The sequence below is a fragment of the Balearica regulorum genome, chromosome Z (genome assembly GCF_011004875.1).
Source record: "Balearica regulorum gibbericeps isolate bBalReg1 chromosome Z, bBalReg1.pri, whole genome shotgun sequence".
In the NCBI taxonomy this organism is placed as follows: domain Eukaryota; kingdom Metazoa; phylum Chordata; class Aves; order Gruiformes; family Gruidae; genus Balearica; species Balearica regulorum.
In genome coordinates this window covers 50,376,516-50,659,015 of record NC_046220.1, presented here as the reverse complement: position 1 = coordinate 50,659,015, position 282,500 = coordinate 50,376,516, and the positions used below count along the sequence as shown (strand labels likewise).

Below are 282,500 nucleotides of genomic sequence, written 5' to 3'. Positions count from 1 at the left end.
ATGTTGGAACTCCAGGTTGTTCATAGAATCCTGTTTTATACAGAAGGAATTGAGGTTCTCATAATAAAGTCTTCTAACCTAGGAAATGTAGAAGAGTATTTCTCGTATAGTGAAAGATATGTTGAATTTAGCAGACAATGATACCCAGCTCTTCTTAAACTGGAGTCCGTTAGTAAGCAAAACCTCAGTTGTTAAATGGATCTCTTCAAGTTACATCTGGGTTCTTAAAATTCCTGAAACTGATGAAATTTCACGTGCATACATTAAAAAATTGAGAGGTTTTGAGGATATCATAGACACAAATTATATAGCAAGGTCTGTATTAGTAACAGTGATCTGCTGAATATTTTGAGAGTAAAAACATAGGCATTTTTGAAGTATAAGTTAAGATCTAAGACTGGTTTTGTTCTGTTTAGTTTTCCAAGAAATATAGGTGTGTATGCATGTGCACAAAGACTGTTGTAAGAGTTTTATTAGAAACTGTGTCTTTACAGTGTTTTAAGTTGAAATAAGTATCATTGCATGGTAATTGCTGGAGATCTGTTTTTGAAGAAGGAAAAAGTAGGGAAAAAAACCCCAAACCAAATGAAGAACACTGTTCACATATTGGTCCTATTAAAGTCAGTAGCAGAACTTCACTGACATAGAGGAGCAAGGATTTACTATATTCTGTAACTCTTCAATGCATTTACATTTCAAAACACTTTGCATTTCATATTTGAAAGAAGAAATTAAAAGGTAGTGATACAGTAAGAAGTTGTTAGCTAAATTTGTGTAATTCTCATGGTCTACAAAGTCAGCAATATTTAACAGTTGTAGACTGTTTAAAGTAACTAGTAAGAATTAAATTATTATAATAACGCTGTTGATTCTTTTTTATTTACTAATATAATTGTACAACTTCTGTTACACATAGAAGTCTTTTTACATACAGTTGAGAAATCAATAAAATGGGACAAGTTGGTAGGTGTATTTCTCTTAATAAGAAAGAGTACAGTTGAAGTAAAAAAAAAATTTATGTAACTTAAATATAACTACATTCTCCTTATCTACTAGTACTATTTCTATCTTCTAGGTTTTGTTGAAATTTTTTTTTCTTTTTATATGCTCGGGATTTGGTTAAATGAAGAAAAAGCCCAGTTTTCTTTTAAATGTTCTTTTCAATGCATGGCTTGTCTACTAATTTTTCTATTTATTTTTTTTCCCTCTGTGTAGGGTTTTCTTTTAGTTATAAACTGGCCCTTTGCTGTTCATAGGTGGAAATGACATCTGTTTGCAACTACATATGGCCTAAATTATGCAAAATGAGCAACAGGAATTATTTAAGGAACAGTCAGCAAAAGCAAGGGCAACTTTTACTCTCTGACAACTTTCCTGTGCTTGTTTGCTGTACGAGGAGTTGCACTTTTTGTGATATAAATGCTTGATATTTCTAATTTGGGATTTATTTGTAGAAAGTGTGAGTTTATAGTACGCTTTATGAAAAGTTTCATATTCTGCATAGAAAGAAATAAAATGGCCATGCTCATTAATCTGTTTCTGTTAAATACTAAGCTTACTAGGATGTTTGCTTGATTTTAATCAACTTTGGACCATCTAATTTCTTGATTGGCATGAATTTGGAGATTTTTTTTGTTTGCTTAACCTTCTTTACACTGCCTTTTATGATTTTTGTCAATATAACTGATTTGTTTTACTTGGGGCATACCAGTAATTAAGGTAGTAGGAACAAGTGAATTGTACCAAATTCTTTCTTCTCTATTGAAATCAGTATTTGTCTTAAGAATGTGCCCAGCTGCAAGCAAGTCAGGTTGTCAGAACTTTGCTAATTAGGGAAAGTATGTGTAAAATAAAACTTTTAGTCGGTATTGAGAAAGTTGTCTTCTGGATCAAGCTTTGTTGATTGAAGACTTCACAGTTTCCTAGCTGCTTGTCATTGCTGTCAGAGCACTGCTGGCAATAGGGGTTTCATGAGTTTGCCCTAATCAGTGCAATACAAGGTCAGCTGGGTCAGCTCAAGCCACTTGCATTGACGTATATAAACTAACCTGCCCTTTTATTTATGTAATCAATTAAGGAGGGGGTTCGCACCATCCCTTCTTTCAGCAACAGTGTTGGAGTGCTAACCTCCAGCTGCCTGGATGTGTTGACCATCTGGGAATTATATTATCTTTGTCTGGCACAGCTGTTGCAAGGTGACTGTCTGTCCCCAGCCTTAAAGCACTGTGGAGGAGGTTTCAGCTAAAGCATTTCACTTTGTGATTGCCATGGACTGCCACAACAGACATACTGCTTTTGCTTATGCAAGCAAAAGCCCCACTGCTTATTTTGCTAAACTAACAATGTTTTGCCTTGTGGTTGTAACGCAGTGGGGTGTGATCACAGGCAGTTAATGAAAACTCAGCTGACAAGGAGTAATTTATCAAGCCATGGTAACTTGACCAGTCTTGGTCATGTGTACACCCATGAGTCTGCTATTGGACATTGGGGATATGACTTAAAGGTAGCTGGCACCAATGAAAATGTGTTTTGGTCTGAACAGGTTTTGTATCAGAGCCAACCCAGGTGAGAGATGTGTGGCAGTGTTGTGCTGTGCCAAGGAATTCCTGTGAACAGATTGATATCTGGGAAGGGTCTTGGAATTTAATGGCTTCATAAAATGACATATCTGTCTCGAGTAACACTGTGATCTTGAATTATTTTTTCTGTAAGTCTTCAGTTTGACCGCAATATTTGTGCTGAGTTTACGGACATAGTGGATACATGCTGTAGATTTGCATTAAAGAAGTACTTATCTGAGGCAGTTTTTAATTAAGAATATCACTATTGTCAGAATATGCAGTTAAATTTGTTTTTTTTCCCCATGTTTGATAGGACAGGGATACTTCCCAACTTGAAATTTCACCAGAAACAGGTCTAGGAGGTAGAATATTTTGTCAAGAAATTTTGACAGCGTGTGAGATACAAAATACGCTAGTAGAATAAATTACTGCAGAAGAAAACTCTGTATAAAACCACCATTGTTAAGATTGTAAATTTAGATTTGGAAAATATGGTAATAGTGGTATGAAAATGTTTAGTTAACACTTTGGGGTCTGGTTTTGATTATGGATTCATGAGTCATTTACAAAACCAGAATTATTTACAGGTCTCACACGTTCCTGTAATATCAGTAATACTGTGTTTCTCTAGGCAGTTTTATCTAAATGGTTAGTTATGCTTCTTAATTTTTGTTACTAATGTAATATACCTGGACTATCATTTTCTAGGTAATTCAACAGCCTTCTTTAAGTGAGCTAGATTGTCTTATTACAATGCAAAAGTCTGAAATTGTACTTTTACAGGAAAAATTGAAAAAAGCAAGTCTTAATGTAGCAGAACATAATTTGTACACTACAGATACTCTGGAAAGCAACAATATAAGGACTGGAAGAAAGCATGAGGTAGGATAATTTTATTGTCTTGTGTATTTGTGTCTAAGTCAGGCTGGTAAAGCCAAACATTTTTGCTCAAGGGTCCAGATAATAATTTTAATATCTGTTGATGCTGCTTATAATTCTGGAAGCTTGTTTGAATGGTTCTTGCATTATCTGCCAAAGACTTGTTAAAATAGCTGTTGGGAGTAGAAGATTTTACCTTATTAAATACTGAATAAGGGATTCTTAATTAAATGAAATATTTGAAGGATAAATTCTTTGTAGGTTTGTTAAAATGAATATTTATCAGGTATTTTGTGATGTTTATCAGAACAACCATCTTTATGAGAGCAATATAAATGGTTATTATTATTATTTTATAAACGAAAAATATTTTCTTAAATTCTTGATTTTCAAAGTATGATATAGTATTTTTTATGTGAAGAATGACAATAATGTTCTTTTGAAGTTTATACTTCCAACTTTTTATTACTCTGTGTAGTGCTGGACTGCATCATTCATGATGACTTGCTGTTAAGTTTAGGCATCAGCTAACAATAAGAGCGATAAACTATAGCAATTGAAATAGATCCATAAATAATTCTGTAGTTTAAATTGATTTATTAAATTAGCTGAAGTCATTATGTTTTTCAGTGTGTTCAGCCTCTTCTTCATGTAATTTTTTTATTTATTTTTATTGTGATTGTATAGAATATGGGAAACTTGGAAGAGATTTCTGTAGCAAGGAAGCAAATTGGAACGTGCTTCTCCGTCTTGTAAATAGTTTACAGGCATAGACCATCATGTTCTCCTTCCTTAGAAATCTGGTTTTCCCACATTTGGTATCTCATAACATTTCCTTTGAAAACAGTATTGGCTTGTTCTTTCTCAATATCCTGCACTGCACACTATTTTTGGGAAAAGACATATTTTAGAACATTTGTTTAGGAGTATGTGGTGGCACCTCTGTGAAAACGTGTTAAAGAAAGGACAAAGAGCTGCAAAGGCAGTGTAGAGTGAAGAATAGAAGGTGAGGAACAGCCCTGCAAACATCAAGGTCAGAGAAGGAGGAGAGGGAGAAGGTGCTGCAAGTGCCAGAGCAGGTATTTCCCTGCAGCCCATGAAGAGGACCACCGTGGAGCAGATGTCCATGTACAGCTTGTGTAGGAGCCCACACCAGAGCAGGTGGAAATGGAAACCACAGTGTGTGGAGAGGACTCCAGGCTGGAACAGGTTCTTCTGACAGGAGCTGTGGCCCACTGAGGACCCACTGTGGAGCAGGTTTATCCTGAAGGACTCCAGCCTGGGGAGGGCCCCCATGCTGGAGCAGGGGAAAAGTGTGAGGAGGAAAGAGTGGCAGAGACGAGCTGTTGTGGATGACTGTAATTCCCCATTCCTCTGCGCTGCTCAGCAGGAGGTAGCAGAGTCAGGAGTGAAGGAGTGAAATTGAGCCTGGGAAGCCAGGTGTGGGAAAGGTGGTGCTTTTATATTTTCTTTATTTCTTACCACCCAAATCTATTTTAAGTGGCAATAACTTAAATTAATTTTCCTCAAGTCGAGTGCCCATAATGATGAATGGTAAGCAATCTCTATTGTTTGTCTCATCCCATGAGCTTTTTCAGCCTACTCTCTCCCCCTGTCCTGGTGAGGAAGGAGAGTGGGCAAGCAGTTGGGTCAGTGTTCAACCCTTTGCAAGGTTAACCCACCACAATGTCATTTCTTGTTTCCTCAGAGTAATGTAAATGAGAGTACACTGTTTGAACTGATCACTGTGTCAGGAATAAAGCAATTACACTCCCTTGAGTAAAACTAAATACAAACTTTTAAATCCTATTGTAGAAAATCTTTTCCTGTTTTGATATGTAGATCCTAGTCATGCTCTTTCAATGCTCAGGCTTGTTTGATATGTGCACTTTTTCATGTGTGCATGCAGTCTTTATTAAAACTTTTGGGAACAAAATTGACAGGCTACAAATCCTTTGTATTTAGGCAAGGCAGTACGGAAAATTGTAGAAACATGCTGGCTTTAGGATCACACAATATACATATAAAATAGAAAAGGTAGTACTGCTGTCTTTACTGATTTTCCCTTGCAGTGAAATATCTTCCCACTACCTTGTTTTTCAGTCTTTTATGGCAAAAGTGTTCATGACAGAATTTATTAGCACATGATTTGATAGGAAGAATATGTTGGATGTGCAGTTCTTGTTTTACAGTGGTGATCCTTTTGGGTTCACAAAGACTGCCGCGTTAACCCTTCATCCCTCCCTTATGTGCATTCCTGGGATACAAGGAACAAACAAGCATGGAATCACTTCTGATTAGAATGACACTACTATGATTACTTTACACTCTAAAAAGCCAAAGATTTTGAAAGGATAAATAATTGGAAAGATGTTAAAAAGAAAGGCCTGGGACAAAACAGAAACTTGCCACTAGCGTGATAGAGGCATGCGTAACCACGTGACTGTATGCTTCCACCTATGTTTGGTTCTGCAGAATGCAATGATATGTATATCTGTAGGCTAGTGTTGGTTTTTGTGAATTGCAGAAATTCAAATCCCTTCCCTACAGTCATACAGAGTAATAGAAACAACTTATTCTGTGAGACAGGTGATGCAGTGGTTAAATCCTTTGTTAAATGTGCATGTGCAGTGTCATTTTTCTTGCTACCGTTAAGTGGGTACTTAGAGGCAACTAATTCTCATAGTCCAGTCTCTGAGGAAAGTGGTACAGCTGAGTGCCGATTTGTATGATAACTTAAGAGTCAGTTGCTTGATCTTCCTAGATCAGTTTTTGGAGCTTAAACTTTCTAACTTTGTGAGCTGTGTGTGATTTCTGTTACCTAATTAAACTGCCATCCGTATGTCTGCTGGCTGATTCAGTAGCATAGCCCTTGATTTTTTGTAGCTAAGCTTTCCCATTGTATGATGCATAGAGTTATAATTGTCTTTTACTGATATACATTCTATAGCATTCTAAGTCTATAATGCTAAGATTTTTAAAAGGCATGAGTTAACTTGCAGTACTGATGAAATTCCTGTTGAAACATTAGTGAATCAAGAATTTGCCAATTTTTGTCTCCAGAAAAACCCCACCTGTATCTTGTCAGCCTCTGGTTCAGCTTCAGCAATGTTTCTGTTTCTTCAACTGATAAAACACATTGAGTTTTCTGCCCACTGTCTTCAGTGCTATATCCTGGCAGACATTGATGTGATCTGTGCATGCAGAAAAGTTCTCCAAGAAATTTCAGTAAGAGTTCTTGCTTTTTTTTTTTTTTGGACTTGTTTTGGGACTCCATCCAACGCAAAACCTGTTGAATTCAAGAACGTGACTATTTCCAGAACGTGACTGTTTCCAGCTTCATCCCATAGTGTCTTTCATGGTGCAAATGGGTAACAGAAGGTTGTTTAGAAAGAGACATCTTTTCTTCTTCTGCTTCTTGTACCTCCACTAACAGCTAATGTGTGTCAGATCCGCTCACCACCTATTTCTTTACATTAAATCTTCTGTCACAAAGTTTCCTATCAATATTAGAAAGCCTGTTTATTTCCAGTATTCTGCTATTTGGCTTAGTCTTTTGTAAACATGTTTGAGGATCATTTGATGAAAAATCTGTTGTTACCCTTTACGGACTTGAATTAACATTATTTTCACATAAAACTGGACTTTTTCTTACTCCTAAACATTTAGGAAATGTTTAAAATGTTACAATTTGTGTATATATTTAATACAGGTATGTCTAAATCTACTGTAGAACTTGAGGACTAAATTACAAATTAAATGCTTAAACCTGGCAGAAGCAGCAGCAAAGTTTGCGGTTGTGTGAAGGGTTTTACAGATGCCATCTTCCAAACTGAGTGTTGGAGCAGCCCCAGGCAATCAAATTACAGTGTATTTTACTACACAGCTTCTTCTGTCTTGGTAGGAAAATTAAACTGTTTGCCTTCTTAGCAAAGATTGCCTTCAAACTACCTGTGTGCAGCTGTAAAGCCCAGACCCAACTCCTCCTCTCCACAGACCTCTAGTCTCATCACTAAACAGGTAAAAACATATTAAAACAACAGAATCTTTCTTAATGCACATCACCAATCGCACTTGTTCTCAGAGGGAATTATTTCCATTTCCATGAATAGTTAGAATTTTTCTCTTATTTTTTTCCATACTTTGTGTCCTGGTTTCAGCTGAGAGGATTGATTTTTCTTCATAGTAGCTAGTGTGGGGATACGTTTTGGATTTGTGCTGGAGACAGCATTGATAATATAGAGATGTTTTTGTTCTATGGACTTATTGTTGAGCAGTGTTTACACAGGGCCAAGGCCTTTTCTGCTTCTTGCACCGCCCTGCCAGCGGGATGGCTGAGGGTGGACAAGGAGTTGGGAGGAGACACAGACAGGACAGGTGACCCCAACTGACCAAAGGGGTATTCCATACTATATGATGTCATGCTCAGTTTATAAGGAGCTTGGGGGAAGAGAGGGAGGGGGCGGCGGCATTCGGAGCAATGGCGTTTGTCTTCCCAAGTAACCGTTACGCGTGACGGAGCCCCGCTTTCCTGGAGATGGCTGAACACCTGCCTGCCCATGGGAAGTGGTGAATGAATTCCTTGCTTTGCTTTTTGTGCGCGCGGCTTTTGCTTTACCTGTTCAACTGTCTTTATCTCAACCCACGAGTTTTCTCACTTTAACTCTTCCAATTCTCTCCCCCATCCCGATGGGGGGGGAGTGAACGAGCGGCTGCGTGGTACTCAGCTGCCGGCTGGGGTAAAACCACGACACTTTGGCACAGTGAAAAAGATTCCCAACACAATCCCAGGTAGTTATATATAAATTCTGTGTATATACATATTTAAAGAAAAGTTGTTGTGTACTCATTGTATCTGATGACCTTTAATTAAAACAGCAAGACTATGAATTTTTTATTTTTCTGTATTTTTTTTCTCTTTTGTCCATTCCTTCATAGAGTCTCTCTACCTAGTTATTCTTAGCAGTCTGGTGCTGGTTGGTCCTCTAATTTTCTTTTGTTGTCCTTCTCTCTGGCAACAAATGCAGTGCTTTGACCTTTTATTCCTGATTTCAGAGAACTCATGTATTTTCCTAGTCTTCTGTTTACAAACATAAAGTTTAAGTAGGAAACATTTCTTGAAACATAATGCATTATGGATTTTTAGGGAAAATTACTATGGGTATGAAATAATTAGGAAATGTCAAAGATAGGATTTTTATTTAAGATTTTGTTTTTATTCAAGAAATTTGAGACTTTAAAGATGAGTAGATTTTTTGATATGTTGGCCTTGGGATGTTCTGCTTCAGACACCTGAAATGGATCAATTTGTTTTTGTGCAATGTTAAAATCTTTACTTATTAATATCAGCATCTATTAACTGAAGTAAACTTTTGGATATCTCTACCAGAATCATTAGAAAAAAAATCTAAATTGGTAATCTTACTATTTCAAAGAGATTTGCTCTTAGCCAGTACAATGTTATACTGACAATAAAATAATAAATTTGGAAATATTGTTTTAAATTTCATTAAACCTTTCTTCTAGTTTATTCTGTTCTATAAAGGAACTGAGAGGAATATAAAAAAATATGCCGATTTGACATTCAGATTTTAAATGTACTAAAAGTCTTTCCAGACGCTAGTTTTGGTTTGTGGGGTTTGGGGGCTTTTTCATCTCATTCAGGCACATTTCAGAAGCAAAAGAAATCTAACACCAAATGACAAAAACATCTTGGCAATATTCAAATTCTTAAATATATGACATTATTATTTTCTGATATTTCATGAGGTTTTTTTCCTCCTTTTTGAAACCCATGCAATTTAAAGTGGAAGTGTGGTATGCAGTCTTGTAAACATTTAATACTGGAAGGTAATGATCTAAGAAAAAAAATGCCAATTGCTATTTAAGGTTCTCTTTAAGATTTAATTAATTTAATGGAATAGTAAAAGTGTTGAAATACATAGTATTAAAGAAGACTTTATTCTGAATTCCTTTGTTGTAAATCAGTTATTTTACGATGAAAATGGCAGCATGCAACAACAATAATCACAATTAATCTTGAGTTTTTGTTTGACTTTATGTATTTACATAATAGCATTTTACCTTGTCAGTATTAAGTGTGTATTAGTACTTCTCTGTCCTCAACCAAAGTTATTCAGAAAATCAGAAAGTCTAATTTGATGAGGTCTTTCTTTCTTTGCCATAAGGACATATGACATAGAATGAAGAAGAAAGCTGCCCAGTTTAAGTGTTACTTTTGCATATTCTTTCTCCAGATTGCTATATGAAGCTGTACATAATATAAACACATATTCTTGTCTCTAGTTAGTCACATTATAGTTAATGACCATATGGTCATTATGGTATAAGATCTACTGTCTGTTGTATTTATATTCCTCAAGCATATTGTTCCTTCAACTTCACAGTGTGTTAAACTATTTCAAAGGGAAAAAAATCCTTTCCCTCTTGTTTCTGGTTGTCCTATCAAGTGTAACCTTGGACCCTTATAGAGCAATTAGACCAGCCTCTATCCCCTCCTTTGTAATGAGGTTTCTTGCATTTCTGAGTCTATAACCCTTTAGTCTTCCCTAATGGGACATCATTATTCTGAAAGAAACAATGTAAATGTAAATGAATATTCTCATTAACGAGTCACAGAGAAACCTTTAGTGGTAGCGCTGTGGTAATTCTGCTTGTTATTTCTCTGGTATTCCATGCAGATTTTTTTTTTTTTTATAATTCATTATTAGTATTCAAAATTACTTCTTCTTTAATTCTGCATGTCTTTCATAATCCGGTGTTCCAACTAGTTCAACCATGTCCTTGTTTTATTCTCCAGGAACCACCTGTGAAACGTTCAAGGTCTCTGTCCCCAAAGAGCTCTTTTAGAGAGTCAGAGGAGCTAAGGAATCTTAAAATAGCTGAAAGGAAGATTGAAAACTTGGAGAAGACACTACAGCGAAAGGTGAACATTAAAAAAGTAAAAATAAAAACCCCTCTAGCTGTAAGCTTGCATAGATAAAGATATACCAAAATAAACAGACATTTTAAAAACGCAAAATGCACACATCGTTACGGACTGTAAGTGTGTTAGCATAAGAGAGCGCTCTCCATTAGTTTGCCTTTTTCCTTTGCTGCTAGGAATCTTGTGTGGGTACTCCTGCAGTTCTGTGGAAGCCTAATTCAAGCTGTCATCAATAATATGTGCTTGTTAAATACATTTTCAAAATTTGTGTCTGAGAATATATATTCCGAGAAATTCGTGTATTCATATTGAAATAAAGTGAATAAGAAAATGCAAAGATTTTTTTTTTTTTTTTTGGGTACAGTGAAGCCAGTATTTTAAAATGCTGTAGTCAATTACTTGGAACAGGTTTACCCCTTGTAGAAAGGGTACCTCTTAGAAGTTATGGCTCAGAAGTTGTTGTTTTAACAAACACTGTAAAAAACAGCAATGAACAGCCCCACCCCTCTCCTCAACCCCTCATAGAAAAGTTTGAGCATGTGTTACAATTTTCCATTTTGTGCTTGTTTTATAGATGTTTGTTGGTTTACTTTAAAAATTTTGAATGACCTGTTGGTTTCAAATTGCACCTCAGAATGCAAACCCCAAACCCTGAGTCATATTTTCTTAAATATTTACAGTTTTCCCTCCCCTCCTCTCCCTCCCACTTTCCCCTTCCCCTTTCCCACTATGTGTAGCCTACAGCAGAACTGGTCATATTGAACATACTGTGGTAAATGTCAGGTAAGTGAAAAAATTTGGGGAGCCCTACAAACCATAGTCCTGAGCTCCTGCCTCATGCAAAATGACACTCATATGTGATATGTCAGTTTTAGAAAAAAATATGAGTGGGAATTATATTTTAGCATAAATGCAAAAGTTCATCACCCTGTTACCTGAGAGAGTTTAATGTAGTGTCTTAACACGCATAGAACATATGAACGGGAAAGATGATTTAGACTTCAAAAATCAGTCTTACATGCCATCTTTCTCCTTGTTCCTGGGAGTCAGAAGATTAATTTCATTTCGTTTTTTCTCTCTGTTGAGAAATCTAAGGCATGTCCTACCTGAGGACTGGCCTTAGGCAAGCCTCCTGTTTGTTACTCTTAGTTGGCCTGCCAGACACTGATGCTACAGATTATTCTGGCACTGTGTACTACAGCTGCTCTGCCCTTGACAGCAAAGCTCACGCATCAGTTGTATGATTGTTGTCTTAAATGATAGAGTTTTCCATGTTTCTTTGTGTTTTCTTCTGGAAAAAGGAGTGAAAAGAAGCACTCTGATTTTGTAGGCAGATATAGAAGAGAAAGGATTGCTATTCTCTCTGCATGACCTCACAACATAATTTTTACTGTTCTCCATACTGCCTTTGTAATTTCTTCCGTTTCATCTTAAAGTATAGTTTAGGAATCTTTGCAGCTTTATTATGTTGCAAGTGTGGGATCTCTATTTATCACAGCTGTTAATGCATGAGGTCTGTAAGGGCTAAGTCTTATATCTCCCCTTGAAACTGAATATATGAACTCCTTGCATTTTCTCTAGGAAATCTACTTGGCTTCTTTTGCAGAATGCTTTAATTGATTGAAAAGAAGCTGTAGAGGCTGAGGTCAATGTATTAAACACTGTTGTGGCACTACATTCAGAATACAATGAGCCTATTGCCAGCATGACAGTGAACTCAGCTGTCATAACATTAACATCAGATTAATTCCATTGGTATTGTATGATTTCTTGATATTAACCTCCTCTCAGGCATTGCTTCCAACAAAGAATAATGCGTGTAATCAACATTTTCAAAACTCGCACTAGCATTATTGCCTCCTTAAGCAACGTGTTGTCTATATGATTACTTGCTCGATCAGTGAACATACTGATGATGTATATCCTGAAGATGAAATTGTCATTTTATCCATCCATCCTTCTGAACAATTGGTAACCACTTAAAAAAAAAAAAAAAAAAAGCTTTATTTATGGGTTTTTCTGGAACGGGAATATTTGATGCCCCAGTCACTATTAGAAAGGAACACAAAAGGGCAAGGTCTCATTCGTAGGATTTTCCAGTTCTCCTCAGCTGACTCTTTTCTGGCCAAGGAAAGTTGTCTCTTACTGTCTTTATGGCTAATATAAATAGGATAATTGTGTAAATTCAGAGCATCCATAGTTTTGGTGTAGAATCAGCTTCATTTCTGCACTCCGGTATGTACTAAAATGTAACAGAGTGCCTGATTGCACCCTTGTTTAGGAAAGAGGATGTCAAGGTAAATAAGAATATTTCATAGATTTTGAATAACAAATTATCAAGCTGGTACTTAGAGTGGTCTAAAGCATAAGCACATCAATCTGCTGGTGGTCTGTAAGAAGTGGGTAGGAGTTTGGTTGCCAAGATTTAGATATTTGTTATGAACTAAGGATATGTTCTCTTCTCCTGTATTATGTTTCTAGAACTGTGATCCTCTGTAGCCTAGAAGAGATATTCCTGGCTTTAACTGGAAAGTTTTCAAAAGCAATAGGAGATCTTCTCTTTGAGATTTCTCATCCTTTTTGGTTAAAGTTCTAAAATTTTGGAGAGAATTAAACAAGAATATGTAGATCAGTCTTGATACTTGTTTATATGAGTGAAGGTTATTTTTAGTTTAGATTTCATATATAGTCCTGTTCCATGTATGGCATTCAGATGCCAAAAATGTATCAATATTGTGGCTTTTCCACATAACTACTTGTGGAAAAAAACTATTTTTGTAATGGTCAACTTCCTCGCTTCTTGTCAGCCTAAGAGGAGTGGTCAAACAATTGAATCAGTATTTTTTTTTAATTCCATTTTAGTTCAGTTTTTACTGTAACAGAGGTTGTTACAAGTCAATTTCACAAAATTTTGAAGTAATGATTAGAATCTTTTGGCTTGTCTGAGCTGCCTCCAAGTAACAAAATGACTTTTTTTCACAGGCAGTTGAGTTCTTCCTCCTGCAGATTGGACTTTGTCTTTTTGTCTTTCCTTATTGCATGGGAAGTACTATAAAATGACACTGGAGACCTGGAAAATAAACTGGAGATCCAACACTGCTAACGATGGTTGTCCTGTCCCATTTCTGTCAGTACACAGAAAACTGTATACAAGACAGTTTTAATTATTACAAAATATAATGTAATTCAATCAGAGAGAGATGGAACTAATTGGAGATTGTGGAAATTACAGTGTAAATTTAAAGTTCTGAAGTCCTTAGTAATTCCATACAAGAGAAGGATTAGGACAGTTAATTGCCTAATTTCTATTTCTGTGAGAGTAGAGCAACTGATAAGGGAAGGGAATAACTGTAATGGAATGGATAATGGAACAGGTAAGCAACAATAAAAAATGTAGATTCATAAATAGGAAAGCCAAATTCCACACTTGTTTGCATCTCTGAAAGGGTGTTGACACTAATAAACTTTTGAGGATTTATACCAAAGGCATTATTTTCCAGTACCTTGCCAGACTTGATCAGTTTTCACTCGCAATATCAAACAATCTCAGAACAATGATTTCATAAACTTCTCTTGAAAACACAGCAGCTACAATAGGATTCTTATAAAAATTGTTGTAGTGTCGTGCAAAGCTTGGTAATAGTCTCTATGTCCTTTGTCATAATTTATCTTGCTATTTGTGTGATTGTTTTTAATGTCATTGTGTTTATATGAACCACTTAAACACAGGCAAAAGTACTTTTTAGAGCCATTGTAAATTTAGAAATGTGTCTGGTTTAGAGGTTGTTTCAGAACAAAAACTAACACCATTTTAGGAAAGTACTCAACAGTAAGGTCACTTTGGTACCTGCTTCTGTTCCTAAATCTGCTTTTTGTACGGCCTGAGTCACTTCCAGAAAACTTCTGGAATTTTACATATAGTAGCATCTGAAATTTTAGCTGGTATCTTTCAGCTTTGTTTATGCATCATGAAAACTGGGCTACATTTTAGAAGCCAAACTTAGTATTATAGGTACTTTGTAGTTAGCACTACAGTAGAAACCCTTGCCATGTTTTTACAGTGGGATTTAATTTTTATTGCTTGCAGCTCTGCCTATTAGTGTATCTTATTTATTGACTAATGCTGAAAAGCCCTCCTTGTATATAAGCAGTAAATGCATGCAAATAAAGTATTATGATTTACTTAAAGATTAAGGAACATGTTCTGTAGTTGCTCTAAAAGCAGAGCTTCCATTGAACCGGAAATTAAGCACTGGGGGCAAATTCTACAACAAGATAATGTCTGGTGAATTCTTTACTGCTGCATGCCAGAATTTGACTTGCTTTATACTTCAGAATGTCCTCTTCTTAATGTTAATTTTTTTCAGAGCACAGTATTGTCACTTAGGAAAATCTTTCTTAAACTTGCATGACATTCTACTGTAATATAAATCAAGGTATATCTTACTTTTTAATCTTTAAAAAGAGAATACATTTTTTTATATGGTTTTGATTATATAAAACCTATTGCAAAATTTGTTTATATTTCTTGTTTGTTACATAACTAGAGGACAAAGTCTGGGTGTTGTAGGTTTAAATATATATTTACAGAAATAAGTTAATATATGAGGAAATCCTAAAGCCATTTAAATTTAGGTTTTTTGATGTGGACTTCAATGTGGCCAGTTTTTCCTTTGAAAATACGTAGATTAGTTTTCCATGGAAAATAAAAATAGTTCAGAGGAAAAGACAGTGCCAATAATCCTTTTCAGTCTATGTATTTTTAGGTATATTAGGCCAATGCACTCACAAGATGAAACCTGACATTTTGGTAGTAAATTTTTTAAAACTTCTCAGCAGCATGAAAAAAATATTTAAGTAAATTTTGCCAAATTAGCTAAATTTGCCAAAGTAGCAATAAGGAAAATTTGACCTCAGGGATTGTGATTCCTGATCTTTCTATTTAGATTTCTGAGGCTCTTAATAGTTAATTAAACAGAACTTTTGTTTCATGTGTTCTGTGTAAAAGTCTCTTACCTTTTGCCCAACTCTAATTTTGTTTTTCTGGTGCTATACAGACTCTAGAAACTGATGAGCTAAGAGCAGCCCATGAAAAACGCAAAGAGAGGCTGCAGATGTTACAGACCAACTACAGAGCACTAAAAGAGCAATTAAAGCAGTGGGAAGAGGGCGATAGCAGGTAAGTTACATAGCTCATTAAAAACATTTCCCTTACACAAGAAATCTGAACAGAAGTATTATATAGGTATTCAAAAGAGAATTTGATTTGAAAGAAGCTACTACATGGTAATCAAGACTTTATCCTTTGTTAAAGCAGAGTGCATGGCATACCCCTGTATGAGAAAAATTACAATTGAAACAAAGAGTAAAATGTATCGAGCTGACACTTTGACTTATTTTATTTAGGATCTCATTGTGAGCCTGAGTACTGGATGAAGGTCTGCTAGGGCTGCTTATTTATGCTTGTCTAATTCCCCAGTTGATTAATTTGTTGACACTGTATCTTTTTAATTTTCTGTAATAGAACAATTGCTCTTTATGTTTCAAGTAGTTTTTAAAAATAATTTTATTCATTAAACAATATAGAAAAAACAGCCTCTCTAACATGTAGTGCTTCAAACATTAACTGAAGCTAATCCTAAAATCCCCATCTTAATAGGAAAACGAAGTATGTGCATAAAAATCGGAGTGTTTTCATCTGTTAAATGATTATATAATCAATTAGTTCTGATAATTTCAGAAAAATATTGCAGTAATATATCTTTATTAATAGAAAGAATAAAGACTCTGCCACATCAAAATTTAAATAGTGAATATTTTAAATATAATTCTCCCTGTTCTATACAGAACAGTGAAAATTTTATGCAGAAATTCCTTTGGTTTTTTAAAGTCCTTAGTAGAGAGTTAGAATTTTTGGTAAACACACACATTTGGAGGTATGAAGACATTTCTTATCACTGCAGTTATCAGCCACTGCTGAGGTACAGTTTTTCATGCCCTGTTTCAAGAAAGTAATTTAAGCAGGTTCTTACATCCTGGTGTCTTTAGTAGGACTTCAGCATGCACCTGCAGTATAGTAAACATGTATATGTTTTACTAAAAAGAATTATTTTTGTAATTAAAGCAATACTGACTAATCTTGACACAAACTTTGTAACTCTAATTGAAAAGAGAGTCTCAGAAATTGCTACAAAACTGGTAGCTGTTCAGAGAGTCCAGAGTGACATAAACAGTCCTACTGTGAATGATAGACTGTCCGTCATAAGCATAAGTAATGCTTTGGCCCATCGGAGTAGGTTTGCATTGCTTTGTATTACTATGGTAATTCCTTAGGAATGGTTTGTCTTTTAAAAAGAAAAAAAAAAAGTGGATTAAATAATGCTAAGGTACAAATCTGCTACAGGCATTGATAGCACAGGAAGGTTTTTTGAAATAACAAAACATAAATAATGAATAGATTTGTTTAAATTAGAATTAAAAGGTTTTGTTTATTTAGGAAAAACAGGGATGATTTTATCTTCTAGCTCACTGTTTAAAATTCAGTGCAAGCTGGAAATGACTGAACCCTACTGGATGGTAGTTACTTCATGCAATGAAGTGATTTAATTCTGTATCTAAAGCTAAGTAGGCATTCATGGTCCACTGAGAGGCCAAGGCTGAAAAGATACAAAAATTCAACCTAGATAAAGACAGTAAAATCAAACTTGATATACAGTGAAGCACTGAATGTTCTGGTTCTGATAGTTAAAAAAAAAAAGGAGGGGGGAAGAAAAGAAAAAGGAAAGAGAGACAAAAGCAACTTCTATTTAAAATAAATGAGACCAGCTTGTGTTCTGACAAGAATGTATTTGGGAGAAATAGATATTGGGGAAAATGTAATACTAAATCTTTATTCTTTCATCTGATTTTTTCATCTGCAATTATGATAAGCTGAAAATTACAGGGGTTTGATAGTTTTTTTCAACAAAATACAATTGTATGAAGCCATCATAATAAAAGGGGGTTGCTTTTCCTGTTAAATATGCTTATACAAAGGAAAGTAGCCAAGACACAAAGAAAATCAGTCTATGAATGGTTATACCTTACACTGTTATTTTGGTATCTCAAGAAGCTTTATATCGCTGCTGTAATGTAAATTGTGCATTAGGAACTCAGTATCAAGTACTTCTGATCCTCTGTAAGAGATGGAGGACACCATTCTTTCTGATTCTTCATAGATTAGAATCTGTTATCGAGATGGCACCTGATGGGACCTAATCCACCTGTCAGTGTACATACAACTTCCACTGACATACGTGACTGCAAAGATGATGGGGGCCTTGTGAGATTACCACATTCCCTGAGAGTTTATTTCTATGCCCAGTAGGAATTTAAATTGCAGAGAGTTTAAATTCATTTTATAAAGGATTTTCTAAATACAATTTTTATCTTTTGCATTATTAAAATGCATAAAAATATTTTTTATGACAGAAAAACTGTGAAATATTTTCATTTTCTTTTTCTGTGCTTCTAAATCAGTATGCTTTTTCCTCATGCATCATCTTTTCCATAGATAGATTATTCTTTCACTACAAAGTAGATCAACAGTTTGATTTAGAGTGAGCGTTAGTGCAACTTCCAGAATGGTTTGCAGGAGCATTAGGGGAGCTGGTGGCGCTCCCATTTTTTATGCAAGAGGTTTTGCCGCCTTCTTTCTCATACCAGTATTGTAAGGAGCGTTGACAGAATGAATGCGGGTGACAGTGCTCTGCCACATGTCATTTAAGAGCCATAGTGCTGCAGTTTAAAATTTGTATTTTCCGAAAGCAAGGATGCTTTTATGCCTGTGGTCCTAAAACATGTAGATATTTGAAAACAAACCACCTCTTTTTACTCATAAACAGGATTGAAAGTAGTAAAAGCAGCTACCAGCACGCAGAACCCTGTCAGCTTTGTCAAGAGGATTCTGACGCTGTGTGGAATGAACTGGCCTTTTTCAAAAGGGAACACAAAAAGCTGTTGATTGAGAAGTGAGTTTGTTTCTTAAATGACGTTTACACAAAGACATAAAAACATTGTTCTGCTGTTTTTTCTGAAGGTTGTGCTTTGCAGGCCACATAAGAGGATTTCCTTGCAAAATTCCAAAATAAAACCATCTTCTACCAAAAGCAGAAAAGGAAAACATCAGCTCTTTTTTTTTTTCTTCCTTTTTTTTTCTCCCCTCTTAAATCAGTGACAACTTACAAGTTTGCTAGCACTAACAGAAACTGTATTCCATGATCTAGGGATTGTGTTAATTAATGTGGCTCTCATCTGTTGGAGGTGTCGCTCTTCATTAGCCTGTATTTTACACACTGCCGTGCTTCATTTTTGGAATGAGGTGGTGAGGGGATAACCTAGCCAGCCATCCTTGTTTGATCTCTGTGTTACATACGCAATGCAGAATGCCTCAGCTCTCTTGGTTCCCTGCCCTGTCCTGCTAATCCCAGCTGAGCTCATTATGGTGTAGCCTTGCTGCTACTCCTGGAGCCAGAGCTGTCCAAGCTAATTACTGGTAGCAGCAGAGCTGCCTGTTAAGGGTCTGGTGTGGATCTGCTAACATGGTCCTTGGTAGTGACCTGCAAACAGCACGAGGGAGTTGCTCTCTTTCTTGCTGTGCACAGCCTGTCCTTTGGGTTTAGTGCTGATCCCTTCACACAGCTCTTTTAGCTGTAGTAAGTGTAAAACTTGGTGAAGGAAACTCTTGCTTTAGAAAACATACAGTTTGCTGCTTTGATCTCATAATTCATAGGCTATTATACTCAGCCAAGCAAAGTAAGAAAATGTCCTTTTATACTAGACAAAAGGAAGTTAGTATGGTATAATTAGCCCTTTGCTGCTATTTAACACTTCCTGTAAGTCAAGTTGATTTTTTTTTTTTAATTTAAGAATCAAGACATCATAGAAACTTTTATTCAGACTTTTGTCAGCATTAAAGAAAATGTGTTTTCCCAATGGGTCACAATGTAAACTGATTTTGTGGAGATACCATGAAGGCTGCTATCACAGATTTTCAACAACAGCAAATTGTTTTGTAGTATGTAAGTCCTTGTGTTGCCCATAAGCTGCTTTACCGTATTACGTATATTATTGCCAATAGCTGTGTTGCATGGGGTATTCGTCTATCTGCCAGTTACAATTGTGTGCCTGTTCTTGTCACTTCATTGTCACATCTTTGTTTGCTGTTTTGAACCTCTCACAACAATTATCACATGTGCTACTTTTGTTTATTTTGGTTTTTATGTAGGAAAGAGCACTTTCTTGCCATAGATGTAATTGCAGTTGTAATTCTCCTTCCATCACTACTCAACGCATGCACCATAGACAATAGTAACTCAGGAGCAGTAACATAAGCCTCTCCTTTTCACACAAAGTCATGAAAGAGAGATTGCTTAGGTATTGTGCACACCCTGAAGGTTGGTACAGTTGGACTGTTTTTCTAGAACTCCTGTGCAGTCACATTTATAGGGAAAGCTCTTGTTCTTGGTACATTGCAGATCGGTGGCCTTGACTTGATGGTGTTGAAATGGCAGGAGCAAAGAGTTGAGGTCTTTGAAATATAGAATTTTTAAGTCAAAATGAGTTCTTAAAATTCTGCATTCAAAATCTGAGCCCATTTTCTTAAGAAATTTGGTGTACTTTTTAGATCTGTGGATGGGGCTTCTTTATCTTGTATGTATTCTTTCTTAAGCTCTGTGGATAAAGGACATGATCTACAGAGTTGTACCAATTACTTATATGTGTGATTTTACAAGCAGTGTAAGTAAATCTGGTTAGCCCATAGTTTTTGTGGATGCACATAATTTGATAGACCCTACTAACTGTTGGCTTAAGTTGATTTAGAACATGTATAAGCCAAATCCAGTGCAGCATTGCTTAAATAAGAGTGTCTTTGTAGGGATTTTATTTTGGTTTAAGTCTGGTTTAACTTTAAATATGTGTAATTTCTGTCTGTGACTGGGCCAGAGAGTGGCCAGTGAATGTTAGGAAAACAGGATTACTTCTTGTTGTTGATTTGTTTTACCTGTATGGAAGATTTTCCTTCCCTCCCTCTCTCCTTTTTTCCACGGGTAGAACAATGATGTAAAATGTCTTTAACTTGCAAGTACATTGCTCTGAAAATAGATGGATAATAAATAGAGTAAAACCAAGGAAAGCCCATTGATGCATGTCCCAAAGTGCAGTTATTACCAGTATTAGCACATGATAAACAATCAGTTTGTAAGTTATGAAATCTGTTTTTAGGTCAGGAAAAACTGAAGTTGCTTGGGAAGTCACTTGTTCTGGTGGTGCCTAATTCCAAATTGCATTGAAGTTTATGGAAAGACTTTGTGACAGCCACTGCTTTCTGTCAGGTCCTTTCTTTTATAAAGTTTTCTTCTCATCAAAGGCAGGAATTGTTTCACTTTCATTTAAGCTATTAAACACTATGCACCTTTCAAGCTGGACACTAGCACACAAACAAACATAGGGTTTAGGACTTAAATTTAAGCACCTCTTTTAAAATATATGAAGTTTTCTATTTTCATGAAGTTCAGAATTCCTAATGTCAGAGTTATTTTTTTGGAGAATGTTGATGCACAATACATGGTATTGTTACTACCATTTTTTACTTTTTGATTAGTAAAGAATAGTATGTGTATGTTGTACTACTTTGCAATTAATAATTAAATATTTTTCAGAGCCATGTGCTGCATCCTTTCCATGATTAATGACATATAAATTTGAACCATTTGTGCATATAAAAGAACGTATCTCTATATTGTTACAATCCCATACTAGATTGGTAAAATATAATCAATAAACTGATTATTCAGTGTGTGCTCAGTGCTTTATGCATATATTCCTCTTGAATTTCCCAACATTCCCCTGGAAGGAAGAGGATTTTTTTGCTATTAACATGGTTTATCTTTATACTAAGCGCATCACAGAATAATTATTCTCTGATTTTATAGAAACTGTTTTTAGTAATAGTTTTACCTGACTTCTTTATTAAGCCTCCTCCTCCACTATTTACTGTTTGACAAAGAGTATCAGATTATGTTCCACCATGTATATGATGTAGATTGAAAGATGCATATTTAATTTTATGAGTTATAAAATCTCATGGTTTTAATTCTTTTTTATGAAAACAAAACAAAACAAACCCAAAAAAGGTCCAAAATTTAAGTTCACTTTGACATCTGAAACAGTAGCTAAGAAAATAGTCTAACTTTTAAGGTCTCACAACCCATTGTCTTAAGAAATCCTATAGCACCTAACCAGCTAAACTCCTGCCAAGACTGAAGAGTTACATCAGAAGGAAAAAGAGGTAGTTGAAAAAAATTCCCTAAGTATTCTCTGAAGTGTTTATTAATGCTAATGGCCAAGTGAAAGCAATTCCACAGGAATATGGGTGTCCCATTTTAGTCTTCATTTTCCCTATGAATTATGTGATACCTGTATTATGCTGCAGTGTCATTTCCTGTTAAGTACCATGTTATTGCAGGCTACAAAAGCAGGTATTGTATTGATGCTCATGTTCTGTGTTAAGAAAAACATGGGATTTGATCACTTTTTTTCTCTCTTAAGCAAGCAGAAAAACATAGTAGTATTCAAACAGTAGTTAACACTTAGCTGAGGAGGAGAGTGGCCCATGCTTGTATAAATATAATATTTTTATTTAAGCTACATGAAACTGCTGAAAACTTGCACGAGAAAGATCTAGTGTGGTGGGTTGACCCTGGATGAGGGCCGGGTGCTCACCAGAGCTGCTCTATCACTCCCCTCCTTCTCTAGTCAGGGGAGAAAAGGTATAACAAAAAGCTTGTGGATCGAGATAAAGACAGGGAGAGATCACTCACTAATTATCGTCACGAGCAAAACAGACTGAACTTAGAGAGGGAATTCATCTTATTTATTACTAAGCAAAACAGAGTAGAGGAATGAGAAATAAAACCAAATCTTAAAAACACCTCCCCCCACCCCTCCCATCTTCCCAGGCTCAACTTCACTCCCGGCTTCAACCTCACCCCCCCCCAGCGGCACAGGGGGACGGGGAGTGGGGGTTACGGTCAGTTCATCACACGGTGTTTCTGCCGCTTCTTCATCCTCAGGGGGAGGACTCATCGTTCCCCCGCTCCAGCGTGGGGTCCCTCTCACGGGAGACAGTCCTTCACGGCCTTCTCCAACGTGAGTCTCCTCCATGGGGTGCAGACCTTCAGGAGCAAACTGCTCCAGCATGGGTCCCCCAGGGGGTCACAAGTCCTGTCAGCAAACCTGCTCTGGCGTGGGCTCCTCTCTCCACGGATCCACAGGTCCTGCCAGGAGCTTGCTTCAGCGCGGGCTTCCCACGGGGCCACAGCCTCCTTCAGGTGTCTCCACCTGCTCTGGCGTGGGGTCCTCCACGGGCTGCAGGTGGAATCTCTACACCCCCTCATCCTCCCTCCATGGGCTGCAGGGGGACAGCCTGCTTCACCATGGTCTTCACCACGGGCTGCAGGGGGATCTTGCTCCGGTGCCTGGAGCACCTCCTGCCCCTCCTTCTGCACTGACCTTGGTGTCTGCAGATGTTCTTACATCTTCTCACTCCTCTCTCTGGCTGCAAAAAGCACTCTCTAACTGTTTTTCTCTTTCTTAAATATGTTATCACAGAGGCGCTGATTGGCTTGGCCTTGGCCAGCGCTGGGTCCGTCTTGGAGCCGTCTGGCATTGGCTCTATCAGACACAGGGGAAGCTTCTAGCAGCTTCTCACAGAAGCCACCCCGGTAGCCCCCCCACTACCAAAACCTTGCCATGCAAAACCAACACATCTAGTAACATAAAGAATTTGAAATTTCTTTTATTTAGCTGTGCAACACCAGTGCTTTCAGATTCAGCATCTTGCAGCTACATAGAACTAGAATATCTTCAATGAAAATAGGCATATCATTTTACAGATAGATAGATATATTTTTATAGCTATGTGTATAAATGTACACACATATATATATATAAATCTAGAATAGTTCTCAGGTTTTTAGATAGGTTATTTTTAGTCTTGGCGAATAAGTGCTAAATGTTGTCCTACTTTCTGTAGAATTGTATTGATAGATATGTCCTTCAGCATGTTCTTTTCACATTAGTTAGTTTCATTTTTGTATCTACAGTATTTGGATTTTACTGAAATTCAGGGTGAATTAGTATGGAGAACTGCTGCTTGGTTAGAAACTAGCTAATTCAAACTACTTTGGCGTTTCCATGTTAAATTCTTGTTTGCTGTAGTATAGAATTACCCCATCCCTTTGGCTTTTATGTACAGACTTTGGAAAGGTATAGTTGACTGTATATAAGCTATTGTGGAAGCTTTATGATTTTATATCTTTTGTTATAGATTACTTTGTAGGTGATCTTATAATTGATACCAGCAACACTGAATTATTTGACATAGTACATTCTTTGATGTAAGACATTATTATTATTCCTTTGAGTGCATGAGTAGCTGTGCATGTCCTCCATGTAGGAAACGTGTTCTGGATCTTTGAAGCATGTGAAATCACTGCAAGCTTGGTAGCATCCTTACTTTGCTATAGCAGCTATTTAATAGAGGTTTCTTATTAGCTTTGTTTTTTTTAGGAAAATAAGACCTTGTGATTTCTGCTTTCCTTATTCTCTGTAGAGTCAAAGCAATTGTTCTATAGCCTGTGTAGTATCTCACCAGCCAGCTGGTCAGAGCCTGACTTGGGACCAGCAACAGGATGTGATGCCTCTTGCCTTTTCTAGCTATCAGAATGGGCATGGTGGAGGAAAGCTAAATTTAGTGTTTTGGAATGGTGGCAGTAAGAAACACAAACCTAGACTTTATTAGTTCCTCTGCTTCTTGAAACTGTTTTTTTTTTTTTTCTTCTTCTTTTTTTCTAGAGAACCTGATGAAAAAATGCAGTTTTGATCACCTTGACAGTCTCTTTGCCTAAACAGGAAATATCTGGTCATCAGAGACTTTTAGTTTTTAAACCTCCGTTGTGTGCAATGTCCAAATAACACAGTATTTTTTTGCTTTGTTCCACTAAATAGCTATGACGTGAACCTAATTAATTTGGAACAAAGTGCATTCATGCTACAACAGTGTTAAACAGTGTCACCTACAGAGTATATCCCTTCTGACATATGTACTATCTCTTTCTGTTCTTCAGTTTTAGGAGTGCTGGGACATAGCAGGCTTCTTACTGCAAAGTACTTAAATTCCAGGTCTCTTGTTTACTTTTTACTGTAATTAGTAATTCTATACTGCAAAGCCAAATAAAATAATGATGTGTATGTATTTCTTTAGGTTTTGGATGGATAAGAAAATTGATAAATCTAAAATATCACCTTTTGTTCTACTGAAAAGAATTAGAGTCTAGATTCTGCAGCTGGTGTTAGTGTGTTCTTGACAAAGGTGCTTGCTCACTGACTGCAATGAATGTTGCTCAGTGGAAATGACAGTCAGGCTCAAGTGTGAGAACTTGAAACAGTGCAGTTGCTGGCGAAAACCACTACAAAGTATTTAAAATGTAAGAAAACAGCAGCATTAATTGTACTACAGGGTGCTGTTTGTAAAAGAGATTTTTAAAGGATCAAAGTCAGGACTGTAAATGCCACATGAAGTAATTTAGGGGCTTTTGCAGAATTAACTTACGTGGCCCCTTTTGTGAAGAGAATTATTTTCTCTTTTCTAGCAAGCTTCCAGTTACATTTTCACAAGGCACTGTGTCAGCTAACTGAAACAAATATATTATTGTTTTCCAGTGAGAGCGATCTGTCAGGGATGATGAGATAAATGTTCTTTAATTGTTAGGCTTGTCTGTAGAACTTTTCTCACCTGTGTCCACCAAATCCTGTAATTTCCAGCATCCTAGCTAACAGGCATATTTGGGGGCTTGCTGTGTTTTTGGAAATCAGATGTGTTGATGTTTTTCCTTTGTTTTTCCATATTTCATCAGACTTTTCTTGTCTGCAGGTATTTGTTCAAAATCCAAGTAGTAGTACCAAATCTCCATAAGTGGCCTGTAGTACTTCAGTGCCTTCTCATACATGATGAGACTGTGACATACTGAAAACATGCAATTGTGCCATTAAATGTTCTTCCATAATACATAAGGTGGGAAAGGCAGAATTAAAGTTGCATTAATGATAAAATTTGGGCATTGTCAAGGACAAGAGTAGCAGAGATATGTTGAGGAAAAGTAGGGACTCTTAGTTAGCTTCCCTTTATGTTGCCTGCCTTGCTGTTGAATCACAGTGATTTCTGTAGATTGTCTTAGTGTTACAGAAATGAAATATTGCACTGTTGGTAAGCACACTGCCTGTGAGAGTGCTGTCTTTTTCTTATCTCTATTGCCTAGATAAAAGTTCTTCAGCATTTATATGGAAATGTCTGATTTATCAGCCTACAGAGATATATTTATATATAAAAATAAAGAAATACTAAGTGTGTCTTATTAAACTGTACTGTTTGTTCATAGTAAGAAGCCTATGAACTTACAATCTATAACACCAAAGCACACCAAAGCTAGTAACATAAGCTGTCAGGCTGCTATATTAAGAGAGTAATGAAGGAGTAATGGTTATTGGTTTCTCTCCAACACTTTCTATGGAGTTCCTGGTAATTTTGGTAAGGTCAGCACTGCTTGGTACTTTCTAGCAATTCAAAACAATGCTAGTTTTCCATTTTCCTTGCACAGTACTGATTTTGGAAGGGAAATAGCAAATTTTCAAGTTTATGTATATCTCAGCTTTGCTAACAACATATGGAACTTCAGGAACTGAATTTTGCAAACAAGTAAAGACATTAAGTGTCTACAAAGGGTGCAAATAATATTTTACAATGAAAATTATTAAGCAGTATTTATGTATTCATGCCCCATCTCTTGTAGAATCATAGAATCATTTAGGTTGGAAAAGACTCTTGAACTCTTTACTAAAGTGTACAGTTCTGGAATTCCAGAAGCTCAGATGTGGAGCGAAATGGACCTTTATTGTGGCCCAGCATGATCTTTGTGACTACCTACTTGGCTTTCTTGCTGCATGAGACAGAATATGCACATATATACAAAAGTCTAGCCTGTCTTAATGTTTTTGGATCTTTTGTAATGTGTAAAGAATTCAAAATGCGTGTTCTAAGAAGTATTGTTGTATTTGCTTTTTTTCAAACACAATCACATGAGAATAAACATGGAATCTTCCAAATTTTCTTCAAACTCAAATATTTCAGTGTAAGAATTTAAGAAATTGATTTGCATCCTTACTTGGCACTATTTGAAGCCAGCTCCATACTGAAAACAGTCTGTAGGTAATAGAGACTTTGGTGTGTTGGTCATCAACAACAAGATTAAAAGCACTGATGAAATAAAACTCTTGCAATAAAATTCATGCAAAGGAGTCCTCACCCTATGTGCTTCTCTGAGTTATGTTGATTACACTGGTATCCCAGGCCTTCAGGTTGAATCTTTTCTGAACTAACTACAGGTAAACACTATTTATGAGGCTGTTCTGGTGGTCTTGTTATAAAGGACTGAAAAAATTCAAGTTAAGATAATGAACATAATTCACACAGTATAACATTTTCTTTTTGTTTTTTTAAACACCTTTTGGTCAATCAGCTGGGTTTTGTACTACAGTAAACAAATAAAAGATTACTAAGTGGTAGATAAAATTTTAGGCATGGGTTTCTACCATCCTTTTGCAAGCTAAAGTTTATGCTGCACGTTAAAACTAGTGCATCTTTGTTTTTTGAGTGACTATTAATTTGAAATATATCTTAAAACTCATTCCTGACAACTACGACAGTATTCACTTTTTTGTTAGGTGAACAGACATTGGATTGGTGGGGGGGAGTTGCTTTTATCCTTTTTCTGTCCAGAATGTGGGTTGTAAATCAGAGAGGCTTTACTTAGCACCAAGAGATACTGCTTCCTGCAATTTTCATCCATCCTGTAAGTAACTGAATTGGGGAAACAAGAATGATAAAGACATATTTCTGGGAAGTGAATGGACAAAGTAAGATAGATAGCTCTGTGTAGTCAAATATTCCATTTCCTTGGTTAATTAGGACTACAAGTTTCTTTGTGTAAACTGTAAGTTTACAATTTTATTCTTGTAAAGGAATTCCAGTAAATCATTCTGAATAGTTTGAATGTTCACAAAATGTAAGTAATGCTAGTACTTTTTGCTTTGCTCTTCTTTTGGCAGCATTATCCCCAGACATATGTAATGGTTTTTGCTCTCTCACACAGTCTAGATCAAACACCTGCTCCCAGGTTTACTCTCACCTCCCAAGGCTGTCAGTTGACACATAAATATACAGACCCCTGAAAAGAGCATATTTTGCCCTTACTGCAGGCAAATGTTCTTGAATCATAATGCTGTAGGAACAAAGTGAAGAATTTCTGTCAGAGTAGTATTTCACATGTAGAAGTTGGATAAAGTTTCTGCCTAGCTTCGTTCTCAAGACTCTAAACAATTTTTGAGTAGTCGAAAATTAAAATCAGTGTTTACATTATGACATAGCAGACTCCCCATCCTAGTTTATGAGAGCCTCTTCCTATATTTTTTGTATGGGCTTTTTACAAAAGTATGCAAAATGTGCATGTGCATTCTACTCTGATTTTACAAAGTAGAATTTTTACCCTTTTGAAAACTCATGAACAGAAAGTACAATTCAGTTTTGCTTACCTAGAAGACCTTTCTATGTTGATCTGCTGTCTTTCTTCTCAAGCTCCTTTCTTTTCTGAGGGGAAGTAAACAGAGCTGCTTCTGCTGTCCCGTTTTTCTTGCAAAGATTGTTAGGCTATTTGGCTTAAGCTCTGGATAAGAAAAAATTCCCTGGCCCTACTTTGACCCGGTGTCTTTAAAACTTACTTATTTTGGTTATTGTAATAAGCAACACTACTGTCCTGTTTTAATGACCCTGATAAAGAGCATGCAAACCTTGCTTAGCAGTCTTTCTGTCTGATTTCCTTCTTAATTTGATTTTCCAGTCTTTTACAATCTTCCATGACTCTGGAGGAAAACATCTGAAAAGGCAATAGTTAACCTCTTGGACTCAGAGGAAGGTTTCCCTGACTGCAGCAGCTCCTGGTCTAGCCCCCTGATATCTGTCCGCACCAGCAACAGTATGCATTAGGAGATTGTGGTTGGTTCTGCTTATTTCTCCAAAGAGTCATCCTGCTGCAGTCTTACAACATGTAATCCTTGGGAAGGAGTCGATTTCCTCAGTGGGTTATTCCTTCTTATGTATTCAGTGCTATTAGAAATGAGATTCTCTGCTTGGTTTTATTTTCCAGATAAAATTCCCTGGGACAAATGGAAAAAAAAGTCTTATTGTTTGTTTGGATGTTTATTTTAGACTGCCATGAGCTTGCTCTCTTAATTCCTTTTATCTGTATGCAGAGGAGTGTAGGAGTCTCATGCTGGCCCTAGCTGTGAATGCTGAAAGCTGCTGATGAGCAATGGCTGACTTACGGGGTGCGCTTTACTCAGGAGGTAGTGGTTTGCTAGAGGACTAACTGGAGTCCTCTGACAATGGGTTAACCTAGGGTCGGCAGCTCTTGAGGGAAGGAGCCCTTTAAACTGATAAGTGCAGAGAGAAAGTTTATGCTGTAGTTCAGGCTATCTTTCTAAACTACCTTTTCTTTAATGCATTGAGACCCAAGTGCGCATGTGTGTATGTACTTTAGATTTGGAGCTGTGTGAGGGCTCCTGGTGGTATCTTTAGAACTGCTGACAATTAAAAATGATGAGTACTAGGAAATTTTGTTCTAGCAAGAAGGTATATTTTGCAGAAGCCCTGCTTATATGCAGATGGTACTAACATTTCGCCTATTCTAGTAACTTGATAAGTAAGCAACTGTTACAGAGAATTTCTTGCTGATGCCTAGCTATAATCTAAAAGAAATCAGAAGTAATTCCTTTGGCAAAACTGATACTATAGCACAGTTTTTATTAAGCTACCTCTTCCTATATTCCAAATGGGTGAGTATTAAAAAAATAACTGAATAATGGAGGAGTAATCAAAAGTATTATATTGCCATAAAATAGAATTCAGAGTATGAGTCTGATACTGGAAAGAGCAGATACTATAATTGTGGGTCAAGGTCAGTACATTTAAAAATGTATGCGATACCAGCATAAACTATTAGCTGGATAGATTTGATCTCTCTTGATTTCTTACCATCCTTGTTTTAATATTGCCAAGTGAGATTGTGGCAATCATAGTTGGAGGATAGAAATGAAGCATTGGTACCTAAAACAGTATGCTGTGTGCTTTACTGCTTGTCTTAGTGCCTTTTGCATATATGTGTTACAAGTGAGAAGAATTGACTTTCATGAAGTTATTGATAGTAAACAAAATGCTTTGAGATTGTTCTTGGGATATGAAAAAAAAGACATGATTCTACTTCTGTCCTGCTGCGTTAGAAGATACTGACAGTCTTCTTGGAAGTGCCTGTAGGTTCCTGCTAATTTAGAGTGCTGATTCCTATTAATTCAAGGACTCAGTGGCTTCTCCTTGACTAGGAAGGAGTTGGAATGGGCAATGGGCACAAACTGGAAAAGAAGTTCCATCTCAACATGAAGAAAAACCTCTTCACTTTGAGGGTGACCGAGCACTGGAACAGGCTGCTCAGAGAGCTTGGGGAGTCTCCTTCTCTGGAGATATTCAAAACCTACCTGGACACAATCCTGTGCAATTTGCTCTAGGTGATCCTGCTCTAGTGGGGGGTTGGACTCGATGATCTCCAGAGGTCCCTTCCAACCCCTAAAGCTCTGTGAATCTGTGGAAGTTGTTCTCTGACCATGTAATCTAGAGCATCTAAGACTGCTGCTGTCCTGGACTGTTTCTTGTCAACAGAGTAAGCTTTAGAAGTATTTTGGAGTAGGTTATATTGTCAGAAGGTCTCTGGGTTTTTGACTTATTTTGGAAACAGATAAGAAAATACTTATTGTTGAGAAAGATTTACTGAAGAAATAGAGTCAAATTCTACCAGATATACTTGCAAGCAACATAACCTCCCTATGCAGAAGGCTCAAGGCCATGAACCAATTTCAGGTCTGCATAAAGGTGAAAATCAGTATACCAATTTCTAGGCTTTGTATGGCTTTAAGTTGCTTTTCTCCCATCTGATGGGCTATCACTTGAGCTTAGCAAAGCTGCAAGAAAATACAACATTTGAGTATAAATAACAGCAAAGCATTTTTTTTCTGGAAGGAGTCATAAATTCTGGATTTTTTTTCAGTCCACTAGTTTTATTACTCTTTCAAGCACATTGCAAAATGAGTTTTTTCCCCCTTCTTTAAGAAACAGTCCTGAGCAGAAAAGTGTGTGTGTGTGAGCTGAATATACATTTTAAATAAGATTTTCAGTTCATCTAATAGATATAGAATTACTGTATTTGTTCTTTAAATTAGAAATAGCAGTCATGTAAAGTCACTCATAGTTATGAAACCTTCATTATCGGCAAATTTGGTAGAGTATTACTGTAAATTTTCAGGGTACATTTTTCAGTTATGCAGTCTTGTTTATGACTCTAGAAACCTTGACTATAAACTAACCAGGACTGAAAAGACTTTCCCAGTGCCATCAGAAAAGACTTGTTTGCCATGTTTTGAAAATGTTTTACACCTTTTAAGCTTAAAAAACCCAAACCAAACTGATTGAAAAGAACCTGTGTAAAGAATGCATCTTGATACAGGCCAAATGATAATTGCAATTTCAACATTGCAAGCTTTTAGAAGTGGCTCACTATATTAGCATTACCATTGCAGATATGAGTTTAGACTTTGAGCTTAATGAAACTTAATAACATTTAACTGAGTGGTTACTTATTTTCATCTGGATTGCTTATAGGTATTCCTAGTAATGAATCTCCTTTGCCTAAGGTTATTCGTGTACACAAGATGTTTTGTGCATTTTTTCAGAGATAATTCTAAGCAGCTTTTTGATTGCTTTTAAAACACATTGAAATTTAGTTAGGTGTTATTTCTATTTTTTTTTCCATCAATTTATTAATAGTGAAGAGCTTATTTACAGAATTCTCGCGTTTCAACACCCTGCAAGGTTTTACCTACTCCACATATCAATATAAAAGATTGTGTAAGTTGTCAGAATACTTGACAGTATTTGATAAACATTTGCACAAAGGTCATGTCTGGTATGTCTCTATCATTTTAAATTATATCCTAGGAACTTCTCTTTTTTAAAAGTTGAATTAAATAGTACAATGAATACAAGCATGAATGTGACAGAGACTGTAAAATGCAGTAGTAGCCTTTGACTTTAGAGAAAAGGTGCAAAGATGTGAATTTATCATGAGCTGGAAGTGATCAGTTTATACTTATACTCAGGCTGGTTTGTCTTCCCTCTTGACCTGCATATTTCCACTGTATTCAAATCCCATTGTTCGTTCTTGAATTGTGGTTCAAAGGTCTCTCTTCTCTGAGTCTACAGAGCAAACCCTTTTTTCGAAAGAAAAGTTTTTTGTTTTCTTATTATGGTTACCATAGACTTTCTTTCAAGTTCTATATTGCTGTATGTATTCAATTTAGAACCGTCATCAATTCTGTTGGCTAAGTTAGGTTTTTCCATGGGCCTCTTTTTTCTTTTTTTTTTTCCCCCTCCTGCTTTAGCAACCTTAAATGCAGGATTGCATAGTTTCTCCTTGTTCATTCCTTACTTTTTTTTTTTTTTTTTCCTTTGTTGATGTTGTGTATGGTTTTCTTGGCAGCACTTTGGTACCTACATACACCATATTTCTCCTTTTGTACAGGGGTATCATCTCCAAATGAACTTCGGTTTCTAGCTCTTCCCTGTACAAATGGAACTTAAAATTTGTTTCTTGTAAAATGCTTAGAATTTTGAAGTTTTTTAATTTTGTAAGAGGCATAATAGTGAGATTATGTTTATGAGATGCTGACTGAAATAACACACAAACTTAAATACAATCATAGAATTCAAAAATTTCAATTTAAAAAGGCAGAAAATCAGTTTTCCTTGAAAATTGCTGATTTATAAATTTCATATGCTATATATTTGCTGGCTCAATCAAAAACATGCATAGTATGAAAAAGAACCAGAAAGCACAGTGCTTGTCAATTGATATATTGTCATTAGGAGATTTGTGAAAGGGTAAACTGAAAGCATCCTCCATGTTTTATGTTACTGCTTTACAAAGCAGACAGTTGACTGTTTCTAAAGTTTTCTAGATTTGTTCTTCTCCTGCAGTTCCTAAATACACTCACTTATGAATTTTCCTACTGGGAAAAGAGTGCCACTCAGTGTTATAATCTGAAACAGAAAGATAATTAACCTAATCTGCAATGTAAACTTGTAATTTCTTTCACTTTATTTAGTAACTACTGGATATATCAGGAGAAAAAATATTTGATATCAGATACAAAAAGTTTTAAATATGCTGTTATTTGTTCTTTTCTTTTTAAGTCAAGCTTGTAGTTGTACATAATTGTAAAATGTGAAATTTGTGGTGCAAACCTAAAAAAATTGCTAGAAACACAGTTAAATGGAGATTAACATAAGGTCATCTAAAATATACATCATCCTCAAAATTGCCTACTCTTGAAACATCTTCAACTCCTGGCATTTCTACCATCAAAAGATTGAGGAGGCATGTACTAATGTTCAAAGATTTCTTTTCAATATCAGTGCCTCAAGACTACAATAGCTAGAAACACTTTACACAGAAACTACTTTTCCACTGTTGAAATATCTTCAAAGATTCCATCTCTCAGCTTCAGTCTGTGTCTCAGATCTTTTCAGATGACATAAACATGATGCCCTTTGCTCAGCACTTGCTAAATCAAACACAAGTTTTTTCAATACACAGAGAAATCCCCTTTCAGTTAGGATCAAAACCTGGCGCATTTCTTCTTTCCATTGTTTGATGTGTTAATTGAAACTGAATGATGCAAAAACTGATGCTGTAAATCCAGTGAGTATATGCTTAAGATAATTACAGCAAATATTAGCTTCATCTGCTAAAATAATGTTGGAAGCTCTTATTCACAGTATCTGAACTTTGACACGGCTGTTCTGACTCTCTAGTTCCAGTAAGTTAGTATTCTGCATTACCACACACAGAGCTTATTTTTGATCCTTTGAGCTGCAGGATTGCAGAGGCAATCCTTCTTTCACCCTTAGTAAGTGAGGGAAGCATCTCATGTCACTAGAATCTGTGCAACTGGATCACAGGTCTCTTCAGGTACCTAATCTGCTTTGTAAAAGAGTTGAACATGGATCATTTAAAAGACTGGTGGTGCGGATGTAGTCTGTTAAAGGCAATCCCACGTTTGGGGAAATAACACACGCAGATGTTTATCTTCAGATCTACTTGACATATTTTTTGGAGAGGGAGGGAGAATTTCATAAAGACAAATAAGTTCTTACCTATTAGGTTGGCACATCTGTGTGATGGGACACGGAGGGACATAATGGAAAGCTGGAAAGCAAATATCTCCACCACTCCTGCTTTTTACCACCATGTTCTTTCAGGCTGAGTAATTTCTTTTAGTGTTGCATTATACTTCAGCAGTTTTCTGTGACTTCTTCAGTTACCTTGAATTCCTTGGAGTCCCTTCTTGCTCCTTAGAAAGTTCTTAGTTGACCCTTCTTTGATGCTTCTCCCAACTGATCATGTTCACTTGTTCCTGGGGAAAGTAGCGATCATACAGTCTCTGCAAATAATTGTACTCTTTAAGAAGACCCTTTCCTCCTTTTTGTTGAGCTGCGCTTTTGTAACAAAATATGCAGGCTACAGTACTTTTGTGGTGAATTTTAGAGCACTGAGCTAGAAGTGTATTTTTTGTTGAAATGCATATACACATGCTTTTTTTTTTTTTACAAGTTCAAGCTAGAGTAGCATGTCAAAAATATTCATATGTGTCGGAGCACATTGTACTGCTGAGGAAGTACAACATCAAAAGTACAGTACAAAAGGAAGTACAACTGTTGCAGTACACCTGCAAACAAACAGGAAGAGCTCCTTGCTCCTGTATGTGGTTCTTCGCATTGCAATTTTTGCTCTCTTTTTTGCCCTGAATGTAATAATACTTCTGAGTGATAGTAAAAAAAACATTTGACTGCACACAGTCATGATACAGTTGTCGGGGGAGGAGAACCTGAATCCATCCCACTCCTACCAGTTTGACGCCAGTGCCAGCAACAGATGCCCAGAGCCAGGAGAAGGATCACAGGTCAGCAGGAGAGCACCTGAGGTGCAGCACAAAGGAATTCCAGCCACTCCAGCCAGTCAGTCAGCTTCATCGGGGGCCCAGCTTAAATGCCTCTATGCAAATGCACATAGCATGGGAATGAACAAGAGGAGTTAGAGATGTGCGCGTGCTTGAAGGGCTATGATCTTATTGGCATCACGAAGGTGTGGTGGGATGGCTCCTATGACTGGAGTGTTGGGATGGAAGGATACAGGCTGTTTAAGAAGGACAGGCAGGGGAGACCAGGAGGGGGTGTCGCCCTCTGTGTCAATGACCAGCTGGAGTGCATGGAGCTCTGCCTGGGGATGGATGAGCAGCAGCTGACCAAGAGCTTATGGGTTAGGATTAAAGGGAGCACAGGGACAGGTGATGTTATAGTGGGGGTCTGCTACAGGCCACCTGACCAGGGAGACTGAGTGGATGGGGCCCCCTATAGACAGATAGGAGCAGCCTCACATTCACAAGCCCCAGTCCTCATGGGGGAGCCCAACCACCTCCATATCTGTGGGAGGGACAACACAGCAGGGCATAAGCAATCCAGAAAGTTCCTGGAATGCATTGATGATAACTTCCTTCTTCAAGTGATAGAGGATCCAACAAGGAGAGGTGCAGTGCTGGACCTTGTTCTCACCAAGAAGGAGGGGCTGGTGGGGAATGTGAAGCTCAAGGGCAGCCTTGGCTGCAGTGACCACAAAATGATGGAGTTCAAGATCCTCAGGGCAGTCAGGAGGGCACACAGCAAGCTCACTGCCCAGGGCTCCAGGAGAGCAGACTTTGGCTTCTTCAGGGACCTGCTTAGTGGAGTACCATGGGACAAAGCCCTGGAGGGAAGAGGGGCCCAAGGAAGCTGGTTAGTAGTCAAGGATCACCTCCCCCAAGTTCAGGAGCAATGCATCCCATCAAAGAGGGAGTCAGGCAAAAACACCAAGAGGCCCCCATGGATGAACAGGGAGCTCCTGGGCAAAGTCAAACACAAGAAGGAAGCCTACAGAGGGTGGAAGCAAGGGCAGGTAGCCTGGGAGGAATACAGAGAAATTGTCGAAGCAGCCAGAGATCAGGTTAGGAACGCTAAAGCCCTGATAGAGTTAAATCTGGCTGGGGATGTCAAGGGCAACAAGAAAAGCTTCTATAAGTACATCAGTGATAAAAGGAAGACTAGGGAAAATGTGAGCCCTCTCCAGAAGGAAATGGGAGACCTGATTACCCAGGATATGGAGAAGGCTGAGGTAATCAATGAATTTTTTGTCTCCATCTTCACTTGCAAGTGCTTGAGCCACGTCGCCCAAGATGCAGAAGGCAAAGGCAGGGACTGGGAGAATGAAGAACCACCCACTGTAGGAGAAGTTTGAGACCATCTGAGGGACCTGAAGGTGCACAAGTGCATGGGACCTGATGAGATGCATCCACGGGTCCTGAGGCAACTGGGGGATGAAGTGGCTAAGCCACTATCCATCATATTGGAGAAGTCCTGGCAGTCCGGTGAAGTTCCCACTGACTGGAAAAGGGGAAACAGAACCCCCATTTTTTAAAAAGGAGAAAAGGAAGACCCAGGGAACTACAGCTGGTCAGTCTCACCTCTGTGCCTGGCCAGATCATGGAGCAGATATGTGCTAAAGCACACAAAAAATAAGGCAGTGACTGGTGACAGCCAACATGCGTTCACTATGGGCAAATCATACCTGACAAATTAGGTGGCCTTCTATGATGGGGTTACAGCATTGGTGGGTAAGGGAAGTGCAACTGACATCATCTACTTGGACTTGTGCAAAGCATTTGACACTGTCCCGCTTGATATCCTTGTCCCTAAGCTGGAGAGACATGGATTTGATGGATGGACCACTTGATGGATATGGAATTGGCTGGATGGTCATACTCAAAAAATTGTTGTCAACAGCTCGATGTCCAAGTGGAGATCAGTGACGAGTGGCGCTGCTCAGGGGTCAGTACTGGGATTGGTGCTCTTTAACATCTTTGTCAGCGACATGGACAGTGGAATGGAGTGCACCCTCAGCAAGTTTGCCAGTGACACCAAGCTGTGTGGTGTGGTCAACACGCTGGAGGGAAGGGATGCCATCCAGAGGGACCTTGACAGGCTGGAGAGGTGGGCCCGTGTGAACCGCATGAAGTTCACCTGGGCAATGAATGGATTGAAAGCAGCCCTGAGGAGAAGGAATTGGTGTTGATTGATGAAAAGCCCAATGTGAGCCAGTAATGTGTGCTTGGAGCCCAGAAAGCCAACCGTGCCCTGGGCCGCAACAAAAGAAACGTGACCAGCAGGTCGAGGGAGGTGATTGGTTCTCCCCCTCTACTCTACTCTCGTGAGACCCTATCTGGAGTACTGCATTCATTTAGCTCTGGGGCCCCCAGCATAAGAAGGACATGGAGCTGCTGGAGCGAGACCACAGGAGGGCCACAAAGATGGTCAGAGGGCTGGAGCACATCTCTTGTGAGGACAGGCTGAAAGAGTTGAGGTTGTTCAGCCTGGAGAAGAGAAGGTTCTGGGGAGAAATTATTGCAGCTTTGAATACCTGAAAGGGGCCTAAAAGAAAGCTGGAGAGGGACTGTTCATAAGGGCAAGTAGTGATAGGACAAAGGGCAATGTCTTTAAGAAAGAAGGTAGATTTAGATTAGCTATTAGGAAGAAATTCTTTACTGTGAGGGTGGTGAGGCACTGGCACAGGTTGCCCAGAGAAGCTGTGGCTGCCCCCTCCCTGGAAGTGTTCAAGGCCAGGTTGGATGGGGCTTTGGGCAACCTGGTCTAGTGGAGGGTGTCCCTGCCCATGGCAGGGGGTTTGGAACTAGATGGTCTTTGAGGTCCCTTCCAACCCATTCTATGATTCTATGAAAAATTCACAATTACTTGAACATTTATTTTTCGTCTTCTGATTTTGTATAATGAACGTATGTATCAAGACCATACAGATATATTTTTAGTTTTCTCTGTTAGCACTATATTTGCCATAGAGATACTGTAGAAAATAAAGTTTGAAGATTTTGTATTAAATTTTTTTAAGAAAGAAAAGTTCAAATAATAGAAACTAGTATAGAATGTGCTCCCAAATGAGTCACATACTTAAATTTGCTCAATGCTAAACATGTTGGCTGTGAGTGGCCCAATCGGTGCATTCAAAACTTAGTAAGTTTGTGAACTGAAGATTGTCAGGCTTCTGAGATTATAAAAAAATGAAAGAAACTAAGAAACCAACTAAATAACGGATAGGATAGGATAAGACAAGACAAGATAAGATGAGAGTAATTGGTTCAAAAAGGGAGGCAATATCTGTGTAAGCTTCCCCAGATCGAAAAAAAATTAAGCTTCAAAATGCAGGTAGCAGTCTTCCTAGTGGAATGCAATTTGTTCGGTGTGGTTTAGTGTGACATGTGTGAGTATCTACATGTAAGACATGTTTTGTATGTGCTGCTGCAAACAACATAAATCTTGGGAAAGGAGAACATCCTGATTGCTAGGAGGAATCTAGTCTCTTAGATCACCCTTTGAGCCTAACAGTCCAGCCAATTTCCTAGCCACTTTGTCTACTTTTCAATTCAGATCTCAACTATTTGGCATTAAGGAGGTAGGAGACCATCTCAAATACCCTGCAAAATTCAAGGTATAGTTTACTGTTTGCTCTCCCTTTGTTTTTACAGTCAATCATCTCCTTACAGAGGTGGTCAGGTTGGTAAAGCAAGACTTTTCCTTGGTAAATCCACGCTAGCATTTTCTAATCACCTTCTTGTCCATTAGGTGGCTGGACATGATTTCCGGGATGATTTGTTCTGTAACTTTTCTAAGAGATGAGGCCTCTATTTCCCCACATCTCATCCTCTATAAAGATGGGTTCATGTGATGTTTGTGCTTTTTTCTTTTTTTAAATTAGTTTTAAATGGTAGCAGAAGACAGTGGACCAAATGAATTGGCCTGGGGATATTCACTTTCCAGAAATGGAACCACATAAAAATGAAGCAACTAGTCAAAAACCGTCCAACTCCCCAAACCCTAGAACAAACTGTACAGAAAGCCTACAAACAGTTGGAGACTGTTGAGAAAGGTATTGTAGCTGAAACCCAGCTGAAATATGTGCTACAATTTAAAAAATGAAATTTAAAAAAAACCCTAAACCAACCTCCACTCCAAAGTAGTCTTTAAAAGCTCCCTATAAAGACTCAGTGGGGAAGCGTTTGTGGCCCTCTCACAGAAAAGGTCAGCATTTAAAACTTAAGCTTGCGTTGATGAGGCCAATAAATAATGGTGGGACAAATGGAAGTGGAAAGTTGAGAAGGCTAAAAAGGCTCTTGAAGAGTGGTTTTTAAAGATGCTTAAGCTTTGATAGTAAAGTTTTGCTTAAATAAAGTGAAAAAGAAGCCAGTTAGGCAATTTGTAGGTTTGCTTAGTGATAACAGCATAAAACGATACACTGGGTTTACAAGACCATAAAAGAACAGCTCAGTGAATCTTTGCATCAACCTTCCCTGCTGAAGATGCTAAGAAGATGCCAACAACTCACGTTCTTTGTAGCAGATAGATCAAAGGTGTTAGATCTGTTTGAATTAACTGTACAGCAGTCATGAGGTCAAAGAGATAAGTTATTTGTTAATACCTTGATGTTAATATTTTCACACCCCAAGGGCTGTGAAGAAACTGAAATATGAAATTGCTGAACTGTAACGTCATTGTAAACAGCCACCATGCCAGTGGACTGGCAGGTTGCCACTGTAACTCCCATCTAGAAAATGGGCTCCAGAGGGAGTTGCAGACCAGTGAGCCTGACGGCTTCCATACTTGGGAAGATGGCAGTCAGTCTTTAGGAAAAAGGCGGCGGAGGGGGGGGAACCCCAAAAACACCAACAAAAAATTGAGAGGGAAAGAGATCACTGAGCACAGATGAACACAGTTTTGTTGGGGAAGTGTCAGTGTGTCTTCTGCTTCATTAACCTGCTGGAATTGCAGAAGGGTGACAGTAACTGTGTGGATAAAATCTGATCTGTATTTTCCAATTGCCTTTGACAAGGCTCCACATGAAAGGTTATAAAGAAATTCCATTCCTGCGGGATTGGAGGAAAGGTCCTTTTAGCAACACAGAACCAGTTAAAACAGAGGAAACAGAGGGTAGTGCTTACATGCCACTTTCAGGATGGAAAATTGGAATCAGACTGCAGAAACTGTTAGGCTTGTGCTCTCTCCTGAGTAGCATCTGCTTTTGCCTCAGCTGGAGGCTGAGCACTGGTGATGGATGGACATAGCACTGGTCTAACCCAGTTGGGCATTTCTAGCATTTATACAAGCCAGTCATTGACTTGTATGGGTTCAGTCTTGTATTACACATTGTAATTTCTTGTCTAGGCTTGCCTGAAATATTTCCAGCTTAGATTTATCATAACTTGAGTTTGAGACTATTTCACAGACAAATGAGTTTATTTAGAAGCGCTTCAAATATTCAGACTATAAAGCTACCCCTTATTGCATGTCATTTATTTACTTCTGTATGTCTTTCATCACTCCAAAAAAATCTTTATGTAAAAGTTAACTCTTTTTAAAAATCTTGTACAATTATCATTGTATGCTAGTCACATAGTGTGTAGGGAGGCAGTATGTATGTACATACATGTGTAAACATGTTCATTCAAATAATGTTTTTAAAGTTTAAAAATAACATGTTCAGAAGATAGAGATTCAGGCGAGAAGGATTCTAAAATATCCTTAATTCACTCCCTTTTATTCATGTAATGTTGAATACAGTCTTTAATTACGTAAACAGAGAATGTTTTTTTTAAAGAAGCATTTTGTCATTCAGTGCAGAAAGTGAATGTGCTGTGAGGAGTTAGGACAACGTGGAGGTAAAGGCCACTGTAGTCTGTGTTATAGAAATTGATGATGACTGAGGCATGGAGAATGAAAGAAAAGCAAAGAAAGTCAACCTGCAGAGGAAGCTGAGTCATCCTCAAAATAGCTGGAGACTTATGTGTCATGCAAAGCAAGTTACTTTGACTTTTCTCAGTTCTCTCTTTCTCTGTACTTCATGTGAGACTGTGGGATATGAATTGCAATGTTTAGAGTTACAGATGAGTCAGAGATGCATGAAACATATAATGTGCTTTAAAATACTGTGTATACTGAAAGACCCTTTTTTTAAAAACCCTTTCCTTAAGTTAGCAGGTATTTTGGCCCAATTTTCTTTGTGCCTTATCTCAGAGGGATTTTGTAAAGTGTAAATTTCCTGTGAAGCAGTTAGGTGCTGCTGTTCAGAGTACAGCAGAAAAGACTGGGAGGAAATTAGCAACCTAACTTTAGAACAGAGCTAGAATAATGTGTATTTGTATAGGATATGAGGTTATATTTTAAGCAAAATCTGCATATTAAGTGACTGCCCTCTGTTCTGTGTGCTGTAGGATCCTAGGCTAAAATAGGTGGGGATCTTATTGCTAAAACAGTACACAACTATATAATTAAAGATTGTGTGGAAAACACAAGTGAAAATGAACTGTTGAAATTAATGTCTTTCATTCTAGGATTTCTCAATTTTACTTTGAAACTTTAGCATTGGTATCCTGGCAACTTTATTTGTATGCAGTTTTAATAAAATGACAAACAGCAATTCTGGTGTTTTGTTGTAAAGACCTTAGCTAGTTGATATTACAGAATAAACTATAGTAGTAATACAGTAGTAGATCAGGGCTGGAAAAGGGGAGGAGAGATTTTGTTAATAAGTTTCTCAAATAGTTGCTGGAAAAAGAGAAATGATAAGATATATCTACACAAGGTTAGCTGGTGGTTTCCCCTGAGACCAAATACTTACTTGCCCTCTTAACAGGATTCCACCTTCTACAAGTCTCCTTTTCACCTCAGGCATTCCTTACCTAAAAAGGACCATCTAAATTTTCTTAGTGTATGTTACAACCAACATTATATGTGAATTGTTGTAGATACAGATTTATAAATTTTAATCAGCTGTTGTACAAATTACTCTTACGTTTGAAGTATTCTAACTGTTGTCAAGTTAGAACTAATTCCTGGGTGTTTACAACACTTTCCCTAATATATTGCTATGGTTTTGGTTTAATTTTTTAATGGTTTTAGTGGTGTCTATGTGATTGTTCTGTAGTTCTTACTTTTTTATTTCCTTTTTTGTAGACTGAATCTTGAGGAAGAATTGGATCAGATGAAAGTACTCCAGTCTGTGGGTAAGTTCACAATACAGAAGTTTAACTATGTTTACAATAAATAAGGGAAGGTATAGTATTTTATATGTGCATATGTAGTCTATTGGAAATATTAATTTTAAGGTTATTTTCTCTCCATTTCTTAATTTCTTTTTTGAATATGTATTTTGTAAGCATAAGGCCATAAATATTTTTATTTCAAAGTACGTTTACCCTTAAGATCTCCACATACCTATTAAATCAATGGCAATTTTAGTGTATAGATATACACTAATATATGTTTGCAACTTATGTGTATATACTACATATAAAATTGTTTTATGTCTAAAATATCTATCTGTATGTATATAAATATATATGTGTAAAATCTAAAACATATTTATATGGTTATGAAGCTTTGTCCAGGATCTGAAATGGTTTTTGCAGTATTGACATACAATGATACAGAAATTTCATGCTCATTGAGATTTCTTTTTTAATACTAGTCTCGCAGAGTATGTGAATTTGAAAGTAAATAAAAATGGAGGAACTCTTATAAGAAATGATCATGAATATCTTCTTTTATATCTTTACAATCTTTACAATAGTTGATGGTTCTGTGAAGATGGGTCTTTGTCAGTCAGACATTTCCTCTCCATCACTTCTCTGACTCTTTATATTACTAGCTGTTCCTGAATGGTCTTGGAGAAGAGTTCAAAAGTGCATAGTTATAGTCCAGCTGAGTGTCACATCTGTGGTGAATTCTTTATGCACAGTATTGTGCAAAGGAAGGGAGTAGAAGACTTGGAGAAGTATTTTACATGTTCTTAGCAATAAAGCCTGACCATTCTTTATCCCAGTTTTCTGCTGGTCGCTGTTTTCCTAGAATCATAGAATACTAGGTTGGAAGGGACATCAAGGATCATCTGGTCCAACCTTTCTTGGACCAGATTTCTTTTTTTGCTATTATGTTGGCCACTTGAATGTAAAAATAAAGTGTTTTTTTTCCCCCTTTTTCAAAATTTTTTTTATAGTACCTATAAAACTAAGTGGAAATACTCAGCTGCTGAAGACTGAAAGTTTCGGTTTTCTTTCATGCTACTTCTTATGTGTTATTTTCATAGCCCCAGATAGTGCTGAAAGGAACTAGTGAAGGTTTCAGATACTGACTTTAAAAATCACTTCTTTGTTTTTGCCAATTTAGTCAGTCTTTGCACAGAGAGAAGTGGAAAGGCAACCAGCAGTGAGAAGGAGTTGAGGGCCTGCTGAGCAATAACCATGTGTTTCCAAAAAACAGTCAGATCCCTGAAACTGCCAGTTCTTGACATGTTTAGTGCTTTAACAATTAGTCTATTATTCCTTCTTTTTTCATTGTCTTTTCAGATTAAAACATACCCTCTTTTGAAAGTGTGTGTGTGGTTACATACTTCTAGTTTGGTTATTGGTATGATGATTAATTGTTATATTGGGACTGAGAAAAAGGGTTAAACTACTAGTGAAGTGTGTTAGGCAAATTTTATTTACCTTTTCCAGCATTGTTGTTATAGGTATCATTTAGATGGACAGGAATTTTTTTATAAGATTCAAAATGAAGTCCAAAGATAGGTATTAAGCAGCACTTTTTGTTAGCACATAAGACTGAGCTGATTCCAGCCATTTCCTAACTTTTACCAATTGAAGTACAAAAAAATAGTTGCTCACCCAGCCTATAAAAAGTAACTCCCTTGTTGTTCCCCTTGCAAGTCCTACGATACTGCAGTGTGGTGGACACTTTTATCAATTGGTTGACATTTTCTACAAGACTACACCATAGCTACTGAAGCTGGATATCCATCTCTGAGCATAAATGAGTGTATGCGAGCAATCCTTGCTCATGAGCTAAGAAAGTGTGTACACCCTCTGCCCTAAAATGGGTGTTAAATGCCTTCCTCTTCCCAAGCAAAAGTACAACCTCAGGTCTGTTATCTGCAATTTGCTGAGAGTCCAAACTTGAAATGACCTAAATACACTTTGTTCACAGTCTTAATAAGTATGTTTTCTTTTCTAAAAGGAAACCTGACATAAATTTACTCAGCTTATCAATGATTTTGGAATTCACTTTCATTAGCATGTTTCACCTGTTTCCATCAGGCATTCTAACAGCAAGGGATAAATTCTGAAAAAAGTGCCTGAGCTTCACTGTATTAAAGAAGATATGTTCTATCCTCTTGCTTGATTAGATAGCAGTTGTGTTTGTCAGGAGGAAGTACTGGATAGTTTTGTTGCTCTTCTGTATGATTTTTCAAACCCTGCTGGTAAAAGATGAAAGAGGTCAGGGGAAAAGGAAACTCTGCTCTCACCATTCCCAATTTCTTTCCATTCCAATTCAGTTGTCCAAGGTGTCTCTTCTGTCATTGACAATGATTTTCCAATAGTCATCAATTCCAAATTCACTGTTCATGCTATTTATGTCATTATTTGTGAATGAATGTAAAGAATGTGTTGGCAGGTACTCATGCCATTTCCTCCAAAAGCAGGAAAGTGGGTCCATTTAATCTAATTCAGAAAATTAGCAAGTGCCTTATTAAAAGAAGATAAACTATTGGCCTCCTATTTCTTCAGGGAGGCAGTTTGAAGGCTTTTTTTGTTACGATATTTGTTCTGAATCTACCATGTCCCGCCCAGCTCATGTGTGAAATGGAATTCCCGTCTTCTGGTCTTCACAGTGGTTTTTCCCACCGACTGTTTCAGACTTAGCACATCTTTGGGAGCCTGGGTGGCCACCACTGGAGTCAGTGACACAGTGGCTTTCTGCACCACAGCACCTTCTGCCTATCAGGGGAATTCTTCACCTGGTGCATACCGGAGGCAAAACGTCATTCTTTTGATGGTTCGTGTAAATACTCTATGAGTGACTAATACACAGCTCTATTTTTTTTTTTAACTGATAGTTTTTTCTCTGTATAAGAAGGCTTTCTACACATACTAATAATGAACGCTAGTATCATAGTTCAAGTACCATTTTGGCAGCTATGTTGAACTCACTCATCATCAGATTTGGTGTCTATTAATTAGGACTTAAATGTTATGTTCTAAAGCGGGCAATTAACCGTGTTTTCTGGGAGATAAGTATACTTCTGTAAGACCATGGTAATTTGATGACTGAGGATAGTGGGGTTTATCACTTGTGGGTCTATTCCTTGAGGGAGAACTTGGTATTTTTTTTATGTTAGGAGTATGATGGGTAGAGTGTATGTCTTGCTGAGTAGACTGATATGATGAATCTTTCTGCTATCACAGACAGACAGACAGTTACAGACAATGCTTTTTCATTGCCTCTCTAACCGATTCCTGTGAACAATTACATAACAATTAGAACAGAGGAGGAGAGAAGGGGGCTGAACAGGCCATTTATCTTCTGCGCAATAGAAAGGGTTATGCATCAGTGACCTTGGCTTTTCTTTAATTTATGTTGCTTGTGACTTCTGTGATAATACTGAATATATACAGTCTTTTCTATTTTGCAATAGTATTCTTTATTTGCACATATCATATGCTTATTTATAGATAGTGTTTTAAATTGTATTTTAATACATCCACATAATAAATATAACACCTTGTGTGCTTTGATCCATTGCTTTGACTATGGGAAATAATTTTTCAGTGGAGTGCTTTTCAGTGGAGTACAGTAAATGCTGATATAAAAGCTACAGCAGACATTCAAATGAGTGAATATTTAGAAAAAGATGAAAAGCATGTTCATATTATCTTTGTGTGTTACTTAAAGAAACTTGTAAATGTATGCAGTACCACTGTGCTGGGGGACTGTAGTCTGAAATAACATGGGAACTAACATATTAATATCAAGGTAAAGGTACATATTCCCCAGATGCATAGTTTTACCTTTTTCAGCTTTTATTATCTTTAGAATAGTGTTCCATTTATTTCATGAATACAGAAGTATTAATTGGCCATGACATGTTCCAAAGACAAAAGAAAGGTCTAATTCACTCTAACAAACTTGTTAGTCACTGTTTATATCAAGAGGATTGTGAATCTACAGAGAGTAACACTGTTTTCTTCTACACTTGCTTTGTTTATAAATCAAAAGTTTTTAAGTGACCTGCAGTGTCTGCTTGTAGTTTGAAATGATACTTCTAAAGGAGACCTCCACCATGTAGCACAGATATTTATCCCTTAAGATTAATTCTTTAAGTTAATTTGTGGGGAAGAAGGGCAGGAAAAGAAATGTGAATGTTGGGATTTTTTGTTCTTTAACATAATATTTCATATTCTAAAAAAAAGTCCTTCTGAGGTGTGCAATTTCTCATTTCTGTGAGCAGTGGGCAATTTGTGAATGCTAAGCTCTTCCTTCAAATCCAAACAAAATGTATTTTACTTCTGATTTACCATACGTATTAGTACTTCTGAACTTTTTCATAGCATTCTTCTCTATGAATAGATCTAATTTTTAACTTGTCCTTTTTTTGTGTGATTTTTAGTACCTAAAGTGCACGGCTGTCTCTGAGAGTGATGCTTAGAGTCATGTTCACTCTCATTAGTTGTATCAATTTTTAATTGTTATGAATTCAGAGTATTACAATGGAATGATTTGTGTGATTTATCTCGTGAAGTACATGATCCTTCACTTAACAAAAAAAGAGGTTTAAAGTTTTCATCCATCCTAATTCTGTTACTGTTTGCTTTGTTCACCAATCACTCTGATCCTCCTAGCAGGGGACAAGACCTAGAGAACAAAACTCATAGTGACTGTGTAGATAAAAAGGCAATGAATTCTGCTTTTAAGGCAGAGAGGGAATAGTCTATAAAAGAATAAAAATCGGAATGAAAGTACAACGTCTTTAACCTGCAGATCTATTGTACCTTTGAAAAGCTTGTACTCTGAAAAAAACCACACTGTGATGCTACAAAGATTCATAATTATGTGACAGAACACTTTGAAAAGAGATCACTGTTTAGAAACGGACCAAAAGGCCCATCAAGAAAATAGATCACATTATAAATAATTGTGGAAGTAAAGAAAGCATTTTCTTAAAATGTCAAGGTATTGTTTTAGCAAAATACTAGGTGTCACAATGTATTTTATTTATTCTCTGATAGAGATGTATTATTTATTTCCTGATAGAACCACTTTTTAAATTTAGTGAAGACAATGGGGTCAAGAGCAGTACTCCAAAGAGAAATATGAAAGAAGTTTCACATCAGACATTACAGAAGGTAAGATACCAACTGCAGCAAGATCTAAATTTTCATATAAAAATCATATAGATATATAAATCAGTACTCATGAATTTAGGCCATAATTTTCCTTTCCTAATTTAAAAATGTGGATTTCCAAAATTGTGTCAGAAATGAATTCTAGTGAAGTATCTGTGAATGTATCATGTGAGCTAAACATGGTTAATGTCAGAGAAAATTAAAAGAATGTTTAGAGGTATAATGTTAAAAACTGACAAATTATCTATATTGGAAGTAACATATGCTTAGCTTTTGACCACTTTTAAGTTCAGAAACCCTCATTTATTTTGCTGAATATTTAACTTTACATGATATCAGGTGTTAATCTCCATAGAGCTCTTGCTACAGAATAAAGTTGGTGCATAATAGTGATAAATCTACCTTTTGTTGTATTTGAATTTTAGCACAACATTGCATATGCAAATATTTTTTACATATATGGGTTTATCACTCTTTTCACAAGATAATACTATATGCATTTAGTGTTCTTTGGCTTAGCAAATATGATGAGCATTTAATCTTTACTGCTCAACATTCTACATGTTTTACCTCATACAGTAACAAGATGTTCTTAACTAGTTGCTATTTGTATTGATATTTGTAATATACACAAGTAGTTTAGTATGTTAACAGGTGTTCACTTAAGAGGGCTCACTTGTATTTTACCATATGTTTTGTATGCTGCAAAGAAAAGACATCCTTCAAACAGTATCATGCCTTTTGTTCGTCATTTTGAAAAACAATAGTTGTTTAATTACTTATAAATCTTTAAAAGCTTGCTTAAATTGAATAAACACAAATCTATAACTTTGAATGTCAGTTCAGGTATGTCTATTTATTTTTTATTTGTGAATTAACTTGTAGGAAGTATGGTAATTTGCAGCAGATGATGTGATTGCATATACTTGTAACACTTGCCATATGGTCAGGCAATGAAGGCTGTCATCTCGTTATTACTGAATGACAAACATCATGTTAAAATAATAACACACAGAATAGGAAGTGCTCACATTCATTTATCTTAAGGTAGAGTGAGTAATTGAAATAATATGAACGCTACCATCTGAAATGTCACACAGTTTATGCTTGCTTATCATCTATATTTCAAAACTATAATTTTGTTTGCCAGGTACTACTTAATTTTTATCTCTATGGATTTACAGAGTTGTGATGGTACCTTAGGGATAGGTGTAGAAGCTATTCATTGTTTGTTTCATTCCACCTGTCATACATGACTTTAAGTGCTAGTAAGTGCAAAAGGTTGTGTTAAAGAACTGAGAAAATAACAGCAGTATCTCAGTTTAGGAAGATGGTTGAAGAAAGGTACTGGTCTATCATTGGGAGGAAAGTAAAAACTATGATTTTAATCATAAACCTTGATTTCATTGAAGCATTTGGAAAAATCTTTTTTATTTCTAACTTCACCCAATAACTTTATGTAGCCATAAGGCAATTTCTTTTCATTGTGGGAACGTTATGAATTTCCATAATGGAAGGTAGTGATGGATAGGCATCCATATTAAAGGTTTTCTATCAAACTCAAAATTCAATATCAAATTCACAAATGTATATGATGTTTGAGCAGCTCTTGCCCTAATTTACTCTATACATTAAAACTTCTCATTTATCTGAATCAAATCTGTAGTACCCACTTTGTAAATCATTTCATAACTTTTAAAATAATTTAAATACATTGGCAAAGTGTCCTTGCAAAAACATATAGCATTTATAGTTTCAATTTTTTCAATGCCAAAGCAAGCTTTGACATTTCATATTGCCACAAAGTGATGGAATTGGCCAGTAATTTACAAGGTGAGTGAAGTTGGCCATGTACATGCTACTATAGCTCCTTGAAAAGTAGTCTTTTCTACCCGTGTCCAGAAAAATCTAGAGTACTTGGTACTTCCCCTAGTGAAAGAGTGGGGTTGGAGCTTGTACAAAACCAACCTGAAATATAAGTGACTAAGTGTTTACGGAGTACAAAACTCACTCTGATGCCCTTTGCAGGCTACTGGGGAAATCTCACAGACTAGGTGTTCATTTTAGTATCTGCTAAAATTTAAATTTCCCTGAGAATCAGTTTATTGTTAATGGCCTTGAAGATGTATAAAACTCAAAGGACTTTACAAACAAAGCATATCCATCCTATATACGTAGAATATACTTCTTCAAACTATATACAAGAAACTTGTAAAGTGGCTTCATTGGAATAGGATGGATATTCCATTTCTGGGAATAGAAAATACGTTTCACCCTTCATATTCTTTAGGTACTGAGCTTATGATATCTTTTGCTATGATTTGTTTGGGGTTTTAGAAAGATCAAAGTAATATTTAATTTGTGTATTTACAACACTTGAAAGAACTTGTTGATTTAGATAGCTAGTGCAAATTTGTCTATATTTCAAATTAGTTTTCCTTCTGAAATTTTTTTTTTAAATTCAATTAGTATGTATAACCAAATCAGTAATGAGCTCAAGATGCATCAGGAAGGTTCATTAGCATACTTAAACTTCTGTGTCACTTTGCCTGGAATTTTAACTTCTTTTACCATCTGCCCTTTGTTCAACAGCTGTATTATTGCAGCTAAAATGTTTTCATCTGTACTACGTTAGAATTATTTTTAAATTAAGGACCATAGATTGCTTTTGTCCTTGTGCTTAATGTAATATTATTGCCATATAATAAATACATTTGAAAATATAGGCTTTTTTCTACTGGATAGGCTGAAATATTATGAACGCTAAAATTGCTTTTGTTAGGTACAGCAACTAGAAAGAAGATTCAAAGCTATTGAAGGGGAATTAAAGAAACAGAAAGAAGTAAATAAAGACTTATTGAAGGAGAAAAATGATTTGAAAGCATCTTTAAAAGTGCAAAAGGAAAATGCAGACACAAGAGAAAGAGAGCTGGAAATGCTACTTAAGAGGATTTGTGAAATAAAAAAAGACAAAGCAGAACTTCAGTTAGTGATTGATGAGCAGGAAAAAGAAGCTGCCTCTTTGAAGAGGCAAGTGGCAGAAGCTAACAGGTTGGGAAATGAAAATGAAGATTTGCTGAGTCAAGTGCAGAAGCTGAAGTGTTCACTGGATGAAGCCAAAGCAGTGGCAACCTCTGGGCAATGTAATTGCAAGATAACAGGCACCAAGGTTAAATTAAAAACAGCCAAGAAAAAGAGCTCTTTGGGACATCATGGAGCTTTTCTCAAACAGTCCATCAAGGTTATGAGTAATATATTTGAGAACTTCAGTAAGGACGGCTGGGAGGATGTGAGTGAAAGCAGGTACGGCTCTCATTAACTTAGCCCTGTAGAGGGGACACTGTGCATATGTAAAGCACTAGCAAATGGAGATTGAATTTCAACTACTGTTGATTTGGTATTCAAAAAAAATACTGTCAGATCCTTTGAAATATCTTGGGAGGTCTTGTTCTGAGCTTATTGACTGAAATTTGCATGCAAAATTAGCCACAACTGCATGAGTATTTGAATAGGTGCCAGGAAACCCAAAAGAAGGCAATGCTTGATTTCTTCCAGTGATGCTATTTTCATGCAGTCATGAGGCTTGAAATTGACAGTTTGGCAGGTTGATTTAATTTGCTGGCCCTTTGCATATTCACCACTGACAGCTAAGGATTCCCAGGCAAGCCTACTAAGTCGGTTTAGTTATCTTGTGACATGCCGACCCGGGAGGAGAAACATTTTTTCCCCTTAATTTAGTTAGATAAATTTTGAATGACCCATTTCAGCTTGCTAGCAGATGTCTACAAGCTGTTTAACATCCTTTAAATTAAGAACCATCCACACTAATTATTTCATGTATGTTTTATGCACAGTCATTGTACTAACTTTAATTGAATGATGGTTAAAAATCAGTTCTTTAAAGGTAATTGTTACTGCATAGCATCCCAGTCATGAGTCACAAGGCCCTCAGAAAACTGCACTGGCAAGCTTCATAAATGTTCAGAATATTTGCTTCTGCTTCTATTTGTCCACACATACTTGAGGAGGCAGCAGTAAGCCACTAGGTAAATGGGTATTGCACCTTGTCTTTCAATATTTTGTCCTAAGAGACATGCAAAGAAATTTCTCAAACCTGTGTTTATCCAAAGTGTAGAGAAGGTGACAAAAGAGTAAAGAAAATGGAATCATCTTCACAGGCTTCACGTTGGTTTTATACGTCATGTGGAGCAAATCAACAGTGGCAAATTAAGCCCTTCTGCTGCTTTTCCCCTTGCAAAATAGGGGGCTCTTGTACACAGTATTTTGAGAGGGAAAACAAATTAAGAACCATGTAATTTGTCAGTTGCTATCATTAATATAAAGCTTGTTTGTTTTTCTGTTCAATTAAATATTGCAGATCTGATTTTACACAAAACACACGTGGTTTTCTGTTGCAATTAGTGAGCTTTTTATTTAATTTACTGCGTTTTGCTTTTTAAGAACAAAATTGAGCAAACAAATTGTCATTGCAATTTGAATTTGAAGTGAAGTGGAAAGTAATTGTATGGCTTCAGTTGTCGTGGCTATCCATAAATACTATTTTCAATAATTGTACAAGTATCAGGTGAGGGAATTCATGTGGCAGAACAGTGAACATTTTTGAAGGTGATGTTTCAAGGTGTCATTCTCAACAAGTTAGGGAAATATCTTCGTTTAATTCCCTCTTCTACTTATCAATAAATGCTCTCCTTTATCACTAATAGCTGTGTTTGAGTTTCTAGATTCAAGCCTTCTATTTTCTAAATAGACCATTCCTGAAAGCATTCAGGTGAGGGAAATGTGTGCATAGTTAGAAATATCTCTGTGCTACTGCAGCACCTTCAAACTATTACATTGATTTCTGTTCATATCAGTCAATAAGACATACTATACAGATTTTGCAAAGTATAAACATGTTTCTGTATCAACTCTTCTCTTCAATTTGAGATCTTTTCTCTGGTTAAGTAGCCTCCATCTCTAAACCATTGATTTTTATAATGGTGTGTTGTGCGCTGACCCTGGCTGGAGGCCCAGTGCCCCCCAAAGCCGCTCTTTCACTGCCCTCCTCAGTTGGACAGTTGAGAGAAAATATAACAAAAGGTTCATGGGTTGAGATGAGGACAGGGAAAGATCACTCACCAATTACCGTCATGGGCAAAACAGACTTGACTTGGGGAAAATTAGTTAAATTTATTGCCAATCAAATCAGAGTAGGGTAATGAAAAAATAAAAAGAAATCTTAAAACACCTCCCCCCTCCTCCCTTCTTCCCGGCTCAACTTCACTCCCAATTTCTCTCCGTCCTCCCCACCAGTGGCACAGGGGGATGGGGAATGGGGGTTGTGGTCAGTTCATCACATGTTGTCTCTGCCGCTTCTTCATCCTCAGGGGAGGACTCCTCACACTCTTCCCCTGCTCCAGCGTGGGGTCCCTCCCACAGGAGACAGTCCTCCACCAACTTCTCCAACGTGCGTCCTTCCCACAGGCTGCAGTTCTTCACAAACTGCTCCAATGTGGGTCCCTTCCATGGGGTGCAGACCTTCAGGAACAGACTGCTCCAGTGTGGATCCCCCACGGGGTCACAAGTCCTGCCAGCAAACCTGCTCCAGTGTGGGCTCCTCTCTCCATGGGGCCACAGGTCCTGCCAGGAGCTTGCTCCAGCGTGGGCTTCGCACGGGGTCACAGCCTCTTTCGGGTGCCTCTACCTGCTCCAGCATGGGGTCCTCCATGCCTCCATAGCAGGTGGATATCTGCTAACCATGGACCTCCATGGGCTGCAGGGGGACAGCCTGCCTCACCATGGTCTTCTCCACGGGCTGCAAGGGAATCTCTGCTCCGGCACCTGGAGCACCTCCTCCCCCTCCTTCTGCACTGACCTGGGTGTCTGCAGAGTTTCTCACATCTTCTCACTCCTCTCTCTGGCTGCAAAAGCTGTTGCTCCTTTTTTTCCCCCCCTTCTTAACTCTGTTATCCCAGAGGCACTACCACTGTCACTGATTGGCTCGGCCTTGGCCAGCGGCGGGTTTATCTTGGAGCCGTCTGGCATTGGCTCTATCAGACATGGGGGAAGCTTCTAGCAGCTTCTCACAGAAGCCCCCCTGCTACCAAAACTTTGCCATGCAAACCCAAAACAAAGTGCAACTTAATTTGAACTCAGTTGTGCCTTTTAAAATATCTTGGTTTAAAAAGTAAGAAATCAAATTTACCTTCACAAATCTGCACAATTGGTGATGAATAGCCACTGACTGCATAGAAAATGATATATCCAAGACCTCCTGTTTTAAGATAGACTTCACTGAATACCAGAAATCAAACTGGAAATTAAGAGCACACTGAGTGCAAGTTTAAGGAAATATTTGAAGTAGAATGAAAGTTTCGGGTCCAGTTTCTTTGCATGGCAGGCAATTTCAGTAGAAGGACTGCCAAGTTTAGAGAATTTAAAACCACTCCAAAGGGGTGCTAGGCAGAGATTTCACTGAAGTGTGATTTCTGAGTTTATCTCAGTCAACACTACAAATAAAGTTCAATTGGAACAAAATGTTATTGAGTGAAGTCTTGTGCATTTGTTTGTTTTGTTATCAAATGTGAAAATGAAGGAAAGTAGAAACATAGTATATCTTTGTGAGCCATTCATAGACGCAAAGTACTATCAAGTAGTTTTTCATGTATGTCACTTTTGTAGGCTGTAACAAAAGCTGTCCTTTAAGAAGCAGTCAAAGTCTCAGACCTCTGTTTATTGTAGAGTGAGATTCCATTTGACAGAGTAGAACCTGATAAGACAATTTCAGAGGTTTCTTCTTTATGATATTTTTAAACATCTGTTGAATAAGTCAACTTCGTACTGTTTGGATTTTACATCAGTTTCTCTTCTTTCTTGCATGTGTTATTTTCTATGTGCTCAAGCATTGGCTTGAGCTTTTAACTCAGCCTTTTAACGTTCAGCTTTATTTTGTTTTGTTTTCCTGAATGTGCTGTTTCAGTGACTCTGAAATACCAACTTCAGAAAGTTTGGAAACAGTGATTATGAAGACAGTGCAAAACATTGATCCACTGCCAGACAGAAGTAAACAACAGGGAAAAAAGCAAATACAAGATAGTCAAAAGCCCTGCAACGTTGTTCATTTAGAAGGCAAAAAACAGCACTATAATAAAAAGGTACATAATAATACTTGTTTTGTTTTCCTGTGTAAAGTGTTGAAGTTTAATAGTTCGTATTATCACTGCTATTCCTCTCTTAATTAATTTGACTCTTCTAGTAAACTGAAAAGTTGCTTCCAGATATTCAGTGAGTAGTTTCATTATCATTAGAATATTTTCTGAACAATTAGTCTGCAAAAGTATTTGGAGAGGGTGTCAGGAGTGCAAAAGCTGATTAAAAAATGTAAAGCTGCTGTAAGCTAGTCCTGCTGTCTCACAATCCAGACAAAGAATGCTGCAGACACCCCATTAAACTCTGTCTCAATCAGAAAAGCCATACACAGCAGGGTGACCTATCCCATAACAAGGAAGGAGCAATATCCCCTCCTCCCCTCTAGCAAAATGGTGCGCTGACAAATCAAGCATGACCACGTCTCAGTTCATTTGGTGTGCATCTCTGTCTTAGGAAGGTGCTTTTGGCTCTGTCTCTGTCCAGGAGATTCTATCTAGAGAAAAGTGTGCTTTTAGCTTCTTAGCCCATTTACATTCATTGTCTGGGATGTGAAACCCTTGTCTCATTCCTAACATCTATATGCTGTTTTCTCACAGAAGAGGGCCAGCTGGTCATTTCCCAGGTCTTTAGAGGCGTCATACAATCTGTAACAGATGACTCATTTTTGGACTTTTGAACAGTGTCTAGTACTTTTTCCCTCCTGTGTTTGCCCAAATAAATCACTTCATGGATTTTTTTTTAAAAAAAGCAGATATCGTTGTTCCTTAGGTCAAGAAACACTGAATACTGAAATACTGAACAACTTGCTGCTGTTAGAAATCTAGTTTGAAATTCTGTTATGTATGGTGATACAATAAAGAGTTTGAAAACACATTTTCTTAAAATCCAAAATTTTAAAGCAAATACAAACTCTCTGGTATTGTTATATATTCTTGATTGTGTATTTCCATCAAAAGGTCTGTTTTTCTGGCAGAAAATCTGAACAAAAGGGAAATTCTTCTGCAACCATCTGTTGGTATGGAATACACAGTATGAGCATGTGCACATGATGTATGTGAAAATCTGACAGAGTGTGCTGCTCCTGTTACGTCCTGCTGCTCCTAAGCAAGGATATACAAGCCAAGAAATCCAAGAGGTTCTGGTCACTCTTGCTTGGTAGTGTAGACACAGCCAGTACCTCTCCTGTTTGCCTATATTGCATTTACTGTCTGTTCCCACTGGAAAAGACAAACACAGGTATATTCTTATACATGTATGTAACAGACTGACGGACTTGGACCATATACAGGAAGCATCCCAAGAGCCCTAAGCAGGTAAATATGCTTCAGCAGAAGTCCCCTTTTGCAGGAAAAGCACCTGAAAACATGGTTTGCCAGTACAGAAGATAGCATTGCAAAAAGGCTTAGTACTTGCAATTGGGAACACCAATTTTTACAGAAATCTCAAATGCCTCCTGAGGATTTAAGGACAGTCTAGCTGGGTCATGGTATTCTCATACAAACAGAAGCTAAAGAGATCTCCTAAGTCCAGAGCTATGCCTGGGGTTGGAGATGAGAACTCAGTTTTGCCCCATGTGGTATAAATATATAATAACCTATGCAGTATCAGCAGAATTATTGGCAGTCTCTTACAATTTACGCATTTATCAGAGCTGTGGCCTAGAGTGGAGATCTCCATCTTTTCACTGCAAGCATGGATCATTTGCTCATCATCTGCTGAGAGCTCAGTTCTCTGTAACGTATAATCACCATTTCAGACTAGCATCAGTCATCCAATTACATGTCTTCAGTGTTTGTAGGATCCTTTGGTCATACTGATAGGGACTTAGTACTGGTTTCCATTGTTGTCTTTGAGACGTGGAATAAATTAATTAAGAGACTACTTGAAGGAGGCAGACATACAAGAGCTTGACCTCTTTTGTTTTCCCTTGCTTTAGTTTTAATCTGAAAAGTTGGCAATTAATTTTCTTTTCTTTTTTTCTAGCATATCCTATTTTCCTGCCCTTCTAAATTGTGTGTTGATTGTACAAATCTAGAATTCACAGCTAAGCTGTCCTACAATGTCAGTAATTTGTTCAGTGTAGTTAATAGATAATCCGTTGCTGTTTACTCTTTTAAATTTGATGCAGCTATTTTAGTTACCAACATTTCCAGAAATATTTTGCATGATATCACACAGAAATTGCAAACTGAAGACTTTAAAAACTGGATAAATATTACAGAATTCCAGAACAAAAAGCGTTTCAAAATACACTGAACATTTAAGAGCCAGGGAAATAGTACTTTGATTATGGAGTAAGCCATGCTGTGGTCATTTTCATTTTACATATGGCAAGCATCATTCTTCTTGAACATTTGATAGGTTCTGAAAATAGCTGATTTTGCAAATCAGATACTTAAAAGGCACGCAGCTGACTTTTGTTAAACCCTGTACAAACACAGGGATTGTATTTGCATGTTCATATATATTCAGGCATTTTCCAGTTACAGCTCAGTGTCTAATCTGATCATCTTCTTTCTGAACTAATAAGACCGCTATTCCTTTTTATTTTCACTTAAATATCTTGGAAAATGGGATATTGTAGGCTTTCAAGTAATACACACCATCTTTTTTCCCTATGAGTAAATTCATATCTTATCTAAAAAAATAATGTAGGCATTAACAGACACTTCATTTTTCTCTGGGGTTCTTTGGAAAGGGTTATGATTTACCTATAACAGTTCGTTATTTCTTCTACATTTGATGGGAAAGACAGAAATTTGTACTCTTTGTTGGCTGATATTGTAAGACTGATTTTCAAACTAAAACTCATAAGAATTTTATGTATTACTTGAAGTAATTTTTGTTGGTTTGGTTCACACTGGAGAACTTTGGAGTATTGTGGTTGATGTGATAGAATGAAGAGTTGCAAACTTTGTGCTTCTGGTTTTTATTTAGGGCCATTCACAGAATAAAGACCTGGAAAAGTTACATTCCAAGGGGAGGAAGATCTGCTATCTCATAACATCTTATCCATCAATTCTAAGTAAAGGTAGGAATATTGCTTATTTTTGGCAACTTCATAAGTAAGATTGACAAAGCATTCCTGCCTGATATTCCAAAACATCTTTTGTATTACACAAACCTACTTATGTGCTGTTGCAGAATTTGCTTGTTTAAAGTTGCATGAGTATATTTGCAAAGATTTAGCTCATTATTTTAAAGTGAAATTGACTTATAAAAAGTGACTGGCAAACAGCACAGTCACTTTTAAAAGTGATTGTCTTTTCGCACAGTTAAAATATATTCTCTTTTTACTGAGTCCCACCCATTGAATCTACTGACCAAAATAAGGTTTTTCACTACCTTTTCTTCTTGTTTACTCCTTGTAGCCAACACATCCAGTGAATCAAAATTAACTGTAATTTGGCTTAGACCTTAAAAAAAGCTGTTAACAAGACACTAAAGTCTTTATTTCCGGTAATACTGATCAGAAATTTGAGCCACATTTAACTTCTTGAGTCCTTGTTGAGTTTACAGTATTGGCATTTCAGAAAAAGAACAACATAGAGCACTTATAGATTAACTGAATTAATTTACCAGTTTATTTACTGAGAAATATTTTAGAGGCTAGAACAGGGCCAAAGAAAAATCAGAAATCATCTTATTTATGATGATCTGTCCGTTTACTAACATGCCATTTTATGTTTAGTCAACAGAACAAAAAGGAGAAATCTCATTGTCCAGAAACCGGGCTACTCTGTTACTCTACTGCAGGAAAGAATTAAGGCATTGCAGCAGCAGATAGCTGCTTTACAGAATGAAAAAAAGACAGCAGTGTCTTCTGTGAAGGGATTTAAAGAAACCAATGAAAAACTAACAACTCAGCTACGTTTGGCTGATCAGAGACTTCAAAATAGTAAACTGACCATAGAGGTAAAGTACTTTTCATTATGGCATCTTACTATGTTCAGCTTAATTCTGTTGTAATTCTGTGAAACTTTGATAACATTGATTATTGTCACTTAGTTCGTTATGATCAAAATTATGAAATGTTATATATTAGCATGCTTTATATGAGATTCTGAATCAGTTATGTACAAATGATATTGAGGCCTGATTTAATATTGTATCAACCCTGCTGAAAATGAAGTGGTCTTCACGCTGACATTTTACCTGCATTCAAATGAGTGAAGGAAGTTTCACTTTTAGCCTGTGGTCTGAGAACTTTCCTGAGAGTCTGGTCAGTCCACATGAACTAGCACGCATTCCTCTGTGAAGAACAGGCACTTCTGGAGAAAACAACTGTATCCATACGCCCCAGCAGTGGAGTGCTCAAGGCAACTGGAGTTTTCTTCCAAAGGGGATTCAGACCAGTTCCATATCTATTTAATCTCATCTCTCTGTCAAGGTGGAAAGCTAGAGAATGAGATTTATACAAATAGAGACTAGTAAACTATTTGGTTAACAGCCCCAAAGATGCCAGCTTTCTTCTCTATTTCAGTCTTCATTCCTACTTAAACCTTTCCCATACTATTACTCCTTTCTGGTTTTCCCCATTCTCATTTATATATATATGTATTTTGTGTTAATCTATATGCAGCTCCTCAGCTGGAATTCTTTTCTATTCATACTGTAGTGATTGGCCTGCCCTTTATAGAGCTGAATCAACAAACACTTTTGCAATAATTGTCTCCTGTTGGTCACACACATATCCTGCTTCCAGAATTATTGTGCTACAACAGATGGACTTGCTGGAAGGAGGCAGACATTAAAAAAGAAATCAAATCCCCTCCCCCTCAAACTTCTCTGCGTTTCTGTCTTTGCACAGAAGGCAGAAGCAGCATCAGGAGCAGCACTTTTCACTTTCTTAGGGCTGGGGAACTGCTAATTTCTAGAGGAGGGAAAACCTCATTTCTGTTATTCATTTTGCATAACTATATATATGTAATGAATTGTTTAAAAAGAGTTTCCAAGGTCATTGGAACCAATGGAGATCTTCCCATCTCACAAACAGTATCATAATGTAAAGTTTCATGGACAGTATAAACTTCGCAGAGTGTTATATGTGTAATTTAGCTAAAATGTTCTGCTTGCTCAGACATCTTCATGATTTGCCTTCCTAGAAGACTACACCTTAGGTGTCTGTAAGAGAGCAGTGTGAGCAATAAAATAAAAAAGGCCATTATTGGAAAACTGTTTAAAAAAAAAAAAAAAGGCAAAATTTGTGTCAAGACAAGTGCTGCTGTACTGTAAAAGACTGCCTAAAAGTGAAACAGTAAGGTCTTAAAACCACACCAGTTTTCTTTCACTCGGTTTTTCTAGAAAGTTAAAAAAAATAAAAAGTTGTCACTGGTCTATTTAAAGGGTGGTGCATTCTAAGCAAAAATAAATAAATGGTGTTTCAGGTACTCAAGAAAAAATCTTTATTAGGCATGCACATTTTTTTCCTTCTCAGCAACCAATTCAAATTCCCTTTCTTACAACTAATTACTCTTCAGGTGCCATACTAGTGCTACCAAGTGGGAAATTTAAAAGCAGAGGCTTGGGCTACTTGCCAAGTGAAAATTAAGGAGGTAAAGAACCTACACAGTCACTGCAGGGAACATGCATGTTTCAGAGAGAGAACCATGATTCAGATAGATCAAACGGTTGTAAAGCACACATTTGTGAAGGGCTTTTGTGGGTTTTTAATAAGAAATACTATCTAGAAGTGAAGTTTTAAGATATTGCAAGGGAAATGACATTTTTAAAAATATTTTTGTCACTAGCAGGAACACTTGTCATTGTTTCTTCTCAATGCTTCTGCTACTTTAGATTTTAGGATTTTCTTGCATAGGTAGATGATAAAAAACAAGCAAACAAACCATGAAAAACTAAAAGATTGAGACCATCTCTGGATTTAGGAAGACTCTTAAACACTTTAGCAGTGTCAAAATGACTAATATAAAAAAATAGGCTTCCATATGTAATCACAAAGTTTGAGTAATGTTATATTAACAGTGAACTTGTGATGCTAGGCTAACATAAGTATAGCATTCTAGCAACTGTAAACATTAACTTTATGGCTTGAACGAGATGCTATGTTGCCTGAATTTTGCTAAGAAAATAAATTCCTTAGCAGACAAGGGCAGATGTTTGTGCAGTCAGTCCTTCCTTATAATCCCCAAGGAATCTAGTGCTAGAAGATCGATTCTGGATTTAAGATTTAAATGTTCCAGATGTTCATTTTGAGACAGATTTTACACAACCTAAGGACTGTCTGGCATCTGTTGATTTTCAGAATGTATGTACTTGTATGGTTTTGTGTATTTTTCTTGAAGATCCACAAAGACATGTGTGTATATATGTAACTATGTATGTATTTGTCTGCTTGTAGGAGTTCAGAATGCTGGATTCAAGTTCTTTTTTTTTGTTTGGCCTTGCAAACTCTTTGTGGTAACATAGATTTCTTGCTTTGTTTTGTTTCTGCAAAAGCAATTATTTGCATATTTCTTCAAAAATGACTGTAAAGTGACTGCACATGTGAGAATCAAAGCTTGCATTCTCCAAGGATTCACATCAACATTGAGTCAAGACCGTCTGTACAGAAGTACAGTAGTTACATTTTGTTATCAGTGTATAGAAATCACAGCTGGAGCTGATGCTTAATGTAGAAGTGAAGGGATTTAACATTTCCTTAGTTTCTTAGAAAAATGTCTGAAAGGAATTGTTGGGAAAATCCAGGAAAATTTATTCTCCCCCCTACTCATTTCCATCACTAAGTGACTGCTTATAAGAAAAGTGTATTTATTGCATACAGCAGAGTAATTATAATAGTTTTATGCAGTAGGTGTAATTCGTATTGCAGAAGTTCAGACAAAGTCTATTGAATAAAAAATTAAAATCTTAAGGAGGTTAGTGCTTATCTTATGTTAAGGTCACTCACAAGTCCACTGCTAAAAATTACTATAGGATCTTTTGCATCAGTTCGCCAGTGTTTCTCAGGTAATGTCACGGGGAAAGCTGTGTTTCTTAATGGAATGCCATAGGCATTTGCAAAGTGCCTATGTAAGTCTACTGCAGCAGGAAACCTGAATCTCAAAGAATTGGAACAAGGCAACCAGTCAAATGCTGACAGATCCTTTGGAGAGGATAATGTGAAGGTTTAAGTAAGTTTTTCAGATGCATTCCTGCAGATATCTAACTACATTTTTGCTGAACTGGGAAGAAAAGAAGCTTTTTTTTTTTTTTTTTTTTTTTTTTATAAGCCTCTGAACAATTTAACTGTAACTCAGCCTAAGATTTTTTTTCTGCTAGCATTCTAAAAATCTCTCCAAACTTTTAGCCATTCAATTTTTAATTTTCTTTGAATTTTAAGGGAACTTTTTTCCCCTGAGCTCATAGTGTGCTTTTAAAATACAGTTTGCTTGCCATGAGTTCGTTTATCTAGTGGATTATCTCAGTCATAGAAAGGTATGAGCATGAAAAGCAGAAGAGTAAAGGGCCAGAGAAAGTTTTTTATTCTTTAAAGTTTGTTTGTGGCTTTTTCTACGTATTCTCCTGACTGTTTTCTACTGCCCAATCTATCAGAGAACAGCTCAGAATCCAGAGTTACGTCTGCAAATTCAGCACTACTGCTTCACTCTTCTTATGGTACCCAAATATGAGTAAACCAGCCAATGTAGCATTTACCCTGCAGTAAGCTAAAACTACTTTTGGAACTGCCTCGCTTTTGCTCATTACCGCAAATGCGTAACTGTTTTGACAGGTTTTGGGGGCTTTCTACATAAACATTGTCCAGTTAGAAATTCTTAGAGTCACATCCAATTCTTTTCTCCCAAAACACTTCTACATGTGTAATGGTTTTCTCCTTTTGACTCCTCTTTCATGGAAATATTTTAGAGCATTTGTGCTTTTTTAAATTACATTCATAAGAAAGCTTCTGCATTCGGTGTCGCCTTTTCTAAATTAAGTGGTTTTTTTTTTTCCTCTGATGGCATGAAAAGATATTATTCATTATGTATATCAGATAATACTAATCATACCTACAGAATATCTGAATGATAAAATTTTATAAAACTTTTTAGAAGAATTAAAATTTGGAAGACTTTAAACATAAATTGTCATTTTTACAGATAAACTGTTCAAGAGATTACTACTGCATCAGTAGTATATGCAGGCATTCTGACTTTCATGTATAGAAGCAGTTAAAAAGCAAAACCAGCTGCTGCTCATATTTTCATAGATAAAAAATAATCTAATAAGAATTCAATTTGGTCTCTTCAACAATATCCCTTTCCATTCTTACAGGGCACACTTAAGTCTTGAACATTTTACTTTTATCCATCTCAAAAATAAAAAATAAAAAATCTAAATATACCCTATTAAACACTTTTGCTAAACTCAGTGCAAAATAATTTCTGCAACTATCAACCTTTGGCACAGAGTGTAATGAAACAAAGAATTCTGTGAAGCTGTTTAGGAAAAGTCTGTTCCCAAAAACATCAGGAGAATTTCTCCCCCCCTCAACTTCTTTAGAAGCGTACAGATTATCCTTTCCTGCTTTGAATGGGTTAGTTTCCAGGAACTATAATCTTTGGGCACAATATTCAAAAAGAAGTGAAAACAGCTTCTCAAAAATATTTAAAAATCAAACCAGCAAATTTTCTATTCTACTTAATATGGAGCAGAAAGGAAAAGGTAAACCAGAAGGGATAAAAGTATGATAAAGCAGGATGTACTGCCTGACCTTTTCAGAGTTTGCAAATACAATCTAAGACAGCAGAGGTTTATCTAATAATTGAACTAAACTATGTGCCAGTATGAGACTGAAGTCTTCTCAAAAATTGATTGGGTGTAAATTCTATGGTTTTTTTCTTCTGAGATCACACAGCTGTTATCATTGTGTATGCATGCCTTGAAGAGACCTCTTTGTGGGCACAGTAGATAATTCAAAACTGAAAACACACCCCCATCTGTGTATTCTTGAGAGAAAGCTATTCTTCCTGGACTCAGCACAATGTTCCAGACCTGAACATCCACATTATCTGTAGGTAGGAAAAAATTGTCTGTAATGTATTTCAAACCTAAATTTTATGGAAGTCAAATTTCTGGGCCCTACCTGTAGTTTTTGAAGGCTTTGAATTGACAATATTGAGAATAATATATTCTGATATATTGCAGTTTTATTAGAGGTTTGCTGAGCATAAGAAATTGAAAATCAGGCTATGATGTCACACTTACCAAAGCTGGAAACAGAGACAGACAATGCTCTGTGACTCTATGAGACTAGAATTCACCCCTTTCAAGTCCAAGTCCAAAATTCTGCCTGGAATGAAGCATGACCAGCTAGTTGAATATGTTTGTTCAAAGTTTTTGGGTACTAAATGGGGAAATATCTATATATTTTTTCCTCTGGTAAACTACTGATTCAGTGTTGCTGCTGATATAAAACAGTTCTCAAATTTCTATTTTCTACTCTGTCAGAGATGTTGACTTGGAAATAAAATGAGGAGTTGCCACATGGTAAACATGAAAGTAACTGCCCTTTTAAAATGCATCTACTCCAATTTTTTTTTATTATTATTTTATTTATTTTTATAGTTTGCTGCATTGAAAACGTACAGCATCCTGAAGTCAGTTCCGTTAACAGTACTACACTGTAAAATATATTTATTGTGAAACTGTGCTTTCATTAAAAAACAAAAATAAAGCAAAATACCTTTTACATTTATATTGATCTCTGAAGAAAAATTACAATAGACCTGTTGAATTATTGATGAACAATAGTTGAAGTACATTGCATGTAGGAAATGCATTCTCATTCATAAATTAAAGAGAACAGTTGGCATGAACTAGAACTATGAGAGTTGTATTATATTGCTGTCAAAATGAAATAACTTAGAGATAGGTAAATTCTAGGAAAATATAAAGAAAAGATTGTGGAGACTACATGAAATTCATAGAATATACTTATAATCAATATGATTTATATTGCTGTATCATGTAGAAATCCTAGAAAGTATACTTCTATATTAAAAGAAAGAACCTGTATCACAAGGATTCACATTTTCTTATAGTGTTACAAATAGAGATAGTACACATATCTATAAGCATATTTAATACATTTATATCTGATAGTATAATACAGTAATAGAATATACTTGTATGTATATTACAGTAAGCACTGGATGATATCGCCCTGTAACTTTTTTTTTATGGATTTCATGTGATATATAGCTTATTTTTCTTCACCATCCCTGTGATTTGATGAAACTTTCGTTGTGCATTGAATCTTATCTTATTATTAGACAAAAAAAAAGAACTCAGTTTTCAGTTTTTCCCCAAAAAAATTCCTGAATAAGATACTATTTAAAACTTGGAAAAATACAACTAATACTGTTGTAGTAGGATTTTTATTTTTTTAAAATGATAGGGGTTGGAAAGGACCTCTGGAGATCATCTAGTCAAACCCCCCTCTAGAGCAGGATCACCTAGAGCAGGTTGCACAGGATCACATCCAGACGAGTTTTGAAGGAGACTCCACCACCTCTCTGGGCATCCTGTTCCAGTGCTCTGTCACCCTCAAAGAGAAGAAATTTTTCCTCATGTTCAGATGGAACTTCCCATGTTCCAGTTTGTGCCCATTGCCCTTTGTCCTGTTGCTCAAAGAAATGTCTTTGTGGAATTCAGTGTGATCTGCTCATTCAGTTAAAGCTAAGCATAGAGCTAGACTGGGTTCTTGAACCTTCTCTGCTATGTAAAGTTCTGTGGGTAATATATGGTTTTGTCAGATTTTATTTATTCACCATCAAATCTCACCCCCAAAAATCCATTGATTTGGGAATAATTATTCATATGTGGACAAGAGATTACATCTCAGTTCTGGCAGTCTGATTTTCTCATAGATTGACATAGAAAACCAGTTTGGGTTGCAATTGGATCAATACTCAGGCTTGTTCACTGGAGTGGCCCATGAATTATTATTAGTAACTACCAGTGTTAACTGTGAAAGTGATTTACTAACCACTTCAACCATGTACTTATTTCCACTGAATTCAATGAAATTTCAAGACCTTCTACGTCTGGTGGTAAAAATAAGTTTTATTGGCTCTAGTCTTGAACATAGACCTCTCTATAGTGAGAAGTTCTTTTGTGTTTTGAACTAACAGTGGAGGAATTACAATAGAGGATGTAGCTGCATAATTTTTTTAATATTGTGTAATTTAATATTCTGATAGACTATGCAATAAAACGTCTGTGTACCATTCTATATAGGTGCTACTAAAATGCAAGAAACAGATGTCTTGGGTTTCATATATGTCAGCCATATATCCTACCTTGGAAGTTTGAATTCTCTCCCCTTGTTTGCAATTGTCTGTTTCATGATGGATTTTTACCTAACAGTCTCTCTTTTCTCTCTTTCCTGGCCTAGCTAAAGATTTTCCTGATTATGTTCTAATGAAAAGTTTTCATGAGTCATGAGAAACTGGAAAAATACTTTTGCATTCCTTTGTATTGTGAACATTAAGTGAGTTGATTCTCCTGCACTGTCCTAATGCATCCTTTTAATGTACTTCCCTTTCCTTTGCTCCTGTCCTAATCTTTTAGATAAATTTCCCTCATGGTGAGGTTAGGGAACATAAGATTGGTGGAGCAGAGTGCTCAGTATGGTTAGCAATGCATGTAGTAGATGAATTGGTAAAAGACTGTTTTTTCCCTTATTTAAAGAGCTGGATTTCCTAAGAAGTTGAAGGAGCAGGGTCATGGGTTTACACAAATGACTCTATGACCTTAAAGTATCTCGAAGTCTTATAAGCACATCCACTCATTTGTGTTGTGTGCCCCTCTGCAATAGTGATTGCTTGTGTTAAAATGTACATAGGAGATTAAATTCCAAAAATTATCATCTTCATCATCATTGGTTTTACTTAGTATTTGAATTGGACCTAAGCATTGCCACATGGAACACAGTGTAGACTCAATGTCTCAATTCATGCCTTAAGGTTAAATTGGTGCATATAAGTACCACTTAATCATTTTCACTGGCTCAGAATCCCACGTACCATGAAATTAATTTTTCAGTTGATCCCTCACATGAATGATAACATTATTTTTTTCCCCAAGATAATGGTTTACACCTTACACATCTATTCTATTTGGATATACTATGAAATATATGACAGTCTTTTTGCTGTTTGTTTTGGAGGTAAAATCTTTCAAACATTTTTTAAAAATTAGTGGCAATGTAAAAAATCCTTGCCAGTGCAAGAGGATATCTTCAGTCATTGACAGCTATTTTAAGCTTTCAATCATCTACCAGAGGCTGATTGAAAAGTATAGATCATTATGACCTCACAGTGTTTTTAATGAGGAAATCTTTACATCATAATGAAAACCAATACATTGCTCAAGTTCACGTTGAGCAAGGCTGAATGTCTGTCTCCTGGGAACCAGGGACTCTGAAGAAAAATGAGAGTCCTAGTAGGTAATGAGCTGAGCATGAACTCCAATTGCCATTGTGAAAAACACTAGCGCAGTCCTTGAATGTATAAACTAGAGGCTGTGCAATAGGAGCAGAGAGAAAATGTTTTCTTTCACTTGGCATGATTTGACTGCTCATAGAATACTCTGTGTAGCTCTAATACCCAGAATTCAAGAAAGAGATTGATGGAATTAAAAACCATTTCAAGAAGACTTATGAGAATGATTTGAAAATATACCATTCCAGAGAACAATTTGAGGTTTTCAGAGAGGAGATTAAAAGTTAATTCAAATTTAAATATCTAAGAAAAAGAAATTTGCTTGTAGAGTCTTCAGTTTAGCAAAGAAAGATTGAAAAAATATTCAAGGACGCAGAACTGAAACAAGATAAAATCGTATGAGATATGAGGTCTGTAATTTTTATGTGACTGTAATTGGCTGTTGCCAATTGGAATCATAGAACTGCAGGGATATTGGACAATTCATTTAAAGAGGAAGAATTAGAGGGAAATCAACTGCTTGTTGTTAGCAGTGGGCAGTCTTTCTGAAAGGAATTAAAAAAATCTCTTTTGTAGAAAGCATGAAAAGAAGAGATGGGAAGAGAGAGGATATATTTAATGACGTGAGGTAAATTAATTAAAAGTACAAACAGGAAGATATGTTCTCAACTTCAGTAACACTGTTCATTTATCTGAAGAACTGATGGAAGAAATGCATGTACTTCATAGAGCACAGCTGGGCAACAGTATTTTTATGATGAAAGACAATATGCATTTAATAGTGCTGTGGAGAAGAGATGCAAACATGGATGATAAATTTAAGAAAAGTCAAACCAATGTCTTATAAGGACCTAACTGAAGCCAAGGAGGAGAGTTATAATGATGTTCAAACATCAGGTTATAAAGAGGAGAAATTCTGAGGCAGAGGAAGAAGCCATCACCGCTCAAGACATACAAATACAGTCATGGCACTGGGAAAATGGATAACAAACCAAAGGGAGTAACCTAAAGGAAATGAATGTTCCACAATGTGCCATAGGAACATTAAAAGAGAATTAGTCTTTAGCAGAAGAAATGCAAAGAGAAGGAAAAATAGCTTTTGTGGTGTAACATACACAGAATTTAGGATTACAGTGGTCTGGTACAGCCCTTTAGAGTTTCTGATTGCAGAGGTGAGAGAAGAATCTTGAATTTAGGTAGTGCATGGCTTGGTAAGGAAAAATCAGAAAAATATCAATAACCATTTTTTAATATTTCTTTCATATTCTTTTGTCTATCTGCAAGGTTGAGCATAAAGAAACAGTTTTTTAGTGAGGTAGTAGTAAAGTATTTAAAGGAGAAAGGTGTTTATTTTAATTGGAAGCATAGAGGCAGATTAATGTTTTTTGAGTCAAAATCTTGATAAAGTTGAGATATTTTGTTAAAGGCTTGACTTCCAAAGAATAAAAATACTTATTTTTCACAATATTGTTTGCAATAGGAACTGGCAGAAAAAAAGAAAACTAAATTTACTATGAGAAACAAATGAGGGAAGGGTATTCTGATAGATAGTAATTTCAATTAAAAATCTACAGGTGCTGCACTTACTTGAAGATATAAATTTTACAAGCTTTGTCACTAAAAAATAAAGTTAAGATAGGAGACATAAATTTCTGTTGTTTCCTTAGAAAAGCCTATATTGAGGCCTGAAACTACAGGTAGTTTACAATGAATTACAGTCTCAAGACCTTTACTTTGAGTAGTTTCTTTGAAGAAGAGAACAGTTTTCTGATGTTCTATGTTTTTAATGAACATAATTTTGCTAAAGCATTACATACAGCTTAGAGTGGATTTTATTGGAGCCCACTGTCATACATACTAGTGTGTACAGTTCAAAAGGTACTTGTGTTTTATAGTAAATTACTCAAAGGATTATGAATATTGGATTGTCCTGACTATATTTTTATGTTTCTGTCAAGAATTGCAAAGTTTTAGTCTCATTTCCATTATTCAGCTGCTGCTTTGTGATATTTGTTCTTACTTTCCATAAAAAGGAGTTAAAAACTTCTTTATATATACAAATATATATTTTCTTTTTTACATATACTCACAGTGTATCTCTAGACTTGCCTTTACACTGGCAGCTTTTGTAGTAGACATCCTGTGTAGGGTGTTCAGTTTATATATGTCAGATCCTCAAGGGCCATGGCTTTTACCAGATGAAGCACTTTTGATTTTGAGGCTGATGAAACACAGTGCTATTATTGATCTGTGCATGACACAGCCTGTCTCTCTGCTGGCAGAGTGTAGCAACATTTATCCAGGAATTTGTGAAATGTCACTCGGATCATGTTCATAAGGTAAACTGTGCAAAAACCAGGATCTAAGCTGAGAATCCATGAGGAATTGGACGTGACTCTCTTATTCCTTCGTCCTATCTTCTAGGTCAGCCAAGTGGTATTTGTTAAAACAGTGTCTGTGTTTTATATTAGGTGTTGAAGAAAGTGTGATTATCACTAGGAATACCCTGTACAATATAGTCATACTGTTGTTTTACTCAGTTTTTTGGTCACTTGGGAAAACAATATTTTAAGTCAGTGAAAGTGATCTAAACATTGCAAGTCTATAATTTCTGTTCTGTTTGTAACAAAATGACATTTCCTGTACAGCTCCAACTGGGAAACTCTGCTTATACTCTCTAAAGAATTTAACTTCTCTTGCTTCACTTTGCCTTTAGAGATGTGTGGCAATACACGCTTGTCATTAAGATCTCAGTAAGCAATAGTGGTCAGAAAGGATGTGTGACTGTTTCTACACATAGAACTGCCAAAATACTGATATTTACCTGTTTTATTGGGGTTTTTTAAAATTATGATTGAAAAAGGCTGCATGTTTTTGTTATTATCAAAAGCATGTCATGTAAAAAATTGCTAAAACTAAGGTAAATGATAAAAAAGCAAGCTTCCATATACTATTTTTCTATTTGTAAAGGGTCAAATGTGACTTTTTCAGACACTTTTTATAAGTAGTATTTCAGCAATAGACTCCCTGTTATCTGCAAATGGATGTTGCACCTTCTGATTAAAAAAAATTGTTTTAAAGTCTAAAAAAGACACAAAAAGTTGCAATTATTAATTTTAATTTTCTGTTTCTAAAACAGTAATGGCAGTAACAATTTGAAAGTTAGCCATGAGGGAAAAAATTAATTATTGTTATATTTGCTAACATTTTTCAATTTTAAACATTAAAATCTTTTTAAAAGTCTCTAGATCATTTGACTTAAAAATCAGTTACTAGTTAAGAGAAGAAGAAACAGATTTTATTGAAGTTGAAGATTTGAGTTTGGCTATTTTGGGATTTTGTCCGCAACTATAACAAGGATTTTCTGTTAATTCTATAAGATAATTTCTGTAGTTTGAATGCCACAAGACCAAATCAAGATTTTGACATACATGAGATGCAAACTCATGAGTTGTGGAAAAAGGCAAAATTGCAGATGGTTGGAGGAGAGAGGTTGGCTTGTGGATATGTGTGCTTATTTTGCAAAGGTCCACAGTTTGGACAAATACCAGTGTCTGTTTCTCAGGAACATGAGGATGGTGTTTCATACCATGAAGGCCACCTACTTGCCAAATCTGCTGCTCTTCATTGTAGAACCATTGCCAGCTTGTCAGGCATTACTTTTTGCAGAGAATTTCGCAGAGAACATTTATCTTGCTACTTAGCAGTGTCAAGGCACTCTGTGAAGTGGTGTATCTTGTTTGGGGCACCACACATAAAATACACATACTGGAAGAAAGGACGAAGAATTCTAAGAAGTTTTGAACATGTTAACTATGACAAACGATTAAAGGAGTATAATTAATGAAATCTATGAAATAACAGATCAATGGTAGAGACTGAAGGAGTGTAATAGCAACTTTCCAATGCATAAAAGATTATTAAAAAAAGGGCTAGTGGTCAGTTTGTCCTTCCATCTCCTTTAAGAAAAATAGATTTCTTTTCTCAAGAAAGGTGTTTTAGATATAAAGCAAATTTTCTCTCTGAAGGCACTGAAGAACTGCAGAAGACTGCCAGGAGAACCTTTGTAGTTAAACCAAAATTTTCAGGAATAATCTACTTAGACTCTTTTGCATATGTGCTAAACTGAATGTATTTTTGACATTATTACCAATCTTGCTTTTGTTGCAATTATTTTTTTGTCCTCATTCTCAAATGGAAGCACTTTTTTTTTTTTTTTTTTTTTTGTAACTAGCACAGGAAAAATATTTTAATACTGAAGAGTTTGAACAGTGGAGCTAGCTCTTTGCAAACTTTTACTCCTTGGACACCAAGTTCTTCTTTTCCTCCATGCAGCTTATTACTTCTTGGATTCTAGTAAGGTGTATCAATGATCAGAAAGCAGAACCATAACAACAGCTCCCACCTCTTGTCCTTTGAAGAACAATGTCAGAAAGAAACATATTTGGTCCTAGAGTTCTTGTGAACTCCAGATTTCAGAAGGGGAATCTTCTCCTTCACCAGTTCAGCACTGTTAGATCTTCTGCAAAGCACCAGTTTCCTGTGTTTCACGCTATTTTCTTACCCATCACACACTGAGATTTCTCTGTCTAGTTTATTGCACAAAGGGAGTTGACATTTTTGTTAGAGCTTGCATCTTACTCCAACTTTCTCATTCCCACAATCCCTTGTTTAAGCTTGTACATTCAAAGTTAATGCTGGTGCTCTGTAGTCCTGGCTACTCCCTTTCACTACAGGAAGAAACTTCAAAAGACACATCCATAGCCAGGAGTACAAGCCAGAAGAGTGCAGTCATTCTCATCCCTTTACGAAGGAAGATGCATGAGCCTTCAGACTGCATTTGATTTCTTGTTTTTGGTCTTTCTAGGTATAAAGGAATAGGAGTCAAGAACTAAGACATTTTCAACAACAGTAGAAAAGTGCTACAACTAAGACTACTTTTGAGACAAAAAAAAAAAAAAAAAGGTATCTAGGAACTAACACCTGAGATTCGTTTTTAAAACTGTTTGTCTACAGCTTTCCCTCCTTGGGATTGTCCTCATTTTTCTCTGCCTTAGAACCCAGTTGCAAACTATGAGTACTGACTCACAGGATTCTTTGGAATCCCTACAAAGTCAAAGGCTAATACTCTCCTTGTAACCCTAAGGGAGGAGTTTTTGTGGTTTTGAAGCCATGTTTGTTTGCCTGAAGTGCCTAGATCTTACAGACTCAGTTACTGCTAGAGGAGGTGGAAGCATGTTTGTACTTCCTTACTAATGTTTTGCACCATCTGATTTGCTCTCCAAGAGTTTCATTGGCAATTAATGAGGTAATCATGGACTGTTCCCATAGCTTGTGTCCTGTTCAGGTTTATTTTGCATCACTGCAGGCTACCTTTGGTGCCTAATGTGGTAAGAGCTTCAGTTTCTTTCTCAGTAATGGATGCTGTATGACGAGCCATAGCATAGTCTCACAAGATTCACAGGCACTGGAAAAGGATTTACTCTTTGGTGGCTGAAATGGTCTGCCTGTGCAGAGTTTTCTGTTCATTCATTGATTCAAAGGTGGCCCCGTGGTCTTTAGGGTATTATATACACAAAGAGAAATGTGTGACTGTCTATACTCTTATCTCAGTGAAGCAAGAATGAGGGAGGTACTAAGAGAGAGCAGCTGAAGGTCAGGTTCAAGCTGGGACATTGAATTGCACAACTACAATGTTGTCCTCAAACTGTTCATGTATGTGGAAATAATTAATTGCCTAAATGAGTCATAATATTGATGATAATTATGATAAAGGAAAGTATATTTCATTTTATACATTAGGCTGAAAAACATGTTTTTTTCTTGTGATGGTCTCTTCAGCTATTTAGTATGTAATGTAAGGAATACTTTACCCTAAACTGTTCATTTATGCCTGTAATTTTAGCAAAGGTTCCAATGATAACATAAATTACAAATTAAAGATAAGACTGTGGGGGTTCATTTACAAGAATCCAGGGATGAATTACCACTTTAATTTATATGCAATCCATTGTAGAGATAATTTTTAAATGCAATTCATGATTTTGAAAAATATCCCTGTCTTCGCATCCTCCCCACAAAGTCTGTCATCAGCTTCCTCATACCTATCAGAAGTGCCTAGCAATATGCCTTTATTTTCTTATATAGAAATGTAAATAATACATTAATATTTGTACAGTATCACCTTTATGTGACTAGAAAAATTCCAGGGTTTTTTTTTTCAACCCTTTATTGTGTATTTGTGTTTTTGTCCTGCTCTGTGAGAACATTGACCTTTTCCAGTAATTAGATTTGTTAATACAGTTTACATTTAAAATGTTTTGCTTTTACACAGCTGTCTACATAAAAAAAATCAAAGAAGCCGAGGACATTTTTTGAGCTTTTATTGATATCTGAAGCAGTTACAAATGAAATGTTTAAATAATTGTATAAAATTAAATATAGAGCTATCTGTATAAATTTTGTTCCTGAATATTGCTCCATTTCTGAGAATACTTCTGATGTACATATTTTCAGTAATTTTTATCCGAAATACTTAACATCACTTCCTCACACCTTTGTATCTTTCAGGCATATTTTCTGTAAGTTGACAGAAAACAGTCTTTAACAGTTGAAAAACTGAGATGTAAGCAAATAAAAACAATACATAAAGAAGAGGCTAAAGTATGGGAGATGGAACAGCTTTCCTTACAAGCACAGAATTCCTGCCCACATATATTTGAAATGCAGAAGTGTTTCAGTAGAAAGTGGTTCACTCTCTAAAACAGATGGAAATGAGGAGAGGTTAAATTAATATTTCACCATTCTTTCAACTGTTTTGTTTCTTTCCTGCTTATATATACTTTTAAAAATAATTTTAATTTTTAAAGATACAATGCTGTATGCTTTGGAAATAAGTGGGTAAATCAAAAGAAAGTTTAAAAACAGTCTTTAAAATAGCATTTTCATTTTGGTTTCTCTCTATTTTATGTGAGCTATATGGAAAACAGATGGAAGCATTATTAATTTTTTCCCCCAATGAGTTTTAGTGCAGCATATTTGTATGTGTTATCTGAAACATATGAATACTTAGTATTGCTGCTGTTAAATTCGTAATGAGTTGTAGGGATTGTGAAATTCCCTGACTGGCTCTCATGCAAGTAGTTCATTTGCACTGCTTAGATGTATTAAGATTAAGCAGGGGGAATATGGCAAGCACTATCCCTGACCCTAGATGAAAAATTCAGATTTCTGGCTTTATGAGTTTGCCCCAACTCTAGTGTTTGGTGAAAATCAGATAAATACTGTGTAACCCTGCAAAAAATCTTGCAGTAAAACCTGGTCCTAACTATAAAAGATTGCATAGATTCCATGTCTTATATTGAAATTTTCTGAGTAAGTACAAAGGCGTGGAAATCTTGGGGCAAATTTTATGCTTCAAATGCAAGTCTTTGCTTGTATATAGCAATACTTAATGTGCATGGGCATGTTAGGTGTTGGAATAACCAAATCAACTTGTATTTATTTAAATAGCAATGGTGGATACATGGAAACATTGGTTTTGGACTTCAGCCACATCTTCACAACTAGCTTGCTATAACATTCAGATATTTTCAAGTAGGACTAAGTGTTGTGAAATGTCTCTGATTATATTTTAATTTTTAATTTAATTGTAGTTATAAACTTATTTTAATGTACTTTGTCATATTTGTGTAGATATTAATACTTCAAATAAGTTAAACTAAATATGTAAGATATAGTAAAATATACTGTAATCTTCAATATTTTTCTTTTTAAGAAATACTAATTTTTTAAGTCCTGCAATTTTTACCCGGAAATCTTAAGGCCTTATAGGCAAGGTCCTGCATATCTGTATATTCTGGCAGTTTGCATCTCCACATGGGAAACTCAATCCCTACAAAATTACAGCACATGGTTGTGATAATATAATTGATCATAATGAAACTACTTATATAAGTAATGTTACATACATAGTTAATATTCCTTACATTCCTTTGAAATTTGCAAGGACAGATGGAGTGCTGCATCTGCTTTAGTACAAAAACAAGATAGTGTTCTTAATATGTACAGAAATCATGCGTAAGATACAGCACTATTTACTCATATAGAGACATGAAATGAGAGTGATAGAAAATGCAAGCTAAAATAGAATTGCTGCAGGTCAACCCCCTTATCTTTGAATTGGTGTTATCATTATACAGATTACATGTTTCAGAAGCATTTTCATCGTATTAAAAAAAATGTTACCTATATTATTACTAAGGTTTTTCTTATTTTCCGTAATTTATTTGAAAAATCATTGGTTGCACAGTGTGCAGTTCTGTACTCAGGCTTGTCTGTTGTTTGTAACAGCAGATGATTTCTTGGAGAATTGGGCCCAGAATATATGAATTAAATTCATTTATACATGAGTGTGAATTTCGCTAGAATAGATATATGTGTTCTGGTCTTGATCTATGTGGTAATATCATTCTTTACAAAAAGAAAAAACGATACAAAATAAAATTTTAAATTGACCTATCTGCTCTGATTTTATTGATTTTCTTTTTTTATTATTTCATAAGATGCCATAGCCAGATCAAATGTTGTAGGCTTTTATAAGTTGTAGACTAAATTTAGCTATAAATTAGCTCTGAAATAAATGAATTACAAGTAAAACATTTGTTTATGAAGTGGTATACAGTTGATATCTCTTTATAAATGATGGTTGCTCTGATCAATACTAGCACATGATTAAGAAGACATTCAAAGACTTTGGTAAGAGTCTTTGCTAGTGATTACAACTGTATTCCCAATAATAGCTGCATTTATAATTTGTATGTGTGAAAGGACCGTTGTGCAGATAACAGTGTAAACATTGCTTTTATAAATCTGATGAACTGCAACTGTTTTACAGTGACATTATCAATAGGATAACTATGTTTTTTCTTTAGTAAAATACTTGAGATGAGAAATATACCTCTTATCTGCATGCTGATATCTGTATTTCTCTTCTGGGAACTAATTTAAACACTTCATGAGAGATTGACATTTTCAGTGCCTTAAACATCCTTAAAAGCTGCTTTGTTCATTGCAAACCATATTTAGTATGACCTCATAATAATGTAGCACACCTCAAGTGTCATGCCTGTCTTTACTATGCACATTGGAGCTGTGTTCATCTATACTAGACAACTGCACTTCAAGGAAAGATTTATTTTTTTTCTTGATAGGCAATTAGCAGTAATTAGGAAGATTCACTTCAGTAAGATGTCAACATGAGATTGTTTAAAAAAGTTGAATGTCAGTGGCTTTAAAAGAGGGTTTTTTCCCTGACACATAGGTATGGCATGTGAAACATGAAATGTTAATTTAAGATTTCTGCTTATTATTCATGCACAATATTATTTTGTCATTCAGATACTACACTGACAGAGTGCAAAGGGTGTTAAAATAGTGCTGCTAGAATAAAAAGAGGATTAATCTACCATTGGCCAATTAGCCAAAGGGTACTTAATGGTCTCTAAAGGCTACTGAAGTCTAACAACTAGCTAAAGCACTGGCAAAAAGTCCTCTATATTACCTTCATTTACTTAACATTTTGTGCAACAGAGTCAGCTGCTGCTAACTGCATTTGACTGAAAAAAAAAAAAAAATTATAACTGAGCAATGCAATAGATTTTACTAAAATTTCAGAAGAATACATGAGAACTTCTGCATTTTAGAACTTTTTCTTGTTTTCGGGGCTATTTGTTTCAGTTTAGGGATAGGATATTAAGTCACCAAAGACTTCAGTTTCATATTTTGTCTTCATGTCTGGAATACTAAGTAGTCAACCACTTAACAGCACTTGCATGAAAAAAACTTTCACTGAGGATTTGGAGTTATTTGCCTTCTCTCTATATGATCACATTCAATATGCAGCACAGTTGGCTTTTTAATCTGGTTGGCTTTTTTAATCTTTTCATATTTTCAGATAGCTACATACCATCTTTATTAATTTTAGCTTTTTTTTTTTTCTGTGACCCATCAGGCAGAGGTTGGTTTTGATTCAAGAGAACAAAACAGGGTCCAGATTAGTGGGACTGACTCAATAAATTTTGCCTTGGATATTTTAAATAGATTTATCATTATGTTATAATAACATTTGATAGAGTGTGTAAAGTCATAAATACCTAACTCTGCAAATATGTTTTAAAAACTTCTTTCATCGTTTATATGTGCAACAAGTAATGCTTATTTTGTATATTTTTCATGATCAAGCTACAGCTGTGAGAAAATAACATTCTATTTAAAACGTTCAGATGAGCAGTGTTAGGTTTTAAAACAGAACTTGATACAGGAGCTATGCATATAGCAAATGTATTTTATTACCTACTGTAGCAAGGTTTCTTAGAGAAAAGAAGAAGGAATATGTTAACTTCAGGCTTCTCACAGACATCTCTTTGCACATTGTAATGTTTTTGTCTGCCAGGATTTTAGGATAGGAAGCTTCGTAGCAAATATGATTTTTACACCTCTGAGGATTTTTATATTGGTTATAGTTTACAAAATGAGTAGTAAAATAAGGTTATTTCATTGCTTAAAAAGAGTTTCAAGAATACCTGATTTACATCCTATTATATAATTTTGCCTAGAAATACATTCTGTATAATATATTCTGCAAATATAAATGGATGGGATTATGTACTGCAGTGGCAGTGCAATAACAGCCACCACCAACAGGAACGTCATTTTCATACGTGACAGTTGCAGTAGGAGGGTGACTCTGCTGTAAACTGAACTAGAAGCTCCTCACAGGGTTGTTCTGATGCCGAGGAGCAACATGCCATTCCCAGGAGCTTCCTACACTAATCCATTGGGCCTTCCACGTAGCTGTCTCTCTGAGCAGAGGGCTTATGGTGAAAAGCCTTGCTGAGTCACTGGAAGTTTTACATTGACTACACAGAAACTGAGATTTCATCACTTATCCCTTTGTGTATAGCAGAACAGAGTGTCATGGGTATACCAGGAGCAAGGACATTAAGATAGATGGATGTTAAAATACTGAATGTATAAACATCTGTTAAGCCGAAACACTCTGGAGGAGGTGCAGCAGACAAAGGCCGCTACATCGTGGAGGAACAGCAGTAGCCTGCCTTTATCAACATCTGGTCTAGCTGGCGTTTAAGATTCTACCTTTCATCCTGGTGACCTCTTCCCCCTGGAGTAAATCCTTTTTACTCTGTCACTCAGGATTTGCGTGCATGGTAGCACACACACAAAATCCCCTCTGTGTCTAAAAAAGAAAAAAGAACAAAAGACTTGACCTAAAACTTAGTGAGTGGTAAGAGACAACAGTGTAATGAACTTGCTTCTTAAGTAAATGCAAAGAATATCTTTTAGGCATAAATATCTTGCAGGGGGGCTGTTTTTCTTGTCCTACATAGATTTATATAGAATTTTCACGTACCCTTTCAATATATTACAAGTAGAAGAATAATGCAATAGAATTATCAACCCAGTAACACCATTTTCATTGTCTCCAGAGCTGTTAAGAGAAAACCTTGATACCTCTGATTGCAATTGTGTGTCTGTTGCAATGCACAGCATGGGGCATTTGTCTTGTACATCATACATTGCTTACACTTCACCCCTGTACATTCATATTTTAAATACTATTTTTCTACCTCCTCACTTCAGTAAATTCTATAAACAACATAGCACTGTCCTCTTTGGCACCTGTTCCACAAAAGCCCTTTCTTTTTCAATATATTTGCTGTCATTTTTGGGAATGTGGCCACTGCAATCATGGCATTTTAGACCAGATGCATTTTGGCAGCAGCAGTAGCCTAAGAAACTTCTGAGAGTCACAACCTATCTTGGGCAGATATGGGGGCATTTCTAAATTTGATCAGAGATATTGATCTAGTTATGATTTTTTTTAATTTTCTTTTTAGGAATAATTTATTATAGAGACACTGAATCATGAAATTCTGCATGTAGAAATATTTGCTATACTGGAAAAATTAACTTAATTCTTCTATCTTTCTCTGCTACATCTTTCTGTACTACTACTGGTTTTGCTGATTAAAGTACAATTCATTTTGTCTTTTACTCAGACTGTATTAATTCTGAGAATTATATATCAGATTAAGTAATAGACAATCAGAAAATACATTAACACTATTTATCTCTTGTTCAATGACAGCAGATGCAAAAGAGAATGGAAAGATTAACCCCTTTACTAAGAACAGTACTCATGTCAGACACATATTGAAACTGCCCATTGGCTTTAATAGATGCACTTAAGTGTGAAATACTGTTAGTGTTTTAGCTTTAAATACAGGATGCATTTTCTTGTATCCATGATATTTTTTGAAGTTAATGCAAAATCTACAAGCATTCTCATGTCATTCATAATGGGAATAAACATGACCATAAGTAGTTTTTCTTTTGTTTGCATATATGTATATATGTGATCTTCAGATGATCGGTATAGAAGTGTATGTGTATATAAACACATGTATAAAAATTTTTTTCTAATAACATCAAACAATATAAAATGTATTTCTGAGTTAAATAATAAAATGCTTGGATCAGAACATTATCTTTAACCTTCTCTCACCCATGTTTTTTTGTCTACCAGCAGATAATCGGGCACACATTTAGTCATTTCAAACTGTAGTATCTTCGATTCCTTATCAGGATTCTTCACAAAGGAAGGAGGGTTTTTGCCCTCTGAGAGATTTCAATACCATTTTGTATAATTGTTTCTTAGGTTAAAGTACAGTATTAGAATCTTCTTTGGAATAAGATAGTACTGTAGTTACCCTCTTAAGAAGCAGAGATTGGTTAGGCCATTGGTGGCTTTTGGCTGACTACACATTTGTGAAAGTTAACCACTAGCATGAAGATTATTTCAGTTCCTCTTTTTGCAGAACAACATTCAATATTATTTAAATTAAATATTTTATTTAAAAGATTACCTCTACAAGGAGTACTGTGAAATATATTGTTAGAAAGATTGAGTAAGTCTTGTCAGTTGTCAATCAAGTGCAACAAGACTAAGAGTTTGTTTGCATGTTATTTATTTGAACTAAATCCCTAACAAGCCTTGTCTGCTAATTGGACTTAGCATTTATGTTGCTAAATGAGAAGCTTTTTGGCTGCAGTATAGGGTGGTAAGACCTACCCAGTGGAATAAACAACTAACATCTGTTATCCTGTCCTGCTCCAGCTTGGCTTTTACCACTTAAGTACCTCAGCCCTAGAGTCAAGGTTATGGAATATGTGGTTCTCTGGCTATGGTGCGTATATGTGAAAGAGAAGAAATAACACAACATGAGTAAAGACCAGCCAACCAGAAGATATTTAGTGCAGCTGGTCCACTTTGCTTTAACCTCTACAAGCCCTACAAATATCAAAACAAAAGCCAAGAGAAGAGTGTATGTTTTATAGCAGTTGTCAACGCAGCAATTCAAGTGAGCTTACAGTGGTCACCATTAAAACAGATTTGACATTTAACCACCTTTAATACGCATTGGTGTCTGAGGCACCTTGGTATTTCTTCATGCTCTGTGTAGAAATAATTGCTGAATCCCAGAGAGGCTCTAGGTAAACAGGTTTCAACAGTAACTACTGTTATAGTTTTGTAGGATAATTTTTGCCTGTCATTGTAAAAATAGCAATGTGTACAGTCAAAATTTAATTAGCTTGCCTTTTTAAAAAAATGCTTGTTTTTAATGTTAGTTGACTTCTCTTTCCTGCTGGATTTGATCTTTACGTGGACTACAGAATTCAACCAACAGCTATGCAGTATAATTACAGATAATATATAGTGTTTGATTCCTTTTGAATTCTGAACCAGAGAAGCATCTTATATAATCAAGCAGAAATAGTTTAGGAAGCAATTGTGATTTTTTTCTTCTGTTTGTAAAACAGGTGTTGACCTCCAACCTGGCCAAGTGGCAACAGGAGAAGGAAGATTTACAAGGAAAATTGAAGTTGAGAGAACATCTGTCTCAAACTGCTGGCAAAAGTGAAGCCACACCAGCTCCTTCAAAGAACATAGATTTAGAGATGAAACAGCTGCAGTGCAAACTAAAGGTGACAGAACAGATTATCTAGTGCTGAGGATAATTTGTATGAACAGTATTTCATAACTGGGTCAAGCAGATATATTCACATATGCATATCATTTATATATCTTAGCCAATGGTTAGCAATTTAGGTATTAGATAACCTTTGATGTTAAGTAGAAATGTAGTCATAAGCAGAAGAATTAAAAGTTACAATTAAAACAATTTTTGCAGATCAAATAGGCCAGACAGGGAGACTTGCTGGGTTCTCACATGATGATTAAATGCATCTTGTTGGAAAGGGCTGTGGAATTACTTCAATGAGAATTGTGTTGATGCTTTTCTTCCTTTAAGAAGGAGGTAAGCAATAGCTATCTGTGAAAGGAGAGCAAAGAATTTGGGCTGTATTTTTGTAGAATAGCTGGTAGGAAAATACTAACTTGTTGATGATTTCATTTGTCAGTCTCCAGTCATTCTGTTATATGCGGATGACATAGATGCTGGACTGTGTTGATCTGACACCTTTCTGAGCAGGTGGCCTGGGTCAAGCATATTAATTCTTCCTCTCCTCCCACTGGAGGAAATATAAGTGGAACAGAATGTCTTAAAGTTGGTTTTTTCCATGATTTTGTGTTTAATATTTGAGGAAAAAGAAAAGGTAAAAATGGCACAGCTTCTTGCTGCTAGAAGAAATGACACACTAGCAAGCCAGCTGCCAAAGGATCAACTAGAAGAAAAGGCCATATTACATCAGCAATATAGCTGGCTCTGCTTCTGAGTACTGTATTAGCTGTACTAACAAACAAGGTGTGGGTGGTGCTCAGATATCGTAGATGTTGATGGTAATCATAGTATTACAGATCTTGGCTATAGCGCACTGGATGCGTAACATCTAAATTCAGGGATTAGTAAAGGTAGGTCACATTGATAAAGAGATGAGCACAGCAGGGAGTAGCCAGGAAAAGGCATATAATTTGATCTACTTTAATTATGGGAAAGACATCTTGAAATCATACATGCTGACTTCTTGAGTGTATATTTTAGATTTGGGGTTGACTAATCTGTTTTCTGTTGCTGGTGTGCTGGTAAGTGGTAATTTCTGGTAATTAGAATTGTTCCTTTTCAATGAGTGTCCTCATTATCCAGAAATCTAATAGTCAATTGCTCTATGAAAGCAAGAAAATGAAAAAAAATAAGAAAATTTTTTTTTGCAAAAACAGTCATGCTAGAGGCCTACTTTATTTGTCTGCTACATGTGAACTGCAAAATATATTGCTGAAAAATCAAAGGGGTTTTTGTTTCTGTGGCAGAAGAAACATTTAGCAAGCATATATAAATCCGATGTAAAAAATACTAACATGACTTTTAATTTCTTCTTAAAGATGTATTACATTTTTAATGTAAAAACTAAACCATGTATACAAAACTACATTTAGAATAAACGTAGTCTGTGACTCCAAATCCAGATTAGTAGAGTAAATTCACTGGTTACTACATTGGATGAGAGTTTTGACTATAAGAGCCTCAAAAGCTACTTTGATCAAGTTACTGAAAGTCTTAGCCTTATTTTGGCCTAATAATTTTTCAAAAATTTAAGTCATGCAAGTCTTTTTTTTTAGCTGAAGAAATTGGCAAAAGTTGTCAACTATTGTTTCAGGCTGTCTAGCATACTTAAAAAGGAGATATAAAGTTATTCTTCTAAATGTCTGAATGTGGAAGCAGCAAAATCCTTCCTTATAGCTCAAAATCTCAAAGTACCTGGTTTTGTTAGTTCATTTTTTTTCTCAGAGCTATCTTTGCAGTGTTTGTTTATGTTATATGTAATGACTCCCTGTATCTTTGCCAATAGGAAGAAGTGTGTTAAGTGTAGGTGGTGAGTTTGGAAGCAAAATACCATAAGCATATGTCTTTGCCTCTGAGCATGTGCAGAGGACCACCTAAATATTTGAGTTTGTATCATCTGGTGTGTAAACCATGCACTGGGTGCTGTGCTACGCTAATGAAGCTCAAGCTCAACAAACAGGTCTCAGGAATATCCTGCTAGCATATATCATTTTAACAATTTTCTGATTATACCTAACATTATAATAATAGTAAATAGACTAGACAAGTTATTAAGAACAATATTTTACATCTAACTATGCACACAAGAATATATACTCCCCTTGAGGTGCACAGAGTTATGTACAATACTCCCATTAATGTTAATAGGTGTTACAAGTCTGCACTGAGCAGAGAAATTTTCGTGAAGTATCTTTTGTTTACAGCATGTCTGATCTGTTAGCTTATTGTTTATACATAATGAGCAAAAAGCGGCTGAACATATATGTTGTGGGTATGCTTAACGCATATGTATCATTTGGCAACACCTTTTGGTATCCTGAAATCTCTACATACGATATTTTTGAGCTACAATTTTCAGCAATGGCATTCAATGCATATGCTCAGATTGCTAAGATGTCTACTTAGTTAAATTTCATATTTTTATTTCTGCAGAGTGATTCAGTTGTTCTGTATTTAAATCTTGGATAGATTATCTGTGTGGTTGCATGGAGGAATTGAAGACTTTCTGTACTTTCTGCTACATACAATGAAGAAAGGCCAACAACTGTATAATTCTATTGTTACTGAAATGTAGGATTTGTGTTCGTCTGGCCAAATGGAAATGTCTTTGTATTGTGCTTTGAGTTTCAAGGGACGCAAAACCAACTGCTCTTGTAGATTGCCTTGTATTTCTAAATGCACAAGATGAAAGGGGTTATTGGAAATTGTTGCTCTATAGATGTAGGCCCCTTGTGCTGTCGAACTATACCATTCAAGGATGTATTTCAAATGAAGATCCAATTTTAATTCTCTTCTTTTCTGTTACCTTTTCAGCTGACCATGCTATGCAAGAGAAAATGTAGTCCTCACAGGTGCACTGTGCTTGCAGGTCTCTTGGGGAACATCTATTAATCACACACTATTAGAGCAATGGAAAAGTACTGATTTTGATCATATTTTACAAGGAATGTACTTTTGCTTAAGTGTTGCTGGAAAGTAAGAATGGTCTTTTTGTACCAATTAATTTCTAAGAACATACATAAAGTATGTGGACATGTACACAGGCCATTATTTCAAACAAATTTACTGTTCACTGCAATAAAATTCAGTCTGCTTTATTTATATTTTAATATTTTTCAATGTAGAATTCGAATAATGAAATTACGAAGCAATCGACCACCATTAAGTCCCTAAAAAACGAAGTCCAGGAAAAAGAAGAACGGATACGGGAACTACAAGCTAAGTACGTTCACACTTCTATCCATTGTGTTTGGTGCCACCCAGTGGCAGCTGTATAGTTGTTACAACATTAACCATTCTTAAGTAGATTTTTAAGGGAATGCTTTATTCCCCGTTTTATTGCAGTCTTGCAGACTGTTACAGGTTTTCTTTCAGAAACTGGAGCAGCACATGCTAAAATTGCATTTTGTTTAAACTGATGAGTGATTAGCTAGCTACAGTATCTGTATTGCAATAAGAATACCTTAAATCGGAACTCAGACTCTAGAGTAGACTATTTTATCCTTGATGTAAGTCTAACTGAATTCCTCAGCACTGTTAAACACAGTCTTTCAAATACAGTAATTCTTTGCCTAGGGGCAAAGAGACATGTCAAGGTTCAGATGCTTAAACAAGATTAAATATCCAGTCTTATGTTCATAAAAGGTTCAAAAGGAGAGTTGTATTTGTTTCTATTTGAATTGATTAAGGATGGCTACTCATTTTGAAATGCACATGTACTGTTTTGAAGTATGCAACTGAGATTTTTATTCTACCTACTTTAACTGATATAATACTGTTCTTCAATTATATTACTATATAAACTTAACCTGCTAGTGTTTCTGTGAATTTCTTGCCTATCCCAGAGTTAACTCCTCTAACCATTCTGATTTTTTTTTTTATTTGTAGAAAGAATGTAGTTTATTTATCTGAAATTAGTTCATTTCAAAAATAGGGAACACTTAAAATTGCTAAATTGTGTACATTTGTATTTTCTGTTTTAAAATTGAACTGAATTTTTCTACTATAAGACTTAAATTTAGAATAGTTACTGGTTATCATGCTTTCTTTATAAAATAGATACTATTTTTTCATAAACTGTAAGATATAATCACCAAAATAGCATTAATAATATAAATGTGAAGTAGATGGAAGAATTTTTAAGATGGACTGTTTTCATTGGGTTTTTTTAAATATGGTATTGACATGGCATCAACAGTGGTTTATTTCTGAACATATTACCATCATTCATTTTGCTTTCATTAAAAAAAATTAATCCAGAAGTCAGAACATATTAAGGTATTGCTTATGTTTATATTTAAAATATTAATTTGTATCATAACGGTGGAAGCATTGTATAAGGCATAATTTTTTCATTGAACAGAGATTACGTTTTGTACATAAGAGTTTATTTTTTTAAAAAAGTTTCTGGAAAATGTTGATATTTCTAGATTTTGCAGTTTTTAAGAATTATTATTTCATCTGACATATACAGAGATAGAAATTTTTCATGTATTTCTCTGTATTACTCCATTGGATGAAAGAAGACTTCCCCCTTTTGCTTTCTTTTAATAATAATTTTGTACAAAATAGTGTTTGAATGATACTTGCTTCAGATACCAAAGAAATTTAATTAATTATTTTGTGTTCAACAGGGTTTTTTCCTTTTTTGATAGCTTGAGAAGAATTATTATGAATTAAAATCAGACAAGTTAAAGCATAAACCACAGCAAAAAGCAAATCACAAATAAATTGCGTATTTAGAAATAGGATTTGAAACTGGTTTTAATGGTTGAGAATAGGGTAAATTGCAAGAATTACATCAGCTATTTTTTGAAAAAATATTCTAAACCTACAGGAATTATAGTTTGTCTACTGCATTTATACTTTTTAGTTGTTTAAAATAGTTACATATTAACAATATTTTCTAACAGTGACGTGCCATGTAACTTCTTCCCTTCTAGGATTTCTCGACTGGAGAGGGATCTTAATATGAAAAGACATTTGATAGAAGACTTAAGGTCTCGTCTAAAAGCAAATCAAGAAAATGAGAAAACTTCTCATGAAACATTAGAAAGTCTTGAGAGAAAGGTACTTCTTTCTTGCTATTGATAGTTTTAGGAAAAGCAAAAGCTGGTGGATTTACAGAAGTTATTTCAACACGCTATACATACGAAATCAATATATTGCTTTAAGCAAACAACATACAGTTAACTTAAGGGTATAGTTCGCTCCACTATAATTTGTATGAAATCAGTATATGGTGATAGCTTGGATGGATTCAGCATAATTTAATGTATGTTCGTAAGAGGTGTAATTAAATATTAAAGTATTCAGAACACTGAGTTGCAAGGATATGTTGTGTGTTGTGAGTAGTGAGATTTAGTTTTATGCACTGTAAGTTCATAAAATACAGTAGACCTGAAACAAGGGTGATTTTACATGACTTATGCTAATGAAGTCCATGCACCTCTCCTGACTATACTAGTTAAATGCTTTAATATGTTAATCTATTTTCTACTGCAGCGTTATGAATGATTCACGGTTCTTAGCTTAATGTAATTCTGTCTGTGTAGGTAGTGCTTAATTTCTATAGCAAATTATTTTCTCCTGTGAAATTCTAGGGTGATTTCACTGAAGCTAGGAGAACTTATATATGTTTTGGCATCTTTCTATATTATCCAACCAAGGTATTGCACTTTGGCCTTTAATACCAGAAAAAAATTATGACATTTGGTTGTCTGTGAGGTTATGCAGCGTATGACCCCAAAACAAAAAAAAAAAACAATTTACAATTTGCTTTTGTTTTCCAAGAATGTGGGTTCTTGCTGAATATCACAAGCGCTCTTTCTTCTTGTGGTCATATAGCATTTTCAGCTCTAGAGAGAGCTACTATCTTACCCTCCATGCCAAAGATAAGAAATCTGCAGCCAGAGAGTGATAGCAGAAGTAAGTAAGGGAGCCAAAGTATGAAACAAGAGAACTACCTGGTTTTGGTTTTAGATGAAAGATTTAGAATGATGTACTTTAATGCTGGTCATTGACTACTTTAAGTGCTGCATTTCTCAGATTCCAGAGAATTGAATCCCATACATTACTATGATTATTCAATGTGGAAAATCAACTTGATAAATTTTACATTCTCATTCAAAGAAAATCCCTGTTACTCGATATTGTCAGGAAAACTTTGTGATTAATACTGTCAGGAGACCTGAAAGATTTTCTAGGAGCATTGGTCTATTATCTTTTACCCAAAATCAGTGTTAGCGTTGTATGGCAAAATGATAATAATTATCTAAGAGGCTTCACAGACTATTAACTTGTAGACACTTACAGCTTTCTCAGCTGAGTTTTAATTAATGTTTTTACCTCTGATAGAAAAAAACAAGTGGAATTTGTGGTTTGCTCCCTTTTCCATTCACTGTAACAGTAAAATAGATATAAACATACAGCTCTGCAAATGAAGAGCTTTTCTTTGCGCTTAATACAAGTTAAGACTTCATATAGCAAGATTGTGTGCAAACTGATCTCTACTGCAGAGATTTATTAAATGCTGTAATTTCAGAAAGAGGTACTGTAAGCAGGTTATTTATACAATACAGGCATGTTTATGCAACATAGGTGAACTTAGTTTTGATTTGATTTTCATTTTTAAGTTTTATGTCTTAATAGTCATTGCTCTTGGCCTTTCATTATTTCAGGTAAAGGCACTGGCTGAAGACTGTTCGAACAAAAAAACTTCCATTGACTCACTGAAACAAAAACTTAATGTGGCTACGAAGGAGAAGTCTCAGTATGAGCAGATGTATCACAAGGCTAAAGATGAGTTGGAAAAAAAGGTATCTTAGAGTTCTGATGGCTGCACTGTGGAATTTTTTCATACCTCACTTTCAAATGAATAGTTGCAAGGTCATCAGCTTAGGCTTTCTAAATACAGAAAGGGAAAAAAGAATGGAATTCAGTCACATCACTGAAATTTAGATGCTGAAACATGGATGTAATGACTGAAATTACATTTAATTTTTCCCATGAAATTACATTTTATGTGTTGCAAGTAGAAAGTTCTGTGATGTTAACTATTGTGTGAGAGGTTGGTTTGTTTGCTCGTTTTTTTGAGGTCTACTATATCTGCCTATCAGCTTTTATCATATCACTGCTGTTTCTCTGTGGATGTATTTCAGGATCTCAAGCTTACCAATCTAGAGAGCAAAATGATTGAGACTGAATATGCTATGACTGAACTTGAGACTACTGCATCTCAACAACTACATGGCTTGGCTAAACAGAGTGGACAGGCTTTGGAAACTGTACAGAAGAAGCTGCTGCTCAGCAATGACAAAGTAGAAGAATTCATGACTTTTGTGAAGGTTTGAATTTTTATTTTCTTTTGAGTGTTTACCTAAAAAAAGGTATTCTGGAGTGAAAGCAAAACATGGAAGATTAGATGAGGGTAATCTTTGGTGCATTTCCTGTTCAGCAACAATCTTTGAAGTCCCTGCACTGGCCTCATGTTAACTCTGAACTGGTCTGAACAGGGAGGTGGGTCAGGGGCTCCAGATCTCTCTCTTAGACTTTCATAGACTTCCATAATTTTTATTGGTCATCTTTTTGTATATGGCTGCCAATGTACTTGATCCCAAGAAAAAGTGCTAAGAATTATAATGCCTATTCAGTATATATCTATCTTGAATTTAGCTTCTACTATTTACCTAATTTCAGACAAAGTTATATCTTACGAACCCGTGAAACAGATCCACTTCTCTACTGTTCTTGGATTTCTGTAGAGATGAGCAGCTTTCATATATGTTTGAGCAAGTCCGATGGCATCCAAAGAGCACTGGTGTTTTGATGCACTGTAAAAAGAAGGCATATATAGTTATCTCTTCATTAATAACTTTTCACTGTGGATTGAAGTTTAGTAACTTAAATACTTGTGCATTTTACCTTCTTTCTGTCATCATCAGATAACAAGTCACTCTACATGGCAGTTTTCAGACCTCTGGCCTTGGCCTGAAACCATCCCATGTTCAATTCAATTGCAAAATTCACATCGACTTCATTGTGAAAGAAGACTGAACAATGTTGAATGCACTTTAAAATCTTAAATGCAAATAATTTATAAGTTAAAATAACGAAAGTGAAAATGAGGATTGACTTTCATGAAAAAACATGTGCTTGTTATTTTAAAAAATAGTTATTTTTTAGGTTTGTGATTAAAATAAACCTATCTTCTGTTTGCCTTGTTTTGTAACCTTTGGGAAAGTGATATAAAACTGGTCACTGTGCCCTGTGATTCAGAAGTATCTTGCCTATTCTTGAACAAAATTGTTTTTTTCATGGGGAAAATGTGCTTTCTTCTAATACAGAATGCTTCCTCTAAGAGGAAGAAATGAGTGTTATTTTTGGTCAAGTATGGGAAAGTCTGAATTAATCTAATGTATTATCTATTTTTTTTAAATTAATTACTCCTATGTCATTGATGAGAGAGATATGCAATTCAGGCTGCTATGAATTTTGGAATTACTTCATTGAATAAACTGCAGTAGCAATTAAAGACAAAGGAGATAAACAAGTGTTCATACTATCAACGCTTTGCACACTTCCATAATGAAAAGTTTGTCAAAAATTAGAAAATGAGAAAGCATAAGATCTTCTGTTCTCAAAAGTAGCTGTAATGAGGAAAATCACCTATTAGCAACTATTACGATACTTCGTTTGTCGTGGAATAAGACGACTGCTTCTCTGTTAGTTACCATGAATATTCATCAGCATTTACGTGGTTGTACTGTATGTGAAAAGAATGTTAATCTGTAGTTTCTCTGTAAATAATAATAATGTTTAGCCAATAAAGCTAAATGTGTCATTTCTCCCCTGGATAAAAGAATATGCATGCATATTTCAAGGAACATTTTTGCTGACTACTGTTCCTCTGCAGAAATATATTTTGAAAATAAAGATGCTGTCTGTAAGTCAAATATTGATGAATGGGGAGTTCCTCAGTAGACTGCTTTGTTTAGTTAGGTACTAAATATTTATGGAAAAAAAGTTGTCTAAAAATCAGATTTTATTCACAGTATACCACTGTGAAAAAATATAGTTGAAAATCCTGCGCATTTCAGTGGAATTTTGTAGAATATCAAGTAAGTCCTAATAAAATACCTCTTACGTATGTGATGCTATAACCTATGTAGAAAGATTGAGGGGGCACAATGAGAAATAGCAGTACTCCTTCCTGCACCAGCTCTTCTTTGAAGGCTGGTCTGTCTCATTTCTACTCTCTCCTCCCAGGTATCTGTCAATTTTCCCCGGCCTTGGTTCTCACTCAAGTAACTCAAATAAGTTTTTCTGTATAGAGATCAGATTTAATCAAATTTTAACTGTCTCTTGCTTAACCTGTTTAACATATTTATATAACCCTCTTATCTTTGTCTGCTATTCTGATCACTTCACAAGCCTTACTTGTTTTTCTGAGTGTAAGTGTAATCTTCTCATTAATCAATTGAATGGAGTTACTTTTTCTACCTATTCCTTGTCTCATGACATTATATAATTCTTTTTTTAACATATAACAATTACATCATTTCAGTGTTGCTCATAAATAGCTACAGCTAATAATGGGACAACAGAGGAACTTCAGAGAAGATAGTGTGGCTCTTTCTGCTTGTAGCAGACACTATTACTTGCCTTTAGAGTTATTGATAACTCAGAAGTACAGGATCATGAATCCATTTGGATCCATATACTAAGTTACAAAACCTGGGGGAGAGGTTTCTGGTAGAAGTCTGATATACACCACTGGATCAAGTTAGCGGATATGATGAGTTACTGTTTAAGCTCATATTTGTAATGTACAATAAAACATTACATTGCTATGGGGAGCCCAGTTTGGGACACTTGTGCAACTAAAATAACTAAAATAGCTAGATTGAAAAACCCAGTAATAGTTTCTAAAAATTGTGGAAGAAGTAATTACAAACAAAAGTTGCTGTATCCAATATGTTGTAAGTCATTATTGGACTTGTTGGAGTGTAGTATAAGTATCAGGTGTTAGTCCTGAATTACATCCAGTAGAAACCAACAGAGCACCTAAAATAGGTTGATTCAGCGCAGCTCATTTCTCCAAAGCTGTTACGAGGAAGATACAGGCTAGTAGGAAATATGAATAGAAATTGTGCACTGTATCAGTTTATTAAGTAACCAAAAAACCACACTTCCATAATTAGAGCGCAGATCCTTATAAATATGTATTTCAGTTTAATAAGAAAGAGAACACAATATTTAGAAATAAAAAGGCCATATAAAGGAAGTAGAAAACAGATTATAGATAATAATCTGAAAATATGAGCAGCAATAGAGTATAGAGGATAAGAGAAGAGAAGAGTATAGAGGAGTAAAGAAGAGGATAAAGATATCAACATGAAATCTGTGGGTAGCAAGGCCAAAAACAATAGTAAAGGGGCAGGATTTAACAATGTACTAGTAATAAGATAGCTATTACAATGTAGGTACAACCCATTATTAGATAAAACAACTCTGCAACTGTGCAAAGGTAGAAGTCTTGTATGAATATTCCTGATTTGTGTCTGGAAGGAAGTAGGCTGATGTTATATGAAGATGATGAAGCATCCCCAGTATATTAGTAGCCAATGGAGAATTTTAAACAAATTCTAGAAAGAAGTAGTATTTTTTAGTTGAGAACGTTTATAACTTACAACTTTGTAAGTTATAGGTTGAGGAATTTTTCTTTTGTTAACCCTCATTTTGAATAAGTATTCATACTACTCATTTTAAATAAGTATTCATAGTTTGCAGGCATTGGAACAGGCTGCCCAGAGAGGTGGTGGAATCACCGTCCCTGGAGGTGTTCAGAAAACATGTAGACATGGCACTCTGGGACATGGTTTAGTAGACATGATGGTGTTGGGTTGATGGTTGGACTTGATGATCTTAAAAGTATTTTCCAACCTTAAGATTCTATGATTCTGTGATTCTATAAGTATATATATACTGTAACAGTACCATGAGTCTAGAAGAATGATAATACTGAGTCGATATTCAGAAAAGGCAGTCAGGATAGGTATTTTTATGTCAGTTAGTCTGACCTAATTTCTGGCTAAAATAATGAAAATCTGATACGAAATTCAATTATTAAAGTATTAAAGCATAGGAGTATAGCTATACTTCTTAGAATGACTTTAAAGTAAGTTGCATAAATCTAATTTCTTTTCTGGAAGTCAGTACAAGTCAGTTGATACAGGTTACTATTCATTTTAATTTACAGGTTTTTAAGGTATCTTACTAACACTGTCTTACACTGAGACATTCAGATAAAAAATGTAGGCTACGCAATGTCAATAATATGTTAAATGGGTTAAAAATGGTCTATGTGGTTGAACGGAAAAGTAAAGTAATTAATGAAATTTAGTATTTCTAGAGTTCTGTAAAGATCAGAGCTAAACTTGATCATTAAACATTTTCAAAGAATCCTGATAAAATTTGTCAATGGCATTTATGAAGACTGATAAATAATAATAAAAGTAAGGCCGTAAGTATAATGTAAGCTAGGCCCAACAAAACATTTTTATTACAGAAGAACACAAACTACCTGTAAGAGGGACTAGGTGGCTCTGAGAGTATTTTAGATGCGTTTTATAAAGCTGCACGGTTTTTATCCCATCTAGCTTCCACCACCAGTATAAATTCTCTTTGAACCATGTATCCAATTTCTATAGTGTACCATTGTTCACTATTTTCTATAACATTTATTGCACTATTGGATCGTCAAGTGGATCTGTCCAGTTGTGTGCAGCACAGCAACCAGAGCAAAATGTTCTTTGTTGTGTTTGTAGTACCCGTGACAACACATGCAGAAAATAGCCATTGAATAAAGTAAAAAACTGCTATTAGACTACTTGACTGGTTGTCTATCAAAAATAGGGTACAGCATAACAGTTTGCTTTGAAAGTGCCCAAAATTCTGCCTAATTCTGCAGGAATTCTGTTTTCCTGCATTACTGTTCTTTTTTGGCTTTGGTTTGGTTTTTTTTTTAAGCTCACCTAAACTTCAAATGTATATTGCTGTTACAGACCTTTGTAAGCTCAAGACTGAGTAGTGTTGTCTGTGCCGTTCAACTTGTACATCAGCAAAACTCATTTTTATAAGTTAGTGTGCAGTGATGACATCTGCCTGAGCATGAAAATATCAGAACTTTTCTGACCTTGAGGAAGATGTTTTGAAGTTTTGATATGGCACCTATATTCAACTGCGACTGTAATAAACAGGTGATGGCGGCTGAATGCTTCAAAGTCAGCTGAGTGCATTTCTCACTTCCATAATGCCTCTGTGATTTGGGACTTGCGTGCTTTCTACAGAGGATACCCACAGAAGCACAGTTCACATCTGGTCTGTTCTGGCGTTGTTCTTGATAGGTCTCCAGTATAACCATCTGATAGAATTGACTGCCAAATCAAGACCCATGGCAGTTTACTTGGCAAGCTTAGTGGATCTACTTGGGGATCTAACACTCACTCTCCTAAGACATCTGGCCTCATTTCTGCTACTCAGAGCAGGGCTTAAGCTAGGCGCATTTCCCCATTGCTCCGTTGTTTGAAATACAGTTACGTGCAGCCACACATGTCAGAGGCCTTATTCCACCTCTGCTTGCTCAAGTGATGTTCTGCCAGTCATATGCCATTCAGTCAACTTACCTTATACCCCAATATATGTCAGTCTCTCTTACCTTTCTGCAGTTTACCTTGAATCCCTGGCATCAATTTTGCTATGGCATATTTTCTAGCTGCCACCTTGGGCTGTAGCTTAATATGCAGTTTAAGATAAGTTAACAGTTCTGTTAAAAAGTTCCACCTCTGAGTGATCCTTACTGCTCATTTCTGACCCTATGAAACTTCCTCCCTCCTCTGTTTATGAAATGTCATCATAAACATTACATGGGTCAATTGTGAGCTAGCTCGTGAAAATGCAGTTAAGCTTTTAAAAACCCAGAACACCAGCTTTTATGTACCACAGAGGGTCAGAGCAGGGACAGGTTTACGTGGTCGCAGGCTAGAGATGCTGGGACTGCAAACATCTAGTGGCAGCATTTGGTGGCAGTTCTAATTGAAAATGTCACATGGCACTACTTCTTACAAAGAATAAGTCTAATTAAGAACTCACCACTTTCATGTTAAAAATTGCTGTCATTTCGCAAATTCCTGTTATTTACCATTGTCTTTTTCTCTTGAACTGTTCTGTGTTGGGGAAGATAGAGCATTGCCAGGAAACATGTTCTTCTCAGAATGGCCATATGCAGATGATGTCCTATTAGCACTTTATCTCAAAATAAAAATGATAATAATTTAAAAAAAATAAAGATAATTAGTAGTTGAGTTGGGAGGCTCAAATATTTGGGAAATAGTCTGTTGGGCTTTATCAGCTCCCTTGCAACAAGAGAGCAACACAAGTACACTGCAACTGCCTGTACCTCCAGCTACAAAGTCAGTTCTTTGGACAGAAGTAAATCCTTGCAGGTGTCTCTAAGAATTCTCCAGTTATGGTGAGACAGTAAGAAATACTCTTCATAGTACGTTTCCATTGGTGAATCTATTCTCAAACCCTGTGGATTCCGTTTTCTTGGGAGTACCAGTGCTCCAGCTTCTTCCAGGCCCAGAGTGTGCAGAACATGCTTTTGTATATGGATACTCAGATCGGATGCGGGATGCCATTTCAGTAATCATTTGTTTCGTCATCTAAAAATGCTAAACACAATAGGTAATTGTAAAATTTTATAATTGGCAAAAATGGACTTTTTATTAAAGTAGAACTACAGTTTGCTGTGCAGATGAAAACTGATTTATTTTGAAGAGTTTACACAATTGTATATGAACTGTGCCAATTTGGAAGAGCTGTTTGACCAAATGAAGGTTTCTTCAGCAGGCTACTGGGACATTTTGCAAACAACAGCAGATAGTATCACTTGCGTAAATCAGCACTGTCAGTTTTGATTTGAAAGTGGACACCTTTAATATGACTTCAAGTTGCTAGAAAATGTTCCCCATTGGGAACACTTAAAAGCCAAAAGATAAGTATATTTCATTTATTACACTCCAAACTGTCAACACTTTACCTAGAAAAGTATACCCAGAGTGATTATTTTGTATTGTATGGAGTAGATGATGAGTCTGCCAATCTGTGTTCAGTCAGAATCAGCATAATATTTGGTTACAGAGATGTGTTCCAGTCTGATGAGAATCAGTATTCTTATCTGCAGAATACACATTTTTAAGAGAATGTGTCCTATATGCAAAGCAAAATTTGTGTAACTGAAAAAAATCTCACCATTAAAAAAAATCAGGCATTTGTTGCTTCTTTTTCACTATGCAGGCTGCTTTAGGAAAAAAGGAGAAACACAGCTTTTATTATGAAATACCAACCTTTCTTGGTTCTGAGAAGAAATTGGTGATAAATTAAGCTAATCTCCATCAGGATTACACTGCATCTGGGATTTAGGCAAATTGAATCAGAGGCCTGAATAGTGACAGTGAATATCTATTAGACTGTAAACAGAATAATAGGCCCTGTGAATTTTAATGAATGAAGTGAATGGCTGAAGTCTTATAGTTTACACAAGGCATATGGTTAGTGATGCATACAGTATGCTAGGAACAGCATATAATGTAGATGTCTTGATTACTAAAAATGAAGAATAAATAGAAAGATTTTGAAAAGCTTTTCCTTACTCTTCTTTTTCTTTGCTTTATTAGGCTTAGGAGGACAGCACTTCACTTTGGTTTTTGACCATAATAGGTGAAGATTATATCAGGTGTAACCTAAAATATGTTGAATTTTTTTTTATATCCCTCTCTGTATTGAGTTTAGAGGAATTGATTTAAATGATTCAACCTATGTAACTAAATTTCAAGATATGTCAGGTTTCTGTGGCTCTGCATGTTGTGTCTCATGCAAAGTTTAGATGTGTGCCTGACTTACTTAGGTGATTTTGTGCTGCTTGCATCTTTCTTACAGGGCCTGGGAACCATTCTTATAGACCGTGACTCTGTAATAGATACTGTGCAAACAGATCCAACAAACTTGACCTGAACAGGAAACTGTTTTCACCAACTTGCAAATTACTTCCTTTTCTGCCTCAGGAAAAAAAAATCTTTACGTTTTTCAGAGAATGCCAACAGGCATTCAGCTGGGAGATACTTGGAGAGTCTGCAGTGCACTCCCTGGAAGGGTACTGGTCAACCTGTGATTCCTTTAAATGGCTTGGAGGCACTGCTTTTTAAAGCTGATACTCAGCCCTGTGCATAATCTGGAGATAGTTAGAAAGATGCTTAATTTAAAGATAATGGCCAGTTAGGAGTCTGAAAGATAGAAATGATGTTGACTGGAAAAAGGGATAACTGGAAGACCTGGGGGAAGGATACATGAGTACACAGTATATAGTAAAGGCTCAGGGCTTGAAGTGGTTGGAAAAATTTTTGACAAAATGACAGGAAAAGTAGCAAAACTTGAAAAGGAGGAAAAAGGGCTCCAGTAATGGTTTATTTAAGAGTTCATGTAGAAATAATTGTTCAATGTATGTTGATCAGATTACTAAGAAAGCAAGCTGAAGCAGAGAGAACAGAAAGCACCCGCGTACAGAGCCTCGTGAAGTCCCCACAGTAATTTAGAAAGGTGGGAGCTGGGGGGGATTCCCCAGTGCACATGCTGGGAGAACTACAGAGGGGTGGGAAGAGCTCTAGGAGGGTGGGATCATAAAAAACAAGTGACAGTATTTTAAGAAAACACAGTTGATACAATTTATGGATTTTTTTTAAGAGGATAAGGAACGCCACAGCTGACCTCTTAAATTAGGTTTCAAACACGTTTGTTTCAGCAGTGCACTGGTATTACACAAGGCATTTGGTTTATAGCTTTTATACTTTGCGTGTGTTTCTGCAGAAGGATAGCATAACCTCAGACACTGAACTGAGTATCAGGAAATCTTGGTGGTCTTCACATCTTGGTTGATGGCCTGCTATGTGACCTTTGGAGTGCTGCTTCACCTCAGTATTTCTTGATCTGCCCTGAATATTCTTTGTTTGCCATGTCTGGTATAATTGTGCTGACTTTGTCTGCCCTAACTGTTCAGATAATAAACTCTTTGAGATCCCAGGCATCTCTTACTACACATGTGTGGAGCTCTAATCTCTCTCAGTGCCTTTTTTTTTCCTCTGTAACTAACTGTAATATATTATATTTTAAAGGAATTATGCTAGTTTTGCTAGCACCTGTGTAAATCAGAGGTAATTCTGTTGAAACCAAAGAATTTACAGCAGGGAAAAAATTAATGTAAATGAGGTAGGACTTAAATGCTGAAGTAAATAGGACTTTAAATTATTATTATTGCCCATTTCACATAAATATAATTTTAGAAACCAATATATTTTGACAGAAATATTCTGCCTGTCATCCCACACTGATTATACATATCTCAACTCATTCTCTGCTATAAAGAAAACTATTATTTTTTTCCTGTTATAGGTCACAAAACATGGTAATTGTCTTGAAAATTTAGCAACAGCACAATGAAAACTATGGAGTGTTTGCTGATAACAAAAAAAAAGCATCAGTCTGAAAATATTTGGGTCTGCAATGAGTTTTTGACAGTCTTAAAGCTTAATGTACAGGAGAGATTAGATAACTGTAAAGCAGTAATATTATATACAACCAAATGTCCCTCATATCAGTAAGTATCTGCTGTGTGTTCTATAAATGAGGTGCCCAAGTGATACAATAAGAGAGGCTTCATTTTACCTAAAGCTATGTTACAAGGAATGCTATGAAAAGAAACAGATTTTTAAGACAAGATTTCAGGCATAAATGAAAATGTGATAGCTAAACAGTTATACATGGAGGATTAGGGGGAAAAAAAAGAGAAAAAGCTGACCAGTAATACAAAACTCCTAATTTTGAATCATGAAGGGAATTTTAAAACACAAAAGTATACTCTTAGGTATATATTGTGTACTTCTCTATAGAAATATAAACTACAGTGTAATTGGCCAGAATAAGTTCATTGCTGCATCTTTGTTTAAATAGTTTGTTGTGAAAACACTCAAAAATTAAAAACTGATCACTTTTATATTAATCCGTAAACAAATTGAGCTATCTTTTAGGACATAGCACAATGTATTTAATTTCCTTTTCCTATAAATATCAAATATAGGTTGAAATATTTTTAATATTCTTCCCTATGGTTTTCTACACCTGGAGCTGGTTAAGAAAATGCAGTCAAAAGAACAGTCTCAATTTTGTACTTCAAAATAAATTGTTATAAAGAAATCATTTGTTTTCAATGGTTTTGAAACAAGAAGGAATGGTATTTTGGTAGAGGATGTAGGATGAGATTGGTAGCAAAAGTATTTTGGAGAAGTGTGGAGAAATGTAGTGTTTAAACAGTTGCCAGCTAAGTGAGACTTTCTCCCCTCTGTTATCCTAACAGCAAGCAGGAGCAACACAACTTAAGCCAGCACAGTTGTACAAATTTGAATCTTACCTGTGATAGGAATCAGATTATCAAATTTTATGCAACACAGTTTCTCATTTCTGTCATTGTACCTTAATATTCTTCTTCCTTATTGCGTTTTAACTGGTTTTTGGGTCTGCAGTTCTAAATGCCTGGAAGCTGAGTTTTGTGTTCACATACCAAAATCATGAGGCCTCTTTTATACTGTTTGACTCAAGGGCTTTGTCAGGAAAGCCATGGTGGGCCTAGCTTTGGTAGCTGAAAAACGATACTGTGCAAATCTGTCTACACTTTTCCAGATGTTCTTACGATAATTAGGTTTGGGATATTACTGAATTCACCTTTTCTAGTTCATAGTCTGTTATCCATAACTCAGAGCCATGAAGAAGGCAGAATTGGGCTAGGGTGTTGGACTGCAAACTGGAGATAGCTTTTGCCACAAGGATAGAAGAGGCTGGTAATATTTTAAAACACTTCAATTAATTTTTCAGAGCTTGTCTGTTAGATCCTTAGTTATGCTCATGTATGTTCAGATTTCCTTGTATTAGTGGGTGTGGAAAGTCAGGTTGTAGGTGCAACTGCAGTGTCACATTATTTTGTATATACATACTGCAATTTCTCTATCTTTATGTAAAATGGAACTCTTACAGGTCATCAAGTGAAGTGTTTCTTCCAGACAATGTGTACTTTGAGTTGCTTGCTCACTCCCTGCCCCCGGCGAGACTGGGGAGAGCATACCAAGAGCAAAAATTAGAAAACTTGTGTTTTTAGGGAAGGACAGTTTAATAAGTGAAGGGAAGAGGGGAAAAAACCCCCAAGGGATGTAGACCCATGCCCAACCAGTCTCTGAGCAGTGGCTACCGGCCAGACCAATCCCTCATCCCCCTCAGTTTTTGTTGTCGAGCAAGATGTTATATGGTATGAAATGTCCCCTCGGTCAATTCAGGTCATGTGTTCCCTCCCTACTTCTCGTGCACCCCAGCCTACTCATTGAGGGAGCAGGGTGGGAAACAGACAAGGCCTTGACGCTGTGCAAGCACTGCTCAGCAATAGCCGGTCTGTTACCAATACTGTTTTAGTCACAACTCCAAAACTCTGCACTGCTAGAAGACAATTAACTCCATCCCAGCCAGACCCAGCACAGCATTATTACTATTGTACAAAGTACAGTAAAGCTTAAAATTTTCCATAACTAATGTGAGCCATGGCTTCTGCCATGAGATCTGCACCAGTGCAAGTCTGAAATCTAGCTATACATAGCTACAGTGCTAGCATCAGACTTCGGTTGTCTTGGGGCCATTAAGTTTTATTATACTACAAACAATAACAATAAAGTGTGTAAATTAACATGGTAATTATGAGAATAATTTTAGGCATTGACTTGGTCATATGGCATTACTTGGGGCCATTGATCAATTTGTATCAATTCCAGGATCAACTAGTGTCAGAGCTTTTTGGGATGTAAAGACCCTATTAATAGTGTGTTGTCAGGGTCTGTGTATCACCACAGCTTCTTTGAGTCTTTAATTAAATATGACCTTTTAAAGGAAAGAATACCTTTGTCTTTATATATCTCAAAACTGGTAAAAGTTACAGTGCTAAGAAGTGTTTGCATGCTGAGACCAAAATCGAAAACTATTGTCCTTAGAATGAATATTCTGGGTTGTGAAAATAAAGTAAAAAGGCTTGCGAGGGAGATATTTTAGAACTGTATGCAACCCAGCAGATGTAATATATACTATATAACCATATGGAGTTGGTAGATAATACAGCAATTGCTACTGATTAAAAAGAGACGAGTACTTTAAGCTCATGTTGTTAGAATTTTAAGCGCTTTTTTTTTCCCCACCTAGTCAGACCAGTAGCGATTGCACTGGTCTAACAAAATGTGTTGTAGATTTGTTTTCAGGAATTAATCAGGCATTCCTGCTCTAGTTCGCTGGTAGCAGCTAAGTGTCCCCCACAGGAATAACGGTAACATCTAAGTTGGGAAAATGTCTTTACTAACAAAATATCCCCTAGATTTGACACAAAAGAAAAACAAAGAGAAAAGATCAAATCCTAGTATTACTAGTACTAATAAAGGCATTGTTATCACACACCAATGTAGTACTGAAGTCATATTCTGGATTGATTTCATTGCAGGCAGTGTGTATCACCTATGTATGCTTATAAGTTTAAAACCTACTAGTGGTAATTTTCTCTTTCCTTGATTTTTGTTTAAACTTCATTTTTCTTTCCCTTTTTCTCTTTTCCTTTTCCTTTTTCTTTTTTCTTGTTTTTTCTTTTTTTCTTTTTTCTTTTATTCTTCCCCCTCCTTTTTTCTTTTTTTTTTTTTTTTTTTAAAATTGCTGCTACAGATTCTTCAGGGCCTTTCTGGAACCCTGAACTAAAAGACAGGCACAGTGGAGTTGCAGTTTCTAGGTTCCACTGTTGCTATTGCTATCAGCTTGTTCATTCATCATGAAACTCTTGGAGTTTGGATATACCAATAAAATTTATCTAATAGTATAGTAAGACTATTGCGTGGCAATGTTTGTGTGTTGTCTGAGATGTTCAAATGAATGTTTAACTTTGTTTATTATCATGCTTTTTGTTTGTCTGTCCTCAGCTATTTATCATTATTTGTAGTCTTTCCATGTGGCTTTGCAGTTAATTTCCTTGATATTTTACTCCTTTAATTTACATTTCCTGTTTGCATCAGTATACAAATACGCATCTTCAAGCATCTGAGCACCCATGTCTGAGAGAGATCTCCTTACTTTTAAAATTTGAGTAGCTGATTCAATTTGATTGAAAAATGTACAGCTGAGCTTATTTTTCCGTTGTCAAATACATCTCCTACATAGTGCAGGAGCCAATTTACTGTTGTACCATTTCAAATATTACAAAAGCATGTTGTGATTTATCTGTAATTCTTTTTCATAGTGTGTGCTTTTCTACTTGAGACTTGCTCCTCTCTTAGTCTGTTTCCTTCTATGAGCTTGGTCCAAGTTGCCCTAGCTCTTGGGCCAAGAAACATGTCGAGTTTCTTCTTTCCTCTAAGCTCTGTATTTGCAAACAGGTCTATGTACAAGATTTTGTTGTAAATACTGTGGATGGAGGGACCCAAACTTGAATCAGAAAATGGGACATATTTCATTGTACTTCCTCTCCCCAAATTTGTGGTAGGGTAATTTTGTTTTTAATAATTAAATTTTAGCTAAACACAGAAAAATGTTAAGTTGGGAAGTGGTAGAAAAATAAATGAATCTTGGAATTGGATGAATCTGTTGTGCTTTCTTTGAAATATATTAGCAAATGCTCTCTAATGACTGTATTTTGAATACACTAGAGACTGTAGAGTACTTTACCCCAAATGCCAATAAACAGGCTTCATAATTCTGCAGTCAGTTTCTATGAGTTGAAGGCATTCTGCAGAAAAATAATTTTCAGGAGTTTATCAGCTATTGGTGAGAGATAGTTTAATAAGATGAGGCCCACATATGATGATTGAAAGAAAACGTTATTCTCTCATTTTAAACTCAGCCAAGGTGTCTGTGTTGACAATCATAGTTCTGCCTGAGTCATGGAAGTTGAATATGCTAGGAGGATCTTCTGACAATGAGTTACTGCTCTTGTCTGTCAGCCAACAATTTTGACATAAAATTGTCTTGTTCTGCTTTTTACAAAATACTTTTGTCATAGTTGCATAAATATGGAAACAAAATAACTTCAGTTGTACAACTGATGATTTATACTAATGTATAGTGTTATTTCACTAAAGCGGAGAACTTTAGGATAGGAGAGGTAGGACCTTGAACCATCAATTCTTTGTTGTGCAGTTTGGCTCATGTTCAGCTGCAGAAGGAATTATTCAAGCTCAGTACTTGTGTGGTGTTGGGGAACATAAACCAAAATCAGGTATGGATTCCATTCAGCTTTCATTCAGGTCAACAAATTCTTTTCAGGAGGGTATTTCATACTTTTCTTTTTTTATTGTAGTTTTAAATAAACAAGGTGAGTGGCCTCACCCGTGCTGGGTTCCTTCTTTTCTGTTAACCACAAGTACAATTTTCTGTCTAGTCATCTCACTATTTTTCACTTTTCCTAGTTTTTTACATCAGTTTTACTAAATCCCTGTAATTCATTTTTTCCACTCCAGGTAATGGTTCTCCTTTGCTATCATTTAAACCTTTGAAACAGTTGCCTTCTAATACTATTTTGCTCTTTTGAATTTCTTTTAAGCTGCATGCATCTTTCTGGCTTAATAATGTATACCACATTTCAGAAATGATCATAGAAAAATTGTCCCTTGTTATTATTGGCTTTATTAGTCATTAGTAATAGTAGTAATGATAATAAAGGCAGTTGAATTATGCAGCATTAGCAGCATTAGACATCCTATCAAGTTCTAGTTCTTGCTTAAAACTAACTAAAAGTCTTCAACAGCAGAAATGGGATCTAAAATTGAGGCTTCTCTCGGTACCCCTGCTCGGACCTTGTGAAAGACAGGGTTAAAGATCAATTCCATGGTTCAGGTCTGGCACCTGGTCTTCCTCCCGCCACCTAAGCTGGTATCTGTTTAAAACACATATGATCTGCTAAGAGCATCCTTGTGAACAGACTGCCTGGCCTGCCGAGTCCTTCTGCATGGGCCAGCTGCATAGTGAGTACAACCCCTCCTATGCAAGCTTTGAATAATAACACAGTGGACTTATCCGCTCCGAGGGTATGCTGCTTATCAGCAATGGATAACCACTACTGTGATGATTTAATTGTAGAAATTGTATTGGGAAGAACTGGTAGGCAGGAGAGTTTTGAATTACCCTGTCTTGGTGGGAACCAAAATTTCAGGTTTTGAATAAAGAGATATACTGGTGTTTCTTCATGGAGTCAGGTATGAATAAGCTTTAAAAAGATCTCTATTTGACCACAGTAAAGCCTGACACTTTTGTTGTTATTTCAAGAACGTTTCTGGTAGACTGGGTCAGGAAAGGATTTTTAATTGATTCTGCAGAAGCTGCTTTGTCTTACTGTTGATGGCATTGTGAATATAGTTATTTCGCTAAAGACACACAACAAAAAAATTGTATCTATATTTAAGAATATTTTCCAGTTTAATGTATTAATTCATATTTTGTGTTCTAAATATCATGTTATTTACTATTACAGCACATATCGTATTGAACCAATAACACAGAATGAACATAATTCCCATCTAATGGAGCTTAGTCTAAATGATACTGGTTTTTCCATAGTGTTTGCACTTTAAGAAAAATTAGAACGGAGTATTTTTTACTTGCATCTTCCAGGCTCTAACCAGAGAGTTACAGCACAGCATACAAGAGCTGAGAACAAAAATCAAACAGGCAAAAAAAATTGGAGAAGTGGGAGTGTGCCAAAAGGGTCTTTCCCAAGAGTCTGTTCAGTTGGCAGCATCTATTCTTAATGTTTCAACAACTGATCTGGAGGAAATATTAGAAGTAGAAGATGATGAGGTAAGTTATTTTAAGGACTCTTAAAAGTAAAAAGGGGCTAGATCAGAAGATGCTGTATATTTCATGTCTTGAGGAAAAGAATTTCCAGATAAAGACTGGAATTTCATTATGCAGCATCCAGCACAAAAAGAACAGAACAGTTGGATTTTAAGGAAAAGGTCAGGTTAGAGACTCATAAGGTGGCAAGGCTTTGGGCCTGCATAAATAAAATATAAATATACTGTTTTCAGCATGTAGATATAGAGACATTATTTGAAAATCCTTCGTCGTTTCCTTTTTCATGACACTATTTGGCAGGGTTATACATTTTAAATAGACTTCTGCATTAATGAAAACAAAAATAGAATGTGTCTTGCTGTGCCAGATTGATTCCGTTGATGCTTCCTTTCTTGAATTGTGATACCTGTTAAAGGTATTTCTATAAACAGATGGTTTCTGGGGGAATCCATTGCCTTTTTTTGTTGATTCTATCATAAATTTTACTATGAAATATCTGATAGTGTTGCATCAAATCACCCTCTATTAAATAGGTACAGTAGTAGGATTTCTTACCCAGATTTATTTAGCCCTGATCAAATAATACACAATAAAGCCTGTACAGTTACTTTAATAAGAATGTCTAGGAGTTGACCATTATTGGGCTGTAGCAGTACTCAGGTGATGAGTTAGGTTTAACCTTATTGGAGCTTTGCATTACAGAAGTCACAAAAGAGAGTTTTCACGTTGGTTAAATAAAAGTGCACTGTATGTGTATGCACTGATATGGATTCCATTCATAAATACAAATAAAAAGGACTTTCCATAAATAGAAAACAAACTTAAAATACAGGTGATGAATTTACACTACACAGATTTTAGATATATATTCCATTTATCAGTGCACAGAGTCAGGAACCTTTACAGTGAAATTGTAAAATTTACCCATAGATCACCTGTATGTCCATGTGAAAAGAACATGCCATGCATGCTTCTAGGGACACGCACAGACAAGGATAGGTTTGTAAATTTAACAGAGCCCTCATACTTGGTGGATATGCTTCAGATAATTAGTTTTGCAATCATAGTTGCCACTTCCACATGCTGTTTATTTAATGTACATCCAGTTATATATTTCCTTTATTGTTCATTATGTTCTTCTCAGGTGGTGTGAAAATATTGTGTCTATGTCTAAATATTTTTTCTATTTTTAGGAAACAGCAAAGACAAAAATGGAATTTGAAAAAGATAAAGAATGGCTGCAGTATATACAGAAACTTCTTGAAGCACAGGTGCTAAATTTATATCTTCCCTTAATGAATTATAACTTTCTACTCTCAGTAGCTAAGTGGTTTTAGGTTGTAGTTAATCTGTTGCATTTGTAATTATGTTGCAATTGATGGTCCCAAACTAAACTGTGATGAGGGAACGTAAAATCCTTGTTTTGTAGCATTTCCTTTTTATTTCTTTTAAAATAAGAGTCACTGTATAAAACTGAAGAGATGCTAACCAAGGATTTGTGATAGCAAACATAACAGGTGAAACCAGTGAAACAATGCTGGAGAAAACTGGTACAGATCTTGGCAAATGTGTTAATTGAATTATTGAAACAGTGTGTAATGCTTGCTAGAGTGAGCAGGATCCATTCTCTCATACCTCTTAGGAAAAAGAGATTTTTTATTATGTGTCTTTAAAGTTAGCAGTTGATATGGACACCTGAGGAGTTCATGGGTTTCAGTGACCTTTTACTGTGGACCTGTTTCCAGTCAATTCATGTTTTCCTCATAGCCAGACAGCTGTTTATTATCGTGTCTTCCCGCATTCTCTACAATATTTTCTACTGAGACCTCGAGCAGCTTGTTAGTGGGAAGTAAATATTGATTTGGCATCCTGTCAATGCAGAAAGAATGAAAAAATTTCCACCAGAGGCCCCTCAAACATTTTCCTATCGACATTTTCTGGGCAGAGAGGAAAGCTGCATAGAGGATGACAAGGCTGAGACTAGCAGAAATCCCTGAGGGGTCCATTGAGACTGCCGCTGTGACCTGTGTGATACTTTTTCTTCTCTTTCAAGTCTTTTTTTTAATACACACAGAGTCTGCTGGGATGCTCCCCTCTTGTAAGTGATCAAGGGCAGTTTATTGGCAGGTGAGAGCCCTGCTTTTCTAGCCATACTCAGCTTTTGTTTGGACATTGCTGACAACATACACTGACTCTTGAAACTTTTCCATTGTATTTAAGTTGTTTCCGTTATTCAGATGATAGGTAGCTGATGTCTGAAAAGAAATAAAATTTGATTTATAAATCCAGTGTTCCTAATGCATATTCACTAGCATGGGTCCATTAGCAATGTAGTTCATTTCGATTAAGAATGTGAATGATTGAAAATATTTTGAAAGCCATTTCAATGGAAATATCACATACATTTTTATACATTTTATCATTAATAGCTTTTGTGTCTAGATTGTGTCCTATGACCACATTTTTAAGAAATGAGAGTTTTTCCCTCTTGCATTATCGAAACTTACTACCATTAAGACTGCTTAATTGCTGCAGTGGAGGAGATGGAAATATCAGTTTGCTTTTACTGGCTTTGTCAGAAATCCTGGCAGTTTAATTTAACCTTGTAGTGTTACATGAAACTCAGCTGTAAAAGCACAAATATTTCTATTCACTAAAGCACCTTAAGAATTTTTTAAAAAATCCATAAATTTCAAGATTCTGTCCATATTATGGACACCAAAACAGGACTCAGATTCATGGAATATGACAAAGAATTCTTGCATTATTTTCTGTTATCATTCTTTGGCAGATCATTAACAAATCCTAAGCAGATTTTTATCACTTCTCTTCATCTGATATAGACAGACAGCAAAAAACAAGGCATGGAGAGTGAGGGCGTTGTTGACTATGTAACCAGCTATATTAGAACTGGAAATGTTAGCTAAGAATAGAGGAGCTCATTGCTCTTAGCCGTATCAGTTTGTGTACAAGTTAACAGTGGTTTTCAGTGATTTTTGCTCCATCTTGTGGGGTTCCTCAGAAGGAGCTCTGAGGGTAAAAGTAATTCTTGGCAAGATGACCATGTTTAGAATTGCAAGGGGATTAGTGCTTTTTGGGAGCAGCCAGCTCTGCTTTTCATTTCTGTCCATGCTAAGTCACATGGATGGAAATTGCTAAGATTTCTTGGTCTCTCTTTGGGAGCAGCTCATGGAAGAGTCCTAAGCCCTTTAAAATGCTTAACTTGTATCTTGTAGAGAGTTTGGTTGTGGTTTCCTTTAGTAGGCATTGGTAATATTTCTGATCTGAAAACTAAAGCTCATGGTGAAATGAAAGCTTTCTGTCAGGACTTTGCTCGTGATGGGCTGCTTAGGTTGGCAAACTGTGTACCCATTTGCATCTTGAACAAAGATGCAGGCTTGCCCTTTTCTGTTATTCTGAGAGAATATTCAGTCGAAAATTGCATCAGATCACTTAATATTGCATTTTGATATAGTGTCTTTTTGTGCCATCTAGCTAGAACTTTGGAACATAATTGCCCAGCAGTATTGATTTAATTGCCTAGGTTTATTTGTGGACTCCTAATTATTGACTGGAGGTAAATTTAATGGAGAAACCTTTATGAACACTGGGAAACTGCTGCTGTTGCTGTTATACATAATGAACTGCATCATATCCCTTTAGATCATTCTTCAAGCTAATTTTATTCCACTGTGACAGTACGATAACATTTAAAATGTCATAGACGTTTTATTTTTATTACTGACATACGCCATTTTACTGCTGCATTAGAATTTTGGAGGGGACTGAGGGAAGCACTAGTTGCTTTTTACTGTCATTTTATGGATTCCCTAAAGTGTAATGATAAAGGATAGCACACCTCTGTTTTACACTTCATCTGTACCTTTCTTTTCCGTACTCTTATGACTTGGAAAAATTCTAATTTCTGTCAACTTTACAAGAATGTTAATATTTCAGTGATAAATATTTTTGCATTCCTGAGGGTCACAGACCCCAGTCAGAGTTTGTGTCCTTATTTTATCAACTACTGTAGAAGCACATGTGTAGAAACTATACCATTGCTAAGAAGCTTACAATTTGATAAGAGACAACCCTAGATCAGGATGTTATTCTGTAAATGGGAAAGGTCTAATCGAAAAGTACAGTCATATTCTGAATTCTACAGAGCTGGTAGAAGTCACTTACTGTCTAAACCAACAGCTTGAAGTGTTTTTTCAGTTGTCTTTTTGTATTTGTACATTAGCACCTGATGACTAGAGTGTTCTCATTAAAGTATAAAAATGAAACATCTTAATAACTGACATTAGGATAAAAGGTAAAAGGTTGTCTTGCCTATGAAGAACCAGTATGTGGAGAGGCTTCACAGGAGTGCATGCAGATATCTGCTACCTGCACAGGGGAATCTGAGTCATGTACAGAGACATTGAACTGACTATGGATTAGTGATTGGGCATGGGAGTGAGAAGCTGGGAAAAGTATCACATCATAGACCATTGAGTTTTCAGCAGTTCACGGTATTTGGGAGAGGAGGAAACAAGTATGGTTATCAATATGTATGTGTGTTTACAGCTTGCATGGCAAGTGATGAGGCTTCTACCTACTTTGTCCCTCACATCTGGGTGTGTATGTCTTATTATTGGGGCCTGGTACAGTATAGTAGCACTCTATTTTTATAATAAAAAATAAAACCAACCAAACAAAACACCTAAAAACCAAACCCCAGCAATCTTCTCTAGCTTTTGCCCATCATGGGAAACTTACACAGCTCAATCAAGAGAATGACTTCTTTTCACATAGCTTATACAAGATTTCTTGTACCACCCAAGGCTTTCCTTCATTGTGACTGATTGTAAGGAACAGCATCTTGGAACTATCTGTTAATAATTTTGTATGTGAGTACAGCATTGTTAGCCCAATCTAGATTACTGCCTGCAGTCTCCAAGAACTATTTTAAAATAAAAATCATCTGCCTAACTCTTCCAAGCATTGAACCAAATGACAGCATTGATTTAGCACATGCCTTGTCAGATACACAGCAGCACTTGCCTTTCCTCCCTCCTCATGTACTCCTCAGGATATCACATCTCACATAAACAAAGCTGCCTAATAAAATCTTTTCTCTCATGACTTCATTATGAATCTACAAATCATATTCCAATGGTCAAAACTTCCAGAAAATCTCCCCTCTGTTCTGTGGGTGCTCTGTAGATGTGTGTATAACCCATCTCTAGAACAGGGTTTGGAACAGTATATTCACTCTTCATTGGTAGGGATTTTCCCCAACCCCTTTTTAGGATTTGCACTGGCTTCTAAATACAGGTTTCCTCTGGTGTCATCTGGGAATGTGCACTAACAGCTATGATTATTTCCTTTCAGACTTCTTGGGTTGGAACGCACCCGCTTTGCTTTCATTAGTTGCTCTCCGGCCTCTGTCTGTCTTCTCCTTCTCTTTGAACAGGTCTCTGCTCATTGCCTGTCCCCTACTCACACACACACACACGTATGTATTCACCCATGCACAAACGCACCTGCACACACTCACCACTGCCACCATTGCCGGGTGTTTCAAGTACCTGCAGCTTAAAAAGCAGCACCAGTGCAGTCTGAACCATATCCTGGGCACCATTAACACTGATACCAGACCATCAGAACGTAACCATGATTTTCTTGTCATTACAAGAATAAGAGCTCAGTCCTGTGCATTGACAATCCATTATGGTATAAATCTATGTTTTATCTCATGCACACAAACAAAACCACATTACATCACTTTTCCTGGACTGAAACCAAGGAGAAATTGGCTTGATTACTCAGGATAAGAATACAGACAGGTGCATACATATGTATATAATCATGTATGTACAGCCATCACAAAGCAGAATGGACAAAGAACAATAATGAAGTGAAGCATTTCTCTAATTTTTTTGTAGACTTTGACTTTTAGTTTATAATGAAATTAGGAGGGTTTGATCATTGTAATCTGAATATCTTTAGTTTTATTTCAGGTTTTTGTTTGTGGTTCACTTAATTCAATTTGAGGCAGCTCTGCAGTTTTGTTGGGAAATGATTATCCCTACGGGGAGATTTAAAATAGGTGTAACCACTGATTTGTGTATTAAATACTTTTATTTTTATGTTAACGCATTTTAGACTTTGTGAAGCAGAGGCCAAGTAATATTGTACTCTGTGAATGGAGACACTATGCCTCATTAGAACAACAACACTGCCTTGCATTCATTATGAGTCTTTTCACTGCCAGATCAGTGTATATTTATGCACATGTGTGGAACAAGACTTCTTGTTGTCGTGTAAGGTCAATAAATATTACTAGTTTATTTTTTATGGAAGGGATCTCTAAAAGAAGTATACTCAAGGTCAGAATAAATAGGTGAAAGAAATAGAAATAACTATCAGCATTCCTGAACCTTTAGGATCATATTGCCTCAGAGTGATCCATACACCCAGATATGTCTGGTATATGCTATTTCATGCATATGGCTTTCTAGTATCAAAGAAGAAATCCCTAATTCTGATAAATAAATAAAAAATCTTTAAGTGCATGTAGTTTGCACTTTCAAATTTTCTGAACTGATACAAATCAATTAAATACTACTTCTCTTCAAGCCTACCATAATGTACTGATTTAGGATCGCCATCATTGTTAATGCTTAGTGTTCACATAAATTGATTGTGGCACAGATAACTGTGAACCATTGGAAGGAAGTATCATTCTGTATTAAAATATATAATTATCAGTGGTATAAACAAGCTTTCACTCCTTAGGTGTGCGCTTAGCACTCACTGAACTCCCAAAGCCTTCCCCAAGCATATGGCAGGTTTGGAAGTTGCGATGAATACTTTGGAGTAGAGATATCTTCAATGGTTGTGAAGTTCTGGGGAGAAGTGTAGAGGGAAGCTTCCCAGGATAGTTACAGAGCCATCATTAAAAGTAAATCTGACAGGCTTCTATTAAAGATGAAGACTGTAGAGATCATTGAGTTCTGGTTGCCTGTATGGAAAGAAAACCAGATAAAAACATACAGCACTTTTACTCTGAAACCAACAAATGTTGAAAGAATTACATCACATTCAACTTTCAAGTGCTCTTCATTTAAATGAATGATTTAAATGGAAAGAGTTCTTGAAAGATCACTTTGCTATGGCATGGAAGCCACAGAGAGTAGTGAGCAGCAAGTAAAATGTAGCTAGAATGATATGAGCCAGAGACATCAATAAGAAACCATTCATCTCAGGCACAACATTAAGGAGGTGAAATGTATCAGAAATGAATGTAGTCAAGCTAGGCAAGAAGAATTAGAGACTTTGAGGTAATGGTATAGTGTTCTCATAAAAAACATATTTAGACAAGGAGGGAGAGCAATTAGAGTGAACAGGATGCTGGGGTCAGTGTTTTTAAAGCACAGTAGCAAGTAAGTGTCACAGAATTTCAGATAAGATTATGTCTTATATTACTCTGAATAGATTTGTGCTCAGTGAATTGGATCCATCTATTCCCCAAAAAGTCATCACAATAGCATGCAGGAGAAAGCTGACATGTGTAGATGACTACTAGAAAATTCTTACCATAAACAGAAGTTATTTTTGACAGATGGAGACATGTCTGGCCAGCAAGTACCAGCCCTTCAAAACCTCCTTTCCTGTAGAAAAGGGAAATAGTGCATATTATCGTCCTTTTTCTGTAACTGCAAAATGACTTTTGAGCAACATGCAGGATTGCCATTACAGTCACTTCATGATAGATGCTTGCTGTTAACAAGATTTTCCTTGCTACCATTTTAGATATTTTTTTTCTGACTTGTTAGTAATTACGAGTACATATCAGTATGTAGATTCATATCAGTGTATCAGTTCCGACATCACACCAGCATTTGTATTTTATGTATTTTTGCATTTGGGTTTGTTTGTTTGATATATTTTGTTTCATGTATCTAGGAAATAGGCAGTACTCTATCTGGTATAAGTATCATATAGTTTTCTCTTTAAGATGGAATACAGAAGTGAAAAAATAAAATCAGAGCAGCGATACTCGAGTGCAGAACTATAGAGTGATTCTAGATGCAACAGTATTGCCTCGAACTACAGTTGTGAAAATAGAGGAAGCTGGTGATTGGCCTGCTCAACCAACTGCTATATTTTAATAATAATTTAATATTGTAATAATTTAATAGTTTATTTCTGGTGACCTTATTAAGGTAAAATTATCTCTCCTTCTGCTATGAGCATCAGCTGTTACTTTTAGTGTGGGACTGACTCCTCGGTCACTGCTGGTCTAACCAGGAGTTCAGGAAAGCTGACAGAGGCTTTCCAAGAGTGAATGAAAGCCGTTCTGCTCTCCTCTAGCACGGCACCAACCACTCTCTGCGTGGATCTGCAATGACTCGTGTTTTGTCCAAAAGTACTCCCCAGTGCACAGTGCACTGATGCACCAAGCCTGTGAGAGAAAACCTCTTTAAGCATTAAAGCAATGACACTGAAAAGTATACCTAATCTCTTCCTTTGAAGACATCAGTTGTGCAAATACATCTTTTCTATTGGAGGAGATATAAAAGAGATTTTCACTTTTGTCTCTAAATATGTAAATGCAATTTTTTGGTGTTGTGTTTCAGAGGAGCAGACGTTTGTGTCATATCCAAATCAATGTAATTGGAGCTTTTGGGGCTTTGGGGTTTGTTTGCTTTGGGATTTTTTATTTACAAGTTTTCACATGTGAGACTAAGTCAGTTGCCACAGTATTGAGAACTATACTAGTAGTTCTGTCTCATCCTCCTGAGAGTTGTGAACATACACAACCATTTCTGTATGCCCTAGAAATGACTGTAACTTCTTATTGATCAGCTGATGGAAGATAAATGACAGAGATGCTGGTACTGCAGTTTACATCATTAACATGGTCAGTAAAGCATGAATTGTTCAATAAGGCGTTTATCTTTTTTCATTTTACTCTGTTCTTTTTATCATTTTTATGATAGAGAGCAAATTGTCAGACACTAACCAGGCAGGTGAACTTTAAAGATCAGATGTGTGCATGTGTGATAGTTCTCAGAACTAAGTGCAATCTAATGGTTTAAAGGTATTTAATAAATGTCTTTCACATGAAGAAACTAAAGTTCGATGACCATTTTTCTTACTATGTTTCCTTTTCAGTTTCCTTTTGCCTCATACTTAATGGATGCCATACTGGAAAAATTAAATGAGAAGAAGAAGTTGGTAGAAGAGTACAGTTCTCTCATGAAACAGACTGTATGATATTGCAAATTGTGACTGAAATATGTGTGCTGTTTCCTCATGTCCTTCCTCTTCACATAAAGAACTGTCAATATGCATGTTCAATACATAAGTAGAAACTGTGACCTAATTAATTGTTGAACAAGAGGAATTCATTACATTCCTATTTAGAAAGAAGTGTAGTGTTTGATTCCTGAAGACAAAAATTGCTGCAAATCAATGTGAAGTTAAAAAATATTTTCCTTTCAATGGATTAACAGTGAACACCAGTGCAGGCTTTGTAGGGAAAGGATGTTTTTTGATACGACCAATATGAATCTGTTCAATTTAGAAAGCAGCTAAGTAACTCCTGGTTGTACTAGTGAGAACAGTAGAAGTAGGATTTACAAAGGAATGGGGAATATCATTGGGATTTTGAATACCTAATTTCTTTTAGCTTCGTTGTAAATCCCAGCTTTACAATACATGCTATATAAAATGATATGCTTTCTTTATATTGGAAAAAATGAGAAAACAAATGATTGTAGGAAAAAAAGTATTCAATGTAGAGTAATACTCCTGAGAAAAGCTGTATTTTCTTTTGAGTTGGAGTGTATTGTGTACAATGTATTTAATTATATTTTTAAAATTCAATACAATGAAATTATTTCCACTGTGGGTTTTTTTCACTAGTAATCCCAGTTCTTTCTCAGCTAATACCAAGCTGCAAGCCCTCACTTTCCTTGGGAAAATGGTATAGAGTTTTAGTCCGTTGTTTGCACCAGGATATCTCTGGCAGTACTAACAAATAATTGCTGCTTCTTCACATCTTTGATCTTAAGAGTTTGTATTCCTCTGGACCAACCCACTTGAAAAAACTGAAGACCTAGATTTCTGAATTCATGTGGTAATAACATTTAGCTTTTATATATGGCTCTTCACCTATGGATATCAAGGGGGTTTTTTCAACAGATACTATCATTATTCATATTGGTTGGTGAATCAGAAGCAAGATCTATTTGGCCTAAGATCACTTAATAGAAGTATAAGCAGAAAAGTTTTCTGCATGTCAGCCCAGTGCTTTTCCTAGGATGTCATTGTGCTGCTTTGAATGTATGGAGTTCACTATTCAGTGTCTCTAAGAAAAGGATGAGGAAGGGAAGACATCACTAAACTTCTGCTCAGTTACACCTGGTGGCAACAAGGGCTTGAGAGAATGTTTATTGGAATTACTGAAAATCATGAAAACATATTCCACCTGCACCTGTAAATTAAGACCTGGAACTAGCCCCATATATTAAAAGAAACACATACTTAGGAATGGTTGACTGCCACCTTTATCCAAAGCAAGAAATAAGGGACATCATATGAAACTACCAGGTGACATATTCAAAGCAAGCAGAAGGAACCCGCTCCCATGAAAAGGGAATTGAACTATGGAACTACTTGCCTCAGGGTTTTATGGAAATTAAAAATTTACATGGGTTCCAATGCCAATAAAATTATGCAAATAAAATTATGCCAATAAAAATTATAGAAGATAAATGGGAACCATACTCGTATGATTTTCAGTAACCCAGCAAAATGCATTTGAAAATATTTTCAACATAGCATCTATTGCTGGGCAGTGGAAAGAATTTCATGAGGCCAAAGCTCTGTGAAGATCAGCCCCTTCGCCTTCATTTCCATGCTCCACAAGACCTGCTGGTGCAAGTCTGATCATCTGATCTTGGTCCTGATCTTAGCACTTACTTAGTGAAAAAGCAGGGAACATTAGCTAATTCACATGGTGACCAGATAGCTTTCTGAGACAATTTCCCAGATGGGTACCTTTTTCTCGTAACTTAAAGGTCACTTTACTGGACCTGCAAATTTTTGTATCTCCTGGGCACAGAGAGCGCTCTTATGGACTAAGAGTAAATAAGAGCAGTGAATGTGTGTTGGTTTTGCGTGGCAGGGTTTTGGTAGCGGGGGGGCTACAGGGGTGGCTTCTGTGAGAAGCTGCTAGAAGCTTCCCCTGTGTCTGACAGAGCCAATGCCAGCCGGCTCCAAGACGGACCCGCCGCTGGCCAAGGCCAAGCCAATCAGCGCCTCTGTGATAACATATTTAAGAAAGAGAAAAACAGTTAGAGAGCGCTTTTGCAGCCAGAGAGAGGAGTGAGAAGATGTAAGAACATCTGCAGACACCAAGGTCAGTGAAGAAGGAGGGGGAGGAGGTGCTCCAGGCGCCGGAGCAAGATTCCCCTGCAGCCCGTGGTGAAGACCATGGTGAAGCAGGCTGTCCCCCTGCAGCCCATGGAGGGAGGATGAGGGGGTGTAGAGATTCCACCTGCAGCCCGTGGAGGACCCCACGCCGGAGCAGGTGGAGACACCTGAAGGAGGCTGTGACCCCGTGGGAAGCCCGCGCTGGAGCAAGCTCCTGGCAGGACCTGTGGATCCGTGGAGAGAGGAGCCCACGCCAGAGCAGGTTTGCTGACAGGACTTGTGACCCCGTGGGGGACCCACGCTGGAGCAGTTTGCTCCCGAAGGTCTGCACCCCGTGGAGGAGACTCACGTTGGAGAAGGCCGTGAAGGACTGTCTCCCGTGAGAGGGACCCCACGCTGGAGCGGGGGAACAATGAGTCCTCCCCCTGAGGATGAAGAAGCGGCAGAAACACCGCGTGATGAACTGACCGTAACCCCCACTCCCCGTCCCCCTGTGCCGCTGGGGGGGCGGAGGTTGAAGCCGGGAGTGAAGTTGAGCCCGGGAAGATGGGAGGGGTGGGGGGAGGTGTTTTAAGATTTTGGTTTTTTTCTCATTCCTCTGCTCTGTTTTGCTTAGTAATAAATAAGATGAATTCCCTCTCTAAGTTCGGTCTGGTTTGCTCGTGATGATAATTAGAGAATGATCTCTCCCTGTCCTTATCTCGACCCGTAAGTTTTACCTTTTCTCCCCTGTCTAATGAAAGAGGGGAGTGATAGAGCGGCTCTGGTGGGCACCTGGCCCTCAGCCAGGGTCAACCCACCACAGTCTTTTTTGGCGCCCAACGTGGGGCACGAGAAAATCGAGATAAGGATAGTAATTGGAAGAGGTAACGGGCAAAACATTGACTGAACGTAACTTGAGAGTGATGTAGTGGTGAAGGGACTAGAGGTAGATTTTGTGTGTAGATTGTCCACTCTTGTTTGGTGTTGTGATAGTGTTGTTTTGATTTTGGTGTGGGGAATTCTTTTTCTTTTTCTTTGTTGATGTGATTAGTGTTTGTGAAGTTTTGTGTTGAATGTATATTTTAATGATAATTCTTAAATATGTGATTCACAGAGGCGAGGGGTGGAATGTGTTGGTTTTGCGTGGCAGGGTTTTGGTAGCGGGGGGGCTACAGGGGTGGCTTCTGTGAGAAGCTGCTAGAAGCTTCCCCTGTGTCTGACAGAGCCAATGCCAGCCGGCTCCAAGACGGACCCGCCGCTGGCCAAGGCCAAGCCAATCAGCGCCTCTGTGATAACATATTTAAGAAAGAGAAAAACAGTTAGAGAGCGCTTTTGCAGCCAGAGAGAGGAGTGAGAAGATGTAAGAACATCTGCAGACACCAAGGTCAGTGAAGAAGGAGGGGGAGGAGGTGCTCCAGGCGCCGGAGCAAGATTCCCCTGCAGCCCGTGGTGAAGACCATGGTGAAGCAGGCTGTCCCCCTGCAGCCCATGGAGGGAGGATGAGGGGGTGTAGAGATTCCACCTGCAGCCCGTGGAGGACCCCACGCCGGAGCAAGCTCCTGGCAGGACCTGTGGATCCGTGGAGAGAGGAGCCCACGCCAGAGCAGGTTTGCTGACAGGACTTGTGACCCCGTGGGGGACCCACGCTGGAGCAGTTTGCTCCCGAAGGTCTGCACCCCGTGGAGGAGACTCACGTTGGAGAAGGCCGTGAAGGACTGTCTCCCGTGAGAGGGACCCCACGCTGGAGCGGGGGAACAATGAGTCCTCCCCCTGAGGATGAAGAAGCGGCAGAAACACCGCGTGATGAACTGACCGTAACCCCCACTCCCCGTCCCCCTGTGCCGCTGGGGGGGCGGAGGTTGAAGCCGGGAGTGAAGTTGAGCCCGGGAAGATGGGAGGGGTGGGGGGAGGTGTTTTAAGATTTTGGTTTTTTTCTCATTCCTCTGCTCTGTTTTGCTTAGTAATAAATAAGATGAATTCCCTCTCTAAGTTCGGTCTGGTTTGCTCGTGATGATAATTAGAGAATGATCTCTCCCTGTCCTTATCTCGACCCGTAAGTTTTACCTTTTCTCCCCTGTCTAATGAAAGAGGGGAGTGATAGAGCGGCTCTGGTGGGCACCTGGCCCTCAGCCAGGGTCAACCCACCACAGAATGCTACAGATTATATACTTCATCTGAAGAGAGAGAGAGCATGCAAAACAAAATCCCTAAACCCAGGTGGAGCTAGAATTATTACCACTTTTTCCAAGGAATGGACAATACAGCAATTGTTATTTATTTTGCAGCTGTTTCCCTTGTGTATCATGTCACAAGAGACCTAAAAATGTTCTACAATGAAAATTATTTCTCCATAAATCTCTGTGGCCTAGGTGATAAGGATGGGATTCATTTTCTCCTTCTTTTGAAAATTATTAGGGTCAATAAACCTAATAAGATTACTTGGCCAAAACATCATATTTAGATTCTACCAAAACAAATTATGCAGGACATACCTTAGTACAGATACGTGTCTTTCCTTTCATCTGACTCTTCTGCAATTGTCTGCCACTTCTCTAATGAGACTCTAATTCCTTCAAAGAAATGCTCACTTGCTAACAAGTGAGCCTGCAGAGCTGCCACCAGCACTCATGCTCCATGGAAGAGGCAGATGATGACTCACTCTGGGAAAGCGAGCGAGTCACTGATAGCAGCAGCACGGTGCCTTGATCGAGTGAACAACAAGAGGGGGGGCTGCACAGACCCTTCCAATGAAGGAAAAAAAAATCTTCCTCACTTGGTCCAGCAAAAAGCCTTTAGAAAAGACCACTTAAAGGACTTTTTACCTGTCTTGTCATCACAGGCAACAAAACAGTTTCATGTAGAATAATTTCCATTGAATTAATGAATTGGCAATTAACAAGATTTTCATTACTGATTCTAGTACTGAGAAAGCAAACAAATAAACAAGTGCTTAGGGCAGCCCCAGACCTGGTCCCGCACAGGTCTCCTGCAGCTGCCACCACCATCACCTGCCAGCTGTGCCTGGTGCACTTGTAAATTGATGCTCTGTCCCTCCTGCCTGTGCGTTAACCTGGAAGCCTTTCCACTAGACAAACTTTAAGGAAAGGTCTCAAGTTTATGCAGAGGAAGTGCATGGTTCAGTACTTGATGTAAAGGTTGGAAACACCATTACAAATGATTGCAGTTTCTGCATTATTTTAGCTACCTTAATTCTTCATGGTATCACATCCCCAATCGCTGCTTTGGGATTTTGAGTAGTGCGGCAGTCCTTGGCCTGCCCTAGCAAGCAGTCCTCAGAGAGCTGCTCTGGAGACCGGGCCGCTTTCTTTGGTCATAGGTCTTAGTGCTTGCTAATCTAGTAGCAGAATGAAATTAATTCTCAAAATAAATCATGGCTGCTATAGTGTTGCTTTTTCAGTTTCTAAATTTAGAATTACAAAATACAGTCCATTTATACCATTCCTGCCATTCTGCTTAGAGAAGCTGGTGCATGCAAGCCTTGTGAGCCAGCAGAACACAAAATGAATGGTTGCCAGGTCTATTTCCTCAGTCCCTCAAGCAGCCTGTTTCTGGCTGGTGCTTTTTCTCTAATGCAAATGTGTGGAGAGAGGCAGAAGAAATCTCTCGCTACATTTCATTTGCTACCCCAACTTGTTCCTTCAGATGCAAAAAGGATTAACTTGAGTTGTGTATTTTAAGAAATGTTTTTTAACCCAGCACTAATATCTTGTTACTTTGGTCCCTCTGAAATGTAAAAAAACCCATATTTTGAAAATAGGAACATGCAGACTAAGGGATGTTTCCGCTTGGGTTCTGGTGCCTTTGGTGTTTCTTCCATGGCATTTATCACTTTCTTGGGCCAGTGGCATGTCCTTTATTGTACAAAACAGCTTCCAGCTTCCAAGTGCAGCAAGCTGGGGGAGCAAGGCTCAGTTCGGCAGTGAAAATGCTGGATCAGCCCACTTGGATCTAGACTCAGCCTAGAGCCTGAGAGGTCAGTGTCTCCCTCACTGTGCCTCAGGGATGCCTTCCCCATGGGAAAGGCAGGTCCTGGGCATCGGTGGAATGGGTCAGGCTCTGACCTTTAACCTCCAACCCAACACCTGCCTATAGACAATGCAGCACCCATACAGCAAGACATAGCTTGCTATAGCAAACCATTATAGGTAGAAGTCATGAGCCCAGTCTTTAAAGTCCTTGAGATGCCAGTCATCTACTCATGAAATTCAACAGTGAGTAACCTTATCCTATTCCTCTTTGTAATAACGGGGTATTTTGAGTCACCAAGGAAAATGTTTCCACAGAAGGAATACGTGCATTGTCAGGTACCAGTTTATCCCTGTAAAAGCCTCTGGAGTCACTGGGCCAGGATGGGAGGAGGGTGATTATCATTTAAAAAAAAAAAAAAAAAGTGATTATCACATTAAAACCAGTGTCTCTGCTGAATTACTCTCCTAAAATTATCAAGCCTACTCCAAAGATTTTCTTCCTTCTTACATTTTAAATGGTGGTAAGTACAGTTTCCTGCATTTTCATTTTAGAAAGACAGAGATTTTTAGTATGGAGGGGGTGGGGTTGGATGAAAAATGGAACTCAAGTTTCCTAATGAGGAAAGGGCGGGGGGGGGGGGGCAAGACCAAAACCATAAATTAGATTTTATGATGAAGAGGAAGAAATAAAAGAACTGTCACTAATTCCCAGGTGGCCCTGAAATTACAGCACTGCTAGTCTTTCTGCAGACTTTGCTGGAAAGGTTGCCAAATATCTCTGAAGATGTTTCTTAATCTTTTAGAGGTAAAGGCATTTCCAGTTAACTTTTATAACTTGATATAAACAAATGAAAATGGAAGTAGCAGTCAGCATTGTTTAGTGAAAAAATTTTCATCTAGTTTGAGATACTTTTGTAAGGAGAACAAAAAGGCTGATATTCTGAAGAAAACAAATTTTTACCTTTCTCTACCACAAATGTTGAATTCTGTCTCTGCAATGAACACATTTGGTTTTAATGCTTATTTAATCTTTTCTTCCCCAGCAGAAGAAGAGAGGGATTTTGAATCTTTCTAACTGTAAAATGATTAAAAGTACTTATCTGGATGATGTTTCATGAATATTTTAAAAATCCCCTTTTCACTGGAACCAGGCTCAGATTATACATGCATGTTAGAAATTTAGTGAAGACTTGATTCTGTTTTGGGGAGAAGTACCAGCTCGACACTTTCAAGATGCTATTGCCAACAAAGCAAAACATAAAAGATATTAAAGCTATTGCAATTTGGAACTAAGTATACCTAAGAACATCCAGAAAATTCACTCTATCTGTTTTTTCTTTTATTACGGTACTCATTTTAGCTGCTGGTGCTTCCTGATACGGCCTCTAGATGGCAAGCTTTCACAAAAAATGGTGCCGGTGCCTGTTTCTGGCGGCAGCCGGTGCGGGGCTCCCCGGGCAGCCCGGCCGGCACCTCCATTCCTGCAAGCTCTGGAGTAGTGCGTCAGACAGACCTGTCGCCCGGGCAGCCACAGCTGGCATCTCAGCGTGTGAAACAGAGTGGCTGTGTACAGCCGCTACGTACAGCGTCAAAGGGGACTCTCTAAAATACAAGTTTTTTATATACATTTTATATATGTGTGTGTGTACACGCATGCATGTGCGCATATACATATATAGATATGAAAGCTTCAGAGTTGTGCAGGGCTTCAAAGTTGTTTAAATGTTCTAACCCTTTCAAAAAGCTTTGTACGTACTTTAAAATGTCAAAATTAAAGTCAGAACATCTGCCAATAGTGCTTCTCACACTATGTTTCTGTAGTGCCATCTGTCTAACCCACACAAATCCTAATTTACCTTGATAGGAATCAAAGATGTGAATCTTCCAAAATGTAGATCTCTCCTTACAAATGACATCCATCTGCTTCTGTTCTGAGGATTCTCCGTTAGAGAAGGCACTGTGTGTATCTCCCCATGTGCCTCAGCACTTCTTCATTGTCTGAATAATCCTGTTATCTTCTGGGGTGCAATTTTTAAGGCAAGGTATTCTTTAGATGAAAGAGGGTCTGAGTGCTAAGTGTGATTATATATGACCTAATTGTCACAATAAAGAGGAGTTCAGGGAGAAATCAAAAACATTTCAAAGTGTTCATGTAGCCATCATACAGTTTCACTCTTTGTATTCTTGGAAAAGAAGAAACCTATTTACACCATTTTATTTTCTCTGTAGTGCCTTAAAGTAAGATACATTACATTTAGTAGAATAAAATACTATTCTAGGTCTACAACTCCTTGAACTCATTTCATTTACTTCCATGCCTTGCTTTATTTCATTATGAACTGTTCTTATGTATAAAATAAGGATCTATTTTTGACGTTACCTGATTTGAGATTTGGGAATTCCCAGGGTATAATTATTTGAAATTTACTGTGGTGTAATGAATGATTGAGAGAGCTAGGAATACTCCCTGACTTCTGCTGTAATCACATATTTAGAAATCAATTCAGTTGTGTTGCTGTGTTAAGTTTTTGTTATCTTCAGGAATGCAGAGAGACTATGGAGTCAGGAAGGTCTGTATTTTAATTCTGGCTGTCATTCCTTCAGCTAGCTTAACTACCTTTTCTGTTTACCTCTACAATTGAATTAATATTTAGCTAAACTATGAGCTGCAGATCAGAACAAGGAAAAAGGGAGCTAATTCTAATACTTGTGTGTCATTGTACACAGTTTATGCATCACCATTGGATTGCTTCATATGATAAAAATGGGGTATAACACTAGTATGTGGAAGGAATATGTCTCCAAACAGGTCCAGAGCCAGATAAGCAAAGGGTCCAGCTTGTTGAGGATATTGTCATCCTATCTTGAGTTTTGAAGATAAAGATAACAACCTTTCTGAGGTAAGTGGATTAGTATTTGCATCTTGCTCAGCTATATAAAAATCCAGCTTTCTGTGAGGGCCATTTTACTGCATGTTTAACTGGCTAGGGAAATTTAAGACTCATGTCTTTGTGAAAGGATGAGCTTACCAGACTAACAGCCTATTTTGGTATCTGTATCAGATGCTATAGGGAAGAGGTTCAATTGACTCTTGCCTGTTGAACCTATTGCAGAGCACAGATTTGACGTCTTCCTGAAACAGGAAAACTCCCTTGGTAAAGGAATCACACATCATTATCTGTAACTAAACCAATCCTGGATTTTGAAGGATGACAGTCAGATTTCCTTCATGGTTGGTTGTTGTTGAACAAAATGGAACTTGCAGCACAAAAGTTACCATTTGTATTTAAAAAGGTACTCAACCTGGACTGAAGAATTGATGTGATAGACAATCCAGTACAGTAGCTCTATGATCAATAATTCTCATGACTCAAAACTTCCCATTGAAATTGTCTAGATTCAGTTTCAAAGCTTGGCATTTATGACTGAAACAAAGCCCCCTCCCCATGCAGGTAATCAAGGCTGTGAGCTAGACAGAACTTTAATTGTAAGTCATGGTGTGCACATGGGGAGGAGGGGCAGGAGTGGACCACAAGCATTGTAATGCATCTTGCTACACCTTTACACATAGCTCATTCTGCAGAAAAACTTTAAAATATTTGCCTAGAAATGGTCTCATTACATTATTATTATTGAAAAGGTAGTGCTGTTTCCCTCTTCTATTGATCTTTCACTAGTTATACATGCAAGGATCATGTTTACCCTCTTAGCTACAACTTTGCATTAGGAACTCGTGTTGAACTGGCTATTTCAAGGAATGTAAGTATGGCCAAGGTCTTTTTTTCTTCTGTTTATGACCACACCTCAGAAATAACTGCAGTCAACTGGAGCTCTACCTATAGTTTATTTAATGTGAAAGTCAGGGTTTACAGGTGTCAATTGAAAATGCAATGTTTTTTACTCTAAAAATATTGATTTTTTTCTACAGTGTACATTTTACAAATGTAAATGGGAGAATAATATTGACCTGACAGAAAAGCTAGGATGAATGGTTAGTTAAACGCTTATTTATGTAACTTACTATCTCTATTAAATTTAATTTAAGGCCTTCATTTAGTGAAGCTGCTGATTCTGCACCTGTTTTTCAAAATTAGACTTTTAACTTCCAAAGAAAAATAATCCATTAAAACTGAAAACTGGTTGTACTAGCAGAATATCGTATACGTAAGAAATTTACTGATTTGGGAGCATATTGCTGTCCATAAAGCCTACCCTTGAGCATCTGGCTCAAAACAGGAATTTCTCTTGTTAATTTCTCTTATTGCCATGCATGTTTTCCCAGCACTAAAAAGCAAGCGAGGCATCAGCTAGCCCCGGGGACCTGTGATGTGTTTCAGACAGAACAGACCAGCCTAATGTCCTGAAAATCCAAAGATGCTGTGAACCCAAAGATGCTCCACCCCATTGACCTCCCTGGGCCCTGCCACGCCTGCGACGGAGGCCGTGTGCTTGCTCCAGCAGCACAGTCTCCTCCAGCAGCACAGTCTGTCTCCTCCAGCACTCGTCCCAGACATGGTGAGGCCTCCCATAGCACGTGTCAGAGAGCTGTAAGAGCAGGATGCTGACAGCCACCTGCAATCATCAGGCACAGTGAAGTGATTACTGGTGTCCAATGTCAGCCCAGGAAAGCCAAACTGCAGTTTGGCAGCAGCAGGAGACAGGAATGGAGACAGGCACTCCTACAGCATAGCTCAGCCCAGAACTGGCGCCTGAGCCCAAGATCAGCTGGGGTCCTGAACTGAGGGGCTGGGTGAAGGTTCCCAGAAGAGCTTCATGGTTCTGACAGCACCTTCCCTGCTTTCCCTGCAGAGCAGAGTTCACTTCGCACTTCAGCCCACCAGGCTTCCTTGCCTTGCTCCTCTCTCAATTCTGCTTTGATTCCTTGCTCTTACTTGGCTCCTGCTGGTCCTGATCTGGCTTTCCAAGCCTTCACAGGTAGGATTACATAGCTGTGAAGTTAATGAGTGTTCATATGTCACTGATCTAGTTGTTGTTCTTGTTGTTCTTCGTATACTGAGACGTAATTCATACTAGGTAAGAATGCCCATGTAGTGTGAGTCTGAACTACTAGTGCTCTTGAAAAAAATCTAGTACATCTTTTCAATACTGACTGAAGATCAACAACTTTAAGGACAGCAAAATGAAATGCCATGGTTTCTTCCTCTGTCTATCATTTCAAATGGAAAAATAATCGGTGAATTTTTTTTAAACATACCGTCAATAAAATACTCTCCTTCAGAGGAAGACTTTACTGGGGCTTCCTATAGAAGGATGCGATTACAGGATAAGTTCTCACTCTTTTAAGATTGAAACAGCCATGTCCTCCAGAAAATACAGACATACTTTCCAAACAATGAACGAACAGGGAGCACATTGTTTGCAATTGATCTGAACTGCCACTAAGACAAATAGGATTCAAATTATCTTTTATTTTTTTCAGGACACAGAATTTCTCAAATCACTGTGATCCTCTTCCTTGTCTAAAAGTTTAGCATTTGAAATTCTGTAACTGAATTAAAATGTTTCTAAAATATTTTAAAATAGTAAGTGGGTGGATATTGGACATATGTGCTGTAAACTTGGAGAGGTAAATCAGGAACTGAAGTCTTAAAGCAGCACAGATTACTTTTTTTTAGGCAAATGACTTTGTGTCCAACACTGGATGGCACTGAAGTACACGCTATGAAGCCAATTAGGTTACAGAAAGTGGCTAAGTTCCATTACAAGGCTTCTTTCTGCATGGAATTAACTGGGTAAGGGGTTTTCCTGGTATTAACCTCCCCCAAAATAGCATCTGTATTTAAGGTGCTATGCAAAGAGGATTTATAAGTCATCTGTGAGGTCCGATTCAGAATTAATCCTGGCATTATGACAGAAACTCAGCAGACACTTGGCATAGCAACGATTTAATAATTTAGATTGAGATTTCAAGGCAGAGTACAAAGTCAATCCTCATACAATGCAGACTAACTTTCAGTCTGGTTTCATATGATCCTGGCTTACCTACTGACCAAAATATGCAGTTTGTTGAGAGTTGAATATATGCTCTCTATTTAAGAGACAGATTTCAGTCTTCATCAATATGAAATATTTGCAGTGGTGCAACCCAGATGAGGAAGGGAACTGAGCATGTGCTGAATTTTAAGCACACTAGAAGTCCCCTGGGTTCTTGAATCTGTGCCGACTCTGTTGTGAGAAGAATGAAGAATGATGATGCAATGCAAGCACCAGATGAGTGGCAGTGCCTCTTTCCTGCCTTGTCATATCTGCATCTGCTGTGTATTCTACAGAAGGAAAGTCTCAAAAGTCTCAGATCTTGACATGTCTTGTGTTTAGCAGAGCAATGAAAGTGCTGGATCCCTCCTATTCTGAAGACATCTAAGACCTTGTCAAACCACTTGTTGTTTGCTATGACACAGATGCTGTTTGCAGGAGGTGATCTGATTCCTTCATATGACTTTCTCTTTTTTTTTTAATAGCTAGTATTTTCCTTGATTCATTGTTCTTTTCCAAACCACCAAACCGTAATGAATTGTTATGATTTATTTCTACTCTTGTCCTTGTATGTGTGCTGTTAATTTTGATCCTTGCACTAACTTGGACTATGGTGGTGTATTTCGTCAGGCATAAAGTACCAAAAAATAATTTTTAAAAAAATAATTTTTCTTGAACACTAAACATAACCTAGTAATACTGTTAATATTGTAACTTTTATCACAATTTTTACCTCAATGAAATCTCCCAGCTTCCTGTATATGCAAAGTTTATTCTTCAACAGCTTTCAGCGGCCTCCAAAACACCTTCTTAGTTATGACTTTGAACCGGAGGATGTTCTGTATTGCAGGTAGAAGTCAATCAAAGCCTAATTCTGACACCCTCTATCTAAGAAGTACCTTTGTCTGCAAACTATTAAGAGCAGTAAGCTTTTATCTACACAGTTGTATGATGGAGACTGGCACATGGCGGTAGCATCTGGAACCAGACTAGCATCAGCATCTGGCTAGTAATTAATATTTAAACTCAATGATAAAAGCCAACAGACAGATATGAGCTATCTAGTACTATTTATGTCTGACGTCCAAGGAACATTTTACACCCAAGGAACTGAAATCTGGACAAAACTACTGTGTCCATCCAGAGATACGGGATGAAGCAGTCATAGTCCAAGTCAGGCATAAAAAAACCCCCTCTCTTTCAGTGCTCCACCACACAGATCACAGATCATAATCAGATATGGCAACCTGTGGAGTTGATGTTTCTTTTAGCTCGGACAGGCACCCACGCTGCTTTTGCTACGTTTTACTCCTGTCATGCTACTTTGCTGCACAGTGTCCTGTGCTGGTAGATCGTACGTCAGATACCTAACCTAAATGACTAGGGATTCTGTTTTGACTCTATGCTCAAAGAACTGGAAGTCTGTGCAGATACTATGACAAGGATGGGAATACTCTGCAGCAAGGAGATAACCTGAGAAGCATTTTTTAGTAGATAGTTTGTGTCTCTTACAAACAATTTGAAGGAAAAAAGCACACTAATATAGAATATGGTTTTTAAAAATATTGTAATCATTCAAAAACAGAGAGGCAACCTGTCACAATTCTAACATAACTTTTGCGTTATCCAGTAATAAAATCTGACATTAGTGACTCACTCCTTCACTCCCTATTCCCTCCAAACTTTTAAGAAGATTTTGTGACAGTGACAAATAGTGGCTATTCACTTTTAAGCTCTAGTCCTCTGAAACCTGCTGACTGAAAAAGAGTAGTGACTCATTGTTCTTGTGTGTGGTTCTTTACTGCATAATATTTGTTGATAATGTGTGAAATGCTACCCAAATAAACCAAAAAGAATATGCCTCTTGTTACACTCTGTACATTGGAGTCATAAATCTTAAAACACTGCTAAAAATACAGTGACTTTCCAACAAGTGAATGAAAAGTGTCTCACCCTTTCATCAGTTGCTGATGTCCCCAAGTAATCAATGACTTGGTTTAAAAGGAAGTGTGGATGGACAGAAAAACAAGCCTTCCTTCCAGTGAAGTATCCAATGGCACTTACTTTACAGGGTTACACAACAGTCCATCAAAATAGAGGAAAATAAATCAATTGTAACATGTCTATAGATGGTACCAAAAAATAATCCTGATCAATGTTCATGAAATTTTCAGTAGAGTTCAACTCTGAGTGGCAGTAAATTGATTCTGACATTGCAGTGGTTTATATATCTTTTTTATTGGCTTAATAAAATATACATGTCTACGTTCTCCCCTATCTGCCCTTGACTTTCTAATGAGCTCATCTTTTTGTAGCCTTCATTTGCCATAACAACCACCTTAAAGCAAAAGGAAAAATATAAACCATTTGATAACTGCCGTGAATTACAATCAATATTTGTTTTTTAATGAGGTTAGCCACACGGGTTTTTTTTGCACTTGGTTTAAAATAGAACTATTTTCTTACATTTCACTTTTGTATGGAGTGCCATTCTCCCTGGTTTCATAGACTTCAGTTGCCATTGCCCAACTTAACTAAAAGGCATTTAATTGATCATGGACTTCAAAACCAACTACTGTCTTCTTTTCTGCTTGTAAAGTGAATTTTTTATTTAAAACTTTTCCGACACTCATCTCTACAGACCCAAAGTCTGTACCCATCTGCACAGATGTTAAACTATAGTGGGCCTTTTAACTGCTACACCTTCCCCATTAGGGTTTCTTTCCTCTCTAAGTGGTGAGCTGGCATTGCTCAGGTTGTAGTTTTACAGTCATCCGAAACCAATAGAAATGCTGGCTGCCGTTAAAAGTGATGACCTCTCCATCACTCCCTGCTCTGGCTGCATGTCCCACTGCTCTCTTTGGGCTAGCGCTAGTGGCTGTGTAGGTAAATGCAAACTGAACTTTTTTTCTTTCCTTTGGTTACTTTTCAGCTGTGTCAGTTTCCTGATCCAGCTTGCTATAGAGATGCAGAAATCCAGCCAGTCACAGCATGGAGGGGGAGGGAAGGAGGGCAGAAAAAACACAAGCTTGGGGAGGAGGAAGTGGTAGGAACTTTATCCTCATGTCTTAATCTTCCTCCAAGACATCTACTTTGTGTTCACCTGCAACAGCCTTTGTACAACAAGGTGCCCTGTCCAGACCCAGATATAAGACTGAACTTCTAAATTCAGGTTCTATGTGGCAAGGATGAAGATACGGGTCAGATTCTTTTGGCATCAGATGTAAGATCCCCCTTTGATTTAAATAGAATAAAAATTTCACTTTGAGGAACACAGAAATCAAAGTAGTCCTTGTCGGTTGCTGTGTGCTAAACATATCTTTCAATCTATTTAAGCATGCTTAGAGTGCTAAGGCTAGATAACATCCCAAAAGCAAAATTGATTGGAACCTGCAGAAAACTATAGTTTTTCTATACTATGGACAAAGTAGTGCAGGCAAACAGGATAGTCCCACTGTTAAAATATGAGCTTTATGAACACAGCCCTCAGTTTTACCTTTGGGTGTACAGATGGTTTCAACTCTAATTCCGACCTCGTGGATATGTCAACACTGCAGATTTGGTAGGCTACCTCACAGCAGTAATGGAAACAGTTTAGCAAGCGCACCATGGAACTTTTTAGGTGCCTCCTGCAAATTTACCCTCCTGAAGAAATGCGCTGTAAGATCTTAAATACTGGCAGAAATACTCACAAAGGAAAAAATTAGTCTTAAGTTCAATACAAAAATTGTTGACTTCAGGAAGCTTTGGGTTAAGTAGCACCTAAAGCCTGGTTTCAGTAAGTGGTAATGACATTGTAGGCACTACAACGAGTCCCCAGTCTCATTTATAAAAAAATCAAACAAGCTGTTGTTACAGCAATGTTCAAAACTACCTTGTGACACAGTGTCACAATGTTTTACTCTACCATAGTAAATCAAAATTGCTTGTGTCCGAAAAACTTTTCTTCCTTTCAGACCGGTTCTCAAAACGACTAAATAACAGTGCGTCAGCTTGTTGATTTTTTTTTCTTGAAGAAAGATACTAGAATGCCAGGGTCTCTATGAACAGTTGCAGCCCCATTGTAAAGATCATGACACAAAGAAGAAGAGTGCCTTGAGGTTCACTAGTGATGTTAAAATTGCTCTCAACTCAACCCAGATGTTTTAATGAAATGACTGCCAATTTTGCACAGATAATATGCTATTTCTTATATTTGAGGAAACATTTTGCAGTAATCAAAATCTCTCACCAATCTTGCCCTCATCTACTAAGTAAGGCAATATGTGAATTTCCATCTGAAGTCTCTCCATACATTGGCTTTTATATTTCAAATTAAAAAATATATTGGTAATCATTACCTGATAGAAGCAAACACATGAAAATCCTACTCATGTGTTGAATGAGACCAGACACAGCAGTAATCAACTTCTTTAAGATGATAATGTATTTGGAGTGACTAATCCCCCAGCTTTATCTGTGAAGGAACCTATAAGCACAGGCCATTATTTTTAAGCAAGTTTATTTGATGATTTGGACATTAATTTTTCTAGTATCCTTTCCCTCCACCATGAGAAAGACTTGTATCCTCCCACCAGATGCATGTAACTTCCTACTACATCCTTGTGATTGAAGGGAAACAAATGGAAAGATCAAAGGGCAAAGACAGCATACAGATGCAGTCAAATCTAACACAAGAATTGGAGAGCAAAAAAGCTGTTGAGAGCTGTCAAGAGCAATCAAGACAAAAGTATAACAGGGCACCCAAAAGAAAAATATGCATGGAAAGAAAGATTATGAAAGAACAAAAAGACAGCAAGAAAATAGTTTGTTTAGTGAATGAGGCTCAGAAGGAAATACATAAGGTAACACAGCTTTCATGGCTGTGAGTTTGCCAATGACTGCTTTGAAAATTTCTGTGAAAGACAGCTCTTTAGATAATTAATACAAGTTGGGCACCTTATCTGATATACTACACTTCTTTAGCCTCTTTCTATAGTGGCATACTTAGAACTATCTAAACACATGATAAAAGTAATGTTAAAAGCAAGGTAATGGAGAGATCAGACTGAATAGGAATTGGGAAGATTTGGATTTGGGGCTTTTTGTAAGTACTCCTTAGAATAACAACCGTGCTTGGCCCTTTTCCACATGCTATGAATAACACCAGATTTTGAAAGTGATCTAAAATAAGAACCTGTTAAGGGCTGCAGGAACAAAGCTACAAAATTTTTAGCCTATTATTCTTTGAGCACAGAATCACAATATACAGTTGAAGGATTTAATTCCTCAGTGGCAGTTATTCTATACTTTTTTGCTTTCTAAGTAGGTCCACTAATTGTGATGATGTGAGAGTTTAATGCACTAATGATTGTTCACTGTTAATGCTAATCCACTGACCTTAGCAGCTTGAGCTGAAGATATTTATAGCTTGACACTGCCTGAAGTCTTGGATGTTGAATGGGAAAGCAGTAAGTGCTTCCTTCAACTGTTCATTTCTGACTATCAGCTTGGACTCTTGGCATTCCACCAACATCTGGGAGCAGCTGGCCTATTTTGTCTTGTTTGCACTAATGTTGATAGAGTACTTAAAATGACATTAGTAAGAGTGGTCTGATGACAGTATTGTGCTTTGTGACCCATGATCCAAGGTCAGTTTCCAATTTTAAAGAAGTATGGCAGAGGCAAGTGCAGGGCAGTACTACTTTGAGCAGTTCTAGAGACTCTAATGGGCTCTGAAAGACCAAACAAGAGTTGGAAAGGAGCAGCTAAAACATTTCTCTTGGGAGTAGGCCTAAGGCAAGTCATTGTTCTTCTTCAGAAGAAACTGAAATAGTTTTTAATGCTCAGATTAGTTCATTGCAGAATCTGTATTTTTTTTTTTTTTTCTTTTTTTCTTTTTTAATTTAACTTCAAGAACCCAAACTCAATCTTGGGGGACGACACTGATTCTTCACTGCTTCCATCTCCTTTGAAGCACACCTGACTTTCTCTCTAGGCCTAAAATTCAGTTTGCAAAGGAAGTGTACACAAAAACAGGGATTCTTAAAACGGGCTTTTGTTTTAATATAGACATTTAATTTAAGAAGCATAGAACAAGAAGTTAGAGAAGCAGAGTTCAGGGCAGAATGTCAGTACTATGTTTTACTTAATGTGCTGAGCAAGGACTGCACCCCTCAAAGTTTAAAACCATCTATTAGAAGGTCCCTCAAGTACACAGAGAGATGTACTGCCTTTTATTAGGTATCCAGACTGGCATACTTGGGAAGTGTTCTACACAGAGTCATTGAGGCTTCTAAATGTACCAAAACCCTGCCTGATTTTCCCAACCATATCCTTTGCTCTAACAACATATCTATAAAATATGCTCTGTGTGCATTTCAACAAAATATCATGGGTACTCAATTAAACACACTTACTTATGGTTTACATATACAGTGTTTCTCTCTTATGGAAGTCTCACTAGGGCTTTAGCAAAGCATACCTACATTTGTTTAATGAGAGGGGAGACAGCATCCCTTTCCTAACATGTTAACCAGATCTCTTTTTCCTTTTATTAATTCACCTGCTCTCCCAAAGCATCATCAGCCTGTGATCTTTCCTCCTCACTCTCACCTAATATTTACAAAGTGAAACACTTTCCAGTAAAAATATTATTCAGAAATGTTGAACATTTATAACAGCATAGTTATTATTGATTTTGAGGTACAGTTTTGGCAGTATAGAAGAACCTCAGTGTAAATTGGTGCTGTAGTGAATGTGGGATGATTGGCAAAGAGCACAGAGATATGTTGCACTGAGTACAAACCCAGAAATGATGTTACTTTCAAGCCATGAGGAAAAGGTGTGATTAGAAAGAGATTTTTGCTTTCAAAGGTATTATACATTTTTAAGCTATTGTTTTCTTATCTCAAGAACCTTTCTTCCAGATACGATGTAAGCAGCCTTCAGTTCAAGACTTTCCTCTTTAAACTTGCTATTGAACAGGAAATATAGGTCACATCATAAGTTTTTTTTTTAAAAAAGTCAAACAAGTGAGTTTTTCAACTAGTAGCTAGAGCCTTCAAACAGTAAATTAGACTGAAGAGTATCTGAAATAGCTGAAAAGTAAAAAAAAAAAAAAAGGTATTAATGAAAAAAGAGGAACTTTCAAATTATAAGGATTCTCCAAATATTATTGCCTAATAAAACAGGCAACATGAATTAAAATGCTTCTGTCTCTAATTATTTCTCTAATTAGCTCTTTAGTCTCTCCCCCTCCACCATTATGAGCTTTTAGTGTTATTTTTATAATGACTTAAATTATCTCTTCATAGTATTTTGCAGAGTATCTCTAGGGAAAGCATTGCACCCTATGGAATTATCAGGTAAGTTATGAAACCTTGTTTGAATTCTCTGCCTCGAGTGCCTAACATTGTCGATACGTGAGTGTCAGTAACCAGTTTAATTATACAGTTAGCAATAACTAGAAACATCTCTGTTTACATCTGTACCATTGTGAAAAGCTGTCTTCTGCATTATGCTAGCTTTGGCTTGGATAGAGTTAATTTTCTTCATAGTAGCTAATACAGGGCTATGTTTTGGATTTATGCTGAAAACAGTGTTGATAATATAGGGATGATTTCATTACTGCTGAGCAGTGCTTACACAGAGCCAAGGCCTTTCCTGCTTCTGACACTGCCCTGCCAGCGAGTAGGCAGCTCCAGCTGGGAGTGCACAAGGAGCTGGGAGGGGATGCAGCCAGGACAGCTGACCCAAACTGACCAAAGGGATATTCCATAGCATATGACATCATGCTCAGCATACAAAGCTGGGGGAAGAAGAAGAAAGGAGGGGACATTTGGAGTGATGGCATTTGTCTTCCCAAGTAACCGTTACACGTGATGGACCCCTGGTGCCCTGGAGGTGGCTGAACACCTGCCTGCCCATGGGAAGTGGGGAATGAATTCCTTGCTTGGCTTTGCTTGCATGCATGGCTTTTGCTTTACCTATTAAACTGTCTTTATCTCAACCCACACTCTTCCGATTCTCTTCCCCATCCCATCAGGGGTGAGAGGGGAGGAGTGAGAGAGCTGCTGTGTGGGGCTCAGCTGCCCACTGGGGCTAAGCCATAAAACAACTGTCTTCCTCAGGTATTGTTTCTTGACATCGTCAGTTCATGTAAGTATATTGTATTGAAAACAGGGAAAAAAAAATTGAAAACTTTCAGGAATAGTACTCTTCTCACCAGGCTTTAGATACATACAGCAGAGACATACAATCACAGAATCATAGAATCATAGAATGGTTTGGGTTGGAAGGGACCTCAAAGATCATCTAGTTGCAACCCCCTGCCATGGGCAGAGACACCCTCCACTAGACCAGGTTGCCCAAAGCCCCATCCAACCTGGCCTTGAACATTTCGAGGGAGGGTACAGCCACAGCTTCTCTGGGCAACCTGTTCCCTCACAGTGAAGAATGAGGTAATATAAAACATAGGCTAGGCAATAGTCATAACCTCTTTAGATTGCTCATTAAAGGATGGGTTGAGAATTTTGCACCATGCTCAAGATTCACTCTTTTCTCATTGACTTTCTGCTCCCACTTCTTATGGGGCATTTACATTTGTTTTTACGAAGTACCGAACGCTCACACTGCTATCTACATTATTGCATTTCTGGAGTTAATGAAGTCTAAATACTGGCATCTTATAAAAAAAACATTGTGGTCTGGCAGGAGTCTGCTGCCTGCTTTTATGAGGCTCTATCTCCTCTACAATGCAGTGTAAGCTCAAAAGAGGCATAGAGGAACTCTGTTTCACCCTGCCTGCTCAGGTTGTATTGATTCCCTCATGCAGATATAGGAACAATTATGAGAAAACACAGCTTGATAAGCCCATAATATTTTTGTGAGTTACCCAGTTGCATTTTTGGGTACAATGCCTGAGAAGCAAAGAAGCAGATGCTGTAGGCAACAGAGAAGTAATTTTTGTCTCCGCATCATAAGACCAGGACCATTTCTTGGTTTTTTTTGTAATCAGTGGAGGTGGACGACTTGTTTGTTATCTATTTCGTTTCTGCAGAGGCAGTAAAATGTATTCCTTTTTCTTTTTTTCTCTAGTTAACGCCTTAAGGTTAGTCCAAACTGTGATTCCTAATCAATTATATAAGCTAATTTCATTCATAGTATGACTTCACTGCAGCCACTGGAGATGCATTGGCAGTCAATTCTTCTCCTTTCGTACAAACTCTGTTATAACTTGAGTCCAATCATACAAATGGGACAACCCCCCTGCACTGGAATTCTGAAAGCCCCTCTTGTGGAGGGAGAAGATGGAATAGTAATCATCTTGGTAGCTGAGAGAAGTGTACTGGTTACTTAATTAACAGAAAGGAATCTATGAAATGAAAGTTGTTTGGGTGATGCCAAGCTCTGTTTTGGATGCTCTCCCTGCTTCATCTTCTCTTACCCAGTGATCTGTGTGAGTTTGTTCACTAAGGGGAGGGTAATGCAGGACTGAGAACCTGGGGCACCCCAGGCTCATATTAACACAGGTGCTTTTACAGTACCAAACCAAGTGTGTGTAGCAACATTCCACCTAATGGGGGCACGGTGTATGCTGCATAGCAAAGGCATCTTTCTTTCCAGTTTGAACATCAAAGCTAGAAAACTCAAGGCACATGTGTTTGTGACTGAGGTTCCTGGCTCAGTACTTAGTTGGGATCTGTTACCTGGTACAATACATAGCATTCTTAGGTGATAATTACCACAAGATTTTTACTGGGGCTGGTAATCCTTACCTAACTAGTGAAAAGAAAAACAAAAAACAGGGCAAAACCAAAAAAGCTCGGAAAAGAGGAAGAAGGATCTGGGTGTTTCACTCATACTTCTAAATATCCAAAGTAGCAGGTCAAAATCAAGATGTTCCAAGATCATCCTATTTCAGCTAAAAACTTTCACCAATCACTTTCATTGCTTCTGTTGTCCCTTGTCTGGCCTATTTGATCCAGACAAAAGTCTCAGAGACGCTCTTTCTGCAGTTAGACCAAACTAATGTTAATTTTCAATGTGGAGCCATATGCTTGCATTAATGTCTTAACATCATTCTTACATTAAGGACTGTTGGGAATAGGTTACAACATCTGTGAACTTCATTACTAATCTATGTCCAGGGTGGCAGATAATTCTTCTCAGCCCATCAAATAGGCACAGATGGGATAGCTTCTGAACCTGTGGACAACAATACGAACAATTCGACACAACCTGATATTAATGCTGTCTGATTACAGTTATTATTGGACATTTGTGAGGCTCTGACAACAAGTGAATGTTGCAAACACCCGTCTTGACATGGACAGGGATGGGCTGATGATGACCAGGGAGTATTGAACAAGGACGGAGCCTGCGGAGGCAGGATAACGTCTTGTGAGACCACTCCTCTATTCCTAAAACACGTAAACAATGACCATCTGTGCCCTGTGCGCCATGTGCCTGTGACAGATCACCACTCGCTTGGTCAGCCCTGAAGGGGGGGGCAGTGAGTTCCCTGGACCCCCACAACCCACCGACTCATTTCTAGAACATTTCTGAACATTCCTGAGCACATACTGCGCTTGCTCAATGATGACAGACCCCCGCCTATGGGGCGGGCACATTGGGTTATAAAAAGTGGAAACATAAGTTTTCGGTGTGCCCACCACCTGAAGACTGCAACTACGAGCAGAGAACATCGCTGGATCCAAGGGTGGTGATATCTTTTCTCTCTCTCTCTTTTCTTTCTCTCTTTCTTTTCCTCTCTATCACTCTCTTTGTAACCTAATTTTCAGCACATTAGGGTAATATTGTCACACGTTTTGCTAAACACTTCCCTTTCATAGTTCTGCTAAATTTTGAGCATTGTTATGACCTTTGCCAAGCCTCTATCTTTTATAGTTCCACTGAATTTTAAGTAAATTTATAGTTGGTTTGAACCTCTAAAGTAATTGTCGTTACTTCTGATTACCGTGCAGAGAATTAAAAAAGTTAACCTCACCCTCACCCCCTGAGTGGGACGGGACAACATTCAATAGTACAGAAGAACCAGTCTGTACCCAAAACCTCACACAGAATTGTGGTAATACTGTAAAACACAGATATGTGGGCAAGAATTTGTGCATTTTGTTCTGACAGATGCTAAGAGCTAATGGTACATCACTAAACCAAAATTCACTGCTTCCGCTATTGCTGCAGAGCTGGAAGAGCTATTTGTTCTTTAAAGCTCATATTCTAATATAATTTGTTATGAAACTTTGGTTGTTTCATGCTGACTGCACTGGTAATTTGAATCTCTGAATATATTTTCACCTTAACTATGTCCCTAGAAAAGAGTACATTGGAGATTTCCCAGTTCCATCTAGTATTTCTGTAATTCTCTCCCACCCCAACCGCCTGGAATATTTTGTCCTCTATTAACCAACCTATGCTTCCACTAAAAACAAGAAATTTGAAAGGTGAGCAGAAAGTCTGGAAAAACTGGACAATCACTGATTCTTAGGGCTTATAGAACCAGAAGTTTCTTTGGAAGGTCTGCATTAGTTTGTATTAGCTGTATGTGCATCACAATGAAGCAACAGGCTACAAGTTTATAGAGGTTAAAATATTTAAAAACATCTCCAATGGACTAAAAATAAAAGCAAACATAAAATGGTCACTTAGATACAACTGGAATTGTAGCACAGAAATTAAAAAATATTTTTGCAACTTATATATATTAGTCCATCCAAGCAATTGTGATAAGTTCTCACTCTGCACAACCTCTATCTGAAGGAGATCATTATTTATCTATATGTAATGTAAGCTGTAATGAACCAAACAGATAAAATATATCATTATGCATATATTAGATTAAGCTATCTGAAACAGACTATGCTTGCTGCGGTGCTTTATTTATGACAGTCTTGCTGATAGAGTACTGTGAGGGACTGCTCAGCAACTCAGGGATCACAAGGAGCACTCATTAGTTTTGTCAGGAACAAATAATGCTCACCTTTTTGCTGTGCTCTGCCTCCTGGCAGTTGGACATGTGGCCATGCTAACATTGCGCAGCTTAGTAGCTGTTGCAAACAGACAAGTGACTGAATATGAGCAATTAAGCCTGACTCTGCTGATTAAATTTTTGATTCAAAAATCTAAGCTAGCTGCACACCTAAGGCACGTTTCTTATTCTGCACACACACATACATGCACGTGTGTGCATGTGTCTCATCTGCACAAGAAACAACCTGGAGGTATCCAAAATCCATTCTCAGGACCTCTGGCCTACTGAGACACCAATGTCTAGGCAGTGCAGCAAGTATATAAGCAGAGCAGCTGTGCATCTCTGTGCTCTGGCATCTCTGAAATTAAGCTAGGTTACTCTGTGCTACTAGCTACCCTAGCTAAAAATTGGTGCTAGATACCCTGGCCAAAGGCCTGTGCCTTGTCTGCAGGCATTTTTTCTGATATTCCTTAGCTGTTATGATGAAATTGCTACTGCTGCAAAACATACAGAAAAACTGCTAGTCAAAAAAATGAAGGTGGCTAAAAAAATTATTTGTGTATCTTAAAGATCTATTTATCATCGGGAATAGCCAGCATCCAGTGAATGAGGGATCTAACTGCTTTTTTAACTACTGGCAAAGTTGAAATTAAAGGAGACTTGAAGCTTGAAAAGAACCAATCCATGCTCTCTCTTCATAACCACTGGAGCAATTCACAGAAACTTACTAGCTTACTGCTGGTGGTAAACCACAATGACAAGATTCATGATTGCATTGTCCTGCATTTTTCAAATATGGAATTAAAATGGACAAGGCAAGACATATGTGCAGAACAGCAGGATTAAGAACAGATCTCATTCAACCTGGAAGGGAACTATGTAAGTATCTTTGGGAACAGACAGGACAGTGCTCAGCAATAACCTTGTCAAAAATGTGCTGTCAGAAAAGGCTCTCATCAGCTAAGACAAACAAAAAAATGCTTGTTAGCAAGGCACTATGGAAAGAACACAGACCCTGTTTTCTGTTGAGCGTAGTGACAAAAAGCCTGCATGTTGTGGAAATATGCTATCAGAGTATTGGTACTGTGACCAATTAAGCTTTGTGTAGTTTTAAAAAGAAGAACTCTTGGACTTTATAGGAAACCTCATCTGTCATTCATCTATCAAGAAAGAAAACTGAAGTTGTAAATCCATGAGACTGGAGGTGGATGATTTGGAAGGGTAAATCAATCAGGACTGCACTTGGATAATCTATGTTATGCTTGAAACAAACACGAAAATTCAGCTATTTAATTTGTGAACTACTGTGTTTGGAAGAACAATAACATTTAACTGATAGGAACAATGCTGTTAATCCTGCTTTATGTTATTGGTTTGTGTGAAATGAAAGGAAGTGAAATGAAATGGCTCTTGTAATTCAAACAAGAGGATGGGGGTTATTGACATTTTTCTGTCCTGCTTCTTTCCTTGTTAGAAGTTTCCATCGTCCCTTGCCTGGAACTTACTGCTTATGTCTTGTGTACCTTCTTACCTTCAGAAGCTGCCAAGATACTTCCTAATCAATGAAGGAATTAATTTTTTCAAGAGATAATGCAATAATGGATTTTTTTTTGTTTGTTTCCTTTATGTTTCACACTTACATGGCCATGATGTTTCACCATTTTTTAAATTAACCATTGGTTTAATGTTCGTATGATTATTCAGTGCCTGCTGATTTACACTTTGAATTCATCCATCTTTGCTAGCTGACCTGTAGTACACTAGCTCAGATTAGATTTCAGATGAGGACTCTGATACATAAGCTTTAGTTTCTGCCTTAATTTCTAAATGAGCTACACAGCTCCTGAGCAATTGTGGATGATTGACTAAACCTTTCCCGGAGCCTTGAATTTCCATTCATAAGGTCTGTCTCACACCAGTATTCTGAGGATAATATCAACAAAGATTTCACGTAAAATTTTTGACCGAGCACCATAAGTAACCTTTTAAATATCCAAATTCTTCCCCAATGAAATGTGAGGGAACACTCTTAAGTACATTTTGGTATTTCTGTGTTACTTATTTTGAAAAACTTGTATTTATAATTCCTGATGGTTTTGGGTTTTGTTTGATTATATTGACCTCTGGTTTTTCAAAGTGCTTTTATTAACTAAGTCTGAGCAGAGTGATTTGCTTTCACTGCACGTTCTGCAAGGACCTAGAATATGCAGTCACACCATCTTCTCCTGGAATTAGTTTTTTGAAATCTCCGGCTCAAGAACTTTTTCCTAATGTTTTTATTGTATTTTTAGCATTTTGTTTTATTTTGGTAGGCAACTTATCAAGGGATTTTTTTATGCCCTACATATCTTTGTGCTGTTGAAATATTAGCTGAGTTTTAAGAAAAAAAAAACTTCTAAAAAGCAGCTTTTATCAAAAAAACATATGGATGAAATACGTCAGGATCTACTGAAATTAATTTTTCCACTTATTGCACAAAAGTACTTTCAGAATGAGAATACCTGTACCGCCTTGCATAGTAGCAACATATAGTCTCTAAAAGAGATATTTAACTTGCTCAGAATTTGGATGTGAGATTTACAAAGCAAACTCAGGAGACAAGGGTGCTGTTCTTCCTTTTGACTAAAGTTCTCCAGTACAAATTAGTGAATGCTGCTGCAGAGTCAATTCTTACTGGCTTTAGAGCTCTGTTTTGTGCAGCAGAGATCCACGTTTAAATCATCTATCTTACTTACGAAAGGATTTACAACAGCAGGGCTATTCTGTCTCATGCCACTGCTGGCAGATTCCAATTTCTACCTCTGTCTCTGTTGCAAAGACCCTAGCAGATAGTGTATCCATAGAGGCTGAAGTAATAAGGAGCTTTGCTATGCATCTTCATCTCCTGACAATGGACAATCAAAGGATCTAGTTGTGTTGCCCCTTTATTCTCTCTCTGTGAAATGGATTTAAGTTCCTGGGAGGAAAATACGAGGTAGGACTTGAGAATTAATGGACAGAGAATAGGAGTGAAACATCACTGTAAAAGAATAAAATTATGATTTTGAGAAAACTTGGGCACGTTTAGTTTGTCTGTGCCCAAATGAAGTAACAGAAACGTAAGAATGAAATCAGGGTGCAAAGTGAATGGGAATAAGGCTTAGACTGTATGTTAAATACTGATAACAGCCAACATTCAAATGTTGCAAAAAATTAATGGAAAACTTGTTATGTCATTAGGCTTAACACTATAGTGAGCTGCAAATCGCTACAATGACATTTATAAGGAATTTATTTACTATCTAGATAGCCATAAATGGCATGTTTTGGTGTGTAACACAATTTAGATGACTTCTTACATTTTCAAAAAGATTGTGAATTTTTGTGAGTTCTGCTACAGAAAGCCAAGGCATGTTTTTCAAAAATGTTCTGTCCCAGTAGCTCTGACAATGCTTCCTTGTCAGAGGTTCTGAAAATCAGGCATCTTGAATAAGTAGGTTAACATATGAACTATGCAAATTAGTTGCTGCTTTGAAGATCAAGTATGAGGGGTTTTTTTTTGGTTTGGGGTTTTTTTTTGCGCCTATTTTTTCCTTGCCTTCTTTAAAACCATGAAGGGTTCATGACTGGGCAACTGGTAAAATAGAGAAGAATCTTGTTCTTCTAAATTCTTTGGAATTATATTATGTAGGTTAATAAAAGCACTTCTTGTATGATCGTTGCCACATTATCAGTATTTGCAAGGTCTCGCTACAGCTCTTTGGTAATAAAAAATGCAATTCTTTCTGTGACAGATTGTATGGGGTCTATGTGGCAAGGTTTTGGTAGCAGTGTGCTGCAGGGGTGGCTTCTGTGAGAACCTGCTAGAAGCTTCCCCCATGCCTGATAGAGCCAATGCCAGACGGCTCCAAGACGGACCCGCCGCTGGCCAAGGCCAAGCCCATCAGTGACGGTGGTATCACCTCTGGGATAACAGAGTTAATGAGGTGGAAAAAAACCTGCACAACCACAAATGCAGCCAGAGAGAGGAGTGAGAAGATGTGAGAGGAACAACTCTGCAGACACCCAGGTCAGTGAAGAAGAAGGGGGAGGAGGTGCTCCAGGTGCTGGAGCAGAGATTCCTCTGCAGCCCATGGAGAAGACCATGGGGAGGCAGGCTGTCCCCCTGCAGCCCATGGAGAAGACCATGGTGAGGCAGGCTGTCCCCCTGCAGCCCATGGAGGTCCATGGTGGAGCAGATATCCACCTGCAGCCCGTGGAGGACCCCACGCTGGAGCAGGTGGAAGCCCGAAGGAGGCTGTGACCCTGTGGGAAACCCACGCTGGAGCAAGCTCCTGGCAGGACCTGTGGCTCTGTGCAGAGAGGAGCCCACACTGGAGCAGGTTTGCTGGCAGGACTTGTGACCCCGTGGGGGACCCATGCTGGAGCAGTCTGTTCCTGAAGGTCTGCATCCCATGGGAGAGACCCACACTGGAGCAGTTTGTGAAGAACTGCAGCCCATGGGAAGGACTCGCATTGGACAAGTTGGTGGAGGACTGTCTCCTGTGGGAGGGACCCCACGCTGGAGTGGGGGAAGAGCGTGAAGAGTCCTCCCCCTGAGGAGGAAGGAACGGGAGAGACAACGTGTGATGAACTGACCACAACCCCCATTCCCTGTCCCCCTATGCTGCTGAGGGGGAGGAGGTAGAAAAATTGGGAGTGAAGTTGAGCCCAGGAAGAGGGGTAGGACGAGGTGTTTTAAGATTTGGGTTTTATTTTCTCATTGTCCTACACTGATTTGAATGACAGTAAATTAAATTAATTTCCCCCAAGTCGAGTCTGTTTTGTCCATGATGGTATTTGGTGAGTGATCTCCCTGTCCGTATCTTGACCCACGAGCCTTTTGTTATATTTTCTCTCCCGTGTCCAGCTGAGGAGGGCAGTGACAGAGCGGCTTTGGGTGGCACCGGGTCTCCAGCCAGGGTCAGCCCACCACACAAATGGGGTAATTTCCTATGTATTAATCCCCATTGTACTTGCAAGACAGGTTTAATTTAGAAAAAATTTTTGCTCTTAAAATCATCAGATAATGCAAACAAATATTGCTAGAAGTAGCATACGGTTCTAAATTTGCAGAATCAACTGTTATGTAAGAACAATAACGACCAGGTTGCCCAGAGAAGCTGTGGCTGCCCCCTCCCTGGAAGTGTTTAAGACCAGGTTGGATGGGGCTTTGGGCAACATGGTCTAGTGGAGGGTGTCCCTGCCCATGGCAGGGGTGTTGGAACTAGATGGTCTTTAAGGTCCCTTCCAACCCAAACCATTCTGTGATTCTATGATTCTATGATTAACAACCTTAAGTTGTAACAGTGTGCACAAAAGACAGGATTAGGGTTGCACCTACAAAAGTACTTACTGCATTTGGTTATTGCTTGGATATGCATCAATGACATTTTCTTAATTTATTTTTTTATTGTTAGAATTTTATTTTGCCATATGAAATAAAAAGAAGTGCTTAGCCTATCAGATTTATTCATGTTAAAATGGGCTTTGGAGTTGGAATATATATATATAGAGAGATACACATATATACATGTAGATCTCATAAATACATATACATATTCTAAAATCAGATATGATACATTACAGGCAAACATAATTTGTTATTGTTCACCAGTTTATTAAAAACAGAAATCATCTCACTGAAGCTGATTTCAAAGCATTATTCACATAGATTGCTCCAGGAAAAGAAGTCACAAATGCCATGATATACTGAAGAGCAGATACTAAATTAAGTTCTCTTTGGCCGACAAGTGTCACCATTTAATTTACTCGAAGTAGTTTTAAGTCCATTGACATTGACACACATAAATTGTGTTAAATAAAGGTAACACAATCCGCTCCCAGGAATATAGATGTTCTAGAAAAAAGGACAAAAAAAAGTGTGAGCACAAATGAAAGTGTTAGATTCAGCTGTGAGAATACAAGTATGCACAGCCAGTAATATAAGGTGAGTCAGGGTATTCAGCTATTATTTGGGCTGATTTATAGCCAGGCTGCATACTAGTAATTTCAATCAACATGCAATGGGAGCTGCAGGGGCGTAATATCCTTGAAAATGAGGCCTTGTATCTCCAGCTTGTCACTCAGAAACTGCATGTGGTGGACCTTTCTATGCCCACATCGTCTCTTACTTTTTTATTAATACAATTTTCATAAAAAATTTGTAGCAGACAGGAATGACATAGCCAGAAAATGCCAGATCCTCAAATGTAACCATTCAATTCCAGTTATTTAGTAACATAGATATACAATCTTCATTTTTTATAAATCATTAAAATGATTACATTTATCATTTTCAAAGGTCTACTTTCTACCCCTCACTGTGTTTGCAGACTATAGACCACTTTCCCAAGTACTAGGTACAATGTGAGTTTTCTGTCAAAAGCACAATGGTTAGCACAAGAAACTCCCAGTCCTTGCCTGGAATCTCCATATGGTCTCATTTTTCATCCTTTAAGATAGTAATAATACTAAAGTGGATGGAAGCATTTCTATGCGGACTTGGGACTAGACCAGAAAGTGGTGCCTCCTACTGTGCCCAGGACTAGAGTGTTGTGATCTCCTGCTCTACAGCGAGCAGAAGGATATTCTTGGTTTGCCATTCTTCATGACGAACAGCTTTGGTTAATACTTCCAAAAGCACTGACATGACTCATGTTCAAGATCCTTCCCCTGATTTGCGAGTCATTTCCAAGCACTGCATTTAGTCAGTAAAACTTGGTGATCTGCAGGCACCGCTCTGCCCCTCGATGCCCAGGTAAGTGGTATAGTTGCTTCCCCCATACCTCATAGTGCTAGGATGATATGTGGGCCTGAAGAGTGCCTAGCTCGGCTAGGTGCACCAAGCCTGTGTGGTCCACCACGACAAGTCCACAAAGAGGTTAGAAACAGCTTTAGGTGCTTCTGAAAATGTTGTCATCCCGTCTAACTAGTTTGTGTTGAGTGTTTGTTGTGATGGAATTACAAAGCCAACATAGCACAGCTGCTTTCAACCAGCTGATAAGAGCTTTGTGTGAATCTCGGTTGTGCTCATTTGCAGCACACGTTTGCAGTGACTGGTCCAGCCTGCAGAGAAGGATCATTATTTCTGGATGACATTGCTTACGTTGTTTAGCCTTTTGCTGGCAGAGGCTAATAATTGTTAATTACTGTTCTGCTAGCGTTTGTAACACTGAACTGCTAAAGTACATGACTTTTATCTGTGTTCTAGGCTTTCATCTTCAAGCCAACAGCCACACCAGCAGGTTAGAATACGCAGGCTTTAGATTTGCTTTTCTACACACCATTGACATTCTGATGGGAGAAGAAAAAAGCACCTGAGGGATCCCATTTACCCAGGGTTCGACTACCATCTGTGGTCTGAGGCAAATCAGACAAGAAGAAAGCCAGTGCGGCTTCATGTTTCTTCATGTATCTGTACCACGTTGATCATCCCTCTGCTACCACTTGCCTCTCTTTTTCTTATCCCTGCTCCGTCAATTTCTTCCCTTCAGGCTCATTTCCGCGGATGATGTCCAGTGGCGACAGGCGTACCCCTCCTTGCGGGGGATGCTGCTGCGGCGAGGCCGAGGTCCGCGCGGGGCGGGAGGGCAGAGGAACCCCACGGCCCAGACCGGCGAGAGAGAGGGGCAATGGCCACCCGGAGGGGCCGTACGGGACGACCGCGTACCCTGCTGCTGGAGACACCCCAGGGTGGGGGGACCGACCGTTGGGTGTGACCGTTAGGGAGCGCATGTGGGGCGCCGCTCGCGAACTGAGGGGCAGGCGGGGGCGCACGGCAGGCTCCCCTGGGGGAGCTGCGCTGCACCTGCCCTGCGGAGCGCAACGGCTGCCCCCTCTCCCCGCCCCCGCGGCGGCGACTGCCGACGCCTGAGGGGGGGGGGAGGAGGGGGGGAGGAGGGGGGGGAGGGGGCTAGGGGCGGCCTCGCGCGCCCGGTGGAAGGCGGTGCGTCCCGGCCTGACGTCACGGCGCCCCCGCACCGCCGCCGCCGTCTGACAGCCTCCGCCGGGCGCGCGGGTGCGGGCAGCGCGAGCGGCAGGCGGGCGGCGTGCCCCGGCTGCGCGGCGGCGGGACCACCGCATCGTCCCTCGGCTCCCCTCGGCTCCGCTCGGCTCCCCTCGGCTCCCCTCGGCTCGGCTCGGCTGCAGCGCGCCGCCCTCGCCATGTCTGTGGCCGGGCTCAAGAAGCAGTTCCACAAAGCGACCCAGGTACCCCGCGCCGGCCCCCGCGCGGCAAGGGGTGCGCGTGGGGCGCACGCGTGGGTGCGTGGTGCCCGGCGGCGCCCTGGGGTGCTGGGCAGTGCGCTCGGCTGCGTGTTGCGGTCGGGTGCGTGATGCTGGGCTACGTCCGGCTGTGCATCCTGCGCCCATGTGCGTGGGCATGCACGGGTGTCTGTAGCGCACGAGTGTGCGTGGGTATGCACACACGTGCATGGGTGTGTGTTGTGCATAAGTGTGCACGAGTTTTCATTCGTGTGCACGGGTGCGCAGGTGAGTGGGTTTGCACGGATGTTGTGCACGGAGGTCTGCATGATGTGTGAGTGTGCACGAGGGTGCGTGAGAATGCACGAGTGTCCGTGATACACGGGTGTTCATGATGCACGAGTGGTTTGCAGGTTTGCACGAACGTGCAGGAGTGTGCATAGTGTGTGAATGTGCACAGGTGTGGATGGGACTGCACGAGTGTCCACGGGTTTGTGTGAGTGCGCGGGTTTCCGTGAGTGTGTGGGCTGCATGGTGCACGCGTGTGTAGGGCCAAGGGTTTGCCGTCCGGCCGCATCTCCCTCCGGCCCCTCCGGCAGCGGCCGCGCTGCGGCAGGTGGGCAGGGGCTCCCAGGGTGTGGGAAGAGGTCCTGGGCTGCCCCTGCGGGGCTGGCGCAGCACAGAGGGGGGCTTTGAGGCAACGGGGGTGGCCACTAGGGCAGGTACCCAACGTAGGCCTCGGACCTTCTTTACTGAGGGCTGTGCACTGTGTTTCCATTGGCGTTTGCTTAGCCCGACTTTGTAAAATAAACACGGCCTTTGGTTGGTTGGCTGGTTTTGGGTTTTTTTGTTGTCTGGCTCCAGAGTATAGCTGAAATCTGAATAATGAGGTTTGGTCCTGTTGCTTTAGGCATGGTGTGATATTGCAGGAAGGTCAGGGTGGATGTTTCACCAGGCTTTGAGTTGTTTCATAATACAAAATCTGTGTGTTATAGTCCATAAAGGTACAATTTCTGAATCAGGTTCTGACTCCGCACGCTTTAGGGATAAATCTAAAATGGTTTCATGGAAGTCAGGGGAATTCTTCGGGAATTTCTTTGGGTTTAGAGATTTGAGACCAAGACCCATCTATATGTGCCTTTTTTTTTGCCGGGGGGGGGGGGCGGGGGGGATGGGGACAACTAAATACAAATGTCTGGTTATTTCCTACTAATTGCCATTGCGGGCATCTTCAGGTAACAGTCTTGGCCACTGTAAGCAGTCTGTAGGTGCTGGCATGCAAGATACAGTGGCTGCTACACTGTTTAACACCTGCATTTTTCCCTTTCTCATCCATCTCATCTCTTTCATCTCATCTCTTGTTGCACTGTGGGGAAGCGTTCCTGAAAGAAAGATCCCTAATACAGAATTCGTCCAAATTCTGATTCTCAGTGCCTTGCAATTGCACCAATACCTGTTATGACTCTGAATGCAATGGGATATGTCAAGTCCTGCATAGGCCTATGCAGGCATCGAATGACATTGTGTCTCACCTTTCATACAACATTGTGCTGCATCATTGGCAAAAGAAGCTTCACAAGAAACCTGCCGTACCCATCACAGATGCAGTAAGGAGCAGTTAAGGGTGCCCGAGTCCATCCTGCAGCACCCATCTGCTGCTGCTACTTTGTTATTTCTGCCCCTTACCTACAGTGCTAGCAGAAGCCCAGGAATCATCTCTGCACTGAGTTCTGGTACCAAAAATAAGAATTAAAGTACCTCTGTTATCCACGTTTAAGAAGCAGGCAAACTGAAGTTCACTTTTTAATAATAGAAGTTTTGGTTCTCCATTATTGTAAGCTAATGAACGTGCCTCCGCAGCAGCAGAGGTAAACATCTTTTTTGGAGGGAGCAGGGTGTGAAAGGTCTGTACGTGCTGTTCTGTCCTTCAGATGACACTCACACTGATTGTCAGCAGTACTGTCATCTAGAAAGAAGGGGTTTAGCTGTCTGGAACAAAAATATGAAGTTTCTGATGCCAGATTCAGCAGCCTGACATCAGATGACCCAGGGATTTTTGGGCTCAGCCTTGACTTTCACAGATTGTTTGTATGCAGGCTATGAAGACACATTCATGTATGAGAATGACTCACAAGTAGGTTGCAAGACTGATCTGTTTATTGGCTTGTTTGCAGTATGAGTGAGAAATCCAGGACTTAGTTACGCTGACCTTACTCTAGGGAGTAATCCTTTTGACTACAGATTAATCTCCAGGTGAAATATGGATTGACATTGCCGGTATGAATGAAGCTACCTGTATAAGACCAAAGAAATTGGAAGTTCTAAAATTCTGAATTAGTTCTTTCATTCTTATTCATATAAGAACTGGTGTATGATGTGCTGTCATAATAAAGTCCTCTATCACACCAGGAACAATTTCAAGTTATTTCTCAGGTTGTTGTGTCCTTTAACCCAGTATAGCATTGTGAAGTCTTGAAGCCTCTGGTTTAGTTTGTTTCTATCTTCAATGCTGTGATTCTTGTAACATTAGTATCCCTTACACATAGAGAGTTTATGATTAAAAGCGTACAATATTATTAATACAAAATACAGTTCCAGTTAGAAGCATAAAGATTTGTGACACAATTTAAATGTTATAAAAACATTTTTCTTTCATCCAGAAATCCACCTTCCATAGCACAACTTAAAATTATGTGACTTCCATGTCTGGATTGTTTTATACTCTAAGCAGTTTGTTTTCATTCACCGTTTTTTGACTTGCAAAATGTCAAACTAACCTGCATGAAATACTGCCATTCTGTTGTGGTTTTTTTTAATAGAAGCCATGCTGAAGAACTGAATGCCTTTCAAATTCTGTGCACCAACTGCAATAGCAGTGAGTCATTAAAAAGCAGGAGGAAACTTTGTTCCTTTTAGAATGGATGCAGTGTTCAGCCTTTTGCCTTTCAGAAAAACTTTAATGCTTTTACCTCTGTGCAGCACCATAAAGTTTAGAAGAAATATTCCTAAGTTTGTAAAAGGAGGGTGAGTCTGGGAGTCATGACATTCATGCGGAACCACAAGATGTTAGATTGACAAGGATGGAGCAGGTTAGATTATTCATTTACTGCTATTACTCAGGACACCTAAGAAGAATTAACCCCATTTGAATGTTAACTGTGCTGCTGCAATTCTCTGAGACATCCTGGAGCTCAGAAGATTGCCCCAAAGAGTGTTTTTCCAGAAATGGGCAACTAAGAGCAGTGCCACCAAATGGTCCCTTTTTATTTAGGCATGGAAACTACTCTGGCGTTAGTGCTATGTCAGTGTGACTGAGAGACTGTTGCTTCCTACAGGTTTGTGTACAGTTTTAAAACCACCCAATCATTTTGGGTGATACAGATTTGACAGTCTGGGGCATTTGAACAGAGTTGTTTTAAAATTGCATGAGCTTTGTTTCCACATGGCTGCATTCATTGCATAATATGGCTCATGTGAGGCACAGTCAAAACTAAGCTTTCAGAAAGTAATAATTTCATAGGGAAATAAATGAACAAAAATGCTGGGAATGGTTACATCTGAGTTCCCCTGGGAACCACTGGATAAATGTGACTGACGTTTAAATAGCAGTCTGAATGTAGTGATTTGAACCAAAAGGCCTGTAATATAATTTATTTTCTACCACTGTATTCTGCTTTTATGATACAACACAATTTAATTTATCTTAACACCAAGACAAGTCACTGGTTTGTACGGTTTTATAGAGAAACAGGTTTGTTGCTGAAAGAAACAACTGAAGAAATGACTTCCACTCCACTCATAGTTGTCAGTAGCTTGTTACACGCCCTGACTTTTAGGTGGAAAGTACCAAGCTTCCTCCTTTAACAAGGCAACCTGTGAAGTGCACATTAAGAGATTGACCTAGTATTTAATAAGAAGGAAATGAAACTACTGCCTTGCTATGCAATTACCCATATGGCACAAAATCCTGTAGGCTTCATTGTATGTTGATTCAAATCTGCCTACGTAGGTTCATTTGCAAAAAAAAAAAGAGCACATTAGGGTTGAGGCAGAGTTTGAAACTGTTGATCATTTGTTTTGAAAGTGTCCTGGAAGAGTGTCTGCTTATTAGCATGGATCCAGCAAACCTTCTGAGTGTGTGCATCAACATAAACTTGTGAGCAGTTCCATTAAAATGAGTGGGAATACAAGTATGATGGAAATTAATCTCTTTGTCAAATGACTTTTATATTGTGGTTCATCTAGCTGAGTGTTTTTTAAATTCCTTGGTCAGAAGTGTGTAAAATATTTTTCACTGGAATGGGTGAAGCAATCCTCCTTCATACACAACACGTATTCTAAACCTGCTAAAGTCTCAAACTGCAACTACCCAATTATTACCATTCCTTTCATACTGATAGAGAATGTGAGCAGTGACTTGTTGATAATAGTATTTTCCTAAATCCCTATCAACCTCCATATTCATAACATGTTCCTGACTGTCCCACAGTGTTGAGTGGGACCTGTGCATGCTTGCCACCTAGACTTTTCCAGTGAAAGCACCTGACTTGTCTTTTCCAGCTGACTGTGGTTGAAGCTGGACTCACGCTGGGTCTGCCTATGTCCTTCTATGTTTCCTCTCAGCCTTACCCACCAAATTATGGTCAGTTTCCATTTATGTAAAGGTATATGCGAGCTGGTCTGGGAAGTTGGACAATGCTATATTTTTTCTACTGTGGCCATTGCATTGTGTATTGCTTATGTTTGACTTAAAGAGCTCCCTCCTCCTGTGGTGTGGAAATTTGTGAGCAGGTGGAGGAAAGAGGAAAGAGAGCCGCTTGGAAGGTGATGTGGCTCTGAGGATGGTGCCCAAACTTGCTGTTAGAAACCTCTCTTCCAGCCATGTACCACCATCAGTCTGTTGGATTCTCTCAGTGCGGAGTGGTACATTTTGAGATCGAGGACCAAATTTTTGATCTGGGAATAAAGGCTATTTTTAGAAAAAAATATTTGCTTAGCTGCGGAGGGGATTATTTCCACAGCAGGTAGGGAAATTCCTTCTGTTTGTGCACTCTAGCTTGATTCCCATGTGTCCTTTTATTGATATTACATAATTGAAAGGGTGAAAAATTGACCTTAATCTAAATTGCCCTTTGGTTAGATACTGTGTAACCCTTCTGAATTGTTGATGGCTTAAAGGGTCTGCTCCAGTTTCTAACCCTACATCTAAATCTAGTTGAAAGAGCTGCTGCTTTGTGCACAAAAAAGATAATGGCTTGTTTTTTCGGGGAAGGTTTCTCATGCATTCACTGGTTTTTCATGGTTTCACTGCAGTATCTTTCCACCTGATATATGCAGTTTCCATTTTTATGTATGTATGTATGTATGTAGGTATATATAAAGCTGGAGCACTGATTGACACCCATCTGCAGTTTTCCTCCCAGTGATCTGTGGAGGCAAAGAATATCTGTGGCTCCAAACACAGTCTGCATCAGACTCTTGTTTTATATCTTGACTTTCGTCTTCACTGGAAGTATTACACAGCAAGGAAGAACTAGCTGCTCTTGGTCATTCATGCAAAACAGCGTCTTTAAGATTTAAATGTGCCCTCATGACTAGCATACTGATTGATAGCATGCTTCATAAAAGTGCTGAAGCAGCATAAACAGATTTAAGCAAAGTAGATATTCCAGAGGTTACTGTGCAGGAGATTCTGTAGTTTTACATAGTTGTCAACTGTAAATGTAAGAGAGGTGTTGGGGTGGTCTTACATATTTGTTGTGGAGGATGGAGGGTCTAGGAGCTTGAACACTGACTGTCATGACCTAGTAGTGTGCCAGTGAAGTCTTTGACTTGTAAAAGCTCAACAGGTGGAAAGGAGTTGAAAATCTGCTTTGCAGGCCACTCTGTGAGTACATCTGAAGAGAAATTGTGAATGGAGAGCATTTGGTGGGAAGTCCCTTGACAAAGCAGGCCCATGGCCCTCTTCTCAGTGAAAGTCTGTGGTATCCTCAGGGGCAGCGGAACATTCCTTCCAACAACCTTTTCTCCTGGAACTAAAAAGTCTTGCTTAGTACTCCTTTCCAGCAACTTCTGTGACTCTGGTCCTCATTTTCTTCTCACTTAGTGGTCCTTAATGGACAATGGTGGTGCTAATCCTGTCATAAATATATGGAGGCACACAGACAAAAAAACCCTGAGCTACAGCATGGTATTACTGTGATGATCTTTGCCACACCAGAATTACCTAGCCTTCAGTGCTTATCTGATCCTGCAGTTAATCTTGGAGATAAAATAGTAGCTTTTTTTAAACTTGAGGTTATAGCACATGCCACAGAAATCCATCCAACCTGTTATAGAAGTGACAGCAATTAAAATAACTTTTTTTTTGTCTCCTGAACGAGAGGGAAAAAATGGAAATACGTATTTACTGTGCTAATGCTTTTCACAAGCTTTTCCTTTATGGAGGCTCTGTAGACCCGCATGGGAGAGAATAAAAAAATTAGAAGTGGCTGTTTGAACTTCAGCATAACTTCAGTTTGTCTGTGGATAGAAGCCACTGTGGCTGAACTGGACAGAATGACTCATGGGTATGTAGTGGTAGTTGAAGTAGTGCTGATGATGCTCTTGTGCCCATGATGGAGGCCATATCTATATAACTAAATAGAATTTTTAAAAACTTCCTATTCTGTAGACTGAAGTTGGGCTGAAGTGGTTGTTGCAGCATTGCACGGGCCACACCGAGGGGCAGCAGTTTGCTCTCATCTTCTTTCTCCATCACCATTCTCCTTCCAAAGACAGGGTGTTATTTGATCCCAGCAAAGGTGCTGCTGAGGCAGCAACAGTGTAACCTTGCTAGTGGCAGCCTGTAAAGGTGGCTTGGTGTGATGCCAGAGGGCCTCCTGGAAGAAGAAATTCAACCACTGATTCAGCTAATGGGTCTGTCACCAGGGGAGGGCTGGTGAAGTGAACCCACATCTATTTCAAAATAGATAGATGCCACGAGCTGGGTTGATTGTCAGCAAAACAGCAGGTATCGTATTGATGTAATTTCTACTGGGCTGTGTTTTGCTTGTGTGTTCCTTGGGTGTGTTATCACTTTGTCAAATGGGGATACTATACTGTATCATTTGTAAGCAGAAGTTCTAAAATAGAGAAAAATGTTGGCTTCCCCCCACTTTTTTCCCCTACTCTGATAGCAGAAAAGTACTTTAACTGTTAAAATGTTTACATCCTCCTCTGCTGCCTTCATCTTTTTGTGGATTTCAGTTTGATTTTTTGATCATTTGTGTTATTTGTTTATTTATTGATTTGTATTTTTTTATTGCCTAAATTCCAGTTCTTACTGTCTGCAAAAGGTCTTTAAATGTGAAAATAATTCATGTAAAAATTTTGAAATAGGGCTTGTTTTTCACCTTTATGTTAAGAAATTTGGTTAGGGATCTGCAGTAACACTGAGGACACAATTTATTTTCCATTTTAGAGTATCCTTAAACACTGGACATCACTTGTGTTCTGCTTCTGTGGGGAAGAATGCCACCACAACAAAATAGGGTGATAACAGAACATGTTCCAAAAGAGAATAAAGTTTGGGTTTGGTTGTTTGGTTTTTTCCCTAGAAAGAAAATTCTCCTGAAAATTATTCTTGATTTCATCTTTTATGACTTTCAGTAGACTAACAGGACTTGCTTTTTTAAGCAGCACTAGCCAATTAGATATTTTTGCTGAATTCTTTTCCAGTCTGTATACAATTTTCAGCCTTCAAGGTATGTGCCATGAAATCCTTTTCATGCAAAATCAATCTAGATGCAGCAAACCAGTTAATAATCATAAAGTATAAATGCCAAAAACAGTATTTGTCTTTCAAGATGAGTCAGTTAGAGCTTGTCTGTCTTGGAAAGTTATGGCATCATAATCTAAGGACTGAATTTGAAGTGCTGCAATTTTACAAGTATAACTCTACAATGGATGGATTTCTTTCTGCCAATAGAAGAACAGCTTTTCCACTTAATTGATTTGGTTTGGAAAGGAATCTGAGGACAGCAGACTAAGCCCCATCCTTCCATTGGAATGAGAGTGTTTGCATGGAACTGGCCAAAGCACTGGAGATGACCAGTTAGAGTATTTTTCTCAACTAATTCACCACCTGAATTTTGCGTTTCTCTAGGAATGCTATCTTTGGCCTCGAAACAAAGTTATTTAAACCTGAGTCTTGCTCCAGTTGAAGTGAAAGGAGGTTTCAGTACTTAGGAGCAAGTCCTAAATGAATTTTCTGCTGGTTGCAGAAACACATTTCTTGTGTTGGCCAGGAACAGATGGAATTTGATTTTATTTTCTACTGTTAGGAAATAAGAACATCTGAAACAGAGCTGGGGCATGAGGAAGGTTCAACAAGATACGAATTTTTTTTAGGAACCAATATGTTTGAATATGCAAATATGCTTTGACATACACAATAGCCACAGTTGTACACAGTTTACTGGTTAGACTCCATCATCCAAGGAGTTTTCTACTAGCATTAACAAATAGAAGTTTGTCTCTCAGTAAGGGTGGCTGGATCTTGAGGTACCTCTATTATTTATGGTCTAAATTTGGTTTTTAAAATAGAAACATATTGCTCTGAGGCTGGTGGGGAAATCTTCCACAAAAGTGCTGAAAAAAATCTTGCCGTGTATGAGGGAAATCTACCACTGTCAGAAGTGGATTATGACTGTTGCAGGCAGTAGGCATAATATGCCATACATCTGGCCTGTCTTAAGTATAGACAGGTAAAATGTGAGTTTCTAGAGGAGAGGAAGACTTACTTGCTGAAAGCAGAGGCAAGCTTGGATAAATAATGTAGATCTTTAACTTTTTTATGCAGAAAAATGTATTTTCCTCTCTCAGTTTTGTCCAGTTTGTTTCACCTATGTAAACTGCTACAAAAAGGGTACATGGTAGCATAAGTTAAGCTTTGCATGGCAGGAATGGTATTCTCTTACTAAACTAAGAGCAACAAATACCTGATACCAAGAGATACATAACTTCTTTTCTTTGTTTTTCAATGTTGTAATTCAAAATAAGTCAATGTGATTCGAGACCTGTGATTTTCACAGTGTCACATCTCCCCTCAAAGGTCTGGATTGGCACATTTTAGAACAGCTGCATTTTGATGGCCAAAAAAGCCTGTGACACTTGAAATAGATTGTAGAGCTTTTGGTGTTCTCTGGAGAGTATTCTGGTTTTTTATTTAACTGTAAAGATGGGTGGGAGTAAGATAACCAAAAGGAAGATGAATGAGGATGAAAGAGTGGGGAGGTCCTCAACAGGAATCCTTGAAAACTGAGCAGAGGCAAATTCTGTGCTCTCATATGTATGTATAACTCTGGTTAGAGGCAGAAGAAATGGCAGGCTTTAGTGAATGAAGCCAGCACTTGCTATTTCCTGCTTCATTAGCCTACTGTATTTAATGGTGTCTGTCAGTATATGTGGAATCACATGTGACTGAGGAGTGGAAAAGCCAACATTGTTTCTAAGATGATGACCCCCATCTGTTGCAGATTTCCTGTCTCATGAGGAGAAAGAATAAGGAAAAGGAAATATTCCTCCGCTGGTCTGAATTGGGGATAGTCTTAGAAAAAAACCCTGCTGGACAGTCAGTGGAAAATAAGCTCTCCATAGCTCAGGTGCTTGTTCCTTCCCCTAGGAAGAGTTTGCTGTCCTAAGCAGGCTGGCAGAGTTGTTATGTTTTGCACATGGAAAGTTTCCCGAGCGCTGGCTGCCAAAGGTTCTGCTAGGTTTTGATCAGCAAAGTGCCTGCTTCAAATCGTTGACTCTTTCAGCCAGTTCAATGAAGTTCAAAACTGTCCTGAGCAGAAGCTGAGCTCTGTGTTAGCATATTCCTGAGGCTCTCTGCATCTCCATGACATCTGCGCTGGGACCTGAGGTGCTGACAGTGACTGAAAGTACCTTGTGCAGAGGCAAAATGCAGTAACGGATTTACTAGCTATACAAATGTATGGCTTTCCATGATTAAAGGCAAGATGGTCTCAGTTTGTCTTGCTTCTCCATAATCCTGATGTAGGGGGAAGACTGTTCTTTTATGCAAGAAAGCATTGGTGTGGACTCCAAGGTGAGTTTCAGTGTATCTTTAGAAAAGGAGCTGTCCTGCTCTGTGTTGCTCAGTGCTTAACATCAGTGAGTAAATTATATATCCTCCTTCCCCATATCACTGTTAATCTCTGGACATATGTATGTTAGTGGCACTTAAGGTCTGTAAAACCTCAACTCCAAGAGCTGGTGTTTTGGCTGTTGCATTTCTTGATGCACATCCTGGATGTACTGGCCAAGAAAGCAGCCAAGCACACTTGGGTTGAGTTTCTGACCGGGGCCTACTGCTACCACTGCAGAATCCATTTTAATAATAAAATAAGTTCCTGAGATAAAACCAAAATGGAATGTGGATGGACTTAAATTTGAGAATATCTGCTAAACTGTAGGAGAAGATCCAGTGATGTCCAAGGGCTAGCCTTACTTTCATTTCTGTTCCTGTAATTTTGGGTCTGGTAGGGTAATTGCTGATTTATTCCTCACATCTTGAGTACAAGACCACTTCCCAAATTGTACATTAAAATCATCTATATGGGATTTCTGGCAACTTTTATAAAATGTATGCATTCTTCCTGAGCAGATTTGGAAGGTTCTCTAGAGACGTGTAGATAAGGTGCTGTTGTATCTTGTTCACTTGCATTCTGTGAAGGACTTTTTCTCTTGCTTCTTGCACGGCAAATTGGAGCAAGAGAGATTTGAAAATTTAAGGAAGCTGCAGTAAAATGGACTGTTCTAGTACCATATTTTTCTTGTTTGTGTTTGCAGACTAACTACACTTGTGTCCAGGAAAACTTCTTCATCTACAAGAACTTAAACAGATTCACTGCTGTAGCCTTTTTGTTTTCCTGATTTCCTCCTGATATTTCTTTTAAACCTTTGTAAAATATTATTACTGAGAATTCTATTTCCTTTAAATGCTATATTCATTTTCTTGCAATAAAATTAAATTTGGGAAGGTAAATTAAGCAGCTGGGGGAGAAGCCATGCATATCAAATGAGCTTTCTGTTAAAGAATGAAGACCAAATCAGGAGTATGAATAACAACCCTGTAGATGGCTGAGCTAGAGGTGAAACCTGCTTGAATCTTAGGGCTTTTGAGGGCTTGTGAAGGAGCAGATAGCAGAGAGCCAGCAAGAGGGAAGAGTGGGACCAGGTGTTGACTTTGCGTCCTGTGTTTTAGGAATTTTATTAGCACTATACTGACAACTTAACAGAAAAGCATGTGAAGAAGATTCTGATTCTTTTATTGTTTTTTCCATTCTCTAATGCAACATCATGCAAGCAGTCATAGTGGGACAGCACACTGTGGCTGTATCACTGTCAGAAGTTGGCAGTAGGTTGGGTTGTCCATCCTCTGGCTTAAAGTCTCCACTGTTGCCCTTGAGAGTGACTGGGTTTGTGGTTATAGATCTAAGATGTGCAATGCTGAAACTTAGTGGGGTGAATAAGCATGGATGAGCTAATGCCAACTTGCTCCTTAGTATTCCCAGATGAGAGCTGAGAGTGCTTTGAAGTGTTTGTTGCCCCATTTTTGCTTGCATGGGCTTGCCTTGAAGGTTACCTTCTGTACACTGAAGAAGGAAATAATAGCCATTTCTGGCTGCCCTATGCTAAGCTATGGGGAAGCCTTCAGGGAAAGTTACAGCAACTCAGTCCTATCCTATCGTAGGTGAGCCTACCCCCCTGACAAAGAAGCCCAGGGATGAGTGGGGAAAAAAAAGAAGGAAATCGAACCATAGTTACAGCAACTTTGTTTCCTGCCACAGCCCTCCCCAGTCTGTGCCAGCCGGGAAAACTCAAGGGTCCTCAGTATGAGAAGCTGAAAAATCACAGAATCATAGAATCATAGAATGGTTTGGGTTGGAAGGGATCTCAAAGATCATCTAGTTCCAACCCCCCTGCCATGGGCAGGGACACCCTCCACTAGACCAGGTTGCCCAAAGCCCCATCCAAGCCTTGAACACTTCCAGGGAGGGGGCAGCCACAGCTTCTCTGGGCAACCTGTGCCAGTGCCTCACCACCCTCACAGTGAAGAATTTCTTCCATATATCTAATCTAAACCTACCCTCTTTTAGTTTAAGCCCATTACCCCTTGTCCTATGCCTACACAGTCCTTGGCTGCTTGGCAACAGCTAAAACCATCAGTGTGTTACCAACATTGTTCTCATCCTAAATCCAAACCACAGCACTACACTAGCTGCTAGGAAGAAAATTAACTCTTTCCCTGCTGAAACCAGGAGACTGCTATATGGCTTTATTCAGCAGCAAGAAAACATTCTGCAGACCAAATTCTGCTGATTTGGGATATTTTGCTTATTTATTTGATTTTAAGTGTTAAGAGGTCATTTTTAACTAAGCTTTTTTTTTTCCCCCCCCCCCCCCAAGTGTTTTGGCAGCGTATAATCCCAAACATTGCAGAATCAAGATGTTTTAGAAATTAATAATGCTGTGTCCTTTTTCTTCTTTTCTGAATTGGATTGACTTCAGGGTTTAAATTTTCAGCTCTTTTGAGGGTGAAAGCTAACGTTTTCTTACAACCATATGATTATAGGACTTAAGAGTTTTGAGGGAAAAACAACACATAGCAGGAGACAGATGACAGCCGTTGTGAAGACCTGGCAATAATTCCTCTGAACCATTTTGTCTCCTTACAACTTACCTCCTTTGGGAGCTGCTCCAGTTTAAAATGTGTGCCAGATCTTTGACGAAAGTGTGGTTGTGCCCCTCCCTCTTGCTTTCTTTCAGATCGAGTGATGTAGCAGCTGACCTGAACTTCTGGGGCTATGCCTATGTTGGAAAGTCATACAGTGCAAAAGGCATGGGTCTGCAGAAGAAAACAATTGGTGCAGAGGACACAGTGTCCCCCAGCGGAGGTTTATGATTTGTTTACAGTTTGATTTTGGACTATCTCTAGGCTGGTCCTGTGGACTGAATGCCTGCTAGTGGTTGAAGCACATCAGGTGAGTTCTTGGAGAGAAATTTCTGCTTCAGTTTCATTCAAGAGGAATGCAGTTCACATGCTACAAGACTGCTCTGCAATCTAAATCATAGTGGAGTAAGTGGGGAAGACCATGAGATTTATTTAAAAAATTTAACTCCTGCTCTGCACTGAAATGCTAATGCACCTGCACTCCGGAAAAGGTACTTGGTAGTTGCTAAGCATTTATCTTTTCAATTTATTTGCACTACTTAAAATATTTTCACAAGCCAAATGCTTGTGAAAACTGCAGGAAGTAATCCAAGTCCAGGAGGGCTTTTCTATGTCATGTGAATATTTGAAGTCTTGTTTTCACACAGCTGCGAAAAGCTCTCTGTTCAGCTGAAGGGTTGACTTGGGTTTTAAATTTAGTAAATTGCTTGGCTACTACTAACTTCCTTTGCAAGCAAGGGTGTAGGTAGATAAAAGAAGAAAAGTAGCATCACCCACAGGGAAAAGAAATCATACAGATTTATGGACAGAGCGAGCTGTATTTTAAGAAACGGTGTAACAGTGAACAGATGTGGCAAAGCAGATTTCTTCACCTTGAGTGCATTTTAAAGAGCTAGATTGTGTCTTCTGAGGCACAGACCTATGTGGGGAATGTTGCAGAGCCATGAAATACTAAGAGGCCATTGACTTTTGAAAAGCAGCGTGCCTCACTGTGATCTCTGGTGCTCTGGGTAACACTGCTGTGTTGCCATCAAGGACTATCATCTTCAGCACATGTGAGGTACTGGGTGCCACACTACAGCACTGATTGTTCACCTCTCTGGGGCTTGGATCATGCAAACCCAGGAGGCTGGTGAGGAACCACTTCTGTGTTCTGTTGTAAGCTCTCATAAAAGAATCCTTAACCACTCCTTTTCTGTGCACCCAGATAAAAGCTGGGCAATAGATGTTCCGAGTAACCAAGGGATCCCCACTAGCAGTGCAAGCTTTGCTGTGAATTCCTCTCCCTCTTTTGCATCGCTCTTGTCTCACCAATATGTCAAAGCTGTGACACTGAAAAACCAGCTGCAGACTAGTGAGGAAATTCTGTAAATTCTTGATCTCTTGATATGACAAGAAGGGTGGCTATAGTAGTTGTGGCCCTGAGGGCAAATTCTATTTATCCTGGTTTTTATTGCTGTTACATATGTCTTTGTTTATCGCTGATGGGAGCCATTGCTCTTCTGCAAGCAGAGCCCAGTGAGTTGAGTGGCATATGATCTTGCCTTATGCTGGTCTTGCTGCAGAGGCATGCTGTGTAATTCCTGACTTGCTCAATTGCCCAGGTGTATAGTGCTGGTGAGTAGTGGTGCTGCCATACCTGTCTCTTATCAGTGATTTGAAACAAGATGGTTTAAAAGTACACTTCTCAGCCAGAGATAGACCTGCTATTTCTCCATGATCAAGCATTCAATGGGGCTGGAAGACCTAGTGGATTTAATCTACACTCAATAGGCAAAGCTTGTTGTAGGAACTGGAACATCTTAGGTGAGTATAGGAGGTCCTTGGACTCTGCATCCCTCCCAAGAGTCAACAGCATGATGCCTCCTGGCCTCTGGAAGCCTAATCTTTCCAGATACTTCCAGTCAAGCAATGCGCTTCATCAGAGCCACATGGCATGAATTTTAACTATCTTCCCATCCTTCATTTGCACTGCAGCTAATTTGTGTGTGGTAGGAGAAAGATGGGGACATCCTGTACATTTATATTATTTTTAAGTCCTTATATTTAATTTCTTTATAGAGTTGAAGATTTAGATGAGGAGAATTTATTTGGAGAGGAAAATTTTCTGTTTTGAGAATGAGTTGATTTTAATTCATCATCTTTTTAAAATATGGGCTATCTGGCTACACTTTCCCAAAGTTCTCACAAAAGCATGATAACTTTAATAAACACCAGTTCTCATGAATAATACTTTAACCCATCAAGGAATTTATAGTTTTCTTAATATATGTGGTGAGAACCATTCTCTCTATAAACAGATTGGTGTACCTCCTATTTAATTATAGCATTGCTGAAGACATGGATATTAAAAGCTTTTCCACAGGGGCGCTCTCTGAAATTGTGGTTTTTGTGTGGACTTTCTTAACTTGCTAGACATACAGGTGGAGCAGACTTGGCCCTGAGATATATGAATGTGACTTTCAAGTTTAAAAACAGAGAAAAAGAGCACTTTAGAGTGCCTTCTGGTTTATCCATGCAAAAGGTACCTGTCAGCTAGCATGCAAAAGTGTGTCCTTGGTAAAAGAGTGGGAGATGCCTCAGAGCACCCCTGGGTGTGTCTGTCAACTGTGGGGCTTGTAGAAACCCTAGGTAGTCAGGCTGTAGTTTACAGCATTTGCTACAATGAAAGAAAGAAATTGTTCCTTGTTATAACCTTTTGTGCCCATCTTGCCCTGCACTATGAGAACTATGACCATGCATGGGATGGGAGAGAGAACTGAAGATGTAAAAGGAGAAAAAAAACCCTTATGTGTTGAGATTAAGACAATTTAATTGGATAAAACAAACAAACAAAAAAGGATGATGATGATGATAATAACCATAATAATAACAATAATAACAACATAGAAAACAACTGATGAACAGTAGAATTTCTCACCACCTGAAGTTGATGCTCCACAAGACTATGAGCTGACCCACCTCCCGGCGCACCTCCCAGTTATATATGGAGCATGACGTCATATGGTATGGAATATCCCTTTGGCCATTTTGGGTCAACTGCTGTGGCTGTGCCCCCTCCCAGCTTCTTGGGCACCCTCCACCTTTTCATTGGCAGTGCGGTACGAGAAGCTGAAAGTCCTTGACTGCTTGGCAACAACTAAAAACATGGGTGTATTATCAATATTATTCTCATCCTAAATCCAAAGCACAGCACTATATCAGCTGCTAGAAAGAAGATTAACTCTATCCCTGCCAAAACCAAGATACTAACGCATGGAAGTTCTGAATGGTACCCTACAAATAATTTTGAGAACAAAACCTGAAATTCAGGAGAAAACACAGTTGTTACTTTTTCTTCTTTTTCAACACACCGTCTGCATTCAACACTACAGAAGAAGTTAAAGGAAAAAAAAAATTAACCCCCCAGTAACAGTTTGCTACACTGCCCCAAAAGGGTTAAAAAGAGATGCTGTTACTGCCAATTCCCTGAATAGTGTTAGAGCCATGCCATTGTTCTTGATCTGTTATTTTTCATATCTATGCTCCTTAGAGACAGATTTTGTTAACTTTGAGTCGTGTGGCTTTTGTGCTTTCAGTAGGGTCATGCCAATAAAATATGCAGATAGCTAATGCCTTCCATGAATCAGTTAGATATCTTGTGTTTGGTTTAGCCTTTATTTGCTATTGATGATACTGACTCCTGGAGATCAGCATGCATTGAAGCCTGAATATGTTAATGAGTGGGGTGAAGAAACCATTAACAATGCTCTAGCTCCTTTTCTTTATGTGATGAAACATTTGTATCCCTGTAATAAGATGATACAGTGTGTAGGAGTAACTGCAGCCAATATACTATTTTACTATATATCTCATTATATGTCTCTCAGGTTTTATAGAGGCATTGTGATCTCTGCAGTCTTGCTTGGTAGGGGCATGTGGATGTCAAAATTTTCAAAGCTGTGTGGATCTTTGAAGTTTTAAGAAAGCCCTTTTTGTTACAGAGTGTGTTCATGTAAAGTGAATAGATTTTTTTTTCTTTAAATCTTTCTAAATCAAATGTCAGCTCAGTGGCGTACTTTATTGTCACGCTGCAGAAAGGATGTTTATCTGTACTTATGCAAATAGCCTTCATAAGACCTCTGTTCCTTCTGTTTACTTGTGTTTTCTAGGGCTATTATAATTTTCTGCATGTAAGACTTAATGGCATCACTGAGCAGCATTGCAAGTGATCTTGGTTCTTTAATATGGACTAATCACTTGCAAAGAATTGTCCAAGCAGTGGACCTCAACCTGAATAACCTGTGTTGTATTTTTTCAGTGGAGTGTTGAAGGGAGCTGCACACAGCAGAGGTCCAGGAGGATGTATGTCTAGGTAACAACATCATAGAGATTCCTTTGCTCTCAGACTGCTATAGCTTATGCTGCAAATAACTGTAAGGATAGGCATATCCCAGTGGCATCCTACATATACACCCAGACCTCTACCTGTGTCCTTGCTGCTGTGAGCACAAAACCAGACAAAAACAAGAGTGTGACAGACACTTCCTTTATACACCTTTCCAGGCACTTCCTTTATGCAACACTAACTTGGTATGTGCAGTTTTACAGCTTAATTGCCTGAGTAACATCATGAAAAGCAGTTATGCCACTGAGACTAACCCAACTTTATCTATTTTCAGATGCCTTGGTAGTTCACTGCTTTTGGGATGATGTTGTATGTGGCAGTTACTCTTCCTCTGTTCTGGTCCTGGTCCTCGATCAGGAACTATGAAGCTCTTAGGAGCCATATAAATGCATTACTTGTATTTGCTTTTTACACTACAAATGTGTTTGTTTTTACAGCAGTTCTTCTGCCCACATAACCCTCATCTTCCCTGCTAATTTCACCTCCGCATGCTCTGTGGAAAGGTCTGTGAGTCACTCTCTGCTTCTGTGTATTTGGAGATGGATTTAAAATTCTTGAATCCAATTAGAGTCTCCCCGTAGACACAGAAGTCTTTTTCATTTCATGTTCCTCTGCTTTACTTGTCCTTGTGAAACTAGCAGTCAAATTGCTACAATGCATCCCCTATTCACGGGTCTGTATATAATTATGTGTCAAGCACTCACAGCCGTGAGGATGTGCACATTATACTCAGGCAAAGGAGATAGGTGCTTTTGTGTATGTGTCCATTTCTATCATGTGTCAGCATAGGAGATCTTTAGATGTGTACATCCTACCTCTGGTAATCTGCAGTACCTCTTTGGGCAGGCTTTAGAATTAAGTAGTAGGTCAGAGAAAATGACAAGCTACTGCTAACATATCTGACTAGTGCAAAATACCTAAAAATGGTACTTCTGTTGTATATGTGTCTGCTGCAAACGCAAACAAAAGGACAAAATGGGAATACTAGCAGAAAAGACATAAGCAAGCTTTTTGAAGCAGACCTAAGCAGAGCATTATCCTGTTACAAATTAAGGGATGAAAGTGGCTTTTGAAGTGATGATTAATATTTTATGTTGCATATCCAAGTTGCAAATTATTGTAGTTTAATGAGACAAGCAGTACTATTTCGATATATAGCATAGTCAGCTGTGAACATTTAAAAATCATGAGGTGGGCCATTATCATACTGAGAGGCTGGATTAAAAGCATGACTTGAAAAAAATACTCCTGAACTGGTTTTGTATTGTTCTTGATTTGAAGCTTTGGGTGTTCATGTTTCCAAACCCTCCAACAAGTGCAGGGGCCAAATGCGTATTTTAAAACTCCATGAAGTAGACATTTTCAAGTAATCATTTGCCTTCAAGTTCTGGAGCTTTTAGGAGAATACTAAATAAAATTGCAATATTTCAAAGTAATAAAAGCTCAGAAATTTCAAAATCAGTAAAGTTATTTCCCTCATAGAGTAAGTACAGTATATGGCCTTTTCTCTCCATTGTTGGTGTTGGGAAAATGTCCTTCCGACCAAGTGACCTCAGCCACTCCTCATAAGTCTTACCCTCGAGGTCTTTCACCACCTTGGTCGCTCTCCTCTAGACACACTCTAACAGTTTGATGTCCTTCTTATACTGAGGAGCCCAGAACTGCGCACAGTGCTCAAGGTGGGGCCACACCAGTGCAGTGTAGAGTGGGACAATCACCTCCCTCAACCAGCTGGCAATGCTGTGCTTGATACACCCCAGGACACGGTTGGTCCTTTTGGCTGCCAGGGCGCACTGTTGACTCATATTCAGCTTGCCACCAACCCAGACCCCCAGATCTCTTTCTGTGGGGCTGCTCTTCAGCCTCTCATCACCCAATTTATATGTATAACCAGGATTGCTCCATCCCAGGTGCAGAATTCTCCACTTGGTCTTGTTAAATTTCGTATGGGTAATGATTGCCCATCTCTCTAGTCTATCCAGATCTCTCTGTAAGGCCTCTCTACTCTCGAGGGTGTCGACAGTTCCTCCTAATTTAGTATCAGCAAACTTACTTCATGTACATTTGATTCCTGCATCCAGATCATTTGTAAAAACATTAAACAGCACTGGCCCTAAAATTGAGCCCTGGGGAACCCCACTAGTGGCTGGCCACCAGCCTGATGTGACCCCATTTACTGTAACTCTTTGAGCCTGACCCGTCACCCAATTGTTCACCCATTGTATTACAGACTTGTCTAGCTGTGTGCTGGACATTTTGTCCAGAAGGATACTGTGAGAGACAGTATCAAAATCATGGGTAATGGAAGCTTTAATTAAGTACTACACATCCTCTCCATTGCATAATATGTTTTTTTACTATTTATGTTCAGAACAGCAGAGCATGAAACTTCTTTAACCAATCATTAAGACTGTAAAGAAAATTATTCTCGAGTCCCCTATAATGTTTGCTTTAAGTCTCACCTCCTCCAGTTCTACTTTGTGAATTGTTTTCCCATACATAAAACTGCAGAAATGACTCATCTGTGCTGGATGGTATCTTGACCCCAGTGGAGTAGTTTTATAAAAACAGCAGGATTGCAACTCATTTCTTCTGCACTGTGTAGAGGGAGTAAGCTCCAGATAAATTTGCTAAAATGAGCTCTGCATGTTGGAGACTTTACCTATAGGGTGTTGTTTAGTGGCAGTGGGAAAGGAAGGCTCTAGCTAAATGAGGATCACTGTACCAATATGGAAATACTAGTATATGATGCTGGCAAATACCTGTGATTGTGGTATTAACAATACCATTGCGATTAAAGCCACTGTGGCAGAGAGCTGGAGGTCAGGAGTCAAATCAGTTCCCAGCCAATAGCTGTGTCAGGGAAGGTACACAGGGTAGATCTGCCTGAAGTGGTGGGTGTGAAAAAAGAAGGACAGGAGGATGGTCATGTAGTGTCACTCACACTGGTCAAAGAGCCTGAAGCAATAATGAGTTATGGCTGGCTCAGGTTATAGACCAGCCTGCAGAAGGCTGCTCAGGTGTACAGTGTCTACGTACATCTTGGAGATCAACCCAGATCTCCAGGTTTTTAGAGGATTCAGGGCCTGGTATTCAGGCAGTGTGCAGGTGATGAAAATGTAGTGCTCTCTGAACCATTCAGTTCTGCTTTCAAATTTTTCGTCTAGGCTCAAGGTTTTGATTTAAGGCTAGGAGGGCAGATTTTGATACGTTGAAGTAAACAGGAGCTTGTAAAATAGATATTTATACATAACATATCAAACATTTTTATATAGGTAATTTCTAGTAGCTTAATTCAGTCCAACTACAGAAGACATATGGAAATTTTTAAGCTCTTAAAATCCTAATGTTTATTTTTACTTTATTGCAATATATTATAGAATTTTTGTTCTGTGTATTTTTGGAAGGAAAATAGATTATTTTTCTACTTCAAGTTCTGCACAGTGATTTTCTTTGAACTTGAATTCTCAGATAAGTGGTTCTTCCTTAAGCCACTTCTGAAGTGTTGAAGAATATTCGAAACACAAATACTTTCAATGTTTGGTGAGGACATGAAATAATATATCCATTGATGATGGCAGCTACTGTGGTGGTAGTGGGAACAGCTGTCTGTGATTCTGGAGTGAGTCAAACTGAGAGGGTTATGGCGTCTTCTTTCACTAATAAACAATAACTGAACAATAGTTAAGGTCCAGTTAGGCTTGTGATATATTTAAAGCACAGATATGTGCTTGGGAGTAAGTATTCTCTGTATGACTAAATGAAATATAAGTAGATATATGTGACTTTGTATCTTGCAAGACACACCTCTCTGACTGATTTTCCTCTCTGATCCTCACCGACAAGTTCCAAATCTGATGTTTCTTCTTTTAGCTGGTGTGGCCACTGGCTGTTTTGTCCTGTGCAGATGGTTGTTGCTAATAAGTAATCACATGATACAGGAGTAATGCTTTAACACCAGCTGTACAATGGAGCAATTTTTGCTGAGAACTAGAAATTTTCACAAAATTTTTGTCAAGTGTCGATAGACTGCAACATTTATCCATGGGATGTAGAGGATGTAGACAGAAAGTCCTTATAAGTATATGGTTGGAGCACATCAAGTTTCAGTTTGCATTTGCAATCATTTTTTAAGTCAGGGTTTCACTGATTGTCTGCTGTTCTTTCTTAAGCGGCTTCAGTTTCTTAGGCAAAGAGGATATTTAGAAGCGAAGACTCTGAAAGCAAGGAAGACATCCAGTGACACTGCAAACCAGAGCCTACTTGTGAGCAAGTAGGTTATAGTGTTGTAAGAGCAAGGGAGCTCACCGGGTGAGAAATTCTGTCTGTCTTTTCATAATGGCAGAGAGGACCACCTCCTCTGGGCCTTTCCTGGAAGCCCTGATGCTGCCTCAGTCAGCAAAGTCAGTTTTGATTCAGACGGCTAAGTGAGGGACCCTCAGCATCAGGGATATAAGTAGTAGCAGAATTACCGTTCGATGAAGAAAAGGAGAAGGCTTCAGTGGAGTATTACTCTGGAAAACACTGTGTTCAGGAGACAAAAGCAGGCTGAAGATGAGCACAACAGTGAGAATTAGTGGGCGAAACTGGTAGGTGCAGCCTCATTGGCATTTTATACCAAATAAGAGTGTTTATTATCTTTCTCAGAACCTCCTGTGGAAGCTCTCTAGCTGTGCAAATATGAGAATTGGGGATTTAATTTTCCTAAAAAAGCGATATTAAGTCCTTTTATATAAATAGTGGCTTGTTCTTAGGAACAGAAAAAAAAGACCTCTTGAAAATTTAAGTTTCCATTGTAAGCTGTTGAAAGAAAGAAACACAAACATTCAAAACACAGTTGCTGGGGTTAAAAAATACACATTTTTAGAGTTGATCTGAGGGAGGGAAAATGCTGATGCATTTCCAGATGGGGATGCAGTCTTTATAGGAAATGCTGATACACCACAATAAGCCCCTTCAAGTTCACACAAGTAACTTTAGGAAATAGTGGTAAACAATTAGTTACAAAATGAGTCATATGTGGTAATACACAAATACTTTTGACTGTGCAGTCCAAATTACACCAATGACAATTGATCTTTCAGTCTTTTTGTAACATTTTGTGTAACAAGATGATGGCTAAATTTCTGACATATCTCAGTCTCTGAGATGTTCAGTGATGTTCATTATCAAAGTGCCACAGCACAGCTAAGCCACAGTAACTGTTGTATTACATGCTTTTAGTCTGCAGCAAGCATAAATTGGCCTTCTATGATCGGGTTACAGCATTGGTGGATAAGGGAAGAGTGACAGATGTCATCTACCTGGACTTGTACAAAGCGTTTGACACCGTCCCACACGAGATCCTTGTCTCTAAGTTGTAGAGACATGGATGCGATGGATGGACCACTCAATGGATAGGGAATTGGCTGGATGGTCGCACTCAAAGAGTTGTGGTCAACAGCTCAATGTCCAAGTGGAGACCAGTGACGAGTAGCGTTCCCAAGGGGTCGGTACTGGGACCAGCGCTAACGTCTTTGTCAGCAACATGGACAATGGGATCGAGTGCACCCTCAGCAAGTTTGCCAACGACACCAAGCTGCGTGGTGTGGTCGACACGTTGGAGGGAAGGGATGCCATCCAGAGGGAACCTGACAGGCTGGAGAGGTGGGCCCGTGTGAACCGCATGAAGTTCAACAACGTCAAGTGCAAGGTCCTTCACGTGGGTCGGTGCAATCCCAAGCACAACTACAGGCTGGACAGAGAATGGATTGAGAACAGCCCTGAGGAGAAGGACTTGCGAGTATTAATTGATGAAAGGCTCAACATGAGCCGGCAATGCGCACTTGCAGCCCAGAAAGCCAACTGTGATCTGGGCTGCATCAAAAGCAGCATGACCAACAGGTCGAGGGAGGTGATCCTGCCCCTCTACTCTGCTCTTGTGAGACCCCACCTGGAGTACTGCGTCCAGCTCTGGGGGCCCCAGTACAAGAAAGACATGGACCTGTTGGACTGGGTCCAGAGGAGGGCCACAGATGACCAGAGGGCTGGAGCACCTCTCCTATGAAGACAGGCTGAGAGAGTTGGGGTTGTTCAGCCTGGAGAAGAGGAGGCTCCAGGGAGACCTAATTGCAGCCTTCCAGTACCTGAAGGGGGCCTACAGGAAAGCTGGAGAGGGACTGTTTATCAGGGCGTGTAGTGATAGGACAAGGGGTAATGGGTTTAAACCGAAGGAGGGTAGATTTAGATTAGATATTAGGAAGAAACTCTTTCCTGTGAGGGTGGTGAGGCACTGGAACAGGTTGCCTTGAGAAGCTGTGGCTGCCCCCTCCCTGGGGCCAGGTTCAAGGCCAGGTTGGATGGGGCTTTGGGCAACCTGGTCCCTTGGAGGGTGTCCCTACCCGCGGCAGGGGTGTTGGAACTAGATGATCTTTGAGGTCCCTTCCAACCCAAACCCTTCTATGATTCTATAATTCTATGAAATTCAACTTAATTTATTAAATAATTTTAGTAAATAATTTTAAATTGCTTTTGAGCACTAACCTCTGCAGAATCCAGCACTGTCAAAGGGATTATTTATTGTTCAAGGCTTTTAAGCTTGTTATCTTTTATTTGCATTTCTCCCCCTCAAACTATGTGGAGGCCTACAAAGGAAATCTGAAGAAAGTGGATCTCTGTGGAAGATTCAAGATAATTGTGTTTTGTAGGACTAGCGTATCTGATTAAGAGAAAGGGAAATGATTTCCAGTGTATTTTGGACGTTCAACAGCATCAATAAAATACTAACTTTGTAATTTAACTTTTCTATATAAAGTCAATTTGACATTTTGGTCATGTTCAAATACCCAAATCTCTGTGCACATGCTTCAGATTTAGGTACTTGCTGTGCCAAGTAGGTGAATTATCAGTGACCTAAGGGTTAAATGAGTTCTGATGTATTGCAGTCCACAGGTAGAGGAAAAGAAAAAAGAAAAGAAAAGAAAAGAAAAGAAAAGAAAAGAAAAGAAAAGAAAAGAAAAGAAAAGAAAAGAAAAGAAAAGAAAAGAAAAGAAAAGAAAAGAAAAGAAAAGAAAAGAAAAGAAAAGAAAAGAAAGAGAAAAGAGAAAAAAAAGAAAAGAAGAGAAAAGAAAAGAAAAGAAAAGAAAAGAAAAGAAAAGAAAAGAAAAGAAAAGAAAAGAAAAGAAAAGAAAAGAAAAGAAAAGAAAAGAAAAGAAAAGAAAAGAAAAGAAAAAGGTTACTCCATTTGCCAAGGAAGTTCTCAAATGAGACAGTAACAGTAAGTACATTGATTTGTTGGCTTTATGGATGAGACTATATAGATGTATTTATGTTGAGCTTTGACCACAGAAGAAGATATTCAGCTGAAAAGCAAGTACTGACCTGAAATTTGCATCAGTATGTTAGTGGTGCCTGTCTGTGGGACAGTACAAGGTCTTATTTCCTCTAGGCTTCCCCGGAACACTGCTGAATTGAAAAGAAAGTCTTCTGCTGTTCTTTCCTCTGTGCTTACTTGCACAGAGATCAGTGACATTGGAATAGTGATGCCTATTTTGTCTGGGAGCACTTTCAGTCAAGTCTGTGGTTTCCAGTGTAGGATGTGCTACGCGTTGGTGTCCCAAAGCATATTGCTCCCCTGCGACCTCACCTTAAAAGGAAGCTGCACTTACACTCAGCTCTTGCTTTTGTTTAATTTCAGCCTAAGAAAAAGCTCTCTGTGGAGGAGCTTGACTGTAGTCAACATTTAGCTTTTTTCCAGTAGAACACAATTTAGTTTACATCCCTTTTCCATTCAGAAATATTTTAAATGTCCACTACAAGAGGGATACCAAAGGAAATCTTGTCTTGTATTTCTGTGTTCCATCTTTCCTTTGAACTCTCCTGATACTGGTCTTGAAGAAGAATTGAAAAAAAATACTAATTTGCAGAAATTAACAACACATGCTAAGAGAAGAAAAGAAGTTCAGACTTTCTGAGAAGTCCATCTTGGCATAATCATATTGCAATAAGCTAGTGCAAGACAAATCCAGTGCTGCTCATGTATCTGGTTTGGTGGCATATAAAGACACAACTACAAAGGAAAACACAGAGCGTTCACAGAAGTATCAGTATGACATCTGCTTTTCTCTAAAAACATCTAATCGTGACCTTGTTGAAATAAGCTAGTCATGGTAATAGCATGTAATAGTAGTATTATCATTTAAGATTAATTCTTGCCATGGTGGTGAAGTCCAGTGAAATTTAATAGGAACTTGAATTCCATCTGTCAACGTGGCATTCACTGTTTGGTTCTTCAGTCTTTTTGTAGTACCTTCTGTAAAGCTCATTTTCTTGATAAATTCATACAAATTCATGTACATTTCTCATAAACAAGTACACAGAGGAATAGTATGCTTTTAACAACAAAACAAGAACTTGGCTAATTCATGCTGTTGAAATAGTCGAAAATAGTCACCATTTTCAGCAGCAAATAAAAGGTTTATTTTCTTTTTTTTGTTTTTTACTAAAAGATACGTTTTCTAAAAATAGCACTATTGGTTGCCTACTAGATGAACAAAAATATCTATATTTCCAATGATGACGAACACTTGTTTCAGTGGGGAAATAGCTTCAGCCAAGTACTTGTGGGTTTAATTTTTATTAATTTTTACTTTTGCAGACTAAAAGGGGGAAAAAACTTGAAACAGAAATTTGTTTAATTGCTTATCCTCAGTTTTTTCTTGTCTGGAAGGCAACCATAGGGAGATGTGGAAGGTGGGAATAGCATTGTCATAGCCAGCCCAAAGACCTGGCAAAGTTCTATTAACAGCAGTGTGGTTTAGCTTTTAGCATCATTACAAAGAAGGAGGTGAAACTCTGATGTAAAGGGAAGACGCTATTCTAAGGGCTTACGTTAGATATACCATCCTTCTTCACTTGTTTACCAGTGCAGAGCATTGCCAGTAGTTCAAAGGGAATTGAAGAGTTCACCACACCCTGTTCTCTGCCTTGCCACCTTGTGGCAGCTGGTTTATGGGTGAGCTGGAAGCAGTGATGTATTGGACACATATCCCAGGATTTCTTTGCTGAAAGTCTGCGGGAATGTTTAAGGCAAATTGGGTGATCTCAATGGTAAGAGTGCCCCTCTCATTCTAGATCCTGCTAAATCTCTTTGACAGAGGTGAGTTGTCATTAAGGCTTATAAAAAATTCAGTGTTATGCTGCTGCAATGAATTTTAGACTGCTGATGGGTTGAAGTGGTAGGAGACAGCAGTGAGAATTTCTGAACACGTGGAAGTCTTGTACTCATACACCTTGTGCAAGGTACCAAACAGATTTTTCTGGATGGCCCCTAGAAGAGTGCTCAGTCAGCTCAGCATGATCATGTTTGATATATAACGGTAATTCAGAGTTAAGCTTGGGCTGTGATGCCGAAAGACTTTGAGCTCTCAGTCCATAAAGTCTTTGTTGAAGATGTCAGCAATATGTCTGCTGTCATTTCAGTATGTTCTTAGAATAAAGTAATCTAGGATCATCAGTTGACTTCTTGCTTGTCACAAAAGCCAAGAAATGGAAAAGACTTTGTTACTGTACTCTAGGGCTGGATCCCTTCTGTAGTTGAAAGTGATGGGGAAAATTGCAGTTGCCTTCAGTGACAGGGAGATGAGTCTTTGAGTGTAGGCTGGATAGAAATGAAGGAATTTTTATTTTGTTACCAATTTCCCCAGGCATCTCATGCCATGGTCTGTCTCTATTGTAACTGCAAGCCTGGTAGCACTGACACACAGTGTGGGGATGGGAATATCCACTGGTAGCTGGAAAATGGCTCAGGGACAAAGTTATTTAACTGGGATTTTATTACATTAAAAAATATGTCCTAATATTTTGTGTACTCCCTGTGCTAGTGGCTAGTGCTTTGAACAGTGATGTGAATTGAGACTGCCTGAGGGGAACTGTGACATTGTCAGTGTAAGTGTATTGTTCAATATTATTTTCCATTTAAACCTCACAGTCTTGCAAAGGAATAAAAAGTTAATAACACTTTGATGTTTGGACGTGGCATTTTTAAGGTACAGAGAACACAACTACAATTTCTTATGCTTGCTATTCCTTCCCCTTCTCACTATTAATAGCTTGGAAGCAGAAGCACTTGGGAATTTGCAGTCAGATAAACAAGAATTCCTGCAAGGATTCACCAAGGAAGAAGGTGATGGCTGCAATACTTTGCCTCTTTTTGCACTTTTGGCTGTAAATGAATGAACTTCACATTCAAGACTACATCTTGAAATTAAAAGTTCACTTTTTGAATGTAAAGTAATCCATTCATTTTTGTGTGCCTATAAATGGAGGAAGACTTGTTACAGTCTCAGCCAGAGACCTTGGCTCTGGCTCCTGCTTAAATGTTGATTGCTATTGTGGCTGACTGTTGGGTGCTAAATGAGGAACATCCGTGACTAAAAGTGCAAGATGGTTCAGGTTAATCTTGGATCTGGAGGCCCCCTGGCTGGGGTTATGGCTGGTTTATGTGCTGCCGAGATAGAGGATAGGAAGGAGCCATCATTAGTGGATCAGAGCTGAATTATTATGTCCATCCCTTCCAAAAATTTGTATTCTTTTTATTGGTGGCTGGCTCAAACAGGGATAAGCCCTGGGACAATCACAGCAGAAAAAATTGTCCGTTGTTTTTCTAAGAGACACAAGTCATTAAATTCCTGATAAGCTGTACTTAGAACACAATTTTGCTGTAGAGGGTTTGTCACTGTCCTTATCTCTAGTCAAATATGCTGTTGAGGCTGTGTCAGTAGCACTAATTAACACATTCTCTCCTGCTAGGACTTAAAGCAACTATGCTGAACTCTTTTAAACTCATTCTTCAAAGAACAGCATTGGTTGTTTGCATCTGTCTGGTTTTAGGGTGTAGAGCAGCAGGTCAGTGTAAGAGTTTCGGCAGTTGTTAGGAAAATTTTAAGGATGGCACCTTGATGCCTGCAACACCTGTGCCTGTATGCAGTTTATCTCCTGTGTCTTGCACCGTGAGCACTCCATTTGCCTGTGTTTGGTGTGACACTCGGAGCAGGGGGCTGATTGTTGGGGAGCCGTGGGAGCTGTTGGGGTTGGACCCTGAGCCCCGGGTGGGCAGCTGGGAGCTGCTCAGTGATTGCAGCACAGCAATGGGTCAGGCCCTCACTTAACAAATTTCAGTTACCATCAATTACAAGCACTGAGGGAGGAGGGGGGGGCAAGGGAGCCGCGCTTTACCCCATGTCTGGCCTTTTCCAGTTCATTTAAGAGTATTACAGTGCTTACGTAACGCCGCTATCACAGTGTCCCAGGGGGCAGGGGCAGCAGATCGTGTGCCGGAGGTCGCCTGATCGGAAAAATTACGGTTTATGATCCCTTGTCAGACAGTCTTGCCCCCTACCCTCCTGAACTGATTTATCGCCAGCTCAGAAAGCGGTACAAGCTACTTTCATTCTCTCAATTTGCCTGATAGGAAGTAAGACTGTACTGAGTCACGGGGTGCGATAAGCTGTGTGTGGCTTATGTGCAGGTTACGTAATGTCCCACAAACGCAGGCTGGGGCTCCGTTGGGCTTGGGCTGGCCGTGCGGGGCTTGTGCTGTGGCACTGTTGTCATGACCTAGATTTATCCATTTATTCAGAAATGTCTCTTGTATTTCATATAGTCTTTTATAAAAATTGTTAATCACAACTCTTAAGGAGGCATCTAGAATAAAGTGGGTTTTTTCATTATTATTTTTTATTTACAGTGCCACATACATGGAAAGTTTCCACTGCCTTGAATTTAGTTACCAAGGTGATACCATGAAATAGTTGTTGTCCATGTTTTGCCATTTCTAACCTTTCATGTACCTTGGTGAGACCTGAATTTTGCCTGAAATGTCTCCAGTTCTGTTTGCTTAAACACTAAATATTATTTGAAAATACTTTAGAGCGTCGTTGTTACCAAAAGCTGATACAATACTCCAATAATAAACACTCTTGAATTCTTGGATGTTTTACTTAAAGATCATAGTTAAAATTAACCTGAAAGGGTATTTAGACTATTTTCTTTGTGCTTTATGAGCACTGTTGTTTGATGTTTTCAAAGTCCTTTTAATAATAGTGAACTTAAATCAGGTAGTGCTGCAGGGATTTGTGAATTTTGTATCTCTTCTGCAGTTATGTATCTTATTTTCTTTATTAAGCATTGTTTTTTAAGGCAACTTCAGTATTTCTTTAAAGTTCTTTAAAGTGTTCAAAGGCTGCTTACAAGATTTTTGCTCTTAATTACAGGAATGAGAACAATAGAAATTGGAAGATTCTTACTGGGGGATATTATACTGCTTTGATGCTGTTTAAAGACATTTTTCCTGCAAGAAACTTGTGTTTGGAAACACTTTTTTTCCTATATATTTTTTCCTCCAGCTTGGTGTACACTCACTTATGATAGTACACCTATTTGCAAAATACTGTGTTTCTGAAGTATGCTTCTCACAATTACAGCATCTTATGACATAGCGCTACTGTAATGACAATACAAAGCAAGGAATTATGTTTGAGCTTATCAGCCTTAACAATGTCCCCTTAAATCTGTGGGCTCTTGCTATTCCCTTGAGTTCTCCTGGTTCCTAATATACTAGAAAATGGTGTGTCAGAGATGGATCATAATACTGTAGCAAAAAAGATAGGCCTGTAACGAAGGCCTACTTATATGTGATAAGAAACTATTCATTGTTACTTTAGGTAGAAGGCTAATGATTCTTAGAATGAGCATATTACACATCATGATAAAAAGAAAGAGCTACCAGACACTTCAAGGTCCTTATGTACGTACTTTTCAGAAAGGGAGAATGCTAATTGCCTCCAGGATCATCCTTATCTTCCTGAGGCATTTAGCAACCAATTACCAACACCGAACTATTGAGAAACTAGGGGAAAGGTAACTTGGGCCAGGGTCCCTGTGACCCATAAGCCACCTACCCAAATTATACCACCTGCTCAAAAGATGAAGGCGGAGAAAGAAACTGAGCATGCGTTCTAGTTTGCATACTAGGCGAAGAAATATGAACCAATTATTGTAACCAGGAGTGCACCACTTTGTAATCTTGGTAATATTTGTGTATAAATATGACAAGAGAACCAGCGTTAGGTGTGCCTGATTAGAGGAACTATCCTCCTGACACCCAGCGCTGCAATAAAAGGAAATGCCTGCTTCTTAATGCTAAATTGGTGTTAAGGACTTTTCTTTTATTCCTGAATTTTGGTGACAATACCGGTATGAATACGGTGAAAGATCAAGGAATCTGAGCATATACTAATGTAACTCAGCCAGTTAACCAGTAGTCAGCAAGTCAGCAGTGTTCAACAAACAATTTCTCCCAGGATTATTTCCACTGCAATGATAAGCAAAGAGAGAGCTGTGGCCCTTCTGTAACTACTTAGAGATAGTGAATAGAATAGAATCATAGAAGGGTTTGGGTTGGAAGGGACCTCAAAGATCATCTAGTTCCAACACCCCTGCCGCGGGTAGGGACACCCTCCAAGGGACCAGGTTGCCCAAAGCCCCATCCAACCTGGCCTTGAACCTGGCCCCAGGGAGGGGGCAGCCACAGCTTCTCAAGGCAACCTGTTCCAGTGCCTCACCACCCTCACAGGAAAGAGTTTCTTCCTAATATCTAATCTAAATCTACCCTCCTTCGGTTTAAACCCATTACCCCTTGTCCTATCACTACACGCCCTGATAAACAGTCCCTCTCCAGCTTTCCTGTAGGCCCCCTTCAGGTACTGGAAGGCTGCAATTAGGTCTCCCTGGAGCCTCCTCTTCTCCAGGCTGAACAACCCCAACTCTCTCAGCCTGTCTTCATAGGAGAGGTGCTCCAGCCCTCTGGTCATCTGTGGCCCTCCTCTGGACCCAGTCCAACAGGTCCATGTCTTTCTTGTACTGGGGCCCCCAGAGCTGGACGCAGTACTCCAGGTGGGGTCTCACAAGAGCAGAGTAGAGGGGCAGGATCACCTCCCTCGACCTGTTGGTCATGCTGCTTTTGATGCAGCCCAGATCACAGATGGCTTTCTGGGCTGCAAGTGCGCATTGCCGGCTCATGTTGAGCCTTTCATCAATTAATACTCGCAAGTCCTTCTCCTCAGGGCTGTTCTCAATCCATTCTCTGTCCAGCCTGTAGTTGTGCTTGGGATTGCACCGACCCACGTGAAGGACCTTGCACTTGACGTTGTTGAACTTCATGCGGTTCACACGGGCCCACCTCTCCAGCCTGTCAGGTTCCCTCTGGATGGCATCCCTTCCCTCCAACGTGTCGACCACACCACGCAGCTTGGTGTCGTTGGCAAACTTGCTGAGGGTGCACTCGATCCCATTGTCCATGTTGCTGACAAAGACGTTAGCGCTGGTCCCAGTACCGACCCCTTGGGAACGCCACTCGTCACTGGTCTCCACTTGGACATTGAGCTGTTGACCACAACTCTTTGAGTGCGACCATCCAGCCAATTCCCTATCCATTGAGTGGTCCATCCATCGCATCCATGTCTCTACAACTTAGAGACAAGGATCTCGTGTGGGACAGTGTCAAAAAGATGTTGTTTTGAAAGCTTTCACATATTGTAGAAATTCTTTTCATCATGTTTTGACAGATGAACTTTTGATGGCTGTGATACTAATGTGCATTGAGAAAGCACAATATTTAAATGGATGTGGATTACTTATCTTTGAAGGCTTACCTGCAAGCTTTCACTTGTGTGAATTTAACTGCTTATTTATGTCATGAATATGCTTGCTTCTGTATGAAAGAGAGCATCCCTGTGTTGAAAAGCTTTTGTTATGCATGTGTTGTTAGGCACATTGTGCTTCCAGAGAAATGCCACTTGAACTTAAACATGAAAAATAAGAATTTATGGTAAAAAATCATTATCATACTGTAATTTAACTGATTCTCAGATTCAGACCCAGAAACCTAGAAAATAGAAATACTGGAAAATAGAAATACTGGAAAGATTATTTGTTTCCGTTTCTGAATATATGGAAACTTTGCCCATCACAGCTGCACTGAAGTGATGTTCTAACTTGTCATGGATGCACTTACGGCACTCTGATTCTTAAGATATTGACCTATTAATTGATGCTGTTAATGCAAGTCATCAGTGTGCAAGCACGGAGATACACAGTTTACAGATGAGATATTCCAAAAGTATCTATCATGATTACATGAAGAAATGAGACATGAGTAAGTAGTGAACATGTGAAAACTCTTAAAGAAGAAGCTGAAGCTGTCACAGAAAGTTCTGTCCATAGAGGGAAAGATGCCATCCCTTAGGCTGCGATCATGCAAGGAAATTTTACAAGGCATAATTCAGGTTTCAGTCAAAAATATATTAGGGTACAGGTGCCCATTTTTGTATGGAACTGGTGCTTTAGCCATGGAATAGCTTTAGTTAGTCACTCCAAAATTGGTTAATATGTTCTACAAATAGATAAATCAAATATGCAATAAAGCAGTTGGATACTCTTGCAACAGTATTGGTCATTTTCCTCTTTGTGCCTTGTCAAGAGTTTCTGAGAAGTTGCCTTTGAAAGGATGAGGCCTACAGCCTAAAATAAATTCTTGATAAATTGAAACATCTAGTGAAGTTAGATGTTAGGCATGTGGGAAATGTTTGGAGTCAAATGTGATAATTATAGAAAAATTTCACCATAAGCTATCTTTAAATATTTCAGCAAAATCTGGTATCCTGTTTACTGTATTCAGATGGAAAAACAAACAAAAAGATCACTAAAATCATAACTTGGGAAGTGATTACTTTGTGCTAAAAACTAGATGGAGATTTTGATATCAAGCGTGTATGGAATCATATCAGACCCTAGGACTTGTACTCTGAATAAAGATCTCTCCAAATATCCCATAGAAAATATGGCAGAGAATCTTTTAGTGCAAGTCAATGTATAACCAATTGAGATTTCTGACACAGAAGGAGTAGATAGAAATCGAAATTGAGAGAGCTGGAAAATGAAAATACATAGATTTAGATGCTACTCACCCTTGAGTAACCCTGCTGTTTCCTATTATAATGCATTTATGAGCTAAATAAGAAGAAAATATACCATTATCTATAACAATAGTCCCTTCCCAAAGTCTTTCCCCCATGTGCAAAGATGGTAGGCAGAAAATGGCAAATCAGTTAGTAAAATATAGGAGATGATGTACGCAAAATGTTCACAAAAAAGTTGAAGATGTCAAATTTCTGTGCTTTTAATCTCTTTAATTTATACCAATGTGGAGTCTTAAGAACAGTAGTTATTTTTAAGAAAGAATTGTCATTGTTTAGAAGTTAAATTTGTGTCCTTTTTCGTTTGGTGGTTTGTTTTTTTTTTTTTTTTTTTTTTGGTGGAAAATAGTAGCCTTTTAGAAATACTTCCTTAGTGTCCTAAATAGAAAAAAGCTGGACGTAACAACTGGGTTCAGTAATAGCAGCAGTGCTGGCTTTCACCAGCCTAACAGTGGTTATCTTCTTGAGTGAATGAATAATCCGCAACCTAAATTGAACCCAGCTGTCTTAGCTTGTTATTTAACTGCTGCAGCTTCTGGAATAAGCATGTGTTCGGCAGAAGCTTCCTGGAGATTATCCATGCTAGTGAATAGGAAATTGTAAAACTCTGATATGTGCCTAATGGTACTGGAAAAATACATTTGCAGTCTGATGATCTGGGCCAAATAGGTAAAGTTGATTCAACTGCCTTCTGATTTCGATGTATTATGATTATGTCAGTAATCTTGAGACCTTTTCTTTACATGTCATCTTTATAGGTTTTTAGTCTTTTTTAGGAAATAAACATTCATGAATTTTTGTGAAGCAGATGGAAATTGGCAGAAATACTAGTCACTATTTCTTAACCTTTAGCTAAGTACATGCAAAGCTATGCTTCAAAAATTGATGCTTATTTTGGGAGGGCGGGGCGGGAAGGAAGGATAAACTTTGAACTCTCTGTGGCTAGCTGAAAGCAAAATCCTTGGAAAACTGACATCTTAAAGATACCATTACCTTCTGGTTCTCTGTGTCAACTTGTATCAAAATGGAAAGACATCAGTAATGTCCACTCCAAAGGATCTCTATGATTTGTTTTTAAATTAAGCATAGATTTTGGGGAACACAGGAAAGTGCACATCTTTGGAATAATTTTTACATGCTTTCTAGACTTAAAAATGTATAAACGCTATTTTCGGTTTTTATTTATGAGTCCTACCATATGTATACCCAAAACATTTCTCCACCTATCAAAAGAGATACATGCAATTTAAAACAAATTTCCTTTTGAATGGCTTTTGTAGTCTTCCTAAGCTCTTGCATATTAATTTCCTGAAAGGATTATTCCCACTAGTCAATCTCCTTTCTATAATTCTCAGTGTGATTTCATTTTGAAATAATGTTTTATGGCAGGGACTGCATGGATCTTATATCAAATCCTTTTCAGTTAGTGATGACTTCTGGTTAGTGATAAAGTCTTACTCTTCCACTCTCATATTTTATTTCCAGCTTGCGTATGAACCAGGACCCCAAGAGGATATTTCCCCTTCTCATTTTCTTGTGTTCTGAGGTGATTTTCATCTTACTTAAAACCATAGCTGAATGAGAAGTTAGGAGAAGAAGGAGACCAATGCGGTCCTGTCACATGACACTAAAACAGTCCTCTGCTTTCTACTGTGATGGTAGTTGTCATTCTTTACTTGACAAGAATACGTAATGATCGTGGAGCTTGGCATGCGTCTGTTGTCTGGACACAAGTAACTGCATCCAAGAAAGTTTGATTAATTTTTTTTTCAACATTTGGATAGAGGTTGTAGTTTTGTTTTTTGGTAGGGTTGTGTTTTGTTTTTTTTCTTACGGCAGGGTTAGCGATGTTCACTGGGAATTAATTCACAGACCATGCAAAACTCGTCTTCAGTGGAGCTGGTAAATGGGAGTAAACAAGCAGGGTTCAAAAACTCAATTTCTGCTTTTTTTTTTTTTTTTAAACTTTCAGGTAAACTTCGCTTTCACAAGAATTGTCATCTCTTTAAGTACAATTTTATCTTCTTTTATTAAATTTAAAAAGGCATGATTAGGAAAATTTTCCTCTGCTTGGAAGATATATTTTGGGAGTATTTTCCCTTTTATGGGCTAAGCTGTCAAGCTAGACTAGAGATGTGTGAAAAGGAGTATTATCTGGTATGCTATGAGTTACTTTGCTTGTAAGGCCTTCCAGAAAAGGATGGGCTGTAGAAGCCTCTTAGATTATAATTCTTAAGCACACCATAATATCTTTTTCTGAGTCATGTTTTTCTACCTAGCAAAGGGTGGAGCATGGATAAAGATGATGTATTTTGACTATATTTTATTTGATGCTAAGATCATTTTAAGATGATTATCAGCTTCATTCAGCAAGTCCACTAGTTCTATTGAATGCAAGAGAGATGAAAATGATACCTTGAAAAATTAATATGTAAATGTTACTTCTTAATGCAGTCCTTTGGGTTAAAGTACTATTGAAATGTTTAAATTTCTTTTTGTAGAGTAAATCTCAATGCCTTTATTCAGTCTTTACACAAGAAATAAATCCATTGGCTTCAGTAAGACCTTGTCTGGCTAGTAACTGAACAAAACTCTGGACATTTTATTCCGTTAAGAGTGGGCAGCTCTGAGTTTAAATCAGCTAGTGAAGTGGTGGAGAACACTTTCGTGACATAGTATTTTACCTATGTTTTATTTTCCTCACTGCTGTTTTGTTTCTGAACATATGGAGACAAGAAAATAATGTTCCCGTCAGCTCTGCTTTCCTACAACATAATAGCTGCTAAAATAGTATGTCATGTAGATGTCTTTCAGTGGCTGCCACCCTATTACTTCTGCACTTACCTTCACACAGTTAACCTTTTTTGGGTAAACAGGAACAGAGACTGAAAAAAGACTCACTAGCCCTTTTTTTTTTTATGGTGATTTTGGTTTTACCAGCAGAAGTTGCAAGGTCAATTTGTATGATTGTCATCTCAGTGTCTCCATACTTATGTCAACTGTATTCCAGTACTTGGAAATGTGTTTGATGGTTGGAGTATGGGTATTTTGAAGCAATCTAGTGTTATTTTGAGTATAGGATCATTTAAAGTGCACAAATTTCCATGATTTGAAATCTGCTTGTATGCCACAAGCTACCTATCTCTGTTGCTTTATGCAGGCATATATCACAAAAAAGCCCAGCTAGCGAGAAAAGCTTTTGTTTAATACTTCATACTAGAATCTGTTAATGGCATGATGCTGACTTTTATGTCCAAGGACAAACCAAATCATCTGTCTTTTCTTTCAGTTTCCTCACTTGGAAAATTAGTGGGATGTCAGTCATTCATCTTGGAATCCAGTTTGCACTGATACTTGGACGTCTTCCACCATGCCCCAAAAATGAGTCTTTTACCACCTTCTGCAGAGAAAACCATAGGCAGAAGAAATACTAATGAAATTCCTCATGACATAATGTCATGTGGTGATACTGTGAAACTACCAGAGTGTATGGAGTAAGGAGTATCTGTTAGATAAGTAATTTTAATTACTTATAGGACTAAGCGTACCCATCCTGAGCTTCGTCATAGCTCCTGTGAACTGCAGAAGAACCTTTCGAGTTTTTGTTGCGTAAAGGGTGTAAGTCTCATGCGTGGCTGAGGGAGGCCCTCCCCTTGAGTCATGAGGTTCAGAAAAGACCCCCTTGCTTTCTAAACTTCTTTTCAGAGAGAAGCCTAGGTGCGGCTAGGTCCGGTCTTAGTCCCAGACTTGGTCAACAGTTTATGTCTAAAGGATTATGTGTCATGTCAGAGTCAATGTTTACCTGTCAGAGCCCCCAAAAGGACTTTCACTGAGGTAGTTTGGCAAAGTTGAAACAGATAGAAAGTTTATTAAAGCGACAGTTCAGAATCGCTGTTGATAAATGCACTTACTGCAATAGCGCTAATATACAATTATAACGCCAGCAAAATGCTATCCTGGGTATTCTTCACCAAAAGGTGAAGTCACAATGCTTTCCAAGAAGGTGTCCCTATCTGGGGTTGAGAAGGAGCACAGCCTGTCGACTGCTTCTTCTGGGTCTTCAATCTCTTCTCTCGCCCCGGGGGTAACTTAGTACTCTCTATACCCCAGCCTTAGCTGGTCCCGTCCCTGGGGTGATGTTTAACATGATTTGGGTTGAAAGTCGAGTACTATAGTCATATATGTTTAGCATGTACTTTTTTTTTTAGCTCATTATAATACTTAGGGGTGTCAACTTTCATATTCATTTCACAGATAATTAAGCAAAAGGTCTCACTCTAGGCACTGTGGCCTTCAGGATTCTGTGTAGAAATGGTTTATCTGTTTATTCCACATTCCCTAACCACAACAGAGCCATCTTGCTGCTGTAAGACTCCCTCCTTCAGCTGCTTTTCATGCCAACCTTGTGGATCTCCTTCCGCAACGTTTGCAAGCGAACACCAGTGTTTTTAACCTCTTATGTGCAATTTTCACAGTTTTTTATACAGAATTTTTAAATTTTGTGATCTTTTTCAAAGTCTGTGAAGGCACACTCTTTTCCACAGGCTTTTTATTCAAACATGAATCATAGTTGAAAAGCAAAGCAGAAGTACACATTTTTATTGCAGTGGTGTGAAGTTTACAAATACATAGCATCCTAGCATCATATTCTGATACAGTCTTTTCTAGGTTCCTCTGAGGTCTGGACTTTCTGCCATCTAAGGACTTGGCTAAATGTTTATTTTGAATTAAGGAGAAGGAGGAACAAGTTTAAAACATTACAGATACTCCAGAACAGATCTCTATAACCTAGAATAAGAAACCTTTTGCCATAGCTACCTTATTAACTGGTAACATGGCTTACAATACTTTTAAATTATACTAGAGGATCCACCATTTGTTATGTAGTGATTAATTTTTTTGTGGACTAAAGCAAAGTGTATTTTTGAGATACTTAAATTTTTATCAAGCAAAATAAAAATGTGATAATGGAGAAAGTGATATGTAGTTTATTGTTTGGCTGATTGCAATATTTCAACAAATGCAAAATAAATTTAATAAGAGGTTGGAACCCACAATAAATCATTGTCTCACTACAAACTATCAAGTTTTCTTGTTAGCTGCTAAATTAAGCAGGAAACAGCTGCTAGCTGAAATGCATATAGATCTGCAGTCATGTGTTATTAATGAATCATTCTGATTATGCTTACCTTTGTGTTACCTAAAATAAGTATCATCTCACCTAGTCATTGCTATATATGACATTCATCTGCTTATTACACCATTTCTTCAGTCTGAATTTCTTGCTAGATCATACATTATCATTAGCAATGAATCTTCTTAAATTGTTACCTTCGTCGGTTCAAGGGGTAATGCTTGTACACCTTTCTCAGATGGTAAAAATTGTGCTTCTGAACTGCTTACAGGAGGACAGCATATGCTTAAGCGTCAAGTTAGACTAAAAATTTAGGATTTCATAGAAATATGATAGTTACACAGTGCTTTATAATATAAGTCCAATGTGACCTGGAATGGTAGATACACTGGAAGAGCATTATTTTCTGATATTAAGGAATAAAAGCAGAAAAAAGTGTGTCTCAATCAATAGACTGGTTTCCCAGCTGATTCTTCCTGGTCTGTTTGCATGCAGTTTGCTCTGGTCTTGGACAAGCCATCATTACTTTTGAGTAGAATCGTGACTTTTGTTTCCTCCAGACTGCAGAAGAGTCAGCCACAGTTCCCTGTCAGTTGACTTTAATTACTTCTGCGGGCCAGTCTTATTTTCTTTGACTGAAGAGTTTTGTGCTGAGGCATTGACGGCAATCAAAATAAGTAATTGTGGTGGTTTAACAGCTGTCTGTTATTTTTTATTTGGGGCACATCAAGGAAAACAGATCATTAACTTATAAGCCATTTTTATGCCGGCATAGGTTTACTGTTCTCTGAGTCTAGGGGAGGATCTTGAAATTCTCTAGAGAATATGACTCCTTGACTAACAGAGTTTTGTGAAGGTGCTGCATTTCAGTGTTAGGAGATGTTTACTATGTAGTTGCATAGTTTTACTTAAGAAGGTAGCTAAACTTGCCTTTTATGGTTTGTTTATTTGGCATCCTGAATGCAATAATTTTTTACTTAGCAATGTCAGGCTTCAAACTTAATTTGAGAAATAAAAATCAGGCAGATTCTTTTCTGCAGTACAAATGGCAATAATATATGTTTTGCAGGCCATTTGTCCTTACAACTGGATCTGAACGGAGATTTAGCTGAAATTTGTCCCTGAAATTCCAAACTCGAAATCCTGAAAAATCCTATTCATCTTGCCCCTAGGCCAGAATGCATCCAAACTTTTTTACCAGCTTTTAAAATCTCTCAGTAACTGTTGTTCTGTTTCTACGGATAACCTGCTGAATTCTAGGCTTTAGACAATTTAATAGCTGAGCACCTTGCTTATACTTCAGAAGAACTGGGGTTAAGAAACTTGATGTTCATCTGTCTGAAGCAGTCAGTGTTTCCTGCCTTCTATGCAGTAGGAAGATTTGATCTAATACTCACTTTGGGATGGTCATCTCTCTTTTTTGTGGTGAATTCATTGTACCACTTCTCTTACCAAGCCTTACAACACTTATTCAGAAAATGGGAGAATTCTTCTTGAGGTGTCCAAGATTCAATGTCTGCAACTCCCATTTTTCGTAACAGTCTTTCAGTCACCAAAAACGGGGATGTTACACCTTATTCCTGAAGTGGATCTAACAAATGAACAAGTGATCTTCTGAGTGACTGGGAACATGGCTGTGAGATGTGATGTTTCCCTACCTGGTTTGACTATATTGGATTTGGAAGATTTCTGTCCAGGGACTGAGGGGAGGGAGGGAGTCAACGTTTGTAACATCTCCTGCTGAAATTATTTTACTGCCATATCATTTTCATTATACCAAACTGTTATTTAATGCTAACCAAGACTCTCCAAAGAGTCTTAAATGTTAGTGTTGTAATAAAAACCTAAGTGAAGCCACAGAAGTGTGCAGTTACTGAAAGTATTTTTCTCTGCTCCCTTCCCTTAACTATTCTCCAAGGGCTTGGAAAGCTGCAAATGGAACAGAACCCCGGCTGAGGATGAAAGGTGAAACACAGAAAGAAGAACAAACAAGACCGAAAATTGAGTTTGCTCCGGTGCATGTGTGTGTTAGTGGAACTCTGAATGGTCTCCAGATGAGTAGATGGTACATTTTCCGTTTCAGCAAAACATGATGAACAATTCATTCCATGGGACAGCAGGGTCTGCTGGCATCTGTAGGAGTGAAACAGGTTTTAGCAGTAACTACAGTAAGAAAAGGAGGGGAAAAAAAGGAAGTCTAATATTTTGGCTTCCTCACAAGGTAGTTAAATGCCTACTGTGTTCTGAGCCACCTGGTTACAATTAACCCTGGGCATTTAAAGCAATCAGTTCAAACAGGTTTTGGACACATCTGCTGCAGTACAGGAGGGGAGTGGGAATGGGAGGGAAAATCAGTTCACAGATTATGCATCAATCTGTCCAGATACTGTGACCAAAAAAGTACCCTGTCTGTCACATACAGTCAAGTAAGAAGTTTATGTATCTGTTCCTATGCTCTTTATCATGCTGCTGTAGCTAGGCCCCACAGAACAGAACTCAACAGCTGTTTGTCTTTTTCTGAGATGAATGTGTGTAGCACAGCATCTGTTGAGTCTAACTTCACCCACGTTTTGCTTTACATTAAGAAGTTGCCTATAATTTCCACTACTTCCATGAATATTTGTGGATGCAAAGTTCTTCTAGAAATCACATACAATCATTTTTGTAAAAGCTGCTTTCAAAATGGGGGGGGGAAGCATGTAGAGAAAATGGCCTCATAGAAGACTGGGAGATTTAGCTGAACAGATTCTCCTTTGTATAGCAATAGCACTTTTCACTTACAGGGCCCCCCATGGCAGCATCTCAAAGATTTTTATCTATTTTTCATAGATGAGGAATGTCAGGTAATGGGATAGGCAGTTTACTTGGGTCAAAGAGTAAGATAGCTCTCCTGTGCAAGTATAATTTGTATGGGATGTGCGTTTTACATTAGCAAAATCACAGGCTGTTTTGTTACTGCTTTCAGTGGGAGAATGGATCATGCAGAGTTCCCTCAGGATTTTGGACACAGCATTACTCAGATCCATTTATATGCAAGTAGAAAAAAATCAGCCCTAATAAGCACAATTTGCTTGGCAAATGTATATCATTGCTACTGATGTGCAGGCAGAGAAAATCCTTCTTACCCAGTTATTGCTCTTACAGCTTCATCTGTAGAGTTAAAAAGCAGAATAAGTCCATGACAATCAGACTACTAGCACATTATTTTTACCCTCCTGGACTTGTGAAGCCCTTAACGGAGAAAAGGATGTTGCTACTAATGTTTCAGCCTTTGGTTTTAAGATATTATATATTGAGAAAGAGAGGGCAGGGAAATAATCTAATAATTCCTGATTTTGTTAAAAAGTTGAGCTTTCCATTTTGATACTACTGTCATGATCACATAGACATCTGCACGTTTATCGCTTTTTCAGTTAAGCTGTATAGACTGATCAGACAGTATCAGTCTAACAGAAGTTTTATTTAAAGACTGTTGTGGGCATGATAAAATCTATTTCCGGAGGAATGGGGCAGAGACATAAGGGTAAAAGTGGAGGTGCGATTATCTCACAGATACTTACACCTGTATTAGTCAAAATCCCTGGTAAACTATCCAAATGCACATGTTCCCTTCCAGATAAACAGACAATGCATGTAAGTGAACAGCTTGTGTTAAGAATGTCAATCTGCTAATTAAACTCTGCATTAGTTTTCACATTAATTTAATCACTCAGTGAATATAATCCTCGTAAGTATCTTGCAAGAAGGAAATGTACTTTCTGAAACTCTAAATCCATGACAGACCCAGAACAGTGAATGGCTCCTGACATGCAGGTATCTCCCTGTCTGGCTGAAGAAAAAGAAAGTCTGCAAATACTTGACCTTATGTTTGATTATTCATGTATCATCCATAATAAGCGGAAACAATAAATCGTCTCCAACCCTGATGATCCTTTGCAATACTTGTAGCTTAAGAAGCAGGTTCCCATCTTAAAACTTTCTAAAAATAACCATTCTACAAGTGACAGAAGGACCTCTTGTTTCGTTGCTTTTGTTTTCCCTTTATGATCATCAACTGTATCAGTGAATTTGAAATTAACTAATAAATTTCACTGCAAACTCATTAAGAAATCAGTCTTTTGGAAATAGAACATAAGTAATGTTCCCCCCTTAAGAGATTGCTTTGTGCTGGTTGAACGTGGCAATGGCAGACCAAGATCACAGGAGTTACCTTATGATGGAGACACAATGCTATGTAATTAAAGACTGTCTAGGTTTCTTCAGATGACTGAACAGTATCAACACTTGTCAGCAGAAATTAACTTATTTTTACTTGATTTTTAGAGACTGAATATTCTAAAACAAGACTGTCAAGTAGCTTTAGCACATGGAGTATTGCATGAGAGAGTGATGTGTAGCTAATGTAATGCAGATAGGGAGCCTTGAAAAATATTGTTTCTTTTTGAGCTGTCTTTAGGAGAAAGACTGCATCTGTTTAATTTCAAGGAAAAATTAAAATACCTATCTTCTGAAAAACATTGGGGACTAGTAAGTGGTGCTTTGTCACCTCCTGCTCTCATGCTGTTTGTTCTTAGAAGTGCTCATTTTTCCTCTTGTACACTGTCTTTTGATAATGTTACTCTAGAACATTTATGTGGGAAATTTATTTAAAAGTGTGTTTCACCTCATCCTTTAAATGCAAGTGAACAGGTATGGAAAGAACGTCAGCTATTGTGTTCTATGCACAGCTTTGTTTGTATCTATCCTATAATTAAGAATTGCATTTTTATTCTGTTGAATTCTTCTACAATTAGAAAACAGAGGAGTGCACTACTTTGTACATTATCCTGTAAGTTAATTATATTTGAAGTTCTAGCACTGGCGTCCATTTCTGCTGGCTGCTCTGGTGGATGGCATATTTCCATATGGAGCCACTAAGGAAGAATAACTAAGGAGTAGGTGTCTTCATATTTGGTCATTAATCCTTCAGGGAGGAGATGATGACCTCAGATACCCTTTTCTTCAAGCTAAGCAAGACATCCTTGGGAGCTAAAGCACATCACTGTAAGTATAAGAAGGTCACTCTGCAGCCGCAAGGCACAATGCCTTGAACCTGCAGCCTGCAGATGGCTTATGTGGATGGCCGGGAAACATTTTAATATGTGTTTCAGATGGCTGACTATGTGAAAATTCAGCTGAACGGTAGTCAGCATCCTCGAAGCCGACTCTGGATTTAAATGTGGAGGACAGCAGTTTGCCTGGGCTGTAGGTTGCTGGACCCTGACTGGCAGCCTCCATGCTCCTGGCAGTGAGTGCTAGCTGCTGCCCCACTTTGCTTTAGGGTGGCATTTTTCCTTTAATGAGGAAAGGGACCACGGCTCGCTCTTTCTGAGACAGTTTGACTTAAGTTGTATTCTTTGACATTTCTAATGGAAAATACTGTAGTAGTGTATATAGGGTGAAAATGCATGTTTCACAGACTAAGTGCAGACCTGCCCACAGCTTTACAGCAATAACGGCAGGTATGCATTGATATCAGGAAAGAAAAACTATTTTGTTGCTGGTGCCTCCTCTTCAGGGACTTTCACAGCTAATTAAGACCCAAACTCCTCATATCTGTAACGTGATGCTACGTGTCTGGGTTAGCTTCTGGGTCCCAAAGATGTGGGTTTAGCTTGGAGTGCTTTGTTCATGTTTACAGTGGTAGTATCCTGAGAATCCTAATTTCCCTATGTTGATATGTTCTTACCAGCTTTAAAACCAGCTAAGATTTTAATGCTGCAGTAGGACAGTTGGGATAAGACCTAGTACCTCATATAGCTCCTTACAGTAGCACAGGCCAGACAGTCTAATAGGGCTTTGTAATGCAGGTACTCTCACTAGAACCAGGTGAAGCTGTATAGCCACATTGCAGGTGCTAAGGGTAGCTGCAGTAAAGGCAAATTCAAAGACCAGAAGTCTGAGTTCCCATCTCAGTATTCCCACAGGGTGTCTGGACCCGGTTTCTTTGCTGTCCTCTTCCTACTGCAACCTATCACTCACTTTCTGTGCTGTATGTTCTACAGAGTAATGCTTAAATTCATTTTTATGCCCTTTCACTAGTATCAATGGATATTTTTCACCGATGTGAGCAGCAAATGCCAAATGATCATTCAAGATAATGGTTTATCAGCAGTTCCTTCCCTTAAAAATCAGTCATGGAAGTGGGGAGAGTGTTAGTGGTCTTTAGAGCATGTTTCAATTAATATAGGTTACTGAAGGTTAAAGGCATTGTCTTGGACTTTGTCTGAAAGAATATGGAACCAATGGAGATCTTGAAAATAGGCATCAAGCACTTGCTGTAAGGTACTCAATTTTTACACGGACATTTCAGTAAAAACATGCAATATTCTTTTTTTATTAGGTAGTGCCCTTTTTCAGTAACAGATGGTACACACAATTTTGGAATTTGAGCTTCTCTGTTTGCCAGGAGCATATAGGTATAAGGCATTTTCCCACTTGCTGCCATATTGGCCAGATAATGAGTGTATATCCAATAAACCAAGCCTTCATAGAAATTTACGTGTACATTGATTTTGTTAAGAAACGGTTTGGCTTAGCCATTAACTGTCTTTTTTTAATAATACTGTTCTTAATTTTATATTGATACTGATGGGAATTGTGCTGCGAAGAATTACCTGGAACCCAAAGATTACTTAGAAAATATCAGACTCTCAATATGCAGAGGAACTGCAGAGTCTTGTTCAGCTATTATAAGTATCTTAGAAAGTAATCTCTTTAGATTACAGTTACAACAATGTGTCTTTTCTTCTTCTAAAAGGACATATTTTTGGATGAACATTGTGGAGAAAAATCCTAAATACTACAGTTCAGACAGATACATTCAGAAATAAACCAGTCTCTTCATTCTAGTTCATGTTAAAGCTTTCAGTGACAAAGCTTTGGGTTGATGTCTGTTCTCTTTTTGCCTTTTTTTTCAGGAGAGATTTTTTTCTTCTTTTTTCTCTGGAGGTTAGTGGGTGTTACCTGGCAACGGTGCTGTTGAAATTGTGCAGAACATTAGAGGTCAAAATCAGCTTTGCTTTCTACCCCTTGCCTCCATCCCAAGCCAGAAGTGGCAGTTGAAGTTAGCCCTTAGGGTTCTTGTTTGCTATTATTATCAGGAGCATTTACAAATTTAGCTTTTATTAAAGCTAGATGGTTGCTGAACATTTTGCCCTTTTGACATGCTCAGTAACTGCCTCATCCTGATCAGAAGTGAAAAAGTGTAAACATTACCATTCATTGAGATATAAGATGCTAAAAGTCTTAAACCACTGAAGAAATAGAGCCTTACTACTCCTTTATTTAACATATCTCTGATTCTGTGCTTTGGGCCATTGTCCCCTAAATCTAAAATCACAAAATGAAAAAGGAAACATTGCTGCTGAATGAAATAGCATCCAGCCCCTCCAGCTTAAAAAGCAACTAATACAGACATTTTCAAAAAGCATACTGCATCATCAGATTAATCCTTCCGTATTCAGAAGTGCAGCAGACCTTTCAGCTCTTTAACTCTGAGGTTAGACAGTTCTGGTAGACCTTCCTGTAAAGTCTAACAAGTAGTCTCACTCGCTTGAGAGGGCCTCTGACTTGAAGCTGGCTTTGCCACCAGATAAACGCAACTGGGCCAAAATGCACCTACCACGTTTTACAAAATCTTGACCCCAGGTGATATGTTTTCACCTTAAAATGTTCATCATCTTTTTTTTGTGTGTCTCTCTGATGTTCTGCATGCTGCTGTGCAACACCTTCCTAACAAAGATAGTGGTTTTATTGGAGATGTCTAGCAGCCATCGTAACCTAATATGTTTGTAGGATTGGGGGTTTTGTGCTGTACCTCCATTAAGTAATAATTATTCAAATAATCTTTGCTGCAAATTATATTTGATTTTTTTTTTTTTTTTACTTTATTTTAAGATTATCTTAAAACTGTTTTCATAGAACCACAATGTTTCTGGAACACATTCTTGTTTAAGACTGGTTTAAATAATTGTAACAGAGTTGGTTTAAAATCACATTACATGTTATAAATAGTTCAGCCACTTATGGTAGCAGACTCTTCTTACAGGTAGCTAATCCATTTGATGTTAGTTTGGAAAGCTTGTTGGAGACAGGGAAGAAGAGAAGAAAGGTCTCAAAGAAGGTCTCTCATCAAAGAAGAACCTCCAAAATTAACAGAGATGCTTCTGCACAGCCCTCACTCTTTGTTCTGCAGGCCACATCTTCAGCAGTTAGGGAGAGGGGTAGCTCCAGCAAGGAACAAGAACAAATGCAGCATTAATAGTAACCGTCCTAACTAAAAAGTGGGGTTTGGCTTTCTCCAGCTGCCAGATTTCAACTGACGTGCAAATGGTATAGCTTAATTGATTTCACTGGAGATGATACATTCTCACTGAACTTCAGCTGGAAATTAAACTCTCAGATTCTAAACCCTCTCTTTACTGACTCTGTATGCCCTATCAATATCATTAAGAGGAAGAAATAAGAGTGAGTAAAGAGTTGAAGGTAAGTAAGGTTACATCCTAGGATGGAATAATGTACCTCATTGCTATAGTGAGTAGGAAGCTTTTACGTACATCATTAAAAAGTAATAAAGGCTCTGAATTGGCAGTTTCCGCAGGGAGAAATCCCCATGACTCGCCTTATGTAAGTAGAGCTGAGGCCTTCTGCCCAAAATAGAAGAAAATATTTCCATTCCTTGAAGTGAAAGCAACATTGTAGAAAAATAATCTGACTCTTTTTTTTACTTTTGATTTATTTCAGTCATGATTTTGTGGCTCTTAATTAAGCAAGACTTTAACAAATTCATAGTCTCTCTGTGGCATTAAAAAGAATACATCAGTCAAATGTGCTTGCATATGTAATAAATTGTTACTATAACCAGGTCATAGAGTAACAATTATTTTAAGTGTGATATTTTTTCAATTTTTTGTGCATTTTATTAAAAATAGACTTGAGCCCCTGTTCCATCATGCGTTTAAAAATGGTATCTATTTAAAGACGTTCAGGAGTGCTTTTGCTAGATGATGGAAATGCAATCCAAGTAAGTTGTTTGGGTTTTTTTATGTACATATATATATATATATAGTATGATTGTAAATGGTTTAGAGGAAAAAAAAAAGGCCATCTTTTTACTGTGTTTGCATAACACCGTGCCCAGAGATGCCTTTTTTGTCTGTTATGTTTTGTCATAATACTATTTTTAAAGATACAATGTTAGTCATAAAAAGTGAAGACTTCTGAAGTAGCAGTAGCCATGACAACCCTCACTCTTGGGGGTGCAGTACAAGTCACTGTGTGTCTGGACAGCATATGCTGCAGGTGACTGGATGGAATGTTACTGTATATAGTAAAAATAATTATGACTTCATTAAAGACTACATTTTTCAGGTTAGGCAACAAATTAGCATTAAACTGCAATTCAGGAAATTAATTGTAAGTGCTATGCTTGTTCCATCAAGCAGTAAGTAAAGAGACTATTAAAAGGGGTGTTTTTTGGATTTTTTCCTTTCTTTCTCTTTTCTGTTTTCTTCTTCTGACATACTGCTTCCTTTTTTTCCTTTACGCACTTTCTTTTTCTTATTTTTCTATTTTTCTTCTTTTTTGTTTTTCTGTTTTCTGCTGTTGATCATCCTCTATACTGAGCACACACTTCATGGGTGAAATCAAATAGGGAATTTTGTGTGTATTGACTTAGGTCTTGTGGAGAGGGCTATGAATCATTTCTGTTAATGGCCTCTTGAAGCTGGGACTAATTGAGAATAACAGGAAGTCAGAAACTGATAAATTTGCTGCAGTTGCAACTTGAAAATGTAGTAAATATTGCTTTCATATATATAGTGCTGCATAAGGTTAATATTAACAATGTGAGTTTTTCAGGTGAGTGCCTATAATGGCAGGTCTTGTAGTTAAAGCCATACAGTAGCTTCTACAGTTTGAATCATATCTGGGAGTCAAAGGAAGACCTTTCATCCACCGCTATTAACATTTTAACTAGTCATGTGAATTTGAAACAGAAGTCTCGGTGAAAAAATAGCAAATAACCTGTTTATATACGTGATGTTCTCTCGAGCACCTTTCGTAGTCAGCAATGCAGCTAGAAATGGCTGAGTAAAACTCTGAAGCCCCTGCTTCAACTGTAGGGGGAAAAAAAATATTTAAGGAGGGGTTAGGCTTTGTCCATAACCCCAAAGGTGTTTATGATCATGTATTCTTGTCAATCTATAAATACTAGATGAAAAGAATATCTGGAACTGATAAAAATTAAGGTTTTCTACAATCTTGTAGAATTGTTATTAAATTAAACCAGTAGCACCCAGTTTAGGTATTAATGAATAAGGTTGGGAAACAACATTATGAAGAATTAATCTTTATGCAGGATATGGTTTTGTGATAAGGCAATTGTTCACAGATTGCACAGTAGAGCTAAAACAAAGTAAAAAAATGGCTTTTTAAAATGAATACTGCCCATTTTGTACAGTGAATGAGAAAATTATAAAGAAGCTGCAAGTAGCGCAAAAATAGTAAAAGTTAATATATCATAATGCATATATACAAAGAACCAAGTTAAAGTTACATAATAATTTTGTGTCATTTTTTGTATTTGGAATATGTCTCTATAAATCCTTCATTATCTTAAAAACAATTTTATGCATGCAGCTTAGTTTATCTCTTTTTATACCTGAAAATACAAAGTTACATATTTTAGAAATAAATATATAGACAGTATTTTAGAAATAATTGTATAATAGAATAATTGTAGATTGTAAATAACTGATTAGAAATAAAAATTATTATTATAGATAGAATTAATTAGTTATAATCAAATTATAAGTAGTAATTCAATTTAAAATTTTATACATATTTAATCAAGAATAAATATCTTCAATTTAAGACAATTGCCTGATTACTTCTCTGAAGTTTAAGGAATTTTTACTTTTCAGTTGAACAATAAGAACAAAGCTAACCTGGATTTTTTATACAGTCGTTTGGCAATGAAATAGGAAAAAAAATTGTATCCAGGCAACAGCACTTTAATAATTTTATAGCTTCTTAGGTCCACTTGCTCAACGCAAAACCATTTTCTGAGTGAAAAAGAGCATTTTATATAAACCACTTGATTTGTATGCTCTTCATATATCTGCATTTGTGATAGACAGGAGAGTTCCTCCTTGTTAATACACAGCTAACAATTAACAAGTTAACAGCTAGTTAACTTCTGCCTGTATCCTTAGAGGCGTACACATCAAGCTGTGCTGACAACGGTGTAAAGTGCGATGTATGGGCAGGCAATGGCTGCTGTACTTGAATGCAAATATGAGGCACAGGCTCTCAAACGGCAGGAGGAGATGAGTGTAAAAACCATCCTTCCTTTTCTAAGGATCTGGTGGCATCTGCTTCTGAGGAAAACCAGTGTGAGTTCTTGCTCTGTTGGGGTAGGAAAGAGCTGTGGAGTCCCTCCCCTGAGCCCACGCGTGGTGACCCTCTCTGCTGGGAGGGCGGACGGCGGGGTGCTGGCCCTCCTTCACCAGAAGCAGGCTTGGAGGGCAGGAGACAGGGAGGTAGTGCACTGTGGGCCGTGACAGTTAACAAAGTTGTGTGTGCTGAGTGAAACGCCTGGGAAATTCCAGGGAGGGGAGGAAGAATTTCGGGAGGAGCAAGGTTCAGATTATCTGGTGTGGGGACAGACTGGGCATGGCAGCCCTTCCCCAAGGGAAGTCAGGAACAGCCCGGCACTTACCCCGGTGCTGCCCGAGACCTGTCAGTACCAGCTTCTCTGTCAGCCAGGTCAAATTGGTCTCTATCGGAAAGACCCACAGAGGTAGCAATTCGGCTTGTGATCCAGAATCTTCAGTTAGAGTTGCTTTTCCTTTTTGTTCATTGGTACAAAATAAGAGAAGACATAAATCTGGCCCTGGGAGAGCTCCTTGTGATCATCAGAGAACATCCTGATTCAGTGCACAGACCAGTTACATGCTGCGTGCTTGTATCTCACACGACAGTGTGAGCAAGCTGACTAATAAGATGATTACAGTGGTTCAGTTCATGTGCAGTTATGTAATAACCCTTATTTTTTTAATGAACTTGGACATAATCATGTTTTCCCGTATATTTGACTTCACACCTGCGTGACAGATCTGTAACTTCTGTATTTGATGACAATCTTCTCTAGGGTGTTCTAGTATATAGTATGTGAGCATGTGAAAGGTGAGCATGGACTCCATTACATTTACTTTAAAGGGTGATCAGTGTCTCTGATTTTGCTTTTGAACTATGGCAGATATGACTACTATGTTTCTTTGGCATTGATGCGCAGCTGTAAGTCCATGACACTCCACGTCTAAATCTATCCGTGGTAGAGCTATTGCTTCCAATACTACATTTTGTCAGGACTATCAGCTTTTGATGTGGCTTTTCTGAAACACTTCTGATAAAGTTCTAGGATTTAATTGTTTCATTTCCAGGATTGTCCCTTGGACTTTAAAGTCTTATAATTACACACACAGCTGTACCAGCATAAAAGAAACCTCGTATACTAAGAAAAAAAATGCATCTGGAGGGCAAAAATGGGAAAAGTACAAGTACAGGAGTATATTGAGATCCTATGCTTTGTGGTGATAAAGCTTTTATTATTCCTTGAGAGGAATAGCCTGGTCTTTTAGGAACTATTGTTTTCAGCTAATTTATTGGAATAAAATGCACTGACATTTTTCTAAGTATTTCAGAATGACTCAGGAAGCTCATTAAACAGCCTGTAACCAATGCTAAGGTACAACAGCAGAAAAAACCCTGCACATAATTAAGATATATTTACTGACTGGAAATAAATAGAAGTGGGTCTGTGCAAATCAAATGAAGCTCAACAAGGCCAAGTGCAAGGGCACATGGGTTGGCACAATCCCAGGCACACCTACAGGCTGGGTGAGGAATGGATTGAAAGCAGCCCTGAGGAGAAGGACTTGGGGGTATTGATTGATGAGAAGCTCAACATGAGCCGGCAGTGTGCGCCTGCAGCCCAGAAAGCCAACCGTGTCCTGGGCTGCATCAAAAGAGGTGTGACCAGCAGGTCGAGGGAGGTGATCCTGCCCCTCTACTCTGCTCTTGTGAGACCCCACCTGGAGTACTGGTGGGGTCTGGGGGCCCCAGCTGTGGTGGTTTGACCCTGGCTGGAGACCCGGTGCCCCCCAAAGCCGCTCTGTCACTACCCTCCTCAGCTGGACAGGGGAGAGAAAATATAGCAAAAGGCTCGTGGGTCGAGAGACGGACAGGGAGATCACTCACTGATTACCATCACAGACAAAACAGACTCAACTTAGAAAATATTAATCTATTTTATTACCAAGCAAAACAGAGTAAAGTAATAAGAAATAAAACCAAATCTTAAAAAAACTTTTTCAACCCACCCCCCACCACCACCACCTAAAGGGGGCCTACAGGAGAGCTGGAGAGGGACTGTTTACAAGGGCATGGAGTGATAGGACAAGGGGCGATGGCCTTAAGCTGAAGGAGGGTAGATTTAGATTAGATATAAGGAAGAAATTCTTCACTGTGAGGGTGGTGAGGCACCGGCACAGGTTGCTCAGAGAGGTTGTGGAGGCCCCATCCCTGGAAGTGTTGAAGGCCAGGTTGGATTGGGCTTTGGGCAACGTGGTCTAGTGGAGGGTGTCCCTGCCTATGGCAGGGGGCTTGGAACTAGATGGTCTTTGAGGTCCCTTCCAACCCAAACCATTCTATGATTCCATGAAGTCATTATACTTTTCTGCTAATGATTCTAACATGATAATGCAAAATGTTTGTAAAATGTACAGAGCTCTAGAGCAAGAGCTGTCATAGCTTACTGGGTTTTATAAATTTCTTCAGATATAAACTATTTTCTGGTGACATGTATGACTCCTGTGAACCATGAAAAGAGATCTGGGACCTCCATCACTGATAATCTCACAAGACACCAATTAAATCTTAAAGCTAATTCAAAACCTGAGCAGAAGAGAGAGAACAGAGCTGACCTGCTGCTCCTGGTGAGGAACTGATGAGCCGTATTCTAATTAACTGGAGCTTATGGCGGTCACTCTGAGCCTTGCAGATAATGAATTGCAGTATTGAAGCTGAGAAATAGCAGAGTGTTAAATCACTGTCTCAGGACTTTCCTGCCAAATAGGCACCTCAGCTTAAAAGCACTCCGCAATTGATTAAAGTGTTTTGTTCAGTGCTATGTTAGAGAGGCTATAAAAAACAGATGCTTCTTCCAGAAAACAAAGCAGAATGTAAAGCCTTTTCAGGGCTGAGAGTCCAGTGTCACCATTAGCTAAGTCGAAATTTTTTGTAAGGTAAGAACAAGGACTGATAGTTTCCTGAAACAAAATTCTGTTTGGTATAAAGAAAAGAGGATTTACACTATAAAGAAACAAAAAAACCTTTGTCTGTCTTGGTTTTTATGTCATCAGCTGTCACAGTGGGTCTGTATAGGCAGAGGACTTTCCATATAGAATTCAATCATAAAGTTATTTCTCTTTTGCACATAGTGGTAGGAACAAATTTGAGTTGTGTTTATGATTTCCCACTTTAAGAAAGCACAATGATTCTAATTCTTACACTGCTGCAAAAGCAATGTGAAATAATGTGAATTATGTACAGGAAAAAAATTGGAAAAATCTGTCCTGTAAGTTGAACTGATGCTTACATGGTTGAAGAAAATGCTTCAGGAAAGCTATGTTAAAAGGATGATTTTGGATTCTGTAAAGCAACAGGTGGACATACAACAAAACAATTAATGTAACCTAGGATAACATAAGATCTGTGAATTTGTTTTTACATGATTTATTAAGGTCATTAATGACCTGTCTGAAGGTGGTTAAATAACTCACACTGGAAATGAGGTTAACAGAGTTTAATCTGTAAGTCACCAGCTTGTATCAAGATGAATTTTGTAATTGGAGCTAAAAGTAATGATGCTTTTAGTCTGTTGCAAAGCATTTTGCTATCCTGCTTATCCTTACTCAGAGAAATAAAACTGACCACATATAGGGAATTAATTAGTCTTTTAACTTCCAGGGGTGTTGCTGTGAATACTGAGTGAGATGATAGCAGCTTATAAACAAGTTTCTACTGTTACCAGGCTGGATGTATCTAGGCTGTTGTAGGGATTTATTCCTCCCAAAAAAAGCAGTCTCTGTGATAGTTTGTCTGAGTCTTCCATTAAAAAAGAACAAAGTGTTATTTCTGATGGGCCTGTCTGATGGCATCCTTGGGATTGTGTTAGAATTCATTGCAGGGTTTTGCCTGTGCTGTGTTAGAAACAGAATCTGGTCATGTAGTATAATTTCCTGGCCCATTTGCTATTTGTGACATGGATTTGTTTGTGTGATGTATTAGTGTGTTCTATTCTGTGTTGTATTGTGTGATGTATTGTGTGATGAGTTGTATGATCTAATTGTGTGTACAATTAGATCAATACCCTGATTCAACACCTACAGAACGAGAGCACCGTTTTTCAAGTTACGTTCTCTGTGGGCCAGTTTCATAAACTGAGATTGCTTGCTAATGAATTTGGCTTTCTGTGGGGTTTTTTTCAGCAATATTGTTTACAGATTGAAGGTCTCTCTGATATTGAAATAGATTGGTATTGGCAGGAAGCATATTCTAATGTTTTGTTTACACTGCAGAATTCAGAATATATTGTTCTCTTTTGCATTTTGTGTATAGACCTTCTGGTGTTTCTACCTCATGATAGAATTAACTCTGGCTGAATTAATTGGTATGTGAGCCAGCATTTGCTAGACTTTCTCAGGAAAGTGTAAAGAACTGTACTAATTATTCTTGTTTCAGCAATCTGATTACACAGGACAATTAGTTTCACATTCCTTTTATTCCATTAAGATATACTATTTTAACTTTTGGAGAAGAAGCCTGCACTGTTCATTCATCTGTAGAGGTTTTTAGGGTCTTGTTCATGGGAACAGTAAATTTGGGGATCAAAAATCTCAGTTTGGTATCTTTAGTTATATAGGAAGTATTCTTGCAACTAGACAATTCCCATTAAAGCTACTATAATTTAGGACTTAATAATCATTAACATAATATGTAATAACTATAATTTAATCCAACCTGTATATTAGTTACCTAAATACCCAAACAAGTTTTAACCTTAGAGACCTGCTAAATATTAAAGAATTGGTAGAGAATGCTAAGATGAGAAAACTGTGAGTTGTGAACCACCACACACAGGTGGCGTTGGCAGATGTGATGTGTGGAGGCAGTGCATCATTTTCTTATAAAGGCATCTCTTTACCTGTCGGGATGTAAAGGGAATGCTTATTGTGACTCTGTCTTTCCCATCAATCTTTTGCACTTCTGTAGCAAAGTGGAACCGCGGTGTTTACTTTCAGAACTGAAACCCTATGGATTTACAAACCAGCCCAGAATTTGCAGGAGTTTTCTGCACGGCATGTGGTGCAACGTGTCGTGCATGTGGGATGTGGAGCATGGGGAGGCCCATTGCATAGGTGATGCTTCAGAGTTATTTAGTATGTTGGCAGTCAGCTGTTTTGGGACGCTAGCATTATCTAAAGTACAGGAAATACTTTGGTAATTTCTCTTCACAAAAGTCCTAACATTCGTACTGCAGAAAGACAGTGTTATGCACATTTTTTTCTTGCTGTTACGCAGCCAGGCAGGGCATAGAGGGATTAATTTGAAACAGAAGCAAGCATTGAATCCATTCAGGATATTGAATATTAGCTTGGGATGTAATCCTTGTCCAGTAGCTCTAGATACTGCTCGAATAAAAAAAATGTTTGGAGGCTTTGTGAGACTGAGGAAAAATAATTACTTGAAACTTGTTTTAGGTGGTTATTAAAGACGGGGAAAGAATTCAGTTAAGGATATCATAAAGCATTTTAACACAGTATTTACTCCTTTTAGATCCAAATTAAAAAATAAATGATTGCTACTTCTCCAACAAATACTCTGTTGTACGTGACTATTGTAATAGCAAAAAAAGATCCTGATCCCTGTCTGAAGCCCTAGGGATTTTTTTGTAATAAAAATCCTTATACCTGGGTCTGTGGCAACACATGCCTTTCTTATTTAGTTTGTACTTAATAGAATTATTTTAATTCAGCTGGTGCCTATCTGGAAACCTTAACTCAGTCACAAAATGAAAACTGGAGAGTGGAGCATGTGAAGGATTCAGCTCTGCAGAAGACCCTCCCATAGCTTTGAGAGTGCCGTGTCAGCCTGATTAATCACAAAGGTCCTCCTGAAAGTATGAGCAACACATCTTTCTGTTAGCAGGTGTGACTGGGTCACTTCCTTGGTACTGCAAGTCTCAGGGCAGGCTGCTTTGAGCTAGAGCTGTCTTTTCAGCTAGCCAAATTCAAACCAATCCTTTCTCACTACCTGAGGCATTTTTGATGCCTGTTGCGGAGGTGGATTCACCTCCATATTGGACTCTTAGTGAAGTACAGACCTTTAGTTTATAAAGAGAAGTAAAATTCACCCCAAGAAGAAATTGCTCGAGTCTCTTTCAACTAAATATACTAGAAATTTTCCCTCCGGTCCAGCTTAGCTGAAATGTAGACCACAGAATAATTGTGCATATTCTCACAATCTATTAGAGATTTTGCTTGTATTGCCTCCATACCTGAAAACCACCTGTTGGCTGTCATTTTCCACGCTCTCCAGGACCCTCCTCCCTCATGTTCAAACCACCTGGGCTGGTATTTTTATACTGGTGAATGTGAGCTGCATAGCTCCATGTTTACATTGCTGTTTCAGATACCCTTTTCCATTTTAGATTTGTGTAGTTGAAAAATCTCTGCATGCATTGGCATTCCTTGTGCTCCATGAAAGTTGTTTGATTCTTGCTTCTAGCAAGTTCTCTTCAGTTTTCTGTTTCTGCACTGTTTAATTTTCATCATTCATTAGTTTGGTACTAGTTGCTTTTCTTCATCTTTTTCCTGCAGCTTTGAATATTGTTTTTATTGTCTTTATGGTTCTGTTTTGTGTGGTTTTCACTTGTACTTTTCAATAGGTTTCTCTTTCATTTCACAAAGCAGAAAAAGTAAAATTTTAACCTGTACTTCTTGGAAACAATAGTATTGGCAACTGAAAGTTTGAGATTTGTGAAGTGACATTATAGGTTTGAGAAGTACTGTAGAACTGTCCTTGAACCTAGCTCGAGACATTTCTTAGGGAACTGACAAAGACAATACTTAATCTGAGTTTTTCAGCATCCGAAGAGAGAGAGGATGTTATAGTGAACTTCTTTGAACTGCTTGCTTTCTCCAGAAGTGGGACTAAAGTTCAGTCATAATCCATAGCAGAGAAAAAAAGGAGAAAGGGAGGAAATAGCAATAAATCCTACACAAAGGAGTATGTGCTTTGTTTCATTCTGCACCTAGGAGTCTGACCTGTCCCATTTCCTGATCCTCTCTAGCTCCATGGCTGGTTTGTACCTCTTGCATCTTCAAGATGACTTCCTGCTTTTCTCTTCCTCTTTTTTCTTCTGTCTCCCCCTATTTTTTTATTTTTTTAAAGGGCTTCCATGTAGGAAAGCACAGCAATGTCTGGCAGGTCGGCTATTAGGAACACTGACCTGAAAATCTCTAAGCCTTCAGGCTTTCAGATCACACCACCTTTGCTACATCAATGGTACTGAGAGTATTAATCAGTGCATGTGAAGTCTTTACAGTGTCATGTGGTTGACAGCACTAGATCATGACCAGCAGTAGTCCTTCCATGTAAGATATTGCACTTCAGCCATTCTGAGGCCTTTCATAGACAGACTTTATTAACCTTGGATAATGGTTTCATTATATGAGCAGATGGTCTCTAAAAGTAAGCTTGAAACCAAATACATTTTCCTTTGTTGGGTTAAGCAGGATGTGAAATTAAGCTCTGAAGTGCCAGAGTAGTGCACACACATCAACTCTGCAAAAGGTGAACCCAGGGAGAGTTATTTTCAGGCACAAAGTCTGCAGATGCTCTTTAATTGTCTATTACAGAATGACATTTAAGCATCTACTGCTGTTTTTAAATTTTGTTTTAGAGCTACTCTCTGCAAAGTCTTTATATAGCCCTACAAAGTTCTATAAAACCTTTCAGTTTAGTAGTGTTAGATGTTAGCAGCATGATGAACTTGCAATAAATTAGTGGCATGTCCAAGAAGGAAAAAACCCACCACCATCTGTAACAAGGAGAGAGCTGTGTCCTGGTTATGAAACACAGCTCAAAGATAGCATTCACTGAGTCATAGCTCTACCACAGTTCATATAGCTGATGTAGGTGAAGCTAAACTGTGTACAGAGATACATCTTACAGTTTTTCAAATGAAGGATTAGCTCGCCTCAGGTACAAATACAGGACCTTGCAAAATGAAGCTGGAGCATGGTTCATCCTGAACAGTCTTCAGATAAACAGATAACTTTTAACACATCTCTAATAGCTGCAGCAGACAATAGTATAGTATATTCTATGTCTTTAAAATAATCAGTGTAGAGCTTCACATAATGGTGGTATTCTCCAAGAAAATAAGATGTTCTGTATCATCATCTTGAATATCAAAGAATAGTTATTAGATATCCCTGTTGTCAATAGTAGATGGCTAAATTGACAAGAGCAATTGCAGGCTGTACACCCTTATTATGTGATTTAAAGCTTAATCAACTCAGTTATTTTAAAGAACTGTTTGTAACACAGTTTCTTGGTAATGGCGCTGCTGTAAACAAGGGAGGAAAGTATCTAATCCCAATGTAAAAAGAAGAGAAAGCATTCTACTGGAAACCTTTTTCCTTTTTTAAAATCATTAAGAATTTATATTGTGAATATGTACTAAATATATTTTTCATATGTAAATATGGATACTGAATAAAGGAAGAAACACACTGCAAATACATACATGTTTTACAAAGGAGAGTAATGTTATTCCCATTTCTCTGAGAAACTAGTATACCGACGGGTGAAATAATGTGCCCAAAGCAATGCAGTACTGGTGGCTGCTGAGACTTGAGACAGGTGTTCAAATTTTTCACTGTCACTTTACACCACCTTTCCTGAATTTCCTCTGTGTGCATGTTATATATGTAAAGCAAACAAGCAGTGACATAATATTGTTAACTAAAGTTGCTGATTACAATATATGTTAGTTGCCTTGATGTACATGTAAAAGTTTCAGGCATAACTTTTAATATGCATGTTTGCATGTTAATTTATTTTTTTTTTTCTTTGAAAGTTCTCTTTCTATTGAGTTCTGATTTGGTAAACAGCATTCTCTCATGTGTCTTTGCAACTCTGTATTTGATGCAAATCATGTATAAATATGATCAAACTGTGCAGACAATCTGAGGCTTTCAGTGCATCTTCTCCTTTTGCCTCATCAGAACAGCAAATTGCATATTTCATGTGCAGGAGCTTCAGTGTTTGTGATTTCTCTTTCTTTATTGTCAATCCTGCTGCAGGTAGATTGTTGACCAGAGGTGTAGTTAGTAAAATATTTTAATAGCTGGGATCACTGGTTTTCTTAAGTATTTAAGGGAGAGAGACCTGTGAGACAGTGGGAGAGAAGCATCTGCAGTACAGAGAATCTGGGATTTGAAGAAGGGAAACAGAAACATATCTAATGACTGAGAAGAGCACTGGGGAACATGCAGACAGTAAAAATGCTGCAGGGAAGCTCAGGAGGAAGTATAGAGTTCAACAGTCATTGGCCTTTGGATAATTATTTTACCATAGGCTAGTGGTACAGTATGGGCAGATAAGGGAGCTGCCTATAGGTGAAAACTTTTAGGCCTGAGCAGGGCTAAATGTCAAATACTCTTATAGTACCTGCTATCTTGTGTCTTGTACAGAGACACCTTTTAAAAAAACACACTGTGCCTCCTAGTTAGAGTAAGAAGAGAGTGGCAGCAATGCTTCAAGAGTGGGGAAGTTTGTGCATAAAAAAACATGTCAGGATCCATTTTGTATCAGGGCTGGGGCTAGTCCAAGATGCTTCAAAAGTTATCCACAGAGATTGAGCCTTTTGTTCTTTCTTTCTCCTTGCATCCTGTTTTTTTTTTGTTCATGGCATTGTGTAATGTCTCTCTTGTGACTCATGGCTTATCTGACATCTTCCTAAACAAAACTAAACCAGTCATGGCTGACCTAATAATAAATCAGACAAGCTAGTAATCCATGCCACTTGTGTGGGAAGTGAGAGCAAGACTGTTTGTATAAAGACTGAGTTACGATACCTCAGAGAATGTCCCTCAAATCCAAACATGGGGGAGAAAGCCATGTCAGGATGGATATATGGCTGCCAGCATACCTGGGAATTCTCTGCTCCTTAGCTGCCATTGAGAGTGCTTGCAGAAAAACAGAACCAGCTTGTGGTGTGGATAGTGGTTTTAAACCTTTATTACTGGTATAATGGTTGTATATGTCTTTTCTGAGAGAGAAATTTTTATAAAGACTAACATTGTACAATTGTAATAAAAAGTGAAACAAATTATGAGTGAATACATGTTTTACTTCTGAGTTGTTGCAATAAACACATATCTTTGCTGATTTCTGTGCAGTTATTAAAGACCTTGTACAAATCTCTATATGATGAATACTGTTTCCTCTCTGTGAAATCCTAATTTAGGTCTAACATGGGAGTGGGTTTTTCTGTATGTGCAGTTGGTGAGAGGTAGATTTTTAAAAATAAAGCATATTTCCACTGCTTTGCTTGAATAAGTGTGTTTACATAACTTAGTGACCTTTCTTGGCATGAATTCATTTCTTCAAATAATTAGTGCTCTTTTAAGAAAAACAAGAAAAAACTCTTCAGTAATTTGAGGTACCTGTCTTATGTCCCAGTGTTTTCAACAGGCACCGCTATTGGAGAGGACAACTTTTTAAAAAGTGGTTTGTTTTTTTTCTTTGTCCATAATTTATTTTTTTTCAATGCATACTCCCAGTTTATAAATTAGTAAAAGATTATGTACTGTGCTTCTGAAACTTCATATTAACCTATGGTGCTTGGTGATTATCAGCCCTGAAGCCAGCAGATTTCTTTTTCTGCATGTATTTTGAGATGACGCCTCTGTAGCTCTGCACCACAGTTGTGGCCTAGTGATGCCCTGCTGTCTTAAAAGCTTTGCTTTTCTAAATATTTAATTTGAGCTAAGCTAATTTAGGAAACCTGTGCCACTGGCATTGCTACTGAAACTGGCGTAATGTGGAAGTTTAATGAGCCTGAAGACAAGCATTTAGGTCTGGCTGCTCCCCTGTCAGGAAACACCTTAGATTCAAATCAGTGAGACCCGCCAGTTGCATTGTGACAGAAAGCAATTAAAAGTTTGTTTAGCAGTGACCCACACAGTGAAAATATTACCCTTCATCTCTTTAACAATATTTTTTTAAATAGAAAAATGGTAGCAAATTTGTGCAGTCTAAGGATATATTATGTATTTGCACACTTTTTTTTTACATGCAGATATAAACCAAAGGAAAGTCCTGAGCAATTGCTACAGCAGTAAGTAATAATTCTATCATCTCATATTGTATAAAACGTGACATGATTTGTATTTCTGTGCATAGTGTTCAGCTGGACTCTTTACTGGGAACAGAGTTTGAAGCTTAAATACAAATTTGTAGTATGTTTTCTACAACAATCAGCATGCTTTTCATCAAAAGAGTATCCATCTGTGCTGATGGGTTTTACCACAGATTACCACAAACTGCTATTGCCTCCACAGTTTATACATTAATTGCATTGGTCAAAATTTTGTTTCCGGAGGGGAAAGGCTTGATCTGTTCTCTTAATGGCAATTGATTTAAGAATGCTTATGATTTTCAAATGCAAATTTCACTTAAAAGTTTCTAACTTAAGTTTTAGAGTATTTGCATATTCTGCAAGATGATGTGGACTTGCTTTCTTTTTTTTGCCCAGAAAATCAGCTATCTAGCCACTGCATTTTCTGAACAAATAAACCGTTCTTGTAGTAATGTTGCACTAATGATCACTTTAAATTCAGATCTTTCCAATTTGCTTTCTCTACCAAAACATTCTTAAACTTTCCTGAGCTGCTTCTGATGATGATGCATCCTATTCTTGTTTTAGGTATAGATCATCTAATGCATCCAATCTGGTAAGATACACAAAATCAGTACATCACCATATCTACTTTATATATACTGATGTTTCCATTGTTTAGTTGCTTAAACAGTTCTTAGATTATAGAAACTTCAGTAGTCCTAAGAACGGGGTTGTAGTCTGTAAACGCAACTAGAGGCAGAGAAAAAGGACATGAGAAGGTCATTATAGCTTGGACAGGCGTACTCTTTGCTGGGTGAAAAACTGGCTGGATGGCTGGCCCAAAGGGTTGTGGTGAATGGAGTTACATCCAGTTGGCAGCCGGTCACAAGCGGTATTCCCCAGGGCTCAGTACTGGGGCCAGTTCTGTTTAATATCTTTATCAATGATCTGGACGAGGAGATCGAGTACACCCTCAGTAAGTCTGCAGATAACACGAAGTTGTGCGGGAGTGCACAGGCACATCTGCTGTGCTTTCTTCATGCCCAGATTTAGTTATTCTGCTACAGAAGGCAATCAAGTTGGTTTGCCTTTGATAAATCCATGCTGACTGTTTCCAGTCACCTTCTTCTCCTTCATGTGCCCAGAAATAGCTACTGAGAGGACATGCTGTATGATTTTCTTAAGGATTAAAATGAGGCTGTGGTTCCCTGGATCTGTCTTTCTATCCCATCTGGAGATGGGTGCAATATTTGCACCTCTGCCCCAAGTGGTTCTCCCTTCATCTCCATGACCTTTCCAAAATGATAGAGTGCACCTTTGCTAAGACATTGGCCAGCTTGCTCAGCAGGCGTGGATGCAGCCCATCTGGACACATGGATTGACAGCAATCACATTTTCTCAAGACAGCTCTGACTTACTCCTCTTCCACTCCCAGTGGCTCCTCTTTGAACTGTGGCATAAAGGATGGAAAACATTACTGGTGAACACCAAGGGAACGAATGCACCAAGTATCTTGGCCTTATCCGCACCCCTTGCAATAATTCCTGCCCCATTCAGCAAGGGGCCTCCATTTGACTCATTTATTCTTTCAATACAGTGGTAGAAGGTGTTCCTGCATCTCTTAGTGCCCCTTGCCAGTTCTGGCTCCAGCTGAGCTTTCACCATTTCCAGTGTTGTCCCTGTTTACCCAGGCAGGGTTCCTCTGTTCCTTCTTTGGAGGCTCTCATTGCCGCTGTTTCCTGTGTACAGCACTGATGCTCAGCTGTAAGTGCCCAGCTCAGCCAAGCCCATCTCCTGACGTGTTTACCTGTTCTCTTGAGTATTGAGACCATACCTGTGATCAGAGGTGGCTGCCCTTCAAGGCCTGCCAGGCTTGCTGCGCTCCTTTGCCTTCCTTTACCACCTCCCATAGGACCACGTCTACCTTTTCCTTGGACAAGCTGAGGTCACTTGCTCTCCACAGCACTGCGCTCTGCTCTTAGTGACAAGCCAGCTTTCCCAGAGGTTGCTGGGTATCTTTGACATAGGGCTGCACAATGCAGTACAGACATGCACATGCGCCTCAGCAGTGTCAAACAAGACCTGTTTGATACTAATCACAATTTTGCAGCTTTGTCAACAGCCTTAACATCAGCAAGTTTTGCTGCCTCTGTTGGTCAAAGTATTTCCAAGAGGTAGTTAGGCATATAGAATTGAAGACAAAGTATGAGAGCGGGATGTCTAGACACCATGGTTTCACTTGCTGACAGTCCTTGAAAAAATTTACACCTGGGGTAAAACCCAGCAATCCTATACACTGCATTGGTGCATTTGTCTAAAATCTCCACAAAGCAGCAAAATCTGTCTGAAAACCCCTGCCATTTTCTCCATTGGAAAAACTGACGGAAGTAATGGAAAATTACCATGCTGCTGTGAATAACTGGCACTTACTTTATTCTTTGTAAAAGTTGATGACTTGAAAGTAAAACCTTTTATTAGGTGCAGCAGGCTACTATGAAGTAATTCAAACATTACAGCGCAATTGCAATACATTGTTTATAACTTGTGGTTACATGCAAAAAAAAGGAAGATTTGCTGTGTCTTAGCAGCAGCAAACTCTGTAATGAGTGCCACAATGCCTTTGCCTGAGTAAGCACAGTTGATCATTTAACTTCTCAAAAGCTATAGATGAATGGGTAATTAAATTAAGAAATTCTATATAATTCAGTTCACAGATCATGAAGAATTTTCCTTGATATTTTTGCTGTGCAAACAAATTGGTTTTCTCCTGTGTATTTAGTTACTGTAGCTCTTTCAGGTACCTTTTTAAGTGGGAATCACCTGATGAAACCTCACTGATGCCATGATAAGGCAAACCAGGCCTGGTGTTTTTTGATTTACACATATGGAGGGATTCACACATTATGCATTTGTAATGTTATCTTCTACCCTTTTTACCTTACTTTGTCACCTGCTCATATTAGCTGCTGACTTAGTTCTCAGCATTGTCAATATCATGATAGAAAAGGTATTAGCAAAGCAGCTTGTCATCAACCTCCAGAGCAAATTATCTTCCATAGGGTCTGTTAAAAACACAACATACCTAGAATCTCTGTAAGGTACAAAGTCATCAAATGAGGAAGAGCATGATTTTCTTGCCCTCTGCAGCTGTGGAAGGTTACAGAAAATTTCCTAACTTACATGATGCTGAAAACAGTTCTGAGGTAGCAGAGAATTTTTGTGGAAAAAGCTGAGAGCAACCTACTTAAATATGTATTGTTCTGTTCACACAAATTTCTCCTGGGACATGGATAATCTTAATCTCTCATTTTGGACCTCTTGCACTTTGTGTGAGTTCCTTCTCCCCTTCCCTTGCCTCCAAATGTTAATTTGGTCAAGCATAAATTTTTACTGAACAGCTAAGGCTGTGAGATGTCAGAGCTGCACATTTTAGTCTCTTTTGTAAAAGAGACTCTCTGAGTGAGCTTACACGGTCACTTGTTATGTCCAGTTTTGAACAGAATTTCTATCCTGACATGGAGAAAACATTTTCAGGTCATAGTGAAACTGGTAGAATCCTGTAAAAAAAGGGGGGGTTTTGGCCAATTGGCTTTATCTGTCAAACTGTTTGAGAAATTCCTAAACATCTCTAAATTTACTGTGTAGTGTACTGGCAGTTACTATTTCTGGTTATCTTTCACATGCCCTAAACTATAAAAATGTTTCTGCAGTTATTAAAGGTGTAGATCTTGTGGATTCCCAACTGTCTTTACGGAGCATCTGAATGATCAGAAGCTGTTATGTAGAAGAGATTCCAGGGAAGAACAAGACATCGTCATGCTGTAACATTTGAGCTGTTTAAATAGAGATCAGATCAGTCATGTCCTTGATTGTCTTATATGAGATGCCCAGTGTCATAATAGCTTCACTTTTATTGTTTTTGTCTGCAGTTTGCAGGAGGTTATAAAGCCTGCGTAATGAGGAATGTGAGAGGGTTTTAGTTTTCAGGTGTATCCTTGGGCAGTTTGATGCTAGGAAAGTTTTGCTGCATTTTGCCTGTCAAAATGAAGGTATACATCTCCTCAGCACTAGTGCCTAGGCAGTTTCAAGCCTATAGTCTTGATAGATTGAACTAGCATAATGATGTATATATACTCTGCATAAAAATAGTCTCGGCTTTACCCAGGCAGACTTACAGCTCAAATATGCAAGAGAGAAAAAAGTTGAGGAAAAAGTAGGTATTAGTTTTCACACAAAGAACAGCGACACAGAAACATTAGCAATTTCAAGAAATAGCTAGGTCTGTCATCTTGTGTGGTTAGTCCATCTAGTCCCTATCCTGCAGTCTTTGAGAGGTAAAATTTCTCTGAATTTTAAATAGGAATTTTTCCTGTGTCAGGACAGCAGAATTGGAACTTTTAATTGATTTGTGTTGGTTTATTTTTCCAGCTTCAAATTTGATGATGATTGTAAAATTTATTGTTGATAAGCTATTCAGGGCATAATGCCTTCATTTCAAACTGTTTGGGTTTGGGTTTTTTTTTTATTTTTCCACTAGTATTCCCACAGTATAAGAGAAGGAAACACTCATTTGCAATTCTAACCGTTCATTTTGCTATGTTTGACAGAAGCAGCTTCATATGTTAAAGGAAAAGTCAACTGGAAAAAACACAAAAGAATGTTATACAGCAAGTAAGAATTAGAAACTTATCAGTTACTCCTAAAGATAAGTACACTGTTTGTTCTAAGAGCAAATTACATGTTCTTTTGCATTAAGCATAGTAATTCTTTCTTCAATTTCCTCAGTCATTTAAAGTAGCATTATCCCTCAGAGTGGCTGTGCTGTGGTAAGATAAGCTTCAGAATGAAATGGAAACTGTAGAGCAGCAAAAGCTTCTCATCTCCCCCACTTTCTGCTAAATAAAATAGGTCATCAGTCATGAGAGTGGAGCGCTTGCCAGGTTATCTGAGCAAAGGACTCCAGTTGTACTGATGCTGAAGCTGTAAAAATACAAAGTCAGGGTGGCTTGTGGTGGAACTGATGCATGAACAGATTCTAGTGTTGCACGTGGTGATCGGAAATGAAAGCAAATGGTTGGGTGGCCACCAGGTCATGAGAGCTTCTAATGATTTTTCTGACAGCTCCACCACTAGACACTGCCTCATGTTCGTGGTGAAGAGCAGGAGCTGGTGTATGTATAGCTGAGGGGAGCCTTTCTGCCCTTAGAAAGATGACTTTGGCCTATGCATTTTTGGCATCTTTAAAAGGAGATGCTGTTGGCTTTGTTTTTCCTAATTCCCCTCCCCCTCCCCCCCCCCCCCATGCCGTCCCCTTTCAGAAGCGTAGTGGCAGTACCAGTTGTCTTACTGAACATTTCTGTGGTGCTGGAAGGCAGTCTTCTCCAGGCTCCTGTTTCCTCTCCACTCCTAATGCCACAGCTTGCTTTCCCATGTGGATCTTCCCAAATTCCTAACACAGACAGGAGTCAATGGGTCATGACCCACCTTGTCATGGCCCACGTGCTGGTAATGGAGAACCTAAGGCTTGAAGAGTAAGAAGTGGGTAGTAAGTCTTGAGAGCACCACTAATACGTGTACCCATACTTTTTTTTTAGTATCTGCCCTGATTTGTCAGATTGTGTATACCAAGCTTAATTTTCTCAGTGTCGCTTGTGTGTGGTGTTCTTCTGGCTTTTGAAAAGTGCTGCTAAATTTGTATGTCAAGAATATTTTCTTTTTGTAGCTCTTGTTTAGTGTTTGTTCCTGCTTATGTTGGCATGGAGTTGCTGGCATATGAGATTATTGGATCATAATCAGAAGGCAGAACATGACTGGTTTGTAGATCCCATCACAGCTTATGCATACTTTAAGGAGAAGATATAAAAATGGTGTTTCCTTCTGGGCATTATCATTTCACACAGTAGCTAAGGAACTGGGACACAGAGAAAATGTTATTCACAGGTTCATGCATATTCACAATAAGGCTTATTTATTGTCCACTAGTTTACAAAACTTCAAAGTGAGTGACATACTCAGCATAAATGAAGTATGAAAAGTGAGATATTGCAAAAGCCAGTATGACTTCTCTGTCTCCATACTCCCTAGCTTCAGTTGTAGATATTTTTCAACCACTGAAATCCTCAGGTTTGCATTGCCATTAGCTAATGGTGAAAGACAGAAATACTAGCACTTACATGTCTACATTTATATATGTATATTATAGATATTTATATATTTTTTATTATTTAAAAACCCACAAAATTTCACCTGCACTCATATGTATTGTAATGCCTGTATTAGGATGTGACCACATGATGAACAACTATACTGCAAATTTCACACCAAATTATTGTTGGCATTATAGAAACTCAAGACACAAATAGTTCTTTATTCTTAAGAAGAAACAAATTTTCTTTTTTCAGATACCGTAAGGCCATTATCCTGTAGACCTAAGTATTAAAGATGATTCACCTAGGAAACAAGTGGCATACTGTCGTGGTGCATTTTGCGAGCATTGAATTTTGTGTAAATAATTTCTGACCCTTCACATTTGCATTTAATTTAGAGGTTCAAAATGCTTTCATTTGCATATTTAGGATATTCATAGTTGATGTATAGCTATATTTTCACACATTCCTTCTTTCCCACCTTCCATATGCAACAGTAGATATAATTCAGCGTGCCACTATGCTACTGCTGTTTTAGATTCTGGAAGCCATCTTCAAGTCTAAATTGTCCTTACTATTTCTTACCTAACAAAAGAGAAGTGTGTCGTGGTTTTACCCGGCAGGCAGCTAAAACAACCACACAGCCACTTGCTCACTCCTCCCCTGCAGTGGGATGGAGGAGAGAATCAAAAAAAAAGTAAAACTTATGGGTTGAGGTAAAAACAGTTTAATAGGACAGAAAAGGATAATAATAGTAATAATAGTAATAATAATAATAGAATATACAAAACAAGTGACGCACAGCACAATTGCTCACCACCCGCTGACTTATGCCCAGCTAGTTCCCGAGTCGCAGCATCCCCCTGGCCAAATTCCCCCCAGTTCATGATGTCATATGGTATGGAATATCCCTTTGGCAAGTTTGGGTCAGCTGTCCTGGCTAAATCCCCTCCCAGCTTCTTGTGCACGCCCAGCCTACTGTTTGGCAGGCCAGTATGAGAAGCTGAAAAGGCCTTGACTGCCTGGCAACAATTAAAATATTAGTGTATTACAACTAAAATACTAGCGTGTTACCAAAGTTATTCTCATCCTAAATCCAAAACACAGCACTACACCAGCTACTAGTATGAAAATTAACTCTGTCCTAGCCAAAACCAGGACAAGTGTTAAACCAGTTGAGTTCCACCTTTGCTGACGGTACTGGGAGTCCAGGCGTAGGCAGGTCACCTGGCTTTGCACAGTGAAAACCTCTTCTGAGCAGGGTTGGAAGTAGCATTGCTCCAACTGGCAGCAGCGTACTGCCAGCATTTGAAGGCCTGCTAGAGCCAGGGTACTTGTAGTCATAAAGGAGGTGTTTTTGCAAAAGACTCCCTAGAGTAGGCAAAGCTTTTATATATTCTTAATAGTCAATTCAAATGGTGCTTAAAACAAAAAATCGAATGTCTTTAACTGTGGACTAACTACATTATAGTTGTTAAATACTGATTGTATTATATTGTATAAAATAACAGCTGACAGATACTAATGAAATGCAAAACCATTGCAAGGTTGACATTTCTTTGAAAGTTTCTCTTTCAAAATGTCTAACATTGCTGTTCCCTTTGGGGCTGGTAATTCTGAAATATGGTTAGTGCAATGTTATCAACTCCAGTTACTTTTTTGTTAACATAAGAGACTCAAGAACTCACAGAAGATGTATTTTAAGGATCAGTGGCTTATAAGGAGAACCTTGACATTGATAAGACTAACATAAAAAATAAGATTACTGATAAGCAGAAGGCAGCAATTGTTATAGAATCATAGAATCATTTAGGTTCTACAAGACCTTTAAGATCATTGAGTCTGACCATGAACCTAACACTGCCAAGTCCACCACTAAACCATGTCCCTAAGCACCACATCTACATGCTTTTCAAATACCTCCAGGGATGGTGACTCAGCCACTTCCCTGGGCAGCCTGTTCCAATGATTGACAACCCATCCAGTGAAGAAATTTTTTTCTAATATCCAACCAAAACATCCCCTGGCACAACTTGAGGCCATTTCCTCTTGTCCTATTGCTTGTTACTTGGCAGAAGAGACAAACACCCACCTGCAAACTTACTGAGGGTGCACTCAATCTTCTTGTCCAGATCAGTGGTGAAGGTATTAAACAGAACAGGGCCCAGTACTGAGCCCTGGGGAGCACCGCTTTTGACCGGCCACCAGCTGGATGTAACTCCATTCACCACAACTCTTTGGGCCAGCCAGCCAGTTTTTTTACCCAGCAAAGCCATGAGCAACCAATTTCTCCAGGAGAATGCTGTGGGAAAGTGTCAAAGACTTTACTGAAGTCCAAGTAAACAACATCCACAGCTTTTCCCTCATCCACTGAGCTGGTCAAATGTTTTAAACCCCATCACTTCTGCTGCTTTGCTTGATTCTGTGTCAATAAAGTCAGTGGGAATTTTTCTGCCAATCTCTGTGGTAAAACGTCAGCTCCGGAAGCTACAGCACTTTTGCTAACAAGCATGTTTTGCTACCTTTCTGCTAAGAAAATTTGTACTTTGCAAACATTCTAATGCCTAGATGTGGTAGAAACTGGGATCCTAGCTAATTAATCTACCCTTCTACTAATGTGGTGTTGGGAAGAATATATATATGCTGAAATCTCTGATCACAGGTGATTAAATGACTTGGCATAGGTCATGCTCAGTCAATGAGATACCCCACTGGAAAAAAGCTGTAAAGCCAGTGGCATAACAGAGACTCACCCACACGTGAGCAGAAGTGGTGTCTGAAGCTGTGTGTAGGGGTACAGTATCAGTTGTAGTAGAGGGTTTCCTTGTTTGCTGGCTTTCTAGAAGGCTGTGAGGATAAATGAGTTTGAAGTATTTTTAAGACTATGTAAATGTGGTGCACCATAATAAGCAGATAACTGAAAAATCTGTGCTCCTGAGAGTCTCAATAACCTGCAGGTGGTACTGTGATGAATATCAGGAGCTTCTGTTTGTCATTAAATATTTTGTGCAGGTTAGTCTAGGATCTTGATCAAGTTTGAGAACATCTAAGGAACCTGAAGGTGCACGAGTCCATGCGACCCGATGAGATTCATCCACAGGTCCTGAGGGAACTGGTGAAGTTGCTAAGCCACTCTCCATCATATTTGAGAAGACGTGGCAGTCTGGTGAAGTTTCCACTGACTGGAAAAGGGGAAGCTGAACCCCTATTTTTAAAAAGGGAAAAAAGGAGGACCTGGGGAACTACAGGCTGGTCAATCCCACCTCTCTGTCTGGCTAGATCATGGAGCAGATCCTCCTGGAAACTATGCTAAGGCACATGGAAAATAAGGTGATGATTGGTGACAGCCAACATGGCTTCACTACAGGCAAATTGTGCCTGACAAATTTGGTGGCCTTCTATGATGGGGTTACAGCATTGGTGGGTAAGGGAAAAGCAACTGACATCATCTACCTGGACTTGTGCAAAGCATTTGATGCTGTCCCTTGTCTCTAAACTGGAGAGACATGGTTTTGATGGACGGACCACTTGGTGGATAAAGAATTGGCTGGATGGTTGCACTCAAAGAGTTGACATCAACAGCTCAATGTCCAAGTGGAGAACAGTGACGAGTGGCGTTCCCAAGGGGTCGGTCAGTGACATGGACAGCTGGATGGAGTGCACCCTCAGCAAGTTTGCCAACAACACCAAGCCGTGTGGTGTGGTCAACACACTGCAGGGAAGGGATGCCATCCAGAGGGACCTTGACAGGCTGGAGAGGTGGGCCCGTGCGAACCGCATGAAGTTCAACAAGGCGAAGTGCAAGGTCCTGTACATTGGCCAGGGCAATCCCAAGCACAGCTACAGGGTGGGCGAGGAATGGATTGAGAGCAGCCCTGAGAAGGACTTGGGGGTGTTGGTGGACAAGAAGTTCAACATGAGCTGGCAGTGTGTGCTTGCAGCCCAGAAAGTCCACCATATCCTGGGCTGCATCAAAAGCAGTGTGACCAGCAGGTCGAGGGAGTTGCTCCTGCCCCTCTACTCCGCTCTTGTGAGACCCCACCTGGAGTGCTGCGCCCAGCTCTGGGGTCCCCAGTACAAGAAAGACATGGAGGTGTTGGAACAAGTCCAGAAGAGGGCCACAGAGATGATCAGAGGGCTGCAGTACCTCTCCTGTGAAGCCATGCTGAGAGAGTTGGGGTTGTTGAGCCTGGAGAAGAGAAGGCTTATAGCAGCCTTCCAGTACCTGAAAGGGGCCTACAGGAGAGCTGGAGAGGGGCTGTTTACAAGGTCATGTAGTGATAGGACAAGGGGTGATGGGCTTAAGTTGAAGGAGGGTAGGTTTAGATTAGATATATGGAAGAAATTCTTCCCTGTGAGGGTGGTGAAACACTGGAACAGGTTGCCCAGAGAAGCTGTGGCTGCCCCCTCCCTGGGGCCAGGTTCAAGGCCAGGTTGGATGGGGCTTTGGGCAACCTGGTCTAGTGGAGGGTGTCCCTACCCATGGCAGGGGGGTTGGAACTAGATGATCTTTGAGGTCCCTTCCAACCCAGACCATTCTGTGATTTTATGCTTCTATGATCTTCCCTAAATTGGAAGGTGCATTAAGAGAGGTTAAGACTAGCAAAGCATATTTATACATTTCAAGCCTCTTCTTTGTGTAATTTCTGCTTATATGTTGCCTTTAGAAACTAACTCAAACACAGTATTTGAAAGTAAGAAACAGCAGTGTAACAGGTGTAGTATTTCTCGAGAATTAATTTTTACCTTAGGCGGAGTACACTGCTAAGCAGCTTCCAAGGCAGAGTAAGGCAATGAAGTATTTAGTAGCATTTCTATCTCTGTGTTTCTTTTGCAACCAAGTACAGGTCTGAAGGCTATGAAAGCATGCAGAGCCCAATTTATTCTTTCCCCCACCCCCCAAGATAAAACTGCTTGGGTATAATGAACATGTTAATGGCATAGCTATCTGCACCATGGACAGTAACTCTGAACACATGGGTAGTTAGGCTAATTAGGCTCATTAACTAATTACATCAAGAGGCTACTGCTGTATTTTTATTTGTGGTTGTGATGTTTGAATTTAGACATTTGAAAATCTCACCTGTTCTGCATTTTTTGTTATTTCTTGCTTTTACACCACAACAGAATAACTTGTGGTAAATTTCCACATTGAATATAAATGTTCTATGAAGTTTAATTAGCAGGTTGCCATAAAGGATCATACATGCTTTAATATCCCATGCAGACTGCAAGATATTTATATCCTACAATTCAAGACAAATTTTAATACTTTAGAGTATGGGAAATAGGAGGAGGAGGGAGGGAAGGAAAAAAGTTATCTTATCCTGTAGGCTAAGGTGATTTCTTTAAAAACATTTTCCATTAGGTTATTTCAAATGGAAGAGAAATCCTAAGCATTTAAAAGCTTTACTATATGTCCCTCATGTCTCATTCTGTAAAGTACACAGATACCTTTTGATGAAATGTGGTACCTCTGGGATAAAACAGATCAGCGCCTGGCACAAAACAGATCAGCACCTGGCGACACGATATAAGTGTTTTTAAGAAAACAGATGAAAGAAGAGGAGATGGGTTTTTCACTGACAGGGGCAGCACAGAGCATCTGTTAGGATTACTTGTGTCACAAAATGTAAGCTGATTCGCGTATGTTACACCACTCGAAGGTTGTATCTCCTTTACACTGTGCTTTCCTTGCTCTTTTCGCATCCCCTCTCTCCTCCTGCCGCGTAGTACTCTTTTGCAGGTAGCAGGCAGTAACCTCCATGTATTTCACAGAAGGTGGAAAGTCCCTGTGCATGTGGCTGCCTTATGTCAGCTGTGTACTGCAAAATAGATTCAGTCCAGAGTAAAGAGGTGTCAGTGAGATGGCTGTGGATGCGCAGGCAGGCAGGGTCCGTGGGAGCCACAAGGGCTGCCCTTCCTAGCCTGTCTCTCTAAATGAGGTGAGACAGGTTTAAACTATTGCTGTTTAACTGTACTTGACATGAATATGCAGCTGTCTTTTTAAAAAGGCACATTTGGGATGGCCCTTCACCTGCATTAGCCTGCTGAAAGAATCAGGTGGGGGTTTAGTACCAAGCACTATATTCCCATGCATACATTTCTGCACTCTAAGCTATGAATATTACTCCCTTTGTCATAGAATCACAGAATGGTTTGGGTTGGAAGGGACCTCAAAGATCATCTAGTTCCAACCCCCCTGCCATGGGCAGGGACATGTATCTAAGTATCTATGTTTTTATTTTGTAGTGAGAGGTGATTGCCCTTTTTTTTCAGATGGGACATGCCTATGGTGTGATTTAGGAAGGATAAAGTGTCAGTGTCGATAAAGTCTTCCTTTATTTTTTATGGAGGCTTCATTATTTTGCAGACTTAGCTTATCTCTGAAAGTATTCTACCCAAATGTGCATGTGCACACTGGAATCTACCTTGACTGTTTTGTTTTCTGTATGGGCTAATGCACTGTGAAAATACTTCATTATGGATACTGGACTTGCAGAGGACTTCCAGACACTCAGAGCAGGGAGGCAGGTAACTGGATTAACTCTAAGAAGGCAATTCAGAACAGAATCTGTTGGCACTTTTCATGTTTTTGTATCAAGAAATGTAAGTAGGACCACTTTTGCATCTTCCTAATCTGTTTTTTAATTCAAGGGCTGTAAATGAGCCTGCACAGTCAGTTCACGAAGGCTTCATAATATTTTTAGGAAAAGTAAATGGAATCTAATGGCTTTATAAAACTGAACTTATTCATTGCAATAGTTTATTCTCATATGATGTTAAAATTACAAGGGATATAACCTGGCAAAAAGCAACAACTGAATTTGCACTTTAAGTGGAACATTTCTCTTTTCTGTGAAACTTCAGGTAAATTGATCTACAGTGGCTCAGAGCTTCAGCTGCTGTAAAAGACTGAAAGACTGACTGTAAAAGACTAAAAGACTATAAATATCTTGAGATATTCAAAGGTGTAAATATTTACAATTTTTGAGCTGGCCACAGGTCCTTTTACCAAGCCCAGCATTCTTTTTTATTGTATTTTCATCTGGATTCCATCATTCAAACAAATTCTGAGGTAACATTAGCAAAAAATGTCTATTTCTTTGTTCTCTCTCAAAAATCTCTATCTCTCCTGGTAATAAGACTGCTTTGTAAATTAGGTAAAATCCTAGCAAAAGGTTTTCATTTCCCTTTGTCACAGGCGTCTTCTTAGAGCATCAGGATCTTGAATACCAGCTAGAACCTTAGACACATATTATTAGTGCATCTAAAGTGGAGTTTGTTGTGTTGATCTATGTTGTATTACGGTCAGTCATGAGCCAATTAGTGAGATCATTACTATAGTATAACACGTTTCCAGGGGGGTTTTATGGTCATTTTTCTCATTTCTTTGGTACCTTTTAGAATTTCCAAGTAAATATCAAGGGCAGTGGGCTCAGCTCTGCTTTTGCTTAATGCAGGTATATTTGTGTAACTTTCTGGAGTTCAGGGGTGCTGCTCGTGAATTGCATTAGTGTTTAGGTTAGTTTTAAGTCTTGGTCTCTTGTTTGTTTATGCAGGTTTTGTTTCCTTACATTTTAAAATGGCCTTTGTCACTGGTAGCTGATATACACAGTGGTGAAAGGAAGAAAATGGTCATCTTCAAATTTAAATATTAATCCCCTAGGGCTGTGGGTGTGCGTTCATTTTGGTAAGAAGGGGCTGCTCCTTGTCCCCACCAGGACTCTGACAGAATCCCCTTGCTGCAGCTGCAGCAGCAAAGCTGCATCTGCTCCTGGATGGTGCACTGTGCAGCGTGCTCACACACAGTACAGCATCGGGCTAAGTGGTGCCATCTGTCATTTTTTTCTTATATCTGGATACGGATCATCCAGTCCTAACTCATCCAGTCCCCTTTCTCTTCTTCTTTTTCATTTGTGTACATCTCACAAAAAAGGCATGCCACATTTCAATCAATCAAGGGTGTCACTCCAGAAATACCCAGAGCTTGTCTGGGCATTACTGCTGTACTGTAGTGCTCTCCTGCCCCTGGTAACAGGCCAGTGCTTTGGCACACACTGCTCTTACGCAGTGAGTGTGAGACACAGGAGGGGAATTTAAGGAAAGGGCATTCAGCTTAATTTATGTAGCGCTCATCTAGAAAAGTTAAAGCTTAAAGCAGATCTCAGCAATTTCTGGATGTGCTGCGACCAAACAGAAAGTGATGGATGGCTTTGGGTTACTTTGCATGTAGTTAATAAATTATCAACACTGCCAACAGTATAAGAAAATATACAGAGTTTGGATTGGCACTTTGTTGTGCTGTATAGACTGCAGCCTTTTAGACATTGTGGTAATAGGAACACCAGAAATAAAACGGACATCAGTACCAGCAACAGCTTTCCCTCACAAACTCCCTTTAATATCTTGTCTTTGGCAGCAAACAGTTAATTCACTGACTGATTACAGCAAATGCACTTTCAAATGTAGAAGGGAAGAGTTCACAATAGTGTGGTTTGTACAGCTGTTCAATCGATGAATCATGTTTAAGCCATGTTTTGTTCTCCTGGCCTCTAGCAGCTTCTGAATGTTCCTGGCATTCTCACATTTCCAGATGTTAAGGACTTAGGCTGACTTTCACACAGCAGAAGGCATGTAGACTGGTGTACATTATGTAGAATTATAAAATATGCCTTAAATGGGATTTAATTGCTGTAAAATTCTCATGCTGTTAGTTTTGCCCCTTTTTTTTTTGCCTGTGTCCTATTTATTTCTGCTAAACTTTAATTCATTAATACCCCCAAAGCTCTGATACTCCATAAAAATGAGTAGTTGATTTGCTAAGAATGTCATGTGTAGTAGAGCCTGCTTAACCAATCAACAGTACCTCATTGCATCACTGCTTGCATAATGCTGATCGGGTATTTGGACTCCATGTTTCATGGAGATCGTAGCAAGGTTTAGACTGTGCCATAGCACTCTTCACCTGCTATGCCTGCATGTGAAATACTCTAATGTTTTTCAAAGTTGATGTTTAGTTCATGAAAGGTACCTGGGTCAGTAGCCAAGACTAAGCATTGTTCTTCATGAGGAATGAATGTGAATTCTGTCTCCTAGATGGCAGCTTAAACCACTGCTGCAGGAGACACAGTTTTGTGCTGAAACGGAATAGGTGAGCTCAAACAGTCCAGTAGCGTGGTTTAAGAAAGCATGGGATGGTTTAAGCCAGCTATCAGCTGTACCCAGATTGGGTTTGCTATGTGGTGACGTATGCCTGTGCCAAATGAAGCAGTTGGAAGGAAGAGATGATTGTGCTGAACTTAGAAGCTATGTGGATGGAGCAAGCATGTGTTAATGTATGTAGTTGAGATAAGCTGGATCATGATCCATAAGCATGCTGTACCTGGGCTCCAGGTGAGAGTGCTAGCTGGATACACACTCTGTGGTCTCTTTCCCTCTTTTGTTCTGTGTACTGTCATGCATCGCTGTATGTAGTTTTAAGATCCACTGCTCACTTGCCTGAAAGTGCAGCAAGAAAATGTAAAGCTTGCAATTCTGTCTACCCAGAGGAAGCGTCTTCCTCTTAAAACTTAATAAAAATTGCTTTGGAGGCGTAAGAGAAGTATGAAAGTTCGAATGAATGTGTGATTTCATGGTTTACACTTTCCTCCTAAAACAGAAGAATATGCTGATAGCATTCCAGATGAGAAAGCTGGTGCTGTGCACCTCCAGGCAAGAAATAGAACCTCCAAAATTGTTAGTGTTCTTGTATTAGTTTTGCCCTTTCCTCAGAGTTTCCTTCTCACCACCCAGCTGAGTGAGCCACTCACACTGAAGAAACACTCAGGCAGCTACCAAATTTTTTGGCACGCCGGGAAATAGAGCACAGATGTCCTCTTTCTCTGTGGCAGTGCAGCGTAGGGCAGGGCTACCGCTACTGCTGTGTGGAGAACTCATAAGGATTGTGGGTCTGAATCCAGATCCCTTTGCACAGGAGTAAAAAACTTGTGACCATTTTATCGCCTACAGGTCCAGCAAAGGGACTGGGTCATACTGCTGTCATTCTAAGTAGAAATACCATGTGGGAACAGGTAACGTATGGGAATAGATTCTCTGTTCCTTTCCTGTACTGCAAAAAAAGCAGAGATTGGCACATTGAGCTAATACAGCCACCTTTTCAATGCCAGTTTCTTCTCTGTTTCTCATACTGGTCGCCTGCTGGGGACAGAGAGTGTTAAAAAAGCACACAGTGTTCTGACTGTCTTTAGCTCTCTGGCAGCTTTTGAGCTTTTGCCAGCTTCTCTTTGCAGTTTAGAGTGGCCTCAGGAGCTGGCAAAGGTGCTAGGGTTGTGACCAGCTTTCTGGTGGAACTTAACACTTTGCAGAGAACCGATCTCCTAAAGTGTGTGTTTGGTGAACATGTGAAACTCCAGTAATATGTTTAAATGTGTGAAATGGATTCTCTTGGTTATTGTGGATGCACTGCAGCGCCTCATCTGTCAGCACGCGTCTGTCACTGGAACATATAATATTGATTCAAATTTTTTGTCTGCCCTGGGGTAGTACTTACCTCATCTGTCACAGTGGGTGCCTCTACGCAGGGACTTCCCATACAGAGATACAACGCAGAGCACTACTACACCAGCACTTCCTCAGCAGTTCTTTCCCTGTTACCATCCTGCTTTATTTCACTTACCAGTGGACAGCCTCCAATGTACCGCAGTGGCATTGCAGCAGAGGCTCTGCAGTAACTCCCTGTCAGCGGAGAAGCTTGCGGCGTGCTTTCATACTATGCGCTAGTGCTGAATGTGAATGGCTCCCCCTGTGATGCTGGAGTTGCAGGAATTCTGCAGTGTCGTCCGAGCAGTCAGGAAACAAAATGCTAGATCAGATTGGTCAAAGAAAGCATTGATCCATACGCCTTCTTCCCTCCTCCTTTACAGCTTTAGCTGAAGATGGTGGGGGGAGGGAAGGCAAATTAGGGATTGATTGTAAATGAGGAGAGTAAGAACACAGGACAGGTTCCCAATGTGTATTTCTTCCACTGCAGCAATGCTGGAGGTTGTGATCCTGATCTCTTTTTTGTCCTTCCTGGGGAGAAATAGTTCCACTCCGCCATTTTGCTTTTGCGTCAGACTATCACTGGTGTTACTGGAGATCCTGTCCCACCAAGAATTTCCTTCATGACTTGACAAGCTTTAGCAATGGTTTGTCTTTAGCATTGCCAATGCCTGTATCTTGTGTATATCACATCTACAGCCAATTTCTGTGGCTTTCTGACCTGCCTTCAGACTGTTAGTGGAGCTCTTCACAGGGCTATGGGCCCTACTACTAGCAACTGTGAGGACAAGGAAGGCCAAGCTATTGTGCGTGTGTATATATAAAAAGGGTACTTAGAAGATGCTATGTGAGAGATGAAGGCAAGCCTTTTAAAGTCCAGTCATAGCCTTCCATTTTCTTCTTGAGTTTCCAAAATTCAGTTCACTTCCTGATCTTTGAATAGTGTACTTTATTGTTGACACTTCTGCATTCAACAGCAGAATCTAGGGAACTTTTAAGGGAGGGTAAACCCACCCAGCCTGTGGCTGGTGTGGTGTTGTGGTGGAACAGGCCAGCAAACAAAGATTTATAGGAGGGAGAAAGTGATTTCAGTGCTATCAAGGGAGGGAGTATCCTGATTAAATATATCACTGAGTGACAGAACGGAAAAGATAATCTCAGGCTTGTCTGGCAGATGCTTACCTTAACTATATCACGAATGCTTCTGTCAGATATGCTCCTGATGGCAAGCAGTAGCAGGTGCAAATTAATGCTCACAATTTTCCCATGTGGTAGGCAAGTGTGTTTCTTCATTTTGCCAAGGAGAAAGGAAAGCTTCAGTGGCATAATCAAAGTCTCAATGCAAACAGGAGATAAACAATGAAGTTCCCTAGAGATTCTTGCATCTCTTTTTTTTCCCTTTTGCCCTTCACACTGTCTTCATGGCCCCTTATAGCTTCTTGTGGTAGCACTGTGCTCCTCAGTTCTGCAAGGGAAGGATCTTCTGCTGATGAGCTCCAGCTGGCATTGTGGACTGCCCTCGTAGCCATCCTTGTAGCTGGAGAAATTTACCGATGAAATGTAAATGGGCATCACTGTATCTCAAATGTGTGTTAAATTGGGTTCCTATTTCCATTTTACTACTGAAGTGGCTTGTTCTACATTCTCATGCCATGTCCCATTGACAGTCCCTATTTGGCACAAGGTGTTTACGAATTAAAAGAAAAATAGAATATCATTCAAAGAATTTTAAGTGCAAGGGAGAGGGTGATAAGCTTTCCTGTCTTGTGAAATCTTTTGTGTTTAATGGAAGTGTGGGTTTTGCTTAGTTGCTCTACAAATGAGTGCAATGTAAGTAGAAGGCTAATCAGACACTTCTGGCTTCTGGTGAGGTATATCACATCTGTTGAATTTCCTGAAGCTTTCCAAGACTAATGATGCTGGATCATTTGGCTTGTAAATCAGGACTTCCCTCATCTAGATGACTGTTCCAGGAAAGCTTAAGAAAGATCACTATACCTCAGTTGAAGTCAGATGTTAACTTCCTTTGCAGTACTGATTAAGGTGTTGTGAACACTGATACTTTCTGTGGCCTCTTAATGTTTCTGAAGATAAGGTATCTCCAAACTAATCCAGCAAAGATCCTTCTTTTCTTTCATATTCTGATGTCAATTGGAGAAGTCTAAAATACAGCTAATTTACATATGCTTTTGAGGTGTGTTTTTTCTCTTAGTCCCTATTCTAATTTATCTGAAATCGCCAGAAAATCTCTCTTGCTTATTCTGTCTACTTGCTTACTTGCTTACTCTCACTTGCTGACAGTGTGATTTACCACAAGGAAGTATGTTTCATTATCTGCGAAGAACCAGGGCCATGACCATAAATATGATTTGCAGATGTCACATATTTTCTGTGGTAACAAAGTCTGGTACCATAAATCCCAAACTGTGCAGGATCAAACAGACAGAAAAATTAGTCTGCAAGTGGCAGGTTTGTCTTACTCTAGCATGTGAAGTGACAGAGAGAATAATAATAAAAAAATCCTTATTAGAGACTGTGCTTTTTATAAATGGTCTTTTTCAAGTGTTTTCTCCTGAAAAACCTGCAGTGTTGGCAAACTTTCACCATGTGTGCACAGACAGACTTCTTCCCATTAAAATGGCAGACTTCTCATTAAAATGTGTATTTCTCATTACTTTCTTTTGCAAGTCAGCTATGTCTTCCTTGTGTTTGCAGAGCTAACAAAGCATCACAGCATTTTAGACCCTGTTTGAAAACCTTTAACAAATTTGAAGATACTCCTGTCACTGTACTTCCAGAACACGAACCCTTACAGTGACAGGCAAAAGTCACAAAGGCAAAAGTCACTTCTTCACGGAAGAACTATAGAAACCTTTGGAACAGATACTAAGTGGTCAGGAATGAGAAGTCAACAGGGTGACTTGCATTTAACAAGCATGAACTACAGAGAGCATTATTTTTCTCCGTCATGAATTTGTAAGCTCCATTCATTACTGTTTCCTGTAGCTTTCATATAAATAACATTTTTGGTCCTACCACCCCGTCCACTGTGTGGCAATTTGATAGGACCGTAGTATCAACAGCCTTCCTTTTAGGGACAGATAAGTTATGCCATGGAAACTGAACTATATGTGGTAGATAAGAAACATTGTGGAAGGACAATCTCTAAAATATCCAAATGAGAAAACCAGTCTAGGATGGCGGTAATGATGAAAGGTATAAAGAAGTAGATCAGAGTGTGCTGTGTGCATTGAGTAACCATGTTGCTGAGCTCTGTATTTGGAGCTATGAATGCATGCCATAAAGAGACTTACTTTTTCAGTCTTACTGTGGTATGACTGCTTTGCAGACAGCTCATTCAATTTGCATCATAGGCAAAGTCAGTGCATTGTGGTGGTAATCTATTCAAAGCTGGTTTTCTACTCCTGTATAGAAGCAAAGCTGCCTTCTATACATGCTGCCAAACTAGTATTTAATGAAATTAATAGAGCTGCAGACTCAGGTAACTACTATTATAGTTTAACACTGATCTTGCTGCATTTTCAAATTTGGGTAGTGGCATATCATACTGTGCAAGGCTTTCTGGTAGCAGTTGTTTGACCTGTTCAGAAGGCACTCTAGTATGATGCACTATCATAGTACTGAAGTACATAATTCTCATGTAATAGCTATCTAATCCACATTTGATTTACCTTAATATCTTGTGAGTAGTGAGAGATGACAGTGTCAGATTCATATTGTCATTACTTTGAGGACTGCTGTATGGGATATTGTACAAGTGATCGTCAGTGTATTCTATGAAAAGCAACTGGAATTTTCAGCATATTCATAGTGACTGCACAAGCATTTTTTTTGTCCTCGTCATAACACAGTAATAAAATTAAAAAAAAAGGTTAATTGCACAGCTGTATGAAAAATGGAACATGGCTCCATAACTAAGACTTGCTAAGTTTTGTTGTTTTACATGAAATCCATCTACCATGGCTTATATTCCAGATCCTGTCAGCATTTACCAAAACCCTGCCTTTTTAATATTATCTGCCAGGAAAAAAAACAAGTTTGTTTTTTCCCCTAAGTGCATGATTCATGCCACTTTTTTTGTCCCTACTGAAACCATTCTGACCAGCAAGTGTTAAGTTAATAGTCTGCCTGAGTGGAAGTGGAATCCTTATAAAACTGGAATTTGCTGTAAGGCATATAGCACTTGTTTTCAGTCATATAAAATATGGAGATCCCCACTGTAAAACACGACATTGTTAGGTGTAGAAAGTCTGTATATTTTTGATGCACAAAAATGTTTTCATGACATTTTCCACACACACACCCAGAAAATGTTTGTATGTTGAATCTGTTATTTTTCATGAAAATATTTATATTTTAACAATAATTTTATTGTAAAGGCTTTTTGGAGGCAAGATGGACTAGATAATCAACATTAGAAAGAGAAGGCACAATCGCAGAATAACTAAATAACATTGGCTGTGGTATCAGATTAGGTCTTGATTCTTCCGTATGACTAGACTAGGAGGAGATGTAGTGTTACTGTTTTTAAAGACACCTTAAAGGTCCTAATTTTCATTCGGTTGTAAGGCAGGAACTAAACTGTTGAAACCTCCACTCAAACGATGTGGCCAAGGACACTTGTTTCCTGGCTAGCTGTAGCTGTTAGCTGGCGATGTTTCTGACCGGCTCTGAATCTTTAGCAGGAGAGCAGATCCTCAGCTGATGTGAGCTGGCATAGCTGCGTGACCTGTGATAATCAAATCTGACAATCTTAGAGAATGGTGGAATGGTAGCCTTAATGAAATGCTTTAACAGCTGATTTGGAGGATGGATATAAACGGGCTGAAGAATATCTCCATATTTAATCAATACAGTGATGTGGACTCTTCAGCAAATGCTTAGGCTGCCTTTCTCAGGCCCACTGCTCCCGCCTAACCACTTCAGATTATGGCCTTGCAAAGGGGGCTTAATACCCTCTTCTGAGGAGATTTCCCCCTTCTGCCCTAAGGGGCAAGAACTGGTCAACTATTAAAATATCTCAAAGTGATGTAAAGTAACAGCTAAAAAGGGCTGGAACATTAATTACCTTTGGATACTTTGTATCCCTAGAGTTGAAATTCAGTTATTCCAAATTTGGTTTGAATATTGAAGTACTAGCATATTTGCATACTGATGTTTACAGGGTCCTGAAATCTCTGTGGTAGAAAGCTCCTGTGCAGATTTTACCATATAATCTGTAGTAGGAGGTCCATTTGCAGATTAATTCATGGATTGGTGAAGAAAGCTTCTGGTCTTTTATGCTCCCTTTGTCACCATTTTTCACAGAAACTGCAAATGAATAACACCTTTTAGGACATTGAATCTATCCCTTGTCCACTGCAGAATTGTTCCTAACAGCACTGACTTTGAAATCTATGATTTTTTTGTGGAGCTTCACTAATCTCTGTAAGGCACAGGTTCAGTAATACAGATGCACAAACTCATCTGCATTCAGATTAATGACAAGAGAGTGTCTGCATGGATTTATACTCTTCTGTACAGGAAAGAAAGGATAAGTTCTTTGTTTTTTTCAGGATATTTCATAGTATTGATGTCTCATTAATGCATCATTTTGGGTGCTAATTTGCAAGGAGCTAACAGAAAACAAACAGAGCTGATAGCCATTTCCTATTGCACAGATAATTATAGCCTGCATTAGTAAGCACTTGGCCATGCTGCACTTGCAGCTTTGTTGGAATGAACTGGAGTGAATTTGAAATTAATCAAATGTCTGGATTTTATTAATGACGTGGTGATTAACTGTGGGTCTTCCTCCTCTTTATACTAAAAGAAAGCTGCAGAAATGTTAACACAATGGTTGAAACCAAGATGAAAAAAGTGCAATTTTTATTTCATTTCTCCTTGTTTATTGCAGGAGTCACTTCACTGAAATCAGTAGTTACACTTAGTTAAAACAGTCTAAAGGTGATTCAGAGGCACCTAGGAAAGTTTGTAAAATTAAATGGTTTTCATATACAAAGAACTAAAAATGGATAGAAAATAGAAAGTCAAATGTCTGATGAAATTTTTCAGAAAAATATCAGCCCAGTGGAAGATTAGTACATCCATTGGATCATACTCACCTTAGTTGTGGAATTACACCACTAAACCACTTTGTGACTGACAATACAATTGCTAAAATCCATTTTGAATGGTGCTGCATAACAGCTACCATTCAAATCTGTTACTGTCACTTTTACTGACAGTAAAAGGAAACTCAGTTCAGTGTGTTCCATTGAATCAGGGAAGTGAAACAGTAACACAAAATAATTTTCCAATTTGTTTTCAAACTGAATATTTTATAAAATACAGAGTATTTGCTAAAGACATGATACCAAAGTTCCCTTTCATTCTTTCTAATGGCTCTGTCAAGTGGGTATTTTATATATAACTCATGTGAACCTCGAGGTCTTACATGGTGTGAATACAGGTTTTTTTGTATCTATCTGTCTGTCTGTCTGTCTATCTATCTATCTGCCTGCCTACCTACCTATCTACCTACCTGTTTTCTATCACTTTTATTTATAAACTTGATTTTTAATGGTGAAGGTCTGGTGGTGGTTTGAGTTGGTATGTTTCTGAGAGTTCTCAGGCGTAGATGCCTATTGCCTTCTGGGTGGCTAGAATCAGGCCTTGGGATCTTCTTGCTCTGTGTTTAGGCATGATTATTACCCTTAGTTGCATTGATACACACTGGACAAAGCACCTGGGGCCATTTTTCAGCTCTGATGAGAAATTTTTTAGTGCCTTGATTCCTTCCTCAGTTCATTCTATCATGTCACCTCCTTTTTCATCAGCACACACAGCGATGGATATTTCTGTCTACTGAATACAGATCTGTCATTGTTGAGTAATTACTTGATAAGTTCCAAGATACAGATATTAATTCAACAGAGAAATAGAGGTGTGATCTTGCAAAGACATGATAGTATGTGCTTCTGACACCAGCAGAAGACTGGGTTTCTGAGACTTACGCAGTAATATATTATTTTCTGATTGATTAACTTAAAGTGTGTTTGAAATAAGTTTTTCAGAAGCAGTAATATGTCTGAGTGTTGTACCAGCGTGTTTTCCCCAGGAAAACACGGTGACTAGATATTTCAGTTATTGCTGAACCTGTTTGTTCTTCTTTTTTTAACTGCAGAAAGTGAGTGAAAAAGTAGGAGGTGCAGAAGGAACCAAGCTAGATGATGACTTCAAAGAAATGGAAAGGGTAAGTGTAAATACAGATGTGTATATTCATTATTACCATACATTTTTCCTGTCTTGGACAGGAATTTCAAAGCTTTTGTCTCTGAACACTCAAATAATTTTGAAAGACTTAACTTTTATTCAGCAGAACTGAGCATTCTGTTTCTTATTTCTTTTTGTTTTCTAAACAAGGCACACATAATATATGGCACTCTTTGTAATGCAAATATTTCAGAAATTGAGGCTGATATCAGCTACAGGTAAGTTTCAGTTAAATCATTGTAGAGGATCTCTGAAAAGAAGCATAGAATCATAGAATACCAGGTTGGAAGGCACCTCAAGGATCATCTGTTCCAACCTTTCATGGCAAAAGCACAATCTAGACAAGATGCCCAGCACCCTGTCCAGGTGAATCTTAAAACTGTCCAGTGTTGGGGAATCCACCGCTCCCCTGGGGCAACTACTCCAATGTGAATTCTCATTGTGAAAAATTTTCCTCTTGCGTCCAGTTGGAATTTCCCCAGGAGTGACTTGTATCTATTACTCCTCCTTGTAAAAAGGGAGTCTCCATCTTCTTTGTAGCCACTGTTTAAGTATGGGAATATGGTGATAAGGTCTCCCCTAAGCCTTCTTTTCTCAAGGCTGAACAAACCCAGTTCTCTCAGCCTTTCCTCATATGGCAGGCTTTCCAGTCCTTTCATCTTCTTTGTGGCCCTTCTCTGAACCCTCTCCAGCCTGTCCATATCTTTTTTTGCATAGCAGGGACCAAAACTAAACACAGTATTCCAGGTGTGGCCTGACAAGCAGCTTCTCAACAATGTCAGGCAGCTGTTTTAACACCCTTGGGTGGATATTGTCAGAACCCATTGATTTGTAGGGGTCAAGCTCCTGTAATACTTCACACACCAACTCTTCTTTCACTGATGGTGGGTCTGTGTTTGCATCAACCTGGATTTTTGTTCCCAAGGCCGGAGGCCCAACAGTGCTGGTGGAGACAGAGGTGAAGGAAATGTTGAGAGCCTCTGCCTTTTCAGCATTGTTGGTGACTATTTTACCTCTCCTGTTTAACAGCAGGCCAGTATTTTCCTTCTGTTTCTGCTTGTTGTTTATGTACCTGAAGAACTCTTTCTTGTAGTTTTTGACATTGCTGGCCAATTTCAATTCAAGCTGAACTTTTGCTTTTCTAACTGCATCTCTGCACACCCTGGGAATGCTGTTGTAGTTCTCATTGAGTCTTTGTCTGCTTTTCCACCTCTGGTACTCTTCCCTTTTGGTTTTGAGCAGACTCAGAAGCTCGCAGTTAAGCCAAGGGAGTCTCTTGCTCTGCCTACTTACCCTACCTTTAAAGGGGATGAACTGGGTTTGTGCTTTCAGGAGATCGTTCTTGAAGAACTCCCAGCACTCACTACCTCCTTTGTCCACCATGGAAGCTTCCCACAGAATCCCTTCCGACTGAGCTCTGAGCAAGCTGAAGTTTGTTCTTCTAAAATCTAAAACCTTTGTCTTAGTACTAACCTTCAGCATGCTCAGCAGGATCCCAAACTCCACAATATTGTGATTACTGCAGCCAAGACTATCACTAACTCAGATATTACAGCAGAGAAAGTCTGTCTACAAGATGGTCATTTCAATGGCAAAGAATGCATGTAATTCTCAGCTTGAGCATCAGTCAAGAGGAGCAAGAGCTGTCTGCCAAAGGGGGGTTGACAATACATTGTAATATTCATTCCTGTTAGGCAGCCTCCACTGGCAAAGTGCCTTGGGTAGATGAGGCTAACCCAGCCCCCTGACAGACCGCTTGGTGAGGCTGGCAGTGGTAGCACTGAGTTTTTCTATGGAGGGGAAAAAAACAAAAAAAGCCACAGCTGTGTGTGGCAGTGGTAATATTTCAGTTGGAAGGATCAGCAGGGGCAGGTTTTTTTCTGGCTTCAACTTTGAAAGGCACCATCAAATCTTGTAACACAAGCTACTGCTAGGTGATTTGTAGGGTATGTGTCTGATACATAACTCTGATCAAGAGAAAGCCATTTATCTGTACATTTATATAGTAAGATGGGGAAAAAACCTTGGATGGAGAATAAAGGAGAAGGCCATATCCTTTGTACTTACAGCAAAAGTACTGCAGAGCTGTTTTTTCCCCTTCCACCCAGCTTCCCTTTGGAAGTTAGGCACTTTAAGTTTAAGAAGTTAGTTTATAGGCACTGCTGTCAAAACTGGAAGATGTTAACGAAGATTCCAAAAACAGATGCAAGGTTTAGAGTGGAAAGTAGGACATTGCAACAGCCAGGGGTGAGTCCCACATAGTGCTCGTGGGTGGCATAGGTTGGCAGCCCAGGCTGAGAAGAGAATGGAGTAAACTCATCGGTTGCCTCCACACTCCCTGCCTGGCCTCATATCCCCTGCCAGCTTTTCTCTTGGCAGTGGACATGCTCCTTCTGCCTATCCCCGGCCGTCTGTTCCTCACCCCCACTCTCCTCTGCAGCCTTCTAGCCATTTCTGGGCTCCCTACCAGGCAGTTCAGCTACTTATTCACCCTGGGCTGGCAGACCTCTTCTGCTTCTTTGGGCAAAGCATAGAGCAAGACCTGGCAGATGGCAGTGGCAACAGGAAAGAGGAAAGAGGTCAGTCACAGCGTGCTGCAACCAACCTATCTCAGGTGTTCTTTTTTAAAATAGGAACTTGCCATTATGGTAAGGGAGTTCACTCTGTGGGACACAAGCTACACTGCAGAGAAATGCAATGTGTCTTCGTAAATGCAGAGTACAGGACAGGATACGGGGATCCCCAAATCTGCCAAAGCAGCATTTTTTTCTTTGAGCCCTGATTCTGAGAGGGAGAGCAGTTGCATACTTTGCTATGTGCAGCTTAGGAAGCTGATGCAGAGTACTCCATAAGAAAGCAAGAATCCCTGTTATGGTAGAAGAAAGTAATGGTTTTCAGTTCTAAGTATTCTAAATTCTTAAATATAAAATAATTCTACATGGAGTCGGCCAGTGTAAATAAACGGTCAGTGCGTCCATGCTGATAGGTTTCTTGAAATTGGAAACTGGGTGATACCTAGTCTTCTTACCCCAATTTTACTAGACTAGCTCTGAAAGAGATAGACAACCCATTTCATCACTGGTGGTTGGTTTTGATTGACATCTGCTTTCCCCTCATTTTGCCAGTCATTAGGGGATCAAAGATGGCTAATTCTTCAAACAGTTTTCAGTGACCATTCTATCAAAAAGTTCTCCTTATTGTGCATGTTTCCCAGGGTGATGTAAAGTATCAGCACGGTACAATGAGTCGTATCAAATGCCTAACGCATCTCGAGGTACTCTGTACTAACGGCCTCATTTGAGAATGGATCTGCTGTAAATTGAAATGGTGGACTCGTTCTTTGGTAGTTTTCAGGTATTATCACCATTCTGGTACCAGGGCTGTTCTCAGGGACACAAAAATAAAATTATAAGAAGAGTTAAAAGAATTTATAAGAACAAAAAGAAGAGAGAAAAACATCTTCCTTTTATCTAACATCTTTTTTTTGTGTTTCTTTTTGTTTAACTCTCTGTCCTTCAGAAAGTGGATGTTACCAGCAGGGCAGTTATGGAAATAATGGCAAAGACAATAGAGTATCTTCAGCCCAATCCAGGTAATGTAATTTCACAGTCTCACAGTACTTGCAGCACTTTTTGAAAATATTCTTTCTTACCAATATATAGTCTGACAGATCTCATCCTCACTGGCGCAGTTAAGATAAGCACAAAACTGGTGAAGTTACCATGAACTAAAAGACAGAGATGAGCACAGGCTTCTGTGTTAGCCTGTCAGGGGGAATGGAGACTGGCTTTGGGAGGCTTGTTTTCATTTTGTGCGTTCTTGCCTTAGGTGAAGGGGCAGCATATGCCTGGAACCAGGTGTATTTACTTGCAGGCATCTGAATATCAGCACTGTGAGTGTGGGGGGCTCCCTGGGAGCTGGAGATGGCTGTGGATTCCCCGGGGGCAGCAGGGCAGTGCCTGGCAGCCAGGGCCAATCCTACTGCTCCAGCCAGGAGTTGGGCAGCTGGGGGGCATGGGGGCAGCAGCAGCCCTGGGCATCAGGCACCTACCTGGGCATGGGGATGGGGCAGGCCAGGCAATCAGCCTGGATGGGGGATCAGGGTCAGGCACGGTGAGGATGTCTGCATGAGACATCTCTTTCTTCTACAGTCCTAGTCATTCACCCTGTGTGAGGGAAAAGGACCAGGCAGTCCTTGCAGACCATGGGGAGAAAGACAAAGTTCTGAAGCAATGTCCTCCAGGGCACAGGAAGACATGTAACAACACCTTTCACCTGGTCCTCTAGCGATTTCCCGTCTTCATTAGTGCTACTGCAAAAGGGAGGGTGCTGTTGATGCTGAACTGGAGAAAAGGGCAGATAAATGTACATAATTAGAGATGACTAAATTGGACCTTCAAAATAGAAATAAATGATTGGTTTCCATGGGGAGATAGATGAAAGAAAGGTTTTGTTATTGGACTGATGGAGAGCTGCATGCTCCTCTCTTACCAAAGGATTCTCACAAGGAGGGGTGATCTGGAGCTCTTATAATCAAGTAAAGCATTACATTCAAGGACTTGAAGATTTCCATACTTACCTAGGAACATAAGGGTTTTGATACTAGCATAAGTCAAGGCCAGCTTCACTGATGGCACAGTTGTGCAAAAGTAGCGTGAAGGTAAAATGAGGCCCTCACCTACCTTAAGTGTCTTAGTGTTTCATGGAAGTACAGACCAAATTCACTCATTCACTGTGAGGAATTTGTTTCCTAATAACTGGAAGCAAATTTAAACCAATGTGAAATATTTTAACTCCAGTGTGGTAAGGTGAAGGACTGTTGCTGGTATAGCTTAATTGGTGATATTTTTATGGTAGACCACAGAGGAAAGGAGGATAATTTGATGATGCTGCCAGTGGATTGAAAAGAGGAATTATAGTTCACGAAATTCTGGAGAGAAAATAATGATGACTATGGTGTCTACGTCAACAGATGAAATACTGTTTATGACTTGAGTCCACAGTTTCATTGCTCATCGTCAGCAAGCACTCTGCAGGAAAAGCAATAGGATTGACAAACATTATGGGGCTAGTGATAAAATCGTTAACTGCTGTCAAGCTGCTATTGTGCAACATGGTATAGACTAAGTAATAAGCTTTGGCTGTTTAGTGCTTCTCTGGCTGCCTTGTGAGTGATCATGATTGCTGTGAGTCATGAAAGAGGCTTACAGCAATGGCAGAGAGCAAAAATTCTGGAAGTAGCTAGGGTGTGATTTCAGGCTCCTCAGGCTGATGTAAGTTTGCAGTGCTGCAGGAAAGAGCAGTTTCCAAACGCTAGCTACACATCCTTTCATCTGCTTGTGTCATGTGCAAGGAGGATCAGAAAATTAAAATTGTAATAGGCAGGAGGAAGATTTACTTTCTTGCATATCAAATGAGATCATGTTATTCATTCCACAGCTGGGCAATGGTAGCAGCTGGAGTAAGAGGAAAGGAGGACTGGCTTTTTTCATCTCTCACCTGATCTGAGATTGTTTTATGCCAACAGCAAAAGGACTCCCTATAGTGAGAAGAATTGCATGGAAAATTACTTCTTGTTTCAGTAGAACTTAAAAATTCCTCTTTAAAATTCTCACTACAACTATATTACTATTTACCTGGGGCACCAAAAATGCCAATTTCCAGTATTTCCTGTTTGCTTTCTCATTTTCATGAAAAATAGAAACATTACGTTGGGAAGGGAGGGGGGAATTTAATGAAAAAAAATTCTTTAACAGCAATATTTAACAGAAGATTTTGTTTAAAAGTGTACCTGGGTTTGGTAGGGAGAAGAGGGTTTGGGATGTAGCACACATTCCTGGATAAGTAAGATGTGCCCTGAAAACATCAATATGCTTGGATAACATAGTACTGCAGTGCTAGAGTTCATCCGGCTTCAGGGTGTTTTGAAGGATCAATAAATTACGTATGCAGCATTGTCTAACTTGACTAAAGAGTTAATTAAGTAATGCTGGAAGGAAAACAGAAAAGGAAAATGGAATGGGAAAGGAAGTACAGAGAAGGGCAGGGAAGGGAAGGGAAAAAGATATTAAAGACAAAGGTGAATTTATTGAAACATGTTGGGCTGAGGTTAGTGTGAATGAAAAAGATAGCTTCGTGGACTTCCCAATTATGAAAAAAAAATGAAGGACAGCTGAAAATAACTACAATTGAACATGATGAATCATAGAATCATAGAATGGTTTGGTTTGGAAGGGACCTTAAAGATCATTTAGTTGCAACCCCCTGCCATGGGCAGGGACACCCTCCACTAGACCAGGTTGCCCAAAGCCCCATCCAACCTGGCCTTGAACACTTCCAGGGAGGGGGCAGCCACAGCTTCTCTGGGCAACCTGTGCCAGCGCCTCACCACCCTCACAGTGAAGAATTTCTTACTAATATAAAAAACTTACTATACATGACCATAATTTTAAGAAAAAGAGATGCAGGATTAACAAGATTGAAAGTACAAAGAATGAGCAATTGAATGCACTGCTGAAGTTTCTTTGAAACTCTTTTGGCAGTATTCTTATGATTCACCATGGCTCTGTTAACAGTATTAAGGTGAATCATTAGTGACACCATGAAAATCAATGTAAAGGAGAGGGAGTGCAACTGAGAAAAGAATCAAGCATTCAGGTCACTTCCATGTGGTGTTTTGTATACATCTCTGCCTGTCCTCACTCAGGGTGAAACATAACTTAGAAAAGAAAGCACATGGCACTAGCACAATAAACCAATAGAAATGAAAGGGCTCAGGATGGGATTTTGAGATTGAGCACAAACTTACCTCTGCTCCCATGGAAGTTACTGGAATCAACTTTGAAAGAAGAAAAGCGGAATGAGATCACTGGTGGATGTATTCTAAGATTTCCTACTAAATCAGGATTCTAATGTAATCATAATTAAATGGTTAGATGAATCACTGAAGTATGAATTTTTCATTCTTACCTTTCTTCGCTTTATGATTTATTTCTTGCCCTTCTCTTATTGTCCTTTCATCTCTTTCATTCTTTCCTGTACCTTTTGCTTTCTGCTCTTACCTACCTGTCCAGAATATAGCCACTTCATTTTTTTTATATTCCCTCTTACATATTTTTTTCTTCTGTTTCTGACAATTCTTCCATTTGTTCCTTTTTTAATTCATCTTGCTGCTTCCATTCCCCTGACTGATTTTGTTTGTGCCTTCGTTTCTTTTGTGCTTCTGTATTTTCCCATTGCCACCATCATTTCAATGCCATTTTTAAAGGCCAGACACTTCATTAAAATGCGGTTTCTCATACTGAACAGTCAGCTAGTCTGCTGACTGTAGTTTTGTAGTGGATAGAAACAGAATGCATCAAGAAATTCAGATGCCGAAAAGCATGATCTGGTAGCACTCAAGGGTAGTGAGAAGGCTTACAGAAACATAATTACTGTATGTTAAAAATTTATTATCCTTTCATAGCTGCTTCTCAGGCAAAAGTAGGAACTATGACACTTGCCTGATTATCCTGTGTCTGTTTCTATGTCTGTGTCTGTGCCTACATTTGTATGCCACAAAGTGAAAACATATTCAGCAACAGGAACCATCTCCTCATATGCGCTTTCGACAATAAATGAAGAGCAAAATGCTTGTTGACTCTAGTCTGCTAAAGTTTTGTTTTGTTGCAGAAATGTGTGTGAGGTTGAGCTTAGACAATGAAATCAGCACACAACAGTGCGAGCTACTGATGTTTTGTAAACAGAAATACTGATTCATAAGAGCAGCTATCAAAGTCAAGTCTTTGCAAGGAGGAAGGTAGAGGCATGCATAACTGCTCTCCTATAGCATTTGCAATAATGTAGGTAGAAACACCCACTGAGTCAGCTTTGCGGGCAATAGGATTTAGCTGGCAAAATTCAAAATCAAGTGCCATTAATTAATTCACTCTCTGCAGGCCATTCACATTCTGTTGTTGCAAAATTCACTAAAACACATCATCAGACAAATTAGTTCTTTTATGTTTGCTGTCTTTGTTCATCAGGTGTGATAATTGCATACTTTCTTCTGATCTGCAGTTGTATATCTGAAATACAATACAAGCTAAAGTACAATTGAAAACAGTATTGAACTAGGGGTTTCCCCAAATCCCCATAAAAAGCAAAAAGCGTTTCAAAGATTGTTGGACATCATATTTGGGGACATAGGTTTTATTTAATATTCTACAACAGAAAAACTTTCAAACATTTAAAAAATGTGGGGCACCACAGTTTAATCTTGAGTGTACCTAGCCTGGACTTCTCCTTGAGAGGAACGCTGACTCAATCTGCTATCCACCTGGTACGTGAAGATTTTAAGATTAAGAATTTGGGGATAGCTTACAGATTTTTCTACCTGAGTTGTAGCATGTGCCAAACATGCTATCTTGGGAGTGTTCCTGGGCTTCTGTCCAAGTCATTTCAAGGGAAGCTTTGACTTAAAGTTCAGGACAGAGCCTCCTCTCTAGCCTACCAACAGAAGAAAAAAGTAAGTGACCAACAACATTTCATTCCTTTACTCTTAAAATAATTGATGAAAAACAGGTCTTAGTCCTAAACTTAGATAATGTCCTTCAAATACATTGTAGGTAGCTTTAAAGAGTCCATTCCTGTCTGTGTAGTCAAACTATTGCACATTAGTAACCTCTCACTTGCCTGCTTCAGCTTCCAGAGCTAAACTCAGCATGATCAACACTATGTCAAAAATTCGAGGCCAGGAAAAGGGACCAGGTTACCCTCAGGCTGAAGCCCTGCTGGCAGATGCGATGCTGAAATTTGGCCGAGAACTTGGAGAAGAATGCAACTTTGGTAACTTGATTACTTCCCTTGCCATTATAATGCAATAAAAATGGTAGTAACATTTAATACAACTTTCATTATTATTATTTCATTATTATGTTGGGCTCATAAAGGAAGAACTTCTGAAAGAAGCATCAGAGTTCTGCTTCATCAGGCTTCGCCTTTAAGGTTGGTCTAGGCCTGTTGCCTTTTTGTGGATTTGGCCTAGAGATTTTTTTCTTCTGGATGAAAGTCAAATTGTTGCCATTTGGCCCCACATCCATATAGATCTTTAGGCTCTCTCTCATAGATTATGTTAATGGGGATGTGTTGGGATGAAAGATGCGTTCAGAAATGGTATTACTGTCTATGCATGTGTACAATAAAACCCTTTTGCCCTCAGAATCCTTATCATAAATGTTAATGTCTTCATTACAGGCAAGGAATAAAGGCTAAAAGATTTTTAATAGACTTTGACATTTTTTACTGACCAAATTCCACATTTTAAGACACTTTTGAATACTCCTGTCTTACCTGTCAACCACTCCTCCCTCCCAGCCTCAAATGAGTTCACAGCTGCCTGAGTTGGAAATGTTAAACTGAGACTTAACATTGTGTTCTTCAACAGTAGAGGTGTAACTAAAAGAGATGACATTCACCACAGGGTCTTTCGTCTTTCTGTCCTGTTTGTGTGGGCTTCTCTGTGGCTGTTTTTATATGGCAACACACAGGATCCTCAAATTGGACTGTGAAAATTCTATTTCCTCTTTGAATCTTAATAAAATGTTCTTTCTGTCATAAAGACATCTGCAATGGAGAAGGTACTTTCTTGTTTGTTTTATATCATTTACTAGTTAGCTTGGCAGATGTAGGTTTATTTGTGCTAAACACTACTGAATTGGGTTTTTTTAATTGCTTGCCTCTCATTTGCTAAATTTCAAACACATTTTTTAAAAGAAAATGAAGAACTATCAGAATTTAGTTTGCACAAATTGCTGTATATTCCCTGATGACTGCAGTAGCATGCAGCAGAATAGATATGGCAATTATTTTCACATTCTTAACTAATAGCAGCTGATATAGCTGTTTGTCACTCTTCATCTGGGTCTGGCAGGCTCTCTAGTTGTGCAATGCGTTGCTGGCATCCCCTGTTGGGAGACAAAGCTCCTTCTGATTTCTCACATTATGTTTTCAGACCCTTTGTATTCTTTGAAAGTGAATTTTTTCCTCACCTCAAATCAGGAGGGTATTTTTGAGCCCTTTGCTTTTGTTTTTATGCAGAGGAGGTAAACCAGAGTGATAGTTTTTGTAGCCCTCAAGTTAATCTTGGAGGAAATCTCAGAAGGCAGATAATTCTGATTCAAGTTTATGAACTTGAGTAGCTGTATGAAGTCGATAGTTTCATCAAAAGACATCTTTCATTAAAAAAAAAAAAAGTTGTGAAATTGTTATGAATTTTTACATTTGATACTGTCACCGGTCTCACTGGTACAAACCAGTCTAGGGAGACCTAGACTTGCATTAGAGCTATTTTTGTATGCAGTATAGTGTCTGGTGATGGCAATACTGGAGCAAATACAGATAATTCTTTTCTAGCATGTTTGTTTCACCAGAGTGAGGAATGAACAGACGAGGGGTGTGGACGAGGCTGTCTTGACACAGTGTGGATCTTCAAGTTCAGCTGTGTTACAAGGCATAAACTGGGGGCTGCAGAAGTGTAAAATCCATGTTGCCCTTTCACAGAGTGTGTCATACTCTGTTTCTTTCCTAAACTTTACACTTAAAATGAAATGTTAACTGAAATTTCCATGACTCAGTTTCTTTCTACAGTGATTTAAAAACTGGACACCTTTTCTTTCAGGACCAGCACTTGCAGATGTGGGAGAAGCTATGAAGGAGCTTTCTGAGGTCAAGGACTCTTTAGACATGGAAGTAAAACAAAACTTCATTGATCCACTTCAGAATCTCCATGACAAAGACCTGAGAGAAATACAGGTATTGCCCTCAGTGTGGCATTTCACTAATGCCAAATGTGCAGATTGTATATGTTCGAATTTTATGTTAGTTGTGTAGTTTAAAATGGGCTTTCAGATTTGCAAATGATCTGATTTTACTCTCTTTTGGCTTGAGTTTTACTTCTTAGTTCTGTCTATCATCTTGTTGATGGGTTAGAAAGAGAGAGGTCAAAATTCTAACATTTTTTAAAGGTAGCATCATGACGCTTATGGAGGCATGAACACAGTACTTCAGTCCTACCATGTGGAAGCTTGTTTCACTAAATAGGTGAACAGGTGTTTACATTCCATTTTCTAGTGTATGACATGTGAGGGCATTTCAATAGTTGCCTCTAGACTGGCACTACTCTTTTGTCTGTATGAAGACTGTGTCCGAAACTTCCCCAGGAATTTTGAACAGAAACACTGTTTGCTTGCATCAATTATGTAGTTAGTAATCCAAGAACCAGCCAGTATTTACAGAGAAAAATCTGTTTGCACACATACTTCTGTGGACACAACCTAATTTTATAATTGTGGAAGTACAAGTGCCTCCCAATTCAGCAAATGCTTATCTGTATAAGTAACTTCTTCTGAGCTCAGTAGGGTTTTCACATTGTTAAATATATGTGGAACAAAGATGTCTTAGGCAGTTTGATATAATTTACAAAGTTTACAGAGTTATAAATATCATAATAGATGACAAATTGATTCTTCTGAGGGAACATAAACACCGAAGTATTCATGCTTATGCTGGTAGCATTAACTTTTGGTCAGCTTGATGTGGCAGCTGCTAAACAGATTGACATGAATGTTTTGTCAGTAAAACTAGAACATAGTTAATAAAAAATAACATTAAGATCCTTTGGTGGTGTGATGGAAATGATAAAAATATTTTCTATGTTGTTTTGTTTATGAGAACTGTTAAACAGGCAAAAATGCACTAACTTGTGCTTTTAATAGAGTTTTCTCTTAAACATCTAGGGAAAAACCATAGTGTTCAGGTAATTCCGCATCAGAGTTAAAAAGCTAGAAACTTGCATATTTTTTATACAGGTGGCAGTTGCAGTTATCCAACCTGCATGGCCTTTTTTTAATGTTGAAGGCCTGTCATTTAGACAGCAGCACACCATGACTGGATATGTAAAACCACCTACTTCATTGTTCTGAAGTAGGTTCTGTCTTCTCTCCCTTCTGGAGAAGGGTTGATACACAGCAAACAGCACATGCTCACAAATGAACATGGACAACCTGATTATACTGGAGTACAAGGAGTGTTGGAGAATATCCTTTATTCTGTGCTTGCGTTTGCATTTTTGTTTTTTAGCATCACCTAAAGAAAATGGAGGGTCGACGCCTGGATTTTGATTACAAAAAGAAAAGACAGGGCAAGCTCCCTGATGAAGAACTTCGCCAAGCTCTGGAGAAATTTGATGAATCAAAAGAAATTGCTGAGTCGAGCATGTTCAACCTTCTGGAGATGGATGTGAGATATCCCTTGTTAATGTTTGAGCCGAATCTTAGAAACATACTGGTGCAGCAGTGGACGCAGTCTAAAGCAGTGTAAAACTTGAAAGCTTTATTAAATCCATGACACTACAGATTGCTGTCACTGTACAATGAGGAAGAACACTTGCATCCTTGGTAGACTCAGTGAGAAGCTCAGAAGCTATTGTAATGTACATCATACATGTGTAGGACTAACTTTATAGGTATTTTATAGGTAACTGAGCTAAAGAACATGAATCTTCTGTAGCATCATTGTGCTTCATAACTGCATCGTGCTATTTACAAAACCAAAATATCTTTCTTCTTAGAATAATGTAAATGTAAGTCATGACTTTTACTTAGCTGTAGGATTAGGGTTTGAGCCAAGGTTTTTACTCAAGTGTGTGGGTTGCTGAGAGGATTGGTAAAAGATGAGAGATTATGAACTCACAAGCCCACAGTCTCTGCTGTAATCAGATGCAATTGTGACTAGGAAAGCCAAAGTTAGTGTGGCTGCTCAAATCTGTCTCTGCAGCATATTTTTTTCTTACAGACTGGTTTAGAATTGAAGATCTATTATGTTTTTTAATCTTCTATTTATTATTAATGTTGAAACTGTAAAACCAAGAATAAGAAAAATTTATCTCTTTTGGAGGAAAAAACATTTCAGCTGAAGTCTGTCTTACAGAATATGTGGTCAAATGAAACTCAGCTTATATATTTATGTTGAAGCATATGATTGGCTTTACTTAAAGTTTAAATACATACCTTATTTAACTCTTCATTTTGTTGCCAGATTTCTGTAGAGAGGCCATAACAAAGCTGAAAATACTTGCATGTTATAAATTAAATAAGCAGTGTTGAAATTAAAGAAGTATAGCAAGTTTGTATTTTTAATCCTTCTAGTGACATCCAACCCCATGTGGCCAGATAGTGCTGGCCTGCATTACACCATTTGCAGCATTCTGTATTATGGAAACTGCTAGCAACTGCATGGCCCACACCAGAGTTGTGGATGGTTTTTCCTTCCTGAAATAGAATGCTGTCTGCCTTCACTACAAATATTCTGCATCCAAATATCATAGTATCTTCCTGTTTTGGTCTGCTTCACAGGCCAGAACAGAACAGAAGCATGACCATAGTCCCCGTGGTTTTCTGCTCCTCAAAGGCAGGGAGGCAGAAGGTGTGTTATGCTCTCATTACAGTCTCGTTTTTACTTTCCTAGAGTTTGCTGAATGAGGTAGGTCTGTAGGCTGCTGTTCATGCAAATGAACAGCGGAGAAGAGTTGTAGTTAACCTTCCAGATCAGGTCATAACTAGACATGGTAATGCATAAAGACTGATATGTAACTATTTATGAACTACAAAGATGAATCAAGTTTTTAGAGAGGTAAGTAAAACTGCCATTGCAGTGTCAGTGTGGCAGTGGTCTCTACTCGCTATTGCTGAGCTGTTATTACTCACCTAAGGTGTGATGTTTCAATGTCAATCCTCAGATTGAACAAGTGAGCCAGCTTTCTGCTCTTGTACAAGCCCAGCTGGAGTACCACAAGCAGGCCACACAGATCCTACAGCGAGTTACTTCTAAGCTGGAAGATAGGTAATGTACTTTTTGTAAGTTTGTTGAAAATTTTTTTGGTTTACAGAGGGAGAAAAACTATGAGTTGAATGCAACACTTATCTTTTGCAACTTGGTAATTGTTTATGAAAACAAGGGCCATTTCATTAGGCAATTGCAAGCTGAGGTTTGTATGTTTTGGAGATGCATATGCCTCTGAATATGTCTGAATGAGGACTGAGTTCAGGAAAGCACCTCAGCTTTCAGCATCGCAACAGTAAAGCTGTGAAATGGGATTTAACTGAAAGCAAGTGTTTATAAATATTGGAAGTCAGTGGGACCTACAACTTTGCATTCCTTACCATTCGTGCCTTTATTCACAAGGTAGTCTCTCTGAGAGAAGATGTTAATGATTGCTATGAAAAAGACTATCTTGTTACATTCTCATCTATCTGAAGATCTTCCTGAGCCTGGGAGTGAGACCCCCCCACAATTTGCCACCTTATTAAAAACTCCTTTTTTCCAGCTTTATTATCAGATCAATCTTGATACAAGGTTTAACTGAGTTTACCTCTTCCATCCCCTTTTCTGTAACTGGAAATGCTATCTCGGTATTGCTACAATATCTTTTTAATAGAATTTTAGAATTTTTAGTTTAGAATTTTTGTTTCTATCAACACAAAACAGATTGTACCCCCTTGAAATGAAAATAATGTTTGTAAAATTTTACCAGCTTCCCACACATACATTCTTCTTCAAGGAAACTTAACATACAAGAAAGTTTTCTTTAGTCCACATGGTGCTGCAAGACTCCTCATAAAACCTGCACATAATTCCCAAGAGCAGATAATGTTCACATACTGTCTGAAGGCAGCTTTTTAATTCAGCGTGATTCTTTGCTGTTTTCTGATGTCATTAGTGTGGATCTAGTTTCTGGTACTACTGGGTCTGTCAGTGTTTATTTTCTCAGAGCGCATGGTCTGTAAGCTTCATCGAGTTCTAAGTCTTGAAATTCCTTTGTGATTAGAAGCAGCACTTGTTTTGGTAGGTAGACTGCCCAGCAAGCTGTTTCTGGATACAGCTTGCAGTACTGTCTAAACAGCTAAGAGAATGATTTTCAGCACTTCCAAATGAATAGTGCAATTTGCTTACTTTACAGAAGCATTAAAACATCCTCAGGAGCAGGTGGGTTGTTCTGTAGTCCCTAAGTTACACCATAAAAGTGAACATACCTCTCTCTGCAACAGATTTCTCTTCCTATATCAATTTAGATAATCCTTTGCCCTTTTGAAACTTCTGCTAAACAGTCAGTATCGTTTCTTTGTCAGCTATGAATGATTGTGGCTTTTCAAGAACCTTGCATCAGACTGCCCTTATAGATCAGCTGAAGTAAATCTTTTGCATAAACTTATTGTGCATCCCTAACTGTCAAGAGTCTGCTGGCTAAATCATACTTTTCCACACCACTGGGCACAAATTAGAGCACTGTGATTATGCTCGTGCCAGGGATTAAGCAGGGACGTAGAGCTGTTTCTATTTGAACTGCTTGTCTTTTCCTGCTGGTCATATACAGGCAGCAAAGAATGCATGGCCCTGGGTTTTGGAGGTTGTTTTTTGACCATACGGACCAGAAAATAAATAATGCTTTACTTTTCAGATGAGCAAATTTGTTACTGTTCATTCTCAGTGAACATCTGCAGCATCATCTGAACTCCACAGCACATACTACCTGTTTTCTAGCTACTTTCTAAAAGATGTGAATGGAACTTGTTCATGCTGTTGTTTGGCATGGACAATGTCCTAACTGCTAATTGTCCTGTTTAAAATATTGCTGAAAGAATTCTAAAAGAAAAATATGAGTTAGACTGCAAAAGCCATGAAAAATTCAAAAATGCACTTAAATTTTCCATTCTTTCTGGGCTTCAAAATTTTCTTCATGAACTGCAAATGCAAGAATTTTCATTTTTGTTCTACACATTAAACTTCCTTAAAATACCGTGATTCCAGGAACTAGAACTTTAGAAATTTGACAAACATCTGGAGACTTGCAATAAAATTAATAAAATTTGGAAGGTCAGAAAAGGCTTTGCCTTTTACACTCTCTTTTTCATCAAGCAAAAAGAGGTTGCAGTTTTCAAGACAGTATCATGACAGAGCAGCTGGGAAGCAGAAATGGTTTCCCTGGAGATGTTTCTTTTCTTAAGAAACGTGGCTTATGCTGAGCTTTTGGGCAATTTTTAGCAAGTCACTAGAACTGTCACCATCTAGTTTATAATTGTAAAAAATGGTATTTGTTTCATGGAAGTATTAAATGTAATAGAAATTGTATAAGTATTTCTTTCTTTAAAACTTTACTGTTTTGAAGTAAACATCAACTTCTGTTGATGAGTGAAACACAGAAAAGCCTTTTGGTTTAAGTTTATTTTGTCAACTTCATTAGTTACATTTTTAATATGCTTATTTTTTGTTTATGAAGAAGAAAAACAGTTTCTGGGGATTGACTAACACTGATAATATTTTGTATGATGAGGAAACCCTTGTTATCAGGACCAAAACTGCTTAAGTTAGAAGCGGATCTTTCTGAAAGATAAATCAAAATATGCTACCAACAGCAAGTGTGGGGCAGATCTGGAGAAGGTTAGAGAAACCAACTTGTCCTTTAAATACAGAGGTCTTGACTCAAATATTCTTCCATATGCAGGATTAGAAATATATGTGGCAGTTGTTCCCTTCCCTGGATTTACCCTGGTATTTGAAAATGCACTCTATCCTGAAAATTCTATATTTCTCAATTAGAAGAATAAGTTGAAATGAGTGATGTATGATTTTTTATTTTGAGAGTCAGGAAAACTGGAGTTGTGTGCCTTTGTGAAACAAGTGTTCCAAATTACAAATTAACTAAGTCTGCAACTGAAGTCAGTACATTCCCACACAGTCTCCTCACAAAATGACAGCAGTTGGCGTCGGCCAATAGCTAAGGCTTGCCAGGGACAGAAGCAAAAAATCATGCTAAAAATGGGGGCAGAGATGTTTGTACAGCCCTTCTGTAAGCATTGCTAATCACATAACAAGTTTTTCTCTGTTAGAAGCTCTTTGTTGTTGTTAGACAAAAGGAAGCCAGACAAAACGCTAGATTGCTAAAGGGAAAGAAGAATTAACAAACTCATGATATAGTCACATCAGGTGGGTTTGGTAATTTAAACTAATGTTATAAACAAAAAATTACTCCAAATGCCAAAACTTGTTTAGTCTGGATGATTGCTGAAAGGGAACTTCAGCCATGGAAAGAAAGATGTTTGGTGTATCTCATCTGTTAACAAGAAACTAACTCTTGACATTTAACTTCATGATTTGGCAGAATAAAAGAGGCATCATCTCAGCCCAGGAGAGAATACCAGCCCAAACCCCGTATGAGCCTAGATTTCACAACTGGTGACAATACTCAGCACAATGGAGGAATATCCCATGCCACCACACCCAAACCGTCAGGTAAAGGCAGTAGCAATGTAAGACGAAAAGCCAACTCTGTCTGAAGTTTTGCTGCAATGCAGAAGTTCCATGCTTTCTTCTAGAGATTAGTTCTTCCATAGCGAGGGAAAATGAGAATAAGGATTGTATAGGAAAGAACTGTTTGAACTGTTGTTTCTTTGTAAAGTGTTCACATCCCCTGCCAGGAGAACAGGGATGGATCATCCACTGCTTTAAATGTGTCTTCGGGTCAAAAATTTCCTTAGTCCTAGAATCTCAAAGAGATGCTGCTGTACTAAATTCACCTTGAAATATAGATGTTCACAAAACAGGCATTTAGAAAACCAAAAGAACAACTGGAAGTTTTTCATGAAAATGCAGACACCTGAACCCCTCAAAGCCTCTATAACCTTACCCTGCTTTTTAAAGCCAGGTATTAAAACACAAAGAGTCTGAAAGTAAAGATAACTAAAAAGCAAAACAAAGCCATCTGAGTTATTTTCTTTGTCCAATTGGGAGCAGCATAAGCAAGATTAAGCATTTATATGACTGTACATAACTATTATCTTAAAGAAGTGTTTATTTCATATCAGCACATACTAAGAAAGCCTTACTATTTGTTTCTTATAGCAATTGTCTGATATCCCATGCTAATGGTGAGGGCTGTCCTCTGTCCAGACCCTGACCTCAGTTATTCCAGTTTACATCAGTGACAATTGCTAGCACACTCCAACTTGCAAGACTGGGTTTTTTTCACCAGATCTTTCATCAGGATTTCCTTCCTTCCTATCACATCCTGATGTGAATGTTTGATGTTCTCCCAGATATAGGCAGCAACAGTATCTCCATTTGGCACCTGCAACTGGAAATTTTCTTGCATAATCTTGCAATCTCACTATGCTAGTGAGGAGGGGGATATAATGGAGATTCCTTGTGCATGAGTGTGGCTTGAGTCTTGCATGCTAAAGCTCTCCTCATGCCACCAATAATTTTCTTCTTTGCTTCTTTTTTGTAGTGTCATGAACATTTGTCTGTGCTAAGGCAGTGCAGACTGATGTTCCTGTGTCTCTTCAGCACTCGTGTTTTCTTCTTCAGAGAGCAGTATTTGGCATTTTGTTCAATAAGGTTTTTTTCTTTTGAATTGTTTATCAGTTTCAGAGAAACACCTTATTCTTTGAAAATTCTTTAATGTTTGTTTGGGGTGGTTCATTCAAAGCTCTGATCTTCTACGGTCATTAGAGTTTATTTGCTAAGTCTTCGAAATTTCAGCTGGTATCAATGAGGATACCAAACATGCATTGTAAGGCTTGTTGATGCCAGCAAATTGTCTTCATGACAAATAAAGCAAAATACTCTGTGAGTGATATGTAAAGAAATGAAAGAAGTTTTCACTACAGAATTTAATAAATTAAATTTGGCATTTGAAAAACTTGCTCTATTGAAATCTATAGAAATGGAATATTTTTGTCCTAAAATAGCTCAAGCATGGGCCTTCTAGCCATAGTGAATGGTTGAAACGAGCATGCAAAAAGTTATTCATCTGGAAGCCGGTATACATGAAAAAGCTGAAATATGTGTTCTTAGAAGTGCCATTATGGTGGAGTGGCATGTGTCAGTTCGTTCTCACCACTGGAAGTGCATGATTTTTTACTATGGAAAGTTGGGTAGGGATACAAGATTCCTTACAATTTTGTGCTGCAAATCCTAGATATTCTGACCAGTAACAATTTTGCTTTTCATAGGCTTGAAGCTATAGAGACTTGGGGGGGGGTGTGTGTGGGGGAAGCAGAGGAAATACAGGGGATGGAAGAAATATTTATTAACTTCCTACAACATATGCAAATCTAATCTAATTACTTATAATAATATCCATTAACTAATTACTTATAATAATATCCATTAGCTATCTTAAAGGGTTGATGGTCAGATGTTCATATTAGAAAGCTTTCAATTTCAAACTTGTTCTGAATCTATCCTGGTGGCCCTGCAATCAAGTGTTTTATGGGAATGGGGACAAAAGGTCTTTGGAAACTCTATATTAAAATTCAGAGGATTAGGAGCATATACAGTAGTTTACACTATAGCTGTACCAGTGAAGATTCCAAATAAAGGACAGACACAATCACATCTTCACTGTAGTTTTAAGCCACCCCTTACACTACTTGCCTGTGGCAAATAGAGCATCTCTGTGCCAGTAAAGCCGGCAATACATTAGGGCTTTAGCTTCATTTTTTTGTGTTTTGTAAACACATAAAAATTAGATTGCAAACTGATCGTAGCCATGTTTTTATGTGTGGGCTTGACTGTAGCTTGGTTCTTTAGGATTCTCAAACATTTACTAGCAGTCACATACAAAAACTGAAGGCTGCCAAAAGCTGATAGTTGTCTTCTAATGAAGTTAGCAGTCCAAATTTAGATGTTATCACAGAACTGTCATCCGCATATGAGTGATACCAGAAACAGCCAAATCTGTAGTAGGTACAGTGGTAAAAAGGATACTTGTAACTGTTGAGATTTTTAAGCACATTGTTTCTTTGTGTTTCTTCTCCATAGGTGTTCACATGGATCAGCCATGCTGCCGAGCTCTGTATGATTTTGAACCAGAAAATGAAGGGGAGCTGGGATTCAAAGAGGGTGATATCATTACTCTCACTAACCAGATTGATGAAAACTGGTATGAGGGGATGCTTCATGGCCAGTCAGGTTTCTTCCCCATCAATTATGTCGATATTCTAGTTCCATTACCCAATTAGGATGGCTGATCCACCACCTCTGACCCAGATAATTGTGTCAGTACCACTGCTTTCAGAATGCTGCTTCTTACACCTTACAAGTGCAAGCTGCAGTGGTTAGAGTCATCGATTCCCACTGAGCATCTTTGGTTTACGTGTTGTTGTACTGCGTGGTGGTGATGCGTGGTATCTTCCGAGTCAGCATAGTGTGGGTTAGATTTTTGTCCATGCTGGCCTGGTGGTAACCAGAGTAATTACTGAGATGTGGCTGGGAAGATGATGGCAAGCAAAGCAGGTAAGTGATAATGAAGTAGCAGGAAGTGAAGGTGGTATTGGGAAGATAATGCCTATCACCACTGCATTACTTTTCAGTCTTAGTTCTCTATAAAAAGAGGGAGAAGTTCTTGCCATTCTGTCTTTCTCTTCCTAATGATACAGTTCACACAGATCTAACCCTGATTAAACAGAATTGTACCTTCCAGTCAAACTGGCTTGCTGTTCTCACAGATGGTGTAAATGTAGACCCTCTGGTTTCTCAGAAAGTGAACCACTGTACTGTGTGTCCTGCTGCTCTCTGCTCATTTTTATATTCTTAATTATTGTTAAAAGGCCTATTTCTCTCCAGAGGTAAACTGTAAACCATAAAATGGGGATTCCTATAGTAAAAACCTTGGACCACAAACCACCTGAATTTGCCCTTCAGGAACTTTGAGCATGCTCACCAAAATGCCAGTAAGAGGGCAAGATGGGGAATAAAACTGGCATTTATTAACTGTTTCTTGTCAGGTCTTAGCACAAAATCATGCTGCTTAAGCACCAGATATCCTTTGTAAACTCATTCATTGAGGAATACAATAACCAACCAAACATGACCCTCCCTTCATTTGTTTCTGTCTACCATGTGTTCTTCGAACATCATTTGTGCATATTCTGCCCTCAGTGAGGACTAAATAAAACGTCATCTTTTTGTGTTGAGCAATTAAAGACATGTGGCTATATATGCAAAAACATTTCCCATATGTTTAGTTGGTTCTCTTGTTTTCCTCCTTCCTGCACTTTGTGTGTACAGTGCTGTGCCTAGCTTCTTGGCATTCTTTTGGTAACAGTTGAAGAAGTTCTGTTAGTTTAGTTATCCAGAGTTCTATTTATCTAAATTTTACAGACTCTTTCAGAGGTTTAATGTGCTGCTTCAAATGTGCCACTTCAGTGCTGGATAATGTGAAATTAAGACAATTCCCTACTGCTTAATGTATAAACTATATAATGGAAAGTATTGATATTTCAAATAAATGCTGAGAGAATAACTAGAATAATGTTGTGGATTATTACTTTGTTGCTTTCAAATCTATTGTGCTAACTTCAGCTAACAAGAATTTTATTTCAGAAAGCATGTTCCTCATTTCCTGCAAATGTGAAAAATACTTGGTTTTGTCATTGTCATATTGCTTCAATTAAAACTCATACGTATAATGGCTGTCATAAATGGGACAAAGTGAACACTGAGCACATTAATTAATGTCATGATGACCAGCATGCAATTTGGTGGATACAGGTTGTTTCTCATTAAAGAATGCTGATGTTCACAAACCCCCTAATAAAGCTTAAAGGCATGATAACTTATAATTTATTTTTTCTTTCATATGACACAGCATTTTATTTCATTTTATATTCTTTGTTGTGCACATATTGTGATGGGCTAGCCTTGGCACAGAGCCAAACACCCACCCAGTTGCTCAGTCACTGTTCCTCCTCAGTGGTAGGATAAGAAAGCTTGTGGGTTGAGATAAAGACAAGGAGATTGCTTACCAATCACTGTCACAAGCAAAACAAACTTGTCTTGGAGAAACCTAATTTATTACCAATTAAAGTAGATTTGTGTAGTGAGAAACAAAAAGACAAACATTAAAATAGTATCTTTCCTGCCCCATTTCCCAAGCTCAAATTCACTCCTTCACTCCTGACTCCTCCCCACTAGCAGCACAGGGGGATGTGGAATGGGAGGTTTGTGGTCAGTCCTCTCTGCTCCTCCTTCCTCCTCACGGTTTTCCCCTGTTCAGCAGTGGGTCGCTGCACAGGCCATGGTGTGAGTATCTGCTTGTGTGTCATGGACCACGTCCTCCTCTTTGAACACCTCCTCCTCAAAGAACACCTTCTTTGACCTTGGTATTCCCTCTGCTGTTTCTCACTCTTTTATCTTTCCCCTCCTCCTCTCTCTGCCCAGCGTGTTTTGCCCTTGCTTAAATATGTTTTCTCTGAGGCGCCACCATCTTGCCTGAGGGGCTCAGCCGTGCCCTGTGGTGTGTCTGTTGGAGCTGGCTGGAACCAGCTGTACCCAGCACAGGGCAGCCCTGCCCTCTCACAGAGGCTGCCCTGCAGCCCCTGCTGCCAGCGCCTTGTAACATAATCCCATCAACCTGTCTAAGGGATGTTCCTACACATGGTGACAGAGACTCTGACAGAGTGGAAGTCATCAGAGAGTCTGACAGAGACGGAGCCTCATTCAAGGCTCAGTTTAAGGTCAGGCTGAACGGGGCTCTGAGCAACCTGATCTAGTTGAAGATGTCTCTGCCTATTGCAGCAGGGTTGGACTAGATGACCTTTAAAGGTCCCTTCCAACCCCAACTATTTTAAAAAAGAAAAACCATAAATATATATATATGTGTATGTTATATATATGTGTGTATATATATACACACGCAATTCCTGTTACTTTTCATTACAGTTCTGGCCTAAATACTAGGACTGGCTTCTAAGTAAGTTTCTGTCTGTGAAGTAATCTGTTTCAAACCTGATAGCCCTGAAACTTTTAACAGATGCATTAATGGTGATGTACTACAATTAAGAACTATGTTACAGTTAATTAACTATGTTAATTATCAAGTCCTAGCAGTCATGGGTAGTTTCACTGGATCTGAGAGACGCATTTCCAGCCCTGGCATACTCCGTTTTACCAGATTATCATTTTGTTGTGTTTGTGGAGGACATGCAAACATAGGGCAACTATCTTAGAGATAATTTTACATGATTTAGAGAAAAAGGGTAATTGGTGTGCAGTGCTGTCCCACCTTGCTGAGGGGGCCTATTTTTTAAGGTGTAGGGAAATGTGTCTTTCAACAAATGATGCGAGAGGCAATGCACAGAACAGTCAAAACATCTACTAAATGTCATCACTTGATGACATGGGCCAGGTCTTGACATGTTACAGAATTCTTGCCAGTTCCATATTGCTGCGTTCTCTGTCTCGTACAGGTAATCGCTGAGGAATATTCCTCAAGTGGTAAAATTAGAATCTGATTTGGCAAAGACAGAGATTACCAGGGCTGACAAAATTATGCGTCTAAAGCTTCATTGCTAGGATGAAGGGTGTGATCCAGGGATTGGAAGATTGCAGGAGGCTGTTTGCTTTTACATCTCAGGTAGTTCAAAAGTTTTACCTACAGAGCCTTGTTGCCTTCTAGAAGCACGTAAGACATGTTGTTGATGGAGGCAACATCCTTTTTTCACTGGTAAACTTACAACCTCTGTCATCCTGCTTCCTAAGGCGTATGTTTTCAGAAACATTTCAAAAACGTGACATTGGTTCCTAATTACCAAACTTGCCTGTAGAACTGCCACTCCTCACAAGAGGAAATTAAGTCTTCCAGCACTGAGCTATCAGCTGCTGAATATAGCTAAATGTTTGGGGGTTGATGTTGTGGGTTTTTTCTGTTGAACCCTAAGGTTTCATGAAGCTTTTACCTTCTTAGACTTGCTCATTTATTGCAAAGTGAAACTTTGCGAAAAATATAGCAAAAAAACTCCCAACAGTTTCCTGAACAGTTGGAGAAATAAAGTGATTGAACCAAATGAGGGTGGGTTTTTTCCTCTTTTAAAATATCCCTTTCCCTCCAGAAAGAAAGAAGATGGTAGTCACACCTAGAATTTTGTATTTGAATCTTGGATTAGTGATTATGCTGACAAAGCTCCCTTTACAGAAAATCATAAGTGCTTTTCCCACATGAACTGCATGGACAAGACCTGAAAATTGCTATGAGGACTTCTTTCCTGGTTTCACATTTTTTTCATCATTTTTAGGTCTTAAAAATCTTTATGGCTACTGCTATGCTGAACAATGTATCCTATGCTTGTCATTTCTGCAGGCTGAGGAAATGGGCTGGGCTCATGAAAGCAGGGAACAGGGTGTGTGTAGGTCAGCGTGCAGATGGGTCTTCTTTCCCGCATAGGAGTCGCTGAGTTCAACATGGGCAAATGTCCTGGTTTCAGCTGGGATAGAGTTAATTTGTTCCTAGTAGTTGGTATAATGCTGTGTTTTGGTGTCCTGGTTCTGGCCATATGACATTTAGGATGAGAATAATGTTGATAACACACTGATAGTTTGGTAGTTGCTAGGCAAGGTTTACACTAAGTCAAGGACTTTTCAGCTTCTCAAACTGTCCTGCCAGTGAGGAGGCTAGGGGTGCCTAAGAAGCTGGAAGGGGACATGGCCAAGAGAGCTGATTCAAACTGGCCAAAGGGATATTCCATACCATATGACATCATGTTCAGTATATAACTTGGGGGAAGCTGGCCAGGGGTTGGGACCACAGCTCAGGAACTAGCTGGGCATCGAAGGTCTGCAGGTGGTGAGCAATTGTACTGTGCATCACTTGGTTTGTATATTCCGTTGTTGTTGTTGTTGTTGTTGTTGTTGTTATTATTATTATTATTATTATTTCCCCTTCCTTTTCTGTCATACTAAACTGTCTTTATCTCAACGCATGAGTTTTACCATTTTTTTTTCCAATTCTCTTCTCTCATCCCACAGCAGGGGTAATGAGCGAGTGGCTGTGTGGTTGGTCTAGCTACCTGCCAGGTTAAACTACAACAGCAAATAAAGTAATGAATTAGGGCTCATTCCCAGGTAACACTGTATAAAACCAAGTACATTCTATAGATGTGAACTTGATCTTAATTTTCTGTAAAGCACCAGTGGGTTGTCTTAGGCTCAAAATTTCTGGAATGCTCTGTAATTATTATTTTATTCTTTTTGAACTCTTAGCACTCTGGTAGTTCAAACACAGTTCTTGGAATTTCCAGAAGGCTTTGCTGTCTTTCCTTACCATTCAGCCTAAAATGTTGCAGAAAATGGGAACAGCTTTGTGATATATTCTTGCTGTGCACTGTAAAGTACAGATAAATTCTAAGCTATTTACCTTTAATAGTATCTCCTTGGAGATAAAGTACAGGGGAGCAGGTCAAAGAAGCAGCAGCCTCTGCCATGCCTTCCTAGAGCCGCTAGCTCTGGAGAGCCCTGGCAGCTCGGAAACTCAAAGAGGACATTTCCCTTTCAGATGCTGCTGGAGCAGACAGTGGACGAGCTGAAGTCCCTGCAGTAAGAGCCTTCTCCTGGACCACAGCTCATTTGGTGGGGTAGTGGCAGCCAGCCTCATGCTACTTGCACTCACTTTCATAATGCTCAGGCTTTGTGCCTTTCATGCTCTCTTCACCTTTTGTGAAACCTGTAGTTGAAAAGAAGCACTAACAAAGCAGGGAAAGAAAAGGGGGCTTGAGCTCCTGTATCTCTGACTATGTATAAGCCGGGAGGCTCCAGGAGGGCTGGGCAGTTCTCTGACAAGATCCGATTTCCCAGTACCTGCAGAAAGACACTAGTGCTTCTTTGGGTCACTGCCTGAAAACAGAAGATTCAGCAATTTACCCAACCGCCATCAACAGTGTTCATCTATGGGACTTTCGTGTCCCTCAGCAGTGACTGACCTGTGGCATGTTGTCTCGTCAGAGCATTTGCATAGGCAGTGACATCCTGAAGTAGGCACCAGCTGTAATTCACATCACCAAGAGAGTTATTTTGCTAGCTTTTCTAATGACCCCCATAGTCACTCTGTCTCCTCCCACACCAGAGTGGCAAGAGGTTCACTGAGGACATGGAGAACTGGTGCAGAGAGAGGATGTGGCTCCAAATGGGGACCCTTTACCCGGGCTCTGGGGATCTGCACATGCCCAGACACATGCCCAGACATGCATGCTTGGCACCCCACAGCTACTTCCTATTTTTTCTCCCCACTGTGATGAGCACTGACACGAGGCTCCCCAGGCTGCAAGAGAGACCTCCCATAGGCCCCTCTTAGCTGTACTCCAGATGATGTGCTCCCGCCCCACAAAGACCACATACTTTGGTCTGAAACCGTGTACCCATCCAATGCCTACGCCCAAGTTCAGTGTAACGCATAAACTCTCTCATCCCAGTTACAGACCTCTGTTGTGACATGTAACTTTCACACTAAACTTTCTTGTCTTGGCATTTCCCTTTGTTGAAGTTCATGAAGTTCCTGTCAGGTCATTTCCCCAGCCTGTCCATGTCTCTCTGGTTACCAGCACAACCCTCCGTATCAGCCATTCCTCCTTGTTTTTTATCATCTGCAAAGTTATGGAGAGTGTACTCTGCCTAATTTTCCAGACCATTAAGCATAGAATCATAGTGTCATAGAATGATTTGGGTTGGAAGGAACCTTTGAAGATCAGTTAGTTCCAACCTCTCCACCCCACCATGGGCAGGGACGTCTTTCACTAGATCAGGTTGCTCAAAGTGGCCTTGAATCTGACCTTGAACACTTCCAATGATGAGGCTTCCACAACTCCTCTGGACAACCTGTTCCAGTGTCTCACCACCCTCACTGTAAAACAATTTCTTTCTTATGTCCAATCTACATCTACTGTTTTTCAGTTTAAAACAGTTACCCTTTGTCCTATTACTACAGGTCCTCCTAAAATGGCTTTCTGTCTTTCTTATAAGCCCCCTTTAGGTACTGCAAGGCTGCAATAAGGTCTCCCCAGAGCCTTCTCTTCTCCAGACTGAACAACCCCAGCTGTGTCAGCCTGTCTTCATTGGAGAGGTGCTCCAGCCCTCTGACCATTTTCAAGGCCCTCCTCAGGACCCAATTTAATGAAGATATTGAACAAGATCGGACGCACTATTGAACACTGGTGTACACCATTCATGGCTGGCCTTCATCTCATCATTGTGCCACTGAACACAACGCTCTAGGCCCAGTCACTCAGTCAGTTTTCCATCTCCCTCACTGTCCACTGATGGACATACATAAATTCATACTTTATCAGTTTATCTATTAGGAAGTTAAACCACAGACAATGTTATACTACAGGACTCTCAAAATAATAAATTCTATATATTTCTGTAGCACTTGCCTGTAAATAGAGCTGACCATAGCATCCTAAAACATTTGGATTCTTAAATAATGGGTAGATTCTTAAACATTGAACACTTTAAGTCTGGCATCTATTTTCATATTAGTTGGTGAGACAAATTTCATAGAACCAAGTTAAAAATTAGATTTGGAGAGTCTAGTCCAACCTCCTGCTCAGAGGAGGTATGCCTTTTTTGCAGAGAGGCAGAACATCCTTAGTTTCCACTGTAGAAGTTAGCTGGTATATGCTACGCATCAGAATAACTTGGATATCCACAGGCCTTCAGTGCTTGCTGTAGTGGCTGCCTCCAAAGCTTGTATGTTATGTGTAGTGAGAAGGAGACTAGTTATGACTCTGTCTAAAAGTTATGGCTATAATGGTTGACAACATGAAGTACTTGAGGGGTACTGAGGCATCTAATGGTGGAAGTGAAAATACACAGCTTGAATAATTAATTGCATAAGGAGAATTCCACAAATACCCTGGCTGGGTTTCAAAGACTTAACATGCATTCTGAGTGCCTAGGTCTAAGGTTTGGTTTCTCAAAGTGCTCATTGAATTGCCACTTAGCCCAGTGGTCATTACAGGGTTTGTTTGTAAAGTTCCTGAAGTGTCTGCATTTCTTAACCAGAAGCACTTGTAGCCTTGGCAAAACTCATCTGATGAGCTAGATAATTCTCTGCCAATACTGCAAGCAGAATTCAGTACAGTATGCAGTCATATTTTCTTAATTTATGTCAAGATCTGCTGGGTGATTTGATCTTAAAAAACCTGTCAGCAAAAACTTAGCACTAACTCTAGCTGGGCAGTCCCAGTCAAACATTTTATCTCTTCCTCTGCCTGGACCTTCCAGAGATCACCAGAACAGGAAGAAACCCAGAAGCTCCTATAGTAATGCGGAAAGTATCCTATGTCTGAAGCTTCAGCCCAGGCGTGGGGTTGCATGATAAACAAGGCAACTGTAGAAGAGCCAGGAAGGGTGTTCAATCTGCTAGTAGGAAGCTTCAGAGTCAGAACTATCCTCTCTTATTGCTGGTTTTTCAAGTGGTGCTGGGAAATGAATACTTCCTAAATCATGAGGGAACAGCAGAGTACTCAGTAAGAAAAAGAGACACGAATTTTATTTATCCTCTCCTGTTCTTCTAGAGACAGGACTTGTGTTCCTGGAGTTTCTCTGATTTTAGTCTTTAAGAGAAATGTGGTCATAGCTGCTTCTAAAAGAAATACTGACACGAAGAGAAAAACAGTCATAAATAGAAAACCTTGCAAGCATACTTCACTTCTTCAGCATGAGCGAAGGAAGTGGCCTCTGACAATCCTTTTGCAGTAGGCAGAAGTAGCTTGTTAGCAGCTCACAGTTAACCTAATACAAATTTGAACCATCAGGAAAAGATACAGTATAATAGACATCAGCACACTGCAGATGCATCAGTTTCATCAATCCTACAGTGATCTTCTGATCCAATGTTGTACCCAGTTCCTGTGTGATGAGTGGGGTAGAGGGAAGAGTAATGGCAGTAAGACAGCTGATCAGGCCCTGCAAGTCCTGTAAGCAGGTGCTGAAAAGCTTGCTCTTCAAAGAGCAGAATGAATTACAGATATAAAGTAAATAGAAGGCAGCTGGACTGTTTATGCCATCATTTTAACACTTTTGAGCAGGAGGATAAAAAGCCTGGTACATCACATGAAAATAACTTAGACTCATGATGTCCACTACAGAAGAGCAGCTTTGTGTAAAGCTGCTCAGCTGTGTGTAAAGCTGAAATAGCTGTTTAAAATGAGGAAGCTTCCAGAGACATGGGACATTATAGATCAAGTCACCATGTCCTCAACATTCCTTCTCTCAGAAATTGCTCCTTGCTTTCACTTTGGAGCATCATGAAGTCACTATTTGTTTTGTCCTGGAAGTCTAGCAGGGTCTCATGGGGTTCCCAAAGTTACTGAGGTCACATTGTACCTGTTTCCAGATCTGTTTAAGGTCCTAGAATGGGACTCAGCATAGATTTCATTTCCAGTGCTGGCAAAGAATTGTTGCCAGAAACTGGGCAGTGAATTTACTTTTAGTTCTCCAACTGTATAATAGGGCTGATAATAATTCCATGTTTCACACAGCTGTTGCAAATATATACTAATGTACATAAAGCTCTCAGACTTTACACTGTAGACGTGAAGAAAAATCTGTTCAGTTTTCTCTGTACAACTATGATATTAATCCAGCCAAATCAAAATCTCTGCTTTTACCCAAGTCAAAAAGTTTTGCTTTTGCTGCTTTAAGGATATTTACTAAGCATTAATACTCTAGCCTTCAGCTGAGAGTCTGAAAATGGAATTAAGCTGAAGGTATCTTCCAGTGAATACTGGGATGATGTACAGCCAGCAGCCCACTTTTGCCATAGTCCTGCAGGGAACTAGAGCAGGGAAGGACTGAGCAACTGCAAGGAATTTCACAGTCCCTGCTGAACTTGTAGGCTCTGATGAGCTGTAGAAAATGTAACAGGGCATGCTTTGTTTCTATTTTCATACCCTGGGAAGCACTTTTTCAGTTGATGATGCATGGCCTTGAAGCTTCATTACTGCAATATGAACACAGTTTGCCCTACCATGCAGTCAGCAGCCACTGGCGAAGCCAGTCGATTCCTTCAGGCTGCATACACTATGTGCTGCCACCACCTTTTCAAGACGTGGGAGGGACCCAAATCTGTTTTTAACAAGTCCGGCATGTTTCAAATTAAATGCAGCTGCCAATCTTCTCTTAGATTTTGGATTATGGTTCCTGCCGGGTTACAAATATTTTGTTACTGTTTGGTGTTAATATTGTGAGCCAGTAGAGGGCACCCTGGCATTTTATTTTAATAATAACTTCTAAATGGACATGTTCTCTTTCTGAAATTTAAAGTTTTAAAGGATACTGTTAACAAATGTACAGATTCCTATAGATAACAACCATTGTGCAAAGCTAATTGTGAAAACTCATTTTATCAATATCACACAAACCTGAACATTAAAATTATCAAACAAACAACACCCCCCCCCCCCAAAAAAAAAGAACAAACAAAACCCCCCAGAAAAACAAACCAAAACCACCCCCAAACCAAAAAACCCCAACCAAACCTAACAAACAACCCAAAATCCTAAGCTGTGGAAATTGCTAAAGCTCACTCTACCTATTTTCATCAATCATATTTTCATAATGTATGCAATTTTTTTTAATGTGGATCTTCAGAATGAGGTAATAAAACAACCTAAGATTGAAAAGTCCAGTAAAACAGTTGAATAGCACCCACATACTCACATCACCCATTTGTCCTGAATAAAGTTATTTTTAGCTGTCTCCTAGCTACAGATCCCTCCAGCACTAAGCTTTGTAATTTCAATCAGGCACACACATGCTTATATGTAGCTTTTTTTCCCCTTTCCCCTATATAATAATAGAATTTCAGATGCTCACCTTCAGTAAACATAAAATTTAAAAAAAAAAAAAACAAACAGAATAGCTTCTGAAACTGTTCATTCAAGCGCAAACTATTCATCATGAAATACATCTGTCAGCCTTTAGCTGGAAGGAGACTTATGCTTACTTTGGACCAAACTGTCTCAAGGAATATATTAGAATATGAATGTCTTGACAGTTCATAGCACCTTTCATCTGAAGTTCTTCATTCTCCAAATGCTTCATGTATATTAATTGAGGTTCTTTCTTGTAGCAAAATCTTTTTATTATACCCAGTTTACATATGGGCCCTTGAGGCATAAGTGATTAAGACCTACTTTTTCCAAAGCGTGTCTTGAAGCACTTAGTGCCTGGTTGCTCTTTGCTGTGAGATTAGGGTAATTTCGAACATGGTTTGTTTCTCTAAAAAAGTATTAGGAGTAAGAGGAGGTGCAGGAACTAATAATGTCTAAGAATGTAATTAATCTGTAACTTGACTGTAAGAGATAAGTATAAAAATAAGGACCAAAAAGTGTTTTCAGGAATATAGATGGGTTCTCCAGAGACATTCCAAAAGGTATTCATCTTGGTAAACAGCTAAACTGAAATTACCTGAGTACTCTTCATGTGAAATCTTAAAACCATCTTCAAAAACAGATTGTAAGAATATCAACCTCGTGCACATGTGCAAAAGGAGGCAGTGTGTGAGGCAAAAGGATAACAACCTGAGGTATTACAGACTTGGTACAGACAAGGCAGACAGGACTCAGGATGTCAAAGGCACAGGAGCAATGATGGCAAATCATTGCCATGCGTGCCCTGTGTGGCACCACCAGAAAGCATGGCTCATGCCATCAGTAATGCCAGTGCTTTGTAAAATGTGGTTTTGCCCAGCAACACACAGAGACATCTTTTTCTGAGACTTTCACCATCCCTAGCTATCATTTTCACCCTTTAGAATGAGTTAAAAAGAAAACAAAGGAGTCTGACAAAAAGAAACTAGGTCTTTTTTGGCTTCATTGAAATAGGAAAAAAAGTAAAGAACACAAGCATGGGGATACTGGGGATAGAATGGATACAGGCTTCTGCTTCCACCTGTGCACCACTGTTGTAAGAAAGGCTTACAAGCTGCGCTGCAGGCAGGGCAGAGTCAGCACATTCCTTGCAAGTATCTTGAATGTGCAAAGTGGAACTGTTTTGTTGATGAGCTCTGGAAAATCCTTCTAGCAACCAGTCTTTGTTGTCTTTATTCCTGGGTCCTTTCAAAGCATCGTTAGTGACAGCACTTGCTTTAGCTAGTACTTTGTTCCTAAAGAGCGAGGGAATTCCTTACAGTTAAAACCATCAGGATTAACAAAACACAGGGTTTCCAAGGACTAGGCATTCCCAACTCCAAATTATTTGGCTATTCTCTGTTGTGATAGATTTCCAAAATTTCTGCACAGTGCAAATGGCAAAATATCTTGTGATGGCTGAAAGCAAATCCTTTTCATAGGATATTTAAACTTTAATTCCTTTGCAAATATTTGATATTTTTGTCTCCAAAATATTTTTCACTAGCTGCAGGAGTATCACAACCTTTTCCCTGGTCATAAGTAAGTAACTAAGCATAATTAGCCATGACTGACAGGCAGGCAAGCAAGCAAGGAAGAACTGAGTGAGACGAGCCATGGTACAGACCGTGGATCAATGAGTGCCAGGAGAACATCATCTGAAACTGCTGGAAAGGCCTAGTGTGATAGCATCATGTATCGATTTGAGACAGCACCTGGCTATAACGCCCCCCAGCAGCACAGTTTGGGAAACCTGGTACATGATTATCTGGCACCACGTAGAAGCAGAGGACCCAAGACGCAACTGTTAAAACATTGCCTGCCAAGCCTTCAGGCAGAGCCCACCACAGAGAGGCTGGGGAGAGTGTCACTTTTTCTGCAGCATCAACTTTCTGACACGGGAACAGTGGGAGAATCATGTATATGACTATACATTAACCCTGTGTCTGTGTGTATGTGCACATGTCTGTGCAATCCTTTACCTGACACAGCCTATCCCACTTTTTTGGTCCACCTAATAAAGTCAACTCATCCATGTCATGTTATCTGGTGTTCCTTTTCCCCCATGACATGATGTTATTATCAAAGAATAGAAGTTATCTTGCTTCAAAATATTTTCTCCCTTTTCCTGAGGGACTGCAACTTTCTCTTACTTTTAAAATGATTTCTGTAAATGTCTCAGCATTGGAGAAATACATTTTTTGTAAGATCTTGCTTTTGACCCAATATGGAGAGTGAAAAGTTTTAATGTTCTGCTTTTTCTTTTTCAGTGATACACTTTGAAGTAAAATAACTGCTATTTTCTCTCTTTTATACATTTTATAAGCCATGTTTTACCCAGGTTTCAGGAGAAAACAAAGCATGTGAAACAAAAAAAAAAAAAACAAACCCCCCCAAAAATAGGGGAATATTTCTAGTTTTGAAAAAAGTTTTTAAAACTTTCATACTCCTCAGGTATTCTACTCTGAGTTGGTATTCTAAAAAGAATGCCACTGGAAACAATTTCTAATTAAAAAGTCATAACATTTTTCTGACAAAAATAAGCTTTGACAAACTATTTTCGATCAGCTCTTGAGTATCTCTGTAATTCAGAGATGTCACCTAGCTACAAGAAGACTTCTTAGGCCAAGATTAAGATATACTGGGTGTTACATAGAAGGTATCTATAGCTGCTTTGATATGCAAATTTACTGGACAACTTGCCCCATGTCTTTGCCCCTGTATTAGTTTTCCAGTCTACAGATTAAAGCAACAGACTCTTATTTTATATTTTCTTCTTGTTTGTTATAGAGGATGATTTTTGTTTATGTAGAGGATGCCCACCTACTTGTTAAAGAGGTTGTTCTGAAGGATATAATTTTGATAAAGATCATACCAACTTCCAAATCTCTGCTATCAAGATTATTCTTACTTTCATTTTTTTTTTGTCAACACATCTCTCATGTATTCACTGGAAACCCTGAGAATCTGCTCATGTTCCAGCAGAAAATAGTCACTTGTTTTCACCTCTTCTGGCTACGTATCAGGGTAGCCTTTGCAACTCTTTTGCATTTGGCCTTTGTCCTCATCTACTTAACATTCTGTAAAACTTCATGGAGGTGGTTTTGGGGTTGTTTTTTTTGTGTTGGATGCTCAGACAGCAGAGAACTAGCTGAAGAGCACTTTTTAAAATCCCCTAAATTTGTAACTCCTGCTTGCACTCAGCAATGCACTGCCACAGACTGTGTGCAACACCCCTATCTTTCTATTTTGTTCCTATGCCTAGGTAATTAGTTACTTGACTGTATTTCTACAGCACTTAGTATAGAAAGGAAAAAAATTCTGCATACTGTTTTTTTAACACTGTGCCAGGCATCGTACAAGTTCTACGGTAATCAGTCCTTAGCAGCTATAGACACAATCCTACACAACACGAAGTATATCTTAATGTTGTCCTAAGTAGGTATTCTGGATATTTTCTATAATAGTATGTTATTCAGACTTGCTTTTAAAGATCTCCAGTACTATGCTCTCTAAGGACAATCTAGACTGTAAGGACAACCTTCAGATGCTGCTGCTGAAGTGCACTTACAGAAAAAACAAGTAACAGGCAAAGGGCCTTGCATTAGCAATATTTAGGAACAGCTAACCCTGTGCAGTTGCTATCCTTGGGTTTAGCACTCCTGCAAGCTGGAAGCAGCTAGTGTGGGTGTCTGCACACAGAGCGAGACAGCAAGAGATGCTAAAGGCTAGGAGTCTGGTGAATAAGTCTGGTGACAGGAAAGGATAATTAGAAATTCCTGGCTGATTGGTATCAAGAAGGATGCCATCCAAGGTCTCTGCTCAGCTTGACACAAATGAAATAAAAGAAGCAAGAAACTTCTAACTGAATGGATGCTCTTCTCTCAGAGTAGTAAGAAGAAAAACATCAGGATATATTCTTCTCTTTCTATTAAGTCTGAAGACATTTTCTTGTGTGAGGATCTCATAGTATTCTGCTTTTATTATTTCCAGTAAAGAGCAAAAAGTCTAAACCTTCCCACAAAACGTATTTCCAAAGTGTTAATTTACAAGTCAAAATATTTTGTGTAAGCTTCTGTGTGACTATGCTTAACATCGTTTCTGACATCTTGAAAATGACTAAAGCATACATAACCATATTGATAAGATATCACGGGTGGTTTTACTTTGTAAAACTTTATCTTTAAAAAAGACTAGCTACATTTTTTGACCAGCTTCTCTTATGTTACAGCTGCATAAATCCAGAAATCCTTGCTAATAATTCTGTGCAGGTGATCTGACATTTAGAGGAATTAATACTGACAGCAGGTAAATATCATAATCTTTCATTATGGTAGCTAGTCTTTAGTGGCGATGAAGTCCAGAGAAAATACGGTATATGGAACGAATGCACTATGGAACATACAAAAATGTGACAAAGAGGAAGTCAAGCAAAAAAACCAAGAGGCCCCTGTGGATGAACAAGGAGCTCCTGGGCAAAGTCAAACAAAAAAAGGAAGCCTACAGAGGGTGGAAGCAAGGGCAGGTAGCCTGGGAAGAATACAGAGAAACTGTCCGAGCAGCCAGGGAGCAGGTTAGGAAAGCCAAAGCCCTGACAGAAATTAGTCTGGCCAGGGATGTCAAGGACAACAGGAAAAGCTTCTACAGGTATGTCAGTGATAAAAGGAGGACAAGTGAAAATGTGTGTCCCCTCCGGAATGAAACGGGTGACTTGGTTACCCAGGATATGGAGAAGGCTGAGGTGCTCAATAACTTTGCCTCAGTCTTCACTGGCAAATGCTTGAGCCACACTGCCCAGGTCACAGAAGGCAGGAACTGGGGGAATGAAGAACTGCCCACTGTAGGAGAAGATCAAGTTCGAGAATATCTAAGAAACCTGAAGGTGCACAAGTCCATGGGACCTGATGAGTTGCATCCGTGGGTCTTGAGGGAACTGGCGGATGAAGTGGCCAGGCCACTTGCCATCATATTTGAGAAGTCCTGGCAGTCTGGCGAAGTTCCCACCAACTGGAAAAGGGGGAACATAACCCCCATTTTTAAGAAGGGAAAAAAGGAAGACCCAGGGAACTTCAGGTTGGTCAGTCTCACCTCTGTGCCTGGCAAGGTCATGGAGCTGACCCTCCTGGAGACTATGCTCAGGCACATGGAAGATAAGGAGGTGATTGGTGACAGCCAACACGGCTTCACTAAGGGCAAATCACGCCTGACAAATTAGGTGGCCTTCTATGGTGGGGTTACAGTGTCGGTGGATAACGGAAGGGCAGCTGACATCATCTACCTGGACTTGTGCAAGGCATTTGACACTGTCCCGCATGACATCCTTGTGTGTAAATTGGAGAGACATGGATTCGATGGATGGACCACTCGGTGGATAAGGAATTGGCTGGATAGTCGCACTCAAAGAGTTGTGGTCAACGGCTCAATGTCCAAGTGGAGAACGGTGACGAGTGGCGTCCCTCAGGGGTCAGTACTGGGACCAGCACTGTTCAACATCTTTGCCAGTGACATGGACAGTGGGATTCAGTGCACCCTCAGCAAGTTTGCCGATGACACCAAGCTGTGTGATGTGGTCAACACGCCAGAGGGAAGGGATGCCATCCAGAGGGAGCTTGACAGGCTGGAGAGGTGGGCCTGTGCAAACTACATGAAGTTCAACAAGGCCAAGTGCAAGGTCCTGCATGTGGGTTGGCGCAGTCCCAAGCACGATTATAGGCTGGGCAAGGAATGGATTGAAAGCAGCTCCGAGGAGAAGGACTTGGGGGTATTGATTGATGAGAAGCTCAACATGAGCCGGCAGTGTGCGCTTGCAGCCCAGAAAGCCAACCGTGTCCTGGGCTGCATCAAAAGAGGTGTGACCAGCAGGTCGAGGGAGGTGATCCTGCCCCTCTACTCCGCTCTCATGAGACCCACCTGGAGTACTGCGTCCAACTCTGGGGCCCCAGTACAGGAGAGACATGGAGCTGTTGGAGTGAGTCCAGAGGAGGGCCATGAAGCTGATCAGAGGGCTGGAGCACCTCTCCTGTGAGGACAGGCTGAGAGAGTTGGGATTGTTCAGCCTGGAGAAGAGAAGGCTCCAGGGAGATCTAATTGTGGCTTTCCAGTACCTGAAGGGGCCTACAGGAAAGATGGTGAGGGACTGTTTATCAGGGAGTGTAGTGACAGGACAAGGGGTAATGGGTTTAAGCTGAAGGAGGGTTGATTTAGATTAGATGTTAGGAAGAAATTCTTTACTGGTAGAGTGGTGAGGTACTGGAACAGGTTGCCCAGGGAGGTTGTGGCTGCCCCATCCCTGGAAGTGTTGAAGACCAGGTTGGATGGGGCTTTGGGCAACATGGTCTAGTGGAAGGTGTCCCTGCCCGCAGCAGGGGGGTTGGAACTAAATGATCTTTAAGGTCCCTTCCAACCCAAACCATTCTATGATTCTATGATTCTATGACAATATTTAATATATTACTGTAAATTGCAATTTGGGGTGGAAAAAGTGTCAGGAAAAAATAGGCATGTAGTGGGATTTTTAACTACACAGTTTCTCAGTATGATTTAGTATGTATGATACAATTGCCTATGCCCAGTGGTTTTTACTTAAGTGCTTCAAACAAGGGAAGAGCTTTGGAGAATGACCGAGATGTCGTTAATGTTTAAACTACATTTTGTTATCTCTGTGGTTCACTGTAATTATGCAACATGTATGATCTGACATAATTTAGTTGTGACTGAAATAAATAAAATGTTTGAAAAATAAAAGCTAACTTTCACACAAGATAAAACAGTAATATTTGCATTTAGGCACTATTTTTCTGTGGAAATTTACAAACAGTTTCTCCTCACTCATATTTCGTTCTTCAAGGCTGAGGATTCACACTTGTGTATTTTAAAAAGAGAATATAACACAAGGAGCTTTCAAACATGGACATCTATGTAAATCATTTTGTTTGGCATTATAGAGTCAAACCCTTCAGCATTTCACCTCCATAATCCCTGTACTGAAAATTTACCTGACTTCATCCATTTTAGTTTAATGGTATATGTATGTTTCTATAGTACATGAAGAGTAAGGCATTTTTTATTCATGACAGGTGATTTTAAAGTTTTTAATGGATGCTTTAGCCCCAGCTAGATCTGAAGAATGTTTTACTGTATTTGCATACTTGTAACTGCATGCTAGAACTGCACAGTGCAATAGCAGTGTTATCACATATAAATCTCTGCCTAACTGGCATACAAGTGCTTTTTCTTTTCTATTTTCTGTTATGGAAAACATTCCTAATGTCAAGCATTATTAGCACACCTCTGGATTCCCTGCATATTTTCATTTTACAAAAGAAGCTGCATTGTCCTAGTTCTTTTTTTTGATGTAATTAGGGAAAGACTTGAATTCCTTGTACAGTAAAAAATATAATAATAAATAAGTAACCTTTGAAATATGTCAAACAACTTCTTCAGATAGCATAAGTGGGTAGAGTATATCACGGAAGGCTCACACAGGCTTTTAGCTACAGATACAGAAGACAAGCTGATAGATGACAAGAACAAATCTTTTAACAAATGATGTGTAAGTGGCTCTTTTTTCATGCAAAACTAGGAAGTCTTTTCCTTGCTTCCAGTTTTTCAACAACTTCAGCAATCGGCACCAGGCCAAGACAGAAAGAAATGGATACCTGCAAGTACCTTTAATGCAGTGAGAAAAGGTTGCATACCTTCCAGGCAAACAGAGAATAATTTTGGTGATGAAGAGGGAAACGCTGTTTGCATTTGGAAGTGTTCAATAGGTTGCTTCATTTTTTCATTTGTTCTCAGAAAGCACCTATTATGGATTCTTGTTTACTTGATCATTAATACATTGAACTCAGTGCTTCTCTTCCAAGTGTTTCAAAAGTGGCTCATGAAAAGGTAAATTTGAGTGATAAATGTTGGAGGTAGAAAGCCACTGATAGACTTGAGGAGGAAAGTAATATCCAGAATCTTTTGTCTGATTTAATGGCTGCACCAAACTCTCTGCTAGAGCCTACCTCACATACATACTTTCTTTATTGTCTACCTCTTTGAAAGACTTTTAAGTTTTCCCATGTATTGTCTTCATCTTAAAATCAGTTATTATTCAACTGCATGGATACTAACAGTCAAAGACCAAACTTCATGGTATTGTTATCCTGTAAGTTTCTTTTAAATTAAAATCAATGTCTTCTTTATCTTAATGATTCTAGCACAGTTCACTGCTGCAAAGTACTGAGCATTGCCTTTCCATTTGGCCCAATTTTTTTATACTTTATGAGGTGGAAGATTTGTGATTTGTACTCAGATTTGATGTGATTCACTCTGTGCACTTGCACAAAACATGTACTCCCTGCATACCTCAATAGCACTTGTTAATCAAACATTGTTAATGTTACCCAACCTGGTAAAAAACTGCTGCCTCTGTGATAGCTACGATAGCATTTATTGATATTGCTCTAAGTACCTGGTTGCTGTTCTGTGAATAAAATTATTTTTTGGTGGCTCTGAAACCACAGAATCTGTTACAGTGCGCACCAATTTATGCATTTATATAATAAACAGTGAATTAGCACTAGTTAAGGTAAATATATATATATACTTTTACTGGCATCATCTAAACTGAAACCTAATGTAGTGTTCGAGTTGGTTCAATGGGCTTTGTGTAGGACTGAAATCCTGCAGTGACCAAACTGATGACCTCTTCCATCTCCAGAAGCTTTAACAGGAAGAATTCTGTACTGATAGTGAAGTACTTGAAACACACTTAAAAACACCTGAAAAATAATCTCCCAGAATTTGCCAGCCAAACTCCTCTTTAATCTGCTTTTAGTATTTCATCCTTGTAAGGCACAAGCACAAATAAATGAAGTAAAATGCCACATGTTTCAGCCAACATAACAAGGAAAAAACTTTTTAGTTTCTGTGGTTTTGTTTGACCTGATAGAAAAATTATTCCTGGTTGTTGTATTTCAGTAGATGATAGGTTATGAAGTTCTTTTATTTCTGCTGGTCATCTTCAGCCTAAGATTTTCCAACCCTCTGCAGGTAGTTCAGCTTGCAGATACTCTTCACTTCATTTCTGGTAAATTTGTCCTATCATGTGTGGGGTTAAAGAGTTTGCAGGAGCACATATGTCAAACAGAGATGCAGGGGCAAAACTAGGCAATTTTAGCTAATGTCAGAACTACAGACTAGAAATCACAAGGCGTAATGGATTTAAGCTGAAAGAGGGTAGGTTTAAATTAGATATTTGGAAGACATTCTTCTCTATGCGAGTGGTGAAGCATTGGAACAGGTTGCCCGGAGAAGCTGTGGATGCCCCATCCCTGGAAGTGTTCAAGGTCAGGTTGGATGGGGCTTTGGGCAGCCTGGTCTAGTGGAGTGTGTCCCTGCCCATGGCAGGGGGGTTGGAACTAGATGATCTTTTAGGTCCCTTCCAACCCAAACCAAAAAAAAAACCCCAACACCCAACCAAAAACCAAACAAGCAAAGAACAATAACAAAAAAAAACCCCAAACCAAAACCATATCTGATCAGGTTAACAGTCATTCACTATGTGAAAATGCCTTGAAATATTGCAGAATGAAATCCTGGGTTCTTGCAGTCCTCTTCTTATCAAGGGACCAGTACTTTTCTCCTATTTTTTCCCCTTATCATAATTTCAAATTGCCTTTCAGTAAGGTTGTATCATAGTAGATAAATGCACGGGTTGAGAGTCGTCTTTTTTTTTACCTACCTTTTACTTTGACCTGGGAGGTACCTATGCATAGATCACTGCTTTTCAGCTTTAGCATAAGATTAATGATAAATCTACTAATACATATAATGCTTTGAGACCTAAGGATGGAAAGTGCCACTTCACCAGCCTCAGCAAATGTGCTTGTTCCTAGGCAATAATCAGTATATACTACACCTAGCGAATGGGCTCACTTACTAATAATCCCTTTTTTTTGTGTTTCCCATGTCTCCACATGAAAAAATCCTTATTTTGGAGGGTTGTGGAGTATATAGGACACTTTAAAAAAAGCTAGGCAGGAACTGTACTTCAGATATTGCTCTGAGAAAGAAACTTAATTTACAAGGCTTTCCTGGAATGAGAAACCGCAAGGTAAATGCAGGAAAGATAAGACGAACTAGACTGATACTAACAGTCTCAGTGCTATGGGATGCTACCTCCTTTGGGAAAAAGAAAAAAGGTCAATTCATTTCAGAAAAGCTCCTGAAATCACCAGGACTGTTTCAATGAGGAGTATTGCACCTAGTGATTCAATGTCCTGCAAAATATTTACGGCAAATCTCACACTTGTAGAGGCACTTCCTATGCTTTCTGTATGTGTGTGTAAATATAGCTGATGAATTTGTTTTTCACAAGCCGTTAGGATATAACTGATGATTTGATGGTATGACTTTGCACACTTAGCTAACATTAATGTGATGTTTCAGATCCTTTTAACCTACATCTAATATCAAGTCATTGCCAAGTAAGAATTAGTGCATTTCAGATTAACACACATTTTGGCAAACAGGAAATGCTCTTGGTATGAATTCCTAGGTGTAAACACTTTTCACTAACTCTGGCTAGTAACAGTTAGAAAAACATCTAAACATGTTATAATTATTTCAGAAGTGATTATGGACTGCAGAGCACATAATAAGGTACAACTATCTTTTGGAAATTTGGTAGCATGTTTACCAGACACTTTGTTAGCAATGGGATATAGATCTTAATACATGGTTCAATGAAAGGATCTCCTTAATTTGTTCCATGCTGTAGTACTACAAGCGAAAGACAAACAACTTCTATTTTTTTCATAGAAAACTCTGTGTTGCTTATAGTCATGCTGAAAATTACCTTGCAAATTTTCTTGCAGATTTGAATAGAGTTATTCAGAAAATAATATGCCACTTATTCACTGTAACAACAAAATTCAGTCCCTAATAAGGTCTATTTCTATTTTTCCTTCATATCCACTGCAAATGAAGTTTTTCATTCTGCCCCTCTATTTTTTGATCTTCCTTCCTATGTTCTTCCTTCAAATCTAGTAAAATGTAAATGTTTTCAACTCTAGCACTCTTTCAGCCTGACAATTTTACATTTTTCACTTTGGATTGCTTTCGCTCATCTAACACACATCTAGCACAGCCGTGCTTATCTCCCTAGAAATCCCATATTCATTCAGGTGCATACCCGCCCCCCACCAGACCATATATGCCTAAATGTGGTAGGACTTCTGGATCCCTGGGCTCCAAGAACCCACTGCTGGAGTCCAACTGCTCCAAAAACCTTTAGAATTCATAATATGTCCATTTCTCTTTTTTCAGGGCACATTTTATTTTAACTCCCGGAAGGGCAGGAATAGAAAATTTGTTGCAAAGTAATATTCCTTAGGATTCTTCAGCATGGAATGACTTAGAGACCCTACAAGGCTTCTTGCCAAGCTCATGCCCTTTAGGTATTAGCTTCTGGGTTGATTCACTAAGGATGTATGATTGATATCTGGGTCATTTTCAACACAGATACACTATCAAGCTACCTGCTTCTGAAATAAACAGATCAATTTATAAAAAAAATAAATCTTGTTTAAAGAGCTGCCAGTGGGTATCCCATTGTTTGCCTCCTTCCCAACCCCTTTTTCATTTTTGGTTTTGAAATTTTCTTCTGTTTGCTCTGGATTCTGCCTTTTTAAAATCTTTTGGAGTTTGTGCCATGGGATGAAGTCTGTAAAACAGGAGGAATAGGACCTAACTTACAAATTTTTAAAGTTCAAGGACAAATATATGTACAACCTTGCCAATCATTTCTTGAAAGACTTCTTGCCTTGTTCCATTCACCTATTACCGCACTTAAAAAGCTTTGTTCTTTTACAGTTTATAGCATCCTCCAATTTGATCCAGCACTGTAAATCATAATAATGCTAGATTTGTGACACTGTGTTCATTTCTATGGCAACGAAATGCTAAGTTACAAATACAGGATTATGGCTGTCAGCAAAATTATTCTTATCCAAGCATAAATATGCCAGATAATAAATAGCAAAGGAAATATAGAAAATGGTGAGCCAACTATGTTGTTCTGCATAGAAACATAAAAGCCTCAGTCTTAAGAGACTACTCAAGAGACCAGCAAAAATTGGTTGCCTAGCATTGGTTGTTTTAGTTAGAGGTCAAATAAAATTTCATTAGAAAATTTAGGGATGTTTTCAAGTGTCACTATAGGCAGGAAGTTTTCTGCTGGAAATGGGGTCCTGGGTACAAATGTTATTATATTCTATTAAGGGGTCTAGGTGTGAAAGAGGGCTTTAATAGGAAGACTTCCAGTGGGAATTTTCTGACTGTTCTTGACAAACAATTTATCTCTTGATAGAATCATAGAATGGTTTGGGTTGGAAAGGACCTTTAAAGGTCATCTAGTTCAACCCCACTGCAATGAGCAGGGGCATCTACAATAGATCAGGTTGCTCAGAGCCCCATCCAACCTGACCTTGAATGTTTCCAGGGATGAGGCATCTACCACATCTCTGGGCAACTTGTTCCAATGTTTCACCACCCTTGTCATGAAAAAATTTTTCCTTGTATCTAGTCTGAATCTACCTTCTTTTAGTTTAAAACCATTACCCCTTGTCTTATCACAACAGACCCTGCTAAAAAGTCTGTCCCCATCTTTCTTATAAGCCCTTTTTAAGTATTGAAAGATTGGAGCTTTCTCTTCTCCAGGCTTAACAACTACAACTCTCTCAGCCTTTCTTCAGAGGAGAGGTGCTCCCCGATGATCTTCATGGTCCCCCTCTGGACCTGCTCTCACAGATCCATGTCTTTCCTGTGCTGAGGACTCCAGAGCTGGACACAGTACTCTAGGTGGAGTCTCACCAAAGCAGAGTCGAGAAGCAAAATCACCTCCCTCAACCTGCTGACGACGTTTCTTTTGATGCAGCCCAGGATACAGTTGACTTTCTGGGCTGAGAGCGCACATTGCTGGCTCATGTCCAGCTTTTGAAACACCAGTACCCTCAAGTCCTTCTCTGCTCTCAATTCCTTCATCTCCCAGCCTGTAGTGATACCAGGGGTTGCCCTAACCCATGTGCAGGACCTTCCAATTGGCCTTGTACAACCTCATGAGGTTCACATGGGCCTACTTCTCAAGTTGTCCAGGTCCTTCTGAATAACATCCTGTTCCTCAGGCATGTCAACTACACCACTCAGCTTGGTGTCGGTCTGCAAATTTTCTAAGGTGGACTCCATTATGGAATTATAGAATCATAGAATAGCCTGGGTTGGAAGGGACTTCAAAGAACATCTAATTCCAAATCCCGTGCCATGGGCGGGGACACACTCTACTAGACTAGGTTGCCCAAAGCCCCATCCAACCTGGCCTTGAACACTTCCAGGGAGGGGGCATCCACAGCTTCTCTGGGCAACCTGTGCCAGTGCCTCACCACCCTCACAGTGAAGAATTTCTCCCTAATATCTAATCCAAACCTAATCTCCTTAAGCTTAGGGCCATTGCTCCTTGTACTATCACTACACACCTTTGTAAACAGTTCTCCTTCAGCTTTTTTGCAGGCCCTGTTTAGGGACTGGAAGGCTGCTATAAGGTCTCCCTGGAGCCTTCTCTTCTCCAGGCTGAATAATGGCAACTTTCTCAGCCTGTCTTCACAGGAGAGGTGCTCCAGCCCTCTGATCATATTAGTGGCAGTCCTCTAGACTTGCTCAAACAGCTCCATGTATTTCTTGTACTGCGGATCCCAGAGCTGGACACGGTACTCCAGGTGAGGTCGAACCAAAACGGAGTAGAGGGGGAGAATCATCTCTCTCAATCTGCTGGTCATGCTTCTTTTGATGCAGCCACAGATGCAGTTGGGTTTCTGGGCTGCAAGTGCACACTGCCAGCTCATGTTGAGCCTCTTGTCCACCAATACCCCCAAGGCCTTCTCCTCAGGGCTGCTCTCAATTCATTTTCTGGCCAGGCTGTTTTTGTGCTTGGTATTGCACTGACCCACATGCAGGACCTTGCACTTCAACTTGCTCAACTTCATGAGGTTCGCACAGGCCCACCTCTCCAGCCTGTCAAGGTCCTGCTGGATGGCATCCCTTCCCTGCAGCGTGTCGACCAAACCACACGGCTTGGTGTTGTTGGCAAACTTGCTGAGGGTGCACTCAATCCAACTAAGTCCCACAAAAGATGCTAAATAATACTGGTGCCAATAGCAAACCCTGAGGAAGACCACACTTCACTGATCTACACTTGGACACTGAGCGATTGACCACAACCCTTTGACTGTGACCGTCCAGCCAATTCCTTATTCACAGTCAAATCCATGTCTCTCCAGTTTAGAGACAAGGATGTCATGCGGGACAGTGTCAAATGCCTTGCACAAGTCCGGGTAGATGATGTTAGTTGCTCTTCTACACCAAGGCTGTAACCCCATCGTAGAAGGCCACCAAATTTGTCAGGCACGATTTGCCCTTAGTGAAGCCGTGTTAGCTACCACCAATCACCACCTTATTTTCCACGTGCCTTAGCATAGTGTGTTGGTTTTGCGTGGCAAGGTTTTGATAGCGGGGGGGGGCGACAGGGGTGGCTTCTGTGAGAAGCTGCTAGACCAAAAAAAGACTGTGGTGGGTTGACCCTGGCTGAGGGCCAGGTGTCCACCAGAGCCGCTCTATCACTCCCCTCCTTCATTGGACAGGGGAGAAAAGGTACAATGAAAGAAAACTTCCGGGTTGAGATAAGGACAGGGAGAGATCATTCTCTAATTATCATCATGAGCAAAACAGACCGAAATTAGAGAGGGAATTCATCTTATTTATTACTAAGCAAAACAGAGTAGAGGAATGAGAAATAAAACCAAATCTTAAAAACACCTCCCCCCACCCCTCCCATCTTCCCAGGCTCAACTTCACTCCCGGCTTCAACCTCCGCCCCCCCCAGCGGCACAGGGGAACGGGGAGTGGGGGTTACGGTCAGTTCATCACGCGGTGTTTCTGCCGCTTCTTCATCCTCAGGGGGAGGACTCATCGTTCCCCTGCTCCAGCGTGGGGTCCCTCTCACGGGAGACAGTCCTTCACGGCCTTCTCCAACGTGAGTCTCCTCCACGGGGTGCAGAACTTCAGGAGCAAACTGCTCCAGCGTGGGTCTCCCACAGGGTCACAAGTCCTGCCAGCAAACCTGCTCTGGCGTGGGCTCCTCTCTCCACGGGTCCACAGGTCCTGCCAGGAGCTTGCTCCAGCACGGGCTTCCCACGGGGTCACAGCCTCCTTCAGGTGTCTCCACCTGCTCCGGCATGGGGTCCTCCACGGGCTGCAGGTGGAATCGCTACACCCCCTCATCCTCCCTCCATGGGCTGCAGGGGGACAGCCTGCATCACCATGGTCTTCACCACGGGCTGCAGGGGAATCTTGCTCCGGCGCCTGGAGCACCTCCTCCCCCTCCTTCTGCACTGACCTTGGTGTCTGCAGATGTTCTTACATCTTCTCACTCCTCTCTCTGGCTGCAAAAAGTGCTCTCTAACTGTTTTTCTCTTTCTTAAATATGTTATCACAGAGGCGCTGATTGGCTCGGCGTTGGCCAGCAGCGGGTCTGTCTTGGAGCCGGCTGGCATTGGCTCTATCAGACACAGGGGAAGCTTCTAGCAGCTTCTCACAAAAGCCACCACTGTAGCCCCCCCGCTACCAAAACCTTGCCACACAAAACCAACACACATAGTTTCCAGGAGGATCTGCTCCATGATCTGTCTAGGCAGAGGAGTGAGACTCACCAGCCTGCCACGACTTCTCAAATATGAGGGAGAGCAGCTTAGCAACTTCACCTGCCAGTTCCCTCAGGACCCGCGGATGCATCTCATCGGGTCCCATGGACTCGTGCACCTTCAGGTTCCTTAGATGGTCTTGACCCGATCTTCTCCTACAGTGGGTGGTTCTTCATTCTCCCAGTCCTTGCCTTTGCCTTCTGCGGCTTGGGCAATGTGGCTCGAGCACTTGCCAGTGAAGACTGAGGCAAAAAAGAACTGAGCGCCTCAGCCTTCCCCAGATATACTCAGCACTGCTGAAGCCACATCTGGAGTCTTATGTCCAGTTCTGGGCTCCTGCAGAGAGTCCAACGAAGGGCCACATAGATGATGAGGGGACTGGATCATCTCTCTTATGAGGGAAGGCTGAGAGGGACTGTTCAGCCTGGAGAAAAGCAGGCTCAGGGGGATCTCATTAATGCATATAAGTACCTGAAGGGAGAATGCAAAGACAACAAAGCCAGGCTCTCTTCAGAGGTGCCCAGTGACAGGGCCAGAGGCAATGGGTGCAGACTGAAACACAGGAGGTGCCCTCTGACCATCAGGAAACACTTTTTTTTTACAGTGAGAGTGACTGAGCCCGGGCACAGGTTGCCCAGAGGGGTTGCAGAGTCTCCCACCTTGGAGATGTTCAAAAGCCGCCTGGACACAGTCCTGAGCAACCACTCTGGGAGGCCCTGCTTGCGCAGGGACATTGGACTGGATGACCTGCAGAGGTCCCTTCCAACCTCCAACAATCTGATTCTGAGCTTACTGCCCTCCTATTGCAGACAGTTGAGCAGATGCTTTTCTTCCAAGCCTTTTGACAGAGTCTTCCATGGAAAATGAAGCTCGCACCATTGTGGTCTCGTTTCCCTGCCAAGAGAGGACAGTGGCAGTGGAACTCTTGGGCAGCACCCCATCAACTTCTCCCAGCCTGACCTGTGAACTTGCTTGATGGCGATGTAATTGTCCACCTTAACTTGCCTTTTCCCCACATTAAAGTCAAAGGCAAACGCGGAAAGCAACATGGAAAGAGGGCGGAAGTGCCCCCCGAGCTTTCCCCGCAAAGCTGCACCCGTGGGAGTGAGGTTCCATGGGTTTTCAGGCCTCTTATACTTAGCAGAGTAGCAGGGCTGACAGTGGAACCATTGGCTTTAGGCTTCAGAGTTTACATCAGTCTGAGATGAATGGGTGTAGCTCAATAACCTTGCGTACTTGCTGTTGAGGATGTAGAGCTGAACTGGGCAAATGTCCCCGATACAGAGACAGACGCACTCACTCACTCACTCTCTCTCTGTTGGTGTGTACAGCACTCAGCTGGGAGCTATGTTTTGGCGTTTCAGGGTGGGGGAACGGTGGCTCTTCAAGGCAAGCAGAAGGCAGAAGGGAGAGGCGTAGGGCTGTGCCTGGCAGCACACAGGGGCATGGGGAAGCTGAGCCAGGATCCCTCCCCGTCCCCGGTGGTCAGGCTGCTCAGGCCTCCTCACACACCTCAGACAGCCCTCACGGGTCCCAGACAAGGCTGCACCCCATGTGCACCCCACCCCCACTAGGCCCTGGCCCCAGAGCCAAGCTGCCGTCTGAAAGGAATGGGTCAGTGCTTTGGGGATCATGACCCCCAAATGCTGCCAGGCTCTGATGACTCCTTCCTGGGGCGAGATGGCGGGGTGGGGGGCGTGGGAATGGGGCACCCCTCGTGGCAAAGGATTTTGTTAAGGAACTTAGGCAAGGAAAGGCTACGGGAGCGTCATCTCCTTTTGCTCGGTGAGGAAACATCCCTGTGGTGGAAAGAAAGCTGAAAGCCTGAGGAAGGCCTCAGCCTGAAGTAGGCCTCGGCCTGAGGAAGGCAGGAGCTGGCAACTTTGCGAGGGCCTCTGAAACAGCGTTGCTGTCCACCAGACTAACAGGCGCATCCCTCTGGTCTGTTTCTCCATTTTCCTCTACATTTTTTATTGAGGAACGGTCTCCACCTTCGTCTGGCCAATGCCGTTCTTTCCCATGATCTTCCCATACACCTGCACTCGATAAAGGCAGGTGTATGCTGGTTTTCCCCAGTTGCTCTGTATGACAAGTTTCAAAGCACGAAGGCTCTGGGGATCCCGTTCTGCAAAGAAAGCATAGCAAAAAGCAGTGTCACTCCTGGGGCGTCAAAAGTGACAGAAGGCTCCGCGTGTCTTCCTCTGCCAGCCTGGCCCCTGCTCTGGGACTAGCTCCTGCCCTGGCTGAGGCGGCGGCCTCTCCCTCCTTCCCTTCTCCCACCCAGGCGGCAAAGGACCCCTGTGCCCCTGCGGAGCAAACACCTGGCCTCAGAGAGCGCGGTGGGCAGCTGTGGAAACCTGAGGCTCGCTGGTGCTGGGCAAATGGGGTCTGGGGAAGTCCTGCTGCCAGGACAAGGTGCCAGGCATCCTCCCTGCCACCACCTGCCTGGATGCCAGGTAGCTCTGGGCACCCAGATGGCTGTGGGGCCAGCACAGCCTTTGTTCTGCTTTTGCCACTCTGCCAGATGCCACTCTTCCTCCCAATCCCGCCAATGTTTCTCTTGGCCAGGGTCAGGCCAAGCGACTTTCTGGCAAGCTGGCATTTCTGCCCTGGCCTCTCGCCCACACGCGCTCACTGTACCTGCAGAGGGAAGGTCTGCGTCGGCTCTTTGTGTACAGCATACGTGAACGTCCCAAGCAGAGTTTCGTCCCTGCCTTCCTCATCCAGTCCCTTGGGAATAAAGCACAGGGGAGCACGTCAGGCTCGATGTGAGCACGAAACGTCCACGCCAGATCCAGGCCCGTGATCCCCACCCAGCTTGGGCAGCTCCAGCACAGTCTGGGGCAGGATGCAGCGGGGCTGAGTTTCCTCCCTGTGTGGTGCTCAAGGGCCCGGACGTTCTGCGCCCAAAGGTGCTAAGCAAGTCTTAGGAGGGGTGGCACCACCCACAGGACCCTTGAAATGTCCCCTCAGGGAACTGCAGTACTTGGGAGCACGCGAATCTCAGCAGATGCGCAGAGGGCAGCAAGTCCCCGTTACTGCTTTTCCCCGCGCCTAGGTCCCAGCCACCAGCGCCCAGCAGAGACTTACAAAGACAGCGAAATCTCGGGGAGCGCTACTGACACTGGCCAGCGGAGAAGCAATCTTTGACGTGTGCTGTACAGTGATGGTCACTGGTCGTATTTGTTCGGGCAACCGGATTAGCACCTGGCTCTGAGAGCCTTGGAAAGGCCAGCAGTATCCCGGGGTAGTATCCGGCTGAAAGCAGAGGGCAAGAGCAATGAACGTGAGGCCGTGGTGGGGCCCGCTGCACTCGACTGTGGGCTGTGCTTTTGCTCCAAATGAATGGCGTGTTGGGAAGCGGACAGAAGCGCCCATCCGTCTTCCCGGCCCAGGAACGAGGAAAATAGCCAGCCAGTGGGAAACATCTGATGTCCTGCACCTGAGTCAAGGCTTTAAAGAAACCTCTCTTTTTTGCCCAACAGCTCTGCAGCCTGCCCCCACCCTCCGCCGCCCCATCGGGAGAGGGACAATCGCAGCTGTGGCAGGGAAATGGGGTCCCTAAGGAGAAGCTCCTTCACCCGGCAGTGACCAAGGATGGTGGGCAGGAAGCTCGGCTCAGCTCAGTCGCTTCCGAGGGCAACTGCTGTTTTGTAGGGAGCCCAACCCTGTATGAAAGACTTCAGGTGTCAGGCACGAGACCAGTGCCGTGGCCTTGAGCAATAGAGGAGACAGCCCAGGGCTTGGCCCCATATTTAGAAGAGGCAAGAGAAGCGGCACTGACAGTTTCTGCTACTGTACCTGCACAAAGGTATCCAGAAGGGGTGGAGCACACAGGAGCCAAAAGACCCTGCAGAGCATTGCAGAGCTGCTGGACAATCTCTGCAGCTCAATGGCAGCCCCTGAAGGGAGAAGAGAGCAGCTGACTGCAAGAGGCCCCAGGCTCCCAGGAGCCGGTGGCTGCAGGTGACTTCTAAGGCTGCCTGCCAGCCCTGCACACAGCACCGCACCCTCGGAGGTGCCCCGGGAAAAGGAGGGGATCCCTGTGCCCGGTGACAGCATTTCTCTCCCAGCCACACAAAGAGAAGGTCTGCAGGTGCTGGGAGCCAGCAAGTACCCGTGGGAAGGGCAGCAGAGCCCAGCCAAGGCCCCGCTGCGTGGACAGCAAGGGACAACCCGGCCACTCGTTTTCGTTCCCCAGGAAGGCTCTGTGGGGCGGGAGAGGGCAGAAATGCTGTCAGGGGCTTGGCCGGCGCTCCAGCGAGGGGTCTGACGGCAGGGCTGGGGTAAGCCCAAGGGAGCCACAGCCGTGCTCTTGTGCCCCGTGGTTTCACCCCATGTCCCTCTGCCTCGGAGAGCAGTCTGCTGCGCGGCCTCCTTTTGGGAGTGCTAAGCAGAAGCCCAGTGCGGTGACAGCCCTGCCTGCCTGTGTCTGTCCATACCTGCACTTTGCAGAGCCCAGTCGGACATCTGTGTGATTGCGGACATCGCCTCTTTCATTTGCCGAACTTCCTGGGAAAGACACAAGGCAACAGAGGCAACATGTCAGACCTGGCCAGGAGAAGGGGCTTTGCAGCAGGGAAGCTCAACCAGCAGCCCCTGGCAAGGGACGGGTGTGTGGGCTGAGCAGGAAAAGCCCACCAAGTGGCCCAGAAAGTGCCTTGTGCGAGCGCATGCTCGTCCCAGCCCTCCTTCCCAAAGTGCAGGATCACCTTCATCATAGTGCTGATCTCCACAGTCAGGCTTGCCACCTGGTGTCTCAGCCGTTGCACCTCTTGAGATTGTTTCGCCACCAGAGTAAGGCTGTTCCTGCAGTCACCAGGAAAGCAGATCTTGTCAGAGAGCTGTCCAGCCCCTCCTGGAGCCTCCAAGCTCTGGAGGAGTGGAGACAGAGCTGCTCAAGCCTCCTTTCCTTTCCCCGGTCTGCAAACGCTCCCCTTCCCCTCCAGGTTTAGCAAAAGGCCCAGGCAGGAGCAAAAGGCACAAGCCCCGGGCACTGTGCAAGTGAGTTCAGATAGTAGGGGCTCATCTGCCGCTACCCCGCCAAATGTGCTGCAGGTCAGGAGAGAGGAGAGGGCTCTTACCACATGGCCCTCAGGTCGGCTGCAGGCTGTCCCAGCAGCACCTAAAAGAGAAAGGCTCTCCTTTGGAGTCCCGGAGCTGCCGGGGCTTTCCAGAGCTGGTGGCCCTAGGAAAGCACGGCAGAAGCTGCCACTGACTCTCTGGGTCGCTGCCTAGAACTGGAGCGACTGGGTGATTTACCCACTCATCTCCAGCCGTGCTCCTTTGTGGCACCTTCCTGTCCCACAACAGCAGTCACTGACCTGTGGCACATCCTTTGTCCAAAGCATCCACAGCGTCACTATCGTCCCAGAGCAAGCACCAGCTGTAATTCACATCACCAAGAGTTATTGGGGTTTCTAATGATCCCTGTAGGCATGCGGTCTCCTCCCACATCAGGGTTGCAAGAGGTTGGCTGAGGACACGGGGAAGGATGCAGAGAGTGGTTGCAGCTCCAAGCAGAGACCCTCTCCCCGGGCCTCAGGACTTTGCACTGCCCTGGTTTCTGGGTGTGCTTGGCACCCCAGAGCTACACCCCATTTCCCCTCCCTGCTGCGGCCAGCACCACCACCAGACTCCACGGGCTGTGCACTCATTTTCTCTGTTGGCTCTGGGCCGGGGTGGACTCTGCATATAGTGAGCATCTCGGGAGCTCCCTGAGCTGCAGGGATGGGAGGCTGGAAGGGCCCACCAGCACCTCTCCCTCCTGCCGAAGCTGGCACTCCGTGCCTCCGTGCCGCCGCTGGCAGTGGGCCAATACTCACCGAGAGCACCTAGGCTCATCAAGAAGAGGACTGTGAAGAGGCTCGTCTTTTTTGAGCTGATGGTCTCTTTCTTGAAAAAGAAGGAGTCCCGGTGTTAACAGTGCTCAGGGGCAGAGCCCTGCGCGTGGGGGGTTTCTCTTACAAGCTGAGGAGCAGCAAGTTTTGAGGAGCCTGGGTCTCCTAGTGGGGAGCACCACCAGCCTCCCCCTGCTTGCCCTGACCCACCGGCAACCCCTCGTCTGGGACAT

The 282,500-nt window shown here is 39.2% G+C and overlaps 2 protein-coding genes across 7 annotated transcripts in view; both read left to right on the top strand.

The window, feature by feature from the left end:
- CNTLN (centlein) overlaps positions 1-113,091 on the top strand; it is a 207,257-nt gene extending 94,166 nt beyond the window's left edge. Inside the window, exons 9-27 of one of the 6 annotated variants that reach the window (XM_075740035.1) lie at positions 3,345-3,443; positions 7,371-7,460; positions 10,261-10,386; positions 15,444-15,565; positions 18,270-18,395; positions 41,753-41,802; positions 46,886-46,977; positions 49,760-50,280; positions 53,957-54,131; positions 57,064-57,157; positions 57,818-58,041; positions 80,472-80,636; positions 83,797-83,894; positions 85,615-85,741; positions 87,352-87,489; positions 87,832-88,017; positions 103,457-103,642; positions 104,833-104,910; positions 112,805-113,054. In XM_075740035.1, the coding sequence (XP_075596150.1) occupies positions 3,345-3,443; positions 7,371-7,460; positions 10,261-10,386; positions 15,444-15,565; positions 18,270-18,395; positions 41,753-41,802; positions 46,886-46,977; positions 49,760-50,280; positions 53,957-54,131; positions 57,064-57,157; positions 57,818-58,041; positions 80,472-80,636; positions 83,797-83,894; positions 85,615-85,741; positions 87,352-87,489; positions 87,832-88,017; positions 103,457-103,642; positions 104,833-104,910; positions 112,805-112,906 (2,799 nt within the window). In that variant the 3' untranslated portion in view covers positions 112,907-113,054. Of the gene's footprint in view, positions 1-3,269; positions 3,444-7,370; positions 7,461-10,260; positions 10,387-15,443; positions 15,566-18,269; positions 18,396-41,752; positions 41,803-46,885; positions 46,978-49,759; positions 50,281-53,956; positions 54,132-57,063; positions 57,158-57,817; positions 58,042-80,471; positions 80,637-83,796; positions 83,895-85,614; positions 85,742-87,351; positions 87,490-87,831; positions 88,018-88,614; positions 88,835-103,456; positions 103,643-104,832; positions 104,911-112,804 lie in introns of those variants that run through there. The other 5 variants (XM_075740034.1, XM_075740036.1, XM_075740038.1 and 2 more) reach the window with 5 other exon arrangements.
- Positions 113,092-144,981: 31,890 nt separating this feature from the next.
- On the top strand, positions 144,982-251,637 carry SH3GL2 (SH3 domain containing GRB2 like 2, endophilin A1). The gene is made up of 9 exons (XM_075740444.1): positions 144,982-145,237; positions 229,877-229,945; positions 233,485-233,557; positions 238,648-238,791; positions 240,623-240,756; positions 242,083-242,241; positions 243,740-243,843; positions 247,160-247,290; positions 249,823-251,637. Exons 1-9 carry the CDS (start codon positions 145,193-145,195, stop codon positions 250,020-250,022), a joined length of 1,059 nt encoding a protein of 352 aa, XP_075596559.1. The 5' UTR covers positions 144,982-145,192; the 3' UTR covers positions 250,023-251,637.
- The last annotated feature ends 30,863 nt before the right edge of the window (positions 251,638-282,500 follow it).

Coding starts and splice junctions, on each gene's coding strand:
- SH3GL2 (XM_075740444.1), top strand. CDS start 145,193: ATGTCTGTGGCCGGGCTCAAGAAGCAGTTCCACAAAGCGACCCAG. Junction 240,757..242,082: donor AAGACCTGAGAGAAATACAG/GTATTGCCCTCA, acceptor TTTGTTTTTTAG/CATCACCTAAAGAAAATGGA. Junction 243,844..247,159: donor ACTTCTAAGCTGGAAGATAG/GTAATGTACTTT, acceptor ATGATTTGGCAG/AATAAAAGAGGCATCATCTC.